At 39.4% G+C, this 288,358-nt stretch overlaps 14 protein-coding genes, 3 non-coding genes and 1 pseudogene across 26 annotated transcripts; 8 read left to right on the forward strand and 10 right to left on the reverse strand.

Moving 5' to 3' along the window:
- The first annotated feature begins 1,744 nt into the window (after positions 1 to 1,744).
- Positions 1,745 to 30,517, forward strand: LOC128734037 (peptide transporter family 1-like). Its single transcript, XM_053828010.1, has 5 exons — positions 1,745 to 2,428; positions 28,043 to 28,121; positions 28,191 to 28,419; positions 28,483 to 29,836; positions 29,898 to 30,517. Exons 1-5 carry the CDS (start codon positions 2,393 to 2,395, stop codon positions 30,375 to 30,377), a joined length of 2,178 nt encoding a protein of 725 aa, XP_053683985.1. The 5' UTR covers positions 1,745 to 2,392; the 3' UTR covers positions 30,378 to 30,517.
- A 5,748-nt stretch (positions 30,518 to 36,265) lies between these two features.
- LOC128737408 (uncharacterized) lies at positions 36,266 to 38,166 on the forward strand. Its single transcript, XM_053832037.1, has 3 exons — positions 36,266 to 36,433; positions 36,490 to 37,773; positions 37,833 to 38,166. The coding sequence occupies exons 1-3, from the start codon at positions 36,407 to 36,409 to the stop codon at positions 38,046 to 38,048; spliced, it is 1,527 nt and encodes a 508-aa protein (XP_053688012.1). The 5' UTR covers positions 36,266 to 36,406; the 3' UTR covers positions 38,049 to 38,166.
- Positions 38,167 to 44,231: 6,065 nt separating this feature from the next.
- On the forward strand, positions 44,232 to 70,675 carry LOC128738282 (mitogen-activated protein kinase p38b-like). 3 transcript variants are annotated; one of them, XM_053833298.1, is made up of 8 exons: positions 44,232 to 44,522; positions 44,785 to 45,054; positions 53,826 to 54,159; positions 54,443 to 54,677; positions 68,358 to 68,437; positions 69,847 to 70,001; positions 70,061 to 70,158; positions 70,225 to 70,675. In XM_053833298.1, the coding sequence occupies exons 2-8, from the start codon at positions 44,951 to 44,953 to the stop codon at positions 70,293 to 70,295; spliced, it is 1,077 nt and encodes a 358-aa protein (XP_053689273.1). In that variant the 5' UTR covers positions 44,232 to 44,522; positions 44,785 to 44,950; the 3' UTR covers positions 70,296 to 70,675. The 3 variants fall into 3 exon arrangements, with proteins under 3 accessions (XP_053689273.1, XP_053689271.1, XP_053689272.1); XM_053833296.1 differs by having other exon boundaries at positions 44,232 to 45,054; XM_053833297.1 differs by lacking the exon at positions 68,358 to 68,437 and adding an exon at positions 69,645 to 69,724 and having other exon boundaries at positions 44,232 to 45,054.
- Trnaf-gaa (transfer RNA phenylalanine (anticodon GAA)) lies at positions 69,252 to 69,324 on the reverse strand. The gene has a single exon. It is a non-coding gene; the product is annotated as a tRNA-Phe (tRNA).
- A 2,336-nt stretch (positions 70,676 to 73,011) lies between the features above and the next one.
- Trnav-cac (transfer RNA valine (anticodon CAC)) lies at positions 73,012 to 73,084 on the forward strand. The gene has a single exon. It is a non-coding gene; the product is annotated as a tRNA-Val (tRNA).
- An 8,349-nt stretch (positions 73,085 to 81,433) lies between these two features.
- Positions 81,434 to 83,128, reverse strand: LOC128735443 (apical junction molecule-like). The gene has a single exon (XM_053829928.1). The coding sequence runs from the start codon at positions 83,126 to 83,128 to the stop codon at positions 81,434 to 81,436; it is 1,695 nt and encodes a 564-aa protein (XP_053685903.1).
- A 7,317-nt stretch (positions 83,129 to 90,445) lies between these two features.
- On the reverse strand, positions 90,446 to 97,833 carry LOC128733837 (phosphatidylserine synthase). Of its 2 annotated transcripts, none has more exons than XM_053827660.1 (7): positions 97,685 to 97,833; positions 97,325 to 97,590; positions 96,647 to 96,905; positions 96,133 to 96,585; positions 95,738 to 96,073; positions 95,591 to 95,675; positions 90,446 to 92,366 (listed from the first exon to the last, which is right to left on the reverse strand). In XM_053827660.1, the coding sequence occupies exons 2-7, from the start codon at positions 97,516 to 97,518 to the stop codon at positions 92,284 to 92,286; spliced, it is 1,410 nt and encodes a 469-aa protein (XP_053683635.1). In that variant the 5' UTR covers positions 97,519 to 97,590; positions 97,685 to 97,833; the 3' UTR covers positions 90,446 to 92,283. The 2 variants fall into 2 exon arrangements, with proteins under 2 accessions (XP_053683635.1, XP_053683634.1); XM_053827659.1 differs by having other exon boundaries at positions 97,681 to 97,833.
- Positions 94,274 to 94,430, reverse strand: LOC128739032 (U11 spliceosomal RNA). The gene has a single exon (XR_008412170.1). It is a non-coding gene; the product is annotated as a U11 spliceosomal RNA (small nuclear RNA).
- A 1,651-nt stretch (positions 97,834 to 99,484) lies between the features above and the next one.
- Positions 99,485 to 102,634, forward strand: LOC128733660 (endoplasmic reticulum-Golgi intermediate compartment protein 3). The gene is made up of 6 exons (XM_053827401.1): positions 99,485 to 99,684; positions 99,752 to 99,910; positions 99,983 to 100,199; positions 100,327 to 100,688; positions 101,780 to 101,981; positions 102,044 to 102,634. Exons 1-6 carry the CDS (start codon positions 99,597 to 99,599, stop codon positions 102,177 to 102,179), a joined length of 1,164 nt encoding a protein of 387 aa, XP_053683376.1. The 5' UTR covers positions 99,485 to 99,596; the 3' UTR covers positions 102,180 to 102,634.
- Positions 100,719 to 101,246, reverse strand: LOC128733663 (reactive oxygen species modulator 1). Its single transcript, XM_053827403.1, has 2 exons — positions 100,999 to 101,246; positions 100,719 to 100,864 (listed from the first exon to the last, which is right to left on the reverse strand). Exons 1-2 carry the CDS (start codon positions 101,133 to 101,135, stop codon positions 100,756 to 100,758), a joined length of 246 nt encoding a protein of 81 aa, XP_053683378.1. The 5' UTR covers positions 101,136 to 101,246; the 3' UTR covers positions 100,719 to 100,755.
- On the reverse strand, positions 102,109 to 103,457 carry LOC128733662 (transcription termination factor 3, mitochondrial). The gene is made up of 2 exons (XM_053827402.1): positions 102,674 to 103,457; positions 102,109 to 102,553 (listed from the first exon to the last, which is right to left on the reverse strand). The coding sequence occupies exons 1-2, from the start codon at positions 103,434 to 103,436 to the stop codon at positions 102,276 to 102,278; spliced, it is 1,041 nt and encodes a 346-aa protein (XP_053683377.1). The 5' UTR covers positions 103,437 to 103,457; the 3' UTR covers positions 102,109 to 102,275.
- Positions 103,458 to 103,637: 180 nt separating this feature from the next.
- On the forward strand, positions 103,638 to 105,561 carry LOC128737073 (U4/U6 small nuclear ribonucleoprotein Prp31). The gene is made up of 5 exons (XM_053831626.1): positions 103,638 to 104,078; positions 104,148 to 104,352; positions 104,417 to 104,671; positions 104,729 to 105,092; positions 105,160 to 105,561. The coding sequence occupies exons 1-5, from the start codon at positions 103,712 to 103,714 to the stop codon at positions 105,496 to 105,498; spliced, it is 1,530 nt and encodes a 509-aa protein (XP_053687601.1). The 5' UTR covers positions 103,638 to 103,711; the 3' UTR covers positions 105,499 to 105,561.
- Positions 105,562 to 113,536: 7,975 nt separating this feature from the next.
- On the reverse strand, positions 113,537 to 169,877 carry LOC128733944 (kinase D-interacting substrate of 220 kDa). Of its 6 annotated transcripts, none has more exons than XM_053827841.1 (9): positions 157,144 to 157,207; positions 155,684 to 155,889; positions 123,902 to 124,033; positions 122,013 to 123,831; positions 121,815 to 121,950; positions 116,442 to 117,280; positions 116,224 to 116,389; positions 115,200 to 116,160; positions 113,537 to 114,345 (listed from the first exon to the last, which is right to left on the reverse strand). In XM_053827841.1, exons 2-9 carry the CDS (start codon positions 155,726 to 155,728, stop codon positions 114,010 to 114,012), a joined length of 4,434 nt encoding a protein of 1,477 aa, XP_053683816.1. In that variant the 5' UTR covers positions 155,729 to 155,889; positions 157,144 to 157,207; the 3' UTR covers positions 113,537 to 114,009. The 6 variants fall into 6 exon arrangements, with proteins under 6 accessions (XP_053683816.1, XP_053683819.1, XP_053683817.1 ...); XM_053827844.1 differs by lacking the exon at positions 157,144 to 157,207 and adding an exon at positions 157,002 to 157,016; XM_053827842.1 differs by lacking the exon at positions 157,144 to 157,207 and adding an exon at positions 156,905 to 156,921.
- Positions 169,878 to 171,249: 1,372 nt separating this feature from the next.
- LOC128734079 (eukaryotic translation initiation factor 3 subunit B) lies at positions 171,250 to 174,317 on the reverse strand. The gene is made up of 5 exons (XM_053828079.1): positions 174,120 to 174,317; positions 173,438 to 173,952; positions 172,357 to 173,382; positions 171,756 to 172,074; positions 171,250 to 171,689 (listed from the first exon to the last, which is right to left on the reverse strand). Exons 1-5 carry the CDS (start codon positions 174,232 to 174,234, stop codon positions 171,595 to 171,597), a joined length of 2,070 nt encoding a protein of 689 aa, XP_053684054.1. The 5' UTR covers positions 174,235 to 174,317; the 3' UTR covers positions 171,250 to 171,594.
- A 2,933-nt stretch (positions 174,318 to 177,250) lies between these two features.
- On the forward strand, positions 177,251 to 179,097 carry LOC128736970 (ubiquitin carboxyl-terminal hydrolase 46). The gene is made up of 5 exons (XM_053831493.1): positions 177,251 to 177,365; positions 177,435 to 177,515; positions 177,573 to 178,340; positions 178,403 to 178,546; positions 178,608 to 179,097. Exons 1-5 carry the CDS (start codon positions 177,363 to 177,365, stop codon positions 178,713 to 178,715), a joined length of 1,104 nt encoding a protein of 367 aa, XP_053687468.1. The 5' UTR covers positions 177,251 to 177,362; the 3' UTR covers positions 178,716 to 179,097.
- Positions 179,098 to 179,494: 397 nt separating this feature from the next.
- LOC128738555 (60S ribosomal protein L21-like) lies at positions 179,495 to 180,289 on the reverse strand. Its single transcript, XM_053833780.1, has 2 exons — positions 180,138 to 180,289; positions 179,495 to 179,898 (listed from the first exon to the last, which is right to left on the reverse strand). Exons 1-2 carry the CDS (start codon positions 180,264 to 180,266, stop codon positions 179,542 to 179,544), a joined length of 486 nt encoding a protein of 161 aa, XP_053689755.1. The 5' UTR covers positions 180,267 to 180,289; the 3' UTR covers positions 179,495 to 179,541.
- Positions 180,290 to 187,653: 7,364 nt separating this feature from the next.
- LOC128738554 (calumenin) lies at positions 187,654 to 204,743 on the forward strand. Of its 2 annotated transcripts, none has more exons than XM_053833777.1 (4): positions 187,654 to 187,800; positions 202,393 to 202,612; positions 202,760 to 203,278; positions 203,338 to 204,743. In XM_053833777.1, exons 2-4 carry the CDS (start codon positions 202,428 to 202,430, stop codon positions 203,561 to 203,563), a joined length of 930 nt encoding a protein of 309 aa, XP_053689752.1. In that variant the 5' UTR covers positions 187,654 to 187,800; positions 202,393 to 202,427; the 3' UTR covers positions 203,564 to 204,743. The 2 variants fall into 2 exon arrangements, with proteins under 2 accessions (XP_053689752.1, XP_053689754.1); XM_053833779.1 differs by lacking the exon at positions 187,654 to 187,800 and adding an exon at positions 198,787 to 198,906.
- Positions 204,744 to 211,538: 6,795 nt separating this feature from the next.
- LOC128735444 (LIM/homeobox protein Lhx6-like) lies at positions 211,539 to 235,325 on the reverse strand (annotated as a pseudogene).
- Positions 235,326 to 288,358: the final 53,033 nt, after the last annotated feature.

Below are 288,358 nucleotides of genomic sequence, written 5' to 3' on the forward strand. Positions count from 1 at the left end.
TACAATTTAGCTTAGGAAAGTTTTCCATTTCTTATTTAAATCTATAAGCTCATAAAATTTACAACCAAATAAAGCTAATCATTAGTAAAATTATGCAAACTTTACCATTTCCACTCTTAATATGATACGTTATTTCGCCTGTAGTATATAGAGAAAGTAGTGTTTGCGCTTCTCAACTATTTTTTTTATTATCATTTAAAAATTTTATTATTTAATTATTTAAATGCATTTTATGCAATATGCTTGTTCGTATGCCTCTATTGATCGTCTGGTGCCACAAACTCATACCTTAATCAAACTGATCAGCAAGAAACATGTGACGCTTTAATTGTTCAACGATTATTCTCCGTGTTGTGCACATCGGCCAGATAGTACCCACATGAGTAATTGCATTGGAACTTCAATCCGTTCATCATCAGCATCGTCGTATGCGCAAGATCATCGACGACGAGCCATCTGGCTCGCTCGTTGTTTCCCTTTATCTAGTAGTAGAAGATACACGTTGCTGCTGGTCGCCAGTCCCAGGACGGCAACTTTTTTCTATTTTATCCAAAACCGTGTGCACCAACACGGGGGCTGCCTTGAGCCGTCGCCGGTGCTTTCGGAGAAGTGAGGACTCAGCTGTCTAAAAAGAGAAACAACGCTCGGTCCTATACGAGCACTGGTAGCCAGCTCGGCTGCAATATATTGTTGAAACAATTATATTGGCCGAGCAAAAGCTGCTGGTAGCTGCGGTAGCCGATACATGGCTGCATTAATGTGACTGCAAAGAAACCAAATATTTTAACAAGTTTTTAAGCGGTTAGTTTACTGATGAGGGAAAGCCATTGATTTGAAAAACCTAAAGGACCGAAAAAATCAAGCTTAAATCAAAAATTTGCAAATATACCTCGAATTTATGAAACTAAAATTATGCGCCTTGCATTGATATTTGCCATAAGAAACCACATTGCAGGGTTTTTTCTAATTCCCGTCGTAATAAGTAAAGCCATTCTAATTTACATCATTTGTTGGATGGATTTAATGAATACTCCAAAAGTTCTTGTGCTGATTTGACTAAAACACACTTACCTTCCGATCCGGGAACTTTGAAATCACTGAAAAGCGACTATTACAGCATATTATTGAAATGAGGACATCAATTTTACCAATTCGTCAAATAATTTCTTTTAAGTCTCCCAAAAATATGCAAAAAGCCTTTGGATTCATCAAACTGGTGAAATATGGCTCCTGGCGAAATATGGATCCTCTACCCTATTAGGGAATAACTAGTTTTGCATTGTGTGGCATAAAAATGCCGATATTTTTAATAATTTGTAATGGATAGGACGGGAATAGGCAATTACGACGATGTAGCAATATACCCTACTTCCAATTTATTACCGATCTTCCGATTCGGCTATTTAGATACATCAAAAAGAGAACCGGGTTTTTCGAAAGCATTTGTTTTCCTTTAATTGCGTGTGAATCCGAAAGCGGTAAACTCTAATCTAATGCATGCACTGTTTCTGTCTATATTGTTGCAAGGGGATTTTTCAAAACCACATCACCACCATAGAAACTACGATCACAATACTACAACCTGCCGTGGACTGCACGTGCTGCTGCTGCGGTTCGTTGCAATCGCCGAGGTATGTACGACGAAACTTATTGAAAATTCATTCTCTACATTTATTATGGTAAAACGTTTCGGTCCGAGCTTCAGTCTTCCATTAGCGGACAGTCGGCGAGGTTCGTTTGGTTCGTGTGATTCACCCGGCGCTAGCAGGTAGTTTATTGCAAACTACTTGACCAAATTTTCGCGAGTGATTAACTGTATATTTGCTGGTTGTTTGTTTGTTTTGCTCCGAATTTCACTTTCTATGCATTTATCGTTATTCTTTTCGACAAAATCGCAAAACCTGCCGCGCGCACCATCAACCAGTTGCATCACGCATCTTCTTCGATGCGGAATTGATAGGAATCGATGCTATAGTGTGAGGGGTTAATCAAATTGTTCGTTAATTTTAGGCAGTTGGAAAATGGAGAAGTAACGAACATCGGTGTCTGCTCGTGACGCCACACCGTGATCATACTGCAGATCAATAAACCCGCGCTGCATGGAAAAGAAACGTTACCAAATTGGTGCACTTTCCCCCCAAAATCAAGCCGAAACAGTGATCCGTGAACCGTGTTGATAGTGGAACAGTTACTTCAGTGTAGTTTTGGGATAACAAATGTGATTTTGACAAAGTGAATGCAGACTTGAGTGTATTTTCGATTATCGAATTATCGAAAGCAGCTCATTTGAAGGGAATTCAGTGCAGTGCAGAAGCAAAACCTAATAATAATTACGGAGCCAACTATATTCAGCGGTAAAACGGCGCTTAACGAAACACCACGATAAGGCAACATGGTTTCGACCCGATTCGAAGTATCTAGCTCACCGGTAATTATATACGGATAGCACGTAATTGGTTTTCGTCCCCTGCCTCTTGCCTTTTGTTTAACTTTAACAGGACAATTAAAGGTTATGATTTTCCCAATATGCACTTGCTTTCAGAGGGAACGAACCTTTAGTGCGTACTGGAACACTTATCTGTAAATGTTTACAAGATTGCATCGCTAGAATATTGGAATGTGTCAAACAATGAACGCTTGCACTTTCAGTAGGTGAAGTCTGTAGATTGCTAGAGTAACGGAAACTTATCGCTTAGATAATAGGTGTGAAACTTGGTTCTAGAACACAAGCTAATTTTTTTTTTTTCATTAAGAATCGGACACGTGGAATATAGTTTTGTACAGTTTTCACAAACAATTTTCTTATCGGTCGTTTAAAATATTCTAGAATCGATATTAAAAAATAAATCAAAGCAAATACGTTTTCAGTCATTTGCGGAAATATGAAATATATTTGTTTATAGATTGTTTCACTTCCGTATAGATGATAGATAGCGGTGACCTTTAATTACTCGATTAATAATGGAATAGATTGAAGCCCGCGTAAAATCGAATGGCTTTGATCGATTATTGTGAGATGACTGACATGGAAGTAATAGAACTATTTATCAATCCAATATTTTTGACCTGGACAAAAGAAATTGCTCAATTATTCGGCTAGTAGACTCTTTTGTAATCGAATATATTGACTCAATTAATGACCAGCAAAAATTGTTCGATTAATCATTCCTCTATTCTCATAAATAATCAAAAATCATTTATGATACGTTTTTATTCATTGAAACTATTCAAAATCTGATGAATTTTATTTTAGTTTTTTTTTGTTGAGAAACTGGACCACTGCGTCCATCATTTTGGAAAATTATATATGTCCCGTTTTGAGCTACTACGGTTCAAGTTTGATATACTGCTCGTTCTCTCTGCACTCGACACTCGACAGTGACTGAGTCGAGCCGAGTTGCACGGCGTGACTTACAGAATAGGGCCCATAAGTTATACATAATACGATCGACTAGTTATGACGGTAGATAGGGGCACTAATTCTTCAGCCTACGTCTATTTTGAACCTACCCTAATTTCTCTATATCCCAGGGGGGAAACTATAAGCGTTATTATGTAATTCGCGTCGAGCAACTCGACTCGATTCAGTCACTATCGAGTGTCAAGTGCGGGCAGCATAGCGGCTCGATGAAAAACCAAAGCATATAACCCGAAAATAGAGTTACGCTCCATCGCTTCCATCGCAACAGATTAAGCAGCTGAGGTATCACCTTCCATTAGTCCTTGCCCTGAACAATCATCAATCAAACCTAATGAAAACCTTCCCCATCTTTCGTCTGACTTTCGAAAGGCTGATCGCCGAAGCATTGCCAATTTCTTCGCCATTATCGACTGGTTTGATGTTCTAAACGGAAATAATGGCGACAATGCTACCTTGACTCTTTCGCACGTAATTAGGCGTGCAATCTATCGACATTCTAAATTTATTTATTCAACATCAACAGACTACAATTGTCCCAAATATGGTCTCTTATACTATTAACAATCACTCAGTCAAAAAAATTACAAACATACACAGAATTTCTTGAACGTCATTGATATAGAGAAAAACATAGAAAAGTTTCGGCGGATAGTTTTACGTGACAGATTAGAATCAAATACAGCGGCAACTCTATTAAAGACTCGCTGTACTCCGGTCATAGCTCGGTCATGTTTTGTCCGAATTGGTGCGTTGAAATGGTATTCGCAGCATTGCATCATTCCTTAGTGCCGTTCAGATTAATCATTCCCAAAATTGCCATTCTTCTCTGCAACATATCAGCAGCAAACAAAGCACTTGCGACGTTCCTCCTTCGCACCTGAAGTGTCTCCACATGGATCAATCGGCATCGTCTCTCGTAACTCGGCAATTGGGACGGATCTCGCCAAGGTAGATGACGGAGCGCAAAACGTAAGAAGCGGCGTTGAATCGACCCGATCCTGGCCATTCCGTTTTGATAATACGGATGCCAGACAATGGAACCGTATTCGAGAGTCGAACGGATGAGCGAACAGTAAAATGCCTTGAGACAAATCCTAGAATTCTGGATGCTTTGTCCACAATGTAGGAAATGTGTCGTCTAAACGATAACTGACCGTCCAAGATAACGCCGAGATCCTTCACTTGGTCGACACGTGAATTAAATTTAAAATAAAATTAAAAATAAAAGTGTCAAACTCTCGTTGAAGACGGATTGCATCGACCATGGAGCGAATCCTCAAGTAAATCTTCAGATCATCGGTGTAAGATAAACGAGGGCCTTCAAGTACGTGGTTGACATCATTGAAGTACAGCAGGAAGATTAACGGTTCAAAATGACTGCCTTGTGGGATTCCACACGTGGCCGAATACGCATCAGATTGAAAACCTTCAACCGTCACTATCAGTTTCCGACATGCGAGATATGAATTAAATCAACGCACACACTTCCGCCGATACCTAATATTTCCAATTTGGTAATTGCAATAGCACGATTGATTTTGTCGAACGCCGCAGATAAATCAGTATAGATGACGTCCGTTTAAGCACGATCCGCTAAGCTTTCCGCAATATATGATCGCAATATATATCGTGGTTGATCTACCTGCGATGAATCCATGTTGATCATCTCTTAGATCTTATTTACAGCGTAACAGCAGCGGAGTCCTGTGCGTAAGATAGTACATTCGCTTTACAGCGTGCCTTTCTTGACCCACGAACTTCGCCTGAAGATTAGGAAAAGGACTGAGCTTAGGACATATTCGACGATCAAGTTACTCTGGTTGCTTACAACATACCGCTTATGGTCTCTTGAGCCGCCTCATAGTTAAAATCTTCTACTGAAACCAGCGCAGATTGCATTCCGTATGTGGTTTTTAAAAAAAGCACTTTGAAGACCTTTTAGTCCCCCACCGGCTCGTGTTTGGTCTTTCCATCTAAAGCTGGGTATTTTCGCTTGCATGGAAAATACCCAGCTTTGATTCTTTGATGTTTCCTGTGCGCAAAAAAGAACAGATGACAACAAGCACTGAAGAATCTCATCGTTGTCTCATCATCGTCTCATCAACTTATAGTCATTACTCCGCTACCGTCACATTGTAAACAATACTTGAGTGATGATCAACATGGATTTACCGCAGGTAGATCAACCACTACGAATCTTCTATGTTTCACATTATATGTTATGTAAATCTTGTCTGCGGCGTTTAATAAAATCGGGAAAGACTCCTTATCAGGGGCAATATTTTACGTTGGTTCAGTTGCTAGCTTGTAGGCAGTCAACCAATTTTGACAATTTCAATTTCAGGTTTTCAATCAAATGCGTTTCCAGCCTCGTCTGGATTCCCACAAGGTAGTCATTTTGGACCGTTAATCTTCCTGCTGTATTCCAATTATGTCAACCACGTACTTAAAGGCCCTCGTTTATCCTTCGCCGACGATTTGAAGATTTACTTCAAGACACACTCCAGAGAGTTTGACACCTCTATGAATTGGTACAACCTGAAATGCATGCTCGTCAATGCTGAAAAATGTTTATTTCTTTCGCCCATATTCGACATTCTGTCATTTTAGACTACAACCATCTTGGTACCAAAATCGTGTCGTATCGACCAGGTGATAAAGGATCTCGGTTTTATTTGGAGCAGTCAGCTATCGTTTAAACGACATATTTCTTGCATTGTGAACAACGCATTCAGAGCTTTGGAATTCATCTTCCGCATTGCTAAGGGCTTCATTGACGTATATTACCTCAAGGTATTATTATAGTATTCACTCGTATGTTCGACTCTCGAATACAGTTTCGTTATCTAGCATCCATATTACCAAAGTGGGATGGAAAGGATTGAGTCGGTCCAACGTCACTTCTTACGCTTTGCTCTCCGTCATCTACGATACGATCTACGATGGCGAAACCCGTTCCGCTTGCTGAGTTACGGAAGTCGATGCCGATTAATTCACTGATTAATTGAATTCCCTTTTTTTCTGAATATTGCTTCAAATTTATTCAAATTTGACGAATATGCTGCCAGGAAAAATTGCTAATGTGCGTTTCACAAAAAAAACTTGACCATAATTGTTTAACCAATTGATTGGCGATGTCATTTTTAAAATTTTCTCAGCTTGCACTCGTCTGGCCTAATATTACTTTATTTACTCTACTTTTTGTTTGATTTCAAATTTTGCACCAGTAATGTCAATTAAATTTCATACATTGGCATAGGTAATAAGGCTCTCTAAAATTAGTAAATTTCACCGCAAGACTAACATGTAGGGGACAGTAGTCAACAGTGGGTTATAGTATTTTTTGGAAAATAAAGTTTATTACACGAAAAATGATTGTAAACCTGAAAATTTCAAATAGATTGAAGACCTCATTGGCACCTATCATCGGTAAACAATTTCTAATAATTTAAAAATTTGGCTCGATGGCAATATATGTTATAGGGAAATCACGATTGCGGTGAAATGTATTTCCGTCTCTGCTTTTTCGATGCTATTTCCCTATTCTAGATAAGATTAGACGCAAAAATAATCTCCATGAAAGCAGACTGACGATAGTAATATGAAAAGCCTAAGTTACACGGCATGGCCCAAGACTTACTTGGTCGGTCTAAGTGTGCTCAGCAATCAACACTATCAACACGGTCGGAATCTAGACGATACCGACGCTGACTATCGACACGATGACGCACCGAACCGTCCTTGTTGTTTGCTGCTGTGATAGAACAGAGTAGCACTGTCAAGAAAATGTTGTTGTAGCAATGTGATTCCACGAGTACTCCAACCCCACAGGAGGCAATGGTGATAATAGTTTTATTAAGTAACTTTTAACTTAAAGCCGTTCAGTCCATGATAGTAATGAGGAAAATGTTTCAAATTTCGGAAAACTGAACGCCTCTTATCATTGGAACAAAATAATAAACCAATTTTTCAACACGATAAAATCTCGAATATGTATGAATGGTAGAAACACATATGTATAAATTTATATTCGGAACTAGTAATTTACTAAAAAACATTACTCCCTACAAAACAGCAGCCGTGCGAAAATTCCACGCGTCACATTTTACGACTTCTTGCAAATGATTGACACTCTTCATAGCCCTAGTTTCGTGGCAATTGTTAGTTTTTCGCATGTTTCTCACACGGGCTGCTCCTGCATCTTTACTGCAATATCTTTACTTGAGATTCGCTGTTTAATGACTCTCGTAATAAGCACCATCCATAATCTCCTGAATACTGTCATCACATGACTGGTCTGTTCGAAGTGGAAAAGTTACAGTTCGTTTTATAATTTTGACAGCACTGTGAAATAAGATGATCATAAACTAGTATGTATAATTACAAATGTCTTAATTTGTTATCCCTCATACTGTACCTGTTTAGTCATAGTTGCAAAAAGTGTGTTGCATCCAAATTATGACCAAATACGTTTGTAATTTCGTAGTTTAATTTCATCCAGTACAAACATACGATACTTCCGCATTGATTAGGAAGTAAGACCAATTTCGGACAACAATCTGCGCAGATCGATTAGTCATGTTCACCTTTGATGGAAGGTTTACACAATCACTGAAGCTAAACTATGCATTATAAAAGCTGTTCCGTGCCTACCGTAACTACTAACCTGCCGGGGTAAGCATGGATGATTTGGAAGATGAATTTTTTGGCCACTGACTGCCGTGCCAGCCCGCTGCCTTTGCTCGGACACCGCTGCACTGTGGGATGTGTTTTCGTAACGCCCGTGCAGATCTACATCAACGGTTGCTTTTATAGTCTTTTGGGGCAATTATTCATTTAATTAGTGCGGTGCGCATACCGCCGACTTACCGACCAAGTTTTGCAACACGCGAAAAATGAAACCACAACAGAAGAAAAAAAACTGACGAATCATTAAAATTGAGTTTCGTGCCTTGTACCTATTTTTTGCGCTTCGGTGGCTGTAGATGGATAGATGGATGTAGCCGTTTCGAGATTTTCTATTATTTGCATCGAAATCAGCATTGCTTGATGCTTCCCGCTGCACCAACTATTGGAAATCAATCTTGAAACTGATCATTATCTTCGGAAACAAGGTTTGTCTCATGGTTTACTACTTGAGAAATTTTAGTGTCAAATTATTTTTTTCTTGCTAGAGAGCAACATTTTTATTGTACATCATACAATTTGGATCACTCTAAACGCGAAGGATACCATTGGTATTGTTTGCGTTACCGACTAAACGTATTCTATTTCTGCGTATTGAATACGTACCACTAAAGTAAATTGAAGATATGCTATGGATTTCTCAACGATAGATGTTAAGAGTATTGTGCTCTTATGCACTTGTGTTTAAGAAGATTTTTGTGATCATGAGAGGAAATATTTGTGTAACCATAAATTTACCGAACAAAAATGGTTGTCTTCAATGTTCTATGTACATATATTCGATTCAAGCCTTGCAAACTTGCATCTAATTACAAATAGTTATAAAAGCAAAAAAAATCTGCTTTGATTTGACATTTTATAAATCTATGAACTCATTGCAGTAAAATTTATTACGTAGAAGATCACCAAAAGAGTTCAGAGATCCATTCAACACGTAGAACAATAAAACGTTATTTGAATAAATTGTATTCCTATCGTATCGTGTCATTCCAATGACAGCAGACGGCGGCGCATCGTGGGGTGAATCATCGACCCGTGGTATGTGACGGAAGTCTATCAGCATCGAAATCGCTGCTTCCGCAACGAATCAATTAATAACAATTCATTCGGCCTTGGTGTCGAAAGTGTCGCAGACCGATTAAACTTGGCGCATCTGCTTGTCCGAAGTGTCATTTGTTTATATTTTACACAGTCTAAAGCGGTTAACCTCTAGTCAGACAGCGGGAGGCACTGAACTTTCAATGTGGACTACCCATAACGAGATTTGAAACAACATTTTACGTAATATCACACATTCATATCAAACTAGCCAGATGTGTTATTTAATATGAGAAATCATTTCATCTCGCAGTTACAAGGCCAAAGTTTTCGCTACGCTGCTCCATCGTTTCGCTGATTACACGCACGCATAAATTACAACGTCCGATCGATCGCTAATTAGTTAAAACTAGGATTTTCCTTTATTAACATTTCATTATCATCAATGCAGCCTGTGAATTGGAGGAACAATGGAAAAATAAACAACATGTTTTAATATTTAAATTAACTCATTTTTATTGTGAACTGCAAAAATTACTACGGAATTTTTTTATTATCAGATGAGAATTTATCTCAGCATCACGTTATTTGATCGCATCATCAACGCTAATTTTCGAACCGCAATTATATAAAATTAATCAAGGACTCTTGAATTAGCCAAGAATTACCCTGTGATTTCAGGTCAATTTTCAACTTTAAAATGTTTTTGCATCAACGTATAAAACTAAAGGGCAAAGAAAAGGGTTCTCAAATGACAGAAACATCAATTTGCATTTATTTTATGGCGAGAAGCATAAAAAGTGTCAAGTGTCAGTTGAGTTGATCCGAGTTAATTGAAAATTTCATTCATTGAAGGCAAACAATAAAGATAATTCCATTTTCTTGCAGCCATTCATGTTTACCTTGCAATTACTGCTGAGATATGGAGTAGTGCAGAATTTCTCATTATCGTTGATCTAAAAGCGAAACAACAAACACTAAATGTAAATAACTCTAGCGGGTAAATTATTTCTTAAGATGCCATAGTGAAAATGCATTTTCGTTTAGGCCTATTTTTTATTGCGTTAGCCTTCACTCTATGTTTGATTTGCTTCTATCATCTTCTATTTTTTTTATTTTCATTAAAAAAAATGATAGTGTACTCGTCCCAACAGGTCGAAGGTTCTTTACTATCACTACTAGACCTAGACCAATTTGATGTCTGTGTTTGGGAAGTACGCCAGAAAAGATGACAAAGGCTCTTCGGCCCAGCAGAACGAAGATTTTTAACGTACAATGATTGAATTTTTCTAATTTGCCATCTGTGTTCGGGAAATGCGCTACAGCTGTAGTGCGCATAATTGCCATTTCATTGAAAGAGATTGAAAAGTGAATGTATTGTGTTGTGGCAAGGATGTGCTTCTGGGAACGAATGAATATCTTCGACGCGGGGAAAGGGATGGCAATTGAAACAATTTTTGGCTTCTGTAAGGTAACTTTGTTTTAATTTGTAATTTTGTTTTAGATTTTGTTAAATTGTATCCAAATGCACGTTTTAACCAGGGCAACTATAATATTTCTCAGACTCAGACCCTCGTGCTTTGAATGAATCACGTGGTTCGGTTTAAATAACATTACGCATTATGGCTCAATGTGATTCAAATCTACAAATACAGGCTATTATATTTTTGAGCAATGATTCTAACTCATCAACTGAAGGCTGTTTGGAACATATGATTGCCCAGAGATTGATTTCTTTTCTTCTCCGCTGAGTTTACGATCTTCAATATTGAAAATTAAGACTTTTCTTTAAGAACCTCTCATTGTCACTACGTCTAAATGAAAAAGTACTGGAGAACTATCAACCAGAGCTATTCCTTTCTTCAAACCCTAGAGACTAGAGAAAATTTGCTCTGTACCGTGAAGAAAACAATGGACAAGCAATTAAAATGTCTGAATCAATTTGTTCTATGACCTTAAGAACACACATTTTGTAATGCTTCGGTAGAAAAAATCGTCCAAATGTAACGAAAATGACGTCCATTGCGCTGCGCAGCAAAGCATCGGATTAGAATGGATTCGAGAGAGAGAGAGAGAGAGAGAGAATCGATTTTCCTTCAGCATTTTGCAGTAAAATACTGAAAAGTGAAATTATTTTAAGAGCACGTCATAAGCTTGCTACTAAGGCATTAATTTCTTGGCTCCACAGTGACGGTATTGTGCTTGTACCACTGCACAACGGAACACCATCATACAAAACTTAACCAAAAATCAAAACTTACTGCATATCAGCTAGAAACAGCATCTTCAATTGATTTTGGCTCACTAATTTTTCCAATTTTGAACTTAAACTACTCATTAAGGTTGTTCTCTACGATAAAACTGTACCTTGATGTGGTGTAGGACTTTTTAATTAATCAATAAATGAGCAGCGGTCACGTTTAATTCCCAATGTGGGTATATATGAGAATTTTTTTTTAGGAATTTCAAATGAGATTCGGGGTAAAAATTACCAAAGGTGATTGTTGGGTTGTTCAGAAAGTGCCTACTTCTGAATAAGAACGGAGATCTCTAATAACTAATAGTTCTAAATTAATCGGACTCTTGAATTTCTAATAAAAATTATATAGAAGAGGCGGCTAGAAATTTAATGTTACTAAGAAATAATGAGTAAAGTCAGCAGATCCGGTTGGATATCGAAGAAAAATTTGATTAGTGATTAAAATACAACTATTAGGGGATGCAAATTTCACGTTAATTTTAATCCTATATTTTACATAATTCATTCACTCCGTTAGAATGAAGGAAGGAAGAACTTCCTATTTAAGAAAGGAAGAGAGTGAGAAGAGGTAAAGTAAACCGCTGAAGAAAGGTAGGAGTAAAATATTTAAAAATTTTAGTTAATTCCCAAAGGGAAAAAAATGTTTCGACGTTTTAAAAAGAACCGTCGCTGATTTTGTAAATTGTTTTTTTTTTTGTTTCAAACATGAAAATATATTCTCTGTATTCAGATTGGCAAGAAAAATGCAGTAAATATATTTCTAAAAACAGAGTCTCTGTTTTGGGCCCAAAAATTCCGAAATTGTGCTTTCTGCCGAAAAGTTAATGACTGCTCATTTCCCCTTAACGTTGATATGGTATGTCATTCAACAGTATTACGCAGTTGTAACATTATATCTATGCAGGCTGCGGGGACAGTGGGCCGCTTGGTAGCGATCGGTTTTTGGGGTTTGACGACGGATTCCTCCCGACGATTGGGAGGCGGGTGCGACTCTATGGTTTAAAGCTTTTCTCGGCTACCGCGAACCCCCACTTCGTGCTGCGCTCAATGTATTTTATAGACCTATCTTGGGACTACATAAATGCCCGGGAAAGCAAGATGAAATTTATTCCGTGAGTCGAGCCATGAAAAGTTGATAACCATTGATGGTCCGAGATATGTCTTCCTTTTGGTTCATTTGGAAAATTCATGACGGATGCACGGCTGAGGACAACCGACTCGTGTAAGGCGGAGCTAAAGAGATCTCCACATTCTTCACCATACTACATTTTTCTCTATACAACTCAAGTAGTACAAAATGTCCAGGGCAAACCACATTTACAAATTCAATAAAACTATTACTTTTCCTCTCATCATCATTATCATCATCATAATCATATTTAAAATATGCCATTCCGGCCTTTAGCAGATAGATCTCAAAGTCAGTTCGTGGAGTCCGCATAGGCCCGGATGACTCCACCTGCGGTCGTAGGCATGTCGGTTAAGCTTGGGGCTCTACCTATATTTTAGTGGACGGCATTGCCTGTCGCGTCAGGTAGAATGGGCGTTTGAGGTCTCCCTGATACTCTGATGATTAAAACATAAAAGGGCCCGGCATACGCTATTAAGCGATCAGCTGGACAAAAACAAGAAGGAAAATACTTATTAAGGTTGTTCACAAAATTGAAAAATTATTTCACTGTAGAACGATTTTATTTGGTTTGTTTTGATACAAATTTATATCGCAGAATAATCGACTTCATTTGGTTTTAGGTTACTAAACACAAATTTATAGTTAACCTTCTGTCTGTACAAAAATATATTTACGTTGTCTGTCCGTTGGGGTCAGGTAAATTTGACCCAAGATTCGAATAACCATATCCCAGCGAAAACTTAGCAGATTATCGAATTTTAGATATTTTAGAAAAGCAATTCGAATCGAGGAATCGAGAGCTATCCTGTTCTTTGTGCTCCGATTTTACATATTTCTTCCTAATTCGGCCGTTCGACCTCAGCCAAACAAAATTTGAAACGGTTATGTATAGGACATTTATAGAGCTGATTATGACCTATAAAATTGCTAAACTAAGTATTGCTCTATCCTGAGCACTCCCGGTTCACACTGTGCTCAAAAAGCGCTTTTTGTGAAAACAGGAATGCGCCTTAAATACAAAAGAACAATAGGGGAATGTCGTCGTGGTTGGGCCGCGTTTTTGACATTCGCCCATAACTTCCGTTCCAAAAAGAATTTTTAAAATCCAAATATATCGTTGGAAAGGTCTAAGAATAAGCTATACTTCTGGCAAATCTTGCACTGATTGCTTAAAAAATAATAAAGTTATAGACATTTCCGTGAAGACGAAAAATGTTGTCATACTCGGGCCACGTTGTACAGGTTGGGCCACCGCTCTTAATCTAAGAAATACGTATTGAAATTCTATGTAGAGACATCAAAAGAATGAATTTCGTGAGCAACGGCCCTTATAAGTATAAATATCCTATTTTTAGTAACATCTCTGCGAAATTTTTGGTGATCTTGTAAAATCAATATTACTACAATCGCGTTTCCCGAAGTGTACTACTGCAATGAAAAATCAACAACAATCTAGGTTTTTATTATACTAATTTTGCTTTATTTCATCACATTTCCCGCAACTGACGTTCTCTAGCGAAAATTGCGCTTCTGTGCTTAAAATTATGGTGGCCCAACCATGACTACACAAGTGGCCCGACCTTTACAATAAGCGCTTTTGTGGCATTTACCCCCTTACCCCCTTACGTCATAACTGGATGGGATTTTTCAATATCCTTCGAATACAGCACAACACACTTAATAAATTTTCAATATTTATCCCGATAATTGCATTTCATTAATCATTTCTTGAAGAAAAGTTAACTGCACCTGCAAAACTTTTTTTGTATTGATTCAATCATTGAATTCAGTACGCGTGTTTTGAATACACGATTGAAACTCACAATATTGTGAAAAGTTAGCTGTCACAGTAAGAAGTTTTACATTGCTTGTATATACGTATCACGAGTTACTAAAACTGAAAAAATCGTGGTGGCCCGACCATAACAGTGGTCCGACGATAACGGCATTACCCTACTTAATTCAACAATTTTCTAGATAACAATAAGCTCTATAGGTGCCACATACATAACTTTTTCTAATTTAGCTTTACTACCAAATAAGGAATACGGCCAAATAAAGAAAAATAAGTAAAGTCGGAATAAAGAGCAGGACATCTCTAGATTCCAAGTTGATTAGTGTTTGGAACGATGATAGAAGCTCAATTGGATCTAAAATTGACCAGAGAAATGAAAGAATATGCTTTTGGAGACATTTCTACTTGTACATTTGTACCCGTTAACGATTGCGTCTGTTTGTTTCTTTCTTTATTTATCCACAATAGCTACAAGCTACAACAATGTGTTTTCGTAAACATTTATGTGAACAACTTTTCTGCACGCGTGAAACATGCGTCTAATCGTGGCCTTTTGTGCGAAACTTCTGAACAGATGCAATTTTTTCGCTACATCCGGAACGGAAAAGTTTTGGTTTGCGGTTGAGAAAACCTTGCTCTCGCTTGTTATTTTGAACAACCGTTTTGGGTCAAATGTGCTTCAAAACGTTTCATGACACGAGAAGCCATTGGCGAGAGGTGCCTAAAAGCAAAGCTCTTCAGACTTTTTAGTGTCAGGCTTCATTTGCGGTTTTTTTGCTCAGTATATGTTCTTTAGACTACAGTGCCTCAGCGAAACAGAATTCGAAAAAATGGTGTATAGGGCAATTGTAGTGTTAATTATTATTTACAATATTGAACGCTTCGAGAACAGGGCTCGATGTTCTCGAGTGTTTTGAGTACGTTAAATTGTTTAGCACCTTTACCGTTCAGCCACCCCGTTTTTGTGGAAGAAAGTATAGTTTAATTTTTTTTTATTTATGACACAATGGGGTTGCTACCTCGGTCTTTTTGCTGCCAACAACATTGCAATTCTCTAGCGGCTCCCATTATAGCAAGGGTCGACGTATACCTATTGTTTGCCAAAGGAAGTATATGGTTTTTGTTCAAAACACAAAAGTTATAGCAAAATTTCAAAACATGTTTTTGTAGCAAAGAAAAACGTGTCCCCGGTTGTGAAACACCTCGGAAAATAGTTAGAAAAGAAAAGAAAATATAGAAATATCGATGGAAAATCAAAAATTATAAACATTTATTCAAGGAAAATAGTAAAAATTCAAAATCATTGATCAATTTCTTCGTTTAATCGTCTAAATCTGAATCGCAATGAATGCATGGAAAAAAGCACGTTTCATAACGGGGCGGTGGCCATATTGCAAAAAAAATATAATAATTTTTGAGTCAATTAATTCACCTAAAATTTGTCTTTGTGATGAAATAGAGGTTCAAAACTAAGCTTGTATGCTTTTACCTGACCTTTTTTATTCCATTTGGTACACAAAATAATCAATTGCAAAACATGCGAAAAAGCTTTTTTGGGTGTTTTTTGCAAACATTTTTCCTACAAAGCATTGTAAATGTTGAAGTTTGATCGTTGTTTGCTCAAAAGTTATATTACTATGAGACTAGACGTTGGTAGTAACTTGACAGCACTAGACAGCATAATAAAAACGTTAAAAATTACGGATGTTTCACAACCGAGGCCGTTTCACAACAGGGGACAATCCCCTACATTATAAGCGCTGCTTCAATGATACTATAAACACCTTTGTTTCATTACTTTTTTTACCGTCCCCTAGGTCGATTGTTAAAACTACCGTTATGAAAAGTTAATGAAAGGTTAATTATGAATGACTTTATTTGCTGGAATAATGGTAGTATATGAAAATTCATGCCATTAACTAAACTCACTTGCATCCATTGCATGCTATCAACTTTTTCGGCACTAAATAATTGAAATCGTCAAATTACTTTCAACACAATATCTATCGACATATTTGTTGTTTGCTGAATTCGGTTTGCTGAATTTAACCGAGCTTTCAGGCCTCTACCAGCAGAGTTGAACGGTGGCCATAAAGTTGAATGCGTCCAACTTACCGTTTAATTGCCGACTTAATGTTACAGCATTCCAGGTAGTTCCGTGCAATAAATAATGTCATGCCATACCAATGAATGTGATTGTTTCGTACGCACGTCTTTCTTCAAGTTAGAGTTGCACACTAACATTGGTTCAAAATATATAAACATGATGATGAATTACAATCGTTGTAACGGGAGAAGTGCAAAGCAAATACCAACAGCTGACTGACCATGCATTTATCTGTGAAATTTATTACTTGTAGAAAATTGCCTATAATCATGAGCGAACTAAGAATTTCTAGACACATCGAAACAGAGATTACTTCACCTTATTTGTTATTTTACCGGCTATGGTGATGAGCTCTAAGCAGTTAACCAGATAGCTTTGTAGGTAACCTTACATAAAATTTACCGATTATATACCGTCAAACACAGAGGCGTCTAAAGTTCATAACTAAGGATGACATACGCTATGCAATAGGTTGTTTATCTATTGCGGTTTTTTTAATTAAAAAATTTCCGGGTAAAAATCGTAATGTGATGCATCAAATCTATACAAAATTTCATCAAAATCAAAGAGTATCTTGCCAACCTCTTTCTATAATTTGGTGTCAATTCAATCAAAAAGCGCGCGTAGGTGGCGTATCACCTTCACCAAAATGTTATACAACTTTCATTCACATTTTCGGTGGAGACCAAACTATCATGGAACGAAACAAAAACAAATCCGTCCTTGACACTCATTACTATTCTTGATGCAGCGTCGACTGGCCAGCAAAATGTATAGGTACACCTTTTGCATCCATTAAACAACGTGCATCCTACACGCTACAGCACTGATGGCCGACATTGACCCTCTTTCCTGACTCCAGTTGGGGTGATGCGAATCTACTCAGCAGTGTTGGGTATTTGGCGAGGTTTGTACGATTTATTGTTATCACAGAATACATTGAAGAATCGGTCAAACTTGTACAGTTCCACTAATATACGACTTATCTTATTTATAACATTTCTTAGAATATTTTTTTGCAGATTAAATTTATAGTGACATTCAGTTATATTGAAGAAAAGTAATGGCTCAATGGCTAAACAGTTTGCTTTATCCATGAGAATCAGATATGTCGCGTTCCATTTAATATTTACAAGTAGAAACAGAAAAAAGTGACAAAATATGTCCGACAACTTTTGCGACCTAGTTTAGGTTCAATTGGTTTGCACACCATTCTCGATCGAAATGGAAACATCTAAAAATTTTCTTCATTCAATTAAAATATCCCATTTGAACATTTACTTTTTCAATTACACTGCACGGTTAATCGACCTTAATGGTCAATTAGCCAATACAATTCTTCAAACTCGAACAGATTCCAAGGTGTCCACCATCAGTGCTGTAGCAATGCGATCGATTCGGTGTGAAGTGCAATAGAATGCATTGCCTCCATTTAGGTTCCACCTAAAAATTGCGATCAGAGCCATGAACCATTCTGGTTTAATTTCTCCATGAATGCGCTCACATATACACTCCGTTCGTATGGTGTTCAACGGCATCCAGACTGGAGGCGATTCAAATCTCCGAAACAGATTTTTAACAGCACAGCGAATGACATTTGTCGTAACAATTTTTTTCTTTAGTGACATTGACGCAAGCGTTGCGGTTCGACAAGCTTGAATGGCTTTTTTATTAAACACTATTTACAATAAATATAGAACCAAAACCTTCAACCGATTTGGATGAAGTTCCAATTTTTTCGATACCAATGAATCATAATTTTTATCATTTATGGGCTGCTCATAAATTAACCAGATATCCTAGGAATAATTATTTTCTCATAACATTTAGAAATAGCTCCAATAAATAAAACAATCTCACTGACTAACCATTAACCTAGTTGCTTGCGGTGCTGCAACTGTTGTAACTGCTGTGTTGCTGCATAGAGTTGTTTATGACTTGGCGCCTAAAACAAACAACTTCAATGACCAGAAAATGACGGAACCTTTGCGTCGCGGGGCGTGCCGTGCGGCACAAGCTTTTAACATGGCACACACCCTGTCGTATGACACCCTGCGGTTCAAACAATTGAATGTTATACAATTTGCTCCAGGTGAATGATCCCATTTGTGTTTAAAACTTGTTAATTGTTGAATGATCATACGTTGTACAGAGCAGATGATTACCTAACTAATATTTTGTTTTGACAAATGGAAATGAACGGAACCACTTGAATGCTGTTCGAATAGAATATATGTACTTTGAAAATTGTTAAAGTGTAAAATCTAAAAAACTATTTGTACTACGAAGCTTCGAGTATCTGAAAATTTGGAAATCGGAATTTTCGACCAATCTTCGGTACATTTTATAGGATAATTTTGAAAATACCCAGCAGCATCAGAAGATATGGTAATAAATTTTGTACTAGCAGTTGACAAACGTCTACTAAAGATTGCACTTTCTATTCGTTCAGACACATGTAGCAGATGGAATGCCGCTACAAAGCTGCGCGAGTACTGCGTGATATTCGTTCAGATACGTAGAACGTACAGCTTATACAGCATAGCATTATGTTAACGATACGCTTCACTACTTCTGCCAAAAGCTTGTTTTGCTTCGCATGCACATTGCGTTGCGAGTGTTAGCTAACGCTTTTCTTATGCCTTAGCATACGAAGTCGCTTCGGCTATCACGGAAAACAGTAGATAAAGAGAGTCACGAGAAAACCGTCCGAAACTAGGATGGGTACTTCAGAAATTATTCGTCAACATTGAAAAGATCAAATGATGATTCTTAATCAAGATCTGTCTTCTTTTGTCTTGTCTTAAGATTACAAAATCCATGTAGTCGATGTCACGAACTCTAAGAGTCGACGACAAAATGAAGGTATCAAGGTATTTTGCCACATACCAATTTATGACGTGACGATGCGAACTATTTCTAACAATACATAAATTGTAAGAAAAAGGAATATTTCAAGCTAGACCGAACAAACAACCACGGCTCGGTCGTTCGACGCTCGTCGAGAATACATCGAGATGAGATGTTCGTTGACTGCATCATCCTTTTGCCGCGTCTGCTTGGAACTTAGATCACTTCGATCCTCGACAAAGTATTGATGTTTCATATTTTAGGGAAGAGTTAATAAAGCATAACTCAGTAGCTTTAGTGACGCAGTCAAAACTATTCCGTCGCAGGACTTGCCGCTGTTCTGGCTTATTATATACGATCTCATAGGAAGCACTTTCGAACCACTTTTGCAGGCAAGTCTTTCCATGAAACAAGGTAGATTCTAGAATACTATCACAGTGGCCTTTTAACCCATCCTTCTGGCATGCAAAAAAAAACAAGATTCTATCGTTGTCTGACTGTGTCAATGTATCGTTTTCGGAGAAACTGCAAACTGTGTGCCCCGTGCCATACTCGTACACTCAGGACGAATAGGGCGAATTTTGTTTGCTGATAGAAACTGGTCGGCTACGAAGAGAAGCTTACATGGAAGTCGTTGTGCTGAGTTTAGTGAACTTCATTTTAGACATTCGCTCACAGTGCAACAAGACTGGTGTGTGCTGCCAGAAACCCAGTAAATATTTGTCGCACGACGTCAGACAAAAGTCGTCCGACAAAAGCGAAATTTGCTTGCGGCGTTACAACGTCGGACGACAAATTCTTACTAGGAAAGCTCTACTATACTACTATAACGAGAAAACAGAGAACTTCATGATTCTTGAAACGTTGCGTCTCAGCGTCCGATCCACTGATACCAGCTTAGCGGTACAGTTCGGTGAGTGTGAAACAACTTACTGATTTACTTCAGTGCTCACCACAGTCTGCCACATTGTACTACCTTCACTATATCAGATAATTTGTATACTTGATACAGCTCGAGATTCATGCGTCTACGCCACATTCCGTTTCTTTAGCGTCTATGATTTATGTTCGTACAGGGCCACTGGGACAATTAGTGTCGTGTGAACCGCCAGTTTTGTACGAATTTACAAACTATGGGACTTCAGATGACTACCTAACCGTAGGAAGCCCGTCTCGCGGTTGTAACCCGCTGTTTTACTTCGCGACTTACATCGATGTCCCATGTCACGAGCGTACCAAGGTATATGAATTTCTTCACTACTTCATATCGTTGCCCATCCAGCTCCACCTCGGCACCAACAGCTTTCGGGCTCTCGCGTTTCCTGCCAACAACCATGTACTTCACGCGTTAATGGTACGTCCCAATTTTGCTACTTCCTGTTTAAAAGGTTGAGGGTTCTCACCCACTAGTCTGACGCATAATTTGGACACATCCATCGTCGCACGAATCAGCGTAACTAATTTCATCGGAAAACCATGTTCTAGCATTAGCTACCACAGCTCATTTCGTTTCACTGAATCATGCGCCGCTTTAAAACCCACAAACAGATGATCAGTCTGCAAGTTGTACTCCCGGAACTTGTCTAGTAATTGGCGCAGGGTAAACATCTGATCCGTCGTGGAGCGACTCTCACAAAAACCAGCTTGGTACTGGTCGGCGGTGGACTTCGCTAACGGTCTCAGACTACAGAACCATATACGGGAAAGCGCCATATAGATAGAATTGGGCAATGTAATGCCTCGATAGTTTTTACACTCGAATCTACATGAAATCTTTTTTGAAAACAGGGCAAATGAGGCCATGCAAACACTCCTCCGGCATTCGTTTTTCCTCTCAGATCCTCTTTTGAACGTTCCTCCCCATTTGTCAGCTTCTCATTTTTTGTCTACCCGGCCACTTTCTTTACGGAAATCTCTATAAAACCCTATAAAGAAAGAGAAACAAAGACATTTTTTCCTATTTGCACCTTCCGCTTTTAACAATGGCCACCCCACCCATAGGAAATGTATAGTTTTGTTATTGTACTTTTCTGAACACAGCTTTTTATTTATTTATTAGTTTAGTACTGCATACTATCCTGAAATCTGAAACATGCCATGTAAAGCTGACCATGAGAAAAACATGATGTTTTTAGATCAACTCCACACTGTTTGAATGATTATCCCTGTGACTGAAATAGCGTCGGCCAACAACACTTTACAGTAATGATCGAACACTTTTTGGACGAGTCACTTTGATTCGGTGCATAATTACACTACACATAATTTACAGCTGCGAGCATTGCAGGTTCGTATTCTGATTTTTTGTTGTTGTACGGATAAATTGTTAGTCATGTGGGCGTTACTCCCCCTCCCTGTCCCACCGTCACTTATGGGAGAACCGTGCAAACATTTCGCAGCCTCTCCCTGTTATGAAACCCCCCCCACCCTTTGTCAACCCCTTCAGTTCTGATTTCCTTATGTCAAGGAACATGGATACCAAGTTTGATAAAGATCAGTCAAGGCATTTTGGAGTTATGGTCTCCCCCCTTTATAAGCCCCCCTCTATTTTTTTTCTTTGTCGACCAAGGTGCAGATTCCCTGATGTCAAGGAACATGTGTGCCAAGTTTGATGAAGAACCGTCCAGGCATTTCGGAGTTACGGACTCCCCACCCCCCTTTGCCGATCCCGAGATACAGCGTTTTAAAGCCCATTTTAATGTAAAATTAAGAACAAAATAAATTTTTCTTGAGTCAGTGATTCTCTACGCAGTGTAAAAATACCTTGGCATATCGGAAAAGCATTTATACAGTATATAACAAAGTTTTTCTTAACTGTGTTGCCAACATTTCAGTTTTCTACAATAAACAAGGAAGGTAATAACTCACGTCTATTAGTGAGCTGAAAAATATTTTACAAGGCTATGGCCAAACAACTAACATGTATTTTACCCCTTTTTGAAGTATTATCCCAAGCAACCAAAAGTTCGAATTTCAGTTAAGGAACAAACTTGAAAGTTCATATTTGGTTCAAATTTAGTTCCGTAGAACTTTCTTGCTGAACAACCAGACACCACATTTGTAAACCGAACTTCATTCTCATGTTAACTTCATTCTCAGTACCGTTAATATCTGTAGCAACTTGAAAGTCCAACATGCAGCTCGAAAGTTCAACATACAACTTGAAAGTAACTTAGAGTTCGGATAATGGTGTCTAAGGAAGGTTAATAAGCTTTATGTCTATGGAGGTATAGCTTGCTAAGCAGCTTTACTTGTAATTAACCGAACTTCAAAGTTGCCTCGAGTTCGCTGCATAGAGCGCTAAGCAGCTTCTGAAGAAACTTTGGCAAAAGTTTATAAAACAGTAGTTCTATTTTTATACTTTTCCATTTTCTACCTCCGCCTCCTCCTAACTTTTGTAAAGTCGGTTCATGCGATTAAGATAGACTATTTAAAAAAAGCCTAACTAACACCGACCGCTACTGGATTTGAACCCGAGCGTTCCTCGTTGCATGCCTATCCTGATGCATTGCGCCATCTCTGACGCCGCTAGTGACATGAATTTTGCCGATGAGTTGTTCTTAAGTGTAAGTTCGTTTCGGGGCTGTGATAAATGAGAAATTAGCACATCGAGTAAAAACGATGCAAATCGCATATTCCAGCAACGGAGCAGTGGTATGCGTCTAAGTTACCGAAAAGAAGTACTCGAGCTCAAATCCCCGAGGTTTGTGTTGGTGGTGTGTGGTAAGTTACAATAAATTAATATTTATAAAAAAACAGTCGATTATTAACCGAAATTATTAAATACCTTAGTTTAATGAGAAATGTCATGAATCTGCAAAACAGGAAGAAGTGGGAAAATATTCCCCTAATCTTTTTTATTTTGAAAATTATTGGAGTTTCTTTTTGGGCTGAACAGTGTTCTATATAGCGACTTAAGTGAACTTTTTGCGAACTTTCTAGTTCTGTTAGAAGTTACTTTGTAACCCTTCGAAGTTTAAACATCAAATACGAACTTGAAAGTACGGTTAATTACCTAAAAATGAAGTTGAATAGAGTTCTATTCATGATCATTTCGTTGGCTGATTAAGCCAAAAATCCCCTTTTATCGGAACTTTTGGTTACTTGGGATTGCCTCATCTAGCGCTATAAATCAAACGAAAAGCTGTAAAGCTAGCCACACTGTTAAGAAAAACTTTGTTATATACTGTATAAATGGTTTCCCGATATGCCAAGGTATTTTTACATTGCGTAGAGAATTACAGATTCAAGAAAAAGATATTTTGCTCTTAATTTTACATTAAAAATGGAGGATTGTTTGCTTTAAAACGCTGTATCTCGGGATCGGCAAAGAATACCTCGGGGCGATGAGTGATTCTTATGTAAAAAATCTGCGAAACACGATAAAATTGAAATTTTTGAGATAAAATTGTCTTCTTTGAAAGAAAAATGTAAATTTATTTTTCAAATTGAATTTTAAAATATTTGGCAGCACTGGTGCTCAAAAATAATATCTTTTTCGGATTCCTTGGGTAATTTTCTTTGTAAATGTGAAAATAGTGTCTTTCTAAACCTAATATTTCCGGAGATATAAGCAAAAGAAAATACATAACAGGTTTTGACAAAAACGGGCATTTTCCTTAAAAATGGAGGTGCTCCTATCAATCGAGGGAATGTCCGATCGGCACCAAATTTACTGAATTTTTACTTTCTGACCGAAAACAAACAATCCAGCAAAATTTGGCTCAAATCCGTTAAGGTTACACGGGTCTCGGACACTTCGCGTGGAATGACCCATATATAGAAGAATAGAAGATAGAATAGATAGATAGTGGTCAGAGTCAATATTTGGTCCTCGCAAGGACCGTACATCTTTGACATCCGAAAAGTGTCGACCAGTAATCAAGACATGCTCGATCTAAGAGCTGGAGTCTCCATTTGGATGCCTACAGGTATGTTTCCAAATATTCAGGTGTGTAGTAGATGCTACAGTCTACAGATGACCATTCCTCTGATCGCGGCGAAATTTATGATCTTTTGACCGTTATACTTGATCGACAGATGAAGGCTAGGAAGAATTCTTTCCTCCCGGTCTGCGCCATCTGCATCTCCGATGATGATTATCACGTCATGTTTTGGGTAGTCTCGATAGGTCCTCTCGAGTCTGTCGTAGAACTTGTCCTTAATATAATCGGGTTTATTATTTGTTGGAGCGTAGACGTTGATTAGGACCGCCGCTACTGTAATAGACTAGATATTTGAAAGAAGTGCCTGCAAAAGGGTCTACTGCACGGAGCTCTCTTTCCCTGGAATCGAACTTCCTGAATAGCAGCGATATCCACTCCGAGTAATCCAGCTCGTGCCGGTTCATGAAGAGTTCGGCCATTCCAGGTTCCAAGTTTCCAATCGTCAATCCATGGAGGAAACTTCCTTGTTGTTTGCCGTGTCTTATACGGACTGATCCGTACCGTACTAACAATTTCGTTGTTCGTGGTTTTTTCTTTATTCTACAATTCAATCATTCGCTTAAATTTATGCAAAGGTTCACTAAAATCAAATTATTGTTCAACACGACTAGTACACGATGCAATCGGTTCATTGCGGTCAAATTCAGTGCGGTGAAAGCGGTTGGTCAGCAGTGAGGAAAGTAATTGCGGCGAGTCAGTCTCGTCGTGTTACAGTTTTGCCACAAACAAAGCTGTTGAATTTCGCGTCGACGTTCTAAAGTTTCTAGAACAAGCAAGCGACAGCGATCGGGATACGGAGGTAGATATTCCGGATCGCGGCAAGGCAATTTACGCAGGGCCAATTATTTGAACCTCCTCTGCACTCGTTCCATTCGGAGGTTGCAACACCTTTATGTTGCGGAGTCCAAATTAGGCATGTATTTTCAAGAAGGGGATGGTCAAGGCTTTAATACAGAGCGTGTGTTTAAAATCTCATCCAATTTTTACAATAAATCTCAGCTAGCAACTCGCTTTTGAGATTATCGTTGTACGGTGACGGTCGAAGTCAGTTTGTAATCGAGAATCACACCAAGGTCATTCACATGCTCAACCCTTTTCAGGACCTAGTCGTCAATTCTGCAGTCGAAAATTATAGGCGATTTGATTCGATGAAACGTTTGATTCGTTCATATTCACCCGCTCGTTTCAAGACAGACGCAATTTGAGCCGCCCTTCACCTGGGGAACAGGCGCTTAAGTTCGCACCTGCTAGCTTAGCTGCTCCAGTATGGCCATCGATCGTCATCGTTTAACTTAGATCTGGCGCTGAATAGCTAAATAGGGGCTTGACAGAACCAGAGCTATATTTGACGCTCCTCCCATCTAACTTTCCCCATTTCATACCAATAATATTTTTTTAATTATGTGTATCATAAAAGTAAGCTATTTCATGGTTTTTCACAGTTCATGATTTCAGAAAAAATATGTGACCATGAGAAACTAAAATCGAAAAACTTATATCATAAAAAAAACACATTTTTCTGACACAACCTACTTTAGACTTTGGAGCTAAGCATAACATAAAAATTACGAAAGAAATAAAATTGTTGTCTAGCAAAGTTATTCGCAAAAATATCTCCCAGACATAACTTTTCTGAAAAAATTGAACCAATAGTTCTGAGAATAAAAAAGTTAGTTTTGAGATGATGAGCAAATGAGGACCACTCTAGCCGTCAATAACACCAAAAGAATGATCTGTTATACATTTGAGTTGCGAGAAAACTTGAAGCCTGTCTTCCAGTTTTCTATGAAATAACGCAACAAACAAGTCGAAAGGTTGCATAGTTTTCAACTAATCGAAAAAGGTAAATCGCGTAAAAAAAGACTTTACTGTAATGCGAACTTCATTTCTGACACACTGAAAGACTAACTCGTATAGTTTCACAGAAAATTTAAACTCTGGACCACTGTGCAATATTGAAAAAGGAACATGAATTTATCTAAATCATGAATTCGACGCGTCGTCTAATTGTACCTACATTGTTTGAATGTACCGTGGTTAACAAACATTCTTGGCGACGCATTCTTGTTCATCTGCATTCCAATTTTCTGATAAAGTATTTGTTTAACATTGCTGCTCACGTTCCACTATGCGTGTGTTTAACCTTTACGTCCCCGACATCAAAAATGAAGGTACTTTCAGTTACACTTTTGGCTCTATCTCATCTGATTTTCAATCGATTTTTATGCAACTAGTCTTAAAAGAACCACATTGGATTGGCCTTTAATGAAAAAATATGCTGGTAAATTCTGGTTTCATTTTCCCGGAGATATTCCAGATCGCGGTGGGATTTTTTTTGACGTCATAAGTAGCAGATGAAATAAAACTAGAAATCTACTTAATTGACTGCGCAAAAGTTATCCATTTTATTTGTAGTCACTAATAATGACTTTTACACTACCCTGTAGAGCGCTGACTTATGCCCCACACTTCAGAACATCCGTTGTCGGTTCTACCGGAACTCAAAAGTGGCCATTTGGAATTCCCTTCGGAAATATGGCAAATGGGGTATCAAATGACAGGATTTTTCAACACGAGCTCTTTAGTGGGCATTTGGATGTATTTTGAGCCGATCTGAGTATTCCGGAACATCCGGTATCGGTTCTGCCGGAACTCAAAAGTGACCATTTAGAATTCTCTCCGGAAATATGGCAAATGGGGTATCAAATGACAGGATTTTTCAACACGAGCTCTTTAGTGGGCATTTGGATGTATTTTGAGCCGATCTGGACATTCCGGTACATCCGGCATCGGTTCTGCCAGAAACCAAAAGTGGCCATTTGGAATTCTCTTCGAAAATATGGCAAATGGGGTGTCAATAGACAGAATTTTTCTACGCGAGCTCTTTAGTGGACATTTGGATGTATTTCGAGCCGATCTGGACATTCCGGAACATCCCGCGTCGGTTCTACCGGAAATCAAAAATGGTCATTTGGAGTTCTCTTTGAAAATATGGCAAATGGGGTATCAAATGACACTAAAGAGCTCTCCTTGAAAAATCCTGTCATTTGATACCCCATTTGCCATATTTTCAAAGAGAACTCCAAATGACCATTTTTGAGTTCCGGTAGAACCGACGCGGGATGTACCGGAATGTCCAGATCGGCTCAAAATACATCGAAATGTCCTCTATAGAGCTCGTGTTGAAAAATCCTGTCATCTGGCACCCCATTTGCCATATTTTCAAAGAGAATTCCAAATGACTATTTTTGAGTTCCGGTAGAACTGATACCGGATGTGCCGGAATGTCCAGATCGGTTCAAAATACATCCAAATGTCCTCTAAAGAGCTCGTGTTGAAAAATCCTGTCATTTGATATCCCATTTGCCATATTTCTAAAGAGAATTCCAAATGGCCACTTTTGAGTTCCGGTAGAACCTACAACGGATGTTCCGAAGTATGGGGCATAAGTCAGCGCTCTACAGGGTAGCGTAAAAGTCATTTTTAGTGACTACAAATAAAATGGATAACTTTTGCGCAGTCAATTAAGTAGATTTCCAGTTTTATTTCATCTGCTACTTATGACGTCAAAAAAAATCCCACCGCGATCTGGAATATCTCCGGGAAAATGAAACCAGAATTTACCAGCATATTTTTTCATTAAAGGCCAATCCAATGTGGTTCTTTTAAGACTAGTTGCATAAAAATCGATTGAAAATCAGATGAGATAGAGCCAAAAGTGTAACTGAAAGTACCTTCATTTTTGATGTCGGGGACGTAAAGGTTAATACAACATCTTCTTTGCTGGTTTTTTTTTGTATTCCACAGCCTGTTCGGTACCCAAAATCAATTTTTTTCATAATCAGCAACGAATTCAGCGAGCGTTTCAACTACTATGGCATGCGAAGTAAGTGACTCTAAGCGATTACACAAAAACATTTGATACACTAATCGTACACCTTTTTCGTAACACTAGCTGTGCTGGCGCTCTACCTCACCCAGAAGCTCAACTACGATGACGACACAGCCACCGTAATATATCACATCTTTACCAGTTTAGCATACTTCTTTCCGTTGATGGGTGCCATTCTAGCCGACAGTTGGCTGGGCAAATTCAAAACGATCCTCTACCTTTCGATGGTGTACTGCGTTGGAAGCACGGTGATAGCGCTGGGTGCCATACCGCCGCTCAACTTACCGGCCACGTGAGTGAAACTACTCTGCCGTTTTCTAACTAATTGCAATTTACGATTTTCCTACCATTTTAGGTCAATGACCGTGCTGGGACTGCTGTTCATAGCCGTTGGGTCCGGCGGTATCAAACCCTGCGTTTCGGCATTCGGTGGAGATCAATTCAAAATACCGGAGCAAGCAGTTCAACTGGCGAAATTTTTCTCGCTGTTTTACTTTGCAATTAATGCTGGTTCGCTTATCTCCACGACGTTAACTCCTATCTTGCGTGAGGATGTGCATTGCTTCGATGATCCTGACTGTTTCTCTCTGGCATTTGGCGTGCCTGCGCTTCTGATGATTCTCTCGATCATTGTGTTCGTCTGCGGGAAAGCTATGTACACGATCAACAAACCGGCTGGCAATATGGTAGTTCTGGTTTTCAAATGCATTGGAAATGCTCTGTCAACGAAGGTAAAAGAGCGTGACATAAATCCACGAAGTCACTGGCTGGACTACGCCGAAGCGAAATATGGAAGGCAGATAGTGGCTGATATCAAATCGCTTATGAAAATTCTAATCCTATACATTCCACTGCCCGTGTTTTGGGCTTTATTCGATCAGCAAGGATCGCGATGGACTTTCCAAGCGACGAGAATGAGTGGCGAAATCGGAGCGTTTACTATTAAGCCAGATCAGATGCAGGTCATCAATCCACTGCTAATCCTTGCATTTATACCGTTCTTCGAAGGATTAGTTTACCCCGTGCTGGAAAAAGTAGGTATTAAAACCCCGCTCCAGAAACTCTCATTCGGAGGTTTATTGGCGGGAGCAGCATTTGTTTTGTCGGGTTTCGTTGAGATTGCTTTGGATAAAACCAATGCGATTGTACCGATGCCAACGGAGTCTCAATTGCGCATTTACAACGGTCTTCCGTGTGATTATCACTTTAAAAGTGATATACCCGATTTCAACAATTTCACCGTGCAATCACTCGGAGCGTTCGAGGCTATTCATGTGTCCACGGAGTCGAACACAACTTTTCGCTTCACAGCAGAAACCACGGAAGCTTTCTGTCTGAAGGCTAACATGTCAAATGTGTCTGGAACATTTTATCTGAATCCTGGACACGCAGTTAGCTACTTTATCAACCAGAAAGGTAACAAAGTAAATCTGGTTGAATATACTGACTCGACGGAAAAAGATAAACGAGGGTTGCCTAGAGTGAGGATTTTGCCAAATATTAAAACCACTAAAAGAATAATGATGAAAAACACGATGATAACTGATGCGCAATATAATGTTTCGTTAAGCAACTCCGATCAACTCACCGTTGCCGATGGAGAGTATGACCTGTACAACGATAATGGAACTAGAAAAATTGCTTCTGTCAAGTTGGATCTGGGAGGAGTTTACACAATTGTATTGCATGAAGTTTTGGAGAACGAATTTGTAAGTATACGTTATTATTGGTATAGATACCAACAAAATTTAATTCTATTTAATTCTACAGACACTTCAAAGACACATCGTAACTCCTCCAAATTCCCTGCACATGCTCTGGCTGGTTCCCCAGTACGTAGTCATCACTGCAGGCGAGGTGATGTTCTCAATTACTGGCCTGCAGTTTTCCTACTCGCAAGCACCGGAAAGCATGAAGTCAGTCATCCAGGCGTTCTGGTTACTAACGGTTGCCATCGGTAATATGTTGGTCGTATTCATAGCTGAGGCTAAGTTTGTCCAGTCCCAGTCGATCGAGTTCTTCCTGTTTGCGGTGCTAATGTTCCTTGATATGGCTCTCTTTATGGTACTGGCAATGAAATACAAATACAGTGAACACATGGAGGACGACATCGAAACCGGCGATAGCAAAGAACTACCGGATAACAACATGCTAGAGGATGTTCCTTCCAAACTGGATCAAGGCCCACTGGAGAAAGGTCTGCCTACCATTAAGGCAACTTACACAAACGAAGCGTACCGAGAAGACTGAATGTTATTTGTATATTTAAATTTCGAAACGAATTTACCATTATGTTAAATTTAATTTTTAATTCATTCTTTGCTGTTTATTTTTCTTTGTTTTTTGAATGCAAATTTTCTGTCAAATAATTTCTTTAGATCAAAGAAAACGAGTCATCGATCCCATTGTACATTGAAATAGTAAAAATCCGGTTCTATGTTGCTACAAATATCACATTCTCCAGTAATCAAGTAACACTCAAACTAAAACTGCAAGCTAAACTACTTGATTTGGAGCACAGTAAAATGTAAAGTAATCACATTTCTCCACTTTCCAATTATTTTCGACTACAACATAAACGTGAGTTCAAATCTTAGCAGGATCAGGCCATTCGATGTCAAGTGACTTCAGCATGGGTTTATTCTCAGGCCCCTCATTATCCTTCCTTCATGCTGAATTCTATAGAGTAGTGCGGGGCATAAGTGCGATGTTTGAAGTTGTCATCAATTTTCGTGAGATACAAAGAAGGACAACAACATAATATATTTTATAGTGATGCAGTAACTCAATGTCTTCACATTAAACTATAAATCATCTGCGGTAATAGTGTTTTGCAAAATAAATTCTTCTTTCTTCTGATCAAGTGCAGATTCGCACTTTTACCCCACTAGCGGGGCAAAAGTGCGAATACCGGGGGGCAAAAGTTCGAAGCTAGAATCCATGAAATTAAGCCAGCCGTAGCTAACAAAACCATATTATCTTCAATCTGCGTTAAGTTTCGGTAAGGAATATTCTCAAGTTGCACCTTTTCTATTTCGCGCTGGTGTATTGCAGCCTCCGTTAGATCGAAACTTTTCCGAACGTATGTTTTTTGTTTCAACAGCGGAAACACATTGTTTTTCTTCGGCCAACATCTGTAGAGCACACAGTTTTCTGCAGATCTTTCATTTCTAGTATCTGTAATATAGTGCCTAAAGCTGTATATAATTAGCTATACATTTTTGCTTCGTCCATGAATCGCACTTTTGCCCCGTCCGTGAATCGAACTTTTACCCCGCTAGGCGCTTGACGGGGTTAGATTAAATTACGAAAAAGCGAAATATATTTTGTAAATTATTTTCGCCGTATTTTCAAAACAGATATGTGAGTGATGTAAAACGCTGCTACAAATTTTCAACAAGTAATATCCTCCTGTTGATATCGTGTTTGCCGTATAACGAAAAATTACATCAAAACCGCCCTATAATAACATTTATACATAAATGAGCAAGTATGCTTCGTAAGCAATCAAAGTTTACGTTAGATTCAAGCTGTCAAATCAGTCACCCATCCATGCCAATGTAGAAAATTTACTCGGAATCTGCACCGATAAATCATTGCATCGTACTTTTACCCCTCCTTACTCTATGACTCCCTTAAAAGCACTCTTGACAGTGCAAAAAGTCACTTTCATAGTTAAATGTACTGGTCAGCCTCACCGGGGATGGCTGTAATTGGAGACAGTACTGGCATTGAGGAGCAAGGTGGGTAAAGTAGAGCTAGCATTGAAGGAAGGGTAAACCCCACTCACGCAGGCAAGCATAAAATTTAATAAGCATATCGCTCATTCAATAGCGATTATAACAAAAAAAATGTAGTGCATATTATACAGCAAACACTCGGGCGATATCACAAAAGATCAACGATACTGGTCGCAGTGATGAGTCCACACAGAAAAAAAACGGAAATACTCTTATGCATCCTTCTTCGAAAAAGATCAAGAAATATTTTAAAATAAAAAAAATCGAGAAAAAAAGTTCCAACTTTGAAAAAATTGCAATTGTTTATAAAAATGCACTATTTAACTATTGAAAAACAATCGAGAGGAGGTACGGTATACCAATTTTGAAAGCTTGTGGAATAGTGAACACATCTGGTAGAAAGTCATTTTTTGCGGCAGCCCCCCCGCAGAGATCACATCTGTCTAAGTCTATTCGTTTTCCTAGGTCTGCTGACCTCTAGTTAGTTTTCCCTAGTCCTCGCATCGATTTAACTTTTGTTGAATACAGAGCGGCGAAGCCGCTTTTTGCGGCTTCCAAACTGAATGAGTGGTGGTTCTCCGCCAAATAGTACTTTCGGCGAAAATTTTTTCCGCGAAATAGTACTTTCCGCAAAAATGTTTTCCGCGAAATGGTACTTTCCGCGAAAATGTTTTCCGCGAAATGGTTTTCCGCGAAACAGTATATTCCGCGTTATGGTCATCCGCGAATTGGTTTTCCGCGAAATGGTATTCGGCGAAATGTTATACAATCGGTCCACGCATGATCGGCCAGCACGGAATCCAGCTTGCTGCCGCCGAAAAGTTGCAGTTGATCTTCTTCTGGATCCAGCTGAGGATTACTTTACAGAGAAACGTGGTGCCACGCCAGTTACCGCATTCAGTTAGGTCTCTATTTTTAGGGACATTTACCAATATGCACTACATCCGGTACACCGGAACAGTTGTTGTTTTCCATATATTGCTGAATAGCTGATGCATCATCTAGGTTGACAAAGATAAGTCAACTTTGAACATCTTGGCTGAAACGCAGTCAATCCCTAGCGCTTGGTTGAATTTCATGCTTTTAATCACTGCTTCAACTTCATCCCATCCAGTGATGATGCCTCAGAGTTGACGCGCTTAATGCGACGAACTATTGGCGTAATGCGCTGTTGGTCTCTGACATTTCAAACTCTGGAGAGTTGTTCAAGATGATCAGTCCATCGCTAAAGCTATTTTGTAGGGTGAAAAGACGATGAAAATTTGACGAAAAAAACACGATGGAAATAACGTGAAAATACGATGAAAAATGTCAAACAGTGACGAAAACAGCAAAGAGACGTTTAAAAGCGTCAAACGACGCCTAAAAAACAATGAAAAGACAAGTAAAAAACAACATTATTGTTGTCTTACAAGAGATGATGAAAAGATGACAAAAAACGATTAAAAGGCGGCAAATTGTAGACGAAAAGACGCAAAAACAGCAGCAGAAAAACGGCAAGAAGTCACCAAAACTAAACGGCAAAAACAGACTGTAAGGAGGATTCTCGTAGGGTCTCCAAATACCAAGCTTTAGCACCAGACGATCACTCGTTTGCCGGGATTACGGATCAGTTTGCCCAGGCTACCACGTTTGCCTAACCCTACGCCAGAATCCACCTCTAAAACTGCAATGCCCGAACTCCAAAGTACCAAATCTTTTCCCCACCTGATTTCTTCAAATTCGAATAAATTACCAAATTCTTTACTTTCCACCTCGCCTATCTATTTCTAAAATTTCAACAAGCCCAAATAACTAGTAGCAACATTTAAAACATCTGATCAACCATTAACCGAAAAGACCTACGGATTTAAATTAATCTTGTTCAATCCGTTCGTTCTCTATTCGTTTTTCTTCTTTATCTTAGAGTGAAATACAAATTGGTTGTGAAGAATACTGGTGAGATCGTTCCATTGCATTATTACAAATTCATATTTCATTTTTAAACGCATGTTTATACTACATTACATGACAATTAACAACACAGAGGCTTCATATGAGTGGAATACTGGAGGACGGAGTGAGGAGTCAACCGAAATCACAAGGAGGAAACTCCTGAAGGTCTGAAACAATATTTATGTTGTGCTCTTCGAACAAACAAACCATCACGTGGGTTAAAGCTGGTGCAGCGAAATTGATTATTACATGGAATGATCTTAATGCTGGATGGTATTCTTATAATCCCGGAATGCGCACAAGTGTCTCTACTTGTGGGTCCGCCCAATCCCTTTTGGCCCTTCTGTAACAGCATTAGTGTGAAATTCATTTGATAATCTGTACAGTGTTAACTGAAGACGTAGTAAACTAAATAAAATAATCAAATTTGAATCTACTGTAATTCTACCTACATACAAAAAGCGTTTAACTACCGGTGGTATCGATTTATAGTTTATCACACCTCTAACAAACAGTGAGTTTGAGTAGTTAATCGAACTGTTGAGAGGAATTATCAGGTTCTGCAGATGACATCCTTGGAATAGCAACAATTTCTCAAAGAATACTGGCGGAGATTTCGTTCTTATCAGCTTGCAAAGGAACACACATGTGCAGTGCACGTAGAAATTCTCCAGTGGGCATCCGATCAGAGTTTTCTGCAATTGGATTTCGCGCGCATAACGGTTCAACCCGTGAATAAAGCGTACACATGAATTCAGCGCGACTTTTAGCCTATCCATGGACCCCGCACTTGATCTAACGTGGAATAGATTGCGCTGAGACCACTCCATGATTCTTGCCAGATCTTCGTTTATCATCCTTTTCAATTCGCGGGAACAAGAACCAAGACGGCGGATATACAACTGAACGTTATCCGTATACATCTGTATTGAGCAAGACCTGAGTACGGAGGGTAAATCGTTTAAGTAACAACAGAAAAACAGAGGTCCAAGCACTGAGCCTTGAGGAATTCCAGGGTCCTGATGCATAATTAACCCAATAAAATTCGCTACAAGATTCAAGTGCCAATATTTTGCGTTGCATAATCTCTTTTTCGACTCATAATATTAGCACCAATGTTACAAATTAAAAGTCATTTATATTGCGTTCACCACTTCCCAGGACTGCACCGAATGAAAGGAAAAGCTGTAGGGCAGGTCTGGCATCGATCTTCTCCGCTCCCTGTTATCATCGTTTTAGATATAGCTCGACAGGAACGTACGATTCCTTCCCCAATCTAGCTGCTCGAACCTACCTATATCACCTCGTTAAAAACTATGTTTATAGTTAAAACGTTTATGGTTTATGTTTAAAACGGACTACAAATTTCGTGATTTTTATCAATCACATGGAAGTAAAAAATACGTATCGGCTGGTTCACTTTACTTTCTCTTGCCTTTTTTCTTAGCTTTACCTGTATTTTCTGTAGCCCAACACATCACCTGATAATATTATAACGGTCAGAAGAACACTATCGCCCCAGTTTCTTTCACTTTTTGCTTGCTGTCTGCACCCACAAAATCAGCAATCCATACTCAATCCGTCGCCTCAGTTCATCGCAGGTACATCGCACCCATCGTCGAAGTACATCGCATGACGTTACCAATGTATCATACCAAAGTGTGAACCATTTGATCAGAGTATGCGGTACGCAAAAAACTTTAAACACTGCTATGAGGCAAGTTTGAGTTGAACGTGAATCAAAGAAAAATGACTTCGATTCAACTTGTGTCTAGTATATGCCAACATTAATTTCGAGAAAACCTTTTTCAAAAATTAGAAGAAACATTTTGCTCGATTTGCTGAGATTTTCTGCGTAAAACTCAATTTTGCACAGCAATTCTGACCCCAGGGGTTCGCCAAAAATTTAGCTTGTAGCAAAGTAGTAAACGAAATTCCGCAAGGTTCGCCAACCAAAGGTTGGGAACCAGTGCCCTAGTAGAATACTGCTGCACACAAATGTTTCAAAGATACGCGTTTATCAATTTTGCTTACAATTTAATATGTTTTCTTTACTTGTCACAGCGCATCGTTTTGTTTAACGAATATAATAAAAAAAAAGCATGCCAGTTTTACAACTATTGTACAAATTACAATAAAAACTCTTCACAGACTCAAATCGCCTCCATCTCCCCTATATCTTTTTAGCCAAACCTTTACGCTACACACGGCACCGTTATACGACAAACCAACACCGTTTCTTGCGTTACGATTTGAATGAATAAGCATTCGAATGAATGAATGAATAAACGTAAATACGCGCCTGCAAATGTGTTGGAACTTACGCAAACCTTTACTCCGCTATACGGTGTTGTGAAACTTGTTGCATGCAGCCAGACAGGTTCATCTGTCAGAGCATCGCAATCAGATGTTGTGCAAGGCATTTGTTTTGTTGATAAATAACGTGGTTGTGATCCTTAAATTCTGATATCACCGTCCAAGCTGTTATTGTGTGTTTTGTGCATTGTAAGTTTGCATTGTACAGTTCTTTGTCAGCAGTTGGTGCTCACTTGGCACGGGTTTGAGGCTATATTTACCTACAGGCAAATAATTTATTATATTAATATGGACATCAGCTGCTTTCCCAACGAGGTAAATTAAAGTTTATTATTATTATTATAAACTGTTATAAATGTTTCAAATCGTAGGTTCTGTGTCATATATTTGATTTCCTGTCGTGGAGTGACAGAAGAAATACTTCGCTAGTTTCTCGCCAGTGGTATGCGATCAATAACTCGGATCGATACCTGAGACAGACCAAACTGGTACTTTATAACTATTCGAAGGTGCAATTTTTTTCGGGCGTTGCAGCTTCGTTACTAAGAACGCAACGAAACATTGAGTTTCACTCCAGCGCAATGCTCGACACAGAACAACTCCTATCAGCAATGGAGGAGGCATTACCCAGTGGAGAATCTGCAGTAGAATCTGTGGATTTGTTTCTTAGATCCAACCACGAGCAGGTGTCCTGTTTGGTTATACAGAATTTACCTAGGCTGAAGCAACTCAAAAGTTTGAGCATTTTGGCGAATGAAGGTTTCAAAACATTCCAAAATAGATTGGAAATTCGTAACGACACATTAGAGACACTAAAATTGTCCTTCTACCGAAATACTACGTGTTATGTGCGCACACCTAAACTTAGATGTTTAAACATAGTGATACGACATCTAAATGATATAACAGTGCTGAATGCGGTCTGCCAGCAATTATCTGAACTCATCATAACTTTCCAGTCCAAAGATTTAGTAACCAAATTGTTTCTATGTAACTTCAAAAACTTGACTAAACTAAATCTTTGCATCGAAAATGATAAATATCTACCGTACACTGTAGCACCTTCTGTACTTAGCTGGCAGGAAATCCAAACGTTCCTTGACTCTATTAAGGGATTGAAAACACTAGAAATCGTAGACAAATGTAACATATTACGACATAACTATCTGAACGTTTTTGTCTGTGCGGAAGCTCTCACCCATCTAACAATCAACTATACAACCGTGGACGCGAATATGGTGGAATTTATCTCGCAGTTTAAAAACCTTCGGATGTTGAACCTACAAGGATGCTCCACAGGAGGTGACCCCATCTCCATAAACTTACCAAAGCTACAGACACTATTGATGCCATACAAACACTACTCAAATTTACCGTGCACAAATTTGCAACATCTTACGACGTTGCACTACAGCAGCTCGCAAAAAAATCACTCTCAATTTATACATCAAATCACAAGCACGTTTACCAGTTTGAAAAATCTAATTTTTTCAAATTTTGACTACGAGCTGTCGTATGATTCGTTTCAATTTCTGGATAGATTGCCGCGGTTAGAATCGCTCACGATTCGCGATATGTCAGTATCTAGTCAACTATTCTGCAATTGTCCAGTACTCACGGCACTTCGGAAGCTCACCGTCAAAACTATTGTCACGGTAATCAAATTATGAATTGTACATTTACTTATCGTTACTAATATGTAGCAAATTTGCAGGAAATCTCGCTCATAGAATGCTTTCCGGACAAAATACCTCATCTGTACAAGCTGAACATCGATAACTGTTTCTTCTACATTTTTTCCCGTGACAGCACGAAAGAGCCATTCACGTTCGACATTTTGAGAAGGCATATGCCACGCACTCGAATTTCTACGATCGCGTCTAAAGTGTTCACGAATACGATGGAACCGAAAGTGATTACGAATGACTAGCAGCAGAATTGGCTTCCAATCTACAGGGATATTCAAATGTCCATTCAAATGTTAAAGAGTAAGTAAATGTTAAAGGAAATGAAATTTTATATATTGTGATTGTGTTAGCATAGCTGATATTGACCAAATAAAATATGTTTCAGTTGTAGTTTTTTAATTGGTTTTGTTGGCTACATGTTGCGTTAATGTAGATCAAACTGTATGTTTGATCGAGTATCCTCTAGTTTTAGAAAAAAGGTTCCACGCCGACGGCCAAACCAACTTTTATCGACCGTTCTCGTTTTAAAGCATATCCAACAAAAGCAAGATTAAAGAATCCCGGAATGACGGTTGAGCGGTCATTAGGCGAGTTGTTCTGTGCCTTCCTTCCATCACCTAATGATGAATTTCCCGCAGTGGAAGAGGAAGAAATCGTCTGTGCTTAGGAAGCTGAGCAGTCGTAAAAAAATGTATGAAGAATCTACACTTCCTCACTTATAAGTTTTCTTTATTTAGCAATTCAAAAAGGATTTTTCCGATGCGAATCGATACACATTCCACGTGGATGCCATAAATGCCGATCAAAACTATGTAAAAAAACCACACAAACTCCAAGATTCGCGTAAAAAAATCTCGGGAATTTCAAAACAACACGTAGAACAAGTAAATTCTAAAATTAACGTGAAAATACCGGGTAAATTCTGAAACTCGCGTAAAAGAAAAACCTCGTGAATTCAGAAATTCACGTAAAAACCCGTTTTAATAGCGAAATTTGCGTAAAAATAGTCGCGTAGCGCCTTCAATTTTGTTGGAAACAATTTACCATAAGGTCGCCATTCACCGCTCAGCTCCATTTACCGCTCATTTCAAACAAAAAATGCTTATATCTTTTCAAAATGGTTCATTATTGTAAAAACTATTGACAAATAATAATTTTGTATGTTTAATGATACGAATGAAACATAAACTTCTACTATATTCATGAAAGCTCATTTCCAAAATAAATAATCTTTATAGTGAGGAACGAAAAACGACATTTTGATCGCGTCTTTATTAAGACCGAGTGCAAATGACTAAATTAATTATTAGCTCAAGCGAACTTGTTGCTTTGGCTATTTAGAAACTATTCTACTAAATAACGTGAAATAAGTCAACAGTGTTTATATTAGCGTTCTATTCTGCTATAAATGTCAAACCCAAAACAAGGGTCAAAACGCGGGTTTTATTTATTTGGTAACAGAAAAAAATGTGAGCGGTAAATGGCACCCATATGGGCGATGAATGGATCATCATATTTCAAGTGAGCGGTAAAAGTGGTCATGAGATTGCATTACTTTTTTAAAAAAAAAGTCACTATTATGAAATATTTAGAAACCAAGTAAATTTTTCTTGTAAGCACAATTGTTTTCTCTATCTTATGACGCAAATTGGGTTTCGATTACATACTTATTACGATTACTAACAGTTTTATTATTACAAACAACTTGGATTTTCTGGAGATTTGTTTGTAGACCTCATTTATGCAATGGATCGAAGCAGATAGAGCGGGCGTAAGATTTCGAGCACATGCCCCACCTTCCCCCCTTCCAGTTGGTCGGGGTATGATGCTGGCCTAATAAGCCAGTCGTCATATGTTCGAATGTCGGCTGGGAGAGGCTGTTAGAGTCAATAGGATCGTAGCAACTGTCCTGTACTCTAACAGCTGGCTGCGAAGTCTGTTTAAAAACAAAAGGTCAAGTTTCGATACCGAAATGTAGCACCAATGCTTTTCTTTGCTTTTGCCCCACCTTCTCTACAATATTTAACATGAAATTAAATTATTCAGAGTGGACACTCCGGCTTTTTTCCGGAGTCCGGAGTTTTTAACGGCCCGACATTTTTGCATAAAAATACGTCCAAAGTTCCAAGTCCAAATTTATGTTCAATTTCAACTCCAATGTAAAGTAAAGTTTCAGATTTAATGAAGTCCAATTTCAATTCAAAATTCAAATCCAAGTTCAGTAATAAATGTAATACCAATTTCAAGTCCTGCCAATTGCTAGTAAAATTTTAAGCTAGTTTACTCCTAATTCCTATTTCAAGTCTAATTTCAATCGATATTTCATGTTCAATTTAAAATCCAGTTACATGTATAAATTGATTCCAAATTCGAACGAAATTGTAAAACCGATCTCAATTCCAATGTCAAGTTTAAATTCATGTCCGCTTTTAGTTCGGTTTCGTGTTCAACTTTAATTTTAATTCCAAGTCCAAAGTCATTTCCGATTTGAGGTTCAAATTTAAGTCTAATTTCAAGTCCAATTTTCAGTTCAAATTTGGAGTGAAACTTGAAGCTTCAAATTGATCTAAATTTAAGTCCAATTTCAACTCAATTTTTAAGTGAAAATTCAAGTCAAATTTTAAGTAAAATTTCAAGTTCAATTAAGTTCTATTTCAATTCCAAGTCAAAGTATAATTTCAAGGCCAATTTCAAATAAAACTTATTACAATTTCTCCTCCAATGCTAGTTTCAAGGCCAAGTCTCCTATAGTCTAGTTTCAAGTCCAATCTCCAATTAAATTTGAATTATAGCTTCAAGCTTATATTGGTCTAAATTTAAAACTAATTTTAAGTTCTGTTTCAATTCGAGAATCAAGTGAAATTTAATTCAAATCCACATTTAATATCAAATCCGGTTTGAAGTCCAATTTCTAGTTCAAGTAAAGCTTCGAGCTTAATTTGGTCCAAGTTTATATGTAACTAGCTGACCCGACAAACTTCGTATTGCCACAAATTAACCTGTGTTGTACATAAATCATGAATCTCGGATGATCTTTATCACTTCTCGAGTTTTGCAAGTCCCCCAGTGGGCGGCGCTTCCGACGGCGGGTCACCGGCAACACTCGCGACCGGCTCGTCCTGAATGATCTAGTGTTACTATAGATAGTTTTTGTGGTCTTGTTATTGATTAATGTTTTATGGAAGAGTCTCGAATTTCTCGAGTTGGATTAGTTTTTGAGTTTCGCCAAAATTTCTGTTTTATTTGTATGAGAGTCCATATCCCCCTACCACAGGGGTGAGAGGTCTCTAACTATCATAAAATAAATTCAAGACTCAAAAATCTCCTACATGCTAAATTTGGTTCCATTTGCTTGATTAGTACTCAAATTATAAGGAAATTTGTATTTCATTTGTATGGAAGCCCACCCTCTTAAAAGGGAAAGGGGTCGTAATACACCACAGAAAAAAAATTCTGCCATCTAAAACTCTCACATGCCAAATTTGGTTCCATTTACTTGATTAGTTCTAAAGTTATGAGCAAATTTGTATTTCGTTTGAATGGGAGCCCCCCCCCCTCCTAAAAAGGTAAGAAGTCCTAATTCATCATGGGAAAAATGGTTGCTTCCAAAAACACCCACATGCCAAATGTTGTTCTATTTGCTTGATTAGTTCTCGAGTTAGGAGGAAATTTGTATTTCATTTGTACAGGAGCCCCCCCTCTTAGAGTGGGGAGGGGTCCTAATTCACCGTAGAAAATTTTCTTGCCCTCGAAAACCTTCACATGCCAAAGTTGGTTCCATTTGCTTGATTAGTTCTCGAGTTATGGGGAAATTTGTATTTCATTTGTATTGGAGCCCCCCCTCCTAATGTGGGAAGAGGTCCTAATTCATCACAGAAAAAATTCTTGCCTCCAAAAACACCTACATGCCAAATTTGGTTCCATTTGCTGGATTAGTTCTCGAGTTATGAGGAAATTTGTATCTCGTTTGTACAGGACCCCCCCTCCTAAAGTGGGGAGGGGTCCCAATTCATCATTCAAAAAAAAATTGTCTCCAAAAACACACACATGCCAAATTTGGTTCAATTCGCTTGATTAGTTCTCGAGTTATGAGGAAATTTGTATTTCATTTGTACAGGAGCCCCTCCTCTTAAAGTGGGGAGGGGTCCTAATTCACCATAGAAAATTTTCTTGCTCTCGAAAACCTTCACATGCCAAATTTGGTTGCATTTGCTTGATTAGTTCTCGAGTTATGAGGAAATTTGTATGGAAGTCCCCCCTCTTAAAGGGGAGAGGAGTTATAATTCCTCTTATAAAGAGGGGAGGGGTCTCAATTCACCATAGAATAAATTCTTGTCACCAAAAAAAACACCCACATGCCAAATGTTGTTCTATTTGCTTAATTAGTTCTCGAGTTAGGAGGAAATTTGTATTTCATTTGTACAGGAGCCCCCCCTCTTAGAGTGGGGAGGGGTCCTAATTCACCGTAGAAAATTTTCTTGCCCTCGAAAACCTTCACATGCCAAAGTTGGTTCCATTTGCTTGATTAGTTCTCGAGTTATGAGGAAATTTGTATGGCAGCCCCCCCTCTTAAAGGAGAGAGGAGTTACAATTCCTCTTATAAAGAGGGAGGGGTCTCAATTTACCATAGAATAAATTCTTGTCACCGAAAACACCCACATGCCAAATTTGGTTCTATTTGCTTGATTAGTTCTCGAGTTATGAGGAAATTTGTATTTCATTTGTATAGGAGCCCCCCCTCCTAAAGTGGGGAGAGGTTCTTATTCATCATAGAAAACATTCTTGCCTCCAAAAACACCTACATGCCAAATTTGGTTCCATTTGCTGGATTAGCTCTCGAGTTATAAGGAAATTTGTATTTCGTTTGTATAGGAGCCCCCCCCCCCCCTCTTAAAGTGGGGAGGGGTCCCAGTTCATAATAGAAAAAAATTTTGTCTTCAAAAACACACACATGCCAAATTTGGTTCCATTTGCTTGATTAGTTCTCGAGTTATGAGGAAATTGGTATTTCATTTGTACAGGAGCCCCCCCTCTTAAAGTGAGGAGGGGTCCTAATTCAACATAGAAAATTTTCTTGCCCTCGAAAACCTTCACATGCCAAATTTGGTTCCATTTGCTTGATTAGTTCTCGAGTTATGAGGAAATTGGTATGGAAACCCCCCCTCTTAAAGGGGAGAGGAGTTATAATTCCCCTTATAAAGAGGGGAGGGGCCACATGCCAAATTTGGTTCTATTTGCTTAATTAGTTCTCGAATTATGCAGAAATGTGTGTTTCATTTGTATGGGAGCCCCCCCTCTTAGTGGGGGGAGGGGTCTCTAACCATCACTAAAACCTTTCCTGGCCCTAAAAACCTCTACATGCAAATTTTCACGCCGATTGGTTCAGTAGTTTTTGATTCTATAAGGAACACAAAACAGACAGACAGACAGACAGACAGACAGACAGACAGACAGACAGACAGAAATCCTTCTTTATAGGTATAGATTTCAAGTCCAATTCCAATTTCAATTTCAAGTTCAACTTGAGGCTAATCTCATGTCCAATTTCAGATAAAATTTCATGTTCAATTAAGTCAAATTTAAAACATATTTTCACGCAAAAAAAAATCAATTTCACGTCAAGTCTTACTTCCAGGTATAGTCAAGTCAAGCTTCACGTCTAAATTGGTTCAAATTTAATTCTTATTTTACTATCAATTGAAATACAACTTGATGTCTAATTTCATGCCAATTAGATGCAATTCCAAGTCTAGTTTGATCCCAATTTTATATCAAATTTCACATCCAGTATCAAGCCTAATTTTTATTCCGATTTCAGATATTTCTAGTTTAATTGGAAGCGCTTTACTTTTAAATTGTCCCAAATTGAAGTCCAATTTCACGTCTAATTTGAAGTCCATGTCCATTCCATGTTCAATATTAGATCCATTTTCAAATGAATCTTTGAGTCCAAGTCCAAATTCGTATTCAAAATTAAATCCAAGTTCTAATCCAACATCAAGTCTATAATTTTAAGTCTACACTTGGGGTAAACCCAGGCTGGGGTACGCGTCCCATATTCTCTATGCTCCCTGATGGATAAATGTCTTACAAACGGATGGATAAATGTCAACGTAACTGTTTAGAACAATGTAAAAAATAATAATTTTTTTGGAAAAGCCAATGATTCTTATTTCGCGTTGTGAAGTAGTAGTATAATAGAAAAACTGATTGAAAAATCGTTTTCTTTTCATGCATAAAAATGTTTAGTAGCTATTTGCTTCTCATGAGCCGACCCTATTTTTAATGTAGAATTTAGAAAAAATTCATCTACTGCTGTACTGTCACCGCATGACAGTATTCACTTTCCTGACTGACCAAGCGTTATGCTAGCTACAGCTGTCAGTCAGAGACGAGTCGGGCACGTTCAGTTTTTCGCTTGCTAGCATCCGTGTCGGTCGGTTTAATTTATCGTTCGTGACGCCTGCGGACCGCCGCAGCTGATAGAGAAGCGAAGGGGCCAATTCTCACATTCTGTTCTATCATCCGGTCTTTTAGCTGCTCCCACCCGTTCCTCCGCCGTAGATTCCGCCAGTGCAACGTAGTAATATATCGCTGATTTGCTTCTACGGCGATAGTGTGACGTGTCGTCGGATGTCAAATATACAGGATATGAAGAAAAATTGCTTCTTTCGTCGAGTGGTTAAGCTCATGAACAGATAATTAATCTCATTCAGGTACACCCAGTAAGAGTGATTTTAAAATTGGCTTGTTTATTACTAGTCTATTTGTAGCGTGAAAGAGGGTGCCTGCGTAACATCGCACCGTGAAAGCTTCGCTCACAAATTTCACACGTCGAAGTCGAACACTAGTGATGTGAGTTGGGTATTTGTCTGGGACTGTAAAGAAGATAACAGTGCAGTGTGACTTCAATGTGGAAAAATATTCAACGAAAAGTGCTCAGCATGCTTTAATTGTGTCTCTTATCTCGTATTTCAGTAGATATCAGCAAAAGCCAATGTAATACCTGCGGTAAGACGGACACCAATCACTTAATTTTGCACTCCGTCTGTACTCTAGCGTGCTACAAACTTGCCAGTCAAAGTGTGAATTGAAAAAAAAACAAATAGAAAAGTCTGTCGAAGTAAACGCAGGTGAGAGCATCATGCCAAAATTTTACAAGGTCGAGATCAATAAAACAGAATGGGAAGTGCCAGAAAAATACCAGATGCTTACACCGGTAGGCAGTGGAGCATACGGCCAAGTGTGGTAAGTCATGTTTTACATTTCATCCTACTTACTGCGATAGAGATGTGAATAAACAAAAAAGTTTAATAACGTAACATGAACAAATGACGTCATAGTTTGCGTTGTCGACAGTAGTAGCATTCAGTCGCGTGCTTATGGGTATCCGAAAAGATTTAAATTATTCTACAGAACCGGTTCCTCCTACTTATTCAATGCTAAAACCTATCTGTCGTTACTTGTATTAGGGTTTCTTCCGATATTTGAAAGATTGTTGCCTCTGCAGTTAAAGAATTCAAATAACCCTGAAAATATGCGCTTACAATCTATCAAAACAGAACACCAACTCTTCACCGTTTAGTGGATACAAAAGCAAATCGTTTGAAACCCATTCCATTTATTGTTTCTATTGTATAAAATACCTAGAATAAAGTAACAAAGGTAAACAAGTGCTTGTTCATTTGTTCAACTTTCTGAATTTGATAAGCTTTGTCATTTTGAAGATAATATAGCGAAAGGTACATTAAACTGAAATAAACCTTTACCGGAAAACCAAAGTTTTTAAATGCACGATCGTTTACATGATTATGAATATATCTAGATTAAGTCATATATGTCCAACACGAATCGTGCTGTTTGGTATCGATTGTAGTATGTATCATATGTGTGCCAATATTTACACTTACACTGAAAGCGTTTTATGGTTTCGATTAGCTGGTATTCAACTCAAAGTACTCAATATCATTTTTAGCACATTCTCCAGGATGTAAGGAATAAACATGGCTATACACAGTTTCAGTGCTGATTGTAAATATTTCCTCCCAGCATAGATTTACGATTTGATAGAAAGTTGAACTGGTAGGCAGTTTGAAAAATATTTATTGAAATGGCTGTAAATTATTGCAATTGTACATAATTTTACAATAAACACAATAAAAGAACTTCTCAAAGTAAGAACATCGCACATAATAATTGAACTTTACATGCACACAGGCGATATAAAATGAAAGTCACATATCAGGTCGCTCATCGTACGTAATACACTGACATTGACATTGAACTTAAAGGTACAGGTACGAGAACTTTGCGACGTTCTCTATAGAATTGCACATACTGCACATACTCGCCTCTCACGTAACTTAATATCCCTTAAGTTGGGTGAACAACTTAGCGGAACGATTATGGAAATAGGCATTATATTAATTAATGGTAATTATAAATGCCTAAACGATCAATGTTGTATTTTTAACCTTGATTGTTCTTTAAGGAAAACAATGCCATTTCTGGACCAAATAAAGCGTACTGAGCTGAAAAAAATCAAGTCGTTTTCAAATGCTTGTAACTTAGCTTATATTTACTGTTTTGTTAAGAAATGAAAATACTGTGAATAAGATTCAGCAATGGAAACCTTATTCAAAATTCTTCTGAAAGTTGTCAAAAATGCTCAAAAAAACCTTGATAGCCTATTCCAGCTATGAAAAATTGCAATCTCTTAAAATGCTTCTTCCATCAAATATTTAAAAGAAATAACACTGATGAAAGGAATATAAGAAATAGACGTTTACGACCTCTACCTAGAAAACAATAATTAATAGGTAGTAAAAATAATCGAATGCAAATTAAAGGCATTCCGCTTTCCCAAAACTCAAACGGAGGATGCAGACGAAAACGATTTACGTTTTTTATTGCATGAAATTAATTATCACTGGCAATTAATGTTTTACTGCTTGTAGTAAACTTCATACATTCCTTAAAGAAGGTGCTACGCAAAAAATGACTTGTTAATTATTATTAAAGGAATCAGAGTTGAAACTTACAATCCGACGCTTTACATGTTCTGATCGTTAAAAATGTTGTTAACATTAAAATTTAATAGTTGCAATCTGCTAATGGCAATCTATAGATTGTCAACTATTCTTGTAATTCTAGTTCGCGCCTTTCTTAGACCGTTTCGTTACATATCGACGTCTATAGTTTCACAATATATATTGTAAATACTCATCATTCATAACAGGACGGTTTCCAGCATAATCTGTTCTATTCGAATTAGACAAAAAGAGTTTACGTGTTCTTAACGAGCGCAAGGATGTACTGAAGTTAAAATTATTAGGTATATTTTCGGTTTCATATAATGTTGCGCAACTATATCGTTTACAAATCCGACCATAGCAATCTCTCTCCTTTTTTGATAAGTTGTTGAAAAGCATTCGACGCGATTCACATGGTGGAAGAGGAAATAAATTCCAATCTTTTCTATATAGCTCAAATAATAAAAATAGTATTTGTACGTATTCAATTCGATTGAAATGCATATCTGGGTAAGAAAAAAAAGCAAAGCCTAGGTGCTACATTCCGTTATCGAAACTTGACCTTCTGTTTTTATACGACAGACTTCGCAGCCAGCTGTTAGAGTACAGGACAATTGCAGGGCTAGTTGCTACGATCCTATTGACTCCGAGATTCGAACATACGACGACTGGCTTATTAAGCCAGCCACTATTCCATAATGTATATTATAAGTTGATATAAGAGTGACATTTCGTGTAAAATAGATCATAACATTCGAACAGCTCACGAATAAACGTTGTTTGAGATATATAGCTACACATCTATAGTTTTATGTCATTGGCGCACATCAATACTTTGAAACGATTGAACACAAAGGGAACATTGTCAACAAACAAAATGAAAAGTAAAGGAACTAAATGAGATCCCTGTGAAACGTACTTACTAACTTCTGCCAACCGACATCCGGGATGGCTCTTACCGTATCAAAAATTCCTCTTTATTCCACTGTACTTGGTCCTGGGTTACTAGTCGCCAATTCGTTGAGTGTCTCGATACAGAGAAGTCTGCTTCAACCTGCTCGAGCCATTTAGCACGTTGGGTTATGTTTCTGGTTCTGGTGCCGGTTGGGTTCTTAAAGAGAACTGCACAGTCGTCCGGCATCCTTGCGACGTGGCCAGCCCACCGTAGTCTCCCAACTTTCGTCAGGTGTACGATGAGAATCTCTCCACGTAGTGCCTGCTGCCTGCAATTCGTGGTTCATACCACCCTCTACTTTCCATTGTACTCCGCCAAAAATAGTCCGCAACATCTTTCGTTCAAATACGGCAAGTGCACGTATGTCTTCCATAAGAAAAGCCACCGTTTCAAGCCCGTAGTGGAGTACCGGTCTGATTAGCGTTTTGTACATCGTCACCTTCGTACGGCGGCGTATGCTCCTTGATCGGAGCGTCTTGCGGAGGGAAAAGTACGGACGACTTCCAGCTTGTATGCGTCGTTGTATCTCCTTAATCATAGTATTGTCGTCGGTCACCAGAGATCCCAAATATACGAACTCATCAACCACTTCCAGTTCATCGCCGTCGATAGTCACTGTCCGTGGGAGGCAACTGTTGTTTTCTCTGGAACCTCTTCCTACCATTTTCGACGCATTGATTTGTATCCCAATCGTCCTAGCTTCTGTTTTCAATCTGGCGTATATCCCAAAGGTTTCTAGTAATGATGTCGAGGTCATCTGCGAAGGCTAGGTGTAGGCTGAAGACTTGCTGAAGACCATTCCTCTCGTTTCGATGCCCGTCTATCCCCTTGCCGACAGGACAATCCATCCCCTTGCCGCAACCCTCTGCGCGAAAGGACTCGATAGTGCCCCCGAGTCGTGCACGTAGCATTCGCCCCAGGGTAGCTTTGATCAGCTGTGTCAGTTTGTCCGGAAAACCGTACTCATGTATTATCTGCCACAGCTGTTCGCGCTCAATTGTATCGTATGCTGCCTTGAAATCCACGAGAATATGATGCGTGGGCACGTTGTACTCCCGACATCCCTAGAGGATTTGTCGGAGAGTAAACATTGGATCTGTAGTAGCACAAGCCCACCTGATACTGCCCTAAGAAGTCTCTTGCTATTGAGCATAGACGACGACATAGAGCACCTTGAGGCGGCGTTGACTAGCGTAATGCCGCGGTAATTACAGCAATATAATCTGATCGTCTTTTTTTGTAGATCGGACAAACCCCACCTTCAATTTACTCCTCCGGTAGTTTCTCATCATCCCAAATCCTTGAAATTATCCAGTGAAGTGCCGTTACTAGCGGTCGTTGGCCTTTTCTGTACAGTTCTGCCGGGAATCGGTTTTTCCGGCGGCTCTATTATTCTTCAGCTGACCGATTTCTCGCTGGATCTCTTCAAGAACCCCGTGGAATCCCGGCTGTTGCGTTTACTGCGTCGTCAGAAAGGTGTCAATTGAATCGGACATATAAAAAATATTTTATCTAAAATAAAGCAAAAAAGTTATTCCCATAGGTTTAGTTTCTTACATTTTTGCAAATTTAGAAATGTGTTTGTGAGCTTAATACACTATCTTCCAAATACATTCAAGTTGCTTTTTACACGAAGGGTACGTTCCGCATCAATCAAAATCGCGTAAATTCCGAAAATCGCGTAGAAATAGTCACGTAAAGCAAAAACCGCGTAAGAAGCGACTTCAGTGAGCGTGAATATGTTCCGATACAACCCAGCAACGCTTGGGCGATATTTGAAGCCACGGTCTATGGCCATCTATTGTTCCATGTGAAATCATACATCTCTACTTCACAACATGGACTTTATCCTGGCCAAGCAGTCTCAACCCACTGAATGGAGTTTACCTTGCTTTGTCTGCGTACTACGGAACAGGGCAATCAGATCGACGCCATTTACACTGATCTGCAAGCGGCTTTCGATCGAGTCAATCATGATACTTTGCTTGCTAAACTCGACAAATTGGGAGTGTCAACTAATTTGCTTTCATAGCTTAACTCATCTACACAATCGTAAAATCGCTGTTAAATTGGGTCCCAGTCAATCGACATGGTTCCAGAATGGCTCTGGAATTCCACAAGGTAGTATTTTAGGACCTTTGCTATTCTCGCTGTTCGTGAACGACGTCACTCGACTGCTACCTTCTGGAACAAGGCTGTCCTACGCTGATGATATAAAAAGCTTCAGCTTGCAGCTTCAGAAATGTACCGTTATAAGCTTCACTCGTAAAAAACAGCCTCTGGTGTTCAATTACTGCATCAACGGAACGTCACTACAGCGGAGTAACAACGTCACGGATCTAGGCGTTGTACTAGATAGTCAGATGACGTTCAGACCACATTATAGCTTTATTATTAACAAAGCGTCTCACCTGCTTGGTACTATATTGCGAATCGGAGGAGATTTCTCTGATCCAGGCACACTACGTACTCTCTACTACTCCTTAGTCCGTTCCATTCTTGAGACTAGCTGTGCTGTTTGGGATCCTTATTGTACTTATTGGATACTTCGCGTTGAACGAAAACAAAAACAGTTCATACGTAAGATCTGCGGCAGGCTACCCTGGAGAAACCCTGATGCTCTTCCGCCTTATGAGGAACTTTGTTTGCTAGTTGGGATTACACCTCTTGAGCAGCGTCGAAAGGATATCATCAAGACTGCTTATCCATAAGATCCTGTTGGGTGCCCTTGACTGCCCTGCTGTTCCGGCGCAGCTTCAGCTATACTGTCCCCTTCAGCCTCAAAGGAACCAACAGTTCCTACGCGTCGATTCACACCGCACTAACTGTGGACTTCAAGAACCAGTTCGTCGTATGGCTTTGGAGTACAATCGTCGCAAAAATAGCATGGACTTTTAGCCACCCTTTGGTGCAGTTTTGAAATGTTCTTTTGTATAGTTAAGTTATTTTACTGACTTTGTTCTATGTATTTTTTATTGTATATTGATATAAAAGGCGCTGGGTTTTTGTGCCACTTTGAGCAAGGGTATGTAACTTACTCAAGGTGGCTTTTCCCAGTCCGATTCCAGCAAATTCATTAAGACGTAAAGTCGGATGTCAAATAAATATTAAATAATAATAATAATCACCCTAGTCAAACCTTGTGAAAAGATCAAACAGAGAGGTAATAGTATATCTACGGCAATTTTACGACATGATAGAAAATCTAGGGGTCGATAACTTCCAAACTTTTTATTCGAATTTTATACTGTACAATTTCTTTAGAGCGTCCACGTAAAACGGACTTGACCCTTTGAATGGTATCGCTAATGTTCTGCTGGTCCTAATGGAATTCCATCCATCTTGCTGGAAAAAGGTTCTACTAGCCTGATAACTGCGCCGTATTCTTACCATGTCTTTGGCAGATGGGAAGTTTCCAACCTTTGATAGTTGTAGTTTCTGTTTCCTGTGTATAAAAGGGGGACAAAATTCACATTGACAATTATCCTCTAATTTTCGGCCCGAGCTCGGTTGCTAAGTAGCTAAGAGCTCATTGTATTGGATCATATTTTTGGAATTTGGAACATATTGTTGAGGACCAGCATGGATTTATGGCAAACCGCTCTTCTGTGACAAATCTTTTGTCGTTTACTTCCTACATAACGGATGGCTGTAATCATGCAAAGCAAACTGATGCAATTTATTTCAACCTGACAGCAGCCTTCACCTCTCGATAGTATTACCCAGAAACCGCCTTAGCCAAACTGGAAAAATTAGGCTTCTACGGTAGGCTATCAGCTGGTTACATTCGTGCCTCGTTATTCGTCAGCTACCAGTGAAAATCACTGCTAATTGTTCTAGCAAATTTGCTGCACCGTCTGGCATCCCTCAAGGTAGCCACCTCGGACCATTAATTTTCCTTATATACTTCAACGATATGCATTTCAAACTGAGAGTTCCCGTTTGTCTTTTGCCGATGGCACGAAGATCTTCAGCCAGATTAGCGCTATCGCTGATGCCCGTTTGCTTGCCGTTTGCAACAGCAATTGTATACAGTTTTGCAGATTTGTGTAGCACAAACTGTAAGAAGGCTAATCCAAGCGAGTGCGCCATTATCACTTTTTCCAAAAAAAAAAGAACTTATCACATTCGTATAACAACAAAAAGAACAAACTGTACCAAAGATTGAGGCATGTTGCTGAGTAGTAAGTTATCATTCCACCAGCATATATCTTACGTAGTCCATAAGGTCTCTAAAAATGTCGGTTTCAGCAACATCTACGGTCTAAAGTCTTTATACTGCTCATTGGTGCATTCAATCCTCGAATATTGCTGTCAACTTGTAAGTTGACAAAATCGAAGCGAAGCGAAGCGTTCCGGCTGCCCTCTTACGCAATTCGCTGGCAACTCGTGAATCTGGACACCCAAGCTGTCCGTCGCAACATTGCTTGCACTGTTTTCGTGTCCGACTTGCTTACTGCTAGAACGAAATGTCTAGCTTTACTCGCCAGTATCCGACCTCACGCCCAGCGAAGAATTTAGCGAACGAAGGATTTTTGCAAATTTCAACCAGACGAGCAATGCATCGAAAGGCTTAGCACCAGTCAATACTCGATTAAATACTAGGATTCAAATTTCGCATATATGAAGTAAAAACGTGAACAAAAAATTAATTATAAAAGTTTAAATTTAAAAAAGAGTTTAAACCATTTACGATGATATCAGCATCACGTGAATGTTAAATTAACATCGGCAACATGAGCGCCAAATCAAAAAAAAAACTTGTAATTTTTGCAAAAAAAACACTGCCTGTTGTTTACGCCCAGCCCAAAGCCTCATTGGCCAATTTTAAAACCAGATGAATCTAGTTGGTAACAGCACAAATTGTACAAAGCTTTTAGCAGCAAAACCTCAATACCTCTATCAGGTTGATTGCCTTAACTATCAATTTCATCGCTTTCTAAAGCAATGGGAAATAATTGATAAGGAACTGAAGCGAGAAATCGGGTGTCATACTCGCTGCCACTAGTGAACTCGAAAGACCTTGTCGACAAAGTGACTGGCTCGTACATATCTCGTATTACGACACTTAGTCTCATAACTTTTTATTGCAGAATACTGCATAACAATTCACGTCACAAATTACGGGCAGCTCCGCAGAATGGTTATATAAAAGTGAATAAAATATGCAGGGTATTCCAAAAATCTGCTGAAACGCATGTCGATCAAGTGGCTTTAGTCAAATGTTTAATTTATTTTTCTAAGGCAGTTTACTATCAAACCGCCAGGTGTAGATATTTTGAATGTCGTCAATCTTAATTTTCACTAACTCACTCGGTCGTGGTCACTTTCAACGAATTGAAAAATGGGTTGTTATTTTCCGTACATCTTAACAACTAACAGGTAGTAACCGATAAAATATCTTGCCTAAATTGGTCCCAGTTTTTACTTTCACATACTTGTTCTCACCCATAACTATCGAACCAAACTTGCTAATGTTTTACCATTCAGTTGCATTAGAGATGGTGTCAATAAACGTTAGTGGTAAAGTTTGCAAACTTTTTTAAACTAAAATTTGCTGAATGAAAGCTACACTGTTATGCACACACAATGCAGGTTCCACTAACTGCATCTAGCATGCATGACAGCATGATACTAGTTCGCTTAATTAAGTGTACTAGCATTGCGTGCACAATAGTGTTTCGAATTCCTCGCTTAATAGTAGGTAATGGAGATCGGAAAACCAAGTCTTTAGCATGTATGTAGTAGTAGTGATTGAAAAACCTTTCAAAGTATGCAACCAAATTGAGCTAGAGTGGTCTGATAAGTGTCACTTTGATGGATTGGTCAACCGTGGCTTTCGGCTAAGTAAATGTTTCCACAGTCAGTACTATCCATCGGTGGAGCATAGCAATTACAACAGCAAACATATTAATTAAACATGTCTACGCGCCCTATGTAACACAGCACCAGTAGCCGCGGGCTAGCCGTAAATCGCCTTTCCATTAGAACCTTAATTAACTGTGGCACGTTTTTTTTCTTATACTTTACAGCTCTGCGACCGATACCCAGCATAATGCAAAGGTGGCCATCAAGAAACTGGCGCGCCCTTTTCAGTCGGCAGTTCATGCTAAGCGAACCTATCGCGAACTTCGCATGTTGAAGCACATGAACCACGAAAACATTATTGGCCTACTGGATGTGTTCCATCCCGGAGGTAATACGCTGGATTCCTTCCAACAGGTCTACTTGGTCACTCATTTGATGGGGGCGGATCTTAACAACATCATACGAACACAACGCCTGTCCGACGATCATGTACAGTTTCTAGTTTACCAGATATTGCGTGGCCTTAAGTATATTCACAGTGCTGGTATTATACACAGGGTGAGTGAGTGAATGACTAACTAAGCTCAATCTCGGTTCGTATAAACTGTTGAATGTTTCTTTTGATATTATCGACTTTTAATCGTCACTGAATGCTTGCGTGTTTCATAACTGCCGGGTAAATTACCCTTTATTACCCATGTCTCGCCGCTCTGCGCGACATTGGATGCCGTTCTACAAAAGGAATCGCCAGAAAGCGACATACGAAGCAAAAAACTAGCGAACGGATCGATAAAATCGAAGCAGTTCGTCTGACGTGGTGTGTTTTATTCCTACATTGCAGGATTTGAAGCCGTCCAACATCGCAGTGAACGAAGATTGTGAGTTAAAAATTCTAGATTTCGGACTCGCACGACCAACGGAAAACGAAATGACCGGTTACGTCGCAACCCGGTGGTACCGGGCGCCGGAGATCATGCTAAACTGGATGCACTACAACCAGACGGTGGATATTTGGTCCGTGGGATGCATAATGGCAGAGCTGTTGACCGGTCGGACGCTTTTCCCCGGAACGGATCGTATCCTTTTGCCAGACAAAGCTTTTTCCAGTTCATCCGATTCTCGACTAGTGATTCTGTCCGTTTTTTTTTCGGTTCCATTTTTTGGTGGAAGTGGTGATTTCTATGTCATTCTTTTAGTCCTATAAAGCATGGTTCTCTTTATGTTTCTATCATTATTATTTAATGGATTTTTCACTAATCTGTTTTTCATATAGTGGATAGTAGTATGTAATTTTCACTCACTCCTTGAAATTAAAATACAATTCTATTTCCAATTTGTGCTTGGTACATACAGAAGCAAAACTAATGAAAATAAAATCTGTAATACTAGCTTCTGACACAATAATGGTTGTCGTTATAGTTGTTACTAGCTCACAAACGAAAACGTAACATACAATCATTTACACATTTGCTTAATTCCAATACAGTACGTCAGTCTTGTAACTATACACACTTCCACCTTCCAGGCATTTTACAAACAGCCAAGTGTAGCGACACTAATCGCTTCATCGTAACAAATGGGTTGTAATGCACATACCTATTGCAATGGCGATTCATTTTTTTTTATTTCGCTTCATTTCATTTACTAGCTCCATATATTATAGTCGTTAATGGCGTGTCTCATCAAGTAATTTACATAATTAGTATGTTAATTGATGTCTGTTTGAACGTAGAACAACTTTTAATATAGATATAGAGCTTTACATAAAATTATATTGGAAGAAAAATATTAAATTTTCGTATTCCTAATACTACATCATTCGAACGAATTGCTATTCAATTGCTTTTTTCCCTGTAAATAGTTGTTAGATGTGACATCACTTCCGTCCATGATCCAGAGGCAATTGCTGGAGAAGTGTGAGAATTTCCGAACAATAAAAAACTAAACTGGAATTCTTAATTTCAAATTATTTTCAATACTAATGATGTAGGGACAGTAATTTATGACCATCGTTAAAGTTTTTGACATTTGAATCGTGAGGTGTTTGTTTGCCTGCATCATCGACTGAAGTAGTCTAGTAAAGATTGATTGTGGTTGACGATTGTGGTTGGTCAAATTTTTTCCGACAATATTTTTGGGCCAAATTCCCAGCCAGTATGAGAAAGCGCTCTATCTGACTGAAACTTATATCCATGATCCTTTCCGGTAATTCTTTCTACACTTGGTTTGACGACGTTCTTCAAAATGTCGATTTGGTTTTTTTTGTTGATTACGTAAAATTCAAGCATTGACGTCACTTTTGAGTGTTAATTGAAATTCAATTTACACGTTTCGCTGCAAATGTGACGTTAGCAAACAAAATGACAAGCAAGAGTTCTTATTTTCTAATCTTGTTGCGAAACACGCGGGTGAGGGTCGTTTTCCCACAAAGTAACAACAAACGAATTCATATTCATTTGACCACCATTTTGCAGCAGTACAAGACCACTGTGCCGCTGGACTACTTTCCGATTGTGACCAAGCCATATGATGTCACGTATCAAACATGATTGTTTTATTTTAACTTACTCGTGGAAAATCATTAGATGGACTTCGGTTGCTTATGCTTCGGTTCGGTATCCATATTGGGATAATTGGGTTCCGAATGTCCTGGATGAACTTTGAACAATCGCAATATGAAAAAGGCATGGTTAGGGTTATTAAATAATGTCTTTTTTCGCAGAAAACATCTGAATTGATGACTTCAATTGAATTAACATGTAACTAAACGATTTCTATCTACACTCTTCTGTCTACACACTCATGAGCGCAAGCCTCACAGCGTCTTTCTGCACAGCCCGCTCACAAGGCCAACAAACGTTCTACAATTGATGAAGGGACGCTAGGGGAAAGTAATGAAGAATTTTTGAATGAAGAAGAAAGAGTGGAAAGGTGAGGGGGGGTGGAAGGTACATGGGTTGAACCAAGCTATAATCTGAGATTATATCGGATTCGAACCCACAACACCCGCCAGGGCATGTGGCCTGGTTCGACCCATGTACCTTCCAGCATTGAACAAAAGATATGAATCACAACGACAATTTGTTGAACATAGCTACCAATTACAACCCCCCCCCCCCCCCTTCACCTTTCCACCCTTTCCCCTCCATTCAAAAATTCTTCATTACTTTCCCCGGCCATCCCTTCATCAATTGTAGAACCACCGTTTCAAAAAATATAAATATATGCCTGACCGCATTTCAAGGTCAAGACTAAAAACACGAGGTTTGGTCTATTATTTTTTCTTTTATTCATCTTACGCTGCTGCTTACACTCGCGGGTAAGAGTGTGAGCCCTCGCGAGCGATCGGTATCAAACACTCGGGTTGCATTGACGAGCAAGAGCGACGACCGTGGCTGATAGCTAAATACACAATTTTTATTCGACGCAATGCATGAACAAAAAAAGTGAAAGTCCGGAAAAGATGCTCATGCCGGCATGTTCGTTAGACCGAGAATGTGTGTGTGTGTGGGAAAATTAGACCACCCGCGCGGGTTTCGCGACCGTGAATGTCAATTCATCACAAAACGACAACGAGACAAAAACCCCTATTGAAGACTGTACTAAAAAAAGTACGACATCAAAAATGATCACCAAAAATTCATTTATAGTCGGATGTTCTTCAAATTTTCAGGAAAAACCTCAGGTACCTTCAGGAAAGGAACATTTTAACGCTCTGTTTCTTCAAAGCCAGCTTATTTTCCAACACCCTAGATATTTCCTAACCTTCATGAAACATAAACTGCTCAATCGAGCAAAATTCCTGCTTAATCGGCGGCTTCACGTCTTTTGATACAAAAACAGCATTGCGATTGATCTCTAATGTCGCCTCCGTGGGACCGCAGGAAGGACAGCCGGCTCTTTTGAAGCCACTCGTCCCGATAGATTTGATTGTACCCATCGTAAGGTACAGCCAGTTCTTCTTGTCCCACACGCCAAATCGAGAACATTTTGACGAGTTTGTCCACCTTCTTCATTCTTAGCTCTTCGGAAATGACCAACCGTAATGTAGCAGCGTAAATTTACAGAATAAACAATTGCTTTGTGAGCGCTTTGATGTAAGTTTCATCGACTCTCGGTACAACTTCCTAACGCAAGATTTCACCACCGAGTTTTGATTGTTGTTCCGGTTCGATGGGTTCCGAATCTGGAAGACGTAAAGGGCGGCACGTTTCATCCTTCCACAATTTTCTCATGTAAAATTTTCTAGAAAGATACCGATGCTATCAATGTCATTCACGAACCCTAGAAGCATGTGAGATTTCGTGGTGATGGTGCCGCTTCTCTGGACGCCTGCCTTTCGAATAGCACCTTCCAACGCAAATGTTGAATAGGAAATTCGATAGCCGAAGAAGTCACCTTGCTTCTAGCCATCCAATGTCACAAACGAGTCCGATGTCTTGCCCGCTATTCTGACGCTTGATGTTAAACTATCAAGTGTAGCACGTATCAGCCGGGGCAGTTTTGTTGGGAAACCATGGTCAAGCATAATCCGGCCACAGCTCATTTCGTTTAACTAAATCGTACACCGCCATGAAGTTTATAAACAAATGGTGAGTCTGCAAGTTGAATTCTCGGAAGTTATCGAAGATTTGTGCGCAAGATTGGTCCGTCGTGGAGCGTCCCTCTCGAAAACCGCACTGGAATTCGCCAACAAAGGTTTCCAACAAAGGCAACGACCTCAGTCTGAGATGTTTCCTGTTGGATGGCGGAGGGAATTTTGTATGCAGAATTGAGGAGAGTAATGCCTCGATAATTGCTGCAATCGAGTCGATGGCCGTTTTCGTAAATAGTACGTATGAGATCTTCCAACCAGTTCGTAGGCAGTTCCTCCTCAGTCCATACCTTTAGTAGAACCTGATGGATTGCACAACACAGCCATTCGCTCCCGACTATCAAAAGTTCGGCGCAGATCCCGTCCTTTCCAGCTGCTTTGCCGTTTTCAGCTCTCTCGCTGCTTTTATAACCTCGTCGACAGTTAGTGGATCCACTACTTGTCCATCATCCTCAATCGTTATTCTGTTTCTGTTGGCAGCTCTATCTTGTTCACCATTCAACAGTACATCGAAATGTTTTTTTCAACGTCTGGCCAACTCCAATCATTTGGTAATCAGGTTCCCCTCCTTGTCGTTGCATATAACAGGAGTTGGCACGGTCCGGTTCCTGATTCCGTTGTTTGTTCTGAAGAAGTTTCTCGTGCCTCTACTTCGCAAGAACGCGATCCCAGTCCTGGCGTTTCTTACGACAGTGAAGTCTCTTTTCGGTAGCTCTAGCATCTCGGTATCTCTCTCTGCTCTGGCGTGTTGCAGTTGCAGCCAATATGTGACTTCTGGCTCGTTTCTTCTCGTCAGTCACCCGTTGACACCTTGCGTCAAACCACTCACGAAAGTGGCTGCAGCAGTAGTACCCAATACTTCTCGTGCTGTATTACATCGTGGATATGCTACCTGACTCGTTCAAGTTTCTTCGTACATTCCTCGCTGGTCTCCGCACGTCTGTGACATTAAAAAATGTTTAAATTGTTTAAAAAATGAAAATATCAAGATATTCTTTTCTGAGTCAATTTTTATTGAAGTAGTGTTTATTGAGAACCTTTACGACATATTTGGTGGAAGCACCCCCCATTTGTGCTTTATGACGAGCTTGAGACGTTCTGCTTGGCCAGCATGTACGACCATACATAAAAGTCCAGGGGATTAAGATCCGGTAAGCTGGGAGGCCACAAAATCTCATCGAGAAAATCAGTCAAATTCTCCCGACACCACGCTTGGACGATATTCGCCGTGTGGGCCGGTGCGCCGTTCTGTTGAAAGACGCAATGATCTTTCCCGTCGAGATCACGCAGTGCCGGGGCCACAACCTTCTCCAGAACCTCGGTCGTATAGAACGCGGCGTTGATTTTCACGTTTTTCTCGATAAACACCAGTGAAAGCTTTCCACACTTGGATACGGCCCCCAAACCTTCAGCGACGCGGCGCTCTGGAACCGCGGGATGTTTATGTGGGACGGGGGGATGCTGGCCAACGTCGGCACCCACAGCCGATTATTTTGGACATTGTGCGGCTGTTGCAAGAACGACGAATTCGCTCCCTCACCACCTTGATGGCTGCTGGCGTCCTCGCTGAACGCGGCCACCCGGATCTAGCACGGTCCTTGGCCGAGCCCGTCTCCCGGTACCGACGGATGGTGTTATAGATGAAATTCCGCTTCACCCCGTGGGATTTCAACCGCCGGGCCGCTCACCTCTCGCAAACAACTTTACTACGACGTTGCGGTACGCCTTCATCGCGCGTGGTAAACAAATAATAAATGACATCAAGTCGACACCTTGTGCGCAGGGATGCCACATATAATTCTGTGTTTTTTGTTGAAAAAATCTGACAATCTGTACAGCGAGGAAAAATATCTGTGCAAAAATCTGTTCAATGCAAAACAATGAGAGTGAAAGAGATAGATAGTCATTTTGCTGACTATTTCCGTCTCTTTCGCTCTCATGTATAAGCTCAAAAATCTGTTTAATCTGTGTAATTTGGCGAAAATCTGTATTCTATGCATACAGATTCTGTACAGGCGATTTCTTTCTAATATCTGTTAAACACAGAATAATCTGTGCATGTGGCAACCCTGTCACGAATGGCCGAAATCCAAATGGCCGAATTTCAACAACAATCACAGAAGGCCGAATCGCGAAAGGCCGAATCACGAATGGCCGAGTTACGAAAGGCCGATTTTTTTCGGAATGCCTAAATAACTATTCATTAAAAAATTTGAATTGGCAGTTAACAAATCAAACAAATCAATTTAATCAAACAAAAAACACAATAAGCAACACAACTATTTATAGTATAGTATAGACGATTGAAAGTTCTTTCTTCCCCTAAGCGCAAGAAATTTAAAATTATATTTAAAATAAGTATTTATTCACGCCTCAACCTATTAATTACTGGTAATTTATAGGTTTTCTTCGCTTTGCTGCTTCTTTTTATTTTTCTTCTTTCTTTTGCAGATGGGACTTGGTCGGCTAATGCCATTCGCGCAGCGCAACTCTCTAGTGTGCTGGCAGCCGCATGTTTCCCTTGTTTACGGTACAAGGTGGCAAGTTTCCTCAAAGTCTCCTGAACCGTGGATGAGTTTACCATGTCGATGCGGTGCCAGCTTCCATAAAGACTGTATGGCGTATTGTCACGACCCAAACCCTTGTCGACCTCGCGTTGCTCTGCCATCTGCCATATTGTCTTGTTGTCTACAGTGATAGGACCGAATTTCAGCTCATGTACCCTCGTCAACACGGTTTTGTACAGTACCTCTGCATCGTTGAACTTGCCTTGGGTTACGTAACATATAGCCAAATTGTTCCTAGTAGCGTCCGTATTTGGGTCATCTGGTCCTAAAACTGTTTCGTATATCTGTAACGCTCGTTCGTAGTAAAAACCTGCCTTTCCGAATTTCTGCTGATTTTGGCACAGGAATGCCAGCACGTGAAGGTTTTTCGCTACGTCCGGATGACTTTCACCCACCAAACGAACTTGCATATCCAAGGCTTTCGAACAGAATATCTCTGCTTGCTGCGAATTGCCACAGTTATCGTACAGTGTAGTAAGGTTGTGTAAGGTTGAGACGACATCAGGATGAACTCCAAGAGTTTTCTCTCTGATAGCTAGCACGTCGTGTAATAGACGTCTAGCCTCCTTGTAGTTGCACTGATCGCGGTAGATTTGCGCTAAGGTGCTCAATAAGGCCCCAACATCAGGATGATCATGTCCAAAAGTTGTCTCCAGTTCATCCACAGCGTCCGTGCATAGAAGCATGGCCATTTCGTGGCGATCTTGAGACACATATTTGAGCACCTGTTGTTGGATTTTATCCGGTGAAATAACGGAAATTGTTGGTTCTTTCACAAATTGTTTTTCATGTTGCAGCTGCAAAATGGTCGACTCCGCTGCAAAAAGCTGTTGTTGAATGCCTTGTAATGCATTGCGTAACAGTACATTCTCTTCGGTGAGCTGTTGATTGTGGCATTGTAACTGGCGTTTCTTTGTTTCAAAGTTCTGAAATTGCGCCAGAAACCTCATCATTAGCTCGCCATTTTCCGATTTTCGCTCCATGTTGTTATTCATGATGTCGATTTTTCCAGAAAGTATAAATGTACTCGTACTTGCTGTTCAAACAATAGTTACTAATAAACTGATGTCGATTTGTCGGCGCGTTAGAATTTATACTGTAAAGAAAGGGTAGGTAGTTTTAATAAACAATGTTTACCTAGCAAGTTATTTGCTACCTCAGGTACTCAGTATAGGTCGATCAATGCTAGGTAAGCTGAATCAGAGCTAGGTAAGGCAAATAAAATGGCCAGTCAAATTCTAATCTGGAGTGGACTTTACCTGTTTCGTTTAACGTGGAGTCTACTCGTGCTGGCAGTATTCGATTGGAAATTATTCGAATATTTTTATAGTTATTCGATTAGTTGAATTAATCGAACGATTAACGGATATCACTAGGAGTACCTTATAGTGCACATGTTATCAAAACATGTTAGAAAAACATGTACTTAGACGAACGCCTGCGACTAAAACATCACTTATGGAAAGGTGTGTCCAACTTATAATGCAAATTGAAAATGAAAATTAACGCTACGGGTTAATTAACAGGTAAGACCGTCTGTGCACAGCCTTCGCTTCTGGTGCTCCAGAGTTGCATACGAAATTTGTTTTGAATTGACAATACGCAAAATATGTTCAGAATAGATTTCTTGACATTTTGATATTAATATCACAACATTCTGATTATGCATTCAAAAGTTATCATCTTCCAAAAACAAAAATTTCAAAAATAATTAATGCGCGAATATTCTGTTTTTAACTTTTGGAGAAAAAGGATATCTAGAACAAAATGATTGACCTTAAAATTTTTCTATGAGTAAATTTCATGCTTTATTTCAATTTTGTAATGTATTTGAATTGAAAAAATATCTGGGTAGAGCGTTAGACATGAAAAACGAAAAAGAGAAATTGGACTTTTTGTATCCTAGCGGCATCCAGATAATTATTTTTGCATGAAAATCAGAATTTAAGGTTCTTTTGAGTGCACTTTTATTATAAAATAGTCATTAGCTTGATCGCATAGTTTTTACGATGTAGCCGTTAGAGGGTTAAGGAGGAATGGGAATAATGGTCTCAAAGACATCAAACTGCACCACTTCAAATCATTTACCCTACTATTTTTGAAACCTATACCAATTCGATATCTGTGCGTGCTGGAAGCACGCCCTAGTGCAAAACCACCCCTTTTCTTCAACCGATGTTATCGTTTGAACATCTGGCAAAGCAAAGCCTTGGGCTTAAACGTCTTTCTAAGACTTGGCCTTTCTTTATCGAAAGACTTCACGACTGACTTGTTAAACCAGCACCGTACATCGAGATCGAAGCTAACTGGGCGGTTGTTTGAACATCTAACTTAGTCCAATTTGATGTCCTGAAAGTAAACAATTTTGTTTTGTTAAAGTATGAAACCACCCTTTTCTTTTCCTCCCTGAAGCTAGTGATATGCTACATGCGTATTTCGGCACTCTCTGAATCCCTTCGTACGGAGGGTAACGGCAAGGGAATGGACTGTCCTGTATGTTATTCAATATCGTTATTGAACTGGAGAAACTTTGAGATGGCGAAGGCAATCTTCGCGAGTGTCCAGACTAAAAGCGGGTTACAAATCAGTGCGTCGAAAACCAAATATATGGTAGAAAGGGGCTCCAGAGAAAACAATGTTCTCCTCTCACTGAATGTGGTTGATGAGTTCGTATATTTGGGATCTCTAGTTTTCCTTCCGTAAGTCGCTTCGATCAAGGGCATACATCGCCGCACAAAACTGAAGATGTACAAAACGCTAATCAGACCGGTAGTTCTCTACGGAACATGTACGGAACTGTAACTTTGACAGAAGACATACGTACCATTCGCCGTATTGGAACGAAAGGTGTAGCGGATGTTTTTGTAGAAGTATAAACGGAGAGTGTCATAGGCGTATGAACCACGAGCTAAAGGGAAGCCACATATAATAGAGGTTTTCCGTCAAAAAAATTTTTTTTCATTAAATGTTCGGTTTTGACTCTTAGAAATGATACCAATATAAAACTTGCTTTAATAAAGCCGCTAACTGCTGTAAAAATGAAAAAATAAAATACGTCTATTTCAACCCGTCACTTCTCGGATGTATTACACGCCTTTTTGTACCAGTGTCCTCTATTTTCACCACTTCGAAACTATCTGTGTCACTCTTTACTCTTGTGGCAAGAAACAAACGAAACGAAAAAGAAGGTAATCATTAGCTTTTCATTCGTTTTGTCCTTTTCACTCAACCGCTGATATACATATGTCAAAATCTGCTGTGCAGTGTTGCCAGAAAATCTGAAAATTTTGATAAACAGTGCAGCCGAAACGAAATTTTTAAAACTCAACATTCGTGATTTGGTGAAAAGAAATTCAACATTCTTGCAATTTGCATTGTTTAAAAAATCGTAGTAAATTCTAGAGTCAACGAAAAAAATGTATTTTTGCAGCATTGTCACTCGTATTGGGAGTACTTTCGAGAAAAATAAGAAAACAAGGGTTATGATCTGACGGAAAACCTCTATTCTGCGTTTTTTGTTGGAAAAATCTGGCCATCTGTACAGTAAGGAAAAATATCTGTCTAATGCAAAACAATAAGAGTGAAAGAGACGGCAATAGTCATTTTGTTTTTTCCGTCTCATTCGCTCTCATTGTAAATCTTAAAAATCTATTTAACCTCTGTAATTGGCAAAAATCTGTATTCTGTGAATACAGATTCTGAACAGGCAATTTCTTTCAAATATCTGTTAAACACAGAATAATCTATGCATGTGGCAACCCTGCTTGTGCGTCGGTTAGCCTATATATATAAGGCTAAAGCTGACACCAATACCAATACACAGAATGCACATGATGCGCACTTACGCAACGATAAAAAGTTGTATTCGAACTTATTGAACATCCTGTTGATCAAATAACTGGTGGCAGTGGTGTTGGGCTTAGGAAGTTCCTATTTCTAACAAAGGGGAAAACGATGTAATTTATAATAGTGATCCTGGTTCATAGATCACCAACTGCGATGTCCAGTTCAATTGGAGTGCGTATATGAATATGGCAGGAGGTCTGTGAGTTGACCAGATGTTCTTCGAAGCAAGTCAAACGGGTTTTCATCGAATTCTGTTCTAAGAAGTTTAGCGTCAATTTCACAAATGTTATGCCCAAACTGGACTATAGATGTACTAGAAGAGAGTGAGGTCTAGAACCTCTTCCCTAATAGCGTTAATAAAAGTAGGGTCATTTCTTACTTTGCATACATTGACATTGTTAAAAGTTGAATATTCAAGTAGGTACTCACCCCGGTTGTTTACTACATCCAAGCAGCTCCAAACTATGTGCTGGGTGTTCATATCATACCCAATCAGGAATGGTACATTGATGGACTTTGGTCTTGGTCAATTCTGTAAATAAAGAAAGACGAGAGTTAGATAAAACTTTACATTTATTATAGTCAACAGATAAAGTATAATCCTAATGGCAAATATCTATTTAAAACATATATGAACTAACCTAGCACAAATATCTTTTAAAACAACGCTTATTGTTTTCACGAGACACATTAAAATCAAACACTTCATAGCAGCTATTAAAAAATTGGCACATACTAAGCACTGGTTCGTGTAACCCAGAGTTAGTTCTTGAATGTCGATTGACGAGAAAGGCGTGCAAACGCAGATTACGTCTTCTACTGTTGATATCTAGGCGACTAAGCAATTCAGGACAATCGATATTTCGTTGAAGGAGATCGTCGACGAAGCACTCCTTAGCCACATTGCGCCTTCCTTCCCGCGGTTCTAAATTAATCAGCTTGCAACGGCTTTCGTAATTCGGCAGATTACGTGAGTCACGCCAGCGTAGGTGTCGCAGAGTAAACCTAATAAATTTCCGCTCAACTGCTTCAATCCGATGGATTGCATTTTGGTAAAAAGGTGACCAAACAATGGCGGAGTATTCCAGCATAGGACGAACCAGCGAGCAATATAGAGATTTTAAGCAATATACATCCTTGAAGCTTTTCGCAAAGCGGAACAGAAATCCTAGGAAGGCCTGGATAAAACGAAAGGTGGTTCTTGAAAGTTAGTTTCGAGTCAAGCAAGACTCCCAAGTCTTTAACAGTTGTTTCGCGCTTTAGGGGCGCCTCACGAAGAGCGTAATCGTGCAGATACATGTTACGTTTGCGACCGAAGGAGATGACCGAGCACTTGGACACATTTAGTGACATCTTGTTAATTCGGCACCATTCGTCAAAGATCAATGTGAGATGGGCGTCATTAGGGTTCTTTACTGTACAGTACATTTTCAAATCGTCAGCATAAGATAATCTCGAACATTTGAGGATCATATCCACGCCATTCATGTACTGCAGAAACAAGAACGGTCCCAAATGACTGCCTTGGGGAACGGCGGAAGTTGCTACGAAGGGTGACGATACGTATTCGCTGATTTTGACTGAGCGAAGCCAAGTCAGCAGATTGTCGTGAATGCCCAATTCGTGATATTTATTGATGGCTATCTCATGGTTTATACGGTCGAAAGCTGCAGAAAGGTCCGTATATATGGCGTCAACTTGATTCCATTCTTGCATTGCACGGATGATGAGCGATGTAAAGGCGATTAAATGGTTGTCGTTGAGCGCTTTGGCATAAACCCATGCTGGTCAAGAGAGATGCAGTGTGAGCAATCTTGCACCAACTTTTCCAGAACGATTAGCTCAAATAGCTTAGAGACAGCACTTAAGGCAGCAATACCACGGTAATTAGCAAAGGTTCTTTTGCATCCCTTTTTGTGCACAGAGAAAACAAATGAGTCCTTCCAGTACTCGGGGAAACGCCCATCGTCAATGATATGTCGAAAACTTCAGCTAAGGATCATGCAAGAGTATTTAGACAGCCAGCGTTTCAAGACTATGGAAGAATGGAAATGTTTCCCAGCAGAGATCACCACATCGCTAGTTACGTTGAACGGGAAACTGGAAACGGTTAAGCGAGTAACGTTGCTTGTGGCTGCCACAATGTCATGAGCAAGGGCGATCTTATCAGAAAAAACGCTACTGAATTGCGTGCGAAACAAGTCGGCAATATCTGCGACTGAATCCGCTACTTTAACGCCCTCAGTCATATTGGAAGGTAGTCCAGATTCTTTCCGTTGTTCGTTTACAAAGGTCCAAAACTTCTTGGGATTTGCTCTAAGACAGCTCTGCAGATGCGAACTATGGGCAATAAACAAACTGTTTTTAAGGCGCTGACTTGGAAAACTTGGTTTTAGGTTTATCGAACCTTTGGAAGAGTTTCTTGAAATTGAAAGCTCTATCGTCTGGTGAAATTTAAATTTTGATTAGTTATAGAGCAAAGTTATAGAGCATATTATTACAAGAAATTTTGCTAAAGACAGTAACCTATCTCTGCAGCGAAGATAGAAAAATCTTATTTATTGTATATGAATTTGTAAAATCAGTTTTTCTATTTTTGCTCTTTTTGTAATTGTTGTATGACTTTTTCATGTACTACAAAATTGTACAAATAGTAAAAATATACAACTTTGCTGAAAATAGTATACCTGTATGTTTGCTTGTTTGGGAACTGTGGAACTTTGATTATAAAGAATACCCTAATTTTGACTCCGAATTACTCGACTACCAGCAGACGGATACATTTTAAACATTTTACATTTGCTGACAGTTTTGCTGCTTACATTTTCCTAACAATTTAAATTATTAATGCATTGAATAATTATGATATTTTGCTCACAAGAAGTTTGTTGAAGAATATACGTTAGTTAAACACCGATTTGTAACTTTATAACGATATGGCGTTGAAAAACCTACACGTGTTGTATAAAATACAACAGCGTGACTAACCGAAGGTTAATAAAAATTGATGAAAATTATTCAAGAAAACTCTATTGATGTGATTCAAATAGAATGGCATTACAGGAAACTATGCATAGTTCAAAAACCTATAAACTAGACCTTTACTAGACAATGTATATGTTAAAGGATAAGATTTCCTCTTACAACTTACTTTTATTTGCACTTGCTCAGATTAATAACAACTTACTTATCCTTACTCAGCAATTTCATGAAAAAAGGATCTATCAAAATTTAAAAGTGTTCCTATTTTGTTCAAATTTTGTAAACTTATTCAATTTTCAATAATTTTATGTAAACCAACGCACTATGCAACGATAACCAATAGATGAATTATGTTCCGAAGACGTGTCGATTTCTACCTGAAATAGCAAGTAAGACCGTATAACAAAGGTTCCGTTCACCACTAGGTGGATTAAATCGGGTTTTTTCTCAAAACATTGGTTCTAAATGAACTAGCAATCATCTTCATTCAAGCATTCCATTTTTGTGTATATTCACGGTCAGTACCAACTAAACCGAAAAATCACCATCTGCTTCGCCATTAACCAGTCTAATGTGTAAACAAAAACTAATCGCCAATCCCGCCTGAGTTGGTTACGCCAAAACCCGGGCCAAATCTACCGTTTCAAATTGCATACATACATATTGCCTTCACCCAAGTATTGCACTCTTCGTACAACGACACGTGATTTTCTTACAATTCATCAACTTGAATCCTTTCGCCGGATAACTACTCGTACTCCATACAGACATTCATCAATTAAACCTTATAATGGAGATATTGGGGACACCGAACGAAGAGTTCATGGCGAAAATATCATCGGAAAGTGTGAGTAATGTATATTATATTCTTTCTCTCAGTTCACCTGTATTAATAGACCGCCCATTTAACAAGCACTGCACAGCGGTTTTCCGCGCTCCTCGCCGCTATTCTTTGACTGAATTTAAATTTAATCAAGCCACTAACAAGCAATGGTGCACATTTTTCTTCGGATTTGAAACTAACTAATATAGATGTAGCAATACACATTTCTGCTATAATTGTTTACCTCGACTGTTTGCTCTAAACGTGTTCTTCTATATATCTGCTCTCGGATATCTGCACGCTTCTCAATAAGGCTGCATTCATGTACATTCAGCGTTCTTTTCTCTGTGGGTATTTGGATGTTTTTTCCGAAGCATTGCTGCGTTACAAAACTCGGTGTGTGTTTTTTTTACTTCTAGTCAGGCCAACCTACTACTGTGAGTGCGTCATAATTAAGACATTATTGTAATTTTTTGCCAACACCTTAAAATGCCTGAATATATTGCATTTATTATAGTTCACTCGTTCAGTTTTTTTGAAAACTGAACTATTTGAAAAATGTCGTTAGAATCCGTATAGCAAGTACATTTTATTTGGATGTTACCTGAAATCTTATGATTTTCAACTTATTACGAATTTTACATAAAAAAAAACTGAAATTACATTCAGAATAAAAGAAGATAAAAACTATCAGTAAAAGTTGTACACTTGCTTTACTCTTGAATGTAGCTTCTTGGGCTATGCTTAAAAAAAAGTAATAAATATTTGTCGTAATGCTGGTAATCAATAACTAAATTCAAAAAGTTCGACAAACGCAAAAAAAAGTTCCCACAAGGTTTGCCGAAACCCGGGATTGAACCGGGGACATTTAGATCTTCAGTCTAACGCTCTCCCAACTGAGCTATTTCGGCCGATGGTTACCATCCTTATATGTGCATACAGTTGAAGTTGCCTGACTGTGCAACATAAATGTATCACGCAACATGTTTTTAGCGGAGAAACATATCTCCACCACCCACAGGGAATACGAGCAATGCTGCATGACATAATGTTTGTTTTCTACTTCCATACTATTACCTACCACTGCTATGAATGTTAGCTACTTATTTTGAGTTATACCAACATGAAAATATAACAGTTACCTTAACTCAAACGATATAAAAAAACTGCTGAACCCTATCCATCACGCAACTTTCCCCATTGTAATCATTAATAAACCGGTCGTATTTAGATATTGATCACCTCACACGCATCATGTTCTTTTGCGGCACACCTGACGAGGAGTTAATGCAAAAGATTACTACCGATGAGGTATGTGTAAGCTTTTGCAGTGCTATAATCTGACAGTGAATAACTATAGCTGTGAATCTGAAAATGGATGCATTTTCAAATGCGTTTGAAAATAACTTTCAATCTATGTATGTATATTCCAGGCCAGACACTACATTCGGTCACTACCGAGGACAGAGAAGCGTAACTTCAGTGATGTGTTTAGAGGGGCGAATCCTTTAGCAATAGACTTGCTGGAAAAAATGCTGGAGCTGGATGCGGACAAGCGAGTAACCGCGGAGCAAGCCTTAGCTCATCCGTAATAAGAAAAGATTTTATTAAACAGGGACATTTATTTACATGTTTCAAACTTTTCAGCTATTTGGAGAAATACGCTGATCCTACCGATGAGCCCACGTCTACCCTGTACGATCAGAGCTTCGAGGATATGGACCTACCGGTGGAAAAATGGAAGGGTAATCCTAAAATTCTACGTAAATCAGCACACCCGAGCCTGCCTCTAACGTTAGTTTCTATTTCAGAACTCGTTTTCCAGGAAGTGGTCAATTTCGTACCTCAACAGCACGCGCACATCGGAACTGATACACAATAGTTTTGTGGCCGTAACAACAACTTTACAAAGTAGATACGTAGCCATCTTTGAAATAGTGTGTAAGCCTCTCCATCAATACTAAACCTACAGCATAAAAAGGCAAACTCCAATCCTTCAAGATAAAGAGTATTCAGTGAAACGTAACCTTAAGTGTATACAAAGTATGAAATGTTTTGTGCATAAAAAATGCGGTGAAATTTCGGAAAAAGCCTACTCGCATGGAAAATATCTTTTAAATTTTGTTATAATATAAGATGGAAATAACACTTTCAAATCTGTAATCGTCGCATGGCGACTTTTCTATGCTGAAAAAGCCGAAGGGAGAATTTTGTTTCAATCTGGTTGTTTAGTGTAATGTCACTTTGAAATATATAATATATAACAATCGAAAAGTTTATACATTCATCCAAAAATCCTTTCATCGTACGCGTAATTACGTGATAACAAAGGCAGCAATCTGAATTTTTCGATAAGAAAAAACAGGTAGTATGAAGGAACGTTATAAATGTCATAAATGTTCTTTTGATTCGTCTGAAGCGAAAGTACACTTCTATAGTACATACGTCTAATCTTATGGTGGCGTGGTAATCGTTTGTTCTCCGCCTTATTTAGTAGAAAAGTCAACTCCAATTTCTAAAGGTTATCAACTAGGATAAATTAACTTTGGAAATAATACACTTCAGGATAGATGCTTTCAAAAAAATAATCATTGATAATCGATCCAGTTCTGAATCCAGCATATATACGTTTTGAAGCCTCTAGTTCTTCGGCTTCCATTCCCTTAATCGACCATAACACCGGCGGCGCAGGCACTTTCGCTGCTGAATACAACCTTTTCTCATAACTCACCCGGCATTCTAGCTACGTGGTCAACCCACTGCAACCTGACGTATTTTATTCATCTGACTCTTTCAGAAGTTTCAGAACTCGATTCTCACAATCACCTCACCCAAATTTTTGCGATTCTGAAAGTCACAGGTTCATGAGTTTGACGATCTTTATGTATAGTACTTTAGTCCAACAACTACATAGTGTTGTCAAATACGTTGTTCGTCTAAACTTTCACTAAAGTCGCTTTTCACGCGATTTGTGTTTTACGCGATTGATTTCATGCGAGTTTTGGAATTTATGTCGTTTTTTACACAAATTTTGGAATTTAGGCGAATGTGGTTTATGATTTTATGCGCACCTAGCTTTGGAAATCACGGGTTTTTTTTTCGCGAATTTTAGAATTTACGCGGATTTTGGAATTTTCGCGTAAAAAGCGACTTTAGTACAGTGTTATTAAGCGGTTATATCAATTACCAGACTTAAGAAAGCCGATTTTTCCAGAATTTTTCTAGAGAAAATCTTTTAACTGATTAAGGTTCAAACACGAGTCATTAATTTCTGTAACGGTAACCTTCAACTGTATTTTAACACATTTGATTTGCAAAAATGGTACTGCAATCAATCTCCTGGAACACTTCTAAAATAAATCGAAAATTGGAAAACCAAAAAGAACTCGGTGACAAAATATTCGCCTCGATTCTACACATTCCGATCAGGTCCGTTCCGATCACCAACGCCGCGATTGACGTGTGTTATAGCATACGTAGTACATATTCCGATCGAAGCGCAATTTCTGTCTGATCGGATCCAGCTCCGATCGCTATGTAGAATAGAGGCGATTATCTGGTAGGTAATTGATTGAAGGAATAGGAAATAATTTTAAACAGAATGGTCTCAACTGTTATCTGTATGGCGCAGGTTTCTTTAACCCTTTGTCTGTACACTGGGGTCAATTTGACCCCAGGCCACTTTGAGAAGCTATAACTTTTTTGTTTTTCAATGGATTAATCTACTTCTTTCGTAACTAGGTGTATCTACCGGAGATCTTTTATTATAGAAGTTATTTGATCAAAAAATTTCGAAAACTTACGTTTTGCGACAAGTTTATTAAAAAACTTACGTTATCTGTACATTGGGGTCAATTTGACCCCAAAATTCAAATTGCTATATCTCAGCGACAACTTGACCGATTTCTGATTTTTTAGATGTTTTAGAAAGGTAATTCAATGGACTAAATGATAAAATTATGAATGTTGACTTAGCAGGGGGGACCTTTTACAAGGAGGGGTTCTAGTAAAGAAAAGTCGGAAAAATCGAATTTTTTCAGATTTGTGTCGTTTATATCATCAAATCCTGTAAAATGTCACAAGTAACTTTGAAGATCTCGTGTTCGCGCATATTTTTGTAGAAGAAAGCATTGTTCTAGATGGTAAGGGTTTGGTGATATAAACGTCACAAATTTGAAAAAATCCGATTTTTCCGACTTTTCTTTACTTAAACCCCTTCTTGTAAAAGGTCCCCCCTGCCAAGTCGACATTCATAATTTTATCATTTAGTCCATTGGATTACCTTTCTGAAACATCTAAAAATTCGGAAATCCGTCTATTTTTCGCTGAGATATAGCCGTTTGAATTTTGGGGTCAAATTGACCCCAATGTACAGACAACGTAAGTATTTTTTTGTACAGACAGAAGGTTAATTAACAAGTATCTAGAGCCTTCCGGCGATACTTTAAAAGGAACGGTCCGAAACTGGAACTCGAAAAACTCAGCATGGGTTTATGCGGTTGATCAATTGAGGTTAATTGATGATAGTAAGTATCGCTTATTAGCAATCAATTTGGCATGTATAACAAATTTAAAATTAAGCCTGCGATGAACACACCGTTTCCGTAGTGTAGTGGTTATCACGTCTGCTTCACACGCAGAAGGTCCCCGGTTCGAACCCGGGCGGAAACAAACAGCTTTTTTATGTGCACAAAGTAGTAAGTCGATATTTAAAATTAACATGTTGAATTTTTATTCTTATCCTTATTAATACCAGCACAGCCACAATAAAGGATTCCTGGAAATAATTTTAATTATGTCTAATCATAGAAATATTTCAAATTATTTTCTTGTCTGTATTAACATTTGCAAAATATCAGGGATATATTGCAAATGTTTAATCGGCCAGGCCAACTGTGAAGTATTGCCGCAAAGACGATTATAAGAAATAAATCTTGTGTGAATAAGTTATTCATACATACATAGATGCATTTCAAAATCAACAGGAGAAGAAGAAACGGGGACGTCTCGTACCAACCGTTTCTGATTAACTGTAAATTTGTTTCGATGGGAGTATCTTTGCTAATAAAGGTTAAGTGATACTCCGGACGCTCGGGGATGAACTTATGGCATTAACCAAAGTCAGGCTAAAATAGGCCAAGGTTATAGCGCCTTATTTCGCTCTCTGAAAATAGATTAAGCTCATTACCCAAAAATTTATCCGCAGACGCAAACTAACCGAATAAGAGTTGTTCTCTGCAGGAGTAGCATAGAAAATAAACTCCCATTCGACCCGTCAACGTCTACAGAAGTACAAAAACATTCAAATGGGAAGGTAATCGAATAGTACTCTCTAATTTTTTATACCTATCGTTTAAGGATTACAATATTAATACTAAATGAGTTCACTTATCTTGCGTAATCCAAATGCATATGATAGTAACGAGAAAGCTGCTCTCCATACAAATAAAGCTTCTAAGCTGGCTTCCAAATGCGTCGTTCACATACTTGTTGATAGGAATTCATGTAAAAAATTATCTTTTCAGACAATTAGTTTCATCCCTTGCATCTTGAGCTGCAGTATTTTTCCATGATAATTTCCTTAGCAATCCTCCTGCAAACTCCTTCCAGCTCCAAACAAAAATCCGGGACCGAGCCTCGCCTCCAAAAGGCAAACCGATCACTCACTTACTTAAAACTTATCCGTTTAACACTAATCACATTGCAATGCAATTGCCAAGTAATTATTTATTTAAGAATTTTCGGAGAGAAAAATTCATGACGCGAAAAAATATATTTCGACCATTCGCGGTCACAGTTTGCTGCGATCCTCAAAAAATTGACATATTGAATTTTTAAACAACAAACCTTTAAAAAACGTTCTTGTAAATCAAATTTATTTCGAGAACCCAGCCCAATGGAATTGAAAAACTAAATATCTATTCTTTTCAGACTGGATCAGACTGCACACTGGTCCAATCAGCGAAATACGTGATCGTGTGATATTGCGCCAAAACGTGAAGTTTTTCGCATATATTGTCCTTAGGAACATTTCTTGGTATAACAAGCCCCTTCTTGTGAGAGAAATCTTTGGGTGATTAATTCCCTTAAAAGTGAGATAAGAAATTTATTTTCTCGTACATTCGAGATACAGGTTTGGTACTTTGCCGAAAGTGCCAAACCTGTATCTCGAATATACGAGAAAATAAATTTCGTATCTCACTTTTAAGGGAATTAATCACCCAAAGATTTCTCTCACAAGAAGGGGCTTGTTATACCAAGAAATGTTCCTAAGGACACTATATGCGAAAAACTTCACATTTCGGCGCTATATCAAACGATCACGTATTTCGCTGTTTGGACCACTGTGGACTGGTGCAAACAATTAAAGCAAATAAGAAGTAGGGAAAAGTAGCCAACAGTGAAACAGCAGGAGCAGTGAGTCAGCGAGAATAGTTTTGTCATAAAACATTTAAAATTCATGATGTTTTTCTAGAAAATGAAGTTTCCTTGTGATGTAGTTTGAGAAAAATTTGTTAACTTTTTAATATGTTTTTCAACAAAAATCATTTTTAGGGGGGAGGAGTCAAGGTAAATTTCATTGCAATTATTTTCAGGTGAATTTCAAAAACAAATCCAAAATATATTTAGTACACGGCAACACATGTGATAATATTGAAAAATAGGACGACCGAACTGTATACTAACACCACTAGTTCACTATTTTTCATCCATTTCTATTGGGAACAGCGAGATCAACAGATGTGGGTATTACTGAGGCAGTGCTCTTTTTTATTGAATTGCAAACCAATCCAGATTTCCAGATGGATTGACAACAAATGACTTCTTTACTTACTTACTTACTTACTTACTTACTTACTTACTTACTTACTTACTTACTTACTTACTTACTTACTTACTTACTTACTTACTTACTTAATTGGCCTAACGTCTTACGACAAGGCCTGCACAGTATAATTTCTCCATCTGTTTCGGTCCATGGCAACTGATCTCCAGTTCCGCGGGCACCCAGTGCTCGCCAGATCTCGCTCCACCTGGTCTTGTCACCTTGCTCGCTGTGCCCCTCTTCGTCTTGTTCCTACCGGATTTGATGCGAAAACCATTTTTGCCGGATAGCTGTCCGGCATTCTGGCAACATGTCCTGCCCAACGTATCCGTCCAGCTTTAACCACTTTCTGAATACTTGGTTCACCGTAGAGACGCGCGAGCTCGTGGTTCATTCTTCGCCTCCATACACCGTTCTCTTGCACTCCGCCAAAGATGGTTCTTAGACCCCGCCGTTCGAACACTCCGAGTGCTCGTAGGTCCTCTTCTAGCAGTGTCCACGTTTCGTGCCCGTAGTGGACAACCGGTCTAATTAGCGTTTTGTACAGTGTGCACTTTGTACGGGGGCTCAAATTGTTCGACCGCAAGTGTTTGTAGAGTCCGTAGTAGGTCCGACTTCCGCTGATAATACGTCTTTTAATCTCACGGCTGGTATTGTTGTCCACTGTTGCCAGTGAGCCAAGGTATACGAACTCGTCGCTTATCTCGAGCTCATCCCCGTCGATTACCACGCGGTACTGCCCAAGAGGGCCCGTCGCCAGCATATACTTCGTTTTAGACGTATTTATTTTCAATCCAATCTTTTTTTTTTTAATTCTATATTAGAGAGGTTTTCAGCCGGCGGACAATCCAATCTTCTCACCAATCTTCTCTGCTTCGCGTTTTAGTCTGGTGTACTGATCTTCCACCGCCTCAAATGTTCTGCCGACAGCATCCACGTCGTCAGCAAAGCAGATAAATTGACTGGATTTATTGAAAATCGTACCCCGCATTTCGATCGCCGGTCGTCTTATAACACCTTCAAGCGTAATGTTGAATAGCAGGCAGGAAAGACCATCTCCTTGTTGAAGTCCCCTGCGAGATTCGAATGAGTCCGACAATCCGCCCGAGATTCTCACACAGCACTGGATCCCATCCATCGTAGCCATGATAAGTCTAGTAAGCTTACTCAGAAAACCGTTTTCGTCCAAAATTTCCCATAGCTCTTGTCGGTTTACGCTATCATATACGGCTTTGAAATCGATGAACAGGTGGTGCGTGGGGACTCGGAATTCGCGGCACTTCTGGAGGATCTGCCGCAGGGTGAAGATTTGGACCATTGTAGACCGACCCTCCAAAAGCCGGTCTGGTAATTTTCTGTGGTAACTTTTCCTTCCTTTGAACTAAATTGTTCTCTTGCGACTGATCCGCCATCTTTTTCCACGCGTTACGAGACAAATAAATTAAACGTCTATACGCCACAAAGTGCGTCGAGTGAATCCTTTGCGATCTGAACTCTTTCCCGATTGAAACCCTCTACTAACACCAACAATCAGCAAAGCATCTAACGATGCACACCTATACCAGTTATCTTCATAATCTTCATAATTCTTCCTCCAAATCACATGGTACTAGATTGGCTACACTTCTTGTGCATGTATGAAGCGTTTGCAGCATTTAGCAATACAATCGTACTTTTCAACGCTTATTCGACAAGCTTATTCGTTTATTTTGTGTAGTGATGGTAAATGTATATGCAATCAGGCGATTTGCGATCAATCCAACTGCGTTCAAAATACAGTTGGTCTATGTTTCTCTTATACCAGGACTATTCTACCACACTTCCCACAAATCTATTGGCTATTGGCGATAGTCGAAGAAAGATGACTTGGGACAGCACTTTGTAGGCGGCATTCAGGATAGTGATAGCTCGGTAGTTCTCACAATCCAGCTTATCACCTTTCTTGTAATAGGGCAGATAACCCCGTCTTTCCACTCCTCCGGTAGTCGTTCCGTATCCCAAATCTTGACAATCAGTTTATGCAGATAGCCGGACGACTTGTCCGGGCCCATTTTAAAAAGTTCCGCTCCAATGCCATCCTTTCCCGCTGCTTTGTTGTTCTTCAGCCGCTGGATGGCTTCCTTAGCTTCGCCTATCGATGGGGGTGGAATATCTTCGTTGCTTGCACCACCAATGTGGTCACTTCCTCCGCTATCATGGTCTTCCACCTGCACACCATTCAGGTGTTCCTCGTAGTGCTGCTTCCACCTTTCGATCACAGCACGGTCGTCAGTCAAGATACCTCCATCTTTATCTCTGCACATTTCGGCCCGCGGCACAAAGCGGTACAGCTGTTCGAGTTCTTCGTACTCCTTCTCCTCTTGGTGGTGCTTCTTCTCCTTGAAAAGTCGAGTTTGCTGCCTCCGCTTCAGTTTGTAACGGTCCACATTCTGATGGGTGGCTCTACTCAGCATATGTACCCGCGCTGCGTTCTTCTCAGCCAATGTCTGTTGGCATTCCTCGTCAAACCATTCGTTACGTCGATTCGTTACTACACGGCCTAGGACGTTCTCCGCCACGCTGTTAATGACTGTTTTTACGGCATCCCAACGGTCCTCAAGAGGGGCTTTATCCAGGTCACCCTCTTCCGGCAGCTTGGTTTCGAGAGATAACGCGTAGTTTTCGGCGACCTCCGGTTGCTTCAGTCGCGCTAGATTATACCGTGGCGGGTGTTGGTATCGTATGTTGTTCACAACAGATAGTTTTTGACGTATCCAGCGCCCGGATAGGTTCTGATGTCGATAACGTCTGAAAAGTGCCGACCATCTATCAGAACGTGGACGATTTGTGATTCTGTCTGGATGGGTGATCTCCAGGTGTAGCGATGGTAGAGGTTATGCTGGAAGAAAGTACTACGTATGGCCATGTTCTTGGAGACGGCGAAGTCGACAAGTCTTAGGTCGTGCTAAACCGGTTTGAATTCCTCTTCCTGACTAACCTGAACATTACAGTTTGCGATGATAATTTTGACATCATGTCTTGGGCAACGATCGTATTCACGCTCCAACTGCACGTATAATTCGTCTTTGTCATCATCAGTACTTCCGAGGTGAGGGCTGTGCACGTTAATTATGCTAATATTAAAGAATCGGCCCTTGATTCTTAATCTGCACATTCGGGGGTTGATCGGCAACCACCCGATCACCCGCTTCTGCATCTCGCCCATCACTATAAAAGGTGTGCCCAGTTCGTGTCTATTGCCGCAGCTCTGGAAGATGGTATAACCATCTATATACGCACGTACCATGGTTCTTTTACAGCATACCTCCTGCAGCGCTACGATGTCGAACTTGCGGCTCCTCACTTCTTTAGAAAGCACGAGGGTACTTTCGAGGAAATTTAGAGACCGACAGTTCCATGTTCCTAATTTCCAATCGTTAGCCCGTTCGTATTTTATGCCCAGTGCACAAGGCACCGATGGTATGCATTACCCAGCCGTTTATCAGCCAAATGACTTCTTTATTGTAAGCTAAAAGTTATATATGATCTTTATATATTCATTAGTTGAGGTCGTGTGCGTCACATCGAATCTAACTGCGACAAGCAGTTTCTTGTCCAGTTTTCTATAATTTCGGTGGAAAAACACTTTGTTATTTTGATAACTTAGATTCACTATAACAGAGATAGGAAAAAAAAAATAAACACAGAAATAAACACAGAAACTCTGACCAAAACGCCTAAATGTACCTCTCACGTTAAGTAATTATGAGGCGTTGATATGAATCAATATGCAAAATTTATCGAAATTTTCAACCACACCAAACAAGAATATATTCAATTTTGACATGACATTCTTCCCTTTCACTCGGTGACCATGTCATATTCGCATTCATAGGGTTACCAATATATCAGCATTTGTGGCTCGAGCAGCACAAATGCTGATATATTGGTAACCCAATATAACCAACAGAGCACAATATTTTCAATTCTATTTCTTCGTATATTTTGGCAATTTCTAATATAAATTAGGTGTGTAGTGGAATAGAACTTCAAAATCGTTCACTACTGTCAAGCGAATAAAGTTGTCCTTTATAGCTGGAATTCTTGTCCTATTTGCTTTGATTCGTTTTATGCTTTTAACGCAATTATTAGCCGAAAATTTAAACCTTCAAAACGTAAAACAAAACAAAGAGGTGATGAAAAATGAAACTGATGATGAAACTAAAATACGAAAGAAACACAGTGAAGAGACGATGTAAAACGGCAAAAATGCGTTTAAAGAATGACGAAAAAGTGATTCAACGATGGTCAAGATACGACGAAAAGTTGACAAAGGTCGGCAAAAATACAACGGAAATAACACATTACCATTTTAGACACTAAAAGACGACGAAAGGACGTTAAAGCAGCGGCAAAAATAACAAAAACTACCACAACAAACTAAAAAATAACGTCAAAAAAGCACAAAACATGCCAAAAACGCCACGGAAACATCACGAATATACGAAAGATAGACGACGACCGAACGACGAAAAAAGTTATTGTAGACAACAAACAGGACAACGAAAAATGACAATAAAGTACCGAAAAGACAACAACAAAAACGGAAAAGATAGCGAAAGGTTAATGGAAAGATGACAAAAAGAGATAACAACTATGTGAAAAGACAACGAATACAAAACTACAAACGGCTAAATGCCTGAAAAACATCAACGAAACGACAAAAATTTGAAAAAAGACTAAAAACGACGAAAAGACTATAAATAGATGCATAAAACACGATAAAAAGACGACAAAACAGCGATAGGAAGTGCCAAACAATAAAGAGACAACAATAAAATGATACAAAAACGACAGTTTAAGTTTACAGAATGCACATCACATAAAAAGATGAAATACGAAAAAAACAAACGACAAAAAATGAATAATGCAAGGCGAAATAAGAAAAAAATAAAGAGCGAAAGTCGAGAGTAAGCGTCTTTGATAATGTAGGTCAAATTTCAAATGTATCATAAACAGGTTTGATTAAAAAAAGTATTATTTTCTTCAAATACAATCAAGAGCAATAAAATAAATGCGATAAAAAGGCAACCGAATGAGCGTTGTTTATCAGTGTAAAAGAAAATCTTTATATAGGTTTACAGTACACAGTTAATTTACAGTTTTGAGCAAAACTAAAACAACTTAACACTAACAAAACTTCAAACGAAGTACAACTGTCGGATGAACTTTTATTTAAACAAAAATTAGAATTAAAACTTGATTAAATGTTCTTTCTTTCTTAATTTTGAAACAAAATGTAGCCGCTTTCTTCGACGATAAAAAGACAAATGATAAAATTCCGAATTTTTTTCACGGATTCTTTTTTCTTTCAATGAAATTCAGACACAAATGCCTCTACTGAATACAATTTAAATATTGTAGATATATTTCTGCTGGTTATATACATACACATATGCTACATACTGTTTCATAGAGCTCTCTCAACGCATAAGTGAGGAGTGGAAACAACTTTTTTTTAACTACTACGGATAGTTCGTACAACTAATAACAATAGAGAGAATAATGATAATGATAACAGACTCCCTTTTGTATGTGTAATATGGTTTCAGAAAACTGGTTCTTGTGCTTCGTTGTTGTCAACAGCAGTGTAAGTCGATTTTCATCGTAAATAGATTTATTTCCTATTTCTAGGAACATCAGTAAGCGGTACAATTGCCTACAATAACACCGATGGTTATACCATTTGAAAGCAAGAGACACACAAGCAATCTTCTCTTATCACGTCATTGTTAGCTAGGCCCTGTTCTACATTTAACATTATCACACGCATTTTCTTGACTTTCTCGTTCGTTGTTACGATGAAATAGTAATATGTACAAATAATTCGTAAATCAGAACTTTTTAAACTCACTATCGCGGCTCAAGAAGTTGGTTAGATTGGCGGAACTAATTTATTCGCGGTGAAGAGAATCATGAAGAAGTTTGCCCGAAAAAAAAACAACTAATTTGGAATCCATTTTGTGAAACTTGAGTGAGAGTAAATATTGCCTTCAAACTCTGCTCGATCATCTACAAATCATCTACATGGGTTAACACATTTATACGCCTGCATCTAGAGCGTTTACGGTTTACTGTTTATGGAAATTGTATGCTTTAGCGTATTCAGACATTTAGGTTCAGACACTGTTACTTTGTTCAACAACCAAAGCAATTTAACGAGCATCGACAGCAGAATCGCTGAACTTAATGAGGTTTGCCAATTTGAATGGTTTCCAAGTACCCTGTTGCTCACTTTTTTTCATGAGCTGAACTCCGATATACGCAACTAAAGCTGCTTGAACCACGCTCCATGCGAAGGATGTAGTAAGGTTACTCTTGATGAGTAGATGTTCAGTCTGGAAACGTTGATCGCGTGACTCCCGTTCATGCAGTTCGATTCGGTCCTCACGTTCCTGGCGATTTACTCTCGAGCGACTTTCTTGTCGGCCATTTTCACGATGAGTCTTCAAGATATGTCCGGCATTGCGATTCATATTTTCATATCTGTCAGTGGAAGTCTTCTCCTCTCGTCTAACAATTTGTGTTCGACCGTTACGATTCTCATCTGCTGAAATCCTCCTCAGGCTGTCAATCCGGTCCGATCGGCTTTCTCGCTGGCGTTCATCTAATGCAAACCGCTCACGACGGTCTTCCAGTTCTCGTTCGTCACGCTCTTCCCGATCTTGACGGTCGCCTCGATCTCGTCGGTCTTCACGTTCTCGTTCCTCACGCTGTTCCCGATCTTGACGGTCACCTCGATCTCGTCGGTCTTCACGTTCTCGATCTTCACGCTCTTCCCGATCTTGACGGTCACCTCGATCCTGTCGGTCTTCACGTTCTCGATCTTCACGCTCTTCCCGATTTAGGCGGTCTTCTCGAGATTGTCGTTCCTCACGTTCTCGATTCTCTTCTCTTCGATCATCAACCTCAGGGGTAATGACACGATCTTCACGTTCCCGTCTTTCACGACGATCAGCTATTTGAGTATCACGTCGATCTAAATCTCTCGAATTGCGGCGTTCTTCTCTTACTCTCGTTTCGTCATTTCTCAAGTGTGAACGTTCATCGCGAACTTCGTTCCGATGTCGCGTCTCATCGTCCTCGTTGCGTCCCTCATCTGAATGATCACGATTATACCGCTCTTCGACAGTTTCACGATCACGGATATCGATCTCACGAGTCCGCTCACGATCAAAACGTACGAGCTCTCGACGATCTTCGCTGCGTCCCTCATCTAAACGATTGTGATTATATCGCTCTTCGACAGTTTCTCGATCGCGTATATCGACTTCACGAGATCGTTCACGACCAAGGCGATCTTCGTTGCGTCGTTCATCTAAGCGATCGCGATTATACCGCTCCTCGGTGGTTTCACGATCACGCGCATCGACTTCACGAGAACGATCAAGACGTGCAAACTCGCGACGATCCTCGTTGCGTCGTTCATCTAAGCGATCATGATTATATCGCTCTTCGGCAGTTTCACGATCACGTACATCGATTTCACGAGCCCGCTCACGATCAAGACGTGTAAGCTCTCGACGATCTTCAGTTCGGCGTTCATCTAAACGATCGCTAGCCACACGACGTTCATCTCTCCGTTCACGAATATCCGACTGCGATTTATCAGCACGTTCCAGGTCGCGTTGATTGCTGAGGACGCGGTTGAAAAACAATAGCCGTTGCTCTTGATCTTGGTCCAATCGATCTACGCGTCTATCAGAATGAATATGGTTTGCTCCATTTATTTCATCTCTCTCGTCAAGAAGCCGGTCCTGATTAACACCACTAGCAAGTGGTATTAGACAAAGTACGAGCACTGTACTGCCAAGATAGACTAACTTGGCACTCACTTTTGAGTTGTTCATTGCAGTACAACTTTTCACTCAATAACCAGTACAAGTACAAGTTCTCACTCAGTAGCCTATATCCTTACAACAGAACTTTCACAAGTCGAATATTATTCTCTCTGAGACAGCCATCGCTTTTATAGCACTAAAATCGTATCGATGGCACAGCCGCAGCGCCGATGATTTGAAAATTTCATTTGTCTCCAATTTTACACTTCAATAGAGTTCAATTACCGTTGGAGCGAACGGAAACAGACTGCATTGAGTTGATAAAAAAATTGTCACAGAAAGAAGAGGCAGTCAAAGCATTGTACAGTTACAGCACTGCAGCATTGCCTAGATGGGTAGAAGGATTAAATGGAATATAAAAGAGTTAAATCTCTCCACAGATGGTACCTTTCAGCGACAGTCAGCTGCGTGTCCTTAACATTGAGATAAGGACGAAAATAGCACATATGATTTACCGCTTTCTTTTTATCAATGGCCCGAGCAGGATTATTTTATTAGTGAACGTGTGAAACTATGAATGAATAGATTGACGTAATTTTGTGAAGCATGTGGCTGCATTCTTTTTGTTTTCGTTTTATCCTTTTCTTACATAAGCGCACATGCTATTGCCCAGCAGGTGAGTACGTTGAAAAGCGTCACCCATTGGGATTCCTCAAAAGGCTAACAACGCGGAAAAACGTGATTCATTTTTGTATGGTATAACCTTACTGTACATTATTTGATAGAGAATAAAAAAGATTGATTTTTCATGAGAGCATGTAAAATGGCACAATTACTTACCATTTACTCAAACAAGATTTTAACGATAAAATGATTCCATAAAAATATAAATATAAAACGGGACTATACCGAATAACAGTTAAATCAGTTAATCAGTAAGTTCCTTTCTTGCAATGTTCATATTAATTTGAAGTTAGATGTATAGTACTATCAGCACTGACGTGCCTATCGGTGCGGTTATATTTATTTTCAATTAATTTACTAATCATTCAAATACCGGTCGATTAGATTAAAATTCCGTACCTCCGGTTACACCATAAGGATTTTTTACAATAAATTTCACAGAAAATACAGGACACGTCCTCCAACCTGGGCAACCCGGCGACCATGAAACTACATTTGGCATAAAATTGAAATTTGGATTTGAATGGATTCGAATTTGAATTTGGAATTGGAATTGAAAATGGACTCAAAGTTGAAATTGAATTTCGATTTGAACTTGTTATGAAATTAGACTTAAATTTAGACCAACTGACTCAAATTAACTGACTTTAAATTTAAGAAATTGGACTTTGAGTTAAACTCAAAATTGGTCCTGAATTTCGACTTTAAATTCAAATTGAAATCACCCAGAAATATGTAGGATTTGAAATGAGACATGAAATTGAATTTGAACACCTAAAATTGTTGTTAAAATCGGTGCTTAGAATTATACACGATATTTAACTTCAAATTAGACATAAAAAACTGACTAAAAATTGAATTCGAATTTTTTTTTGACGTAGGACTACGTCTTACGGCAAGTTTTGAGATAGGGTGTCATTCCAAAAAATCGAAAAATGCGAGCGTCACGAAAAATGAAAGGTTTTGAGCGCTAATAGCTCAGCGGTTTTCCTATCGATTTTCAATATTCTTACACCAATCGATCGGAAAATCTTCTAAGAATTGACCCAGATGAAGAAAAGTATGGATTCTTGATGTCGAACTATTGAAAAATTTAAAATAATGAACCTATGTTTTACCAGAATTATCGCTTCGTGATTGGTTGGAAAATTCTTTGCGATGATCTAAACCTATACCAATTTGATATCTGTGCTTGGGAAGTAAGCCAAAACAAGTGACAAAATTTCTTCATTTCAACAAGATTTCTTAACACCGCGGTTAAACCTAGACCATTTTGATGTCCTTGCTTGGGAAGTACGCCAGAAAGAGTGACAAAGCCCCCTCTTGCCAACAGATTTCTTACGAACGCGATTAACCCTAGTCTAATTTGATGTCTGTGTTAGGGAAGTGTGCCAGAAAAAACGACACAAGTTCGTTGTCCCAACAGATCGCAAATTCTTTACTGCGAGACGATTAAACCTCGGCGAATTTGAAATCTGTGTTGGAAAAATGTTCTACAGCTGTAGTGTTCGGTTATAATACGACCCTGTATGAAGGTGAAATTAGTCATCATCGATTCTGCCAATTTCAAAAGCAGTTTTTTTGTTTGAATCCGGTTTATGAAAATACATTCGCTGTGTTCACATTGGCAAGAAGAATGCAGTATATACATTTTTATAAACACAATCTCGCTTTTGGGCCGAAAAACTTCTTCCGAAATTGGGCTTTCCGACGAAAAGTCAATGACTGCTAGTTTCCCGTGAATACGCATGCTTACTGTTTCATTAGAAGTGTATTGAAAAGATGTGCTGTTGATAAAATGGGATTGAATTGGTAAAATCCCTTCAACGTGGGGAACCATGGGTAATAAAAACAATCTTTAATTTCGGTAAGGTAGCAGGACAGCAATAGTTTGTTCTTGATTTTGTTAAATTGTTTTCAAATGCACAATCTTTTGAGAATTGAATGTATGCAATGTTACTAATTTGATAAATGTTACATACAACGCATGTAGCATGTATATATGTTGCATATAGCATGTATACATGAAGAATCGAATGATTACAAGCATGAATACATGCTACTATCACTACAAAGAGACTTACGTAGTCCTGCGTCACCTATATATGCGGTCGTGTCTTGTACACAACCCCTCTGATTTTTTGAAACTGAAGCTGACAATATTGAGCTTGAAATAGCAATTGAAACTAAGCTCAAAATTGAAATTAAATTTAACTTGAAATCTAACTTTAAATTTTATATAAAATGGGACTTGAAATTACGGATCAATTACACTCAATGGGACTGAAATGGGGCTTAGATAGAACTAAACTTGTAATTATACCTAAAATTGAACTTAATTTTGGACCAATTTAGACTTAAACCCAGGGTTGCCAAGTGTGAAAATTCCAAAAACCGGCCAGTCGGTCCTGGCTTAAAGTATAGAGACAGGTGATTATCACAATATACATTGAATGGATTATTGAAGATAGCTAATTTTGAAATGACTGAAATGACAACTTGTTTCTTACGCTAGTGGACCATTTAATATACATTAGCACCAGAATCAAAATGTGGTTACTGCTGAACCAGCTATCTTCAATGATCCACTGCTCAGGATTGCTGACAAAAAGTACAAGTTTCTTATGTGGAAAAACCGGCCTTTTTGCCAGATTGACTAGCCACCGGCTTCGCAAGTTAAAAACCGGCCACTTGGCAACTCTACTTAAACCTTGACTTCAAATGAAACTGGAAGTTGAACTCGAAATGGGGTAAGAAATTGAACTTCGAGTAAGCTTAAAATAGCAATTAAATTAGACTAGAATGTGTCATTACAATTTCCTACTGTCCTACAGATTTTATTCGCTCCACTCTTCCCTGTGATTCCAGCCAAGTGCCTTCCTGTGGATCTTGTTCGGTCCACTCTTCAAGGTATGTCCAATGCACCTCCACATACGCCCTTGGGCGCTGGTGACATCGACGGTGATGGAGTCACGAATTAGAAATCCAAATGTGAGAGTATCATGTCCGAATGATGTATCGCAACCAACAGTTAACGAAGATCTACAGTTTTCGCGTTAACTCCACCGATACACATTACGGCTCGCAAGCGTACAATAAAGGGTGTCCCACATCAAATTGCGTCACGGAAAAAATGCTGTAAAAAATTACCTAATTGACCGATCCTTTTCAAACCTTCACACAATGAAATATAACCCATTAACAAAAGCTTGTGACATCAACTTCAATACCATAACCGTATGCCTTACTCAGATTTGACCTTCTTGCGATGCTTCCGTAGTGCCTACTTCATAATAACCCAGTATATTTCGATGGCTCTCTCTCTCTCTCTCTTCTTTTAGGTACTCTTACCACTGCGTCCAGTATTTTGAACTATTGTGGTATGCCCCGTTTTATTATTTACTATATACTTCAAGCTTACTCACTTATTGAGGAAGTGACAGGCTGGTATCTGGAGCGAGACATGTGCCAATCAGGAATGATTAGGTTTATAAACCTATTACCCTATGGAACTTCATGGTAATTCTGGAGCGCATTATTCAACCATTTACCATCCTTCGATGGTCCTTAGTTCCGGTGCGTTGGTGGGATCATGTCCTTAGGTACGAAAGTGACCCCGGATCTCCAGAAGATCCTTTGAATAATTGCACGAAACTAGATCCGATTAGACGATCGTAGGGCCCTCGTGTTGCTTCAACAGAGGAAGCAGACCCTTCTGTAGACACCCCTTGAGATAGATCTGCCCGTTTACAGTCCCGGAAGTCGCGAATAGAACACTCCATTTGCCACATGAGCAAATCGCTTGACAAATAATGTATTTCTTGGTAAACTTTGAAAGTATAGGCTTCCTTACTTCTTCCTGAACATCAAACTTGTGCTGGATGGTGAAGAAGAGTAGCCCCGGTAGCTGCTAGAAGTCCGCCTTAACGCAAGTCTTATCATCCATGATGAGACAATAAGGCTTTTCCCACCGTATTTTACCGTTCGTCACGATATGGACCCTTCTGCACTTTGTACGTGTGCAGTTTCTCTAGATCATTGGCTCTCTGAACGAAAGACTAGGACAGATTCAATCTTTTGACCACATCCTTGACCGAAGCATTGGTATTCCGCTTAAACGCTTTCACGACACGCTTGTGATCCTGATCACTAATGGAACATCTATTCGGACCGTATTTCTTCTTCTGTTCGATGCTCAGAGTTTCGTAGTAACGGTTAATCACACGTCTCACCGTTGACTACACGATTGCGAGTTGTTTTCGGATTTGGGATCGGATCGGATGTCCCGATGAGAGCGTTGAAGATTTTCCAGGTGCTTGCGCGAAATTAATCCGCGACGTTGCTTTTCGGGTGATGACATCTTTTCCCACTTTCTGACTGACAAACTGACAGCGATTAAAATACAGCGTAAATAATATACTTTAAAATACTTCTACCCGAATGTTTAGGAGAAAATCCGAATAGAAAATGTTCTACAGCGTTGTTTCCGGGATGCAATTTGATGTGAGACACCCTTATATGGGCCTAACATGGGCCCAAAAAAGTCGCATTATCACCTCGTGTACCAGAATGTAATACGATATGTCTAGTTCTTATCCCTCCGGTAGGGCAGCCACCTCAGAACGGGCGGGGAAGTGGGCGAGAACTGCAGTTAGTGTTCAGCCACTCGTGTTTCGACACAGACGCAATATGAGCCGCCCCTAACCTGGAAAATAATCGCTCGAGAAGAAAAAACTGCTTCCGGCGAGACCCGCACTCCGTCCCAGTATGCGTAAAACAACCAAGAGACTTTAAAGAAGTTTTTTATATTAATTAGTCCTCGCAAGGGGCTTCGTCCAGCTCGCAATCTTTCGGCAGCACGGCTTCGAGGGATAGCGTATAACTTTTGGGCACCGATATCGCATGTTGTTTAAATCCAACAATCAAGGAACTAACGTACTTTCCTCCGTACGGCAGAAGGCTTCAGTTCCATCGTCAATTATTTCTTAAAAATAAAAAATAAGAAAACTTATCCAATTTAATTCTACTATGTGTATTTTATTCAATGACAGATACGTATTTCGCCTACGACTTGCAGGCTTCCTCAGTGTCTGTTTTCGAACTCTCGAAAACAACTGGTAACTATGTAAATAAATATTTCAAACGTCTGCTGATAGTCGAAGTTCAAGTCGAATGAAATGTTACGCCGAGTTTTAATTTCACCGAGAAAAGTCAACGAAACCAAGAAACAATTGACTGAAGTTTTTGGAGCGTCTTAGTAGAATACGAAACCTAAAAGTAAAAAATATGAAAACTTATCCAATTTAATTCTACTATGTGTATTTTATTCAATGACAGATACGTATTTCGCCTACGACTTGCAGGCTTCCTCAGTGTCTGTTTTCGAGAGTTCGAAAACAGACACTGAGGAAGCCTGCAAGTCGTAGGCGAAATACGTATCTGTCATTGAATAAAATACACATAGTAGAATTAAATTGGATAAGTTTTCATATTTTTTACTTTTAGGTTTCGTATTCTACTAAGACGCTCCAAAAACTTCAGTCAATTATTTCTTGGTTTCGTTGACTTTTCTCGGTGAAATTAAAACTCGGCGTAACATTTCATTCGACTTGAACTTCGACTATCAGCAGACGTTTGAAATATTTATTTACATAGTTACCACATTGCATTGAATCGTAAATACAGAACATTCAACAATTTCACATCTTATAATATTGTAATAATACATCCACATATAGTTTTCTTACTATTAAAAACGCACGAATTGTTGAACATCTCAAAGACCCGCAATCTGCCAGGGCCTGGTGAGAAAATATTGTCACACCGCTGGTCTTCGTGTAAGAATGATAAAGATATGTGCTATCGTGACAAGTTGGAGGCATTTTTTTCTCCTACGCACAGAAATATTTTGGCAATGAAGAATGGATCGTACAACAGGACGACAGGCTCGGAGCAAAAACAACTTAAGATTGGTGCAAAGTCAATGTTAATGTTACCTTTCTTCGCGCCTCCTCTTAATTCATTGAATTACGGCAAATGCTTGATTTGGAACCAACCTATTCCGCAATTTACTTCACATCACCCTTAACACTAGATATACCGGCTGTTTAGTCATGCTGACTGATACTGGTATAAATGTCAATAAAATAAAAATATATTTGCTGTTAATCTATATAAAGTAACATTAGGTACATAAACTGTTCTCTCTACTTATAGCTATCATTATTTCTTATAGCTTATAGTCATAACATTATTTCTGAAAGCAAATGTTAAGTTAAAATTGTTGAGTTAAAATTGCACGACCAGCCAAAATGACTGGTTTGGTAAATCTAGTGTTAAGGGTGCCATCCGACGAGCGGAAATTAAACCATGAGACACAATATTCAGCAAAGGCATTTTTGGCATCGCAAATGACTGCAAAATTATAACCCGAAACTTTGTTTTACCGATGGGGAATTGTCATCAAACGTATGAGTAGATTAGTGTCGGTAAATAGATGAAACAATTGCAAAACAAAACCTTTCGATAAGACAGGGATAATTTTGCAGACTTACAGCAGCATCCATTGAACATTTGCTCACTACCTATTCACTAGAAAAATTCTATATATAAAACGTGCGAATGCAGATTGATCCGACTTACAGGAAAGAAAAAGCGATATTAATTCATTTGTTTATATTCAAATCGTAAAAATTACATCGTTTATTTCTTAATCCTTTTTAAATTATTTTTCTTTTATTCCAATCTTACTGACTAGAGACTTCCTTTGAAGCGAACTGTACCTGGTCCTAAAAGAACGATAGCGCTGTGTCTGTAATCCTATAATATCATGAGTGAATTTGTTGCACCGATATCAGTAACCGAACCTTTAAACTAAACCATCCAAATTACATTCAAAATTATTAACAGCAAGCGGCACTCGTTAATCAAGTCTAGGTCGTCTATCAGCACGGTTTTCAAATTTAAATTTTAGAAATTATTTTAATTGGCTCCGATAGAACTAACAACAGCATCCTAACTATACAGAACTAATCAAAACATGATAGATTAATCATTATTGTCTACACTAGGCAAACTACACAAGATGATATGTCACGAAGCGGACTATTCGAATGCGTGTTTTTCGAAACACGAAACCGTTTATCCCAAACCTTTTTTTTTTTTTTTGATATTTTGTTTCTCTGGTGATCGTTCTACGCATGCTTAAGTTTATAATCCATGAGCTAAACGTGAGTTTAGTGGTAGACTGACTGAATAATATTGTTGGATGATTGAATTATGCTTATTATTAGTTACGTAATTGTGAACTGAGTATTGGAATATTATAATTTAACATTAGTCGTATAGCTTTAAACTTTCATCAAAGGTGAAATTAAATAAAAGAGAAATCGGTAACTTATCACTAAATTTGTGATGAAAATAAAACTTTGAGCAAACATGCGTCGCCATTCACCCATGCATGCAGTTAACATCGTTATCATTCTATTTGCGACTAAAACGAATAGAAGAATATTTAACGATTGAAAGTTACTGCAGCAACTGGTAGCACGATTTACAGCGCAGATACTATTATTTGTACAATTGATCCAGGGAAGTGACTGGTATGGTAAACTAGCAATCGATGGTACCAAAAGGTACCATCATAAATCGCAAAGCGGTATGTCATTTAACAGGCTTGTCACCCTCTGTTTAGATCTAAGCATACAACTTCTTCGTCTTCGCGTGCGAATTTTATTATGTATTCAAACATTCATTAGTTTTTTTTAACATGTTCAAGATCTGTCTTTTCATGATAGAGGTGATTTTAGAATGTTCTTACAAATAAAAAAGACGCGAATAACACCCTTATTGTAATTTCAACGCGAGCTTTTTTTACACTAAGTAGAAGTCACAGACAAACAGACATAACTCCTTAAAGAGGACCCTACAGAAGATAACGTCACGCATATTTTGCGTGAACCCTAGCACCATTTATGATCGACATTTGCAAATATTACCTTGCAAACGGAAATATCCCTCGGACAAGCAGGCATTTTGGAAATAGTTTTTCCTTTGCGTCACTATAATAGCAAGTACGGAGATATTCCCACTAAAACCAAATTATTAGTAACTGTTACACCATGCGAAGCATGGAACACAGTGTGTTACGCCAGTTTGTCTGTAGTCTGATAGTAACTAACTGAAATTTTACGATGCTTTGCGTAAAACTGTGACATGCATTTTTTCCAATTCTAGAATAACTGAAATTTAGTTAAGATACCTATGTTGATTTTCTTTAGACTTCCGTAATATTAGTTTCCTTATAAAAATAAAAGTAGGCAAATCGACGAAGGAACATACTCCAGTATCGTTTTTCTATGCCTGCTAAGCATTGTCTAAATAGACCTGTAAGAAGCTGAACTCTAATCGAGTAAAATCAAAAATTGGGAAGTAGTCCATCCCTGACATTACTCGGGTCAACCTTCACAACCTATTGCCCTTATCTAAACTACTATTTCACAATTATGTTCTACCATCTGGTTTAGAAGCGGTAAAATAAACTAATCCTGTTTAATATTATTTTGGTGAGATCTAGCATTTTTGGTAGGAGTCGATTTAGGTGAACTTTTTGCTGATGGTTTTCCTAAAAGTAAACATTCAAAGAAATAAGAGAAAACAGTAACAGTACAGTTGGTAAAATAGGTTTTTTTAAACCACACAAAACAATTACATATAAGGACAATAACTTCCATTTGATGGTTAACAACGTAATTTACTAACACCAGAACGCTAATATTAATGTTAACAGTTAACTCCAGAGTCTGACGGGTGACATTTTGAACATTATCATCATAATATTATTGTTAAATGAGGGGTTCTGAAGTGTATATCATGTGGAAATTTTTGCAAATACATACAAATTGCTTTGTAATGACAAAACAAAAAAAAAGAACGTCGATTAGGTTCAACTTTGTTAGAAATTCCAAATCCTAAAGAACAAATTTTTGATCGACCGATTCGTGTTGTTGACACCATAACATCATCGTGTTGTAAACATTAATTTATGTGATTTTGTACTTAATGTTTTTTCGCAAGAGGGCAAAATTGCACCGCTAAAAATTGAATTATTTTTACAATGAGTTTTTGCGGTATGTATATTTGGTGTTAAGATAGACTAAATTACATTTTTTGGTTTTAGTCGCCGTTGAATTATTCTAACGGAGAGATAAACATTAGGTTAGATTGTTTCTTATTCGGTTGTATTTAAATAAGGGGCCATCCAGATACCACGTGGACAGAAAAATACCAATTTTCAACCCCCCCGTCCCCCTCCGTGGACAAGCGTGGACATTGGCTCAACCCCCACCCCCCTCCATTGTTTGTCCACGTGGACATTTTTTTTCTTATGTCAAATTTAACAAAACAGAAATGCATTGTGTTAATTTTTTTTCAACTTGATTTATGCAGTATTTATTGAAAAAGCTTACGTGAAAGGAAGCTCCAGTCTAAAAACCCCGACACAATGCTTACGGTTTTTCAGCCGTTGCGGAAATTTGAATTTTTTCATGGATTTTCCGTCAATTTTCCGCAGCGTATTAAAATCCGTATGCAATGTGTTAGAACCTTAATTCTAGTGATCTTGTCTACTGCAAATTATTATCGACTGCAAGAAAGTCCGTTTCAGCTTCTTTATCTTTGTATCTTTATCTTTGAGTATCTTTGTCTAACCAAAGCACCTCAGCTTGGCCGTCTACTTCAACACAACACAAGACCTTTCCGATGGAAATATGTTGCCCATGGATGCCCTTGCATTTGATTTTGAGCAAAATACAATCCACATTCGATGCAGCCGCGACCTAAATGATAAATAAGTCACGTGACTGGTGAATATTCGTGAATTCTTACGTTATCTTTATCATTTTCAAAAGGGTGCAAGGATTGTAAAACAATTATAATATCTTAATTACTGCATTACATCAAATGTCAGGCTCGGCAATCAACAGCTATGTGTACTATCGCAGGTTTAATCTTTTCAATAAGATTTATGCCAGATATGTGCCCTAGTAATGCTCGGGTTATGTGTTTAGCTCAACATATGCCTCAGATCGATCGAACTTTATTCGATCTCAAAAACAATCACTGATCAATGGTTAATGCTAATACATATGTAGAATCAATTCAACATTGCTGTTTCTAATTTCAATTTTTTGTAGGAAAAAAAACTTGTCCACGTGGACATTTTCCATACCCCCTCCCCCCCTTCCGTGGACATTTTCATACCCCCCACCCCTCTCTAAGCTGTCCACGTGGTATATGGATGGCCCCTAAGGACATTATTAACTGCATGAGAATTGAAGTTATCGAACAACAAATGCAAATGAGCATTGTCGTTCCTATTCCTGCTATTACCAAGTTTGCAAAAATTATGCAAATAATTGAATTTCTTTAAATCTTTAGTCAAAAATTTTGATCAATGGTTTAGTTAGTACCTAATCTAGTTACGCACGTGGACTTATAATGCCGTCAGGTAAAGCAATTCATTAAAGGAAGGAAAGCGTCGACGCATAGTTAACTAGCGGTCAACAGCTTTCCGGGTGAAAAAATTATGTGCTAGGTATGTCTTGATAACCATACCTCACCCAACCGAATCCTTTTTCAAGAAATACGGTCGAATGTGCCATATAAACGTAGAGCAAGCACCCTTTTGAAAATGATCTGAACGTTCACTAGCGCAGCAGGCTCTCTGTAAAAACATATTCTTCTAGCGATGCACACATAATCTGCTATTAATATCACAGTCGATAAAGAAGTTCACTGGCCGTGGTTGGATAGAGTAAACCTCGAGTCATGATGTGAATTGGACTTCCAATTCATTGCATGTTTTCATGGTGCCGTATCTCACCATATGGTATAAGTTACCTTTTTAAAGACGCGTTGAATGAATAATTTTTTTTATTAGATTACAAAACAGGTGATCAAATAAGTTGGTGAAAATAACGTGATCAAATAAATAAACATCCATTCATTTGTGCAGAATATGAATACATATGCCCTCTGTGCTCGTAGCCTAACAAAGAAAATAATTGAACTAACTATTGTTTCCAAAGAAAACTTTGTGCGTCTCGAATAGCGATAGATTTATCTGTAAGATATCTAAATAACAGCAATGCCCTTTTTAGTCGATAGTAACGGCATTAATATAATTCTTGTATTGATAGAAAGAGTTTTTATTTTGAAAAGTTTTTCTAACTCGAATTTCATTACAGAGGAGTATATAAAAATAAACTGCTGTCAAACATGAAGCGACATTGACAAGCTGGTTCTACGTTCTAGAACCTTACATACATAATCCTATGCTTATTTTTTCTGCACATAGAAAAAACTCCCAGCTTCATTCTGACCGCTGCAAATGGTACAACAAGCAGATAGTCACCTATTCACAAGCTAGACTATTTTAATTTTAATATCATAACTTGTGCTTTTCAAGTCGGGACATCGTAATTTACCATGTGCGTGTGCGACAAATACAGGATGCACGTAATACTCGGGTCCTGACACAGAGTGGAGTGTGGCGTGTTTGGTGAAAGAAAAAGGGAAATATACTAGTACACAGGAAACGATTGTAAACAGTGTCTTCCAAACCAACGTAAAATAGTCGGTAAACAAATACGAACATAAACAAACGACATAAACAGTAGCTTAAATGCTAAATGCTCACTTAAAAAGCATTAAAGCAAGTACTATCAATCAAAGAAATTGAAAACTGATAACAGTATCGTTCCGGCTAGCAACTGAGAGTATGTGCGGTAAAATAAGATTTCAAAAGCAGACTTAATCAGTAAATCATACGATTCAGTTATTGCATACCTTTCGAGTCGCCTGATGTGACTGCTGAATCTTTGAACTCGCCAGTGCGTTGCTTTATCGGTGAGGAGTTTTGAGATTCATCATCCTGGAATATACACGTAAACTCAATAGGGAATAACCGCGAAAAATACAGTTTTCGAAACTTACGCCAACGTATTTGTACCAGAGCATGCAGCCGTAAACGAATAGCACTGAGATGCCCGCTTGTATGAAGAGCCAAAACACAATATTCTTGACCTGAGTGCGTTCGAATAGCTCCGTGCCATTCTTTATGCATAAAATGGCTTCCGATACCAAAATGGCAATGTGGACCCAACATTGCGTTCCCAATCGCTTGCACCGGGGGTCAGTCACGTAAATGTAGTACTGGCGGACAGAAGGCGCTGTAAATAAACCGACAAATACTAACCGCCCGATAACGACCGGATGCGATGGAGGCATTTCAAAAATGTGTTTCAAGAAGAAGGTATTCAGTTCAGTCAGCTGAAAATATATTGAAATGATTAGTTCCTTTCTTTTTTCATTATTTTATTTCCACCCACCTGCCACAGTAGCACTAATTGACTGACGGCAAAAAAGCGCATATATGTGCACTTGGGATCAAGCCACCGCACAGGAGCCCAACTTTCCGGTGTAAACTGTAGCACAGCTCTCTTCAGTTTACCTTTTGTAGAAGAAATATCCCGTATGCTTGCCCATTTATACTCTCTCATTTCGAGTAGTTTGCAAATTTTCAGTCCACACCATATGCCTAGTCCGTTGCAGACAAGCACATCCAGAATAAGTGCATCCCACCAGCACTCGGCAAAGTTCGGAAGAAGATGAGCGAAAGTTATCTCGGTAATTTCCCACATTACAGAGATTGCCCATAAAATGCCCATGTGCCGAATGAGTACCGCCTTGAATGCCCAACCTAGAAAGTGGCCCCAAGCAAACACATCCAGATGGGACAAAACGCGTTCGAAGGAAACATCTGAACAGTTGGCGCCATACTCCTGAAATGGAAAAATTACATCAGATACTTTCTCTACGTTGTAGGCAAATTGTAAAAATTACTTTATCCATGTCTATATGAAAGGCACGAAGCGTGGGATCAAACCAGTACAATATACCCATAATAGACTTGTAATCTTGAAACATCAGAAACAGTAGAAATAATAGATACATCACTGATAAACCGAACAGCATACGCCAGACAACCGGATGAGGGCGCGTAAACGGTCCATTGGGAAAGGCTAGTACCGAGATAATTAGAAAGAAGAATATCACGGAAACCATTCCGGCCCAAATGTTCTTCTGCAGGTCCGTTTGATCACTAAAAAAAAGAACATTACATGTGTTATTTTATTTTCCTGAAATTTCCAGTGAAATGGGTGTTAATCAATCACAAGTCTTGTCTTACATTTAAGATTACATATCTATCAGAATAAAGATAGATGATTAAAGACCCTGATAAATCAAAGCTTATCATAGCATGGAATCTAGACGCTTTCAAGCGCGAAAGCATAAAAATGCAATTGAATGCGTACTACAATACCAATCAACTAACAAATGGATTCTACATGCTACACATCATACACACAGTCGCAAAACTTAATCGATTATCTAACACACTATTTTCACGTTCTAGCTTCTATGATTTAATCAATTGTGGTTAGGACATATTCCAGTACCCAGGCGACAAACTTATAATTCAATTAGTCGTACGATCGCAGCCGTAGACAGAATACTTACCGAATAAATGCAAAATACATCACAGCGAAAATTGATCCGGCTAGCAGGCTGATCGTGTGCGGCTTGTAGAAAAAGTCCAGCGATATATCGTCAACCGGTCGTTCGTTGATGTACCGGAACTCATTGTCGGACATCGTGTCCCGGCTGGTTTGGAAAGAATTTTCCGACAAGGGAGGAGACGTTCGTTTCTTCATTTTTCGATTCAGAACTACTTTGATATCGGGAAATCTTTAACTCCTAGTTGAAACGATGCCAGCTTTTGCCACCTATATTGGCCGATCCAATAAGTTAGATCCCCCTTTACCAGCTCAGAATTTTATTCCTTTCCAATTTTTTCTATGAAATGAATTTCTCACCTACGTTCTCATTCAGATTATCCACACACCCGGCACATGACCAGTTGTCAGAACACAATTTGACCACGTCAAAATATACCAGATATCAGACCATGGAGGTATATAACAACCAGCACTACAAACTCTTTCAATTTCAACCGCAGAGCACTACGAAAACCAATGTTTCCTTTCTAGCTTAGTTTCAAAACTGCAATTCACAATGTATTTAAGATGAATTAAATCAAATCAGCTAACATGTGTTGGTTACATCATCTACCTACAAACATAATTATTTAGCCGTCAACGCCGTCGGTAACAATCGATGACAGTCTCGTTTAGTTTGCTGATAAAGAAGCACTACAAAAGTTTCTGCACCAAAGCAAGAATCAACGCCAGGGATAGCAGATTTGCAGTTTTGTCTGCAAATTCCAGATTTTTGGAATCATTATGCAGATCATTATAAATAAAATTGCAAATCCGGAGTGATTCGCAATTGGGGCTCAACTGGCAAATTGTAAACAAATCGTTTTATCACACCATCAGCCTAAAAAAGACTGATAATATCCTTGGCAAGAATCCTCTCTTCTGTTTTAATCGTTAGAATTATTTGAAACAAGTGTTTAGTGATGGGCAATTGAAGTTTAGCCCCTTGCATTGTTATGAAGTGACAGGCTTATTTGCAAATCATTTTAAAAACAGGCGATAGTAAAGAGCGAAACTGTTTTCAAAACACAGGCGCATTTTAAACAGGCGAAACTAAATAAAAAAATCAAAACAAGGCGAAACAGGGCTGGGCGAATCTCATTGTAATTGCTTTGAGCCTCATTCCAAGGGGTTCAACTATAAAACTTAGATTTTGAGCTTGAATTAACAAATTTTATGCAGTATTGTTGTGAAATTATAAGATTGATTTATTCTACACCAATTTATGTCTTTAAACTTGATTTTTGTAACTTTTATTTAAATTAAGACTTGAAAATGTAATGACAAATTATCACAGTGATATTCCTCATTGTTTACACCTCGTAAGTTGCGCCCTTATCGCGAATCACTCCGGAAATATGTATTTGCAGTTTTTATGACTTTTATTGCTTTGGTGCAGTTTTTCGTTCACCGCTCTTTAAACATGCACAGACTTCCTGAAAAAGTGTAAAGATTTTCGCAGATTATTTTTAAACCAGACAATTCGAGTAGCCCGAAAACTGCTCGATTTTTCGGTTTTCGAGCAGTTGCAGAAATTTGTTTTAAAAAATATGGCATCTGATCAAAGCGAGTCCAATAGCGAATTCATAAATTAACCTGGGTTCGTGCTAACTCGAACCCGAAATTTACGAACGATACGGGCAGTTTGACAGATCGACCCATAAACCGTAATGCTAGACAGTTTTAACCTGCGCTTCAAACTGAATGCTGTCAGCACTGACGAACTGACATGACACTTTACATGCTTTTGGCAACTCTGCTCACGTCAAGTTGACATTTTCCCCTTTGTAAAACTGTCAAGCGTACGTTAGCAAAGTTGCCAAAAGCATTTAAATATTTTCCAAAAGTTGTGCCCACTTGCCGCCATTAAGCACGCGAAAAGGTGGATTGGGTTTGCACGATCAAGCAGCTAAAATCAAACAAATTTTCCACTCATCACCATCTTGGTGTTTTGTATTTGGTACTCAAAATTTTGACGTTTTCATGCCCCTGGTAAAAAATGCCGGTAATTCTAGACATTTGCAGCTCTCTAAATATGACACAACGGATTGTATTATTTTTTTCGAATGCGTGTGCATATGCTGGCGCCTAGCTAGGGTAATAACAGTGCGATAAAAGCGGCTGATTGTTATTACGTGTATCGATTCCTCCCAATTGTGGTGCTCTATTGCTCTATACACCGTGCATTCTAGCAATTCTAACATCATTTTGATTTACTGTTCTTTTGCTTTGTAATGCCATCTCTCGATTCGCTTCGCCGCTTTGATGCTTATCCGAAAATTGATAAAGAATTCAGTATTAGAACAATTGGTGGCGCTACATGTAAGTATCAGTAGGTACCTACTTGTTTCATTTTGAAATACAATATGCTTACGACCTTATTCGACAGTAACCATCGTCAGTGGTGTTATTATAATAATACTTATCTATTCCGAGCTCATGGCGTATTTGACGCCAATCATTACCGATGAGCTATTTGTGGACTCTACCAGAGGACAAAAATTAAAAATTAATCTTGATTTCAACATTCCCAGAATATCTTGTGATTGTAAGTATATCATAACGTTGCTATTATATAAAACAAGTTAAATATGTTACGCATGCTGTCTGTTTTTTTTAGATGTTTCGTTAGATGCTCAAGATGCTACAGGCGAGCAACATTTGCATATTGAGCATGATATTTACAAAAGAAGACTGGACCTCAATGGACAGCCAATTGAAAAACCAAAGAAAGAAGATATTTCTGCCCCTCCAAATAAAAGCAATGAATCAATAGTTTCAAGTACAACTGAAAAAGCCTGTGGCTCGTGTTATGGAGCCGAAACAAATACAACCAAGTAAGTATACACTGAGAAATGAATGGAACGCCTTTATTAGTTTTGCTGAGACGAAATGAAGGAAAACAATTGTTATCATTTAAAGGTGAGAAACGTATACTAACAAACAATAAATTCATTATTGCAGGTGTTGCAACACATGCCAAGACGTTATCGATGCCTATCGAAACAGGCAGTGGAACCCTACTTTGGAATCTTTCGAACAGTGTAAACATAAAGTGGCCGAGGAAAAACTAAGTTTAGAAGCGAAGGCCTTCGATGAAGGATGCCAAATATACGGATCCATGGAAGTGAACCGAGTGGGTGGAAGCTTTCATATAGCACCGGGAAAAAGTTTTTCCTTCAGTCACATCCACGTGCATGACGTCCAACCATTTGCTTCTAGTAGATTCAACACTTCTCATAGAATAAACACACTTTCGTTCGGAGAAGAGTTTGGATTTGGACAAACCAGTCCGCTTGATTCGACCGAGGAGATTGCTAATGAAGGTAAGTTGAAAAACTATAATTTTTCGATCAACCCTTTATTACATACATTTTGTGAACTGCCAGATTATTAACATCGAATTCCAGTACCAATTGCCATAAAAGTGCCAAATGTGCCTCCTCCTTGAATCATTACTTTTCCAACGTTGTTGATTAATTCGCGACCACGCAGACCGTATCTAAAACAAACAAAAAATTACTTGTATTACTTTTTGCGTTTACAAAATTAATTCACTTTGAATAGCTTTTTAGAGCTAGCCAACATATTTTATTTAAAACATGTACATAGCTATGTTTACAACGCAAATATTACCTTAATGCAGAGAATCCTCCAAATAATGCACCGCTAGCCATCCCCACACAGAATCCAATGGTGAAACCAGTTTTCATGCGATCGAAACACGATGGTTGCTGGTTTTGGCCGTAAACACTTCCGGGAACTGCGGGCATTTTTGTGAAACTTTCAGTATTCCGTAGGAAACAGAACAATATCGTTTGCAGTTCGTAATGCGCTTTCAAAACCGCGGCGTGCTGCCGATATCAAATTTTGTATCACGTAATATTAATTTATTATATGACATTTGCTTCAACTTGTCAATCTCTTAGCCGTCCAGCGGCTAATCCAACAGTTGTTCAAAGAGATGGTAGCAGTTTTTTTTTAACGGGACGGCCAATGTTAGAGTGGTTTCTTCAGTTGCTAGCTATCAATGAGAGAGAATATCTGGGTGCGGTAGGGAACTAAGGGAACTAATATCTGGATCACAAAAAACGCAAAAAACTAACGGTCTCTTGTGATGCACAAGGTGATGCACTTTCATGACTTTCATCATTTGGAATAATTCTGGCTTTAGTTTTCAAAAGGTCGCATAATGCATGTAAAAGGGTTGATTATGCGACCTTCTGAAAACTAAAGCCAGAATTAGGTATCGAATTTTCAAAATCAAAAATAACCATGCTTCACAGGGTTATTTTCGACCAGAGGGAAAATAACTAATTATCTGTAAAATTTTAAATAAAAAACGAACAAAATGAACACCCTTTCTATGTGAGAATTTTAAATCTTTGAATTAATGGTTTATTTTTTTACTACACAGGAGCAATGATGTTTCAGTACTACATAAAAATAGTCCCAACCGAATTTGTACCACTTAACGGACCAAAACTTCATACCAATCAGTTTTCTGTTACTAAACACCAGAAAAGTGTCTCAGTGGCAAGCGGTGAAACAGGAATGCCAGGTATTTTTGTCACTTATGAACTTTCTCCACTCATGGTAAGATTTACGGAGAAGCGAAGGTAAGTCAATTGCCGTGATGCGATTTGATTTTTACGTTACAAATTTTTTTTCTGTATTTTAGTTCTTTCAGTCATTTCGCAACGAACTTATGTGCGATTATAGGAGGAATATTCACGGTCGCAGGAATAATCGATTCTTTATTGTTTACCTCGATCCATGCATTGAAACGAAAAATTGAACTCGGCAAACTTAGTTAATGTACAAAAAAGCAATCAAGGCACTGTTTGTTTTAAATTTGATCTGATCAACCTTCGTCTTCAATATATTTTTATTTCTTTATGTGATATTTAACATCATAGTGTCTTCAAGTAGTTGTTATAACTTAACATATCCGATTTAGCAACATGAATGACAAAGTCTTGATCGTTACCTTCAACCAGCGTTTTAGGCGAGATATAAAGTTCCTTCCGCGGGTTGTACTGAGCTTTCCCCAAAAACTGTAAAAAGCCATGACGCTGTTTTATCCGGTATTCACGAGCCAGCAGAATCTCAGGTGTTCTAAGTATTTCAGCGTTTGTAAGTTGCATTTTACGATTAATGTATTCAAATCGATGCATAAGATTATCTTCATCTATAAAAAAATAACAGTAATAATGTAAATTACAATTGTCAAATTAAGTAGCTACAAGCAATAATTTAAGTTTCGAAACGGAATTTCATTGCTATTCTGTCTTAATAAATCAAGACTTACTTATCATCCAAAGTTTAGGTTTACTTAGCAGCAGTTGCTTAATTTGCTCTTTTTCGAAGCCCATTTCTTCTTTGATTGCAAACGTATTTTTTCTAATGTGTTCCAAATTGTACGTGATCAGCCTGGGTTGTTTCGTCGTTAATAAACGCACATCATTGCCACCAAGTTCGAAGGTTTTTTGAAAGAAACCTAGTCGCTTATCTATTCTTTTAGTGCTGATCATTAGCCAGAACGGGTTTTTGCTAACAATTCTAGTGATTTGCTCCGGCATAAATTGCTTGGACTGCAAGTAGTTGATGCGAACTTCCATGTTGCCAATTTCTTCTTTAAATATCAACGGATTCTTCGTTATGAATTCTCCTAGGCCTTCCGCAGCAACACCAACATCGGTGAGAAATCTGAGATGTTGTTTCATATTTCGTTCGAAGTCGAGTTTTAGGATAAATTGCGGTATTCCTTTGCGTTTTTCCAGCTTATGGAGGTCGACACCTAGTCGAACCAGTTGCTGTAGTGGCTCAGATTTATTTACATAGGCAGCAAAGTTGAATGTTGGCCGAATGTTTGGATATATTTCTACAGTGGGAACATTTTCCGAGACAGGCTCCAATGGTGACCGGTGAATATCAGCATCAGCATTTTCAATACCATGCTTTAAACTGAGACCACTAAACTTGGATTGAATATCTGTTACTGCTTCTGACGCAAAACGTTGGTTAGATAGTTGGTTGATTTTTCTGATCAAAACACGGGAGAAAAAATACATATTAAACTACTTAAAATTAATTTAGTCTAATCCTGATAAGAGAAAACAACGCAAATGTGTAAAAAAACAAACGAGAAAGTAAACAGCGTAAACATAACGTGTTTGTAATGCCGGCTCACATCTTTCGATGGTACGACTCTTATACTTTGACATTTTCTTTTAAGCTTATTCTTTACAATTTTATTCGTCGCATTCAAAACGTTTGTGCAGCAGTTTTCCAAAGAACATAAAGTATTTTATTCAATTTAAAGAGTGAGCCATAAATCTCTACCGATATGTCTCTAGCCGATGAACTATTAGCTGATCTGGAAGATGATAACGATGATTCCGAAGAACTGGCTGATATTAAGCAGGAATCGCAGGAAGGAGAGGGCGATCAACCGCTCTCCGGTGGTGAGGAGGATGCCATCATTATGGACGTTAAAGATGAACCGATGGAGGTCGATGTGAAGGTAGCGTCCATTCGGGAAATATGTAAACTTCGAGACTCCGACCGGCTGTCGAAGGTTTTGTCACAAATAGCTATGTTTGCTAAAAACCCTCGCAAGACATCCGAGATGATAGGAAACGTCGAGTCCGATCCGGAGTATCAGCTGATCGTCGAAGCCAACAACATTGCTGTGGAAGTCGATAGTGAGATCTGTAAGTTTTGCTTGGATAATTTCGAAGTAACTGTCGACGATCGACTTATTGATTATTCCAATATTTTAGCCATCATACACAAGTTTGTGAAAGATAAGTATCAAAAGCGATTTCCTGAATTAGATTCTTTGATTATGGTGGAGATGGATTACATTCGAAGCGTTCGGGAATTGGGAAATGATCTGGACCAAGCAAAGAACAACGAGCGACTTCAAGAAATTTTAACACAGGCTACTATAATGATAGTATCGGTTACAGCTTCTACTACTCAAGGGTACAGTTGAATCCTACAATAAGCTTTTATTCATCATTTTTCATAGTTATATTAATATTTTTAGCACCCGCCTGGATTCCCATGAGTTGCGGCAGATTTATGAGGCTTGCGATATGGCAGTGGAATTAAGCAACTTCAAAAATCAAATTTTTGACTATGTCGAAAGTAGAATGACTTTCATCGCTCCTAATTTATCGATAATCGTAGGCGCATCAACAGCCGCGAAGCTAGTTGGATTGGCTGGTGGTTTGACTAAACTTTCAAAGATGCCAGCATGCAACGTGCTAGTTTTAGGAGCACAGAAAAAGACATTATCTGGGTAATTAATCCTATAATTTAAATAGTTTACCGTACTTCATTTAATTTTTTCTAACAGATTTTCTAAAGTTGCCATGCTCCCGCACACCGGCTATGTGTACTATTCGGATATTGTGCAAGACACTCCACCGGATTTACGTAGGAAAGCTGCACGCTTAGTGGCCTGTAAAAGTACGTTAGCGGCGCGGGTTGATGCTAGCCATGCAAGCCACAACGGTGCAGTTGGTCAGCGGTTTCGCGAAGACATCGAGAAAAAACTGGATAAACTGCAGGAACCTCCACCGGTGAAATTTATCAAGCCACTCCCGAAACCGATTGAAGGTGGCAAAAAGAAACGCGGAGGTAAACGGGTGCGAAAAATGAAGGAACGCTATGCGATTACCGAGTTCCGCAAGCAAGCCAATCGTATGAACTTTGGAGATGTAAGAATGCATTCGAATTTTGTATTTTTGATGAGTCCGATATATGAACTATTTTTTTTAATTGTAGATCGATGAGGATGCATATCAGGATGATCTGGGATACACTCGTGGTACGATTGGTAAAACAGGCACCGGACGCATTCGATTGCCACAGATAGACGAAAAGACCAAAGTTCGCATCAGTAAAACTCTGCAAAAGAACCTCCAGAAGCAGCAGCAGGTGTGGGGTGGCAGCACTACCGTCAAGAAGCAAATATCCGGAACTGCGTCCAGTGTTGCATTCACTCCACTGCAAGGTTTGGAGATTGTCAATCCTCAGGCCGCCGAGAAACCGGTAAGCGAGAGTTCTGCAAAATATTTTTCAAACACTTCCGGTTTTCTATCGGTTGGTAAGAAAACAACGTGAAACGGCTTTCGGAATGTTAGAATAGGTGTACCGAAAGTAAGCATGTTTTTTTTAATCGAATAAAGCGGTTTATCTAGTTGAATATAAAAATGGTTGGGTTTGTTTGAAATTTGACACCCTTTTTAAAAACTAGAAGGTGGATGGATATCGTTGTCGTAATTGTCAACGTTTTGGAATCTTGCAAACACACACAAACACGAACAAAATATTGGGCTGTTGGATTATTGCACACTTGAATCCGTTTCGCTAATGCTGAATTGTCGCTTAACTGTAACAACAAAAGAAGTGCTATTAAATTTATATGCTCAACTTCAGAAAAAGTGTTAAGTTTATAACACGCAAGAGTTCCTTAGTTCGCACAGACTACAGAAAGGATACTGTTTCAAATATATGAAGGTGAAGTAAAGTATACACAAATTTATTCGAGTTAAATTTTTTTCGGAAAATTATCAGTTACTATCAGGAAAATTATTCTATATTTCTTAATACCACTGGAGAGAGGTCAATAGATTATAGAAATGAGAGAGGTCCACAAGGGGGGTGGATTGGTTTTTCGATCAAAGGAAGAGACGTTATTTTTGAAGACATAAGTGAAATCGTACCTTCGAAAAACCAACAAGAGGCCTTCATCAATATTTTATACCGATATATCTGAATTGCTTTCTACGTTCTTACCGGTCAACTTTCGGTTTAGATTCTCGTTCAAAACTTCCATGAACGTTGGTGCCAGAGTAGAATCTCTTTCAAACATAGTTACGCGCTTGTCGCATTTCCTCATGCTGCCGGTGGGCTTCAGTATCGACGTAGTCTGCTTCGGTGAGGGAACAGGTGAACTTCGTACTGAAACTGAGAGAAGAAATCTGTAGAAATGCGTGTCATAGAACGTTTAGTAAGAAACGTCAATAGTATACCGTATTCTCCCCCACAAAGTGCATCTTTCCAAAGAGAGAGACTCAAGTAAAGTGCTAAAAACAGATTATCGGCACTGGTAAATTGCAGATTTGGCTGCGATCTAATCCCAACGGCCATAAATTCCGATTAGACGCTAACAGTTAATAAAGCGTTGATACCCCAGTTCACAAGCTGATTATGGTTTTCAGAGATTTTAGATTTTATTTTTCGGCAACTCTGTCATACAGGAAAACAAGTTAGTTGTCCTGTAGTTTGCACATAATACGCTTTGATTTAAAAAAAATATATGAGCCAACAAACAGATGTGTACTGTATTTACAGGCGATTGTTACATAACAGTAGCCTCGACAGCAAAAGGACGCCATCTCCGCTGAAATTTGAAAGACGGCTGTATTGTGAATTCAGCAGGTTATACTAAAGGTATGGACTGAGGAGGATCTATCTAAGAACTGGTTGGGAGGTTTCATATGCCCTATTTACAAAAAGAGCTTTTTTTTTTTCTTTCTCTTTATTATCGAGATTTTCAGCCGTGGGCTGGTTCATCTCGTACAAAAAGAGCTATCGACTCAAATCTGAACCGAAAAAAACGATTGGCTCGACGGCGAATGCGACCAATTAGTGCAGGAGAAGAATGCTGCAACACCGTACGAGGGCGAATTTGGATTGGAGCGATATAAACAAGCACGGAACAGGCAAAACTCGGCCTTTCGGAGGAAAAATCGCCAACACGAAAAACGAGATCGCGAGGTGATGGAAGAACTGTACCGTGCTAACGATAAACGGAAGTTCTACGAGAAGTTAAACCGTTCGCGCAAAGGCAATGTGCCGCAGGCCGATATGTGTCGGAACTCAGACGGTAATCTTCTCATGAACGAACGTGAGGTGATCGAGAGGTGGAAGCAGTATTATGACGAGCACTTTAACAGCAATGTAGCTGAACATGAAGGTGACGATAATAGATCTTTCAGCACGTGCAGAAGACGACAGGATACCAGCCCCCGACCTTCAGGAGGTAGCAGAAGAGATCGGTCGGCTGAGGAACAATAAAGCGGCTGGGGCTGTTCAGCTACCCGGCGAGCTGCCGAAATACGGAGGTGACGCACTGGCTAGAGCGCCGCACTGGGTCATTGTCAAGATTTGGGAGGATGAGCTACTACCGGAGGAGTGGACGGAAGGCATCGTGTGTCCGATCTACAAAAAGGGCGACAAGTTGGATTGTTGTAATTACCGCGCAATCACACCGTTGAACGCCGCCTACAAGGTACTCTCCCAACTTTTATGTTGTCGACTATCACCATTTGCAAAGGAGTTCGTGGGGAAATATCAAGCGGGATTCATGGGTGCCCGTGCCACCACGGATCAGATTTTCGCGCTTCGGCAAGTGATGCAGAAATGTCGCGAATACAACGTGCCCACGCATCATTTATTTATCGACTTCAAATCGGCGTATGTCACGATCGATCGAGATCAGCTATGGCAGATTATGCACTACTACGGATTTCCGCATAAACTAACGCGATTGGTTAAGGCGACGTTGGATCGAGTAATGTGTGTTGTTCGAGTATCAGGGGCAGTCTCGAGTCCCTTTGAATCTCGAAGAGGGTTACGGCAAGGTGATGGGCTTTCATGTTTGCTGTTCAACATCGCTTTGGAGGGTGTGATAAGAAGAGCGGGGATAGACACGAGTGGCACGATATTCATGAAGGGACGGACTTCTTGGCTTCGCTGACGACGTTGACATTATTAGACGTACCTTTGAGAGGATGGCGGAAACGTACATCGGACTGAAAGCTGAAGCCAAACGGATTGCATTTGTCATTAATGTATCGAAAACAAAATACATGAAAGGAAGAGGTTCTAGAGAAGTGAATGCTAACCTCCCTCTCCGGATTCATTTAGACGGAGATAAAATCGAGGTGGTAGAAAAGTTCGTTTATCTGGGCTCACTGGTTACCGCAGACAACGACACCAACAGAAAAATACTAAGACGCATTATGGCACAAAATCGTACCTACGTGCCATCTTGGACTCCGTTGGACGCTGCGATCGAACAAAATTCGTCACCGCGTAAAGTTAACAAGACGCTGATTAGACCGGCAGTCCTTTACGACCATGAGGCATGGACTATGCTCGTGGAGGACCAACGCGCCCTTAGTGTTTTCGAACGGAAGGTATTGCGCACCATTTACGGCGGAGTGCAGATGGAAGATGGAACGTGGAGGAGGCGAACGAACCATGAATTGCATCACCTGCTTAGGGAACCACCCATCGCTCACACCGCAAAAATCGGTCGCCTGCGATGGGCTGGGCACGTCGTGAGGATGTCGGACGACAGCCCGGTTAAAAAAGTTCTCAATAAAGATCCGACTGGAACGAGACAGCGGGGCGCGCAGCGAGCAAGATGGATCGATTAAGTGGAAGCGACCTGCGGACCCTACGCAGACTACGTGGCTGGCGAATTGCGGCCATGGACCGAGTGGAATGAAGACTAAGACGTTTGTCTATAGACTTTAAGGCGGCGTACGATTCAGTTAAACGAAATGAGCTGTGGTAGACACGGCTGTCCTGCACACAGCGCACCTATTTTGATTTTTCGGCTGTAACACCTCACCCAAACAAAATTCGAAAATGTTATGTATGGGGCATTTATAGAGTCGATTATTATTCATAAGATTGCTGGACTAAGTATTGCTCTATCTTAAGTATTTACGGCGCACTCTCAGTTCACACTGAGCGGTCCACCCAGATCGCTCTCTGCGCACCACCCAATATGAAGTGAGAGTGCGCCATAAATACTTAAGATAGAGCAATACTTAGTTTAGCAACCTTATAGATAATAATCGACTCTATAAATGCACCATACATAACATTTTCGAATTTTGTTTGGCTGAGGTGCTACAGCTAAAAAAGCAAAATTGGTGCACTGAGTGCAGGACAGCCCTGGTGGTAGATTATTGGATTATTGCATTGAAAGGTGCTATACGAAGAGCAGACGTGCGGAGAGGCGGTACCATCCTGACGATCTCTCATATGCTCCTAGGGATCGTGATCGCAACGGACGCAACAGAAGTTAACTAGAGCGTGCCGACTCCCGATCACAAAGAAATCCGGCGAGAAATCAGTCAGCTAAAGAATAAGAGCCGCTGGAAAGGGCCGACTCCCGGCAGAACTCTGCAAAGATGGTCAAGAACCGCTAGTAATAACACTTCACTGGATAATTTCAAGCATTTAGGAGGAGGAGAAACTACTATCAGAGATTTTGTTACGTCGTTTATCCCTAATAGCAAAAGAATTCGCCGGACAATAGTAGATTGTCTGATAGTATTCTTTTATCTGTCACTCCATGGACATAACTACTGAGTTGCTGACGGTGTATGTGTTTTTCAGTTTACTACCCTTCAAAGCAATTCATTCATGAATTGCAGTGCTGAATGGTTGCTCGACTAGCCTGTCAGTCAATTTTGAACTCTTGAGTTTAGTTTTTTAAACTGCCTGGTTTTTAAAATCAACCAAAACCTGATTGAAGGAAATTAATTAAAGCTTCGGAGCAATGTTTACGTTTATTGCAATTTCGTTTGTCGTTGTCGGCAGTTCAAAATGATTGAATGATTCACATTTGATTTCATTCACTATTATCGAGAATGAATGAACGTAGAAAACAGCACGAACATAAACACAAGTGATTCGCTTGAATCGTTGTTTTTAGGTTGGAAAGGCTGAGTTGATTTCATCTGTATGAGCAGTATGTTGAGAATGAGCAGTGCATATAGTGCATCAATTCTGGCATATTCCAAAAATTGAATGATATTTGTAAGCACTGCCCCTGCTACTATGGATCAACTTTTTACTCCGACAAATTCTCCAGAAATGTCGCGAGTACATCGTGCCCACGCATCATATATTTTCGTAGATTTCTAGGCAGCTTACGATTCAGTTGAGCGCGAACAGCTATGGCAGATAATGCACGGGAACGGTTTTCCGGGCAAACTAATGCGACTGGTCAAAGCTATTCTGGAGCGAGTGTTGTGCAACGTGCGTGTTTCGGGGGCACTCTAGAGTTCTTTCGATTCGCACAGAGGGTTGCGACAAGGGGGTGGACTGTCCTATATGTTACTCAACGTCGCTATTGAAGGTGTCATCCGGCGAGCGGGTATCGAAAAGTAAGGAACGATCTTCAGCAAGAGTAGGTAACTCCAAGCCTTTGCAGACGACCTCGACTTCATTACTAGAGACCTTGGGACGGGGGAGGTAATCTAAGCCAGACTAAAAACGGCGGCTAGGCGGATTGGGTTATAAATCAATGGGTCGAAAACCAAATATATGGTAAGAAGAGGCTCCAGAGAAAATTACGTTTGCCTCCCATGGACAGTGATTATTGACGCTGATGAACTGGAAGTGGTTGATGAGTTCGTATATGCGGGATCTCTGGTCGCCGCCGACAATAATACACATAAGGAAATTCCCTCCGCAAGACTCCGTTTCGCTCAAGAAGCGTTCGCCGTCAAACAAAGCTAACGATGCACAAAACGCTAATCACCTAGTAGTCTTGGCGAAAGCTGTAGCGGAATATTGTTGGCGGAGTACAAACGGATAGCGGAGAGTTGCGTAGGCGTATGAATTACGAGTTGCAGGCACTAATTGAAGAGATACCTATTGTACACCTGGTGAAAGTTGGAAGACTATGGTGGGCCAGCCGCGTCGCATGGATTCCGGACGGCTGTGCAGTGAAATCCGTTCTCTTCAAGAACCCCACCGGCACCAGGAAAGGAGGGGCCTAACGTGCTTGAAGGCTCGGCCAGGTTAAAGCTGACTTGCGTGTGTTGAGACGCTCAACGAATTGGTGCCGAGTAGCCCAGGACCGAGTACACTGGAGAGGAATTCTTGATATGGCAAGAGCCACCCCGGCTCTCTGCTGGTAGAAATACAAATAAATTAGTCTGGTTCAGCGTCTTGTGCCGGTGAACCATTGCAACGGCTGGTTCTGGCAGGGGAGTGAGACGTTCATCGGAGTAGTACTGAGAATGAGAAAAAACATAAGCTCGATGAAATTCTCGAGTCATCAATAGATATAGTCATTAGAATAACTTTATTATAGCGAGACGTCCGTCGAAGTACGGTTAATTAGGAAGAATAAAAAAAAATAATGAAACGAGACGTTGATCTTCATTGAAGCATTTTGCAAGTCATTAACTGCTCTTCACAAAGCCTTGCAGCCATGCATGCGTCCATACGATTTGTCATCGTACTTAGAAGCAGTGTTGTTGAGCATTCGAAAACTGGCTAGAAGCGGCGAAATAACTTGACATTCGAACCTAGAAGAGGTAGAAGAATAGGATGTCACTGAAATAAAGTTTTCGTCATCAGATTCAACAAATTCTGGAGTGGGTTCGTGATCAGTTGGAGTTCGAGTTTGAGAAATCTGAAACCTTACCATATCTAATGGAAGAATATCAGTGCGTGTTAAAAATTAAAAGTACAGCCTAATTAACGCTTGTGCAATGACGTCAGCTTTATGCGGCGGGTGTTACTTGATCAAAATGTCTTGCGGAGTGGATTTCAAGCTTTTGAGTTCCATTACTCGTGGTGTTGTCGAATGTGATTAGACTAGACATTCAAAATACAAGGGTCCACCAATCGCTTCATGTTCATCTGAAAAGACTCAAGAGTCCCCCTGAAACGCGCACGTAGCATATCACACGTAGAGCAGGTTTGTTCAGCCGTATAAGTTTACCCGGAAATCCGTGTATTACCTACCATAGCTGTTCCAGTAAGACTGTATCGTTGGTTCCTTACCAGAATTCGGTCGGGATTCTGTCATTCCTGGCGGTTTTATTAGTTTTCAGTTGTCCATTTTCTCGTCGGATCTCCACGAGATCGGGAGTCGGCACGGTGCTATCGATGGCGGGCGTTCCCAGGTTAACTTTCGTTCTCTCTTCTTTTATTATATACCAATTCCAGATTTCGGTGTTCTAGTTCTGCACAATTCCAGTCTTAAATCTGGCGATTTTCTGACGTCTTGCTGAATGTTATCAAATCAACAGAAGAAGTAGCAGCATAGTAGGCAGTGCCTACTAGGCTCAAAAAATTACTACAGAACTGTTAAAAAGCCGCTTTTCCATGAAAGAAACTTCAGCACTGAATACGTATATATGGGATACGCGACATTACACGATTAGTACTACAGATACGTTATGAGGAGCTCATATAAAGGGATCAACATTATCAAAAAATGATTTCAGAAAATGAAATACTACATGACCAGAAGAATCTGTAGGGATACTGCACACGACGATATTTTCTAAACTGAACTTCTAAAGCGGAGTGCGTCAGGATGATGAACAAATATAATCTTATAGGTAGTGTGACTTGCATTGCTTGTGAATTTCAAAGCGGCGTACAATACAATCAAGCGAACTCAGCTGTAACCGATGAGACTTAGATGTTTTTGCAACGCAACTGATAGACAATGGATGGATTCAAATCAAACGTCACAATAGCTGGTGAACGAACGAAACGCAACGCAATAATAGTAGTGGATCAGGACTCGAAACCTATTGTTCACTTGTTTGAAGGTACGATATCTACACCCTCATTTTGTATTCCGACTATCGTTAATTTTGACTGAATTGGAACGAGTTGTTTTGTCAATTCGATTTTGTTGGCGAAATAGAGATAACGATCTACTTTCATTCGACAAACCGATCCGTCGAAAGACAGATTGAACTGATCGATTTAAATGGTTTAATAAAGTTGAAACCCCTTAAACGTCGATTCATTGTGCATGCTTATATAGGTTACCAATTTTAACGTGCACAACTGATGATGGCTTTTACGATCTATTTATTCGAAACAATACAATATACCTGATCCCATTTATAAGAAATCAGCAAATGAAACATTATGAACTTACCTGTGGTGCTTCCATTAGTTCTGCCCTCGTGTTAGAATTTCTTGTTTTGCTTGCAAAATCGATGCTGTTAGTTTCCCTATTAGTAAGCAGTCTACAAAACAACTTCACAACACATGTTTGTAAGTCCTGTGCAGAAAATAAATCACAGTTAACTCGATTAAGTCATTCCGTTCGGCAGAAAATAAGTGATCAAATAAAACACAACATGCTGTCGTTTTCAGGTTGTATCGTATTTATGTATAATTCTGTTTGATTAGATGTACACCACGTTATCACTCTATGCGTTTGGTTTAGAATTGAAATAGATAAATTCTTCGTTCTTTACTAATACGTAATGGCATCTGACTGGAGGAATGGTTACTTAGCACTTTAGTTGGGTTATAATAAAAACGAAATACTCGAATAATTCTGCCTTGCGCTTATTATTTATAATGCTACGGTACGATCAGGAGATTTATTGTACACTTGGGTTCTGTTGTCTACTAAGTACGAATTGATAAGAATATCTTATGCGTACGAATTGGGACGACATCGCGTGTCATCAATATCATCTATACGGAAGATATAGAACTACAAGAAAATATTTCAACTACTTAACACATCGTTCAACAAATATACTGAATTTTTCTAGCGCGGCAATCATAGTTTAAAATGAATACAGTCGTACAGAAGAAAAATAAACAATAAGTCTATAGTTTGGTATCATCAACGTTTGAGGCATAGTGTGGCATAATTACGACACTGGTAAGAGAATCGTCGTGCAAGCTATGAGATCTCAGGTGAGAACGATGCTGAAATGTTTCGTCGCCGCTAGTAGTAGATGCGTGATCAAGTAGATTGGGGTTAGTGAAATTATAGCTAAGCCTCGGCGGTGAACCAATTTCCGAACTCTCTCGGATTGGCGCTAGATATTGGGAAAACATCTCACCACTAGGACTCGGCCGCTCGCTACCCACGACATCCTCGAATGCGTCCTCGTTGAGGGTTTGCAGTGCCCCGCAGATCATCTGCTCCTCTAGTGTCACCTGGAAAATAAATCCGAGACGGTTCCGTCAGTTACTTGCTTGCTGTACTTTGCGTACCGACGACCATAGAAACACCAAGAGAGTTTTTGACAAAATTGTGGACTAGGACAAAAGAGACAGTGTAAAAAGAAAATATAACAACAGGAACTTGTAAACTGATGATGGTAAAGGGTTATTTAGTTACAAATATGCTTATTTAATAGCTAGACTTGATAGGACAGAATATTGTTATGAAACATTCTATTTTTCAATCTAATTAGACTGTCGAGAAGAGATAACATCTAAAAGAAAAAAAAAAGAAAAACAATGTGTAACTGATAAGGGAGTTCACGAAACTGCAAGATAGAACTTTCGTTGCGACATTTTTTTGTTGAGGATTAGCACACGTGCGATGCCTAAAACTATTTGTCATTATTCAAGTAGGTGTAGAGATTTATACACATATAAGGAAGCTAAACTAAAATATTTTTCGCCGAAGAATTTGTTTGAACTGTTTTGGGAAATCACCGAGAACCGTTTATCTGTCCGATGTTTCTCACTACGCTAAAGGAAACAAAAAAGATCATGCAAAGTTATTTAAAAAATGTGATCCAATCGTTTATATCGTTTTGCCAGTAAAAACAATAACACTGATACTGTAGTGTGCATCCCAAATAAACGATTCTCTCAAGTTTTAAATTCCAACGAAACACATCCATTGAGGGAACACTTTCGGTACCTGTAGATACTCATAATCGTGAACTTTGGAGGGCTGCACATCCAAAGGTGAGTAATTGGTTAGCATCATATACTCACGGAATTAGTCGAGTTTATGTAAGGTAACATAAGTTGTGCACAAAAATATCAAAACGTACCTGTTTTTCCATAACATTGTGAGATTTCTGTCTGATTGGTTGAAAGACCGTTTGAGATGCCGACGGTTGGGTAGGAGTCGATATGCCGTCAGTGATTTCCGCACTGTCACCGATTCCGTTGGCGAAAGTGGTCGTTTTTACTGCTTTCACTTTTGTTGCACTGTTCTCTCTTAGCGAGGTAATCAGCATTTTGAAGATCTCCCAGTGACCAAAGCTCAAATTAAGTACGGATTTAAGTTCGTCTAAACTACATAATGATAGTACACGTCCAGAAACTGCATTATCGTGCAATATGGGAGCCATTTTCTCCAAAGCAGGCTTAAGTTCGTTAACCTTACCGATGAGATCAATCAAATCCTCTACGGTTAGTTTGGCAAGCTGAATGTTAGTAATATCGAACTCGATGGGTGGCGATCCAGGTACGTTAAGAGATTTTGCAGTATTTTTAGAGCTTGCGGATTGCGTCAGTGCACTAGTGGAATGATTATCGTTTACCTGGTCGATTAGTATACTAGTGGAATTGGGTTTCTTAAGATTACCACTTTCCGGAGGCTGCAGAAGGCTAGCTAGGTTGTGATTATAATAATTCATCATGGCCATAGCTGGCGGTGTATTGTAGAACCCTGCCCAATTTGGAAGACTATTCGGGTGCTGTGCTGCGGGATGCATGATATTCTGATGCATATGTCGGACAGAACCATACCCATGGTGCGGTTTCATAGGTGTGCTTGAGCTTTTAACCGGAATAATGATGCCTTCATCTTCCAGTGCTTGCTGGTCTTCTTTCAGTACTTTCCTAAGATATGGATCAAGGTTAATGGTGAAAGGCAAGAATATACGCAGATCTGAGACCAGTAAATCAGATTTATGAAGCTGTAGGAAGGCATCCAGCTTACGTTCGTCTCGGTCCAGGTCAAGTAAATTGGCAGCTTCTCGAAGACATGAAATTTTCGGGCGCACTCTGTATAAGTAAAAGTTTTGTTAGAAATGTTCATCTTACTAACTGAAACCAAATCGTAATTACTTATCGTAAACTGATTGCAGTGACATTGAATCGTCAAAATTGTCGCCGGCTTGATCATGCTCTAAAACGATCATGCTTGCACGCAATGGCCATTGTTCTGTTAAATTGATCCACGAGCTCAAACGATACCAACTAAAATCTATTTGGAAAGCTTTCAGCAGCCGAACTGAAAAACCAGTAATTAATAAACTATATTACAGAGCTACTGAAAAAAATACCTGTTATGTAAATAACATTCATCAATCTCCTCATGCTACGAGGATTCACGTCGCTGAAGTAGTCGTCAGTTAGAACTATCTTGGACAGATCTACGGGATGGTTTTGACCTAGTTTATGTAAATTGGAACCAATCGAGCTAGCGATTGAATCCGAAACACGCAGCTTTTTGCTTCCAGCTCTGGACGTTCCTGGCATTGCTCTAAGCTTCTCCTGGCTGGACATAATTTCCGAAGCATTTGACAGCCTCCGTGCCGATGCTGAGTGTCCCAAATGTGCATCATCATCTCTGTTCGTGTCAGGCACCATACGTCGATAGGTGGCCATTGCGGTGCTTTGAGCTCGTTGCACTTTTCTTAATCCCGAGTTTTGCAGATAAACTGGCAAATGTACTAAATTTCTTAGAAAATCATGGCCTCCAATGCCTCCTTCCGTGAACAAGCGCTTGCTGTTAGCTTCGGCCGCTTTAGCCACTACATGCGGATCAACTGCCAGTAGCAGAACGAAGGGACGCTGCGGACCGGAGAGTAGTGTTTGTATAGCGTTCAATATGGTCAGCGTTCGTTCTGTATCGCATGAATCCAGCGCATCTACAACCCCAACCAAACGACTCTGCTGATTGGTGAAAGCATCCAGGCAACGAATCATATCAGTCATTAGGCTAACTTCTGCACCAAGAGCTGTTAGAGGGGCAGCTTCGTTACTGTTAAACGAGCGTCTAAGATGTTTTCCCTGCGACATGAACAGTGCCCCTACTAGTTTTGACCACGCGTGTAGATTTGCAATCGTGCCAGCTAGTAGGAAACCGACTAGGATAAATATGGCAACGGCTATCTCGTCTCTGGAATTTATTAAATCAAAATGACAACATGATTTCAAACTGTTGAATGGATTAGTATAAAAGGTTGCATAACATTTCGTCGAATCAGTACGCAAATAATGAATGTTTGAAAGCGACAGCAATTTGACCAGAATAATAGTTGCAACTGCACCGATTGATAGATATATAACTATTCGGTTTGTGCTTAGCAACGATCGGTCGGTAACCGTCCGTGCCAGCGGTTACATGTAGTGTGGGATCCACTACGTATTTTCTACGTAGCACAAACCGAATAGCTATATATCTATCAATCTGTGCAGTTGCAACAAATCCAGTCAACAAAAATATATTCGCGCTGGATAAATGTGCGAATTAATGATAGAATCAGACAAGCGTCATAACAAAATCTTGATATAAGACCACAGAGTATAGACGGCTTAGTGGTGTAATTGGTTGAACAACACGCTCAACTGGAGATTGGGAGCTGTGAGTTCGACTCTCACCTTCGCTAAGTCTATATTTTTGAACTAATATCAAGAATTTTCAGTTTGCCTGAATCTACATTTCTCGCATTAAGCATTTATTCTTCCCCAAAAGAAAAATAATCTGAATTGCATTGCAATAATAATCATGAATTTGGAACTCGTTAAAATTAACGAAAGGACAAGCCAATTAGCCAATGTTAGCGATTATTAGCAATTTAGCGAATGTTTTTGTACGTTTCTACCATCTTATTTTGGGAGCACTTCTTTACCACTCCAACTTTAAATCCCCAAGAATAACTTTGGGGGAACAGTTCATCAGCAGCTTCTTCCTGCTGCGCTTGTTCAGCAATCATTTCAAATTCAGCTGCAAAATCCAGCAGAGCTACTTCAAAATCTTGGGGAAGAGTTCTTCCAGAATAAAATCACCTAACGCAGCTTGTACAGTGATTATTTCATCTAATTCGTCTATTTCCTCTTTGTCAGGCGGAGGATGTACTCTTCGAGCTGTCAGAGCATGTATGTGACTTTGAAGGGATGACTTTATTTTATGATGGTTTTAGACCCTTCACCCCTGTGGTAGTGAGGGACTCTCATACAAATAAAAGAGAATTTTTTGCATAACTCAAAAACTAATCGAACTCGAAAAATTTAAGACTTCCATAATGTAATATACCTTTCCAATCATAAATATACTTTGATGTATATACACATCAGTCGACCTAATATCCAAACCCCTTCGGGGGAATTACATAGTAAACAAATACATAAGCTGTAGCTGTTCAGCAAACCTGTGCAATAGCTAAGAATAAATTAAGCATTCGTGATTAGAACGTTAACCGAGTACGACGCGTTATTTTGTTCGTTTATAAAACTGCACGAAAGCCCGTTTATTACAGTGGCGACGAGAAAATTTGGTTTCGCGTGTGAATAGTTTATATTGGTGCGAAAGTTTTCTTGCTACACAGACGTGTACCGGCAAGTTTTTCGTTGGTTTCGCAGTGCCGCAGCAGTTTGGGGAAAAGCTTTTCCCGTGTTTTTCCGGACAGGGTTTTGTTCGACGTTTGGGGTGGAATTGTTTTCTATTCAACAGCCGGTCGCTAGCGACGCTTATTTAATAGCATCGGCTAAATAATAGCATGCTAAAGGAAATACTGTAGGATAGATTCGGACCAAACGGAACATCATCGTTCGGAGTTTTTAGGACTTTTTTTGGAAATTTTGGTGGCAGCTGATAGTAAAAAACGGACTGCATCGATTTTGCTTGCTAGAATTGATTGGATCGGTACCGGATAAAACAGTTCTGCGCTTTTCGGCGATTGTCTATCTATCGGATTTCAGCAAAGTTAAAGGTACGTAAGTTTTTTTTTTCTTTTATTTGTTGCATTTCATTATATCGATCCGGTGCAGGCATGGCGCTAATGGGAAGCATTGACCCTTACGTCATGGGCACGTCTTTCTCCAATTATGTGGAGCGCCTTGAATATTTTTTTTCCTGCAACAATATTGCAGATGCTAAAAGAAAAGATATTTTTATGAGTTTTTCCGGAATGCATGTGTTTGAGGAGTTGAAGTTACTATATCCGGGCACGGATTTGAAAACTCTTAGTTATGAAACTATTACAAAGAAACTGAAAGAAAGGTTTGACAAAGTTGAGACGGATACAATTTTAAGGCTCAGATTTCGTAATAGGAAACAAGGTCCGGCGGAATCCGGTGAAGATTTCATTTTAGCTGTAAAACTTTTAGCGCAGCAGTGCGATTTCGGTGAATTTCGTGAGTCGGCAATAAGGGATCAGTTGCTTTTTGGCGTTTTTGATAGAAAAGTACAAAAAGAAATGCTAGAGGTAGATAAATTAACCCTGCAGGTAGCGGAAAGAATAATAAGGAATAAAGAAATGGTGGTATCTTGTGCTAATGCTTTAAATTCGGATTTTCCCTCGAATGTGTATTCGTTAATTAGTGGGTTGGGTGATAGAGAACCCAGCAGTCGGAAGCAATATGACAATGACAGAAATTATGACGAAACCAGCAGCAGGGATAGTCAGATGTATCGCAGCAATTATGATACGAGGCAGTCGCAGATTAGGCACTCTAATAGAGGAAGACATGCAGACTTTATCTGCAACTTCTGTAAGCTTAAGGGCCATATTCAGAAGAACTGTTATAGGTTAAAAGGTCGGCAGAATGGGGTAGGATCAGTGAAGTGTGTCGAAAATGCAGAAGTTTCGGATAATTTGCCAGACTATTTTGGACGAGAACGAAACAATTTCAGCAGCGACAGTGATTCACCAGGTGATTACGTTTGTCTTATGATTGAATCAGAAAACAAAATTAATGAACCTTGCTTTCTAGAAGCTAATATTGAGGGCAGAAATTTAAAAATGGAGGTAGATAGCGGATCATCTGTTTCGGTTATAAGTAAAGCTGACTATGTTAAATATTTAGCACATATTTCGTTGGACGTAAGTAAACGGAAATTGATTGTTGTAAATGGATCCGCTTTACAAATTTTAGGTAGTATTTCAGTGAAAGTTTTATTCAATGACAAGCAGGCTCACATGGAGCTCATTGTGCTTAACAGTAAAAATAGTTTCGTTCCATTAATGGGTAGAAATTGGCTTGATGTATTTTGCGATGGATGGAGGCAGTGTTTCTCCAACATTTTTTCAATAAACCCTGGTCTACTACAAAAGGGCCCACATAAAACATCAAGTGACATAAAATATAGTAATCAAAACAATTGTAGGTTAAAAAGGGTTTCGAATTATAAACCAAAGATTCTTGATATAACGCACCATAACAAACACCATCAGAAAATAACTCAAAATGATTTAGCTGATAACAAAGAAAACTATATACAATTTGAAAAACCTTTGACAGACCCATTTAACAAACTAGTTACAGGAGATAAAGTTTGCTATAGAAACCATAAGTTGAAAAAATGCAAAAATGGTTAGAGGCAAAATTTATTAAAAGAATTTCTACGAATGTTTTTCAGATCAAAACCGGATCACTTTTGATCTCGGCCCACAGGGGGCAGATCAGACTCGTGCAAAATTCTGAACGTAGGCGTGATGGGGCGCTTCACATTAGTCCATAACAAGACCACCAAAAACTACCTATAATAACACTAGATGGCCACACGCCGTGAGTGTTACCGACGTCTCGCCGTCGGAAGCGCCGGCCACGGCAGGGGGCAGTTCCCCCGTTGAAATCACCTCTGTCTAGGTTTTTTTTTTGTTTTCCTAGGTCTAGTTACCTCTATTACTTCCCTTAACTTAGGTCCGAACGAGCGTCAGTGAGTACGGGGAGGATCACCCTTGCGAAAAGGTTTTCCATGAAATGGTATTCCGCGAAACACTATATTCCGCGTTATGGTCAACCAAGAATTGATTATCCGCAGAATGGTATTCGGCGAAACGTTATACAATCACGGCGAATATTTAAATGTTATCCGCTTTATTTTATCTGGCAATGGGGGGAGTTGTTTTCCACTTTACTTTGGAGAAAAATTGAAAATTTGTAAATTAAACTTCCCATCATGCTTTCATAATTACGCAACTGCCAAAATGAACCATCTAAGGTTGAACTTCTCAGAAACTTGCAAAACTCGAGATTGAGACAAAGGTCGCCCGAGATGCACGATTTATGTACAGCACAGTATAATTTGTGGCAATATGAAGTTTGTCGGGTCAGCTAGTATTATAATAAACGTGATCTTGTTAGTCCAGCCAGGCTGCAGCCACTACTGCTGGCGGTGGTCTGCTCATTGTAGCAGTCATGTTTTCATTTCCCCGGAATATCACCGTCCCGTTACGTGACGTGGACAGACGATCAGACGAGTCTTATGTTGCTAACAGTTTTCGTAACGAGGCAGATATCTGGTTATGGTTCCAACATGCTTTATTCCCGCAGGGGCAAGTCCCGCAGTCCCGCATGGACCAGTTATTCGCGAAATAATACTTTCTGTCAATACATTTTCGACATTCACACGATACATTCACACTATGAAACAGTACTCCGTGATATGGTTTTCGATGAAATGTTATACAAACGGTACACAATCTTACCTTCTTTCTAGACTATATTCGGAATAAATAACCGTGAGCGATGCTGTCGTAATTAAACCTAGTATGCCCAACTCAAACAGTATCACAACAGGAACACAGCACATTCGACGCCACCTCCAGCCTCCAGTAGCTTTCACTTTGGAAATATAGAAACATTTAATATCAAGTTCAAAACAAATACATTACGTTAGCACTTACATGGTTTTGGTCGGAAAGCACGATAAATTCCCGTCGCCAGGGAGCCGTAGTGAGCCTCAATAGCGTCGAATATAGAAGCCAGCATAAGTGCCACCGCTGCATCTCCATTCGGCGCAGCTCCACTGGCTTCGGCAAAGTGAAAACGAACCGGCATTGGTTGTGAATCACTTTGCGGTCCAGGTGGGTGACAGAATGCCACCTGCAGAATTAGCCGAAGTCTTCCGAGTTTTTTCGACAGTCCATAATTAAGAGTGTAAAGCCATTCCAGATCGTAGCGTCTATCCAAAACTTTAAACAAATAACTAATAAAGTACACTAAAATCAACAGCGAGAACCCAGTGACGAGCCCCCAAATGTAACACCACGTTACAAGACCGACTAGGGTTCCGATAACAACCGCGAAATGCAGGCAAATCAGGAAGAACAAAAAAGGCGCTTTTATAGGTGGTTCTGACCATTGTTGCGCAAAACTTTTCATTTCTTCCCGTAGCTTAGCCAATAGAAAACTTTTTCCGCTACCCCATTTCGCGTACAGTCCAACAGTGATCGGCATTGTCAGAGTCGGTTCACTAAGTACATCCGCTAATGCTGATGAGTACAACCCATATCCGAGCATTCCCTCCGAATCTTCATTCGCATTCAGACGCCTAGCGCCAAATACTTGTCCAAGAATTGTTTTCTGATGCATAGCATCTATACCATAAGGCGTTTCTCCTGCTTTATTTGAACGGTACAGCAATTGACTGTATTTTGGATTGCTTAGAAGAGCCTCCACAATTGCCTTTGAACGAGCCCTCATTGCAACGTGCAGACAAGTATCGCCTCGTTTGTCAGATGCACCTACTTTTGCTTTACGTTCAAGCAGCATTTGTACCATTTCCAGGTTCCGATTACGTACCGCTCGCAAGAGCGGAGTGTCGCCATCTTTGGTAGACAGCTCTAAGTCAGGGTTGGACTGTAAAATCAACTTCACAAGCGATGAATGACCTTTTTCGATTGCTGTGTATAAAGCAGTCTTTCTATCTTTTCCCTGTATGTCGACGTCTACATGACGTTTAAGTAGTATTTCTACCACGCTGCGATAACCTCCCTTTACGGCATTGATCAAAGGCGTATCTCCCGCACGATCTTGCACATTAACATACGCACCAGCAGAAATCAAAGACGAAGCAATTTCTGTCAGTCCTTCGCGACATGCAACGGAAAGCGCAGTCATACCATCCTTATCCAACGCATTAACATTTGGCTTGCGTTCTAATAATAGCGAGACACATTCTTGGTGTCCACCGCTTACGGCGACCAGCAGCGGGGTCCATGAATACATACCAGCTGTATCGACATTGGCTCCTGCCTTTAACAGAATGTCAACGATTTCTGCGTTTCCTTTACGGCAAGCCCACACCAATGGAGTGGTGCCATATTTGTCTCCTACATTCGGTTTCGCTCCTCCGGTATTGACCAGAAGCTTTACGATCTCTGTATGACCACGCCCGGAGGCCCACAGCAGTGGATTTAAGTGATAGTTACCATGAACCTGTACATCGGCCCCTCTTTGCAGCAGCAAGGACACAACGGCGGTGTGTCCTTTGTATGAACCCCACATAAGAGCGGTCCAGCCACCCATGTCCCGATGTTCAACTTCAGCTCCATTATCGAGCAGAATTTCTACGATGTCCACGTGACCTGCTTTGCTGGCAAACAGCAATGCGGACCAATTGTCTAAATCTTGTGCCTGTACGTCCGCTCCACGCGCCAAAAGCTCCTTCACAAAACTTGTAGCACCACGGCCACTTGCTATCATCAACACGGTAGTTCCATTCTAAAATCAAATAAAGTTGATATTCGATTAAACATTTACGATACCTACACTATATAGCTGCAATTCTTACTTCATCGCGATCATCGACCTGCAGTTGACGGGTGCCAAGAAACGATTTTAGTCCGGCAAGATCGTCTGAGTCCAAATATTGCAGTAGAGCACGATGACTCAAGGAGCCCATTGAATCACACCGATTCAAGGCCTACAGCGCGATAACAGCCGATACCGAGGGAAGCAAAAAGCAGACAAACGAAACGATTAGTATCGTATGAAATGATACAGTTCAATTAGGTTTGATGTTAGAAACAATAACGATAATAAATTGGGTTAAAGATTCAGCTCAACTCAAACCGAGCTAACTTAGTGATCTGCGCGTTAGAAAACACCACTCAAAATAGAGGCAAATCGAGCTCTAGTAAGCGTTGATTAAATCGGCGAGAAGTAGGTTTACACAGAGAACGAATTAAACACTAGCGGTTAAATGTGGGTAGTTAGTCTGTGTTGGTCTTCGAAGAATAACAATTAATAGTCGGGATCGATTTTTTGCACTGGTATTACAGGTTGATGTTTAATTAATTATTTGCACTACGTAATCGCATTCATTACAGAGCAGCTAAAATCTAATGAAACAGTCTACAGTTGAAATGGAAAACGACATAAAAGGTAGACACGAAAGTAGCTATAGTTCAAAAGAAATAGAAGAATAAAAGGTTGATTCGAACTAGAAATATAAAAAGATCGGTCGTAAACTAACGTAGTTCAAGAGCTTACGCCAAGTTGAACAGAACTAATGATAATGTATTGCATTAGGTTGTATGAAACCGGAATGAATAATTGTTGATATTTTAGATGACGCAAAATTATCATTAATTGTGTATTGTACAATAAATTACTTGTGACAATGTATTATATTCAATTTTAAGTAATCGAATTGAATAATTCGTTAACATAACTCAGAAAAGTGAGTTCTGGTTTATTGTCCAAAAATATGGATATGTAATCAGTATACGTCCCATGTTTTGGATGCACAATATTTTTTGTCTGAATAAACATGGAAGAAACAGAGTTGAATCTTACAACTGTTTTACTTTGCTCGGAATAATAATTGAGCTCACTGTTAAGAAACACGATCTTCAGAAAAAAAATTTTGTTTAGATTATAGTCACTTTTACACTTTTAGGTCATTCGTGACTTCTGCGGGGTTGAGATTTGAACCCGGGTCCTCGGCGTGAGAGGCGTGAATGCTAACCAATACAACGGAACTGACCCCGATTTTTAAAATTGAAAACTGCTAATAATAAATCAAATGATTAGGAATCTTTTTCCCAGTTGCTATAAGTGTGCAATCCGATGCTAAACAAGCATAGAATTTTAGTGAGAGATATATGACTGTATATTTTTTACTAAAGTTTAACTATTTCGACTTTTCAGTTAGATTGAAAACAAGGTGGACATCGATTCTTATCTGATTGAAAAGACAAAATAATCCTAACAGAGTCTTAGAATTCCTAAATCCTTTAATTTGTCTCTATGCAAATATCCTAGCTGGCATTAAGGTGAATAAAGCTCTAAATGAACTCTCTTTCTTCAGATAAAAACAATGTATGGATGCTACGGTCCGAAGGCAAAGCAAAGCCTTGGTGCTACATTCCTCATCCGGAATATGACCTTCTCTCCTATTCGACAGACATCGCAACCAGCTGTTAGAGTGCAGGACAATTGCGGGGCTAGTGCTACGATCCTATTAACTCTTACAACCTCTTCCGGTCGAGATTCGAACATACGACGATTGACTGGTTAGACCAGTCTCGTACTTCGAGGCCACTGGGAAGCGAAAGGTGCGAAAAATAGCCATAATTTATCACCGAATGTTAAGCAGAAAAAAACAATATATATTTTTTAATATACATTATTTTTTGTACCTCTGGATATCAGATAAAAACAAAAGAAAGTGATTTTCAAGTGCCAGAAAGTGATATTCATTTCAGGTCAATAACGATTTTATATACATATTTAAGTGCAAATTTGATTTCTTTCAAAAGCTATCTATCAAAAGTTGATTTTTGCGTTACTTAGCTCGTTAACCGTGCAATCACTCATCTTGGTGACGTTAGATGGTTTTTTCGGAGCCGTAAATTAAAGGCGATGGTATTAATAATATTTGGAAAACCCGCAACCACATGGTTCTGGTTTTAATGCTGAATATTTGACGAGTCATTCGGCAGATGGTTCTCGAAACCATCAACAACCGTGTTGAAAGTTGAGCTGACACGCAGAAGGTTTTATAAATGAAATCGTATTTCACAACTATTAGAAATTTTTTTTTGGCAAAGCCAAACAAATAAAAAGAATATTTAGCATTATTAACTTACAATAAATATATTTTGTGACTGTGGCTGTAATAAGACCCTGAAGGATTCCCTGTCCTCACGGATCCAATTATTTATATTAACCGAGTTAAATAGTGACTCAATCGTTCTATCTAACTACTCGCCAATCTGAAGAACACATGATTATAATAAATCGCTCAGCAAGAAAATAAAATAGTAGGTAAAATCTATAAACTGGAAAAATCATGACCAGAGGGCCGAAGGCCTCGCGGTCAAACGAGCGCAGTTAAAGAGTGTTTATATCATTAAACGGTTAAAGATGAATGCCTAAGCTAATAGTTGAATCGAAGTGGTCGACCATCAAGGCGGTCATTGCAGAAATTGTCGGGATTCGAGATTAGATCAGCAGTAGGTAGCAGTTTCCATTCTGCATGTCTACAGCAAAAAAAAAAACGCAGTGCAAATACCATGCATTCGATGACGTTGAAGGTTTGTAGCGGTTCTAGTTGCACCTTGGTGTAGTGCGGTGTGCCTTCTGTTGCTGCTTTCGTTCGTTAGAATCTGGTATTCCTGTTATTGGATCGAGTGCACTTTATAGCAGCGATAGGTTCATAAGGGAAATATTGACATTTTCCGACACTAGTTTCCGGTTTGGGATACCGACAATGTTTAAAGCATTGCTCTGGGGAAGGTTAATTACTAAGCTTTATAAATTGTAGCTAATCTATTAACAATGCAAATGAAAATACATGTTATACAGCATGTGTCAGAAACTGAAAAATTCGCCGTGAAAGAAAATTGAGCCCGATTCCGCATTTGTTATTTTACTGTCAATTAAAATATTTGAAATTAGGTTTCAATACTTAAAATCTTTGACCAAACCATTTAGCATAGTAACTATATTGAGTAAGTTCAACCTAAAAATAAGATTAAATGAGAGTTGATGCTTTCTTATTTTTAAGATTCTAAGCCAATTTCACGTGGTCTAAATCATTCCTGTGTGACAGAGTGTTACAAATTAAGCATGGATCGGATTTAAAATCATTTTCAAACAAATCACCAAGTGTACCGCAGTGTAGCATTCTTGGCTCACTTCTTTTTATTATATTTTTTTTCAAGGATGCAGCTCATGCCAAAGACAATGAATGTCGACTTGCTTACGCCGATGACATTAAAATCCACCTAACCATTCGTGGTTTAGAGGATTGTTATCGTCTGCAGTTCGCTTGATAAATTAACGACCTTGTGTAAACTGAATTCTTTGATTATTAGAACTGCTAGATGTGAAGTGCTAGATGTGGGTATGAAATGGAGTTACCTGGAAGGAGCGTCAAATATAGCTCTGGCTCTCTCAAGTTTCCACCTAGCGCCTCCACCAGGTTTAAGTCAAATGATGACGGTCGATGGCCTTACCCCGAAATTCTTCGTGTACTTACTGAAGCAGCTAAGCTAGGAGGCGAAGCGAACTAGAGCTAGGAGGCTAAGCGAACTAGAGCGCCTGCTCTCTAAACGAGGGGCGGCTCACACAGCGTCTGTCTCGAAACGGGCGGCTGAATATGAAATGCGGTATGCCGCAAGCTATACCTAAGATGGCAGACCCATCAGCGGGATGTAGGTATCGCGACCCCGCTGAGGTAGTATACCGAAAACTCAATTACCACGAATAACGAAGAAAGAAATTCAGAACGGAACAATCGGTGTAGGACATGGCAAGGGACAAGAAAACGATTAAGGAATAATGATTGCAAACTTGGTATCTGGAATGTCCATGAACTGGCACGGGCTGGCTTGCTTGCTCGAGAGCTGCATCAACTCGGAGTGAAGATTGCTGCTATTCAGGAAGTTCGGTGGCCAAATTCCGGAGAAAGGAAGTTCCGTGAAATAGACCCTATTGCAGGCACTTTTTTCAAGTACCACATCTACTACAGTGGCGGTAAAAAAGCAGAACATGGAGTCGCTTTCGTAGTGTTGGGGAAACAAAAGCAACGAGTTATCCGCTGGAGGCCCGTAGATGACCGAATATGCGTGTTGAGGATTAAGGGCAAATTCTTCAACTACAGCCTAATCAACTTATACGCACCGACAAATGATAAATCCGATGATGCTAAGGACGAGCTTTACGACAGGCTTGAGAGGACCTATGGAGAGTGCCCAAAACACGACGTGAAAATCATCATCGGAGATGCAAACGCGCAAATCGGGAGGGAGGAATTTTTCCGTCCAGTCATTGGAAGATATAGCCTTCATCTGTCGACCAATGATAACGGTCTGAGGCTCATAAATTTTGCCACGGCCAGAGGAATGGCCATCATATCGACTCTGACCACTATCTCGTAGTGAGTAAGATTCGTGCAAGGCTGTCGAACACGGCGAAAGCTCGCACTGAGAGGACGCTGCGTTAAAACATCCAGCGGTTAACGGCAGACGGCGTAGCAGTGGAGTACGCCAGAACAGCAGGTAGAAGGAGATGATATAAAAGGGCTGTGGAGAAACATCCATGGTTCCATCGAAACAGATGCGAGAGAGGTGGTAGGCACGACGCGTGGAAGACAGCGTAACAGCTGGTTTGATGTCGAATGCCAAAGAGTGACAGATGAGGCCAGGCCAGGCCAGCAGTCGCATGCTCACTGCGGCAACGCGTCGAAACAGAGAGAGGTATAGAGAGACTATACGATAGCGATACGTCAGCAACGACATACGGAGTTTCTATAAAACGGCGAGATGCAGGAATTTTGTCATGCATGTGTAGTGCAATGATAGCTCCGGGAACCTGCTTACCGTCAAAACGGCGGTAGCAGCCAGGTGGAAGGAGCACTTCCAGACACTGTTCAATGGAGAGGTAAATGCGGAGATCAGCAGGGGCAGGATAGGAATTGTAAGCAATGGTCCAGCTGTGGAGCCACCAACACAGGAGGAGGTTAAAAAGGCAATCAGTGAGCTGAAAAACGGTAAGGCTGCTGGGAAGGACGGTATCCCGGTTAAACTTCTAAAAGCGGAGAGCGAGCGGCTGTACGAAGCAATCCACCGGATCATTGTCAGGATCTGGGAGGAAGAATAAATGCCGTAGGAGTGGTTGGATGGCCTCATTTGCTCTATTTTCAAAAAGGGACATTGACTGGAGTGTAAAAACTATCGCGGATATACATTGCTCAATTCTGCTTACAAGGTGCTTTCCCGTATCCTGTTCTGCAGGCTGAGACCGTTAGTGGAGTCCTTCGTCGGCGAGTACCAAACTCGTTTTCGTGAGGGTCGCTTCACGACGAATCAGATGTTTATCCTGCGTTAGTTGCTAGACAAGTCCCGGAAGTACAACTTGCAGACACACCATCTGTTTGTGGTCTTTAAAGCGGCGTATGATTCAGTTAAACGAATTGAGCTGTGATAGATAATGCTAGAACATGGTTTTCCGACGAAACTAGTTACGCTGATTTGTGCGACGCTGCACGGCTCCAAATCATGCGTCAAAATAGCGGGTGAGATCTCAGCTGCTTTCGTGACGTTGGATGGACTGAAGCAAAGGGATGCACTCTCTAACCTGCTATTCAACATTACATTGGAAGGTGCATTACGAAGGGCAAACGTGGAAATGAATGGAACTATCATCACGAAATCTCACATGCTTCTTGGTTTTGCGGATGACGTCGATATCATCGGAATCAACCGTAGAGCAGTGGATGGTATATGGTTGCTGTTGCAGTGGAAGTACATGGTTCCTGTTAGGGAACGTGGGAGCCCAAGTGGTGTTGGTGTCGAGGTGGAGTTAGATGGGGAACGATATGAACAACGACAACGATGTAAGCCGCGAAGTGGAACGACGAGTTGCAGCTGCGAATCGGGCTTTCTACGGATTACGTAGCCAGCTGAAGTCCCGTAGTTTGCAAATTCGCAAAAAACTGGCGCTCTACAGAACACTAATCCTCCCGGTAGCTCTTTACGGACACGAATCATGGACGCTAAAGGAAGCTGATCAGCGAGTGCTAGGGGTTTTTGAGCGTAAAATTCTGCGATCTATACTTGGTGCCAAAATGGAAAATAGAGTGTGGCGTAGACGCATGAATCACGAGCTGTAACAAGTATACAAATATGCTGATATAGTGAAGGTAGTGCAATGTGGCAGGCAGCGGTGCCTGGGCACGTGGTCAGAATGCCCGATGAAAGAGTGGCCAAAACTATTTTCAACAGAGAACCAGGAACAGGCCGTAGACTCCGAGGCAGACCCTGCACCTGGTGGGTGTGTGCTGTCGAAGACGATGCACGTTCAGCTGGTGTTCGTGGGGATTGGAGAACGGCAGCCCAGGACCGGCGGTACTGGAGGACCATAATTCGGTACCGGACCGGTGCCTCTAAAGTAAAGTAAGTAAGATGTGAAGTGATTATATTTCACCGAATTCAAACGCCAGTTCTCTTCGAGTATGCTGTCAATGGGCAAGTGATCAACAGAGTGGATCTCGTAATGACCTTGGCGTTGTTCTCGACAGAAAGCTGACGTTCGACAGGCACCATACGGCTTCATTGAGGCTTCGTGACAGATGATGTATGTATAAAAAATAAACAAACAAATATTATGAATATTATAAATTATGAATTATGTCATATTATGAATTATTAGAGATTGCACTTTTTTGAGTTCAAATATTGTTTGGCGGTAAATGGTGGAAGATCTAACAACTTTCATAAAAAAGTACAGCAAAAAGACTGTGGCAATTTAGGTTCACCTCCTAATTGTTCGTTAAGAACCGCTGTGGACAAAATATGCTGGAGCCGTCACAGCAACTGTAGGTATAAAGAGGATGGCGGAATAGATGGCATAAACTAAATAAGTATTCCTGATTTTCTTTAAAGGAAAAGTAAATGCTAAAGATTGAAAATATGAATACTTTTAATACCTGTTGTAAAATATAAATTACAACGTTATAATCTCCGTTACAGTGCAATACACACTAGTATACCATCTTAAACTAACTATTGCGCTTTAGAAAAAAAACCTGCAACAATTATCAAATGGATAATTCTGACTATGGGTGGGTTGGATTCCACAGTAACGAACGATTCCGCAGATTCGAGACAAACATAAATAATCTACGCGCCAATACTCTTCTTCCGGCTATAACGGGTGACAACTAAATTTTGTTTTGTTTATGCTTGCCTGGTTTTGCCTAAAATAACGTCGAAACAAGAAGCATTTCGGGAGCGCGTTGTACACTTCTACGAACTACCACAGAAATCTCGGCAAAAAGTATACGATACAACATTTAAAAACCGAATATGTTGCGGCTTCGTCTGTTTACCGTGTTCATAAGATGCCCAACAACTATTCGCAAGCAAGGTGGTGGAAGACCAGCCAAAATTATGGACGCAGAAGGACATCGTTCTCTTTCTCGTTTTTCAACAGCAAGCCCTCTGGTTTGGCTATCAATAAAGATGCACCAGACGAATGTTTGAAGAAAATTTTGCTCCCGTTTCTACAAAAACATCATGCAGAAGGACAATACGTGTTTTGGCCGGATAGAGCATCACCGCATTACGCCAAAAAAACACATTCGTTCCTGAATACCCATTCGATCCCATTTTTACCCAAAAACCACGACCCGAAAAATCTGTCTCAGTGTGCCCAATCGAAGATTTCTTCGGGATTTTGTGTTCTTTGGTGTACAAGATAACTAGAGAACCACGAATTGCAAACAGTTGATTGATAGAATCAAGAGATGCATTCGCAAAGTTGACATGATGGCCGTACAACGCTCCTGTTTCGACGTCAAACGAAAGCTTCGCCGAACAGCCGATTATGGACCGTTTTCAAATGTACACTAATTTTTTGACGTAGGACTACGTCTTACGGCAAGTTTTGAGATAGGGTGTCATTCCAAAAAATCGAAAAATGCGAGCGTCACGAAAAATCAAAGGTTTTGAGCGCTAATAGCTCAGCGGTTTTCCGAACGATTTTCAATATTCTTACACCAATCGATCGGAAAATCTTCTAAGAATTGATCCAAATGAAGAAAGGTATGGATTCTTGATGTTGAACTATTGAAAAATTGAAAATAATGAACCTATGTTTTACCCGAATTCACGCTTCGTGATTGGTTGGAAGATTCTTTACGATGATCTAAACCTATACCAATTTGATATCTGTGCTTGGGAAGTAAGCCAAAACAAGTGACTAAGTTTCCTCATTTCAACAAGATTTCTTAACACCGCGGTTAAACCTAGAGCATTTTGATGTCCTTGCTTGGGGAGTACGCCAGAAAGAGTGACGAAACCCCCTCGTGCCAACAGATTTCTTACGAACGCGATTAAACCTGGTCCAATTTGATGCCCGTGTTAGGGAAGTGTGCCAGAAAAAATAACACAAGTTCGTTGTCCCAACAGATCGCAAATTCTTTACTGCGAGCCGATTAAACCTCGGCGAATTTGATATCTGTGCTGGAAAAATGTGCTACTGCTGTAGTGTTCGGTTGTAATACGACTCTGTATGAATACGCATGCTTGCCGTTTCATTAGAAGTGTAGTGAAAAGATGTGCTGTTAATAAAATTGGATTGAATTGGTAAAATCCCTTCAACGTGTGGAACCATGGGTAATAAGAACAATTTTTAATTTCAGTAAGGTAGCAGGAAAGCAATAGTTTGTGTTCTTGATTTTGTTAAATTGTTTTCAAATGCACAATCTTTTGAGAATTGAACGTATGCAATGCTACTACTTTGATAAATGTTACATACAACGCATGTAGCATGTATATATGTTGCATATAGCATGTATACATGAAGAATCGAATGATTACAACCATGAATACATGCTACTATCACTACAAAGAGACTTACGTAGTCCTGCGTCACCTATATATGCGGTCGTGTCTTGTACACAACCCCTCTGATTTTTTCAACAATAGATAATGTATCTTTAATTTCGATAGATCAGATCTTCTTCATGTATCTTTGTCTTTTTTTGACAGCATGAGAAAAAAATTCCAAAATTTTAGTTGTCACCCGTTAGAATACGGAGTCTTATTGACCGGCAACGGTTTTCGTAAGCCGGGAAGTGTGGCTATATTGTGACCACACCGGTTTTGCGTGCTCAAAAAGCTGCAAGCGTTTAAATCTTATTTTGCTGTCAATAGTAATATCCAGGTTCTTGACTGAGATCCACGTTTCATATCATTTACATACATTTTGTATGTTAAATAATTATTTTTTCAGCTTCTAAGTTGAAAAAAATCGACACTTTTTTTAATGGTTGGGTAGGATCTAGTTCCTTGAACATTAACAATACAGTCCGCCCAGTTGAAAAGAGTAAAAATGGTAAAGGCCATTGCATATGCATTTTGATACGCTTCAATTTCCCAATTGCAGAGGATGAAAAATCGAATATGAGAAGGGAAACTTTTTCAATCTTTAGAAGCACCTAACACTACAATACTTTAATTCGTTCTGCATGCAGACACTTTTTTGATGCAACCGGGCATACTATATCTATAAAATTGGTACCATGCGACGTTAAACATTCAATTTTTGAACGTATTTCGACGATCATAACCTGCTCAGGTTTATCAGCTCAAGAGCCGTTCAAATGAACCGGTTTACAGGAAAGAAAGCTTAAGCGAATGGCTCTTAAACCAGAACCATGGTTCTTCGAACGTGCCGTGCCGTTCGTGAATCGCGAATCATAGTTTACCGAGTAGTTCACCAATTTTCAACTTCACACGATCAAGCATACTGTGTATCAAACCGCTCATTTGAATGGATTAATGAAGACAGCTAATTTTGAAGTGACAACGACTTGCGTTTGGCGCCAACATACATTAAATCGTTCATATCCTACACTTGTTTTCACTTTAAAACAAGCCATCATATATAATCTACTGGTTCGCAGCAGAAACTGAACGATTCAGGTCCGCTCTAATAAAAGAATCATTTTATCCATCCCTGCGTGCTACAGATTGGAGGACACCTGTTTAAAATAAAGTTATTAGGTCTAGGATAGAACAAAGTGAAAAGATGTATAATCAAGAGTTGTAGAAATTGTAAACTACTTTGTTGCAAGTTTTTTTTAAATATACAGTAGAGATTTGTATAACGCGGATTTGTAGAACGCGGATTTCTATAGCGCGGGTACCACGATATTTCTATAACGCGGTTTTCCGCATATAGCAAATACACGTAGCATATGGATATTGAGTTAATTGGGGCTAAACTCGAATTTTAAGCGATTTTGAACAGATACGACCGTGGTGTCTTTTAAGAAGTTTTAGGGCATATAACAATTGACTCTCTAAGTGATATACGGAATCCACAAAGTTACGGGTTGGCCTGCTGGAGGTTCCGGAATATCCGTTGAAATTTTCGTATTGGTAAAGTTAGTTAAAATTGGTAAAATATTTTTGAAGTAACTAAGGTCGGGTAAATGATACAAATTTAAAAAAAAAAGTAATAAATAAGTGACCTTAGGAAGTCGTAAGGTGGTCCTCCGGAAAATTCAGAATATATCGTGAATATTTTGAGTGTAATTTGACTACACAAGAAGTATAATTCGACTATTTGTGACTCAATTTGGCCATTGGATGGTTTACCGGGAGGAAATTCAAAGCTTACCTGAAATTGGTCACTGGAAATGCAAATGTTTTTAATTTGTAACAGTTCAAAATAAAATGGAATATCAGCAATCCTCAACTATATAGGCCGCTCACGACTCGACATGGCCGCCAGAACGTTCACTGGAAAATTAGGATTTTCCGTCAAAGTGAACAATAAATGAAAATTCATGTTGAAGTCCGTGTTACAATTTGAAAAAGGTTTGATATAAAACATTTCGGATTCAGAAACAGAAATGATGCAAATACTGCAAATGTTCGCTGACAAACAAACGAGGTTATTTCGCAAGTTTGTTGAAATTACCAATTTCGCTAGTTTAATTTGATAGATGTGGTATAGTAAACTGAACAACGGTAACATTTACTATACTTACAAATCTAATAGCAAATATATCAACTTTTGTGTAAGCTCTTCGCCAGGTATTGTGCTCTTCTGGGAAAATTTTAACAGAAATCTAACCATCGTAGTTAGCCATGGCCATTCCGTAATCCGCGTTGACGGTATCTAATATTTTTATGGGGTTTGCCTGCGAAAAAGTGAGAGAGAAGTATTATTGCTTTTGTTTTCACCTTTTCCTGGACAATTCAGAATGTGGCTTCTTGTAAGAGTGAACAGGCTACAAAAACTTTATTGCTTTCGTCAACGCGATAAGCAGTTCGATGCCCTTGATCATCAATTTTATTCATTTAATATCGGATCTTGCGATGCATTTCATAGTGGCCAGGATGAGTTACAAACCGCTGAATTTGTATTTCTATTTCACATTGTTCAATTCGAGGTTGAATGAACATAATTCCGAACTCAAAGAACAATTTTCGCTCGTTGACCACTTTTACGGATGTTCCGGATTTGTCGGAGAATCGCATGATGACTTCTCAATAGCACGGATTGTTTACTTTACTTATATTACGCCAAATAATAAGCCATAGGGACTTTAAGAAGGATTTTGAAGCTATGAGAAGACTTCACAGAAATGAAAATTTAGCGGATGTTCCGGAAGCTCTGGAAGACCAACAGGGGATTTTTCTGTCTCACCAAGCATCTGCAAGATGGAAAAATATATACTTGACATCTTTCCCAAAGGAACCATGGTCGTATTGATTCAAAATTTCGTAAAATTCGGGTATAGCCCCAATTAACTCAATTTCCATATGCTACGTGTACTTGTATAACGCGCTTCGTATAACGCGGTCCCAATTACCCGCGTTATACAAATATCGACTGTAATTAATTTAATGATTTGAATGAGTTTATTTTGACTCGAATATGCAAATGTTAATCCAACCCGCTAATGTTTATTGCTTCTGCTATCGATATACGCATAAATGTCTTACGCTAAGTTTTTGGTATTCCGCTGTAGGGGTCCGATAGAGCTACCTCTTTTAGGGGTCACTCGCATATCATGTAGTACACTTACTGGGGGGAGGGGAGGGGGGGTTTGTGTGAAACCAGGCCGCGTCGTAAACCCATTATGCAAAACTGTACTATGTAGGGAAGTGGGGTTGTATATCATCAAAATCTTCTTTACATAACAGAGGGCAGAAGAGCTATTTTCCAGCCTAGTAAACGACAGCCTTCCGCTTTCACTGAGTATTGGCAAAAGGGAACGGCCTTGCCAGCCGTGAGCGGTTGTCACCAGGTTAGGGGCAGCTCACGACGGACACCACTCCACGGTGAATCGCCTTTTCCGTACCAAATATGTGGCTGTGTCCCAGGTTAGGGACGGCGTACAACAGCGACTGATCCGGAGCGGGCGGCTGACTTATGAAACGCTGTGTCTCACCAGCTATACCAAAGACGGCAGCTCTGTCCACGAGACTAGGCAGGCAAAACTTAGGCTACTAATAATTCAGGAAATGAACAACAACGGAATAAAAACCAGGCAAAAGAAAAAGGACTATGATTATTGGAAACTTGGTACTTGAAATGTCAGGACTCTACTTGAATCGGCACGCGCGGGTATCCTGGTAAGAGAGCTACAGAAGATGAAGGTCGAAGTTATAGTCATTCAGGAAGCACGATGGCCGAACGCGAATTCCGTGCAGTAGATCCTATTGCGGGCATGACATTCAAGTATCACATTTACTACAGTGGCAGTGGCGGTAATAAAGCAGAGCATGGAGTCGGATTCGTATTACAAGGAAAGCAAATGAAGCGTGTCATTAAGTGGACGCACATCAATGGCCGTCTATGCGTGTAGAGAATTAAGGGCAAATTCTTAACCATAGCCTGATAAATGAGTAGGCACCGACGAACGATAAACCTGATAGCGTAAAAGAGGAGTTCTATGATCTTCTCGAAAAGACATATGGAGAGTGTCCAGGACATGACATAAAGATAATTATCGGGGATAGAAATACACAGGTCGGACGCGAAGAGTACTTTCATGCTGTTATTGGTAGAGAAAGCTTCCATCCTACCACGAACGATAATGGCCGATAAACGATAATCAACTTCGCTGCAGCCAGAGAGTACCTATTTTGCACGATGGAATATTCCGAAACACACCTGGAAAAACCCTAATGGAGAGGACTGCTCTCAGATGGACTGGAGTTTTCTGATGTCGCAGTTGTGCGATCCTTCCGTCGCAGTCGACCAAGCGTCGATTCGGACCACTATCTCGTAGTAAGCAAGATCCGTGCCCGGTTGTCCAACGTATTCAAATCGAAACCAACGAGGAAGATACGACTGAACATCCGGTAATTTCAGCGAAAATCAGTGGCAGAGTACTCTCGCTCTCGCAAGTTTGATGAGCGGATCGGTGAACAACCTGGAGAAAACCTGAACGAGCAGTAGAAACACGTCCACGACGCGATCAGTAACCTGTAAAGTACGCTGTAGTACTACAGCGGAAGAAGTGTTGGGTAGGGGAAAGTCCTTTATGCTCAGACACTTAAGATTGTTCAGATAAATCTCAATAAATCTCAGCTTTATTGCATCTATTTTCCCTTTAATATGCAGAAAAACAATATTACAAGCAAAAAAATACAAAGCAACAGAAAGGTTAAATTTGAAACTAGAAAGTATTTTGAATACAAATTAGCTCATATCGAAACTGTCAATGGAATGCATCAATGGAAGAAAGAGATATGCTAGAGCTGCCGAAAAGAGACTTCACCATCGTAAAAAACGCCGGCAGTGGGATCGCGTTCATGCGGAGGCGGAAAATTGCTTCTAGAGGCACTTGTTATGTGCAAGAATAAGGAGGGGAACCTGATTACCGAAAAAGATGGTCAAGCATTGGAAACATTTCGATGTAATGTTAAATGGTGAACAAGATGGAGGACTTTCCTCAATTCTGCGTACAAAATTACCTCCCTGGCAGATACCTATTTCGCCTACGACTTGCAGGCTTCCTCAGTATCTGTTTTCGAACTGACTCTTTTTAAGAATAAATATACATAGTAGAATTTAATTGGAAAGTTTTCTTTTCAATTTAATTTCAGGTTTCGTATTTTACTAAGATGCTCCAAAAACTTCAGACAAATCCTCGATAAATTCCGGAAATCCAGCTTACAAACTCACCATTTGTTTATAGACTTCAAGGCGGCGTACGATTCAGTTACACGAAATGAGCTGTTGCGGATTATGCTTGAAAATGGTTTTCCAACAAAACTGATTTGGCTTATACGTGCTACCCTTGATGGTTCAAAATCAAGCGTCAGAAAAGCGGGGTAGACAGCGGACTCGTTTGTGACGTTAGATAAAGCAAGGTGACGGGCTATCAATTTTGCTATTAACCATTGCATTGGAAGATGTCCTTCGAAGGACAGGCGTGCAGAGAAGCGGAAGCATCATTCCGTGTGCATACCCAGCTGAGGTCATGTGTAACTCGGTACGAAAATCGTCCTCTATAAGATGCTATTTGTGCCCGTGGTACTCTACGGCCATGAAGCGTGGACGTGGACGTGGCGACCGACGAACTCTTGGTGTTTTTGAGCGTAAGATTCTGCGATCAATTTTTGGCGGCATATTATAAAAAGGAGTGTGGCGCAGGTGCATGAGCCACGAAATTTATCAAGTATACAAGAATGCGGATATTGTGAAGTGAATAACAGACGGCAGACTACTGTGGGCTGACCGCGTAGCAAGGATGCCGCTAACTTCGAGGCAGACCCGTACAGATTCCATAAGCGTACTGTAGCCGAAAAAAACAACACAAACAGACCTGTTACAACGACGTCTAAGTACATATTTAATGAATAATGAATTAATTATTTTGTTAAGGGTATGTCGTTAGAGTCGGGTCACTATCAGGTAAGGGTCGTCGCGATTTTTCAGTTTTAGTTGTTCCTATCACCTATATACAAAAACTGTAATTCTCATCTGTGTAACAGTCTACTTTCCATAATTTTGTGCTAGTTTGTTAGTCACTTCGTTGTTGTAAGTTGTCCCGTTTACTGACATCTCATAAATTTTTATTTAATTCGGAATCAATCTAACGAATAGTTGTAATGCAAACTACTTTTTCTATTAGAGAAATTCGCAACGACCAATTGGCCAAACTTCGCGTGATTAGACAAATTACCGGCCGCGGCTGTCGGGGCTAAACAAATAAACGGTGACACGCCGCCCGGAGAACGCTTTATTACACTAACGAGTCGAATCGATGTAGCACACGATAAAATAATAACTGCAATCATTTTGAAAGAACATAACAATGGTCATCTAGCCGTACGCTATCTCGTGTCGGAAGGGACAGTAATAAGCGACTGGTTACACCTGTGCGTAAAAATGAGCAGACCATAAATTCTGGCGAAAGCATTAGACTTGATGGGCCAGGCCAGCCAATTTATGGATGATGGGAGCTATTTCTGCTGTATGGTGGAGGCCCGAGCGGTTCTCCCTTCAAAAGCTGTTTATCTTAGAACTTCTAGGTGTGTAGTATTTTCCGAACGTTGGGACAAATAAACTTCAATAAATTCAATGGCTTTTTTTTCGGCTCAGTTCGAATATTTATTACTATCTGAAAACATCCGCACGCGTTTCTCGTTCGTGTAACAGTTCGGGAGCTATTTTATGACAAAATAAAATGGATATTGATTGATCAATCTAAACGATTATTTGTTTCGTGACGACTTTTCTGACGGTAAAAGTGAAAACTCAGAAGTAGGGCGAGAAAAATAATTGAAGTTTTAATGACTCTTTTTGGATGACTAGTCGTTTCTGTATTGTGCCAGGATCAATACTAACCTAGAATTGTTAGGGCCACCCAAATTGGCCAAGTCGATTTCAAAAATAAATCAGAAGTAGTCTTATGTCTATGTATTCGATGACATGAGATTGTAATAAAATTAAAGACAGAATTGAAGAAAATATGTATAGAACAAGTACTCGATAAGATGATTATCCTGTACCAAAACTGGTGTTACAAAGTGTAAAAATACTTGATTGTTCAATGGAAATGAAATGGTGTGAAAACCACGTACCTACACAGGAGCGAGCACTTATTGCTTACTCCCCAATCAATCTCAATTATAAATTTAAATCAACCGATTAACAGCCAACGCGTGGCGGAATGTTTGATAGGTTAATATCAACAACGGTATCATAGTGCATTTCGTAGTTATGAAAAGTATAGTTGCCAGTACACCAACACCTCACCCACAATGCTGAATGTCAGTATCGTGGTATTTATACTGAATGCAGTTTGCTGATACTGGCCAGTGGAAGCCGTATCATTACCGCAAAAGCAGTAGTAGAGGAATCTGGAATTGCTACATTGGACATTTATTCATAATTTCTTTGAAACCTGTTCCACCGCTGCTGCTGCACTGGTAAGAGCCGTATATAAAACTGTTTATAGTAATATAAAAGAGACATTCCATCACCACTAACATGCACTTTCGATGATCTGGAGATCCGGCGGCTGTACTCTTTTAGTCGTTGGACGTTTAAAATTAGTTCGTCGCATCCTATCATCTTCATGGTGGCTGACTTGGGAGTGTTGGTAACGGAGAGCAAACACGGTCAGCAGAATACCATCCACTGAGCTGAACTGCTCCGCGGTTGCTGCTAGTGAAGACGGTACGAGGTCAGTCTCAAGCACCGTTGCGGTTGCCACAATGGGCAGGATCGGATGCATTCACGCTGTTTTCGGGCAAATCGCGAAAGAGATTTATGCGGAATTTATGCTGTACGTTTTGCTTCGTTTATACCACTCAGAACTGTGAGATTGCGGAATGTCTTTTGGTCGGCTGTTGAACTTTATTCGCGGAACGGAACGAGTTTTTAGATCGGTTAATGCTTGTAATATTCCTCAGGTTAGCCGAAAAGTTGTGGTCAAGTTACTGCCTGTTCACATTTTACTAATTGGAAAAAACGACCTTGCCAAAAAACTATTTTTGCGATAATGGAAAACACTCACTCACGTTATACAATGGTAAAAATTTAACCACCTCGGTCGCTCGAATTTACACATTCCTTCCGCAGGTGCAAAGATATATTTCATTTTTCGATATTCCCACAGCTATAAATATGAGCTGTTCCAAAAGCTATCACTTAAATTTCATTTTCATTTTCTAGCTAGGATAGGATACAACCAATGAACATTCCATTCATAACAAGTTGAGTGATTTACTATTGGCTACGAAGGTAGAGTGAGCAACATAAACACGTTTTATTGGGAATTTAAATTGCTTTCGTTCAACAGTTGGAATACATTCAACATAAAAGCCATGTCTTTGGTGTTATGCTAATTTTATTATCCCGGCAATGGACAAACAGCAATTTGCCAGATATGCCGCCGTGAATTAAAATCAATCCATAGAAGCTTGTCAGCAAAACTTTACGAATCTGCCAATACAAAGAACTGCTACTACAAAAGCAATTTAAACGTAATATGTCCCGGAATTGCTATCCTAAAGGTGTGTCTCATAGAACTCAGTTATTACTTATATTTTATATCAAATGCTATTGGCACAGGATGAATGACACAATCACACAGGAATTAACTACAATAACTAACAGAACTTTATATCATACTTGAATTGTAACTAAAGAAATGTGGAAGGTTATTTCGCGAAATATGTGACGAAAGAGTAACTTGGATTTTTTTTAAAATACGAAACCTTTTACAAAACAGCTTAGCAGTCGGTTTTGTCTGCAAAATGAATTGACCAAATATGTACATTCAAAAATATCTTCGGCAATACTTGGATTTCCTGAGACAATTGCGAATGACGGGTCGCCTGGTTTAAAATTGTCTTTCAAGCATACCACAATACAAAATCCACAGGACCGTCACAGTAAGTTTTCAACAATGAAAGATTTCTCAACAGAGCACAATATTCAGATGCATTCTAGGTGTCTAGAAGCTCAACTAGGATACTCTCATCCACAACGGATATCTGTTCGGCGAGAAGGCTTTTGCTAGTAGACCATTTGTCATCATATATTTTCTAAACCGTCGGAATATTTACAAGCTCAAACAACCTTCACCGTCTGTAACTATTTATAACATCACAACTATAGAAGAACACTGCATAATACTGATACAATTGCACTAGGAACAACGACGCAGGATTGTTTCAGCGGATGTCAACGGAATTAAATATCTTCCTCTCTTCCAGGTATGAAACTTCCGGTCATAATAAGCTATGCATTTCAGGCACATAAAAACATAACTTGAAGCACATCAGCCGCAATCAAATGCATGCATGCAAGATAATAATTAAACACCAAACACTCCATTCACAGTTTCTCTGAGGCAGCATGCAAGTGGCGTACTTTTACGCGCCATCCGCTGTACGTATGCATCCCTTTCGAAAAGTCAATTCCGCCGCACTGTTTTGCGTCCGATTCCGTACACTTTTCGCGATTTCTTTTCCGCTGGAGATCACAACGCGACGCTGAAGAGATCGGATTCGTTGAATGTCGCGGTTGAACTGAGGTTGATCTCACCTTTATTCTCAGCAGTTGCTGACCATGCTGGTGGCAGGGCAATGATGACCAGCTCACTCGCGGGACCGCTGCTGCTGTCCGCTGTCCGACGAGTTGCAGCGATTAATGCAAAAGGGGCGCGCGCGCAAATCTTGAGAATAAGCTCACAAACCAACCGTCATCAGGGCAGTTGGAGAGCCAGGATCGCTCGCTCTTGATACCAGTAAATGCAAACTACGTCACCGTAAAAGATGCATATCTTAGCATCGGTAAACAGTTTCAGTAGCAAAGCTGAAAATACGTCACGAAATCCAAAACATGTTTGCTGAGAAGGCACGCTACCAACATCAAATGCCACTTTTTCTGCCAATAACTATACTCGAGCAGCGAAAGAGAGTGACGTTTTTTTCCGCTGTGAGAGTCTACAGTTTAGGTACAATGTAAATGATACGATAACTTCAACGCCACGAAGGTAGAATGAGAGTCCTACCGTAAGTAACGGAACAACATAACACATAGAACAAAACAGCTGACTGGCAGGGCTGTAGCCGAGTCGGCTCCAGCTTTTCCCTCAAACCTACAACACGGTTAATGAATAGAATTTTTACGTTACATTGTTTCAATAATTGTTAAGCTGAACCAAAAAATACTAGAGATTATATGATTCGCCACTAACGTTTCGAAGAGGAGAAACTTTGGCCATAATTGATCAAAAATACAATCACTTCATTACAGATGAATTATGATAATCTTTGCTTTTTAATATGGGTATGCCAAAATGGCATAATATTCGCCAATGATTTATAACAACGAAGAAAAACTGTCGAAAACACATCAGTTCCAGGTTCCATCTCTAATGCTGCAAAAATCTATACATTCAGTAATATTCGATAATCAAGACAAAATATCGAACCACAACGTTGTCATACTTCATATTATGGGACTTCCAGTGACTCGCTAGAAACATGGAATTCCAGTGACTCGCTAGTAACATGGAAAACATGATTTTAAAGAAGCGCTGCGGGCACCGTATTGTATCCAGTTTCGTCCGCAAGTCACTAGAATCCTAGATGTACGGTAACCAAACCAACGTATTTTGGACCCCATCAGCAGCTGTAGGGGAAATGTGTATAATGTGCCTCCTAAGAATAAATGGATGTATCTCTGTTATGCTTCCCTAAATTAACGTTGCAATTGTTTATTTCATTTAGTATTGTGGAATAAATATGCTAGAAATTATTTAATAAAAGCACCTAAATGTTGTGTTTCTCGTCTACGCAGGCTAAAATGCCCCACCTGCGGTATAATATGCCCAATGAGGTAATTTGAGTATTTCTTCCAGACCAACTCTATTTTGTAGAAAGTAAAACTATTTCCGTTGTTTTCAAAATATCGTATTTTTATATAAAACTAGCTGACCCGACAAAATTCGTATTGCCACAAATTAAACTGTGTTGTACATAAATCCTGAATCTCGATGACCTTTATCACAATCTCGAGTTTTGCAAGTTTCTGAGGAGTTCATGGGTTTTTAATATACAAATTTTCCTCACAGTAAAATAGCAAAACAACTCCCCCCATTGCTTAGCCTGATAAAATAAAGCGGCCATCATTACAAACCATTTCGCCGAATACCATTTTGCGGAACACCAATTCTCGGTTGACCATAACGCGGAATATAGAGTTTCGCAGAATACCATTTCGCGAAAAACCTTACGCGGGCTGTACCATTTCAAAGGAAAATCTTTTCGTAGAACGTACCATTTCGCAGGGTTGATCCAACTGAAGGAAAGTAAAATCGAGGTCAGTAGATTTAGAAAAATAAATAAACCTACATAGAGGTGATCTCTACATTTCTGATTTCTGCATGGGGCACATTATACTGCAGCTGTGGCATTTTGCACCGCGTAGTTGAATTACCTGGAATTTGATCAATTATTTCCACCACGGTTACTCTACAATACTAAAGAATTAAATAATGGCAATTGACTTCAACTTCGATCTATTTACCTATGTTTATAACCACATTTGCAAGGGAGGCAAATTGCACCACCGCAAGTGGGGCATATTGGCCTGCTTTTACTTATTTGAAAAAAATATCAAATGCTAAAGTAAATCAAGCGTTTCAAACCGTCATTTTTGGCAGGCATGTCTTTTTGAAGTTTACTTCACGAAATCGAATCGCAGCAACCGGTTATTTACCGATTTTGACAAGAAAATAGCTTATGGAAACGACGCCAAAAGTTACGACGGAAGCTGCTCAAAAACAAATTTATTTTTTGTTTTATTTGTACAGCATGTGACAACTGTCATACTTGCATAGTAGGCTAGTTCCATCAAATACTATGGTTTCTGGGTGGTTTAGCATTTTAATTTCGCTTGTTTAGAAAAACGAAGGGAGGGCATATTGGCCAGGGGGGCACGTTATACACAATTCCCCTACATAATTTGGACACTTACAGCAAAATTAAATGGAAGTGTCCTGTATACAGCTGCTGATGGGGTCCAAAATACGTTGGTTACCCTATAATTGTCGCTGGTAGAATCGTTATAAAATTGGTATTAAGTATAGGTGGAAAAGTAGAATCGAAATCGAAAATAACGATTATCTTTAATTGTTTTAATTGTTCCAATAAGGAGACAGAGAAAAACCAAGAACTTATGATATAATGTACACTCAAGTCGCTTTTTACGCGAAGGACACGTCCCGCGTATATCAAAACCGCGTAAATTCCGAAACTCGCGTAAAAAAACCGCGTAAATTCCAAAATTCGCGTAAAAAACCGCGTAAATTTCGAAAATCGCGTAAAAAACGCGTAAATTTCGAAATTCGCGTAAAAACGCGTAAATTCCGCAATTCGCGTAAAAAACCGCGTAAATTCCAAAATTCGCGTAAAAAACCAAAATTTCGCGTGAAAAAGCTTTGTGGATTTCAACACAACGCGAAAAAATAGACGTTTTGAGCTCATCCACGTAAATTCCGAAAATCGCGTAAAAAAACCGCGTAAATTCCGAAAATCGCGTAAAAAACCGCGTAAATTCCGAAATTCGCGTAAAAAACCGCGTAAATTCCGAAATTCGCGTAAAAATAGTCGCGTAAAAACCGCGTAAAAAGCGACTTCAGTGTATTTTATTTGTTTTGAAAATCGTCATGAATCGAGAGTCTCAAATTTTATTTGTAGAAAAGCTATTCGGACTAAATTGATTTTGTCAGAGACCATGGGTTTTTCTACGGGGTAATTTCCGTATGAGAGAATTGGAAGTCACAATATGTGCATCTTGAATGTATCTTTTCTACAAAAATTACCAACTCTTTTAAAAATTCTGGCATAAAAAGAAATATTTTTGTTGAAAAAAATTGTAAAACCTTAAGAAAACACTAAGTTTTTTTTGTATGCCAGAAGGGCAAAGGGTTAAACACCAAGTTATTACCATATAAACAAGCCTCTAGAACGTAGTGGGATTTGGAGAAAATTTAAGTTTAGAAAAGTTAAACAGCATATTTAATTTAATATTTTTTGAAACGGTAATTCTACAATTGATGAAGCGACGGTAGGGGAAACTAATGAATTTTTTTAATGGAGGGGAAAGAGCGGAAAGGTGAGGGGGGGGGGGGATTATTGGTAGCTACGCTTAACAAAAAAAACTCATTGCTTTCCCCTACTGTCCCTGCATCAATTATAACCACCGTTTCACGAAATATAAATATATAGGTATGCTTGACCGCATTTCAAGGTCAAGACTAAAAACATGAGGTTGGTATATTTAATTCAATTTATAGAACTACAAAAATATAGTTAGGCTGGTGCTAATTTTCTTAAACATCTCAAAAATAACTTCTTTGTTTTAATACCAACGGGTTCACTTTCTTCAGAAAAATTGTAGAATATTTTTACGAATAACTTTGGCGAAGACCGTAAAACTTTATCTTTTTTATTATTTTCAAAATTGTCGTACATAATGAGTCAAAGACTGCCAGCATTTCATGAAATATTGCATACTGATTTAGTTAATGAAATGTAATGAGGGAATACAATATTTAAAATATTCGATGTCCTTTACTTGTCCAGAAAAATCCAAACGAATTTTTCCCATATACTCGCTTATTTCAAAAATTTATAACTATCATGGCTTTATCAGATTTCATGTCTTTTTTGTGCGTGTGAACTTATTGCCGCGATCAGTAATAATGTGATTTCGCCCAAATGCATGCTGTATTCTGTACTGCATTCCTATTCGCAATAATCGCTATTGGGTGAGCGATATGCTATTAAATTTCTATGCGTGATTTTTTATGTTGCTTTGTTGGGTTTTACCGTTCCTTCAAATCTTACTCTGCTATGTCCACTCATTCCTCGAAGCCAGTACTATCTCCAGTTATAGTAAGGGCTGGGGTTCTCCCTCTGATCGGTGCATAATCACTATAAGAGTGACTTTTTTATGCTATTAAGAGGCTCCAACAGGGTAGAAGCATTCAGCATGGAGGAAAGATAATACGGTGGCCTGAGAATTAACTCATGCTAAAGTCATTTGACATCGAATGGTGTTGATTCATTTGAGATTCGAATTCAAACCCACGGCCATTCGCTTGTGCAATGCAGGCTCTGTAACTTTGAGACTAAAACTGCCTCCGGAGCGCGCAATTCTTCGAGCGTATTAGTACAGTTTCCGATTCGGATTCTGACTCTGCTAACTTTCACGTTGATTCGAAATATTTACTTGTTTTATTTTGAACTGTTTTATTATTTTGGTTCTCCGGAAATTAGAATTTATTTAAGTTTCGATCTTCGCCGTTGTTCGCTTGCATCATTGATTTAATGCTTGCACGATTCATAATTTTGAGTTTATAATTATCGCAGAGGAAAACTCCAAATTAATGGATGTACATTCGTATAAGATAAAAATCCGTAAGGCAAATAAAAATAGTTTACAGACTTTGGTAAATAAGTGAAAAAAATTAGGCCTGTTTTTTTTCAAGCTGACTAGTTCGAAAGTGGCGATTTACAAAATTAAATAAAAGCAAAGCAAAGCTTAGGTGCTTCGTTCCGTTATCGAAACTTGACCTTTTGTTTTTATACGGCAGAGTTCGCAGTCAGCTGTTAGAGTATAGGACAATTGCAGGGCCAGTTGCTACGATCCTATTAACTCTTACAGCTTCTCCCAGAGATTCGAACATACGCCGACTGGCTTAGGCCAGCATCATACCTCGAGTAAAACTGGGAGGCCGATTTAAAAAATTAGAAATTTTTAGACGTTTGAAAGTGACGGGGCTTGTTCACTATGAGAAAATTTGGTACTATATGAAGGAATAGAGAGCCGACCAAAGTAACTGCGATGGGAGGTTTAGTCCACTTGCTAAGTTCACTAAACTTAATACCATTCGACTATCATTTGTTACGATATGAGTGTTGCACAACGTTTTCACTATAATATGCTTCAAATCTGAGCAAAGTAACAAATAATGACCTGGCTCGTTCTTGGCCTCATGACGGATGAAGTGTTTTTCCGATGTACAATTCACTCGTTGTCAGAAAGAAGTTTTCCAATTTAATGGATTTGTTTTCTTCGATTGACATTGCTATTTCAGAAATACAATTTTCCATTACTTAGGTTTATTTGTATAGGATAATCGGATGAGTCTTCACATTAACAAAACACACGTTGCTAGCAGGACTGTCGTGCTCTTTGTAGCACCTCGGCGAAGCAAATTTCAAAAAGAAATGTATAGGGCATATTATTATTAGCTTATTATTATCTATTAAACTGCTTAACTAAGTATTGCTCTATCTTTTGTATTTACAGCGCACTCCAGGTTTACACTCGTTAGTACATAAAGAGCGCTCTATGTGTACCACTCAGTGTAGAGTGGGAGTGCGCCGTAAATACAAAAGATAGAGCAATACTTAATTCATTAAGTTTGCTAAGAATACCATCCAGATTTTGGATTGTTATTCATTTATAATAGAAAGATTGTTTGAAGTTGAACTGCCACACTTATGTTGGCTTGTATTACATTTAGGGTTCATTTCCGTCACTAATTTTTCGAATTTCAGAAGCAATTTTTTTAGCGCAAAATAAAAGTTCTGTTTTTAAAAACGTGTTCACTGCGTGCTTCTTGCCAATCTGAACACAGAGACTATATTTTTATGAACAGACTCTTTTTTTTAATATAAGTACTGACTTTGAAACATCAATGATGACTGACATCTTCTTAAAAGATATTCAAAATAACAGTGAATCAATACTTATTGCATATTTTGGTCACAGTCGAAAAAAACATAAACACTAACTAATAGGCATGCATTTGAAAACCATTATAGTACATACAAACCATCTAATTCTCACTACGTCGTATATAATTGACGATTGCAAACATCGAAAAAGACACGTTCCCTTTTGTCTCTGATATTTGCAATCGCAGGATGTGTTAAAATTAGTGTGCAAACATTTAATCAATCTGAACTTTTGATACAATAACAAGCAACCAAATATAGTACAGGTAGTTCCAATTTTGAACAGGAAGTATTCAATAGAAAACCACAGCAATGATAGGATCTATATCTAATAGGACACGGCCATCGATTTCCGGAAGGTTTAGACAGAGATTAGGGGAGCAAAAACATTGCATAAACTGGACACAACTCCGTGCTGATCAAATCATATTTCTGTTGTTTATGTTTTGTTCGGGATATTAGGTACCGTGTTCGAATGCCGTCTCATGAGCGCAAAACTGAACCGTCTCAGAGAATGGTCACCTTCGCCGGTTGCCGATGGGTTACTGCTTAGATGATAGGGTGAAAGCGAGCTTGTTACTACCAGTGACGGGATCCTGGGTTGTTGAGGCAATTTGTTTGGCGAACCATTGCCGGATTCAGCGGTAGAATCGCCGATCGGGGAGGGACGATCATGGGACGATGTCATCGGGAACGACGAGCGAGGACTATTAGCACCGAACGCGGCATCCGGAAGAATTGTGTTCGGAAAGGTGCCATGGATGCTGCTAACCAAAGCTTTTACGTGATCGAAACTTCCCTTTCGTTCCATTATATTAATTTTAATTCTAATTGTTCAGACGGCTAAGATTTGTGTTAAGGACAGATTTGATATTTTAATGTCATCCCACTTGGAGTAAATCTAGGATAATCGCGTTGCTTGGGGATTGACTCGGACACACAAGTGAACATAAACAGTTGTTATGTAACCGGGTACAACAATCAACTAGTGTTAGTGTGCTTACTTTTGGAAGCAACTGCCCTGGACAGACACTAACAGTTACGTTAACAGGCATTAGTATGTATGGACAACTAACTGTATTGTAGTGAATATACACATTCTGCAAAAATAATATAGATAGAAAAAAACTGTTGATTCCTTTCGATTTATTACGAATGGTTTAAATGAAACAGAGCATAAATAGCGTATGAAAGTTCTGGTGAAACAACATAAAAGAGAATATGTTTTGTACAAAATTCGAACAACATCAAGATGATTTGAACCATACGTGATATGACTTCCACGAACTTTCTTGTTTGACTAGTTCAAAACATTTCATGAAACAGAACCCGTTAAATTAGTTTTGCCAAACAAGCCAACCTAACAACTAATAATTAAGATGCGATACACATATTCGTCCCATGTCCTGTAGACTTTCTTCCATACTTGGTACAGGTATGCGATGAATAATAAATTGATATTGATATAACGTAATTGAGACCTGTTCTCTCTACTATATTGGGTATCTGGAATATATTAAAACTTAAGAACTGATAAATATATACATGTAAAAACAACAAGACACATGACAACAATCATCGGTTTGTTCTAGATTCAGTCTAATTTGTATTTATCTCTAACTAGTAGTAAACATCAAACTGGTCTTGAATCAATCTAGACTTAGAAACAAAGTGTATGCATCGGACTAACGTCATGATGGCTGTTGTTAAAACTAGGGCTTAAAATGCAGTCGAAGGAGAGAAAAAAGTAATACAATGAACGTATGAACGTTGAACGTATGACGACAGATTAGAATTGTACCGAGATTATTAATGGATATGACGAAGAATTTATTCACTGTTTTCAATGGCACATACAAAGCTTAAGTTTTTACTCAAGAGACAATTTTCCATTCTTTTGTGTGAGTGGGTTTCTCTTGGGGAAAAAACCGCTGCAAATTCTGTGCAAAACAAACATTATGACCAATTATTCACCAATTCTTTACCTTTAACGGAACATGTGCTATTGGGGCAAGGTATGAGGTGCAATCATCGATGATCGAATTTATTTCTTTCTTACCGACCGACATTACGGAAGCTGCAATGGTATTGTTATAAACTGCTGAGCGGATCATCATTAGCCGAAACGCATTTCGAGCGTCTGTATGTATGTATAAAGAGCGTGTGCCAAAGATGAGTTCTCAAGTTCATTCGGTTTAAAATTATTAGCAATTATACTGCCTATCCCGGAAGAAATTGTATGCTGTTTTCGCGTATATTGTTGAGGCTTTGCTAAAATTCTAATTTTCCCCCTAATTAATCATATTGGTTAACTCTAGAATAATTACGATAGGTTCTTCGATATACGCTGTCGAGAATTCCAAACATGGGTTTAATTGGAAGTTATTCGAAAATTGCAGAGAAACTTTTCTATTCGCTAGACAAAAGCATTCACAATTATCACATTAAAATTGAAAATTGCCTACGATACATAGGTAATTTTGATGATATTTTGATGGGACTTACGATTTTGATATTTCAGCAAAATAAAAAGCTCTCACTAAGATTCGTAACGACTTTCTGGTTGGATTTGACCAAAAGAACTGATCAACAAAAGTTACACAGTTATCTTCAAACACCATTCGAACTAAGGTTTGGAAAAAAGTTTGTTGAAATCTCAGCTCAAACCTTGCCTGGTGTCGAATGTCGTAAAACGGCTTTACGCTTTCGCAGATGTTTTGGCCACAAAACATTACTTTTATTCAAATTCAAGCAAAACTCCTTTCAAACTTGGTTAAAATGCTGAAGTCCATACCAAATCATATGTAGATTGCTTATTATTATTAAAGGTTGAATCCCACAGAATCTGAACACACAAGAAATGCACTAGAATCTCTCAAGGAAGAACTTTTTATCTCGTTCGAATAAAAGAGCTGGAAGTTTCCGAATAAGTTCTTCGTTTGGCACGTAATCTACAGCTGCGAACTAAAAGATGAATTTGTTGTAACTTCTGTAACCATAAATTAGAACATTTATGAAAAAGAATGCGTTTAGAAGCGATTGAACGGTGCTACGACGACAATGGCGTCACCGTGGTTTCCACGGAGCTGAATCCAGCTAATCACCGGGTGTTAATGTTATACAACGTTATACAAACTTAATAAGCGTTGTTCTTTCCTTAATTAGTTTTTCGCTTTTTTCATTCACACCTTTTGTCTTCCCTGGGATACTATCAACACTATTATTTCATTACTTTCATCTACCGTCTCCACCGTTGATTTTAAAAAACTACCGTTATAAAAAATAATTGATGCGTGACCTCATTATAAAAGACAAGACATCAAAACACGGGTGGGTTTAGAAATTTTACATTAAGCAAGTGCAAAAATCATAAGAGACCTGCACCAAACGATACCACCTTTTTACCAATGATGCGATTAAGCGTTTCAACTAAACTTTAAAAGGAATAAAATTAAAAAAGGGTATATTCATGTCGTGATCTGGCCGGTTTAATGTAGCTGTCTAACTTCGAAAATGTGCGATACAGCTAAACAAAGCAAAGCACAGTCATGGGTATAAACGTCCTGTTGAGAGCTTGACCCTTCTTTATCGACAGACCGGTTATTATAGTACAGAGCAATTACGGGACTAATGCAACAATCCTACTAACTCTATAGCAGCACCTCCCAGCCGAGATTCGAACATACGACGACTGGCTTGTTAGGCCAGCGTCGTACCCCGAAGCTAACAGGGCGTGCCATTTGTCAGCTCCCCTCTTTTGTCTACCCGGCCACTAGCACATCTGTTTTCTTTGCGGAAAACCCTATAAAACCCTATAAAGAAAGAAAATCAAAGACCATTCGTGTTTCTATTCAGATTTTTTTCTGTTGTACAGATAAATTGTTCCAGTCATGTGGGCGTTACTCCCCCCTTCCTGTCAGTAACCTCCGGTCGACAGCTCTCCGTTTTGTTCCACCGTCACTTAAGGAAGAGCTATCCAAACATTTCGGAACCTCCCCCCGGTTATGAACCCCCCCCCCTTTTTTGTCAACCCCTTCAGTTCCCACTATTAGGGAACCTCCCCCTTCTTTTTGTTAACTCCACCTATTCAGTTATTCTGGGGATTGCTCTGTAACTGTTTTGGTTTGTACCATACAGGCGCGTTCGGCTTGCTGGAAATTCAAACCAGACAGACACCACAATAAAAAATGGGCCTAAAATAGTTGCAATCTATATACACTAACCAAAAAACAGGCCATACTGTACGGACAATTTTTGGCTCAGTGTATATATAAAAGTGAGCGTGAGTATGTTCGTATGTTTGTATGTCTGTATGTTCCACCTCCAGAACGCCTTGACCGATCTCTTTCAAACTTGGCACATATAAGGAAATCAGCACTGGGGGGCTGATAAGAGGGGGTTCATAACAGGGGGAGGCCATAACTGGCCAAAATACCTCGACGATTATTCATTAAACTTGGCATACATGTTCCTTAACATAAGAGAATCAGCACTGGGCGATTGACAAGAAGGGGGGGAGGGTTACTAACAGAGGGTAGGCCATAACTCCCCTGGGCTGGGCGGTTCTAACTCTGAAACGCCTGGACTGTTCTTCATTAAACTTGGTACACATGTTCCTTGACACATAAGGGAATCAGCACTGGGAGGTTGCCCGGAACTTCTGGACTGTTCTTCATTAAACGTCGTTTGTCAAACACATGTATTTTGGCATAAAAGAATCAGTGCAGGGGGGGTGCATGAGGGGAACTGATAAAGCGAATAGACACATTCAAATGAAAAAAAGGGTTTTGTTTCTAGCATTGTAAGAATTTTCGTTACAATGATCAGATGTACTGAGAGGCAAATGGGCCCCGAGTAAGATCGGGCAATCAGCTAGTTGATTTTGGAAATTTTGGTGTTCCTTCTTGATAAAAAGAAATGGAATTGTTCTGTGATACTGTTTTAACAGTCGTTTAGTTTCTAGAATAAGTAAACGCGAACAAAATTGTGATTTTCCAAACTATCATAGAGAGCGGATACAAGTAAGCGGTTGCTTCTATTTTTTTCGGCCTAATTACGTGCTAGTGGAGAAACAGTGGTTTTAATGTTTGTTGAATAAAATATGGTAAAATTACTTACATTTTTATCAAAATAGTTATAACATATTAAAACCTAAGAGTGCATTCGTTTCAGTATTGTTTTATTTCGGAAAGCGTACCAGAGAAAAGGAATGTAACCTGAGCTTAGTAGCATTCCGAAAATACCGTCCGATACCCTAACTCAATAAGAAGCAACTACGTTACTTTTGCTCGTCTTGAATGCAATCTGGTATAATTGGTTGGAGTCCTTGGAGTCTTTATAATGTCTGCTTTGCTTTATAAATTGGTTACTGATTATCATATGAACATTGTTGTTTGATTATTATTGTACGTTTTATGTAAATATTTACACATATTTGAATTGTAAAACGATAGTCTACCTAGGACTGCACTTTGATACAAATTATTATAATTTATTTCAAAATTTATTTTGAAAATTGTGTTCAACAACGGTGCTAGATGAATACAAAACAAAATAAATTTGTAGCTATAAGAAATTGATCAATAGTTTTTCAAGCACAAATTGCTGTAATTATTGTAGAATTCACAAAACTTTACATTAAAAAACGTTATGTTAGACGTGCTAACGCCTGTCTCAAATAAGTCAAACGGCACTTAAAACTCTAGAAGCGTTTAAACATAATTCAACTATCGTCTAGGTTACGAGCAGAAGTAGTGGGAGGGTAAAGAAATCAACGTCAATTGGTTGGCCGTACAAGTGCTTAAAAGAGTTTAAAAGAGTTTACAGCCCCCAATATGAAACTCGTTGATTTTGAAAAATAAAAGATATCAGCACATTCACTGGCCTAGTGACCAAACATTTTACGAGTGGATATCACCTTCGAAAGCTCGATTTTATATTTACAATGTGATTTTGCAATGCAAAAAGCAGCACATCGGAACATTTACTATGCAATTGTGAGTCATTAACAAGACGCAGAATGCAGAATTTCGATAATGGTGGCCTTGAGCCTAGCGAAATCAGGTCTGCATCGTCGAGCTGTGTAAATTGTTTTATAAATCGTATTTTTCCAGGTATTGATATTGATCTTATCAAAACTTAAACGGGTATTCGAAATAAATTGTGCATTAAGACAACATTAGTTACAAACTGTATTCTTTTAACAAAATTTGTTTCGCAAAAGGGTCCAGTTTGATGTGCATATATAAAATATGTTTAACTATTGAAAAGTTAATAACTAAAATCTTCAAAAACAGTACCTAATGCCATCTTCGTTCGGAATCAAACGTTAAATATCATACCATACAATGCATAGAAGTCACCAATCAATGTACATTTCATAGAGATCGAATCAGAAAAGCTCGGTTGACACGATAATGCAAATGGTTATCTGACATGGTCCGAAATTCATTGTGTTTGATAATGAATCATACATTTCTTATGAGCAAGAGGATGTGGAATACTAAACAACTGATTTTTTTTTCAAAAATTAGATTCTTTTTCTCGTCTAGTTTATTATCGACATAAGGTTTCACAAAGCCAAACACCCAAAATATATACTTTTAGTATATTATAAAGAATGATACCAATTCATAGGTACATAATTGAGTACGGTGTTCAGATTTGATATGCAATCTAAATATTTTTCAATGTAAATTCAAATACTAGGTATTAATAATAAAGTCGATGAACTCGGAAGAACGAGCCAACTAGAAATCTACGGGGCAATAGTTAAGTTCCTTTTCAACGAAAACAGAACAATATTAAAGTATGCACATTACCTGTTGATGTTCATGTGTCGATGAGCGCAACTTATTTCGAAACATTTCACTAGCTCAAATCGATTTTTCTACACTGTTCAGTTAAAATATTATATGATTTGACATTATACGTTGATGTTTATGTTGTATCAGCGTAAGCTTTGCAGTTTATTTAGCACTGCTTCACCACCTCGCTGTAAAACAACGACTTCCACCGATGGGCGTCACTGTAGAGAACATTTCACGTTATTGAAAACTGTATCGATCAATTACACTGTTTCCACTATTCATCAATTTCGTTTCGATTGTGACTGCTGGTTGATACTAACGGGTGCCGTACCGTACCGTATCAAGTCTTGCAGTGTGCTGGTATTTTGAGACAAAGTGTTTACTCCGGTCTAGCCTGACGAATGTTGAACTTCTGAACAAGCTTACACCAAACGACTGCTATTTTCACAAAATAGAAACTTTTATAGTTACACATATGCACTGTTTGCTTGCAACTACTATAATGGAACGTTACTCTACATCATGTCCACAGAGACAGTAACAATATATTTCTATGGCTTGGCAGGAATGGTTTCAGCTAGCTAGTCAGAATGCATTCTCTCGCTATACTCGTATCACCAATGCCCATCTTCACTCGGGCGCAATCGGAGGGACCATAAATACGAATTGCCATGAGCACTGGTGACGTTGTCCGGGCAATCTTTATTGATATTTGTCTTCAGATAATAAGCTGATATTCTAAACAAAGTAATTGATAATTTGTGCTATCCTCTAATATTTATGGTGGTTTCAGTTTTTTCAATTAAAATTAAATTCTGTTCACATCTTATTTGTTAAACAAACATCTCCGAGTAAAAACTGTAATTAAGTGTTCCTTTATTGACCTTGTCGATATGAGCAGTTTTTATTATTTCAGTGACTGGCGATTTTGCTCAAATTTAGCGGTAGATACGATATGAAATTTAAACATGCGCTTTACATTTAACTACAGCTTTAAACCCTAGTGATTAGCACTCACTGTTACTTATATTTCCCCAATAATTAAATAACAACTCGAATTCATTTGGTAAGAGATAAAATTCCATTCCAACTACCTAATCTGAACATCGTATTGTAGAAGGAACCAAAATAAAGATTTTCTTTGACAAATCAAACAATCCGAAGTGCACGTTACGTTAACATCAGCTTATTGTCACGACTACTCGGCAACTATTTTCACTTGGACGTGCTCACTTTTCAAACATTGGTCACCAAAATTTACATTTTTCTATCAACTGGTTCGAAACACTTCAGATTGTGACATTGATCTTAATGATACCGTCTACTATACAATCCCTATAAATTTGCACTGGCTCTTCGAGCTTTCGCAAATGCGTGAAGCAAGAGCAATGACTGCCTCTATCTAATCGCGAACACTACTAGCAATGATACTAAAATATTAGCTGACAAACTTTGCTGTCACAGCGACATACTTGTTCGCGATTCTCCTCTATAACGAAAACAACGCGCCCACCCAGTCTAACGGCATTAGCAATAGGCTATAATCGAGATTAAAATTTGTTTCTTGATTAGCTTGTATGTCCACAATTGTAACAAACCAAAGCTGTTCATCTTGCAGTTTTATCTGTTACACCTACTCAGCGTTCGGAGAGTGAGGACATATTGTCATTATTGTAGTTTTCATGCTGCATTACTCGTAAGAACAAGACTAAAACTGACTGATAACCGATGCACTGCTGTTACGGGAAAGAGCAAACAAATAAAACAAGTTCTAGGCAGACATGGTATTTGTGTGCTAAGTAAACACTGTTGAGATTGAAGATCCAGAAACGATGTGTTTATGCTTTATGCAATTAATCTATAATGTCAACTTTCGGAAAGGTAAATTTACTGTATTATTGTACTTAAATTAACACGCCAAGATTGCGTATCCTCTTGTGAACAAGGCAACGGTCATCGGTACGACACGAGAACAGCTGATGTGCTTTCATTGCAGATAAAAATATACAATTGGAAAAGCTCTGGAAACGATGCCGATTCACAATCAAAGTGATAAGACATTTGTGTCTACAATAAACATTGCTGCAGAAGTGGTTGTTACTCCGAGCAAACAAATTTATTCGCGCTGCATGTCAAGCGAACACAGTTTTATCAATTTCAAACAGATATATTCTGCTTATATGTTAGACGACCTTACACCAGGTGTGAAGAATGGTATGAAGCTTAGATACGCGCCCTTACACTACCTATTGAAAGATTACTCCGCTACTAGTACATTGAACAGAAATTTATATCAAAATCTTTTAAAAAGAAGCATGTGAGAAGCTATGTACTTGGTACACATGTTTTACATGTGCTACTTGCTTCTTATTATTATTAGTATATATTTGTTCAGTAGCTTGACAATGTTTGCTACAAATAACTATTTATTCATTTTTATACTATTATAATATCCTCTATAAATTAAATATTTAAGGAATATTCAAGGAATGGTAGATCAAAACGACTCTCAAAATACAATTTGTGCTGGTAATATGCAACATTCTAAACTTTTGCGCGAAGGATAGTAGCGGTAGGAAGGAAATGCTGCACCGCAGACCCGTCAACCAATACGAGCTTCAATCCAACATTTCGATTTGGGATGTGGCAAAAAAGGTGGAGTTTGTTTTGTGCATAAAACAATGAGACGTTCTGGATCATATGCGTACAAATTTCGGAAGGCACCGAACCGAAATGACAAACAGTACACGGTGGCCAAACGCGCGCAAAGAAGCCGTACAGAAAGAGGATCACCAAATAGTTCTGCATTGCAATGGATGATGAGACCTACATCAAGGTCAGACAAATGCCAAGGCAAAACTACTATGTTGACACATCTAAGTTTGCCTATCCAGAGAAAATACCGAAACTGTTGAAGTTCACTAAAAAACTCCTTGTCTGGAGAGCGACTAGCGGATGTCTCAAAATGAGTCAGCCATTCATCACATCAGGGAACGTCAACGGACAAATCTACAAGGAGCAATGCCAGATGCCACTATCTACAAGTGGGAATGCCTCCAATTGCCCTTCTTGATATCTCACAAAGGACCGGAACCGTTTTAGCCGGATTTGGCATCCTGCCATTATGCCCGATCCTTGTTACAATGTGTTTGCGCAATGCTGTTTTCGTATCAAAAGAAGATTACCCTCCCAATACTTCGAAATTTCGCCCTATCAAGAAATTTTGGGTCTTCATGAAGGAAAACGGGCGTTTAAATTAGGAGAACAAAGCAAAGATTTCAAAACGTAGTACTTCATTTCCAGAAAATTAGAAGAGAATGGATCTTAAGGAAATAAAAACTGCATCGTGCTTTGTCTCCAGTCTCTCTTCGAATACAGAAGAGGCGACCCAGCCGCAAGCTGAAAACCTCTTAAATTAAGAATACTTGTAACAGTCATTGAATCACCAAGAAAGACGTAAGAAGGATCATTTATCATTTAAATCATTTAAAGAATAGCGGCAAGGTAGGTATCATTCGGCACCTGCCGCTTTTGTAACTCTGAACCTAAAAGTTCAGAGAGCGCATCTGCTCTGCTATTGCGGAGCTCTTGCATTATCAAGGCGCCGCTTCTTAGGAAGTTTCCTTCTTACTCCATATCAGGTATGGAGCCTAAATCCCAAAACGGTCATTGGCTTTATAAACCATGTAGTACCGAAATGGGGCACAGGATTACAACTATCCCGTTAGACTCCATCAATGGGTATGAGCGGTCCGTAAACTGTGTGCAGCAATCGGGGCCTGCCACGAAAGACGACCATTAAGACTGTCGCAGTGGCCTTTCAATCCAATGCCCTTCTGGCATACAAAACAAGCCTCGCGACAAGAATTATTACCGTTCCATTACCGCTGAACGAAACAGGGACAAAAAAGTGAAAGGAATGAACCAAAAAAATTCAGCAAGGTCAATGAGGTCCATGGCTCGGGAAATCAGGTGTTCGGACGCAATCCGGTGAGTAATGGCCAAAACCCTTGGGTATAAATCGTATGTGCTACGCAAATCACGGCGGTTAGAGAAAGCTAAAAAGCTTCTGAGTCGGTTGAAGCATCTTCAGCATAATGATTTTGTCATCTTTTTCTCTGATGAAATAAACTTTAATCAGGATCGAAAGGTGAATCGAAAGAACGGCAAGTAGCATGCACAAGATTGTAGTCAGTTTCCTATCGTCATGTCAACAAAATTTCCAACCCATGTGATCGTTCTAGGCATAGTCTCCAACGAGGGGAATGTAATGCCTCCGTATTTCTTTGACCAAGGACTAAAGATAACAGCGGATGTTGTTGTCCCGTAGATGAAGCAGGTTGCTGCTGGCCGTCATTTCATCTTCTAACAAGACGGAGCACCTGTTCATATTGCCAAAAAAACACAAAAATTGCTTGCTGTTCCGATATCAATCATTTGGATTATTTTGTGTGGGGCGTTGTCGAGCGGGATACCACGCTTATAGGTCACTCAAAGCTAAGATCATCGAGGTTATGACGTCTATGGACCGAAACATGGTAAAACCTGCATGCGGCAGTGTCCGGAAGCGTCTATCAACAGTCATTTGAAAGGAAGGTGAAAGGAAGTAGTTTTTTGGATGAAATAATTTACAATTCCCATATGTTCTGAAAGAAAATAAACCACAAAACAATCTTCGCATATATGACTAACTGGTGTTAGTTTTCTAAAACATGCCATTTACTGCAAAAATTCGTCACGCACTCTGTACTACTAGACCACGGTATCTTTCTGTACGGAAAAGAAATAGGTACATGTAAGCGAAAAGAACTATAATTCCACAAACTAAATTTGATATAAAGGATGTTAGGTAGTGGGAATTTTATTGCGTGCCTGATGAATTTTCTTTACACAGCACAGGTTCGATTTTTGACATCCAGAGATTTATATATGGACTCTGCACTACAGAAGTAGTATAAAACATATTAATGGGAACTAAAAGGCGACCAACGACGGATCAAATATTTACGCTGCGACAAATTTCTTCAGAAAGATTGGGAATGCTGAGTTCCCACTCACCACTTGTTCGTTGACTTCAAACCTGCATATGAAACCATCGACCGAAAAGAGCTACGGCAAATCATGAACGAAAACGACGTCTCTGCGAAGCTGATCAGACTAATTAAATCTACGATGGATGGTACACAATTCTGTTCATTTGAATCTCCTAAAGGGATTCATCGAGGTAAGGGTGCTCTTATGCTCAGGGCCCGGCATCGTCGAAACAAATAAATGAAACTGACTTTCTCTTACCTTCGCTTCATACATGCAGTGACTTGCTTCATTTGTTGAACAGAACGTTTCAAGCAAGTTTCAGTTGAAGTTGGTGACCATTTCAATTGACGACGGCAGAAAGTCAGGCACGATTTGTCGACATTGACTAGGTTAACGTTAATAAGCGTTGCATTTTAGGAAATGTTATTCAAATTCCATTCATTTGCATTTAAAGTTGCTGGCCTTCTTCTGAATATTTGATAGAAAAGTACAAATGAAAAGTTCAAACCGATTGTCATGATGAAGTGAAACCCGTTTCGCTGACGCTGACTGAAGCCAGTTTGAAACTGAAGCGGTACTGCTTCTGTTGAAACCGAAGCTTCACTGCTTCATTGTTGAGTGACGCTATGCAATTGAAGGTGACGTTGTCGGGCCCTGCTTATGCTTGCTGTTCGACATAGCACTGCAAGGTGTTATGAAGCTAGCAGATATTATTGTGCGGGCACGATCTGCAACAAATTTAATCAATTCGTCTGTTTTGCCGATGATATGAATATTGCACTATCAACAGAACATCTGTGGCGGTGGCTGAACAGTGACTAAAACGCGAAGCACACATTTTTGGGTTAAAGGAAAATACGTTCAAAATTAAGTACACATGTACTTTGGAATCAAGGCCGGCCGACGCCGCTTAGGCAGTAATGTAACGATCAACGGTGATGAGTTCGAGTCAGTTGACGAATTTATCTAGCTTAACTCACAACCGTGAGATTCAAAGTTTTATCAGCGGAAGTCCCGCGTACAAAGTTCTCTACGGCCATGGACCGTGAACAATACGTGAGTAATGCGAAATGATATTGTTGGTCTAGCAAGCCGGTCATCATCGATTCGAATCTCAACTGGGCGATATTGTTAGAATCAACGCACTTGTTCTGTAGACTAAAAGCATCTTCTGCGCTGGTCTAAGTACCAAATTTGGACCAGCAAAATGGGAAATTGAACAGATGAACGCAGATCGACCGCCGTGATTATTCCTTTTGGCCAAATCAGCAAAAAGTGATTTACGAAATAAATAAACCGAAGGATGATTCGAGGGTTACAAATTAATGCGTCGAAAACCAAATATATGGTAAGAAGAGGCTCCCGAGAAAGTAACGTTAGCCTCCAACGGACAGTGACTATTGACGGCGATGAACTGGAAGTGGTTGATGAGTTCGTATATTTGGGATCTCTAGTCACCGCTGACAATAATACGAGTAAGGAGATCCAACGACGTATTAAAGCTGGAAATCGAGCCTACTTTTCTCTCCGCAAGACGCTTCGATCCAGGAGCATACACCGCCGCACAAAACTGACGATGTACAAAACGCTAATAAGACCGGTAGTCCTCTACGGACTTGAGACAGTAACTTTGCTTACGGAAGACATACGTGCACTTGCCGTCTTTGAACGAAAGGTGTTGCGGACTATATTTGGTGGAGTACAAACGGAAAGCGGAGAGTGGCGGAGGCGTATGAATCACGAGCTGCAGGCGCTGCTTGGAGAGATTCCCATCGCACACCTGGCGAAAGTTTGGAGACTACGATGGGCCGGCCACGTCGCAAGGATGCCGGACGACTGTGTAGTGAAATCCGTTTTCTTCAAGAACCCCACCGGCACCAGGAATAGAGGGGCTCAACGTGCGAGATGGCTCGACCAGGTTGAAGCTGACTTGTGTGTGTCGAGACGCGCAACGAATTGGCGACAAGTGCCCAGGACCGAGTACAATGGAGAGGAATTCTTGATACGGCAAGAGCCACCCCGGCTCTCGGCTGAATAAGTAAGTAAGTAAGTATGATTCGATTTTGCCCTTTCATCTGTTCATGCCAGATATGAGAAATGGATACTTAGCTTCGAACGGTAAAATTGAAGTAATTTTAGTTTAAAATGGTTTATTTAACATTCATTAAATGTTAAAGAATCATTCTGCTGAAAAAATAGCACAGCTTAATAAACTTCATATTTTTTGTTGTTGTGTTTAGCAGTCAAATGTCACTTCACCGCTCATACAAAATTTAAAATAATTGCGTGCCGTTCCAAATTGAGAAAGAAATAAATAGAAATTTTATACGAGATTTAAAACGCTCAAGTATAAAATTAGATCTGCAGCTTGCATCGACGCGAAATTGTTTTTCTGCATGATCTAAAAATTTGGAATCAGTTATATACACATTACACATTATACACATTTTTTTATAATCATTTTAATTTGGCAATTAGGCCATTACAAATATTTTATAAAGTTTTTGTCCTTCCGGTGTTCGGCCACTGAAGGGGGGGGGCGAAAAAAAAACAAAGTGAATTTTTTAATCGAGCAAAAAAAACATGGATTTTAAGAATTTTTATTTAAGGTTTAAACGTGAAAACCGAATCTATTCTTGCTTATAATATATACGTCATTATTTTCTATGCAAAAATATATGAAAAAAGACAAAAACAAAGGAAAATTTTTTTGGACGATTTTCGGAAATTCCATTGTTCGAATTTCCATTTCTGTTTCGTGCTAGAAGCGTTAATTCAACTCGGAGACTCATTTTTCGAGTTTTTCAGACTGTAGAGCCCACAGACAATTGATTTTATAAAAAGAAATTTGACTCATATCCTACAGAATATTTTTTTTGCCCCCCGATTTTTCAAGCCAATTTCCAAGGGGGGGGGGGTGACAAAAACTTTAAATATGATTTGCAATGGCCTTACTATACAGTAAAGCCTCCATAGAAGATGTGTATCGTATAAATAATCCGTGAAAAAAGGTTTTTATATCGAGAAACAGTACCGAAACGATTATAACGAAAAATCTGTTTTTATTTATTTCTCCGATAGTTTATACGATATTGCTGTACAAGGTATTGTAAAATATTGCGTACGCATTCAGTAATGTGACTGTCATCAACAGTTAACACCAATTTATTCAAGGCCCTGTAAAACCATGGTGGGCGGTTTTACCCCGGCGGGCGTTGTTATCCCGTCTACCCTTAATTGACTATGCGTGCCCTTCTTTCTGCTTTTGAGATTCACTTGAATATATCACGATCGCATACTCTACAGGCGTTTAGAAAGCTACCTAAGAGAATTGTCTATAGATGACACTACTGTCACGGTTTGCGTTGTTATAGGAACCGTTTTAGTAACACGTAAATTTACAGCGCATGTAAAACATCATTTATGCTACATTTTGCCTTTAGAATGTAAATATTTTTCATTTTGATTTTTTGTTTTCCACTCAAAGTTTGTAGGAACAAAAATACCATATTCTACCACACCTTCAAATTTACTGTTATTATCACATTTTATTCGTAATATAACTACTAACACCGTAAAGAAAAGATAGGTGTTTAGCTCAATTAAAACAATTCCACGTAACTGAATACACTGCTCAATTTGATGTTCTTGGTGTATTTAAAAAGCCAAAACACCCTTCACAAGCATCCTCTGTTCTCAAAAATAAAACTGATAACTTTCTAATGTACTATACACCGTAACACAAACTAAAAAAAATAGTAAATATGTACGTTGATTTTTTGGTAATTCGTATTTATATAGGTATGTATGATTTTACTGCAGCACTCAAAATACAAAACCCCCAAATAAATCTGAACAAGAACAGTAATTAGATCCTCTACGACACTTTGTGTACTTTTTGATACGAGGTACCTGCGTTGAGGGCGATGATTTCAGCAGTGAATTTCGTAAAATTCCCACATACGAAATGATGCTGCCATAGGAATGATTCCGTTGCATATCGGAGCTCGTGGAGGGCTGTGACAACGGTGACATCTCCGATAGAGCACGGTTCTTTATGAAAGGTCGATTGTTCTCCATTGTTCTGCTTCAATATTCAGTATTCAGCAATATTTGCACAGGACACGCATCACTCGTTGATATAACAAATGTAGTGAACAATCTAACCTCGCACTTTCAGGAAGCAATATTGTAACTGTAATAACTTTGCATATTAAACCCAACTTGTGTCACCATCGGATCAACTCGCGAACCGGAGATCGAAAACAGTGCGCGAGCGCAAAATGATGCACTGAGACTAAACAAGATGTTCGTGTGAAAAAAAAGCTTAAATCCAGCGGACGTTTCGTACCTTCGTCTATCAAGTCGGTTTATCTCTATCACTCGCGTTGACGTTGGATTGTGCATCTCAGAGCAAGCGTTAAAGGAGTAGTTTAGAAGCAAAAGACTTATCAGTATGAGTCGCCACAACACGCTACTAGGAACAAAAGTTCACGACTTTGGCATATGTAGACCGACGAAACGTGCACATGAGAGACGATGTTGTTTGTTTGGTATTTTCCAAAGAAGATAGGGCATGTGTGGGCAACAGTAACAAAGCGGTGCCTTCGAAAAAGCGTTTCGACAAAAATAGGTCAAATAACTCAAATGATGAACGAATATTTTGATCGTGGACTGCAGGCGATCCCTCAGGTGAGCCGTTTTTATTTTATGTGCGCAAAGCATAACCGATACAGCGCTTACCGAAAATGACCAAGTTGACATGTCAATGTCTTCAATATTAAAATCATTAATGAAAAACAGAGTAACTAATTAGATTTTATTGAATATGGGATGAATAACAGAAAAATGTAAATCGTTCTGTGTAAATTTACAAGCATACAAATTTAATCTTTCATATATCCATTACTGCTGCTAGCGTGGTTGAACTGATTCATGTTCTTGTTGTCGCAAATGATTTATTACACATCGAACGAGAAACGGATGCAGGTGATACCTACACAGTGCACAGGCATTTGGAAAATTTAAACTCCAACTCATCTAACCAATGGTCGGGATTCTGCCAAAATGAACCAAGCGCCAAATATATTATTTTGAGTAACTTAAACTTATATACTTTTTCATCCCACCAACTGATTACAGCTGACCTAATAAATAATTTTATCGCTCAAATGTCATAAACAGAATGTTTTCAATGGCCTGAGAATATTTGTAAAATGACATAAATTTCGAAGTGAATTAAAAAATGAATCATTACGCTGAATATTTCGATGCTAAAGCTGAAAATTTTAAGAGCATGGAAGATCTTGCAAAGTAATGCAGGTTGAAGGAAGCAATTTTCTTCCAAAGCAGCTGGTGTTTTTGCGATATTTAAACACGATAAAGATTAAAATTTACGAAAACGTTACAACTTTTCATACGTACAAGTTTTCTACATGCAATATACTACAAAAGTGTGTCTTGTGATAAAAGAAACAGCTTTGTAAAACATTATATTCCGATAATGTTATTGTCGTAATAAGGTTACGACGGAAAAAGGGGTTTTGGTGTTAAACATCCTGTAGATTAAAGATTAAGCTATAAAAAAAACAGCTACAATGTATTGGGTATAAAGCTACTTATATGTGGTTATACATTCTATAGCTTCAACGAAGAAATCATCCTTTGTCGAAGAATCATTTTTCCTATGAAAAGTTTGTACCTGCTGTTTTTACGAGACAATCTGGAACGTGGCCGTCAATCTTATCAGACTTCAACAACTTTGCCGAAGTTCCGTTCCCATGGTTACCATGAACCGCGCTACGAAAATAAGTTTCCGCCAAACTTGCGTTTCTCAATCACTGAGCGATGGTAATGCGTGGTGTTTTGCTTTTATCTCAAACGGATATTGTTTTTTTTGTATGGACTCATCACTGCGACCAGTATAGTTGATCTATTGTGATATCGCCCGGGTGTTCGTTGTATGACCCGCACTGCATTTCTTTACTATAATCGTTATTGAGTGAGCGATATGCTTATTGATTTTTTTATGCCTGCTTGTGTGTAATTGGGTTTTACCCTTCCTTCAATGCTTTCTCTACTTTATCCACCTCGTTCCACATGACAGCGCTGTCCCCAATTATAGCCATCCCTGGAACAGTTTAACCAGTGCATTTAACTATAAGGGTAATTTTTGCATTGTCAATAGGCCATATCGGGATAATATAGAATTCAGCATGAAGGAAGGGTGTTGGGAGCCCTGAGAATAAATCCATGCTAAAGTCATTTTGACATCGAATGGCCTGATTCTACTAAGATTCGAACCCACGACCATTCGCTTGTCAAAGCAGTCTCTGTAACCTTGCGGCTACAGAGCCGAATAATTTAGCGAAAAAGGAATCAGAAATTTCCGTGTGCTTACCGAAAAGATCCGAAAAGGCATTTTTTCAGGAGTTAAGGCAGAGATTTTTCAAGACACTAAGCACTAAATCAGCCGCGCTTTACTTATAGGTAAGAAGAACTTAGTATGTCATGATAACAAGTGTTCCGATTCCGATTCAACCGATTTAAAAAAAATTGATAGCAAATGAAAGGTATGTTAATAAGCTCTTAAGAAAAATGATAATATGAAAGAGCTTTCCATGAAAAATATTGAATTAAAGTCCAATCTTTTGCATAATTTCTAAATCTTTAAATCTGGTGTTTTCACGACGTGATACACTAGAATCTCTTTTTACAGCCATTCATTTCACGTGATTTCGTTTTACGTCCGAAATTTTAAATAACGTCCCACTTTGTACTACCTCAGTTGTAAAATGTCGTATAGTGAAAAAGTAGGGATCTCGTCAGTCTCGCCTAACACCGGTTGTCCTCAACCGCGCATTCACCATCAAGTTTCGAACACAAACAACCACAAATGAACCAAAAGGAACACAAATCTCCGACCATCAGTAGTTAGCAACTTATCAAGGCTCGACCCATGGAACAAATTTAATCTTTTATGCCCTGTCATTTGCACACTATCCCAACATAGGTTTACAAGCGCAGTGCAGCACGATCTGGGCGTTCGCGGTAGTCGACAGAAGCTTTCAACTATAGAGTCGCACCCGCCTCTCAACCCTCGAGAGCAAAGAGCTAGTGCGCAGTATTTATAACGGGAATCCGTCGCCTAACCCAAAAAACCAACCGTTAGAAATATTATTATTGTGAATTAAAATATAACACAATATAAGGATTGACTTAATTTTCACATCTTAGCACCTCTATCATTGCCCGTAAGCATTGTAGAATGCTCCTTCGGCATCCAAACCGGATCTGGAATTCCACTTACATCCCCTTACTAACCCTAAACCCCCGGTTGACCCAATCAATCCGAAATTCGTCGGAGGTATTTGTGATAACTGTGATAATAAGGGATGCGCCCGAGAAACATTCAACTATTATCAGGGATCCCTGTACTGGCCTTATACTTAAACGGAATAAAAGCACTTTCTGAACAACGCAACAATCACATTTGGAACATTTTTACCCCGAGTCCAACTTGAAATCACATCACAGAAGTAAACGTGACCGCTGTTGATTTACTGATTAGTTCAGTTTTATCGTAGGGAGAAATTCCGAGTCCGAAGGTTATTTCAAAAGGAACCCACCGAAATCGGAGCATAAAATATGAAAGGGTACAGGGTGCCCGGTTACTGAATTGAAGATTATTCTCAAAATCAAAAAAACTGCGCATTTCACAATGTTTGATGTTACGTAAATTTTAAAAATTTCAGCTATTCAAAAAAGGTCGGCCTAAAATCATAAAGACGCAAGACTAATATTTTTAAAGTTTTGTCATTTCCGAACAAAAGCCTTATTAATATTTTCCAGGTATATAAATACTTTTATTTGCTACTAAAATACCTATTTGGTATCAAAATCATTTGAATCGTTTTAGTGGTTCGAAAGTTATAGATTCAAAAGCAAAATAAGAGAAAAAAATTACCGCAGCCCAGAAAAATAAATTCTTGAGACTACCCTAACTCAAAGGAAGGCATCCTAAACGTAGCAAATCAAAAAATAGAGTCTAATTATTTTAGCAAAGATTCATAGACACAAGTTTTGAACAAAATCGGATCACTTAAACATTTCGATAGATGTTACTTTTTTCATGTGATCGTTACCTAACAATAACACTTGTTTAGTTATACTAGGTATATAATTATTTATGATTTATTACTAATTGTATGATTTAAAATTGTTGTTATCGTTACTAATGAACAGTCCGGTATTATTAGAAATACTATAACAAAACAACGAACACTGTTCACACCATCATCTGTTTGTCAACAAACCGAAATACGCTTTCCTAAGCCCCATAAACATCAATCTGAGCGGAAAGTTTTGCACTCTCATTAAACCCAGCACTCTTGCATTGGAATGTAAAATGCTTTTCAGCCGTAGACAACGAGACACTGGTTGTACGATCGCGATGAAAATAATATTAATATTGCATTCATAAATATAGAACTCTACGCTGGCTGGGTGCCGCTAGGAATGACAAGTGAGGAGGATGTGAGTGTGGTCAATCAACCCAAAATAGATTTCGCACGAGAATTTTCCTACCCAATGAACTTACTGGTAAAGAACTTTTATTTTCTAAACGAGAAAAATTCAAAGCAGCTTCCGTTTGTCGGTACTAGTAATTACGAGTAGAATGATTAATAATGATTCAGCATATACTGCAAATCAAAATAATGTAGGTTTAAGATTCACATAAGAGAAAAAGAACCTGAAACTTACCCGATGGGTGGTCGAAATCTATTTCACCAATTAACCCAAATAGTTGAAAGTACCAGTTTCAATAAGGGGTTTCTTGAATGCGGCAAAAACGTACGAATACAACCAGATATGCTTAATAACACTTTTAATGCGTATTTAAAAGAAAATTTAGCATAGAAAATAGAGAAAGTAGTTTACACAACTTCCTACACCTTCTTCACTGAATTACAACTAGGACACACACTTTCATATAGCAGATCAAAGTTTAAATTTGTTATGCTCGGTAATCCGAAACAAAATTATCAACTTCAGCCACTTCTTGACGAAAACAAGCAACGTTTCCACATTAACCATGAATAAATACAACACACGATACGCAACGCACTGTCTGTACGCTAAACGATTGAGTTGAGAAATTATAAATTATTTTCACGACTTTCTTTTCAAGTATTCTGACAGAGCGCAGAGGCAGCTGTTTTTGAGTTTCATGCTTTTGACAGCGGAATCATCGCGCATCAATGAGCTATAAAGCGGTGAAGAAGGCGAGCACATTTATGTAGTCCTTTTTGTCGGTATTTTATGAAGATTGCTATTTAATAAATATTAATCGTACACTATCGTATTTTAGCTACTTAAGTTTTATCGTCTTTACGAATACGCGATTTGTTTTCGCCTGGAAAAGTTTTTCCGATGCACATAAACTACCTGAACTGTAATTATTTATTCAATATAGTCTTTTATAAAAAGTTTAATTTTATGTTTGATTTTGATTTAATCCAATGCACACCAATTACATAAAAAAATGAATCCACCTTCAATAAGTTGTACTTTCTTGCCATCTCTGCCCAGCAAACAAGTTTTAGAACGGTATGCACCGTAGTAATAGAGCCCAAAAGAAATTTATTTCAAATTCGTATGTATGATTTATCCAGTCTTGCACCAAATTGAATCAATGGATGTTGTATTTATTTCTAAATATATTTAATGAAAGTTGCAACATATCTGATTTAGGGCAGCTCCACCGGGAACACTGGCTATCATAAAATAAAATATAAAATTAAAGTATAAAATTTGAACCATTTGGTAGGTTTTACATAGGTACATGTTTGCGTATCGTCGTATGTTTTCGCATTACTATTTTACTATTTTTTACTTACGATTTCACGAAAATTTACCGTTGTATTCAGAACTGTCAGAACCTAATGACAAATTTTCGTGAACATATCCTTTATTTTGAGCATAAAAACGCCTTTAAAATCCCATAAATCAATGATCCATGAATAAATTGTGAGATCTAAGTCATTTTTCTGCACATCAAAAAATCACTGAAATGGTCGTGATTGTCAATATTTTTCACCAGTTCTAGTTTCATAATTCTTATAGAACGTGGTCACATGTCTTGGACAAGACTTTGACCCCCCGAGTTTTCTATGCTTTTTGCGGACAGCGGCATAGCTTTTTGAGATAATTTTGACAAATTTTTGTCATTTGTTTCACGTGTTAACTATTTCGAACAAACATTGCAATTATTCTTACCAGCAGTAAATAGTATATGGCAAGTCACACATCAAAAAACATTACCATTCGACAGAAAAGCAATTTGCGATCATCTCATGTCTCAGAGGGCAATTCCTTTGGCTTGTCCCACCTGGTACCAATCATATGACCTCTGATAGACATGACCCATCAATACCATAAAAAATGGATGTATCTAATACAGAATATTCAAAAATTGTGTGATCAGGAAGAAGTAGCATTATAGTGAATAGTAAAGTAACGACAACACATAAATAAATGTTTTGCAATACACTAATTTAAGATATTTATTAGAAGCCATGTTGAACAATATGTTATGCATGTTACAAAGTAAAAGTATAACTTACAATCCAATTGCCTGACGTGTAGCTTTATTGAAACGTATATTCGTAAAAATAGCGTATTCACGGTCAAACTACACGAGCGCACCTAAAACTGTCTTTTGCGCATCGATGGAAGGCAAAACTTTTGTGTCTGAATAATTCTACACCAACCGCACACAGACGGAACACACTTTAGTCTAATATTTGAATTATAGTATCCCCGAATACGCAGGTTATCTCAGAGACACAGGTAGAGATAACAGGCAAATGTTAGCAACCTTATACGGACTACTCGAGGATGGTGGTGTCTTCACGTACTAAGATTTGAACGATTTCTTCTTCTACATTATCTGCATCAGCTTCCAACGAATCAGTGTCAATATCTAAGTGAAGAGATAAGATTTATGTTAGCAATCAAGTTTCAAATTTGAATGAAAATAAACACGTACTGTTTCGCAACTGCATACGGCGGTATTTCTGTTCTTCCCATTCGCTAATGCGCTTGTTTCGATATTCCACGAATTCTTTGCGCAGAGTGGCGCGTTTCTCCAGCAATTCCTTCGATGCTCTAGTCATACGAACACGATCTTTGCTCTCAAACTGTGCGTAATATTTTTTCAGATTTTTGCGAATTTCTTTCTGCTTTTCTTCCGAGAGCAAAGTCGGGGGTCGTGGACGCCACAAGAACAGAATAAAGTTCTTCAGATTGACGCGCTTCAATATTCGACCTTGGAATGACCAGATGTAGTACCCGTGGTCCTCTTTGATCTATGTTAGGAAGATACGAAGTTTATTATTGAAACGGTTGACAAACAATTCTAATGTGCGCTGTTTTTACGTAAAATGTACATTAGGGTTAGATATTATCACGGTAATGTTCTTAGTTTGTGTTAGGCTTCCGATCGAGGTGGTCTGATTGATGATACGAAACACCCGTTCGTCGTCAACCAATATTGATATCGGAGGCAAACTAAGAGATAATCGAAAATAATTGTCGAAAATCTCTAATGGGCTCTCCGGTCAATAAACCAATAAACGAACGCAACTTACCTTTCCTGTAGTACCGGTGACTACGTAGCGTCCGGTAGGATCCCATTCTACTTCGGAAGCACGATGATGATCGCCACTCTTCATAATAGTGAAATCGTTCGTGTCTACAAATTCAAACGATCCCATTTGCAGGTTGGCTAGCACAATAAACTGCCCCCGGGGAGACCAGAACAGGTGACTGCAAACTTTTTTCTCCATTTTCTTGAGCATTGTCGGTTCCTGTCCTTTCTTGGCTTCGTAGAAACTAACGTTAGCCGAAGACGGTTCGCCATGAATAATCGAAAATTTGGACCCAACAGGTTCCCATGCAAACGCTAGAATGGTTTCCTTAACTTCAACCGAATCTACGGGAATGTCCTTCTCTCGCATGTGGAATATTTCGAAGTTGTAAAACATGCCCAAAAACTTTACGTCAGCGTCTTTTTTATCCTTTTTCGATTTTGAGTAACGATCCACTTTGACACACAAATAATCTCCAGATTTCTGCCAATGAATCTTACAATCGGCAACATTGAACAGATTTTTGTTACGAATTTCAATTTTCTTAGGAATTTCCAATAACGTCACACGGGCTGGTGCATCGATATCCTCCGACATCCAATAGGCAATGATGTTATCGGTTGGAGACCAACTAAAGTTACGAATACCTTGTACTTTAATGGATTTTTTCTCCAGCAAATAGAACGTGGACGTTTCATACACGTGAATAGCATTTTCACCCATCCTGGCCACGTATTTATCGTCGTGGGACCATCGGAACATTGACATGTTAGTTGTGCCATCCGATACGAATGACCGCTTTTCCGTGCCGGTTCGGATATCCCAGATAACAATCTTCTGACCGTTCGGACCATAAGTCACTAAATACTGTTCGCAAGGAGAGAAATCCACGTACTGCGTATTCGAATGGGGGAATTTGTTGATTTTGATAAAGTTGGATCCACCCCAGATGACTACACCTTGCTTGTGGAAGGTAACAATATAGGTTCCTAAGGGTGACCATTTGACGTAAGTCTCCGTAAAACGCTGAAAGATGCAATATTTATTAATAAACCGACCAAAATAGGCGAGTAGTACCTACCTCGCGGGTTAGAAGTTCTACAGGTTCGGGTTGTGCGTTTTGCCAGAACTGCACCTGAACAGCACTTGGAGTTGTTTCAGCCACCACACAGAATTGATCCTGTGCATCCGGTTCGGTTAAAAAGGTATACAAATCATTCTGCACCTTGTAAGGTTGCGGTTCCGGTGGACTCCATTCTTTCGGAATGTCCGAGTACTTTTGAAAATCGGAAAACAAGTTAACCAACAAAGTGTGGGATTTGTCCAGCCGGTAGTTATTAAAGGCTTTCACCGCTTCTTCCGCCATCTCAGGACTTTTGTATTCGATGAACGCATAGCCCTTGGTGTTATCCTCGTCATCCTTCGGGTAGTGAATGTTCACAATCTCTCCTCCAGCGCTTCTAAAAATTTTTTCTAGGACGCCCTGGAGCTTCGGAAATCGTGCAGGTCCAACTACCGGAATATTATCTACAACGATTACATTTTCGACTCCGTCCGATTCACAAGGTTTGCGTTTAAGAAAATCCCCCAAAAGCTCTGTAACACAAAACAATCAAAATTGATTTAATGAAACTCCCAATGTTTCTATCCGCGCTTTTAACGTAGAAGTTAGCTTACGTGTGCACCAATGCCGCGATAGTCCACCGATTATGCATTAGTGGTAGTGAGCTAGTGAAATTGTGAAATTAATGTACAGAACCTACCTTCATCAGTAACGTCGTCGACAAATCCCTCAGGATCATCGAAGTTCGGCTCCTCGTCATAATTGGACTCTTCACCGCCATCACTGTCGTAGTTTTCACCCTTCTTTCTAGCCATTTTCGATGGAAATAAACGCTAAATTTGATAAAATAACCGGGTACCAGCAAAGGCAAATTTTACAACTTTTGACAACTGCACCGGAAAAGAAAGAAGTGACAGGATAGGTATTTTTTGCGTAATGTTGGCTGCCTTGTGAAACGTGTAAAAATTTATAGCATAATTTTTTTGACGAATAAAAGCTTCATTCGAGAAGCAGTTGGCGCTAACTGTACCGTACATCTTATGTGTTTACATTATGTTCCACTTCAGCTGATCTGCAAAATTAAACAATAAAGCATTGCACGCAGATGTCAGTGCGTTTTTTTTTCGTCCCAGATTTGACAGTTTTGTGGGGTTTGTTTTGATTACTTATTCGCAAGACCCAGAAACAAAAAACTGCAAAAATGACAAAAATATATGTTGTGCAGAACTGATATCATTTTTCTGCTTCGGAAAAGTCGGGCATTTCCGGTTTCCACAAACAAGTGGTACGAATTACAAGTAATAAACTCACTAGCAATAAAATTAGGTTACAAAGGGAATCAAAACAAAACACACAAAAACGTCAAACCAGAGTTGAGGTTAGGCACCGTGCAAAGGTTTATGTTTACATTTTTACACTCGAACAACAAACAATCATGAATGTATCCATATTAACCCCATCAGGGCGAACTCGACGCTCCTCCAATGCATGTCAAAAGATTGTGCCCACTTGTGCTCAATATCCGCCATTATCGCTCGTGGAAAGCTGGATAGATTCCGACTCATTCAAGATTTTTAGCAGCAACTGAATAATGCATATAGGATCATTAGTATATGGTTAATTCACAGACTAACAGACGTAAAACTTCGAACAAATTTTCTAATAAAACATCGTTTCAATGACACCCCTAAAACTTGGGAAGAACACTAGCACCACCTGGTCACAGACAAACAGACATAACAGTCGTTTTCCATTCATCGTACCGATAAAACCGTCATTTCAAATTTGGGAAATGGTCATTTTTATTGACGATGGAATGAGGCTTCAATGTTACGTTTGTTAGTTTGTGCTAGCATCATCTATGATCGACATTCCCAAATATCAAATAGCAACGTGGGTATCCCTCGAAGTAGCAAGTATTTTTTATGGGGAAATCCACTTCTTTCGTCAAAAAGCGCCACTTTGACCAAAACGGAGACATTTCCAACTAAGTCCAAATTTAAAATGACGGTTTAATCGGTACGATGAGTGGAAAACGAGCGTTATGTCTGTTTGTCTGTTCCTCTATTATTACCACAAGAAAAAATGACAGATAATTGCTTGCCTTGCAGTTGTCAAAATTTCTTCGGTAAGTACAGGATTTTTTCCTAGATTTTTTCTTGAGCTGTTTTCTTTTTAGCTGGGGCTTAACCCATCAGGTTAAATGGAGATGTCGCAAGCTTAAACAAACCGAGTGAGGGTTGATTTTCCTATAGAGCTTGGAACACCCAGTGTAAAAAACTACAAAAACTTCACTTTCACTTAAACGTATGTTTTTTTACCTGGGTATACCGTGTACCCCCGTTGGTATGACCTTCTTTAATCTGAACATTTTTAATCTGTACCCCGGTGGTATGAATGCGTTCACATTAAAAACCGATCAAGCGTCACACACAATTGACGTTAAAGTGGACCGGTAAATTAAAAAAAAGCAAAAAATCTTAATGCGTTGCTCAGGAGCTTTGGCAATATAGCTCATATGCAACTTATCTCTCTCCAGCACTCAAAATAAACAATTTTAGTCGAAATTGCCGAGCCAATTTCGTATTATACAAACCGAACCTTTAGAATTCGCGCATGTTTGAGATGTTTTCAAAACGTTTGTTTTCGTCAAATCAAAACAACAAGTTCATAGCGTCAGCAAGCTCAATATGCTGGTCCAGCAAAAATAACTCTCACCCGTTTTGTTTACATTTGCGACATTCGCCCTTTTGTTAATTCTATCTAAAGCCTAGTATCCAGCTGAAAAGAAAACAGCTCAAGAAAAATCCTAAATAGTATGGAAGAAATTTTGACAACTGCAAGGCAAGCAATTATCTGTCATTTTTTCTTGTGGTAATAATTGCGCCGGATATTATTCCGTGCGGAAAAGTGACGTTTCAATTCACTTGCATGTAAAACTGCGCCATTTGAAAGTGGAATAACATTTCTTGTGAGGTGCATACTGGTCAAGAAATCGCAAACGGAAAATCTTTTCTTTAGCATTTCTTGGCCTATCTTTTTGCCCATTTCTTGTCAGGTCGATACTAGGCTTAACCCATTATGACCCGGGTATACCTAAATTTGGACCAAATTAAGTGAAACTCTGTAATCTATTATATTATGGCTCGAATGTGTCGGGAAACGCAAAATCGTCATTTGGAATGCTTTCAAGGCCAAAATATCGAAGGTTAAATATTTTATAGGCTCAGTTTCAAACAAACAAATTACCAAGTTTTTTACAGATTTCTTACCGAATTTTGTGATAGACCTTACATATAAATACTAATTTACATGTCAGGTAATGTTTCGTCACTAAATGTAGACTTTTTCATGCGTTTTGGAGACAAAAATTTTTTCGCCATTTTTTCAACTTTTTTTCCGCCATTTGTCACAACTTTGCACTGTTGTAAATACAGATGAAATGACAAAAACTGACAAATTATATCACACACACATCAGATTGATGTCTTATCTCTCTTGTAGTGATATATTAATAATGCTAACTATTGAAATTCAGCAGTAAACAGGTTTTGAAGACGAGGTATGATATATCATACGCTGGGTCATAATAGGTTAACAAAAAAGGTAATAGTGCCGTGAACCATATGTAGAGGTCGCACGAGCGCATAATTTATAGCATCTGTTTCGCTTTTCTTATTAGACCTTTTGTTTGCAATGCTGCTGTCTGTCAGTCGAAATCGCTGTCAATATTGAATAAAGAGAATAAAAACAAAAAAACACACAATTTTGCTAGTTTTTTTTTGCACTAAAGTGTTGGAAAAATAAACTTAAAACAATAATGATTGAAATAATTTGCATGTTGCTTTTGAGGACTTTCTAGAGTCGTCAATATCGAAGATTGTTTTGTTAATTTCCTGCTCACATATATGTTCTGTAAAATATCATCCTTTAACACGGTGAAATGGTACTTTTTAATTTCGATTTTGTGATTTAATTAAGTATTAAAAGATGTGATCATTTTTCATCTTACTAGGGAGCGAACATTTCACAGCTCGAGCGGGATATTGGTGCTGATCAGTTTCCACCTAATGAGCACTACTTTGGATTAGTTAATGTAAGTGGTATACTTACTTGAACAAACAAAACCTCTTATAAATAATTCTACTTTCAGTTTGGAAACACATGCTACAGCAACTCCGTTCTCCAAGCATTGTATTTTTGTAGACCTTTCCGAGAAAAGGTTCTTGAGTATAAGGCGAAAAACAAACGTACAAAGGAGACATTGTTGTCCTGCCTGGCAGATCTGTTCTATAGTATAGCGACTCAGAAGAAAAAAGTTGGTTCGATTGCTCCGAAAAAGTTCATTGCCCGACTGCGTAAGGAGAAGGAAGAATTTGATAATTACATGCAGCAGGACGCTCATGAGTTTTTAAACTTTCTGATCAACCACATCAACGAAATTATCCTAGCGGAGCGAAATCAAGCCAAAGGAGGGGCAGCAGCAGCAAACAAAAATGGGAATAGCATGGGAATGGGTGGCAGTTTAAACGGAGACAGTTCTCAGCAACCGCAGGAACCGACATGGGTACACGAAATATTCCAGGGTATCTTGACAAGTGAGACTCGATGTTTGAACTGCGAAACGGTCAGCAGTAAAGATGAAAACTTCTTCGACCTGCAAGTAGACGTAGATCAGAACACTAGCATAACACACTGCTTGCGATGTTTCAGCAACACGGAGACACTGTGTAGCGATAACAAATTCAAGTGCGACAATTGTTGCAGTTACCAAGAGGCACAGAAACGAATGAGGGTTAAAAAGTTGCCGATGATTTTAGCGTTGCATCTTAAGCGATTCAAATACATGGAACAGTACAATAGGCATATTAAAGTGTCGCACCGTGTCGTGTTTCCACTAGAGCTCAGACTGTTTAATACGGTAAGTAGACGATTATGGAAGATAATCAGATATTCCAACGCAAAACATTTTCTTGCTTTCAGTCGGATGATGCAGTCAATCCAGATCGCTTGTACGACCTGATGGCTGTAGTGATCCATTGCGGATCCGGTCCTAATCGTGGACACTACATAAGTATAGTAAAAAGTCACGGATTTTGGTTGCTATTTGATGATGACATGGTCGATGTAGGTTACATGGTTACGATAGCGGAATTGCATCCCAATTATTTCTGGCTTTACTTTTCAGAAAATTGAAGCATCTACTATCGAGGACTTCTACGGCCTTACCTCGGATATTCAGAAGTCTTCTGAAACGGGTTACATTCTATTCTACCAGTCACGAGATGCAACCTGAATCAGAGAACCTCATTTCTGCCTAAAGAGAGAATGTAAAAGTTACACACCGCCACGTTGGCGCTGGCCGGGCGGCAGTGGAAATCGTTAAACTAATTTATTTTATGTTGATGATTAGTAGGTTGATCAAATTGGCATGTTTTAAAAGCAGGTTTGCTGTGCAGTCGATGCTTAGTTTTCACACGTAGGTTTTATATTTGCTTATAGACAGCGTACCTAGCTGTGCACATTTTCTGTTGGATAACACTGTAAAAAATATTGTTAACATCTGTCCAAATTTATAATAACGAATAGCCTATATCTAAAACACTATGTGAAGGCATGCGTTGTGAAACTTTATTATGTCAACAGTTGTCAAAAAGCCGAAATATTCGGGTAATAAAACTTGTTGCAAACCTATACGTTTCTGGTTTAGTTTTACTTGTATTTTGACAAATACCGTAAAAAACGCTGTCAGAATGTCCATTCCTTAAACGTCTTTATCTGGTAATACGGGTATCAGGTATTTGTGGTTCGAGTAGCACCTTCCTAGTCGTGTTATGAAGTCTTCAGTCCTTTTTTCTGAGTAACCCTTTCTGACCACATTTGTTACTCTACATTCTGACCAAACATGTTAAAAGGATTGTTAAGTTCTTCGATAGACTTATAATAAGTTAGGACTTTTATTCACAGACATTTAAATCGCCCAGTACCATCCTAGTCCATCTATTTTGCAAACATCTGAGTAGAAGTTCGACAGTCTATTGATTCGGGTAGTAAAAATGAAACTCAAGATTTTAAATTAGATTGGTTTTGTATTAGCTTATTCAACGTACACCAAAATAGCATTACGCAATGAATTCGTATGGAATAGGTGCCAGGAACACCGGTTCTGGAGGATTCACGATCACTTGCTCACCGCGGGGAGGGGCCGGTTTTCGCTTCAAGCAAATCTTGGCCTTCGGGTTCTTGGTCTTAACTTCATGACGAACCTTATCGTTTTCCTTTACCCGACGCAGGAAATCTTCGCGGCAACGGGATGGGTTGACGTGTTCCACACGGACGTTGATGCGCTTGGCAAGAATCTTGCCCCGAACGCGCTTGTTGACAATCACACCCAGCGCGTGTTTGGTTACGTTGTACACTCGGCCAGTTTTGCCATGGTACGCCTTGTAGGGCATGCCCTTGTGAACAGCGCCATGTCCCTACAATAACAATAACAAGTGTAATAGATACAAGACTTAAGTGATATCAAATCATTCCTAGTAAGAAAATGTAGGCAATCTAAGTCAACCTCGCCAGCGGAAACGCTCACGAAAAACGAACATAGAAAGCGACAGCATTTTTCTGGGAGAATGACTAAGAGGTGGACAGGAACGATCTGTAAACCCCTCCTGAACATCTCCAAAAATCAAAGCCAAGGTAACATCCTGTAATAGTTTACCTTAATATCCACATAGTCGCCGGCTTTGTATACTTTAAGGTAAGTAGACAGCGGGATGGTTCCGTGCTTGCGGAAGGGACGAGAGAACATGTCCCTCGTACCACGACGATAACCTTTCGAGTTGGTCATTTTGTTCGTTCAGATAGTGAAAACTAAAAAGATAGAAAATAATCCATTTACACTGACTGTTGTTTCTGTACAAACGGCATTGCCCATTGAAAACAATAGGTTAGTTTGGAAGCAAATATTTTTCATCATAAAACAAATTATTTTGAATCCAAGGGCTGCACTTGGAAATAAATCTCATGAAGAATGAATTCAAGCATCCATTGAACACAAAATAATTTAAAGAAAATACAAAATTGCTGCTAAATTTGTATATTTTTGGAGAAATTAACTAAAATACGCACTGTCAACTTCACGTACCAGAAGAAAAAGGTTATGCACAAAGATTTTAGGTGTCAACAAAACAAGTTGGCAGCATTGATTTCCGCTTAAACGTCAATTTGTAGTTTTAAGCCTTTTTATAATCCAGGGGTCCATCATTTATGCACGTTAAAGTCAATTCGTATCGCAATTACAACCAGTTTTCAATCCTTGTTTCAATGGAATATATGGGGCTTAAGCCATCACGGGGTAAATCACTTCCTGCATCAAGTCCTGCATAAATATTCAATATGTGATAAATATTGTGCTTTGCAGCTGTACCTGGATTAATCCAGATTATTTTCTCTAATGCCAATGTATAGCCTAGTATCGACCTGAAAAGAAATGGGCAAAAAGATAGGCCAAGAAATGCTAGAGAAAAGATTTTCCGTTTGCGATTTCTTTACCAGTATGCACCTCACAAGAAATATTGTTTTACTTTCAGATGGCGCAGTTTTACATGTTAGTGAATTGAAACGTCACTTTTCCGTACAGAATAATATCCGGCGCAATTATTACCACAAGAAAAAATGACAAACAATAGAGGTTTTCCGTCAGATCATACCCCTCCTTTTCTTATTTTTTCTCGAAAGTACTCCCAATACGAGTGACAGTGGTGCAAAAATATATTTTTTTCGTTGACTCTAGAATTTACTACGATTTTTTAAATAATGCAAATTGCAAGAATGTTGAGTTTCTTTTCACCAAATCACGAATGTTGAGTTTTAAAAAATTCGTTTCGGCTGCACTGCTTATCAAAACTTCCAGATTTTCTGGCAGCATTGCACAACAGTTTTTGACATATGTGTATCAGCGGTAGAGTGAAAAGGACAAAACGAATGAAAAGCTAATGATTATCTTCTTTTTCATTTCGTTTGTTGCTTGCCACAAGAGTAAAGAGTGGCACAAATGGTTTCGAAGTGGTGGAAATAGAGGACACTGGTACAAAAAGGCATGTAATACATCCGAGAAGTGACGGATTGAAATATACTTATTTTAGTTTTCCATTTCTACAGTAATTAGAGGTTTTAATAAAGAAAGTTTTATATGGGTATCATTTCTAAGAGTTAAAACCGAACATTTAGTGAAAAAAAAATTTTTGACGGAAAACCTCTATTGCTTGCCTTCACGGAGCGGAAAAGCTCCAGTTTGTTTCAAACAAAATGATTGTTGTTTTAAGCCTCAATAAAATATTTTTATAACAACCTGAAAATATTGTTGTTTCCAAACGAGATTCTGTTTGAATCAAGTAAATAACAGTTTTGAATTAAAAGTAAAGTATTTTCAAATTTGAAGTTGACATTGATGTAACAATAAATATTTTCATTTCAATCATACATTTCAGTTTGAAACAAAACGAAATTTTTGTTTGTGCGTAAAACAACCATAAATATGGTTGAAACTACATTTTTATTCTCCGTGTTGCAGTTGTCAAAATTTCTTCGGTAAATACCAGCATTTTTTCTTGAGCTGTTTTCTTTTCAGCTGGATACTAGGCTTATATTACAAAACAAAACTGCATCATTGCAGAACCCCAGGGCCAGGGCCAGGGAAGGTTCTTATGACGGTTAGAGACCCCTTCCCCCACTAAGAGGGGGGGCTCCCCTCCCATACAAATGAAACACTAATTTCTGCATAACGCGAGAACCAATCAAGCAAATGGAACAAAATTTTACATGTGGGTGTTTTTCGAGACAAAAATTTTTTCTATGGTGAATTAAGACCTCTCCCCACTTTAGGAGGGGGGGCTCCCATACAAATGAAATACAAATTTGCTCATGACTCCAGAACTAATCAAGCAAATGGAACCATATTTGGCATGTGGGTGTTTGGAGGCTTGAATATTTTCTATGGTGAATTGAGACCCCTCCCCTCTTTAGGAGGGGAATTATGACCCCTCTCCCTATAAATAGGGGGGGGGGCTTCCATACACATGAAATTCAAATTTCCTCATAACTCGAGAACCAGTCAAGCAAATGGACCAAAATTTGACATGTGGGTGTTTTTGGAGACAAGAATTTTTTCTATGGTAAATTGAAACCTCTCCCCACTTTAGGAGGGGGAGCTCCCATACAAATGAAATACAAATTTCCTCATAACTCGAGAACGAATTAATCAAATGGAACCAAATTTGGCATGTGGGGGGTTTTGGAGGCAGGAATTTTTTTAATGATGGTTTGAGACCCCTCACCTCTGTAGTAGGGGGATAAGGACTCTTATAAAAATAAAATAGAAATTTTTACGTAACACAAAAACTAATCAATGCCAGTGTCGCTGCAGTGCGCGTGGTAAACATCACACATGTTCAGATAATGTATTTACATTATATATGCAAATGTGTGTGTGCCTGAGATTCATCAAAAGGGGCATCTCATTGTCAAACTTTGACAACCAGTTTAAAATTTCAATTATGGCTGCCAAGTAATGTGATTGGAAACTTTGCTTGCTTCAAATTTCTGAAAAAGGGCGCAGTTGTGGGATTCTATTCATCCGGATGAAAAGAAAAAGAACGTTTAAAACCATTTCACAGGCATAAAAACACAGCGGAGAATGCGCTGATGACAGCACCAACCAGCGTACAGATAAAGAACAGATAAATAACAATGAGCAACTTTGACAACGAAGTTCCCGATTCACAGACTTGATACAGATTGTTAGCATCATGTTTACCACAATGAGTCCTATCCAGCTTTTTACGCGCTATAATGGCGGACGCTATAAATTGTGTTCGTAATATGTGATCAATCTTTTTGACAACTCTGCATACATCAAAACTGGGCACTCTTCTACTGTACGGCAGTGTTGCTCTTTCTTTCGTTTACGCAAAAGAAGGAAGGCAATAGTTTTGTTTACATTTCGCACAGTTTTGCTTTCCTTCTTTGACGTAAACGAAAGAAAGAGCACGGTAGTGTTGCAAGAGAAGAGTGCCAGATTTGATGTATGCAGAGTTGTCAAAAAGATTGTTCGCATATTATGAACACAATTTATAGCGGCCACCATTATAGCGCGTAAAAAGCTGGATAGAAAAACAGCGACACTGGCATTCTATATATATTGGTTCTACTGAAATTTTAGACTAATAAAACATTAATCAATAACAAGACCACTAAAAACTATCATTAGAAAACTAACGTTAGATAATTCAGCGCGAGACGACCGCAGGCCGCGAGTGTTGCCGGCGACCTGCCGTCGGAAGCGCCGGCCACTGCGGGGGGCAGCCCCCCGTAGAGATCACCTCTATCTATAGGTTAATTTATTTTCCTAGATCTACTGACCTCTATAACTTTCCTTCAGTTGGGTCACCCCTGCGAAATGGTACTTTTTACGAAAAAAATTTCCGTGAATTGCTACATCCCGCGTAAGGTTTTTCGTGAAATTCGTCAACCGTTATGTTTCGTTATGGTCCAGCGAGAATTGATGTTCCGCAAAATGGTATTCGGCGAAATGGTTCGTAATGATGGCGAATATTTAAATGCTATCCGCTTTATTTCAGGCTGAGCGATGGGGGGAGTTGTTTTCTACTCTACTGTGAGGAAAATTTGTATATTAAACCCCCCTCAGAAACTTGCAAAACTCGAGATTGTGACAAAGGTCATCCGAGATTCACGATTTATGTACAACACAGTTTAATTTGTGGCAATACGAAGTTTGTCGGGTCAGCTAGTATATTTAATAAATTTGAAGTGATTCGCCCCATGGCTCAAGCTGACAACTGAGTCGGATGTATAAATAATTTACATTTACAAACAAAGACGCTATTAGTTTGATTTTAGCCAAGGTTTTAGCACAGAGAACAGATTAACAGGCTCGAAGAAAGTAATCGATTTTTTGTGTGTAAAATCTGTCGGTAGCGCCCTCCAGAAATAGTTTGCCAACCGCATAAAACAATATCCATGTACCTTTATCACAGAGAACAGACTACCAGGTAATTGACAAAAAGTGTGTAAAAGGTTTTTATGTAATTTACGAGTAATCCTTCAATAGTGCACCCCTCGAGCAGTAAGTGGCAAACTAAATCTTGATGTCGCTGCCGTCGCTGCTATGTAACTCCAGCACAAAGAAATATTGATAAAGGTACATGAATATTTTTTGATGCGTTTGGCAAACTATTTCTGGAGGGCGCTACCGACAGATTTTACACACAAAAAATCGATTACTTCCTTCGAGCCTGTTAATCTGTTCTCTGTGCCTTTATCACACAGAACAGACTACCAGGTAATTGACAAAAAGTGTGTAAAAGGTTTTTATGTAATCTACGAGTAATCCTTCAGTCGAGCACCCCTCGAGCAGTAAGTGGCAAACTAAATCTTGATGTCGCTGCCATCGCTGCTATTGTAACTCCTGCACAAAGAAATTTTGATAAAGGTACATGGATATTGTTTTATGCGTTTGGCAAACTATTTCTGGAGGGCGCTACCGACAGATTTTACACATAAAAAATCGATTACTTTCTTCGAGCCTGTTAATCTGTTCTCTGTGATCAAGATTTAGTTTGCCACTTACTGCTCGAGGGGTGCTCTACTGAAGGATTACTCGTAGATTACATAAAAACCTTTTACACACTTTTTGTCCATTACCTGGTAGTCTCCCAAGTAACAATTTCAGGCTGATTAAACGCTTTTATAGCTGGTTTTATTCAACCTGTGGCTGAAATATGGTTTAGGTTTAGAAATAAAAACCTTTTTTCAGCTCTTAAACATCTAAATCTGGTGATTTTATCAAGCTTCAGACTTGTTAAAAGCTAATATTTTTTTGAAACGATGATTCTACAATTGATGAAGGGACGGTAAGGGAAAGTAATGAAGAAGGATTTTTCCGGGAATGAAGGGGAAGGGTGGGGGGGGGGGGGTAATAGGTAGCTATGCTTAACAAGTTGTCGTTGTGACTCCTATCTTTTGTCCAATGCTGGAAGGTCCAGCGCCTCTGTGGTTCAAAGGTACACGGGTACCAGTGAGCGACACGCCCTGGCAGGTGTTGTGGGTTCGAATCCGGTTATAATCTCTGATTACAGCTTGGTTCGACCCATGCACCTTCCAGCATTGGACAAAAGATAAGAGTCACAACGACAACTTGTTAAGCATAGCTACCTATTTACCCCCCCCCCCCACCCTTCCTTTCCACCCTTCCCCTTCATTCCCGAAAAAATCCTTCATTACTTTCCCTTACCGTCCCTTCATCAATTGTAGAATCATCGTTTCAAAAAAATATTAATATATGCCTGACCGCATTTCAAGGTCATGACTAAAGTCACGAGTTTGGTCAATTTGTTAAAAGCTGCTTTCGAAGCTGCGATGAAGCTTAATAGAGGTTTTTTGCGCGCTTTTAAATAGCTAAGTTGCGCAATGCTGTCAATTCTATTTTTAGAACGAGAAATAGTTTTGCAATATGCTCTTCCAGCCGCTTAATCAACGTCTCATCAACCTTTATGCAGCCAAAAGAAAATCTATTTTTAAATTTAAAAAATGGAACGCGTCTATTTTATTTTGCCGTGAACATTGTCGAACGCGATATTTTTCATTTCGGATAACTTTAATTCGTATAAGTAAACCTAGCTAATTAAAAATGCATGTCTTTTTTCTGGGAATTGAACCTGCCATCTTTTGATCCATAAGCACTCACCGTATGATCCGCCCCATTTGCGTCTGCAGAAGAGACAGTGAGAATATCTTTACACCTAAAGCCTAGTCCGTCTAGCGTGAAGCAGTCGATAATGTCGATAGCTGACAAACTTTTGCTGACAGCCGAATTGCGAAATTCTATGATCTGACAGTATGTGTGCTGTGAGCCGAAAGAAAACTTGGTAGAAGTTTGTAAAGCCACTTTAACACCCTTAAGCAGACTTAAAGTAGTTTGAAAGCTGTGAGTCTAATGAAAGCTTCCACTCTACATTTTAACACCTTTAAGCAGCCGTAAAACGGTTTGATGTTTATGGCTGTTTAGAAGCAGATTGTTTAGCAGAAAAATCCACTATTAAGCTTTTTTATCAGCTTTTGGGAGAGAACTGGTTTGAAAAACTTCAAGTAACTTAAACATCTCTTATTTAAACACCATTTGAGTGCTTACTTTATGCAGCTTTGATCGCCTTAAACCAACCCGTAAACAGCCATTGCTCTTGCAATTAAGCTACCGTTGTTACTTGGGCTGTTCTCTGTCGTTTTAGCATCATATATAGCTAATGCCACGTAGGCAATAGAACACCGCCTCTTGTTTCTGATAATAAAGAACAGAAGTTGGCGCAAGTGCTTCATCATGCGCCATGCGTGAGAGTATGTTTGAAACCAAGCTTGAAACTATCAATGTTTCCCTGTTGAATACAACAGATGTCGTTACTTCGTAACGCATATTGTACATTTAGGAAACAGCTGAATTTTTCGCGACAATAAATTTACTGAACACAGTAACCTTACTCTCTTATGCATCTCAGTTTCTTTTGTGTTTATCGCTAATCGCAGTATAACGTTTGACTCTTGAACCAATAAATAGTTGGTAAACATTGTTTTTATTAATTGCATTCATGTTGCGAAATTTAATTTTTTCGAATTGAAATGTCGCAAACATATTCAGCTCCTGGCTCTCGTACGGTATCAAATCACTCTTCAGGACTCTCGGATGACTGGTAGTAAGATGCTATGGGAAGGTATACGAAATGTTTGTTTTTTATCAAAATTAGGCAGAAGCCATGAAAATTAAGTATAACAGATTAGCTGTACCACAAATAAAACATGATTAGTAATTGTTTTTCAGGTAGGAAAACATAAATAAGAAATTTTGATTTTATTACCACTAGAAAAGCGCCATCTCTTGAAAAGCAACGGTTCGCATGGTGTCCTATTGATGCGAAATACCTGAAACTGTGAAAATGGTTAGTTAAATTCGTTTTGTGAAATCATTTTGCGTTTGCCGCCTTTTTCATGTGAGCAACGAAAATATGACGTCATATCAGCCCCCTGGAAAAAGCGGAAAAAGCGGAAAAAGTCATAGAAAGGCCTTTAGTTAGTTGTCACGGTTGTCACGTTGTCACTTGCATAGAATTACAGGAGAAAGCAAACTAATAAAAACAATCCGAAAGAAGGTTGATGCATATGTACGTAAATCAAAAGCATCTGTGAATTTGAAGAGATAACTTTGCTGGAATATATTTGATGTGAGCAAGTGCAAAATGATATAGTTAGCGAACTGGTGAAACGCTTTTACATTGATATCAATTGGGGACATTAAATTTTGTTACTTGAAAAAGGTATGTATACAATAACCATTGAAAGTCTCACATAGTAGTAAATATAATATTAACGAATATATTAATCTTATATTAGCTACATTAGGATAAAAATATATACATTTACGTACGGCTAGTCGTTTTAAATTTCAATTGTTTTGTGATGGTCGAGTCACTTCTTTTCGTTAGCTGTATCATTGTATGTCAGTCCGGTCTATTATATGCCCGTCAGTCAACGCTCAACAGAGTTGGCGAAGCACCGGGATGATTATATTTTATGACTGGCCATAAATGTAAAACTAGAAAGCTTTCGTCATTGCTAGAAAACTATCATTTCAAAGCAGAGACAATTGACTTGTACGGACAAATAAGACTTAGCTTGTATTACATGATTCTTCTCTGACAATCAATGCAACGTTGTGGTCCAGGACTACATTTGATTGCTCGAATAAGAAGCGGTATTTTTTCGACCTTGTAGATGTATTGTATGATTTTTTACATTAACACTTACAATTGCCATCTTGCCAAAAAAACATCTATACCGTCATCCGGGGATATTTGCAACACCGCACCGGGGTAATACTTGTAATACTTTTGCGCATCGCACTTTTAACAGCTTAACCATTTGTAGCCAATGCCGTTTTAAAGAAGGGACGTTTACCTATTGTTTAGTTAAGTTTAAGCAATTACTTATATCATTGTTTTGCTTGTTTTTATACGATTGAAAAGTAATTTCACTTTTAGAGTAGGAAAAATTAATGTGCAAAGTTGCGTTAGTTAATTGACATGACATTATTTTTTATCGTCCAGTTCCTGTCGGGCATGGTTCGATCACTTTGATTCAATTTTGATTCATTTGGCAGTACCGTCTCAGCCAAGCCAAATATGACAATGTTATATATGAGACATTTATAGAACTAGTTCTAATCTACAATTTTTCTGAACAAAGTTTTGCTGTATCTTTTGTAGTTACGGAGCTACAACGCTAGTAACTCATCAGTGACTAAATGAACATTCATTTAGTCACTATGTAATAAGATACTAGCATTGTAGCGTCGTAACTACAAAAGATACAGCAAAACTTTTTTCATCAAAATTATAAATAATAACCTGTTCTACAAATGTCCCATACATAACTTTGTCATATTTGGCCCCGTTATGACGGTACTGTCAAATGAATCAAAATTGAGTCAAAGTGATCGAACCATCCCTGGTTCCTGTACACAATTAGTGCATCATATAAGCTAACAAATAGCAACGTTGAGCTTTGTTTATGTTTTGAACTTGGAGAAGAAACCATGAATTTGTGTCATTACTTCCAATATGACTTGGCTTGCGGCACTTGTAAAATAGATATTTATCGTAATAGACAGTATGTACAAAGTAAGTTTGCATCTGTACGATATTATTTTGTCTACTGCCATCTCCAGAAAAATTAAAATTGTGAAAAATTCCACGTGCCTTGAAACGGCAATTGGGAGTTCGCTGACATGCTGCATTTTCGCCGAATATCTTTAAAAAAGCGATAGGGGAAATTGGGAAACAAAACATGCCTCCAGTATCTATTGTTTTTATACAAATACATTCAAAATATCTAAAAATAGTCATTCGCTGTGTGATATTAAATTTAAAATCATAAGAAACGCAAAATCAGAAAAGTATTGCAAGCAGCCCCGTTTACTGGGTAACTTGCAACACTCCTATTTTCGGCTCATTCTACAGATTCATTTAGTTGATCTTTTTTCTCATAATCATAAGTCAAAAGTACTGACCACTATACAAGCTTTGGCTACTTACACTTGGACCTAAATGGTACACTTCGAAAGTTATACCAAGTCAAAGTTCAAAAGTGTTGCAAGTACCCCCGGACGACGGTACCGAAAATGGCCATTGCATATCATAGACAACAGTACACACCATGGGTGGCTGATATAGTGTACCTGTAAGTAACGGTCAGTAAACCGTGATTTTCTGCGAAATGGTGCTTTCTGGCGAATGGAATTCTGGGAAACGGGTTCCGGGGGAATGGTATACAATCATTTTGGATTAAATTAGGCAGGTTTTTGGATTAGAGCACTTTTTTGACGACTTTGACCTACCTGAGAATAGAAGAAGAAAAAGAAGAAAGCAGTCGTCTACGTCAGCGGTTCCCAAAAGGGGGTTCGCGAACCCCCAGGGGTTCGCCAAAAGTTTTAGGGGGTTCGCGAAAAATTTGGCAGTAATGGCGGACGATTCGATTGGATGTGTGAGATGAGTGATGCCAAACCAGTGCAAGTAAAATACCAATCAGTTTGGAGTCATTGTTGAATTCACCAGCAGAATTTCAGATAAAACATTGGGGATAATCGATTAGCGGAGATATGCGAAAGTCAGCATTGAGAGTGGCTAAAATAACAGCCCGTCAACAATTTGGTACTGGAGAAAAATTCGCGTAAACTCTGAGGCGTCATCGTTAGCTAAAATTGAAGCAGCAATAATAAGTATGAAGTCCAGCAAAGCATGATGGTATTATCGGAACAAATGTGCACCAGCTGCTCAGAGTGTAAGCAGGACATCTTACTGATACAGGAGTATGTTACTTTGTACCACTTTCAAAATAATCTGCAAGGTCTTAATTGGACTCAGAAGAACATTTACGCTACTCTCTGGTGGCAGCTAGTTAGATTCCGTGCTGACCGATCATGGGTGGATCATATCACGACGCTCCGTATTATGTTGGAGAAAATCCAAGGATTCCAGGACTTCCATGGACTATTTATTGATATTAAAATGTAAATCTTGAAAGCACCTGGGGCACATTTTTAGTTGTAACCATTAATAGTATGTCGAATTGTAGATTACCCTGAAACACTTTGACAATGCAACAATGACGACGACGACATACTGTTCCAACTGCGATCTGATATAAAGAACCAGCTTGACTGCTCCGATAGCTCCAAGGCAGCATGTCAACGTTGCTAAATCGACACTAATAATCCCTCCAATTTCGCAGTAGCTGAACAACCAGTTGAGGGAGGGAAGTTTACCAAGACTCGACACACATGGACCAGTGGTGCCTTTGTAAGTCTTCGAAATGTTTGGCGCTCAAATCAAAGCCTCCATCACTGATGTTTTTTTTTTTTTTTTTTTTTTTTTTTTTTTAAGAGACTTTGCCTATTTGGCATTCGCCTCTGTTTATTGATAGTAATAATTCAAATATGATTGTACAGTTTTGTAAGTTTTAAAAATTTTAGTACTTTTTCTTCCATTTTCTTGTTGTTACTTAAGGTCTTTCTCATGTTGTTAGGTAGTCCAGTTCTTCTCCTTTCATTGGCGTATTTGCAGCAATCGAGTAATATGTGATGAACAGTAATTGGTTCGTGGCAGAGATCACATATCGTAGGGGGTTTCTTTTCGAACAGGTGTTCTTTATTTAGCCGGGTATGCCCTAGGCGCAATCTCGTTAGTATTATCTGTTCCCGCCTTATTTTTCTGTCATTCCATTTCTTTATGGTTCCCTTGATGGATCTAAGGCCTCTTGTATCTATGGCATTCCAGTTAGATTGATGTTTTCTTAGCAACATCTTTTTACACCAGCCAACCGCATCTTTTGCAGGAACTGAGTGGTACACCATCTCCGCATTTCGTCCTTCACGAGCCATATTGTCCACCTCTTCATTTCCGTTGATTCCCTGATGACCGGGTACCCAGCAGAGAGTAATTTGCTTATCTTTTATTTCATTTTCAATTTTTTGGATAAAAGGATGACGCGATACCCCTTTTTCTAATTCATGTAGACAGCTTGCCGAATCGGTGAATATTACACTTTTATTTTGAATTTGTTTTGTGGCTTTCGCGATTGCAGCAGCTTCCGCTGAATATACGGAACATTCATTGCGAAGGCTTCCACTGAGCCGGTAATTTGGGCCTAAGATTCCAACTCCAACTTTCGATTGTGCTAGTGAACCGTCTGTAAACCAAAGATCGCAATCGGCGTATTTGTTTTCCACATGTTTTTGGAATAATTCTTGGGCAATAGGACGCCCTTGACCAACTTTGAAGCGTTTTTTTAAAAACCAGTCGATTTGTGGGTTCGCTTTATGCCAAGGTCTGCCTAGTTTAGTGTGGATTTTTGCGATTTTCGGCAGTTGTTGACTGGTTAGGGTATCGAGTGCTAGATTGGCCTTTTCCCATACTGTTTTTGTTGAAGCCCTTTCTCTTTCCATGATTCTGCAAGCCTTTTTTGCCAGCGTTAAGGTTGCCACAAATTCCCACGGAAGTTGTGCTGCTTCTACCATCATTGGTTGTATTGGCGTTGTTCGAAGGGCACCTGATGTCGTCCGGATAACAGCGTTATAGATTGAAGTGAGCTGGATAACGTTCTGCCACCTGAGTACCTCAAGTCCATAAAACAATTTGGATAGGACGATAGCGTAGCCAATTCTTTCGAGAGTGTTCCTATCAGCCCATCGAGTAATGGCTTTCAGTAGATTAAGGCGACTTTTGCATTCTTCGACCAGCTTTTTGGTGTGGCTGTTGAAGAAACATTTTCTGTCGAAAATCACACCTAGGATTCTAGCGGTTTTTGGTCTTTGGAGTTCGACTCCGTCCATGATTATCTTCCCTCCTTCGAGTTGCCATTTTCGGTGTTTTTTTAATTTGCAGCAGTGCATGGTTGCAGATTTATCGGCTGAAATTTCGAAACCAACGCTGGCAGCCCATTTCGATATCGCTTGGGTGGCTCTTTCTAATCTTACTCGCAAGTATTTGACCATTTTTCCAGTACTTATAACCACAATATCGTCCGCATAGACAAATACGCGAACGTTCTTAGGAGCGGCACTAAAGATAGGGTTGATAGCCAACAAGAATAGTGTCACAGATAGCACCGACCCTTGGGGCACACCATTTTCTTGGATTTTGGCTTGTGATAAAGATCCTCCAAAGCACACTTGAAAGGATCTTTCGTCGAGGAAATTGCTTATGAATTGTATCATGTTCTTTCCTGGGTGGTTGCTGATAATCCTATCCATCACGTGACGGTGCCATACACGATCGTAAGCCTTTTTTATGTCCAGAACGACGATTTCACAATGCTCTCCCTTATCTGCTGATTTCGTTATCACATGGTCTAGTTCTGAGAGATAGTCGCTTGTACCCATTCCTTTGCGAAAGGCAAACTGATGTGGGTGGAAGGCTCCGTTTGTTTCTAGGTGGGTAGATAATCTACGATTGACCATCCTTTCGAAGGTTTTGGCCATACAGCTGGTCAAAGAGATTGGACGAAATTGGTTGATATCCTTGCTGTTTTTCCCGGATTTCGGTATCGGGATCACGATGCTTTGTTTCCATGAGGCCGGAATTATACCATTAGACCAGATATGGTTAAAAGCCTTTAGAAGGGTGCATTTGCAGTGGAGTGGAAGGCGTTTGAGCATCGGGTATCCAATGCCATCGGGACCCGTTGATGAACTTTTAGTGGCATCTAGAGCTCGTATTAGTTCGTCTATTGAAAAATCCTTGTCTAGGGGTGAGGCTTCTTCGCAATTGTAGCCGAGGTCGAGTTCTTCACGATTTCGTTTCAGTTGTTGAAATTCTTTTGGGTAGTTGGCTGTAGATGAGGTTGATGCAAAGAATTCGGCAAAGTGCTCAGCGATTTCCTGGGGGTCATCCACTTGTTTCCCGTCAATCATGATGCTGTGGACTCCAGTATGTTTTTTCTTTGCAAGTTTGTTGTAGCTTTGCCACAATTCCGACGAGCTCGCATTTCCGTTGAAGATTTCCACGAATTCTTCCCACGATGCCTGTTTGGCTTCCGTAATAATATTTCTGGCTTGTTTATTTGCTTCTAGGTATTCCAAGCGTGCAGATTCCTTGTTTGGGCCATCCGTTTTCAGTTTACGAAGTTTCCTCAAAGCTTTTCTTCGTTTTTTCACCGCCATCGCTGTCTGTTGGTTCCACCAAACCTGGTTCCTCTTCCCAATTTTTCCACTTGATTTTGGGATTGAAACTGATGCAGCCTGGATAATATTGGCCGTGATATTGTCGATTGGCATAGTCGAGCCAGCTGGAATTTTTTCATCAATTTGCGCTTCAAAAGCGGTCCAGTCTGCGTCCTTGAAAAGCCATCTTTTGCGATAGAAGATGTTTCGGAGCGTATCATGGGACCGTATAAAGATAGGGAAATGGTCACTTCCATAGCTGTCTTGGTCTACTGACCATGAAAGGTTAGGAACAAGATTAGTGGAAGCGAAAGAAACATCTATTGATGAGAATGCTCCAGACGAACAGTGTACATGAGTTGGTGCTCCATTATTCAGCGCGATAAGATTATTATCAACGGCCCATTCCAGAATTCTGCGACCTCGGGCAGTGGAGGTTGATGAACCCCAGACCTCATGTTTCGCGTTGAAGTCTCCACAAATTAAGTAGGGGGGTTCACTTGTTCTTAGGAGTTCGTTAAGCTCGTCAACCAGGTTATCGTTGCTCGCATTATTTGGAATATATAGCGAAATAACCGTTATGTTCCATGGTTCGCCAATGTTGGCTATACAGGCGTGCATTTCTGTGGGATTGTCTATGAGTTGGTAACAGAGGTCGGTCCGAATTCCCAAACCGGCGGTTCCCTTTCCTAGACTCGCTGGACGATTATGTGTTATCCAGTTGTATTTATTGCACAAGAGGTTGTTGGTTTTATCGGTCATCATTTCTTGTAGACAGATTACCGCCGGTGTATTTTCATCAGCGAGTTTTTTGAATTCAGCATAGTTTCCCCATACGCTTCGTACATTCCATTGCAGAAGGAACGTTTTATTGTTGTTTGTGCTGGCTTCGGAGATATCGCTGAATTGGCTTTCGTTCTCGTTGTCTCGTATTCGTCTGGATTCAGTGCCTGAAGGAGGGGAGGTAACTGGGGAGAATCGTCGTTTTTTGATAAACTTGGTTGTACTTGCCTGTACGGACAGGCTCCCCACACCGGCAGCCGCTGTAGGGTCAGTCCGGAGTTCGGGAACATCTACAGTCAGGGCCGATGTGAGGGCATGCCCGGGGTTAACGGACCCCATGCCGGTAGCAGTTGCGAATTGTGGGAGATGGAGTGACGTTGTAGGTGGTGGAGAAAGGTAGTGATGTTGCGGTGTTGGAACTGGTATTCGAGAGCTTGAGCCCTCTCCTGGATCCCATAGCTGGTAGAAGTCACGCATAGCTGATGAAGGAAAAACAGCTAGGAAGTCTGGACGGTTTATTGAAAAAGTTGATCTACTTGCCTGTGAATACAGGCCCCCCACACCGGTAGCCGCTGCAGGATCAGTCCGAGATTCGGGAACATCTACAGTCGGGACCGGCGTGAGGAAGTACCTGTTGGATGCGTTGCTGTGGTCATTGTTGGTGCTGATGGTGGTGTTGAATCTGGTGGGCTGGTTATTATGCATTGGTGGTGGTTTACTGGGAGTTTTGTTTATGGTAAGTTGAAGAATCTTCGCCAGAGTCTATTTCGTAATCAGAAATTTCCACCATTGGCTCCCCTGGGTTTGAAGCGGTGAGCTGACGTGTTGATGGCAGTTGCGGTTTTTTAACAGGGGGTCGGCTGTTTTCAGGGGAAATCTCTTGATTCCGTTGAGAGGGGGTCGATCGATCATTCAAGCGCTTTGATTTTCGCCTAGGGTCAGTTTCACTTTCGTTAGTAGTATTTGTTTCATATTGAGTTTTTTCTTGGAGTTTCAGAATGTAGTTTCTCATGGCAAGATTTTTCTTCTCAAGCTGGTTGTATGCTTGCTCTTGCTGCTTGACAGTTTTAAGCAGGTTGTTGAATTCGTGGTCCTTTTGTGCTTGCGCTTTGAGAATTGCGTCTAGTTTTTGTTCCAATGCTTCATTTTGTTTAACTTTTTCGGTTAGTAGAGCGATCAGTTCATCTTTTTTCTTATTTTCGTCTTGTAGCGCATTCAGTCTAACCCTATCAAGCCGTGGTTGAGCAGCTGCTTGAGAGTATGTAGTGAGTCCGGTGGCTACGCGCTTTCTAGCTTCATCGTATGAGAGATTAAGATCGATTTTGGTTTGGATGACAGCTTTTTCTTCTTTGTATTTTTCACATTTACGGCTAGACGGCCTGTGGCTTTCGTTACAGTGGAGGCAATGAGGGTTATCTTCGCATGATTCTCTACCATCTTCATGTGTTTGCGAGCAATTGTAGCATCTCGTTGGGCCAGAACATTTGGTTTTGGTGTGCCCATACAGGTAGCATTGGAAACAAAGCATGGGCTCAGGGTAGTACATGCGAGTTTCGATTCGCAGCAGACCAACTTTTATATATTTAGGGTATGTTGCTTGGTTCATGGTCAAAATACAAACTGGTGTATTTTTTATTCGTTTCACCGCTTTCACTCGTTGATTCTCCAGCTCACTTAGTAGTTCATCATCGGTCATGTCAGCAAGGTCCCACGATGCAATAACGCAACGGCAAGAATTAAGTGTAGGGTGCAGTTTAATTTCGATTTCTGTTCCATCTGATAAGTAAGTGAGATTGAGTAGCATTTCAATCTGCTTCGATTTTCTTGTTTTGAGTATGTATTGTGATCCCCTTTCTATTGTTCGTGCGCTTTCAATATGGCCGACTAGCGCTTCGATGCTTTTCCCAATTAGGACAGGTTTTTTTGGTAGCGGACCTCCATCTTTGCCAGTCATAAGTAAAGTTGTTACTGCTCCGAAATCATTTTGAGGGTCCAAGAATGCAGGAAAACTTCTTCCGGGAGGTTCTCCGGAACCACCCCCACTGCTGGAGGCCATCTGGCCTCGGTAGGATGAGATATTTATTTATTCACCTTCTTGGGGCTCTTCGATCACTAACAAGTCGTTTTTTATTATTTTTAAACACACCTCTACACTACTAAACAACGGAACGGTTGAGTAAGCCGGTCCGAATACCACGAAGTACACTAGGAAACTGATCGAGATTACGCGCCCGATTTAAATCACGGCTTTCGTTGTTGCAACAATGCGACGCTACAACAAAACTAGCTTAAACGAAAAAACGATCCGCTCCGAACGAATTGTCGAGCCGAACTGGACTGATGTTACTAGCGCCAAATACAAACAGGAATGCGGGAGCATAGATTAAAGTAGATCGGGCATACCTTGAAAAGACATGTGAACGAAATTGATTGAGTTCTCTTGTGACAGCTCACTCGATGAAGAATTTGTACGAGATGTAAGAGTTGTATCAAATGTAAGCAGTTGCTTACATTTTGAGTAAATGTGTTTCATGCACATCTCGGGGGCACTCTCGAGTCCCTGTGAGATGCGGCGAAGGTTGAGTGAGACAAGATGACGGCTTATCTTGTGTGCTTTTCAACATCACTCTTGATAGTCCGAAGAGCGGGCATCGAAACGAGAGGCAAAGGTAGTCCACTCCTAGACTTCGTAGATGACTTTGTTGTTATAGCCAGGAATGAAAAAAGTTCTCTTTAACAACCCCACCGGCACCAGCAACAGAGGGACCCAACGTGCAAGATGGCTCGACCAAATCGAAAGCGACTTGCGACGGCGAGACTAGGCGACCTCTGGATGGTCACCAGAACCAGAGTGAGACTCATATGAAATTGGTAACCCAGAATCGAGTCGAATGAAGACGATTGTTTCAAATATCACGAGTCACCTCGGCTCTACCCGGACAATGACGATGACATTTGTTTATGGTTTACAAAGAAGGGATTTCTCATTTCTGATAACCTATTTTGGTCAATGTTCTTCAATAAAATGTTACACATAAAGTCATATGAATTGATTTTTTTGCAGGGGTTCATTTTTTTGTGAAATATCGTCAGGGGGTTCGCGGACAAAAAAAGGTTGGGAACCGCAGTACGTGGTATCTGGATGACTTCTAATCCTAAGGTCTCTTACAGATTCTTCCATTCGAGATTGGAATATATGCGACGCTGCGTCAGTGTCGTATCTCGAGGCCAACTGGGACACTTATAGGCTTTATTTATCACATTTGATTTCAATTATTTAGTTGTATAAAAATTTTATTTCAAGTTACGTATAATTTTTAGAAATTTTCACGATTAATCATTAGTTACACGTCGTTATCGGTGCAACAAGCTAAAAATATTGTATAAGCCGAATAATAATATTTGATATTGGTATGATTAAAAATTTTTATTCGGTTGCATGGCCAATTCGTTATATATTCGTTGTTTCGACTGTTGTAATATTTCTTATGTTCTCAGCAAGAAAACCATATGAACTTCTTACTTTTAAAATTTAGAGTTAAATGATATTTGAAAATCTATTCACTGGTAATAATTTGCAACAATCGTATTAATTAGTAACCATATTTTAACGAATTCGACCTCGTATACCATTTTCACAAATATCGATACAAAAAAATACGATATATTGAGCTCATTGACGGAACTAGCCCTTATTGGTAGGGGGGGGGGGGGGGCAATAGCCCCCGGCAGGTCATTTTTCTAGACCAGGTCAATTTTTCTAGGGGGGGTTAAATCTCCCCTCCCTAATTCCGCCAATGATTGAGCTAGGTCATTCGTACAATATATGAAAAACGAATAAAATGCATTCGGGGGTAGCACTAGCTGACGCTTCGTTTGTCCGTGTTCCAGATTCGAGTATGCTGCGAAATTGTTTTAACATGATTTTTTCATCTACCCCATAGTGTTCGGAAAAGCTATTATTATACATTGATGCTGTACGCGCCGTACGCTGTGCGGTCTCTCGATGGTTGATTCTTGATTTGTGTAGGAGATGCTGGAATTCAGCTTTGCTCCTTATCGGAGAGCGTTGCAAATGCATGTATTTTAAACACATGTGGTCGAGTAGAAAAAATCTTTGAAACAGCATGCACACAAATGAGTGGCATATATTCTTAGCTAGAAAGTGTGTGCAAGGGAACGAACATGCACAATATTGTTGAGTTTATGTTTCGTTTTTGATGTTAAACGAAATGTGTCCATATTTCCTCTGTCTAGTGGACTGTTTAGTAGAAATCTGAACGCCGGGTGGAAATGAACTCGAATGCTAATCGTGCTGCACGGTGATAGTTTTGCTGACGTGGCTTGACCAACGTGGCAGTTTTGCTGTAATTACTTCTATAGTACCGGCCAAGAAAGTGGAGTGTGATTGCAATTAATTGGAGTAAGTTATATGTGCAAGTGGAAAATATGCTAAGCGACATCGAGAATAGCAGTGCGTTTTTATATAGTCACCGACATATCAAAAATCGAATGATTTTGGATGTATTAACTTCACGCCGCGGTTGGCTTTTGGATTTCAGCATTAACATCGTTTAAGATCAATTTTCATTCAGACCAAGTGTGAAATAATCAAAATCTAATTTGAAACATGATCAACGAATATATATATGGATCCCCTCTCCCTCGCTTTTAGAGCCACACACAAAATTCATTTTGAATGGATAATATGAAAAATGTATCCAGAACAGATTTTTTGACATTTTGGTTTCAATATTACAACACTCAAGAGCATGCATTCAAGAGTTATCATCTTCTATCAACAAAAATTCTAGTAATGTGCGAAAAAAATTATTGTGTGAATTGTGTTCATTTTTACTTTTGAAGAAAAGGAACATCTGCATTTCGTTTAAATGCAAATGTAATTGCAAATCTGTTTAAAAACATGAAAGGGTAAATTGTTGGACATAAAAGTCGAAAAAGAAATTTTTAGAATATTTCTTACTTGGTACCCACGCAGATAAAAATTTTCGCAAGAAAATTAAAACTTCAGCTTCTTTTGATTGTACTTTCATGAAAAAACAATCATTAGCTTGATCGCATAGTTTTCACCATGTTGCTTGTAAAGCTAAACTTGCTTATTGTGAAGCTTTTAAATGAAAAATGGTGAACGATTTCCTCGTTTTTTAGATTATGTTTGAATCAAATTTTTCTACGGGTCTAGCACATGATACATAGCTTTCTTTTGAAGTGCAATTTCGAATTACATTGAGGATTAACTTCAAATACAAGAAAATTAAAGATTAATTTTGGTACTTTTCATACGAAATTTCTCTGCTCAAGACAAATCAAAACTGCTGACGCAGATCGAAAGCGAAGCTAATGAATACAAATTATAGCCGCCACGTTTAGGCAGAGGATCTAGAATTTTCCGTTTTTAGCCAGTTTTTGTTCCGAACACTCGTTGTGTACGTTGATAGCAACCGATATCGGATAGTGTGATGAGCACTACGGCTAGCTCCCCAGCTCAAATTTGCTAGAAGTATCTCCATCTGTACTCTCTCTCTGTACCAGCCAGCCTCTACCTACGGTTAATATACCGATGTTGTCCGCAAAACCTAAGAGCATCTACCTTTTCAATAGCACCTTCTCTTCTATTGCAATGTTGAACAATGATGTCGTCGCTTGAGTGAATGTTTTCTCGTAAAACTCCTCACGTCCATCCTCATGTCGCGAACACCTGTGAATTTGCATCTTTGACTGTCCTGGACATTCTCCATTCCATGGATCTTCTTTAGAAGCTGATAGAACTCCGCGTTACGGGGGTTTTCGTCTGTCTGTGCGTACACGTCGATTAGACTGTAGCTGAAGAATTAGCCTTGAATTCTAAACACACAGACGGTCGAAAGCTGCTCGGATGCTTGGCTTATCGGGGACTTCAACCTACCTGGGCTTTTGTGACAACCATCCAGTAATGGTTGTTTTTTCATCCGGATCCCGTTCACTCCACTGTGCACCTCGGAGTATTACGCTTCTCGATTGCTATAGCTCTGCCACATTACGACAGATCAACCACGTGACCAACAAGAACAATCGCAGTTTCGATCTCTGCTTCGTCAGAGTATAGGATGTTGCTCCAGTGATTTCGCTCGCTCCGTCGTCTCTGGTTAACGAGAAATTAGTGATCATCTTTTAATAATGATTACGATGATTGCTCTTCATAGCGCTTTAACAGAAATTTTTCAAGTACATTCTGTAAATTTCTTTTAATAAATGATCACCTGATTGATAATGTACAGTCAACATTCGTTCGTTGGGCTATCTTTAAGTGGGCTACGTTTTAAACGGGCTCCCGTTAATTGAGGGTCTCGAGTTCCACAAGGCAGTCACCTGGGACCGTTTATCTTCCTACTGTTCTTCAACGATGTTAAACACGTTCTTAAAGGCGCTTGCCTATTCTACAACTTGGATTGGTGCAATTTGAACGGCATGCTCGTTAATTCAGAAAACTGCTCCATTATTTCATTAACCCGAGAGGCACGATTTTTACCAAGAGTAGCCAACTTCTAGGCTTTGCAGATGACTACGATATCATTGCCAGGAACTTTGCGACGGCGGAGGCAATCTACGCCAGAGTGAAAGCGGAGTCTAGGAGAATTGGGCTAAAAATAAATGCGTCGAAGACCAAATACATGAAAGGAAGAGGCTCAAAGGAAACAAATGCGCGCCTCCCACGGACGGTAACCGTTGACGGCGACGAACTAGAAGTGGTAGAAGAGTTCGTGTATTTGGGATAGCTGGTGACCGCGGACAACAACACTAGCAAGGAGATCCAGCGGCGCATCCAAGCGGGAAATCGGGCCTACTTTGCCCTTCGTAAAACGCTGCGATCAGGAAGCATACGCCGCCGCACGAAGCTAACAATGTACAAAACCATTATTAGACCGGTAGTTCTTTATGGACTTGAAGCCGTGACGCTGCTTACGGAGGACATACGCGCCCTTGCCGTGTTTGAGCGGAAAGTGCTGCGGACGATATTTGGCGGAGTACAAACTGAAAGCGGAGAGTGGCGGAGGCGTATGAATCACGAGCTACAGGCACTGCTTGGGGAGACTCCCATCGTACATCGCGAAAGTTAGCAGGCTACGGTGGGCCGGACACGTCGTAAGGATGCCGGACAACAGTGCGACGAAAACGGTCCTCTTCAACAACCCCACCGGCACCAGGAACAGGGGGGCCCAACATGCACGAAGGCTCGACCAGGTCGAAAGCGATTTGCGACTTCTGAGACGACTAGGAAATTGGCGACGAGTGGCCCAAGACCAAGTTGAATGGAGACGATTGTTTGAAACAGCACGAGCCACCCCGGCTCTATGCTGCTGAAGAAGAAGAAGAATTTCATTAACCCGTATTCGTCAACCTGTGATATTTATTACGAGCTCAACAGTAGTAAAATCCAACGTATCGACCAGGTGAAGAAACTCTGCGTTATTTTGGACAGTCAGTTGCTGCTTAGGCATCCCATTGCCTATGTTTTGATAGTGGACACAGAACTTTTGGACGCGTCGCTAAGGGCTCCACCAATGTGTATTGTCTCAAGGCATTATACTGCTCACCCATCCGTTCGAAGCTCAAATACGGTTCCAATGTCTGGCATCTATATTATCAAAATGGGATGGCAAGGATTGAGTCGGGTCAACGCCGTTTTGCTCACCGTCAGCTACCCTCTCTTATCTAATATTCCACTCATTTGCCTTATGCTGATCTGTTTGGATACTAAAAATATCTTTTTTGACTGCCTCGTCTATTGGAAATCTTGCCTTTATAAAAAATTAGATTTTTATATCATCGATTCATCAGTAAAATTTAGCAGCTATCTTTTCGAATATACGCACCATGTCGATTTATACATTTCTTCATATCTTTACAGCACAGCCCTATTAAAACTAACAAAAAACTATTAAAATGCTGGTCATATTGGTATCGTCAGTCGTTTGCTTGCTGTTCAACTGTGGGGCTTCGGCCATTCCCAAGACGGATCATTACCCAAAGTTCGAGCACAACAAAGAGTACGATCACGAAGCGTTTCTGGGAGAAGAAGCAAAAACTTTCGACCAGTTGGAACCGGAGGAAAGCCGACGACGGTTGGGGTAAGGTGTTGTTGCTAATGTGCGAGATCTGTGGCATAGATTTTTATATATGTCACGCTTGTTGAAAAGTGTAATTAGTTTAGATTAGCTTGTCTCAGTCTGTATTGGTTGTCTCTTTACGGTGGCTGTTTTTCTGTTTCATTACAGAATTATTGTTGATAAAATAGACTCAGACAAAGATAACTTTGTTAATTTATCAGAACTGAAGGCGTGGATTCAATACACGCAACGGAGGTACATTGAGGATGATGTCAGCCGCCAATGGAAACAGCATAATCCGAACGGTTCCGAGCTGATTCATTGGGAAACTTATCGGAAAAACGTGTATGGATTTCTAGACGACATGGATCCTAAAGAGGTTGAGCAAGGTGATGAACATTTTTCCTATAAATCAATGCTAACGCGTGACCGCCGCCGGTGGAGTGTCGCGGATCGCGATGGGGACGATGAGTTGAATAGAACCGAATTCACCGAATTTCTTCATCCGGAAGAGAGTCCCTACATGAGAGATATTGTGGTACAGGAAACAATCGAAGACATCGACAAAGATCACGACGGTAAGGTGTCGGTGGAAGAATATATCGGCGATATGTATCGGGTTTCTGAGGACAACGAAGAGGAACCGGACTGGGTGAGGCATGAGCGGGAAACATTCGAACAGTTCCGGTACGTCTGAGATGTTTGTTTTAATTTTTAAACTTAATGGCTTATGTTTTGCTCTCTAGGGATCGAAACAAAGACGGTTTTATGGATCACTCGGAAGTGAAAGATTGGATCGTGCCAGCTGATTTTGATCATGCCGAAGCGGAAGCACATCACCTAATTTATGAGGCTGATTCGGATGCGGATGAGAAACTAACCAAAGAAGAGATTATCAATAAGTACGATTTGTTTGTGGGGTCGCAGGCAACCGATTTTGGCGAAGCTTTGACACGCCATGATGAATTCTAGGTAGGTTTTTTGTATTGATACGATACGTAGAAACTCGAATGATAAATCACTTAATTAGTACGTTTTGGGCATTAATTTTGACAATTTAATCAATACTCAGAAGGTATAATAAGTAACATGTGCCAGAAACGAAGCATACTGAATTGTACTAATTTCTTTTGAGAAGGTTAAACATATTGCTGTATTAATTGTTTAACAATAGCTATTATCAGTAACAAACATAAAACAACTGATTGAGTTACAGGCAATGTTTAAGTCAGTATTGCATTTAATAAATTATAGTTCATTTTCAGCTAGTTGTGTTTTCCTGCTTTAGTAAATCTTCGGTCGACCCTAGCTTTTATCTTTCAACGCAATATTTTAGATAAGTATGTTTAATTTCATTATTGGATTTTATATGAGAACAAAACACATTCTACACATAAGAGAGGAAGCCAAACTAACCCAGCATGGATTAAACTGAATATAGAATCACATTGGCGTTTACGCAAAAAGATATCGTACCTTTTTTGTAATTTTTCACAGGATTTTCGGATAGCAGTTAGAAATGAGGGACAATAAGTTGATTTTAATTTTTTCAATTTTGCATCAGCTTTCTCTCAGGACAGTGTCATATTTACAGAGATGGATTGCATGTTTACATTTGAGTTTCCTGTTTCAACAAATTATTTTCATATAACGATTCGTTTTCAAATCATTCTTTCCATTGTTCTACTCAATACAATTACATGTGATGATCAATACATGTGGTAATGTCAACGTTCTGTATTTTACAAGCGCGATTGGGCTAGTGTCGCTTTGCCAGATGCACTTATGGGTTGTTGTTATTCGTATAAATTTATATACTTTGAGGTGAAACGCAGCGGTAACTTGGCCACAATTACAGAAGAGACTTTGTCCTTTCCGGCAAGAATTTGCCATTTATGTTTAATTTTAAATCAGAAGCGACTAGAAAAAAAAAACAATGTTTACAGAAATATTAACTAAACTTTTTCAGGCCGTTGTCTTTTGTGGTTGAGACTAGATCCGTTTGAAAAAAATGCTTTGAACCTAAAACAGATATGTTATCCAAATTTGATCCTTCCTGTAAAACCATTTTTACTAATTCTCTTTGTCTTATGTAAGTAATATTAATCTTATGTTTTACCGATTAATTACATTAATTCGTTTCACTTGCTCACTGGGGACTCGTTTTTTATTATTTTCCTTATAAATTTTTCTATTGATGGCAATAATAGGTTTATGCAATGTTTGTTCTCATTTGGTGCGGTTATTTACAGTGCAAGAATAAAAATAAATCAACAACTTGATTACTTAAATGCTACGAGATAAACAGTAGTTCGTTTGTATGTTTGATTTCGAAGAATTAATATTCCGCGCTGTTGCGACTAGATTATGCAAGATGTGTACACTTTTTTGTTCGTTTGCCTGCTGTGGTATGTATAATGTCTCATTTTCGACAAATCACATTTATCCGAATGAATATTTCACAATGCATTGAAATATGCACAGTCAGTTAACAGAACCTTCTTGGAGAATAATAAGAATAATAATAGGTTATTGGTTTTGACCAACTGTTGCTTGCGGTGAAATTTTCTTTGACTAAATATATCTCGACAAAATGGCCTAAAGCGTCTATGTGAAACGCTTCTTGTGCATAATTGTTTACTAATTTTACTTTACCACTGAAAAAAACCGAATAGTAAAATTTATTAATGGCATCTATCAAAGTTTGCTGAAAAGTTCTGATGAATTTGGTTGCAAATTTGATTATGATTATGCATTTATTTGCACTATTTTGTAAAGATTTTCGCTAACTGAACAAAAATTACTCAAGACTATTTAAATTTGTATCGGTTTCATCGACTTAGGTTGGAAGTTTTTTTTAGGTAAAGTGAAATTAGTAAACTATGTTTTTCAAAAGATTTGGTACTGTACATCTGAGCTGAATCGCATAAAAGCGTAAAAGGTAAGAAATGTTTTAATTACAACAGTGCAGGCAGAGAGCTCCGTTGACCCAATTTTTGTATTAAAACACAGCACATAATAGACAATTTTAGTGCGAGGAACAGCGTGCATTTCAATAACACAAAGGCACGACAAATCGTGCCTGACTCCAAACAATCCTTAATTCTTTTGAATTAATTTGAATCTCGCTGGAAGGGTTTAGGAGTTTAGTTCTGAAAACGAAACAACTCCTATGTTATGTTAGAAACACGTGAGAGAAAAATTCATTTTCATTTATTAGTTTCAGTCATGTTAGATCATGATTGTTGTTTGTGATTACTTAACTTTTATCATACCACGTGCGCAAAACAGAATAATAAACGAGTAAGATTGTCGATGCACTTGTCTAATCATGTGTGCTCTAAATTAATTCGTATCATTTGCTGTAATATTCAGTTGAGTGATCGTAATTAAAATGCATTTGGATTTCTTGGATACCACAATGACGTCATTGTCGTTGTACATTGTTTGGTCGAATTTGAATAGTGATAGCTTGCCTAGTCGAGATAGTAAATGACACTCTGCCGATCGCACGAGGTATAAATGGCCTAAAATGACACAAGGTATAAATGGTGCTGGATGAAATTGAAGCAGCCATCAAGTGTATTTAATTTCCAATCGAAGTTCGAAAACAGACACTGAGAAAGCCTGCAAGTCGTAGGCGAAATACGTATCTGTCGAGAATAACATATACATAGTAGAATTAAATTGGATAAGTTTTCTTTTTATTTAATTTCCAGGTTTCGTATTCTACTAAGACGCTCCAACTTCAGTCAAGTTTATTGCTTCAAATGAGCCTCCCTAAGCAAATTTCCACCCTTTCCCCTTCACGTCTTGTCACACTTTGGAGATTGTATCAGCACTCTTGTTTCATTACTTTCTCTACAATTTCCTTCGTTTTTCGGCAAGACTCTCCTTATATTCTGCTAATATAGAATCATCCTCATATCGTTCTGAGACACCACTCAAATAGGTGCCAAGGGCAAGATGCGGGTATTTGGTTATGGACAGGAGATCCAATAAAGCAATGAAGCAGGGACCTCACCGTAATGTAGTAGTTTGTTCCTTGGAAGTTTGAAGAAAATCCGACTAAAAACAAAACATGGCGACCGTTTTGTACAGTTTTGTCGTTCCAGCTTAGCTTAGCTTAGGTAGACTGCCCGTAGTTGCACTCCGTGATTGGCCGAACCAGTAAGATTGCACAAAGAACCAATTGAATGGTGCTTGGGAGTAGCATGACATTCTCGTTGTGCAAGTTCTATTGATTCAATACTTTGAAAATTGACCAATAACGACGCCGGCCACGACCAAAAGGCTGTACTACATGAGAAAAGGAAAGAATATTAGTCCGATACTTGCTTGCTAGAGATAACGAGTACCACTGCATCTCCACAAGTACCTATCACGGGATAGGATTTATGTTAGTAGGGGAAGGTACAGATCAGGGTTCATCTTGGTAGATGATATGATCCAACGAAACAACGCGTCAGCGATAACATTTCATCTCAACTTTTCGCGATCACCTTTCTAAACAAATAGTCGTTTAGAAAGCGTGTGCGACGTATTTGGGCCTGAATTCGTTTCGATGATATGAATATTATGCCTTGAACATTTATTTCCGTAAGCAAAACATAAACTAGTCCCTCGCGAATCCACTGTGTGGGCGAATTGCATTCGTCTTGTTAGAAGAGGATGAGGTTTCTCGCAAAATTAATATTAACGATATCGAGGTGGTCATCAAAATCACGCGTTCTAATTCGTTTACAAACCATTACGTATAAAAATTTGCTGCTCTGCGACCTCGGCCCTTCCCCTGAGTCAAATATTATTGTAAATTACAATGCAAACTACTATTCCAAAGTCCAAACTACTGGCTTGAATTTAAAACTGGGTAATTGTCACGGCTGCGAATCAAAATTTGTTGTCAAAGTTTTTGCAACGAACGAGACACGAAAGCAAGCGATGCTGATCCCTTGCAATAGAATAGTCCGAACTTGAACACCTCAGTACTATTAACGAAAACTGAGGATAAAAATTTGCTTCAATAATCATTAGAATTAAACATTGACCATTTCAAATTCTTGGCAATTTTAATGAAGACGTGGATAATCACACATTGCTAACTGGTCACAATACCTGATAGCAAAAACCAGGAACAGTGAAACCAATAAACCATTTCTTGAAGCAATTGGTCCCTAAGTTGATAAGCATTTCCTCTTACCAACGCAAATATGTAGAGATATAGCACCCTACACGCTCCGTTTTGTGCACTTTTGTCGTTCTAATAGAAAAACGTTTAAAACGTAGAAAAAGTTATATTAAAACTTATCGTTCGGTGGTAGACTAAATAGACGAGGGAAGAGGCATAATTTGTGTCTTAAAATAACTCATTCCGCTAGTGACGGTGAGGTTTGAAAGTTGGTGGATTGTAGAGATTCCTTTTTACCCAGTCCCCAGTGCCCAATCGCGGTCTGGAGCAAAAGTTGGGTTCGATATCGGTTATAATTGCCTCGCATTATAGCTTGGTTCGATCGGCGGATCTTCCAGCTCGGGTAAAGAGGAACGATCTTCGAACCTACACTCAAAAAAATCGACACGTCACATCCACGTGAAAAATCATGTAAACTTCTGTACAGCAACTTACATTAACTTCATGTACTAGTTAATGGGAAAGTTGATAAAATTTACCGGGATCGCACGTAAACTGGTTAGTATAAGTGCGAGTTACCAATAATTCACGTGAATGTAACATGAAACGTGTGATGGATGACAATTACCTATGTTTGCACGTAAACTTGACGTGGCGATTTTTTTGAGTGTAGTAAGCACTTATCTAACGGGTGGCTACTAAAATTTTGGAATTTTTTCGAGGTCCCTATGCACAGCAACAAACAAGTTCAGAGAGAAACGAGAGTATGTATGCGTTAGTTCTCCCTCTCCTTTCCAGCAGTAATTTTTGTTTTGTTTTGGCGTCAAAACAAGAAGCACTTCACGAGCGTGTTGTACACTTCTACGCACAAAGATCTCGGCAAAAAGTATGCGGTACAAAATTTTTATAGCAAAAATGCTACGGCTCCGACTTTGACCATATCCTAAGATCCCCAACAACGACTCGCAAGCAATATAGTGGAAGACCGTTCAAAATTATGAAGGCAGAAGGACGTCGTTCTCTTTCTGGTGCCTTCAACAACAAGGATTCCGTCAGCCAAAACATTGAAAATAGGGGTAATAGGGGCATAGGGGGCACCTTAACTTGACTTGACTTAACTTAACTTGGCTGAGTTAAGCATCCAAAATAACTGAATTTTTAAAGTGTCGTCAATGCAAAACATTAATTTAGTATCGATTATTATAGGCATACTGTTTACAAGTTATAAAATGACTGTATTATAATCATGAAAATTGTAAGTTAAAGTCATGTTTCAAAAACTAAAAATCAGTCAGTGTGTGGGGCAAAATGAGCACCCCACTGGGGTATAATGGGTACCCTTATAAACACTTGCCTGGGAGGTGTATACAAGTACAACAAGCATATACACACATTATTGATCGCTACCCGGTTGAAGCCTTGCAATCGACCGCAGAGGTTACCTCTGGACCACACGTTTCTAAAATATGGTTCACTAGCACTTGTTCTTCAGCAAGAGTGAAAGCGGTCTTAAAAGAACCGATTTGGAACACCTCCGGCCCCGATATTGCAGCTACGTATCTCTTCACATACCGAGCTAGCGTCGGCCGTAGAATTCCTTGGTGCTTGGCGGCTTCTTTCGTGGATGTTCCGTCTCGCCTTACAGTGGTCAAGACCGCTTGCAGGGCCGTTTTTGATCGATTCTGCCTTCTGGATTTCCTTTTATATGTACGCATCATCACTATAAACAAACACTGACGAGATGAACAAGAAAATTGACAAGCCTACTGAAATGAATTTGAGATTAGTTTATTCGACATAGTGTGCCCGTTTCACCACACATAGAAGTGCTCATCTCGCCCCTAGTCAATTAGTTAAAGTAAAAATGGGTTCTTACACTAATTATAGTATAAAATCGAAGCTTCAACGAAGGTAAAACTTGAGGTACAATGTATACAAGATGTTGCAGTGTGCACATAATTGATTAAAATGTTTAAACGATTGTAAAAGCTTATTTGGTAGTGCTCCAAAATTATATGTTTTTCATCGTTTAAGAACCACATTAAGTTTTTTAAAATATCTCCGTGTTTTAAAACGAAAGACCACTTTTGTTTTGAAAAATAGATACTGTAGTGCCTACAGTAGTGTATCGCGACTCACATTTTATTACAAGTGCCCATTTCGCCCCGTGTGCTCATTATGCTCCTAATCCCCCTAGTTGGAATAAAGTGCTGAAAAAATACAAGATTCCTGGAATACACTGAGTAACAGATTTCGGTGCTGAGATCCCAATGCCGCTGGTTGATAAAAAATATTCCGGAAAATGCTTTATTTTGGACGAAGAAAGTTACTTCCCTCTTTCGAAGACGCACATTCCCGGAAATGATCGATATTATTCCATGGATGGTTCTACTGCATCTCCAAACATAAAATACAAGTTTAAACTTAAGTTTGAACGAAAAGTGATGTTGTACACTGCTATTTCCGAGAGAGGTATTTCTAAACCATGGTCTGGCTATCAATCAAGATGTGTACCAGAACGAATTTCCATCCCGTTTCTACAAAAACATCATGCAGATGAACAATATGTGTTTTGGCCAGATCAAGCATCATCGTATTGCGCCAAAAGACACAATCGTTCCTAAATACTCATTCTATCGCATTTGTACCCAAAAAGCACAACCCGACAAATCTGCCACAGTGGCGTCCAATCGAAGATTTCTTCGAGATTTAGAATTCCTTGGTGTACAAAAATAACTGGAGAGCCACGAATTGCAAACAGTTAATTGGTAGAATCAAAAGATGCATTCGCTAAGTGGACATGACGGCCGTACAACGCTCATGTTTCGATATCAAACGGAAGCTTCGCCGAACAGCCGCTTACGGACCGTTTTCAAATGTTTACTTATTTTTTTTTCAACAATAGATAATGTGTCTTTAACTTCAGTAAATCAGAACTTCTTCAAGTATCTTAGTATTAGTTATTCAAGACCACAATCGATAATTGCGGAGTTTCATTGGCTAAGCTTGATAAGCGCAGTCTGTCTTGGTTGGTTTGATTCTTATTCACGACATCGTAAAATGGTTGTTAAATTGGGTGCTTCTCTATCACGTTGGTTCCAAAATAATTCTAGAATACCTCAGTGTAGCACTTTAGGACCATTATTGTTTGCTTTGTTTTTTATACGATCGTTCCTAGTTCTTCGGCATTACCGCCCAGCACGAGATCATACTTCATGTGGATGCTGTCAAAATTTTAATGTTTGTTATTGAACCTAGGATTTTCTGAGAATTCAAGAACTGATCAACCGGTTTGGTAAATGGTGCGACTGCAATTAGCGTCAAAAAATGAACCGTCATCAGTTTCAAATAACAATCTGAATTTTATTACCCCTCATGATCATGAAATTGCAATAATAGTTCACTCAAATTCGTATTGGTATTCATTGTTTTACGTGAGCTTCAAATCTTCACAAAAAATTCCAACATTTGTAGCGTGTGTTTAGAAATAAGGGTTTTTTGACGACGATATGCGACTGTCCAGATACGAGCCACAAAGTTGGAATAAAATTCAAATTACCGTATTTCTCTCCGATACTGTGAAAAACTGGTTGCAGGATTGTGAGTCAACTCAAGTCAAGTCACAATCACAATTCAAAAACCCTAAAAAACGAATCACACAATTCCTTCCTCCGACGACAGCTCAGAAGCACGTTTACCGCAGCTTTCGATAACTTCTTCGGTAATGGACCTAACCTATACGGTATCGCACGAAAGCAAACACTATCAAACGAGCAACAATCCTAGCTAGGTTGCCTCACAGAATCATGGCACTGGGCGTCATTGAGAGGACGGCGTTTCGAATGTTTCCGAATCGGGGCTACCATAGCCGCTGGAACCATCGTCTCGATGAGGGCCTAAATTGCTGGGATGATGCTGTTGCTGGGCGGGATTCTGCAGGTGATTGCCACTGGCAGGCAGCTGAGAATGCTGCGGCGATTGATGGGGCAGCTGAGGGTGGTGCGGCTGGTGGTTGGATGGTGCTGATAGAGGTTGCTGCTGGGGGCCTGATTGCTGCTGGTGCTGCTGCTGCGTGAGTCCCAGTTTGTCTGCTACGTATGCAGATCGATTAGCGGCTGACGGCATACGTCCGTTGCCAGCAGCGCCGATGAGATTTTCTCCGGCTGGCTGTGGTGAAACAAAGAAAAAAAAAACAGAACAGGAGAAATTTAGATTAATTAATTGTGGAAAATGTCCCCGGCGGACAGGGGCGTGAAAGACGAGCAAAGCATCATGGTTCAGAAGGAAACTGTTGGACTGTAGGACCTGCTGAATGAGTGAGTGAGCAGCGAATGAGCAAGCAGGAAAAAAAGCTGAATATCTTTTTTCGCAAAAAATTAATTAACTTTAGCTAATTAAACATCGTAGAGGAGAAAAGTTTTTGTTTTTTAATTCTGAACTCCTTTCGCTCTCGATGCAGTATGATGTTAGCCGGAGAAGATGTGGAGCCTTTCTTTTTGTGCGAACGTCTCTTGCCTCGTTTATGACCTCTAGTGCTCCCGACTTTTTCATCTTGGACTCAATACCGACCCGCAAAATTTTACTGTTTTACTGTTTCAACCGAAGCAAATGTTATGCATTCGTGCTTTAACTATTTGTGTTTTGTTTTTGTAATCGATGTTAGAATTGTACGTGTTTGCTTACTTTCTTGTGTTTAAAAATTTGAAATATAAAAAGTTTTTTTTATTAAAATGAAGCATTATAATTTTTTTTGCTTTTTAATTCTCATTGTCGCACTGGCTATAAATAGCAAAACGAGCAGGCAGCCCCTTTAGGTGGATTCTAACAATTTTTTATTCACCATGCGATGATGGAAAGCTGCATTGTACATTTTGAAACAGATTTCATCAACTTGTCCAGAGAGATGAAAAATGAAAATTAGACCTTCCAATTATATCCAAACCTCGCCGAAACTGACGAAGCTGCGATGATGCGAGGAGTAAGTTCGGGAGCGAGAAAAAAAAGCATACACATGAAATTCACTGCCTTGCTGTTTTTCGTCGCTTCCTCCACACTCCCGCGCAAATCCTACCCGTACTCTCTAATTATAATTTTTTAATTATCTGGAAAAGATTAAAGATGCGGAGGCAAAGTTATTATCCTTTTTATAATTAATTTTCTTTTGTTTCAGGCTTGATATTTTCCTTGACTTGTAGTGACTGTGCCTCGCGGATGTCGGATGATGGACTCTATGTTTGTTGCAACGAAACGCGAAAAAAAGACTAATTAAATTTAACGCTATGCCGTGAATTACTCCGGCGTCCTTTCTGGCGAACCATTTATCATTCACGCACGTCGATGTAGTTTGTCCAGGAGAAGTAAACAATTAGGAGATGCTATAGATGAGAAGCCACAAGCGCTTGGTTTTCTCAATGATCGTAGCATAAATTGATGATTTATTTATTGATTGGTTTCTTACAACAGTCTTAAATCTAACGATTACGACAGGTTACGCCAATTTTTAAACGCAATTTATATATAGTGAAATTGCACTGGATATATATAGTAAAGTATAGACAAAAATCAACATAGACAACAACAAAAAAAACATTGGTTAATTCCAAAATACCAAAGAATAACCACCAAAAACTCGTTTTGAAATCATGCATATTTATAGTGATTATTTGTTAACCCAGAAACTTTCTACACTAAGAGTCCACAAATTGAATGCTACAGGTGTATAAAACACTTCACTATTGTGTGTGCTTGTGTTTAATTAACATCCACCACAATTGTAGCTGTCACATTATTCTCTCCGCACACAAACACGATTTTTTTTTTTCAAATAAGGAGATTTTAATTGCGTATAGATTGTTGGTAAAGTGAGTTTAGCGTAAAACCGTGTCGCTAGTGCCGCCGCCCGGAGTGGTTCATATTTCGTTGGATTGCAGTTTCGATCGGGCTGGCAATACCTACACCAGATAGGTACAGACCATGACGGCGAACGGGGGGGAAGGACGAAAAAAGGAAAGCCATATCAGCTTTAGCGTAATTTCATTTAAAATTTTAATGAAGTTTTTCTGCTCTTTTGTCCTCCTTACTTTGACTGTTTTTGTTGATGTACGCTTTGCCATTACATTTTCTTGGCTTTCCGTCGCGCCTTTCATCGGTACCAGTTACACCAACAACATTAGTTAGTTTAATATTTTTAACGTTTCCGGCTGGGAAATGGGTTCTTCCTGTCGGTTTGGTGGTAGGTAAGTGTATATATTTACTCCGTTTTTTTTCTTATTTTGCTGTGATCAAAAGCACTTTTTGTTCTCATTTTTGGTTATTGCGAATGGTTTTCATTTAGGACATTATTTTAATACAATATTCTCCCACTTGGAAGAAATTAACTTTGACATTATGATTAACAATGGAGTGCCTTTTCCTCTAAACGATTTGCCACTGCGCTACCCGGGAAACATTTAATCTCCGCAGAGGCCGGCAGAAGTGGAAGGCATCAACAAAAGAATTTGTAATTAAATTTTTGGGTCAAGTAATTTCCCGTTTAAATTTTTATTGTCACTCGGGGTGAGAAGAGGACTCTCGAAGCTCTACGCATAACATCGTGGAATGAACCAGTCCCTCGCAGTGGCAGTAAATCATTTCCAGCTGGTGACTTCTTGAATGGTCCATTCTTCTACACTGTTTCACACGTTTTCGGAGTTCCGCAAAAAGTTTGACGCAAGAAACATTGAAACAAATTGAATGGCGTCGTTTCGCTTTCGTATCCAATCAAGCTTTTGTCACCCCTCCTGGTTTTCTCTTTCTCTCCATACCCGTTGACCAGTGTACTCCCCGTCTGGGTATGGCATGGAAGAATGCGACGAAGGGATATGTCCTGATCTGTACACAGCAAAAATATTACAACTAATTCGTGTGTAAGATGGAATAAATTATTTTATAAACTGTTGTTTTCTCACCCCGCATTGGGGCAGCGTCTATAAATTGTTGTTAAAACAAACAATTTATAGGAAAATTGCAGTGCCAGATTTTTTTTAAATTTATTTTTTCAGTGAATGTTTGCTCATTGTTCAAGTTCCTAGTTCATGCATCGGAATTGTAGATGAACATTCAAGTATAAACACACGCATATTTGGTGTGTGCAATGGAATGTCTTACAAGTCAGGCAACCAGAAAAAAGTCTAAATTAAACTAATATAAACCAGCTATACTGCAGACTGGCTTTTTTGTGATCTATATTGGTTTTATTTTTGAATATATGGAACTGATATTGATGCTGCTGTACAAGGTGAGTAGTTATAACTGTCAGTGTTTTTTGGACGTGTTTGATCAAAAACGGGTTATTCACATATGTGTCTGCATATTTTTCGTTTAAGTGTATTCAAATGTCAACATAGTTTGCAAAATTGACCAAACTCGAGACTTTAGTCATGACCTTGAAATGCGGTCAGGCATATATAAATATTTATTTTGAAACGATGATTCTACAATTGATGAAGGGACGGTAAGGGAAAGTAATGAAGAAGGATTTTTTCGGGAATGAAGGGGAAGGGTGGAAAGGAAGGGGGGGGGGGTAATAGGTAGCTATGGTTAACAAGTTGTCGCTGTGACTCCTATCTTTTGTCCAATGCTGGAAGGTGCATGGGTCGAACCAAGCTGTAATCAGAGATTATAACCGGATTTGAACCCACAACACCTGCCAGGGCGTGTCGCTCACTGGTACCCGTGTACCTTTGAACCACAGAGGCGCTGGACTCAAAGGTTCTGGTTCAAAGGTACACGGGTACCAGTGAGCGACACGCCCTGGCAGGTGTTGTGGGTTCAAATCCGGTTATAATCTCTGATTACAGCTTGGTTCGACCCATGCACCTTCCAGCATTGGACAAAAGATAGGAGTCACAGCGACAACTTGTTAACCATAGCTACCTATTACCCCCCCCCCCTTCCTTTCCACCCTTCCCCTTCATTCCCGAAAAAATCCTTCTTCATTACTTTCCCTTACCGTCCCTTCATCAATTGTAGAATCATCGTTTCAAAATAAATATAGTTTGCAAGTTTGTTTTGAAATTTCAGTCGTTTAAGAGTCGTGGTAATCGTGGACGCAAGAAGGGAACTTGTAATAAGTCTGTTTTTGAATTTTCGACCTGTAATATTTTGAAATTGCTGAAGCCACTCGGAATAAACGAAAGATTTGTCTTTCATACTATCAAGCGATACAAGGAAACCGGTTCTTGGAAAATACTGCCCGAAACTGGCCGTTAACGCACTGTAAGGACACTGGAAGCCATCAAACGAGTAAAAGAGCGAATTCGACGGAAACTAGATCAATCTAGGCTTAAGATTATTATTCATTGGATCTGGTGTTAAAATCAACACTAAATATTACATCGCAGCGATAATTGAAGAACCATTTGCTTCTCATCGCCAAAAACGGTATAAGAATGCACCATACTATACCACACTACCTGTTACTTACGGAACACGAGTAACAAAGAGGGTGATTTGGCCTTTGCAAATTCGTAATGTCGCTTCATTCGTTCGTAGCTTTGCGTTGTAAGTTGCGAGTAGCAGCATTCGTTCAACGTTTCACGCACACCGGGATCGACTATTTTGGTTCCATGGAAGTAGCTATTGGGAGATAGGGAGCTATAGGGGGATTTCCATAGACTTAGCTAACTCGTTCATGCGTAACGGCGATACGAAACTTCATGGTGCGACGAGGCACACCGGCTGTTTTGTACAGGGACAGAGGAACTAACTTCATTGGCTCCAAGCGAGAGTTGAAGCAGGTATTGCTGGCCCTAAATCAGTACAAGATGGCGCAGGAGTTCGTGTCTCCGACAACTACCTGGCGTTTCAATCCACCGGCATCTCCCCATCTAGGAGGAAGTTGGGAACGGCTTATTCAATCTGTCAAGCGTACCTTGTCTAAGTTTCGGTTGCCGCGTCGGCCGACAGAGAAAGAGTTGAGGAATGCGTTGGTTGAGGTTGAAGGCATCCTGAATGCAAGACCACTGAGTCACGTTCTCATAGAGAATGAAGCAGCCCCCGTTCTTATCCCAAATCACTGGTTTCTGGGATCGTCTGACAGATTCAAACCCTGGACCGAGTTGAACAACAATCTGGCATCTATCTCAGCAAATGGCAAACCATTTCTGGAAGAGGTGGATGCGAGAGTATCTGCCGGAAGTCACCCGGCGATCCAGGTGGCATGAGAAGGTTTCGCCTATTAAAAGAAACGATATCGTGCTGATCGCGGATCCAGATCTGTCAAAGAATTGCTGGCCGAAAGGGCGCGTCATTGGAATGGCAATCCGAGACGGACAACTACGCACGGTTACATTTCAAACAGCAAAGGGCGTGTAGAGACTGGCGGTTAAGTTGTGGTGCGTCAGAGGAAAAGAAGAGTTATCAGGCTCAGGAGCGGAGTCAGCAAACTGGGGGAGACTGTGAATGGAGTGTCAACCCCTCGGATCGAAATACACCGAACGCACTCCAGTTGTAAACAAAGGAAAAAAAAAGTTGATCTCTATAACGCGAAACGTGAAATAAAAGTTCTAATAAAGATGTTCTAAAAAGTATAGTTAAATAAAATTAAGGTTTAAATAAGTGAACTGAAGGATCGTATATTCACTTGTGCCTACGATTAATACGGAAGAACAAACAGTTTTGCTAGTCTATGGTATCTATGGTAAAGGAGATTCATAGTGGCAGTAAGAAAGAGCACTAAACGAATTCAAAACGCTCGTAAAGCTTCGAACGAATAAAGCGACGTTACCAATTTTAAAAGGCTAAATCACCCTCTTTGTTACTCGTATTCCGTAAGTAACACTATACACTACCATACTATACTGCTTCTAACAAGATTCTGCACCGTCTCACCAGGTGAAAGCCACACAAGCTGCATGTGAGGACAATTTTATTTCTTTGAAACAGTAGTCTGCCTCTTCGCCTGATTTGATATGCACTGGGTTACATGCTAGGCAAACTAGTAAGCACCAAAGAATTAACTGTTGATACTTTCAAGTAACGTTTGGAGAAGTTTTGGGAACAAATGCCAAACAACGATTGTGACTGCTAATCTAAGCAAAGGGAGGAGGATTTGTATTGGACTAATTTTAGACAATTTTAGCCCACTCGTCGCCAATTTCCCAGTCGTCTCAAAAGTCGCAAATCACTTTCGGCTTGTTCGAACCATCTTGCACGTTGAACTCCTGTTTTCCCGGTGCTGGTGGGGTCGTTGAAGAGAGCTATTTCGTCGTACTGTCGTCCGGCATCCTTACGATGTGCCCGACTCACCGAGGCCTACCGACTCGCGAATCTCTCCAAGCAGTGCAAGTAGCGCGTGATTCATATGCCTCCGCCACTCTCCGCTTTCAGTTTGTTCTCCCTCAAGCAACAATGTGAGTTTTATTGTACTCTTATGGTGGTCTTCAAGGCCAATTTTGATCTTCCGCTCGAACACGGCTTCAAGTCCATAAAGAACTACTGGTCTAAAAAGGGTTTTGTACATTGTCACCTTCGTGCGGCAACGTATGTTTTTTAGTCGTAGTGTTTTGCGAAAGGCAAAGAAGGTCCGATTTCCCGCTTCCGCTTGAATGCGCCGCTGTATCTTCTGGTGTTGTTGTCTGCGCTCACCAGCGATCCAAAATACACGAACTCATCTAGCACTTCTTGTTCGTCGCCGTCAACGGTTATCGTCTGAAGGAGGCACACGTTTATTTCCTTTGAGCCTCTTCCTTTCATGTATTTGGTCTTCCACGCATTTATTTTTAACCCAATCCTCCCAGACTCCGCCTTCATTCTGGCGTAGATTGCCTCCGACTTCGCAAGGTTCTTGGCTATGATATCAAAGTCATCTGCGAAGCTTACGAGTGTGCAACTCTCGTTTCGAGGCCCGCTCGTCAGTTCACCGTCTCAAGAGCAATGTTGAACTATCGAGTATGTCCCCGAGACGAGCGAAACACATTACTCGTTCCAACGTAGCTCTGATCGGTCGCGTCGCATAATGGGTAAAATTAGGTACTGATAGTAATCAGTAACATACTGGAAACTACTGATAGTTATCAGTAACGATTTTTAATGATAGTTCCCATCCCTAATTGCTACTCACCCTGTAGGTTGGAAGTCGTGAATGGATAAATGTGTCGAACGCAAAGTACAATGGTTTCAAAGTCTTTTTGTTCGGATGTCGTAGCGTTCTATGTGAAATCATTGCTATTTTTACGGATGGCTCCATGCTCTTTCAAAGCCCAACGGTATGCAGTGGTGCGGGTGGTTTGAACATATATCATGTGCGTGCATTACTGAATGCTACTGCATAGTTAATCTTTTACATTTCCTTATTCAATCGGCGGCTTGCTCCGAGGAAGCAGGTGCCAGTATTACTGTATATTTCGAGAGTCACCCAACGACCGTGTCGTCCGACAAACCATCGACCATGCATCATTGCGTTGATGAATTAACATCATATATAACAATCGATGCAGATGTTTCAGCATCAGATTGTGTGGTAGCAGCCACTGACGAACGCAAAAAAACACTAGCAGCAGAAAGCGGCTGGTAATGATTGTGCTTAGACCGCGAACGTTTTGATAGTAGGTTAGGTACGTACAAATTCTATACGCGTCTTGGGCGTATGCAGGAAATTCTGTATTAGAACTCTTTTAACGTGGAGATTCCAAGCTGGAACCGGGAAATACATCAGCGGAAAGAATGTTCATTTGGCTGCGTCAATGGCTTGAAAGATCTTGCCATCACCCCATCACTCAGGGGCGGGACGACTGGGGCCGCTTGCAAGAATTGCACGACTGTGGCGGAGGGCTCGAGGATTCCATAATGCCAGTCGCGGCCCTTGAGATGATTGTCGAATCGGAACTATTTTAGATGAGCTGGAATGTGATCGACGGATCACGAGAAGTCATACGAGTACAAAAAGGCATCATTCTTGCCTGAAAGTGGTTGTCGGGAGATCTCGGTCCACGTCCGGTGGATCAGGACGATATTTTGTTGGCAGGAACTATCAGAAGCACGACAAATATATATACAGGAACTGTTGTGAAACAAGATTTGGCCGGGTGTCTCAGGGACTCCCATATTTTTTTTCCTGTATGGACTTATCACTGCGACCAGTAACTTTTGATCTATTGTGATATCGCCCCGGGTGTTTGGTGTATAATCCGCAATGCATTTATTTTTGCTATAATCGCTATTGAGTGAGCGATATGCTTATTGAATTTTATGCGTGCTTATGTGTGTAATTGGGTACCCTTCCTTCAATGCTTTTCTCTACTTTACCCCTCCTCGACTCCCATAATGCTATCAGTCAGTAAGCGTAATGAAAACTAGTTGTCTGTCCGGACCAGGGTTACCAGTTGAATTTTTGAGAAGTCTTCACGAATCAAGAAAAAATGTCTTCATTTGTCGTCTTCCGGGTTTTCAAAATTTCCCACCCATTTAAACTGCATGGTGAAGACAAGTCTTCAAGTAAAGACATTTCAAAATAAATCCTCAAAAATGTTTCAGAACGGATCATGTGAAAGGATCTTTCATTGAGAGTGTGGCATCTATACTCACTTCAAGCGGACGTGTACCCATCGGCCATCGTATAATTCGATATAATTCGACAAAACACAAAACAGAAAACACTCCATCAGACTTATTCTCATGAAAGCGTCCTAGCATGGGCGTAGCGGCGGGGGTAGGGGGTTCACCCACCCCAGACGAAACTTTGAGTTGAAGTTGAGCCATCTCGCACGTAGGGCCCCTCTGTTCTGGGTGCCCGTGGGGTTGTTAAATAGAACCGTTTTCCTTACGACTGTCCGGTCCACCGTATGCTTCACCAGGTATCCGATGGTAATCTCCCCAAGTTGTGTCTGCTGCTCGTTATTCATATACACACAAATCTTGTTTTACGTCTACTATTATGGGATGTAAGAACAATCGGTCGTAAAAAGGGTGGACGTTAATTCAAGTTTTAGACGTACTTAAAACGAGACGATATTAATTCAAATTCTGTACGTAAAAATATTGACGCAAAAGGAAATCACGTAAAACAAATGAACGTAAAAAAAGATTCTACTGTACCTTCGCCGCTCTCCGCTTTCAGCTTTTGCTCCGTCAAATATCCGTCAAATAAATGTTGTCCGTGAGTATCGTCAAATCCATAAAAACTACCGGTCTAATAAGGGCTATGTACTTTGTCAGTATCGTACGGTGGCTCTCGTTTGCTAGCGGATGGAAGCGTTTTGCGGAGGGCAAAGTAGGCTCGATTTTCTGCTTAAATGGGCCACAAGATCTCCTTATTTGTGTTAACCGCGGCCACCAGCTATTCCAACGATTACCGTCCACGAAAAATACACGTTCGTCTCTTTGAGCCTCTACCAATCATGTATTTGGTCTGCGACGCATTTACTTTTAGCTCAATCCTACTAGCCTCCGCTTTCAGTATAGCGCATATGGCCTCCGCCGTTGCGAAGTTTCGGCCTACAATAACAAAGTCATCTTCGTAGCCAAGAAGTTTGCTACCTTCACTGAAAATTGAGTCTCTCGTTTTGATTTTGCTCGCCGGGGAATCTTCTCAAGGTCGATGTTGAAAAGTATGCATGTTAAGTTGTCAGCTTGTTTCGACTTTTGCCGCGCCTGGAAGGGGCTCCATCCTATTGACCCTAATAGTCTCTCCCAGCCAAGATTTGTATATATATACAACGTACCACGATGTCAACTGGGAGGCGCAATTTCAGCATTTATCTTCCTTTATATCAATTTGATTTTGAATTTGAATTTGTCAAATGAAGAACCTGAAGTATAAACCAAAATAGCGTATGACGATTGATAATAATTCCCCATTTCCTGAATAAACTCTTTAAGGTTAGGCTATGCCAAAAATTTTTTTTTGTAAGAAGAAGAATTTGTGGCTACGCCCCTGTCTTAGTAAAAGAGTCGTGTGTACTTAACTTAATTTCACAAATTGCAAAAAATTTTCGGGAAAATATTGAAAATAGTGAATATGAATATTGTTGTTAATTTAATATTGAGTAATTTTCGTTGATCGGTGGCCACTACTTGAATTTCTCATTCTCATTTTTGCTTACTTTTTGCTGCCTTGCTGCGATTGATCGATAGTTTACTATTTTAGCCATTTAGCCATTCCTTGTTTGCCAACAGATCAGGCACATTTAAAAAAAGTTGAATTTTGTGCGAAAATTTGAAAAAAAAATTGTTTTTGTTCGTTTGTTCTCAGTCTTTTAGTAATAAAAACTTCAAGGTTTTTTTTGTCATGGCCGAATTAATATTCCTGAAACTTACTTACTTTAAAAAATCATATCTCATTAACCATACCTCGTAAAAGAAACATTTTTTTCAGTAAATTCTTTCAGTAATTCAGGAAAAACAGATTGCTTATTGTGTGCTATATACATAATAAATACAAAGTGCCTTAAAACACTTCCTTAAGGCACTCGTAGAGACTTCCCTACACGATCAGTTAACTTAGCGATCTTGAGTTAACTCTCTAGTAACTAAACCACTTGCATGCATTACTTATTATTTCAGATCCAAAAGCTTTCTTATAATAGTATTTGTAGACTAATACACTTAATTCACCGTCGTTTCACAAGCATGATCTTCCTAATATCTAAGAACGTTTGCCAATAGCTATACACATAAAAATTTCCCTTATTCTAGAAGGGGGGCTCCAATCAAATGAAACACAAATTTCAGCATAATTCGAGAACTAATCATGTGGAGGTTTCTATGGTGATTCGAGGTCCCTTCCCCCTCTGGCATATAATTATACATCGAATCATTCAAGTCACACATCGAAGTCACAGCAAACGAAAATATTTTAACAAAACTCATTCCGAAAAATAACCATAAACGCACCAGTTTTATTAAATTTTCATTCATTTAGTTGCAAGCGTAGCAATGCTTGCACCGGGTTCAATTAGTAGTAGAATAAAATATGATTAGAGTATTCATAAAGGTTAACCAGGCATTAAATTAAAAGAAAATCCCTCAGTTTGAGATGAAATAATTCAAAATGTTCGTAAATCAAATATTTCCGCTGCCTCAGTTACTGCAATACAAACTGATTAATCATCCTTGGCATTCATTTTGTCAACTTCAATAGCCTCGATAGAAAGCCATTATGTTCAGCTGATGGCAATGCGGGCCGTGTTATGAAGAAATTGAGCTCGTTTTGCGCAATTTTAAGATAAATCAATGCTGCCGTAGATGGTTCCCTACATGCACCGTACGGACTTGATCGCGATGCATTTGGTGCAACATTTCAGCGACGATTTTATTTATCGCTTCTCCAAACAAAGTTCGTAATAATCGTCCTTTTCGGAAAGCGCAAACATATTATGAAATCCTAAGGGTAATCGTATATCTTCCGGTTGCGATACACTCTTCCTGGCACTGCAGATACGCTCCAAAGAGTAGATATTAGTGACACATCCTTTCGCCCGTCGTCGGTTACAAATCGTCCTTTTTTGGGGCTTTGCACCATTATCCAGGCCGCTTGCCTTCCGCATAAATGCTCATCCCGGCACTATGCTGTGCAGCTCAATGAACGTATGAAATAGTGTGCGATGATGGAAAGACTTATGCATGGTGCATTGTACCGTCATACGTACGGTGACGCCTCGTGAAAAGCGTGAAAGAACCATACACGATGAAATCTCGAGCTAAATGGATAGCCAAGAGTCGCTTCCTCTCGCCATACATACTCGCACTGTCATATTGAATCTAGTAAATTTATTAAAATAACATCGCGACACTTTGTTTCGATATCCATCGTCAACTTGGTATGTAGCTTTGGCTGTCGTCGCCGCTGCCAATGCCATCATGTTCGTCCTCATCACCATCAGCATCATCATCATCATCAAGTAAACAACCGAGTAAGACCGGCTATCGAAGCTCAACGAAAGGACGCACTCTCTGGAGCAGTCGGGTTCGGCTAGTGACTGGATTAGCTGCCGTTCACTTCATCGCTGGCCGGGCCGTAGCGTGGCATGCAGTATAATGTTGAAGTTATTATCGTTATTATTATAAACAATATCGTTCGGCCAAAAAACTAATTTAGCATATTGTTTTTTTGCTCGCTCCTGGAGACTTTATCGTTTGCTACCGCGTCGCTGACGCTCTCTGGGCGTACGAGCGAGGCTCAAACCTCGCGAGAATCTATGGCAGTAATGGCCACTGTTGGTCCACTACTCGACCGTGTTTGTTACTTCCTGTTTCTAACTTACACAGACTGTTTTTGTGTACTAAAATTGTTCGAGTTTTGTTAAAACTGAGGAACTCTTAGTAGCAAAGATGAAAACTTTCCAACAAGTACCGTAAAGTTCATACTCAACAAATTAGATAAAGCAATTTTGCTATGGTTCTGGTCAAAGTGGAATAGATTTTAGATTTTGAGCATAATAAAAGCAGAGCAGCTGTATTTTGGTATACGCACGGTATTCTTTTCATTGACTTCATTGGTGAATCAAAAGAAATGAATGTGGCGGAAAAAGAAATTTGTCATTGTTACAGATATGATGCATTTTGGAAACACAGATACAGCACTTTACACAAATTTGAAAACTGCTGGAAAGAATTTTTTCAAAAAGAATTGTTTTAGAAGTAAGTCTTGGGATTTACTGGACGATGTGTTATGTCAATTTGTGATTTTATCGTATAACTGTATCACTGAAGTGTGGATTCTATTTTTTCTAACATTGCAGTATTGCCTCAATGATAAAAAATATCACGTCATGTAGGTACTATATTGGGAATGCATGATTGTAGACCATATGTGTGAAATTTGCCAAAAAAAATTAAAAAAAAATGTAACTGCAGCGTTATCTATGATTGAGATCGCCTCGTTTAGAGCGCCCAATGAAAAAAGGCATGCAAGCAGCTTAGAACTACGTAGATGAAGCATAATACCTACTGACTCGTCTAACACTCCGCTCCTGCTGTGGCGACCCTCTAACCCGAAGTATAACACACGATCGTCATAATTTAATAGCTTCAATTTGTGCTCTGGCTCAACCGTGACTGAGCGCGGGCTTCGGAAAAAAGATGTTTCTGCAGTGATAAGAGGTATCGAAATTTAATTTAATAGCTTTTTTCCCCACACACCGGAGAGACAGCGTCAGTGGGTGTTTGCGAACGGCGCTTCCATGAAAACTAGCTTGAGAGCACATGGTAGAAGGTGTTTGATCAATATGCTATACTTTGTATCAAATTTCAGATTGAGCTGTTAATAGCTCTCCATACGAGAACATACATAATTGGATTAGAAAACTTCAACAGAATTTATAGTAGTTACTGTTAAGTTATTTGCTATTGTTTAAAGTCATTCAATGTTTCAATTAAATGACTGTGTTCCAAAATCTTAAATTAACTGAAATCTTTTTTACCACAACCGGAGAAGGAATTCTGTGTTTTCAATTACCCGGCATTAGGCATCCATATGTTTCGCGCGACAAGCTTGTTATTTATATACGTGATGCCCCATTTAACGTCACATGCGTGAGATTGAACTTAACAGGATTTTTACGGTGCACTGCCTGGGCGGAAAACACGACGCGTCATCATCAGTGGCGTGGCGGCGCGCACGACCTGTATTTGTCATTTTTATTCCCCGACGGTAAGGCTGACTCTTGTTTGGCTGGGCATCCCGACGAGGAAGCCACCTACCTTCAACACACTGACATTCCTGCTAAAAGCATTCGTTTACCTCCTAAAAGCTCTGATGTAGCAGCGTTCGAGCGAGCACACTAAACGCAAGAAGGGTACAAATGGAGGCGGCAAATCTTTTCCTTTTGTGTCAAGATTTTCACTTATCCCTGGGTCGTGAAATGAAGCTACGCGAACGCGAAGAGGTGCGACTTTTTCAATAAAAGGATCTTGATTGGATTTTCGTGCTTTGTAAAAAAGTGTTAATATACGTATATAAAAATGTGCTGCGTATCAATATTCCGCATAACCAATATATTTTATGACGCTAAATGCGTGATTTGATATTTATTTATTGGCATTTCCCGTTTCAACACTAAGAGCGGTAAGCAAATGTTTAGACTATTCACGAGGGCTTGCCTGTAGACCGTCGGTGTCAGGGGTCCAATTGATGGAGTGAAATAAATTTATGTTTCAAAAAATTTGTACAAATCAGGTTTCTATCGTAATGACAAGTATCGTTTAAGGGATATCAAGGCACTTCGCTACTCTTGCTGGAATAAGCCGAAAAGGTGGGGACAAGCATGCAGTTGTGTCGAGTAAATAAAAGAATCGGGAGACGGTGAAACTGAAAAACTTGAACTCTAGGGATATGGTTTTACCTGTAAATTACTAACTTGCCTCCGTATATGCGCTAAACTAGATGGATTGCACGCCATACTGGCGAACACTAACCGCTCTTCATAGTCGTATTCACATAAAATTTTATTATCACATAGATAGAACCGATCACCCACACAAAACCTGCAATAAAAAAGAGAATAATTACATTAACATTCACTCTACATATATTATCTGTTTACATTCTACATTTATAGTTTAGGTACACAAGTATGTATTTCTGGAAAATAACGCAATTTATTATTTCCTTCCTCACTTTTGATGAAAAGTACAATTCTATTTCTCATATGTATTTATATCAGATTTTTATCGAAATATCCAGACGTACTTTTAATGAGCGGCAATTTAAAATTTCTGGCTAATGGCGAAAAAGGAAACAAATTTCCGAAAAGGTGATTTTGAATCGAAATCTTTAAAAAAATGAAACTATTAAACTAAACTGCATAAGCATACTCATAACAGTTAAACTTTTTAGCAAAACTCACTTTTTTCGAAATATTTTAAATAGACGACCGATTTGGCAAAGCACGAATACCACGTCGCGAAAGAATTCGGCTCAATCCTGACACTTCCCAAGTTGTCGAAATGCTGTTCTGACAAGCCATGCGCCGTCGACCAGAATATATGGAATTCGGATGGAACGAAGTCTGATGAATGTGGTGGGTGGAAACGAACTACTAATTTTAGCATTTCCAAATGAATTTTCAAGAATTTTGCCGCGGTGGCTCCTCCCGTATCAAGAATTTCTTTCCACTGTACTTGGTCCTGCGCTACTCGTCGCCAATTCGTTGCGTCTCTTGACACACGCAAGTTGGCTTCAATCTGGTCGAGCCATCTACCATGTTGGGCCCCTCTATTCCTGCTGCCGCTGGAGTTCTTGAAGAGAACGGATTTCACTGTACAGTCATTCGGCATCCTTGCGACGAGGTAGTCTCCCAATTTTCGTCAGGTGTACGATGGAAATCTCTACAAGTAGTGGCTGTACCTCGTGGCTCATACTACCCTCTGCTTTCCATTTGTACTCCGCCAAAAATAGTTTCCAGCTTGAATGCGTCGTTGGATCTCCTTACTCGTATTATTGTCGGCGGTGACCAGAGATCCCAAATATACGAACTCATCACTTCCTGTTCATTGCCGTCAATATCCACTGTCCGTGGGAGGCAGGTTGCTTTCTCTGGAGCCTCTTTCTACCATATATTTGGTTTTTGACACATTGATTTGAAAGCCAAACCTCTTAGCCTCCGTTTTTAGAAGATTTCCTTCGCCGTCCCAAGGTTTCTAGTAATGATCTCGAGGTCGTCTGCGAAGGCTAGGAGCTGGCTACTTTTGCTGAAGATTGTTCCTCTCGTTTCGATGCCCGTTCACCGGATCACGATATTGGATCACATACGGGACAGTCCATCCTTTTGCCGCAAACCTCTGCACGATTCGAAAAGGCTCGAGAGTACCCACGAAACGCGCACGTAGCACATCACTCCCTCCAGGGTAGCTCTGATCAGCCCCGTCATTTTGTTCGGAAAACCGTACTCGTACATTATCTGCCATCGATGTTCGCGTTCAGCTGTATCGTATGCTGCCCTGAAATTCACGAAAATATGTTGCGTGGGCACATTGTGTTCACGATATTTCTGGAGGATTTGTTGGAGAGTAAAAATTTGATCCGTAGTGCCACGGGCCCCAATAAAGTCGGCCTTGTACTGCCCTACGAATTATTTTGCTTTTAGGAATAGACGACGTAAGAAAATCTGAAAGACCACCTTGTAGGCGTCTTTCACCAACGTACCGTCGCGGTAATCATAGTAATCTAGCCGATCGCCCTTTTTGTAGATGGGTCAGACCACACCTTCCATTAACTCCTTCTCCCAAATCTCTGAAATTATCCACTGAAATGGCTAGCGATTGTTGGTAATTTTTGTAGAATTCTGCCGGAAGTCGGTCCTTTCCGGCGGCTCTATTATTCTTCGATTTCTCTCCGGATCTCTTCGAGATTTGGAGTCGGCATGCTGTTATCGTTTGTAGGCACTTCTATGTTAACTTCCATTGGGTCTCCTTCTGTTATATCGCCGTTGAGATGCTCATCGAAGAACTGCTTCTATCTGTCGCCCACCTCGCGCTAGTTTGTGATTAGATTCCCTCCCTCGTCCTTGCACATGTCAGGTTTCGGTGTGCGGCTCTTACGAATTTGGTTCAAAATTTTCCCGGAATAGTTGTTCTAGCTTTTCACGATCTCTGTCCTCCTCCTGGCGCTTTTTCCTCTTCAGGATCGAGTTCAACTCATTCCGCGCTCGTCCGTTTGGTCAACTGACTGAATTCTCCTTCGTGGAAATGCTTAGATAGTTTTCCAAGTTCTTTTTTCCTTTCTATCGCTTGTCGGCATTCCCCGTCAAACTAATCATTTCGTGCATTCGAGGTTTCCATTCCTAACACCGTGGTTGAGGCTTTATTGACAGCCAAGTGTACCATACTCCATCTGTTTTCGAGGGTCGAAGCACCTTGCTCCACAGAGGAAGGCAGATCTTCATCCAGTACGCGCGCGTAGTTTTGTACATGTATTGCTACTACCTACTAGGTAACGGTCGATATCCGTACCCTGTAAGGAGCGTACGTTGGTGATGTTCGAGAAAAAGAGAAAATGGTCGATTTGGTTCCAGGTTCGTTGGTCAGGTGATCTCCAACAGGCTTTGTGAATATCTTCGCGGGGAAAGAAAGTTCTTTTGATCAACAAGCCTCGGGAAGCTACAATGTTGATGTATCGATGGCCGTTAGCGTTCGTGTCGGTGTGCAGGCTATGACTTCCCTGCCGACCTGGGCGTTCATATTCCCGATGACGATCTTGATGTCCCGTGGCGAGCAATTGTAGTACGTTGCCTTCAGCTGTGCATAGAACGCCTTCTTCTCCTCGTCGGGTCTACCTGCGTGGGAACAAAGCATCTTTATGATGGTATGATGATCTTTATGTTGAAGAAACGACCTTTTATCCTCAACATACACATCCTCTCGTAGATCGCTTTCCAGTCCATTACGCGATCCTGCATTTTGCCCATTACTTCGAAGTCCGTTTCTAGCTCGTTAATCGCTCCACCGTTCTGGTAAATTTAAACTTTGCCGCCACGAATTCTCCACACCTTCTCGCCTTTGCGACCAATCTTCTGCAGGACCGGTATTGATCAAGTAGCACCCTGACACCAGGCACGAAATTTAGCGATCTACAGTTCCAGGTACCAAATTTTCATTCCATGTCCTTATTTCGTCGCCTTGGTCCATGCCGAATGTCCCGAGTAGAATTTCCTTGATTGTTTGTAGTATGTTGGATTTAGATAGGTTGCCGTACTTGGGCCATGCTACCGATTCTAGCGATGCGGCTGCCATCTTATAGTGCCGAGACAACACTGTGCCTCCTTCCATGGTCGTATACGAACTTAGTTTCCACCGGGGTTGGTTATCCGATCTCCGATTGCTTGTATTCCGGCTGGTACCACGAGAAGGTAGGGATAGGAGTTGCTGGATAAAAGGCTAAGGACCACTATGGGATCTTTTTTACGCATTATTCAGCCATTCCACCGTCTTGGAAACTTTTAATAAAAGCCTTTTCCAACTGATGTTTCCTAGATTGTTGAGAAAATTTTCTTGCATTTTTATTAAAAAAATTGTTCTGTAACGCATTGGGAGTCAACAATTATGAAGTTTTGAAATAAGTGATGCCCGATAAAATCTAATAATATCCTTGGAAGTTTTCTGTGAAAATGGGAGACCAAGAATTTCTAAAATGTTGTTTTCAATGATAAGTCCATAAACTATGCTCCTATGTAACATGCCATGAAGTTATTAGACCCTTCTGTCTACAGGTTCAAGAGCTGCTGCCTGCGAATAAAGCTAAGCTTGGCTTGAGTTTTGCAGGATTTTACAAGCAAAAGTTGAGGCGAAACCTAAATTTATGCACAACATTGTTGTTGCTGTTGTACGTGTCAGACCGTGTCCGTCGCACGCGGTGATCTAGTGTGTTCTGCGAGATGTACGAATTCGTGCAGTTTTCAGATAGGGTTTATTTCTAATTCCCGTCGTAGTAAGGAAAGCCACTCTAATTTTCATCATTTCTGAGGTGGATTTAATAAATACTCCAAAAACTCTGCTGCTGATTTGACTCAAACACACTTTCCTTCCGATCCGTACCCTATTAATTCCCTAAAAAGCGATTAACAAAGCATTTGATTGAAATTACGCAACTGACTTTATATCTTAAATTCGTCGTACCGTTTTAAAATCCGTCTATCAAATTTTTTCATCGTTCGAACTAAAAATCACAATAATGTTTACGAAGCTAGCGCGCATGTATTTGTGTAGGACAGCATGACAAATATTATTCTGCAAAATTTCTGTTGGTTATGCAAGTTTGCCCAGCTGCAGAATAACAACAATGCGTTGCGTGAGTTATTTTTATTTTATGAATGACGGCAATTGAAACGATTAGTCGACATTTTCTTCTTCGTCGCACAAAAAAAAAAACGTTGGAAATTTGGCTGCTAGGAATTCTTTAATGAAAAAAAAGCATTTAAATAGGTCTCAGCTCACTTTGATTGATCGCGTATGAGAGGCAACAAACTAAAATATTAGGGAATAAGTAATTTTGCATTGTGTATCATAAAAATCGCTGATATTTTTAATAATTTGTGTTGGAGAGCACGAAGCAGCAACATACCGTGAATTCGGGTGAAATTGATCACTTTTTCGAGTATTTTTTAAATATCTTTGAATAGAAACATATTTAGGAAGATGATTCAATTTTAAAATAAGTACTGTAGTGCTGGCTACACGACAGTATCATCTATATCTTATATAAATAGTTTTATTTTAGATAAAACTTAATGTAATCGTGAAATTGAAAATTTACAAATAACGGGTGAAATTGATCACGTAGAAATCAAGACGATATTGCTATTAAACCATACGCTCTGACAGCAATAACCTTACGTGCAGTATAAAATCTGGCGTAATCGAGATATTGCCTGTATGTAGGCAACAATGTCGCGTACAGCAACTAGCACAAAAATCAAACAGTCAGCTCTACATTAGCATGGTTGATGCATCTGCTAAATAAATATGAACGATAGAAAAGATATTAAGCCAATTTTAGCATCGTAATCGTTTGTTTTTGTTTAAACATTGCTGTATATATGTGTAAATGTACGATTTTCGTATACAATCTTCACCAATCTAGTGAAACAAATAATTTAATTCTCCTCATATACGGGAGCTTGACTGTCTCTTTGAATGTGTAGTTGCATTTCGCTATGTAAGCACAAACCGATCTCTTGCACTCTCATGCAACTGCCATATGGAGCGTTTGTAAAATTTGTGCGAAGTATTGTCTGTCTTTTGCACCCTTTTATAAATCTCCATTCTGCTTTACAGAAAGAATAAACTTTCGCAGGTGGCAGCTCCATTTCGCACCCATAGCGATCTAGAAATCTATGTTGCCTCAGTTCATGATGTTATCAATCGTTTTATTTCGTAAAAGGTCAAATCAAACAATTTCTGTCGCATAATTTTATTCATGGAAATTATCAAAGCACAGCCAGATAATTAGAGAATCGAATTAGTTCTATCAAAATTTCCTTCTGCAACGAAATTTGTGTTAACAGCAAGGAGTTTTATCGGGCATGTTGAAAATTGCGATTCGATCAAAATAGTAAATTTTAAAAAATCAAGCCATTTACAAGATCAATCTTGCTGAAAGCCGAGTGACTTTGACCTGTAACTCAATCTTTATATGGATGGGTGCATATTCAGCTTTATGAATCAGTATAAACGTAGAATAAAGAGTTTTTTACTCGTTAGTCCAAGCTGATCAATTTCACCCGACTGATCAATTTCGCCCGAATCGACGGTACCCCACTAATTCAACACCCAAAGCGATACATTTAAGATTAAATTGCAACGAAACTAGGAAAGATAGGCGTTTCACGTAAAGAACGAATTGTAAGCTAAGCTACCTAAGCTACTAAGCTACCTAACAACCTGTATAAACACGTTTTAGTCTAAAACTTACGAACAAAAGGGAAGAGTGGTCTACGTAATTCACCTCCAACATTTAGTGAATTCCATTAAGTAGTTCAAAGTGATTTATTATTAGTACAGTGGACCCCCGTTCGTTTGAACGATTCCTCATGCAAACTAACGGGGTTACTTTTTAATTTGAACAACTGGTAACCCGAAATATGCTGAAACCTGTGTGAACTGGCCGCCCTGCTCTTTGTTATTGTTTTGGTGGTTTGTTTTAGTTGGCAGTTGCAAGTGCGAATATTGCATTTTCCGATCGGATTTCTCTCTTAATCGTTAGGAAAACGAAATGTGAAACCGATTAAACACGCTAGGTCAGTACAAACGAATCGTATTTCTGTGCATTGTCTGCATAAACAAATGATGTCATGTTGAGAATGACATTTGAACCATTTTTAATTTGCACGTCGTGCAAACCAACGGGGTTCAAATTAAAAAGTGTTCAGATTAAAAATGGTCAAACGAACGGGGGTCCACGGTATTTTGAATTTTATTTCATAGATTTTATGAATAGATTGTTCCTCGTCAGTTGAAAAAGTTCGTTGCAATTTTGTCATCTAAAATAGGCATGACGTCGGCAAGGCTCTGCTTATGACATCGCAGTTAAAAATAGCAGCACCTCCTCGTTTATTATTTTTAGATCCAAATGGCTGCCCGATTTAATGTTTGGAATAGCCAGTAGCATCAGCCAGTGTTTCTACATTTAATTGCTTTGCTTTCTACACAACATATTTGTTGGCAATATTCAAAACATCCATTAGCTTCGGAATGGACCACGAATCTAGTAAAACAGTCAATATACTGACTTAATTTGTTTTTGATTATCCTTATGCATTAAACTTAGTTTTAAATCGAGCAATTATATTTTTATAAATAGTGCGCAATTTCCAATACATGCTCCTTTTCGGATTCTTCTCGTGGTTGATAGTTTAATAACTGTCCTCCTATACTTCTCAATGCTCTATGCCGTCGTCAAACAACTTTATAATATGCGTCCTAGGATCTAGGATGAAAAATCATCAAAATCTATCGTCACGCAAATTTTACTTTAACATTAGCCCCAACTATGACCAGCATTCTCAAATATTGACTTACAACAGAGCATCCCTCGAACAAGCAAGTATTTTTATGGGGCATTCACCTCCTATCGTTAAAAAGCGCCCCTTGACGAACACGGAGACATTCCCAACCAACAATAAATTTGACTGCTACAGCATGCGACAAATGGGAGCGTGCGTGTTTTGTCTGTTTGTCTCTGGAAACAAGTTACCCAATCAACTCATTCATTAAATTTCTGAGTGTGCAGATCTACAACAATGGTTTTCCATTCTAGATAAAATTCTAGATAAAATCAATTTGCACTTTACGTTGGTTTGAACGATACTTTTGCACGGTTGATTTGTTTCTGAATTGTGAATATTTAACTTAAACCAAGTTATGAGTACGATAGGTATGAATTGCGATAATTATATACCAACTGAAATATTGACAGATAGAAATGTCATAGTGCAAGTGGTAGCTAGACATGTATGTACAACACATTTATTGAATGTTTTTAAATATTCAACCTAAATAATAACCATGGAAGGAAATCCTCTCAATACTTTTTGAAACGGTGGTTCTACAATTGACGAAGGAACGGTAGGGGAAATGAAGAATTTTTGTTTGAATGGAGGGGAAAGAGTGGAAAGGTGAGGGGGGGGGGGGGGGTTATTCGTAGCTACGCTTAACAAGTTGTCGTTGTTACTCCTACCTTTTGTCTAATACTGGAAGGTGCATGGTCCACTCTTCCCCTACATTCAAAAAAAATTATTCATTACTTTCCCCTACCGTCCCATCATCAATTGTAGAACCACAGTTTAAAAAAATAATAATATATGTTTGACCGCATTTCAAGGTCAAGACTAAAAAAACACGATGCTTTATCTAAATCCTCTTAGTTCAGCATTCCCCGTGAACGTGAATATTCGATTAACAAACTCATGTGAAATTTACAAATTAACGAAATGAATGTTTGGAGCATTTCCCTTACCCATATCACTCGTGTCAATTTGTGAAACATTTTTTGCAGAACTGTCCTTTATTTATGCTTTACTTGGATCATTCTATATATGTATATTCAGAACTATCATTGTAACTCATCCAATGTTAATGCTATTCTGCTGAACGAATAGCTGAACGAATTCGAGTCGAACTACAATTGCGGAAACAAAACAGAAAATAGGAAAAACTATTTTCACAAGCCATATGGACAATAATAACACCTCAAAACCAGAAGCCCATGGCAATTATTCTTTCCCAATTGTTCCGATTGCTTCCATTCAGCCAGATTTCCTCCCGAATAATTGAAACTAATTTCGCATTGATACCTACCGATGATTGCATTGCTGACAGGCAAAGCATTCCAAATGATACACGTTGTTTTTGGCACGCATCACCATCTCGAACGCCGGTATCACTTTGTTGCACGCCGCACAATATCCGGTAGTACCGAACAGTCTCAGATAGTCTCGCTTACACAGTATTAGGTTTGCTTTAGTATACAGGGTTGAGCCGACCTCGCCGAGCCGGCAATCACAGCAGCCGCACTTGAGGCAGTCCTCGTGCCAAAATAGGTCCAGGGCTTTCAGCAGGAAACGTTCCGTAATGCGCTTCCCGCAGCCGGCGCAGTCCTTTGCCAGACCGGTGTTGCCCATAAGGTTCGGGGCGGACGAGACCGATGATTGGATTGCCGGTGCGTTCGGTGTAACTGTCGTGTGTCCCATAGTTGTAACACTGGCGGTGTTGAGGCTTCGAGTTGACTGCACATTGACTGGGTGATCGTTGATCGGTTCCACTGAAAATAGAAGAACAGAATATTCGTTCCGTAAGTTAGTTTTGCAGGATACAGATTGAGGTGTACACTGTGTTTATTTTTCATGCAAATCGTTTAGCATTATTGTGTTGTTTCAACAAATCAGTTCTATGCGCTCGCATTACATTTTTTCTCTTGCCTGAGCACAATACCCTCCATTTCCCACGTGATAGATTTATCCCCAATTTCAATCAACCAATTCCATTATTATTTGAATCATCCCAGTTACCCTTTCCTGTCGGGCAGATCATTCTGCAGCTGCTCTTTCCATTTTCCCATTTTCTACAGCCGCTCTCTGTACATACGCTGCTGCTGTAGCTGTAGTCCGATGCAAACCGAGAAGATTGAAGCGACATTTGCAAAGAGAAATATTTTTCGAAAAAATGTGTTGCAAATAAACTGATGTAATTCTGTAGCCTATTCCCGAGGAATAGCAATAATTATGTAACTTCGTTATTTTATTTTCCGTGAGGTTAAATCCGCGAAACACTTTTATTTGATTAACAATCGATACCTTTCTAGGGTTTATATTTAAATTTCTCAACCTTTATACACACAAATTCCGCATAGCGCCCTACCGCGTAGCACGCCAATATACCTTCTGCCTTAGACAGACGGCCACATATCACGTCGACCGACGGCACATCCTTTTTTACTTTCTTCATTTCCGACTTTCAGCTCCTTCCTCTTGCGGTTGATTGGGCTGCACACTTTTCCCATTTCCAATTTTCTTCGCCATTCATCGTCCAACACATACATACAGACAAACATACATACATACGCTCCGGGTGCGAGAAGTTCTGCACTGACCGCACCTGAGCAATTCATTTCTTCGGGTATCGAACCCGAATTGTAGTGCCGAGGTGTTCGGAAAATGGAAACATTCCTTTGATTTCGCATGTTGAGGAATACGTATTGACCGCAACCCGCCGCGTCGTCGCCCGCGAACAAAGAGAGATCAATAAAACTTCAATGATAATAGGAAAGTTTTCTTCATTTTGGTCTTCCTATATTCAATTTCGATTGAGTAGAATCTCGGTTCTACTCCCTACCACAACGTAGGGTTTTCAGTAAGTTAGGTAACATCGGGTGAAATTAAGAAAAAGCTAATTTTAAAAGGCTACATTAAAAATATAAAATTAAACATAATCTTAGGAGCGTTACTGGAAATTTAAAAATGGCACAGAATTATAGGTTTTTCCGCTAGACCTAGTCGCGTCCAGAAGTGATAAAAAATGCCGGAAGGCCAATTTCGAACCGCTCTAATAGAGAAGCAACTGTCGCGTCTGTTCAAATTTACATCAGCGCTGCCAATGCAACCATAAACCGACAGCAGCTTGAATCGGTATGCTACTTTGTACTACTGCTGCTACGTAGTACTACTTTTCGCGCCGGTTGAGGGTGCTCTTAATTACAAATTTCGTTCTCTCGCCGTAATTCCGTCCTGCGTCTTGAGATTGCACTCTTGCTCTTGAAATTATTTAATTAAAATCCCGTCATGCAGATGTTGATTTTAAGATAATTATTATTGAGAAAAGTAATTAGCATTAATTGCATAGCATGCAATGAATAAGTAATTAGATAGTGAATATTTTGTACTCATTAGTTAACATCTTACATGAGCACTGCGGAAGTTTTCCGTGGTTGGTAAGCGATTTGTGCTAGTACCTATCGTCTATACAGAAACAGGGCATACATATATGGAGGGTGAAGATTTGCAGTACCCACTTATAGTTATTTTGTTTTTGAGGTTCTATAAGTTTTGTCAAAGGTGAGCTGGTTACCTATTCGATATGGAACATTTCAACAAAACATATTTGTAGTTGTATTTAGGAAAAATATCCGAGTGGAATTATTTGCCACCTCAATGCACAATGGTCAGTGGGTAAAAAATGCGTAATTTCAAGGGTGATGTCTTTGGACAACTTTATTAATAAAGTATAGCGCATCTTTCTACACAATTACCGTGAATTCACCTATAAGGGTGATGCAAACTCTTGTTTTTTTTAATTAATATTTTCAAAAAAAAATTCCTCCCGACAATTGCAGAACATACCAAAATAAGCAACTTTGCAGAATATAGTAACTATCTATCTCTTACTGGTTGCGAAATATAACGATGTATTTAAAAAGAGCACTAAAAAATCAATTATGCTCGATAACTTTGCACATGATTTTTTTTATTACTTTCAAATGTTCTACAAAATTATTCAGTATGTCAAATGCACTGTTTGTTTAAAGACTTTTTGCCGCTAGGACACATATTTAACGAGTTATGAAATATTTGAGAAAATAATTTCGCACTACTCAAAAAAAAATTTTAATTTACGGCAACTTCTGGCAAACTAACAGCTTTGATAGGAAAGTACTATGTTTAGTCTACAACAAAAATCCGTCAAGAGATCTCCAAAGCATCCTCGGGAGAATATAATTGAAAAGTGTGTTACTTTTTGATAAGATATTTTATAACTCATTAAATATGCATCTTAGCAAAAAACGGTCTTCACAGAAAATGTGTATTTTAACATACAGAATAACTTTGTAGGACATTTGAAAGCAATTAAAAAATCGTGTGCAAAGTTATTGAACATAATGGAGTTTTAGGTGCTTTGTTTCAATAAATTATTATATTTGTAAAACATTAAGAAATAGATAGTTAATATATTTATCAAAGTTGCTTCTACAACTTTTCCGAAAAAAAATTTTTTTTGAGGGTTTGTGTCATCCTAATATGTGAATTCACTGCTACTCTAATAGTGTAACAGAATACGCTATATTTTTGTAATAAACTTCTCCAAACAGGGATGGTCCAATCACTTTCACTCAATTTTGTTTCATTTGACAGTACCGTCTCAGCCGAGCAAAATTTGACAAAGTCCTTTATGGGACATTTGTAGAATTAGTTATTATCTACAATTTTATCAAGTAAAGTTTTGCTGTTTCTTTTATAGTTGCGGAGCTACATTGCTAGTACCTCATAATTAACTAAAAAAACAGTCATTTAGTTTCTAATGAGGTACTAGCATTATAGCTCCGTAACTACAAAAGATATAGCAAAACTTTATTCAGCAAAATTGTTGATAATAACTAGTTCTACAAATATCCCATACATTACTTTGTCAAAATTTTGCTCTGCTGAGACGGTACTGTCAAACAAATCTAAATTGAGTCAAAATGATCGGACCATCCCTGTCTCCAAAGACACTATGCCTGAAAAATTACGCATTTGTACGTTATAAAACAACTACATATTGTAATTTTGGTGGTTTCGTTAGGGCGATACAAATTTTTGTTTATTTAAATGCGTTCAAAGAGGTATGATGTATTTTACAAAGTTGTAGAACATATCAAAATAAGTAACTTTATTAAATACAGTAACTCTCTATCTCTTTTGCTTAATGAGCTATAAAACTGCTATCAGAAGATAAAATATTTTTCAATTGATTTTTTCGTAGATTCCTTTGGAGATCTCCTGATGGAAATATTTTTTATAGACAAAATATAGTAGGGTATGTTGCTGCTTCGTCGTAATTGTCTATTCCCGTCCAGATCATGACAAATTATTAAAAATATCCGCATTTTTATGACACACAATGCAAAACTAGTTATTCCCTAATATTTTAGTTTGTTGTCTATTATACGCGATCAATCAAAGTAAGCTGAAATCTATTTAAATGCTTTTTATCATTAAAGAAGTCCTACCAGCCAAATTTCCTACGTTTTTTTGTGCGACGAAGAAGAAAATATCGACAAATCGTTTTAATTTCCGTCATTCATAAATGACACAAGACATTGTCGTTATTCTACAACCAGGAATACTTGCCTGATCTGCAGAAATTTTGCAGAATACCATTTTACATGCCGTCCTACACAAATACATGCGCGTTAACTTCGTAAACATTGTTGTGATTGTTCGGACGATGAAAAATTTTGATGGACGGATTTTAAAATGGCACGACAAATTTAAGAAACAAAGTCAGTTGCGTAATTTCAATAATATACTTTAATAATCGCTTTTCAGTGATTTCAAAGTTCACGGATCGGAAGGTAAGTGTGTTTTAGTCAAATCAGCACAAGAAGTTTTGGAGTATTTATTCAATCCATCCAACAAATGATGAAAATTACAATGACTTTACTTACTACGACGGAAATTAGAAATAAACCCTACTTTTATCTAATAGGTGTCTGCTTTGCGCAAAGTTGCCCAAAAATTTTTTTTTTGAAGTGTGATTTTTTAATATATGTATGTTATAACTCAATCAATATGCGTCCTAGTGACAAACAGTATTCAGAGAAAATGTGTATTCTAACATACTGAATAATTTTGTAGAACATTTGAAAGCAATAAAAAATCGTGTGATAAGTTATTGAGCATAATTGACTTTTAAGTGCACTTTTTAAGCACATCATTTTATTTCGCAACCATTAAGAGATAGATAATTACTATGTTGAGCAAATGTGCTTATTTTAGTATGTTCTGCAACTGTTTGGAGAAAGAGTTTTATTTAAATTATTTAAGAAAAACTAAAGTTTGTATCACCTTTATAGGTGAATTCACGGTCACCTGAATAGTGCAAAAAGATGCGGTATACTTTATTAATAAATTTTTTTAAAGACACCACCCTTGAAATTTTTTTTACCCAATTACTAATGTCCGTTTTTTTTGCGATTCTGAACCACTGTGAGCTAGAGTAGCTCAAACAGACCAACAGACGAGACACTCGCATAAATTCCATTGTCCATGCAAAAACCACATGTTTCGCAACATAATCACAGCGCGCTCGACTGTTTCCAGTATAAAACCGTGCAAATGTAAGAACCCTACAATACAAATTTTGTATTACAAAACCCTATAGAAATATACGTTACTCCGCAACATGCATGAGAGAGGGTGCAACTGTGCTAGTATGCAAGCAAAATGTGCCGAACGATGTCTTTTAAAGGAATTTCTTCTATGTTTCATGTCAGTTTATCAATGCTTTTAGTTAATAGCGTCGTGCTGCATCAATAACATGGCTGCATTGTACTCGGTCCTGGGCCACTCATCGCCAATTCGTTGAGCACCTCAATTGGACTCTTCAATTCCTGATGCCTGTCGGGCTCTTAATGACAGTCGTCCGGTATTCTTGCAACGTAGTTGGCCCACAGTAGTTCTCCCGACTTTCGCCAGGTGTACGATGGGAATCACCCATCTGCAGGTACAACATCTAGTGGTTATTATGCTTGCACCACACTCCTCTCCGTTTTTCGTTTGTTTTCTACCAAAAATAGTCCGCAAAAATCTGCCATAGCTGTTCGCGCTCGACCTATCGTATGTTGCCTTGAAATCTACGAAAATATGCTGCACGAGCACGTTCTATTTCCAATAGTTTTTGAAGATTTGTCGAAGCGTGAAAATTTCATCCGTAGCATGGGCTCCTATAAAACCCGTCTGGTACTACTCTACTGTATGATGATGATGATGATGATTTTTGATTATAGGTTCCTATTTTGCTTCCCACATTCTACCAACTTTGTCTAAGTGAAATTTAGATGAAATTTAGAGTTTAGAATTTAGATTTAGATCACTGTGGTTCAAAAAGGCAAAAAGTAGAATTTTTTTCCTAGCATGTTTTGCTATTATTTTAGCAATAGTGTTTTCAGAATAATTGTTCGTATGGATCTCTCTCATAATCTGTGAGTGTCAAAGGCAGAGGTATGGCACGATTACATTGACTCAATTCAAATTCATTTGACTGTTCCGTCTCAGCCAAGCAAAATTTGAAACAGTTTTATATGGGACATTTGTAGAATTAGTTATTATCTACAATTTTGCTGACTAAATTTTTGCTGTATCTTTTGTAATATTCTGTTTGTACTTCTTTTGGCAGTGTATAAAAATGAACCGCTGGAAAAAAAATCTATCCAATGCAGAAGAATCTAATTAGCGGGTAATTTTATTGCGATTGAGAAATGATTCGAATTAGCATGAACTAATTTCGCTGCTATTGTTGCGTAACCAAGCCAGTTAATTGGAACTGTAGCAGAAAATGAATTTCGGATGTGAATGAAATGAAAAGGATAGCAATGAATAATAAAAATTTTAATTGAATGTTCCATGTCCAAACAGTACTTGCAGGAAACTTCATTTATTGGAATTATTTTTTTTCTGCTCTCCGAGCCAGATGCGTTATTTGCTTTCAATACATATAAATATTTTCTATATTTTTTTGTTTTGGATTTTATTTACGCTTCTGGTTGTGAGCACATTTGGGACCAACACACACAGCACGGTTGAACTCGTAAAAATCATCTGCATTCGAGCCAATGGGAAAAACCAAATGATGAGAACTGTAATCAGCGATCCATGTATGATGTGAGATATGAAACCTGATTTGGGCAGCCGGAAGGAATAAAGAGTCCAGCAAAATTTAATAAATAAAATTAAATATTGGTTTGATTTATTTCTCGGTTTTTTATTGTCCTTGTGTACAGCAGCGTGATTTTGCAGCATGTGCAGAGGCGCAGATATCATGTGTTAGTTCAAATCAGCTGAAAAAACACAGCAGCCGCCACTACCACCATCGCCGTATCGTTTCTTGCCCAGAGAGGGGGGATGCCGCACATCTGCTGAATCGATATAAAAAAGTCCCCGCCAGAAGGATAAAATTGAAGCCAAAATCCGGACATATTTCTATTTAGTATTTACACTATATATACCATAGACGGGCGAAGATCTGCAGAGCAGCAATAAGACTAGCGTACAGCTGTAAAATTTATGATTTAATATTGTTTTAGATGAAATGCTGGCAATTTCGTTTTGGCGACTTTCTTCGTGTTTGTCACGATCGGCAGAGCACAGAGGGGAAACGGATATATTCCAAGTGGGAAAACGTCTATGTGTTTCGCAAGGAAACCGAACGAAGGAAGGTGCTACCATAAAACTAACTGCCATGTCCAAATTTAACTGATGCGGTCAGCAGAAAAGTTTATCAACCGAGAGCTGATTGGTTTACTTGATCTGATGAGTTGACAGCGAAATTAAATCCCGAAAGATATAGGATGTCGTTCCGGTCGTAGAAATAAGGTGGAAAACATAAAATGTATAATATTAAATTGTACTATAGTACGAAATAAGTGCATACTCTCGAGTCTAGTTGCTGTTCCTACACTCTCGAGTGTTTGTTTGTTGTAGGCTTAGATGATGCAGCAGCAGTATACACTTCATATGCTGATGAGTACATTATGCATGGCAGTATCGCGTCATGATAGAATTTAGTAGGGAATATGCTTCTGTTTCCTTGCTTGCATATGCTAATCCAGGCCGCGCTAGGTAGTAAGCGGCTGGTCCCTTGGTTCCCAGTACTTCTACGATAGGTGAGCAAATGGTGTTAATTAGGTAAGATCATCGTACCGGGCCCATACGTGTTCGTACGAGTTGAGTAAAAAAGTGCTGCGTGGTAAGTTTTAATTGGCAAGAAAATATTACTTTTCCAGCACGACTGTCTTCCTTTGGGAAAGAATGTTGCAAAGAAAAACAAAACTGCGAGGCCCCAGATGGCATTGAATGCAAAGAATGTTGATTTTTTGGAGTGGCATTTCAAAAGTGAAGTTTTAATTGGACTAAGACGTACCTACACCTACACGTAAGTACAACGCCCCGTACGCTAGGTTGGCAGTTGCGAAGTGACTGAGTCTCAAAGGAAGTCACACGTGTTTTTGCGTGTTGCGGGCTAATTAAATTTTATTCTAAAACACACTTGGCGCAAAAGGGCTAATTATTCATATAATGCCAATTATAAGTTTTTGAATGGAAGAAAAAAAAGTAGCCAAGCCACATTCGTAGTTTGTAGCCCAAAAGGTGATTCAAAACCTTGGTAATATCGGTAATTTCCTCGCACCAGCTTAAGATGTACCTAGGTTATTTCTTTGACAAAGGCTACCGGCATTTCCAAACTTTTACAAAAGTTGGAACAAAAATTTTTTAAGTCACGCGGTTTTGTTACAATGTAGTTCTGGCTAATTTAATTTCTGTTTTGATGCTTTTTAACGTATCCTTAATTTTCATTTCGATTGAATAGATATTGATTATAAAAGGAAAGAATAATGGCAATTCGTTAGTTGTGATCGATTTGGTTTATCAGGACCATAATACAATATCCAAAAGAATGAATATTAAATTTTTAGCAGTTTTCATAGTTGTGCAGCATATGCGTGTGCAATGTCCATTTTACACTAGCACTAAGAATCGCCCAAGACTTACCCCTTCGGATGACCGCGAACGACTGCCCGCTGCTCAGCGATCAACACTATTGACGCGGCTGCAATGCCAACGATACCGATGACAGCCGACACGATAGCGCACCGAACGCAAGGCATCCGTGGCGATGATAGCTCAGGGCATCACTACCAAGAGCTGTATGATGCGCGCTCCGATACTGGAATATGCAATGTGATATTCTGTTCCAGGGGTACTCAACCCCCACAATGCGAACTAAATTTTATCATGCATATCGGAATAATAGGTGGCTAAAAAGAACGCGCCACCGAAATTTTGCACTTTTCGAAAACCAGTTTAAACAGAATAAGAATATTCGATTAGTCTATCTCCACTTCCAGCAAAATCACTCTAGCTACATTCTGTGACATAAAAACCAATTAATAATAATTTTGTTCAGGGACTAAAAAATATGTTGCAATAAAGCAATATCACCTAGCATACAAAATGTTGTTTACTCAGAGTTTTGCAATTTCAATTGTATTAGAAATAGAATTATTACGATAAGTAGCAACGACAAAGAGATCAATTTTGTATTGCTAGGCCATATTGTATTGCTACGCTTTCTTATAGGAATACTTAAAGCACTTTTATAAGAGGTGTCACACAGTCAACTAATTTTATCGTGGTAATATAAGTATTTATAAGTGCTATAAGTGCTTTGCATAATAATCTAATAAAACCACAATTAATGATTAATTCCGTGATAAACCCGTTATACAATTGAAATAAAACCAAGCGCCTTTAGACTTGTTACTTGGCAAGTTGATCAGGGGAAGCTGAGTATCCGATCTATATGCATGTATCACCATAACTCCGGAACGCCTGGACCGTTCTCCATCAAAACTGGCATCCATGGTTCTTGGCAAGAGGGGAAACCGCCTCTTTTAAGGGTTCAAGGCAAGTAAAAGGGGGGATGTTTTACTTAACGGGTGGCAACTAAAATTTTGGAATATTTTCGCTGCACCTATACTACCGCTACTCGCATAACAGTCCCATTTTCTATGGAATTTCCTATATAAATGGGACTGTTATGCGAGTAGTGGCAGTATACTCAACAACAAACGAGCTCAGAGAGAAATGAGAGTATGTATGTGTTAGCTCTCTCTCTCTTCTTTTTGGCAACATTTTTTGTTGTGTTTACGCTTACCAAGTTTTGCTTAAAATGGCGTCGAAACAAGAAGAATGTCGGAAGCGCGTTGTACGCTTCTACGAACTGCCACAGAAATCTCAGCCAAAGTATGCGGTACAACATTTAACAAGCGAATATGTTGCGACTTCGACTGTTCACCATAACCTAAGATGACCAACAACTATTCGCAAGCAAGGTAGTGGAAGACCAGCCAAAATTATGAACGCAGAAGGACATCGTTTCCTTTCTCGTGCCTCCAATAACAAGCCCTTTGGTTTGGCTATCAATCAAGATGTGCACCAGACGAATGTTTGAAGAAAATTTTGATCCCGTTTCTACAAAAACATCATGCAGATGTACAATACATGTTTTGGCCGGACAGACCATCATCGCATTACACAAAAAAGACACAATCGTTCCTGAATACCCATTCGATCCCATTTGTACCCAAAAATCACGACCAGAAAAATCTGTCTCAGTGCGCCCAATCGAAGATTTTTTCGGGATCTTGAGTTTCTTGGTGTACAAAAATAACAGGAGAGCCACGAATTGCAACCAGTTGATTGGTAGAATCAAGAGATGCATTCGCTAAGTTGACATGACGGGTGTACAACGCTCCTGTTCCAACATTATGCGGAAGCATCGCCGAACAGCCGATTACGGACCGTTTTCAAATGTACACTAATTTTGTTTGTTTTACAATGGATGAATGTATCTTTAATTTCGGTATATCAGATCTTCTTCAAGTATCTTTGTCTTTTTTTGACAACTTGAGAAAAAAATTCCAAATTTTAGTTGCCACCCGTTACATTCAGACCGATCATCACTGAGGAGGAGCTCAAAATATAAAAAAACAGGCTTAGTATTTCTTTCATTATATGGATTTCCGGAAATAAAACAAATGTATAGGACAGAGGGACAAAAGCGGTAACTGACGATTAGGGGAGAGAAAATGTGAGAATTTCCTAATCCTTTTCAATGGAGAAAGTCTAAGAAAAAAGGGCTTTGTTTGTTCTGCATTATTGTTCAAATGTAGAAAATGTATTTTGTTCTTTGCATTTTGGGAATTTCTATTACAGGGAGACAACGAGAAAAATTGGAGAAATTCTTTTCAAATTTAGAAGTAGACGTAAATGGAATTTTTCCAAATTTTTCTACGAAATTTATTCAATTCAAATTCAAATAAATATAGACGACACTGAAAATGAAAAAAGTGATAAGACAAAATAGGCAGTATGCGGAAAAAATCGGTTACCGGTTACCGCAGACAACGACACCAGCAGAGAAATACAAAGACGCATTATGGCAGGAAATCGTGCCTACTTTGGACTCCGTAGGACGCTGCGATCGAACAAAATTCGCCACCGCACGAAGTTAACAATATACAAGACGCTGATTAGACCGGTAGTCCTTTACGGCCATGAGACATGGACTATGCTCGTGGAGGACCAACGCGCCCTTAGTGTTTTCGAACGGAAGATGTTGCGCACCATCTACGGCGGAGTGCAGATGGAAGACGGAACGTGGAGGAGGCGAATGAACCATGAATTGCATCAGCTGCTTAGGGAACCACCCATCGCTGCCACCGCAAAAATCGGTCGCATGCGATGGGCTGGACATGTCGTGAGGATGTCGGACGACTGCCCGGTTAAAAAAGTTCTCAATAACGATCCGACTGGAACGAGACGGCGGGGCGCGCAGCGAGCAAGATGGATCGATCAAGTGGAAGGCGACCTGCGGACCCTACGTAGACTACGTGGCTGGCGAATTGCGGCCATGGACCGAGTAGAATGGAGACGACTTCTTCGTACAGCAGAGGAAACCACGGCCTGGAGCTGATTAAGTAAGTAGCGGAAAAAATCGAGACACAATTAAGGTAAATTGCGACAAAATTGAAGTACCAGTAAAATTGATACTCTATTGTAATAGAATTAAACTGACACTGAGAGGAACTTAATTTAGGATTGGAAACGTAAGTGAAAAGGACACAAAATAACATTATCAAATTGATCAAAAATTCAAATAAATGTCAGACAAAACAAAACTAGTTCCAGACCTAATTAAAAAACAAAGATGAGCTAAAGTTATGAAAACTGATTCTGAAAACTGAAAACTGATGATTTTGTGTTTTGTCATATAAGTAGGTATGAATCTGAATTTCCCAGTTTTTATTAAAAATTGGTAAAGATTCGTTTAAATCTTATTTTTTCCATATATTTTTCCAAGATTTGTTTCTCGATTTAGTTTTGTCGATTGCGTATTACTTTTTATCAGTTTCATTGGAGTATTTCGAAATTTTATCTCATTCGTTTCTTAGTTACGTTTAATATGTATTCCAAGTGGTTTAATATGAATAAACTTTATTTTGTCATATTTTTGTTTTAGGTTGCGTCTTTGTAATGAACATCAGGTAAGCTTGTGAGGCTTTAGATAGCAACATTATTTTCTCAAAGATAATGGATGCAAAATATCATTTCAAGCGCATTGAAAGCATTAACAACAGATTGAAACAGTTCAGTAGCAAGAATCAATCATAACTTGAACATACTTCGAGGAAGGTTACACGATGGGACCAAAAACATGTGTTAGTTTGACTGCACACGTGTGGCTTGGCTTGAGTGAGTGAGAATGTGTTTTTCAAACCCACTTAATTCTTCTCCGGCTCCTGAGGCCTCCTGTGCTGAAGACGGAACAGCATGTTTGTCTGTGGGCCAGAAGAAAGCAGCAAGCAGCGTCCAGGTTGTATCCAATTTGAATTCATTTCAGGCTCTTAGCAGGGAATATGGAAATTTTAATTAATTTATATCTTTGTCATTTTCATTGTATGAAATTTATTTTGCAAATATTTGCTGAACCCTGTCTTCTTCCGATCTTTCCGCAGCCCATCGGCAACTACCTATATGTGCACCTATAGTGTCACGGGAGCAGTCGTTGTCGACGCCTCGAAAGAAAATACTTCCTACGGGTGGTGATCTCTGCTGCAGAGGACGGCTTTCGGAAGGATATGGGCACGTTGAAATTGTAATGCCGGCATGCATGGGAATACGACAGGTGTGCACACTACAATCTGAATGGAAACCTTTTAAGAGTGGAAAATAAATGGTCGAGCGGGAGAAGAAATAGCTCATCAAATGATTCATAGAACCGTACATAAACAAGTAAACTTCATTTAGTGGATGCTGGAGTCTGAGGGAAAGGTGTTTTAATGGAGGTTGAACTAGAAACTGGACATCCTTGAGTCCATGTGATTTTAATAAAGATGATATAACTTAATAACTTGGTGCGGTCCGGTTCATTAGCAAAATGAACGGCTTTTCGCTAACAATCAAAGTTGTTTAATACTAATGATCCCTTTTGCTTCTTTAGAAAACAATTAAAAGCACCTCCACTATTTGCGAATAAATGGGGAAGCGTGATTATTTGTGATTTAAAAAGGCAAATTCTATTAATAATTAAAAGTAAATTCTTACAGAGTTTTTTGACAAAAACTTGATCATTGAAGGTAAATATTGTTTCTTTTCGGACAATCTTATCGGATGGAATCGAAAAAAATTGAATTCTTAAATAAGCTTTCAAATTACAATCATACAATAACGGTTGCTGCTGATAGCCGTGTGATTATCAGCTGCTTATTGTATCTCCATCTCTCAGTAGCCTTTATTGGGTGGTACATTCCGGATGGGTATTCTCCAGTAAACAGAAGATTTATTTTAATTTCATTCGGTTTACATTCGTAAGAAAATTGGTTTGTCTTCTAATGAAAATCCTCACCCCTTGCACCGTTTCCTTCAAGGTTTTCACCAGCCGAACGCCGAAGATTCTTGGGCACGGGAGTGCATAATCTACATCTATCTTCATTTTGCATATTTGTTCTCGGAAGCACTCTGCTCGTTTTCTCTTCCCTTCTGTACACGTGGGTCGGGGGATGAGGTACGGTGGCGGCAGGTCCTTCCGGGCTAACTGACTACGAGAGTGGATCTTGCGGACATGAATCAGCCACACACACATATGAGTTGGGAAGCGAAAAGGGCATTTTTAGTTCAGCCCGCAGAGTGCGGAGCGGGCTTCCATAATGTGCTTTTGGTCTTTGCTCCAACCGTACCTCCGTGTGCGGAAAGGAACCTTGGGGGGTCGCTTCCAAATTAAAGACGAAATAATGAAGGAAGATGATGATGTGAGCGGATTTCGGTACGCCTTCTGCAGAAGTAAGCCAGGAGTCAGTCGTCGTTTGGCTGTATCTTGACATACATCTATGCAGTCAGCTAGCCAGCGTCACACGTGTGCTTGGAGGTTCCGTCCTGTAGTATTGGAAGGAGTTTCCGTGGAACTAGTGTTAGCGAAGACAAGTGGCGTAGGGAGGAAACTTTAATGGGATTTGCACCGATTTTATAGATTATCCTAGGAGGGTAAAAATGCTGCAGAACTCTTAACAAACATCGTTGAAAGACAAATCGTGAATGGTAACAAAAGGGAGATTATATTGAATACTTTTCGGGGTGTTCCGATAATAAACACATCCTTATCTTTTATACTTTGGAGATACCGATCGAAGCGAATCCTGTTTCTTCGCATTCGTTAGTTCCTGATTGAAAGCTGCTTTGCCCAGCGACCTTTAGGTTGCAAATCCGAACCCACTTTGTTATCCTATCTGCGCTACTGGTGGTGCCTGTTGGAATGGTCGACGGATACAGCAGCTCTGCAGCTTGTTCTCTCGTGCATATAAGGCAAACGAACACGGAGGAGAGCTGATGCTAGAGCCCAGCAAAGCTCTGGAGCAGAAGTAAACAATTTTAATTAAAACAACGGATAATTAAACTAGACAAATTTTCTTTGGTAGCTTTTATGAAAATGATTTTATTTAGTTCCTTTTCCCGCCAGGCCAGGAGCGGCTCAGTTAGTAAATGAGCTTTTTGCGCTTTGGTTCTCCGTTTGTGCAGCCGCTTCATGACTTTCTTGGGAGAAAATGGATGCACTAACTAAGGAAGGCGGCAGAATTCTAATGATGGACTCCGTACCGACCAAGCTTATTGTTCTAGCTCCGTATATGGTGCAGGCAGCGAAAGGATTTGTTTGGTCTGCAGAGAGATGTGTATTTTTCATTAAAATGTTAATCTCAGAGGTGTAGACTTCAGAGAAGCCGCTGGGGACCAGGCACCGTACACTCGTTGGAGAGGTTTCAATTTACAATTGGAGAATCCTTAGAAAACGTTGCGAATTCTGTCGGGAAGGGAGGATTTCATACATAATGCATAATATGAAGGGCGCAATTCCGCACTCGATTTAACAGTCGATAGTTTGGTTAAACATTCAATTAACGCTACATAATTTTGTGCGTTTGTTGAAAAAAGCTAGAGGATTTGAGCTCGCTGCGTGCTTTTGCTTTTGCTCATGGATTTGATTCGATATGTGAAATTTGCGCAAAATATCCTCAAATATGGATATTATGGTCTTATGTCTAAGGATAATTGAAAACTACTTATACATGTATTTCAGTTGGAGGGCACTCCATGACCTCCAGTGATCTCTTGGCATAATGCTTCGAAGTCAGGTCCGGCCAAAAGACCAACAGATACTCCTTCGCGTGCTACTTCTTGATGAAGGTGGCAATCTTTGGTAGGCATTTGGTACTGTTTTTTTCTCCATTCACCGCAAGCTCCGAAGGAAAGAACAACTATTTGAACATTCCCTTCTCGCAGATCGTCAGCATCTGAAAGACCTTCTTCGGGTACATGGTGTGGGTGACCTAGTTGAAGTCATTGCTTACCTCCATGATGGGTGAAGTACACCGTCCTCTGCCAGTTTTTGACGTCTAGCATCAAGTAGGTCCAATCATCTATCCGCTTCGCCGGAAGGATGTTTTTCGCCAGTCCCTCCAGCCGCTTCTTCTGGATGATTGCCTACTGCTGCTTCTACATAAAAATATCCTGTATAAACAGACAGGTACTTATTTACCGTTTGGCTGGTTGATTCGACCATTCGCCTCAAGGTGCGGAACGATGAGGCTACCTTGCTCTCGATCTTTCTATTCAACATTCGATGCTCTCGCCTTTCTCCAGAATGGAGAGGATGTTGTAAATGAAGCATCCGCTATATTCGGTGGACACGAAGTGCTTCACGGTATCTAAATTCTTCGCTCCGTAGCTGAGCTTACAGCACGAACAAAGCGCAGAGCGTAGTTGCTTGACTGGTTTCGCCATGGCTGCAGTAAATCAACTGATAACACTGTCAATTTTAATGTAGAAATACGTCACACCGCAGTGTGTCATTCCATAAATTATATTCTGATTACCATAACAAAAATATGAAAGATTTTGAACGCTCATAGCTCTGCCAATTATGAATAGATTTTTATGGTTAAGATACCGATGGAAAAGATGTAGCAATTATGTGATTTTTATTATAACTTTCTTTTTCAATCACTAATTAACGAGAATTAACAAAAACATTCAGGGTCAAATATCACCCTCAATACATTCTTTCGTAATCGCCTTGCCTCACTGCCAGTACTATCCCATATTATAGCCGTCCCTGGCGTGGACTCATTCGTTCCTCTGACCAGTACACTTAACTATGGGAGGGACTTTTACACTTTCAGGAGGCTTCAGTGGGTAAATTTAGAATTCAGCATGAAGGATGGGTAAATGAGAGGGGCCTGAGAATAAACCCATGCTAAAGTCACTTGACATCGAATGGCTTGATTCTACTAAGATTCGAGCCCACGACCACTCGCTTGTCAAAGCAGACTCGGTTACCTTGCGGCCACGGAGCCCCCTACTGATAGAAAGCAATGGAATTACAATAAAAAATTAGAAAATATCCCCGTTACAATAGGTCGGAGATTCTTTACGAGAATTAAACCTAAACCAATTTGAACCACAGCCAAACAGACATAACTTTTGAAAGAAACATCAATAAAAGTTATCGTTCCGCTCGATCTATGATGGACATTCACAAATGTTAACTTACAATAGAAGTATCCATCGAACATGAAAGTATGTTTTATGGGGTATTCCCCTTCTTTCGGTAACCCTCTAACTGGTAAGGCCGTCTGTAGTATTCAGAACAGATTTCTTGACATTTTGAAGTTAATATCACATTTTGACGATCCATTCAGAAGTTATCATCTATTAAAAAAAAATTCAGGAAAATTCCAAAAAAAAAAATTATTGCGCGAAAAGGGAATATCTTTGCTTTTGTAAAAAAGGACATCTAGAACAAAATGATTGACCTTAAAATTTTTGTATGTATAATTGCCTGCTTCATTTCAATTTTGTAATATATCTGAATTCAAAAAAATATCTGGATAGAGCGTTAGACATGGGGAAATAAAAAGAGAAATTGGACTGTTTTTGACCTGGCGCTCCTCCAGACAATTATTTTTGCACGAAAATCAACACGAGCTCCTTTTGAATGTACTTCCATGAAAAAATAGTCATTGGCTTGATTGGATCATTTTTACGATGTTGTCCGTTAGAGGGTTAAAAAGCGCCACTTTGACGAAAACGGAGACATTGCCAACAAACAATAAATTTGAAATGACTGTTACTGCGTGCGAACTATGAGAGAGTGAGTCTGTTGATCTTTGATGTCTGTTTTGGGGAAGTGCGCCAGAATAAAATAACAAAACTTCCTGGTCCCAACAGGTCGAAGATTCTTTGCGACGATTAAACCAATGGTTGAATGGTTGAACTTATATCTATGTATGCGCATCCCGAATAAAAATGTACAGCGAAAAAACATTGAATTTTACTGTTACACAACATCGAAAAACTACATTGAAACTGTGTAAAGCTCTGTAAGTTACACTGAAGTTACCATGTCAATATTGATTGTTTTCACAATAAGCTTTAATGTAAACCGCTCATTTTACAACGAATAAAGCGGTGATTACGTGCTGTTACAGTAAACTTTTCGACTTTTTCCCAAAAATATAAACCCAAAAACAGTTAACTTTGTGATACAGTGTAATATAGAAAATTCAAAAACTTTTACAATGAAGTTACCACGTAAATTGTTGTAAACAGCAAAGTTTATAGCAAGATTGATGTTTTTACATTAATATGCGTTATGCATTTCTCCCCGGTTGCCATTTCATTGGAAGAGTAGTGAAAAGAGAATGTATTACGTTGTGACAAGGATGTCAAAAAAAGAATTGAATTGGTGAAATGGTAAACGTTGAAGAGTGGGGAAAGGGTTGGTAATAAACATTTGTAGACGAAAATGTGCAGCACCCTATGATTTGGAATTAAATTTTGATTGCATGGTCTTTATTGCCTCTCCTACGACCGCAATGGTATCGTCATCTCATTTTCGTTCAAAACTGCACAATTAAACTAGGTAATCGAATCTAAAAGCAGGCGATTTTTTTAAAGAAGTGGTCACCCTCATTAACAATTAAATTATTCAATCACTTTTCATATCTGAAATGATTATTATATGCTTCAGTGTTTTGAAGAATACAATTAAATTATTTCTTATATTTCTAATTGCTTGTTTAACAAGCTAACAAATGATTACAGTAATTTTAACAAGTTCGCTCATTCGTACAGATTATTAATTAGATGTAAGCCTATCTCATTGCGGTTATGCGTTTGATACGAAACAGTTTCACTCTGTTGTACCCAGGCAAATATCGATTTTTCAAGAAAATTACCTCCGCTAGGAGAATGGATGTCACGTATCAACTTTTTAATACAACGCGGTACATTTATTGACATAGCATCAAGAACGCCCGTCGGTGGCCGTACGGAGGCGTGTATAAATAAGTAAAAAGTCTTCCTAATGATGCTTTGTATCGGGGGGCCCGGACAAGCGGCGAACTTGAGATAGTTAGAGCAATCAGGAAATCAAGACCATACCAAACAGTAGCATATGTATAATGGACCATGTTGCACCAGCCAGCCTGCCAGTTAGCGGAGAAAACAGCCAGCCAGAGCCTTCATTAGTAGCGAGCTTCTGGCAATCCGGGTTTTTTTTTCTCAGCCTGATATCTCATCGAGCTACCACCCCATGTTGCTGCTGGTCTAGCTGGCGTGTTCCTTGTGCCTCTACCAGATTATGTGAGGCTGTGTGTATGTCTTCTAATGAGCTTGACCCTCGGGATGCCCCGAGGTTACTATTAGACCTGCCGGTGAACTAACCGGTCGCCTTGTGGAACAACGAACATGCTATTGCAAACCCATTCAAAACAGCTTCTTAGAAACGTTACTGATGTTTGTTTTCTGGGAGCACTTGAACTACAAATATGTAGGCGTATATGCAGAGAAAAAATATATTTGTAAATAAAAATGACAGTAAATACACCTGCCTAGTACAACGGAACAATATCTAAAATCATATCTATTTTCAAAAATACCAAACTATAACTAACATTAAATCCACTAGGACTAACGCTTTCTTAGTTTGGTGTCATGTGCAGAGTATCTTGAAATTAATTACGAATTATGGATGCGTAATGCGGATCATACATAATTAAACAAGAGCCCCTGACGTAAACTGTTTTCTTAAATACATTTCCTTTGTATATCGCTGCAGCGGCAAAAAGGCTCATCCGTGTCCTCCTGGAGCAACAAATTGCTTATTCACAATCAATCGAAGTAATTAATGGAAAATGATAATCTGACTAATTAAAGATAATCCTTTCATTTTCCTCCAGGGATACATTTCTCATTAGCACTTGAGTGCGCTAATTTAGAAAGTGTACTCCGCCAGGCCACCATTACCGCCTCTCTTATTCGAGACCTGGAGACTGGTGCCGTTTTTCCCTCCACTAACATCCGATCTCGCATTCCAGGCTCCAAAGCCACTTGAGTTTGCCTCAATACACCACTCAATCGAAACATCAGAGCAGCTGATCTCCGTTTACTTCCCCTTTTTTTTGCAGCCCACAGTATCGCTTCACGATGGCTTCACACAATCATGTTCTGACAATGACGACGACGACGACGACGATGATGATGATGTTGATGATGATGCCGATGACGATGTTGTCGACGAGTGGATAAATGCCGCACTCGCGTATCAATCAATCAATCAGAAAAAAAGGAAAAGGCTACCGTCGTTTTCTTTCGTTTCGTTCCTAACATATTACCGGTACTTTTACGGTAAAATTTTTCTGTAGGTTACGATTCTATAATTGACTAGGATACAATAATTAGTAATCGTTTTCTAAATAAAATAGTGTTAGATGCAAATACTAATTTTAAATTGTTGATAGGTCCATTGTGGTTGACGCTAATCAGCGAATTAAAGAATTGAATTCATAGAAAAAAATACCTCTGCAATGATTATAAGGGTGTTTGGAGTTTTGTGAGTGGCATAAATATGTTATTTTCTAAAATTTATTTTCAAAGCGTCTTACTAGGATACGCCCGCCCAGTTTGCGTCATAGTAGCATCGTACAGCCTGACAAGTCAGTCTTCGTACGGTCGAATTTACTACAAGTGTTTCTACGAATTGGCGTAGCAATACAATGGCGTACCAATACAAAATTTATCTTATTACAGTTGCTTTTCAAACCGAATAAATTTGTTATTACTATACAAACCTTCAGGGAAGTAGTTTAAAAACGTTCTGCAAACTGGACCGCTTGGCAGATATCTAAGTTTTATAAACTTGGTTTAGAAATCCTTGTTACTTGAGATACTTGATTTTATTAATGTAGAAATGTTGAGAGTACAACGTGCCCACGCATCACGTCTTCATTAATTTCAAAGCAGCACGATACAGTCAATCGAGTCCAGCTATGGCAGATAATGCACGAACACGGTTTTCCGGATAAACTGACGCGACTGATCAGAGCTACATCGGATCGAGTGATGTGTTTCGTGCCCATCTCGGGGACACTCTCGAGTCCCGTTGTGACGCGATGGCATGTTGTTTAACACCGCTCTTGAAGGGTCCGATGAGCAGGCATCGAAACGAGAGGCACAATTTTCACCAAGGGTAGCCAACTCCTAGACTTTGTAGATGTCTTTGATATCATAGCTAGTAACTTTGCGTCGGTGGAGGCAATCTACGCCAGACCAAAAGCGGAGTCTTGGAGGGCTTAGGGCCCGACAGCTCGGTTTCATCGCTAAAATTGCACGTGACTTCAGTGATCTTCATTGTATGAAGGCCCGGTACTGTTCGTTAGTTCGCCCGTTGATTGAAAATGCTTGCTTGGTATGGTGCCCCAATCAGTTGTCGTGGAATTTGCGTATCGAACAGGTGCAAAAACATTTCCTGAGGCTTGCGTTGAGGGACCTACCATGGTGCGACCCAATCAATCTAGCACCGTATGTCGATCGTTGCCGTTTATTGGGTCTTCAGACACTTGAACCGCATAGGAAGGTTCAGTGTGTGTTGCAAAGATCTTAAATGGCGAAATCGAGTCACCGAGCATCCTGTCTTTCATAAACTTTTGTGCATCGCAACGTGCCCTGCGCTCAACCGACCTATTGCAACTGCAACTTCCATCGGACCACCTTTGGATCCTATGAGCCAATAACTGCCTGCCTCCCACGAACGGTAATCGTTGGCGGTAATGAACTAGAAGTGGTAGCTGAATTCATGTATTTGGGATCGCTGTTGACTGCGGACAACAACGCTAGTAAGGAGATCCAGCGGCGCATTCCACCGGGAAATTGGACCTACTTTGCCCTACGTTACGATCAAGAAGCATTCGCCTCCGTACGAAGCAAAAGTACAAAACCCTTACCAGACAGATAGTTATTTATGGTCTTGAAGCTGTACCGAAAAACATACGCGTCCTTGTCGTGTTCGAGCGGAAGTTGTTGCGGACGATATTTGACGGAGTACAAACTGAAAGCGGAGAGTAGCGGAGGCATATAAATCACGACCCACAGGCACTGCTCGGAGCGATTCACACAGTAAATCTGGCGAAAGTCGTAAGGCTACGGTGGCCGGACACGTCGTAAGGACGCCGGACGACAGTGCGACGAAATCACCGGCACCAGGAACAGCGGGGCTCAACGCGTAGGTTGGCTCGATCAGGTCGAAAGTGATTGTGATTTCAGAGCCGACTGGGTAATTGGCGACGAGTGGCCCAAGATCGAGTTGAATGGAGACGATTGGTTGAAACAGCACGAGCCACCTCGGCTAATGACGGCGACAGAGAAAAGGAAGGTTTTGATGTTTGTTTAATGAAAAACTCACATTTTTGACAAAATAGTAATTAATTATTAAGGCCTGTAACATTCACATTGTTTTTATGAATATTATATCAGGTTTATAAATATGAAATCAGAATTTGCCAACAGATGATTCTAATTGTCAATGTAATCCTCATCATAATGCATTATTGACAATTTTGCCATATTTGAACAAACAAATCTAGGATTTTGAAGGATTTTAAGTTGACTGAAGACAAAACAAGTTTTACTCTGCAACATTGGCTTGAAGAGCTTTGAACATGTCGACCTTTGTGCATGAAAAGTACGATTTGCAGTCAGTATTGATTTTCTGCTAGGGGAATTGTGTATAACGTGCCCCCCTGGCCAATGTGCCCTCCCTTCGTTTTTCCCTAAACAAGCGAAATTAAAATGCAAAACCACCCAGAAACCGTAGTATTTGATGGAACTAGCCTACTATGCAAGTATGACAGTTGCCACATGCTGTAAAAACAAAACAAAAATAAATTTGTTTTTGAGCAGCTTCCGACTTCTGGCGTCGTTTCCACAAGCTATTTTCTTGTCAAAACCTGTAAATAACCGGTTGATGCGATTCGATTGCGTGAAGTGAACTTTAAAAAGACATTCCTGCCAAAAATTACGGTATGAAACGCTTGATTTGCTTTAGCATTTAATATTTTTCCAAATAAGTAAAAGCAGGCCAAAATGCCCCACTTGCGGTGGTGCAATTTGCCCCCCTTGCAAATATGTCTATAAACATAGGTAAACAGATCTAATTTGAAGTCAATTGCCATTATTTAATTCAATTAGTATTGTAGAGTAACCGTGGTGGAAATAATTTACTACCAACGCACATAAGAAGGGCCCCATATAAAGTAGCGGCCAAAATTGCCGAATGAAAATTTCACATTTTAGCACATGTTTAAACGCGGTTTTGTAGTAAATTATCTATATTTTTATGATTCGTGAATTAAATTTTGATAGAAAAAAAAATATCATGTAGAAATAAGCCGTCAAAATTGCCCATTTCAAAAGTTTGAAAAATAAGTCATTTTAAAAAAGTCAAAAAAAAAAAATTAAATAGTTATCGCGGAAGTAAATATTATTATTATATATCATTTTAAAACTGATGGGTATGAAATGGGGAAGGCAAACAAGAAAGCGACCAACATAGCTTTTGCCAGCCCAAGCTCCTACCTAGCGCCTCCACGTGGCTATACCCGGTAATACTCTATTGAGTAGCTAAGCTAGGAGGTGCGATACCGTGTGGTACCCAGATGCAGACGGCTGAGCTACACGGCCATGGTAGCAGGTAAGTATAATATGTTATTTTAATTATTTGTTTCGTTTTAGCTCAAGCACCTCCTATTGTACAATTAAGACTCTAACCGTAACAAGCTTAAATAATGCACATGGATATCGTAAGGAAAAATTCAATTACTTATTGGATATTAGATGATGGAAACTGACGCAATTTTTTTTCATTCGAAGGATTGATGGTGAGATTGTTCTATTTTTCCCATATATGCTTCATTTAATTTTATTTTTAATATTTTTTTCATATCGTATATACTGGGTACAAGAACACCTATGAAGATTGCGTGAGTTTTTACGCATTCTCTTAAAGTAGGTGGTCAACTAACGTACCCATTTCTACAATCGTAAGGACATGGCCAGGTGTATGGTGTACTTACTGGTACATCATATCAGCCACCCATGATGTGTACGGTTGTCTATGCTATGCTATGCTATATATCATTTTAAAACTGATATCTTGGCCTATTAAAAACTGAAATGAAAACAAATTTAAACTCAATGAGGAGTGCCATAGGCTACTTATAATAAAAATGAAATTCTCATAAACTTTAATCAAAAAAACAACTCTTGTCGCCTCTTGTCGCCGCAGTTTCTTAAAGTGCGTCTGAAAGCTCGAAGTATGTTTTATCAAAACATGAATTAAAAGTTTGCTATAATTTGACGTTTTCCGAAAAAAAAATAATTTTAAAATTGTCATATTTTTAGCAAATCTTTAAAATTTTAAGTACTCTTTCAACAAATTTGATTATCTTTGTTACTAAATTTATTTAGAATGGGAGAATCCTCGAGAGAAATTTTTTTTTTGTCAGACACATATTTATATCGAAAACATTTGATCATTTTTCCCCAAATCACCCTAAATATGAGTTCTTATAAGTTTACATCATTTCTTTTGTAACAAATATAATCTAGAATCAATTTGAAATTAAAAAATAATTTTGGCCAAAAATCGCAATTTTCCGACTATTGTGCAACGTCCAAATTCCAGGTTATTCAACTACGCGGTGCAAAATGCCACTGCTGAAGCATAATGTGCCCCATGCAAAAAAGAAAAAGTGCACCAGAAGGCCAAAACTAGGTTTATCTATACCTATAAAGAAGGATTTCTGTCTGTCTGTCTGTCTGTCTGTCTGTCTGTCTGTCTGTCTGTCTGTCTGTCTGTCTGTTTTGTGTTCCTTATAGAATCAAAAACTACTGAACCAATCGGCGTGAAAATTTGCATGTAGAGGTTTTTAGGGCCAGGAAAGGTTTTAGTGATGGTTAGAGACCCCTCCCCCCACTAAGAGGGGGGGCTCCCATACAAATGAAACACAAATTTCTGCATAATTCGAGAACTAATTAAGCAAATAGAACCAAATTTGGCATGTGGGTGTTTTCGGTGACAAGAATTTATTCTAGGGTAATTTGAGACCCCTCCCCTCTTTATAAGGGGAATTATAACTCCTCTCTCCTTTAAGAGGGGGGGTTTCCATACCAATTTCCTCATAACTCGAGAACTAATCAAGCAAATGGAACCAAATTTGGCATGTGAAGGTTTTCGAGGGCAAGAAAATTTTCTATGTTGAATTAGGACCCCTCCTCACTTTAAGAGGGGGGGGGGCTCCTGTACAAATGAAATACCAATTTCCTCATAACTCGAGAACTAATCAAGCAAATGGAACCAAATTTGGCATGTGTGTGTTTTTGAAGACAAAATTTTTTTCTATGATGAATTGGGACCCCTCCCCACTTTAAGAGGGGGTGGGGGGGGCTCCTATACAAACGAAATACAAATTTCCTCATAACTCGAGAACTAATCAAGCAAATAGAACCAAATTTGGCATGTGGGTGTTTTCGGTGACAAGAATTTATTCTATGGTAAATTGAGACCCCTCCCTCTTTATAAGAGGAATTGTAACTCCTCTCTCCTTTAAGAGGGGGGGCTGTCATACAAATTTCCTCATAACTCGAGAACTAATCAAGCAAATGGAACCAACTTTGGCATGTGAAGGTTTTCGAGGGCAAGAAAATTTTCTACGGTGAATTAGGACCCCTCCCCACTCTAAGAGGGGGGGCTCCTGTACAAATGAAATACAAATTTCCTCATAACTCGAGAACTAATCAAGCAAATGCAACCAAATTTGGCATGTGAAGGTTTTCGAGAGCAAGAAAATTTTCTATGGTGAATTAGGACCCCCCCACTTTAAGAGGAGGGGCTCCTGTACAAATGAAATACCAATTTCCTCATAACTCGAGAACTAATCAAGCGAATTGAACCAAATTTGGCATGTGTGTGTTTTTGGAGACAATTTTTTTTTCAATGATGAATTGGGACCCGTCCCCACTTTAGGAGGGGGGGTCCTGTACAAACGAGATACAAATTTCCTCATAACTCGAGAGCTAATCCAGCAAATGGAACCAAATTTGGCATGTAGGTGTTTTTGGAGGCAAGAATGTTTTCTATGATGAATAAGAACCTCTCCCCACTGTAGGAGGGGGGGCTCCTATACAAATGAAATACAAATTTCCTCATAACTCGAGAACTAATCAAGCAAATAGAACCAAATTTGGCATGTGGGTGTTTTCGGTGACAAGAATTTATTCTATGGTAAATTGAGACCCCTCCCTCTTTATAAGAGGAATTGTAACTCCTCTCTCCTTTAAGAGGGGGGGCTGTCATACAAATTTCCTCATAACTCGAGAACTAATCAAGCAAATGGAACCAACTTTGGCATGTGAAGGTTTTCGAGGGCAAGAAAATTTTCTACGGTGAATTAGGACCCCTCCCCACTCTAAGAGGGGGGGCTCCTGTACAAATGAAATACAAATTTCCTCATAACTCGAGAACTAATCAAGCAAATGCAACCAAATTTGGCATGTGAAGGTTTTCGAGAGCAAGAAAATTTTCTATGGTGAATTAGGACCCCTCCCCACTTTAAGAGGAGGGGCTCCTGTACAAATGAAATACCAATTTCCTCATAACTCGAGAACTAATCAAGCGAATTGAACCAAATTTGGCATGTGTGTGTTTTTGGAGACAATTTTTTTTTCAATGATGAATTGGGACCCGTCCCCACTTTAGGAGGGGGGGTCCTGTACAAACGAGATACAAATTTCCTCATAACTCGAGAACTAATCCAGCAAATGGAACCAAATTTGGCATGTAGGTGTTTTTGGAGGCAAGAATTTTTTCTGTGATGAATTAGGACCTCTTCCCACATTAGGAGGGGGGGCTCCAATACAAATGAAATACAAATTTCACCATAACTCGAGAACTAATCAAGCAAATGGAACCAAATTTGGCATGTGAAGGTTTTCGAGGGCAAGAAAATTTTCTACGGTGAATTAGGACCCCTCCCCACTCTAAGAGGGAGGGCTCCTGTACAAATGAAATACAAATTTCCTCCTAACTCGAGAACTAATCAAGCAAATAGAACAACATTTGGCATGTGGGTGTTTTTGGAGGCAACCATTTTTCCCATGATGAATTAGGACTTCTTACCTTTTTAGGAGGGGGGGGGGCTCCCATTCAAACGAAATACAAATTTGCTCATAACTTTAGAACTAATCAAGTAAATGGAACCAAATTTGGCATGTGAGTTTTAAATGGCAGAATTTTTTTTCTGTGGTGTATTACGACCCCTTTCCCTTTTAAGAGGGTGGGCTTCCATACAAATGAAATACAAATTTCCTTATAATTTGAGTACTAATCAAGCAAATGGAACCAAATTTAGCATGTAGGAGATTTTTGAGTCTTGAATTTATTTTATGATAGTTAGAGACCTCTCACCCCTGTGGTAGGGGGATATGGACTCTCATACAAATAAAACAGAAATTTTGGCGAAACTCAAAAACTAATCCAACTCGAGAAATTCGAGACTCTTCCATAAAACATTAATCAATAACAAGACCACAAAAACTATCTATAGTAACACTAGATCATTCAGGACGAGCCGGTCGCGAGTGTTGCCGGTGACCCGCCGTCGGAAGCGCCGCCCACTGGGGGACTTGCAAAACTCGAGAAGTGATAAAGATCATCCGAGATTCATGATTTCTGTACAACACAGGTTAATTTGTGGCAATACGAAGTTTGTCGGGTCAGCTAGTTTCATATAAAAATACGATATTTTGAAAACAACGGAAATAGGTTTACTTTCTACAAAATAGAGTTGGACTGTTACTGGTAGAAATACTCAAATTACCGCATTGGGCATATTATACCGCAGGCATTTTACTCCGCGGAGACGAGAAACACAACATTTAGGTGCTTTTATTAAATAATTCCTAGCATATTTATTTCACAATACTAAATGAAATAAACAATTCCAATTGGTTTTCAGCTCAAATACCAACATATACTCGTGGTTGTAACGTTAATTTGGGGAAGCATAATAGAGATATATCCATTTATTCTTAGGGGGCACATTATACACAATTCCCCTATCATCTAAAGAAAATTCAGCAGCAAAATCGCATTGAATGTTTGTCGAAGCTTGCATCAAACATACTCCTACAAATTCGCTATGCTTTGAATGGTTCAAAACATTTAAAAATGGTGATTTTTACGTCAAAAATGAAGACTGTGGAAAACTTCAGAAACAGTTCGAGTACTTTTGGACGAAGATGCCATTCAAACGCAGCAACGAGCCACGGATCAGTTGATTCTCCATCGGATTGTGACTAGCAATGAAAAGTAGACTCATTTCGAGAATCATTAACGTCAAAGATCTTGGATAAATCCGGGGGAATCATCAAAGACGAAGCACGGTAGTGGCAACACAAAGTGATTTTGTTACATGACAATACTCCGTCACACACTGCTAAACCGGTCAAGGAATCGCTTACGTCATTTGGTTGGGCAGTTCATCCACATGCGCCGTATTCACCAGACTTAGCTCCTTCCGACTACCAGCTATTTGCATTAATGGGACAAACAGTTCTTGAGCAGCGCTTTGATTCTTACGATAATGTGGGAAAATGGCTTGATGAATGGTTTTGTTCTAAGGAGGAACAGATGTGGCGTTCACAAATTGCAATAGAAAGGAAAAAAGTATAGCTATCGATGGAAAATACTTTGAATGAAATAGAGCATATCATTTTAATGCAATAAACGTGTGTTTTCTTCAAACAATTAGGGCTTTATCCTTGTACACCTGGCATAGTGAGGAAGTATTTATTTGAAAAAGATCTGCGACTCTAGTATGTAAAACCGATGAAATAAACAATAATTGAAGATTTATGTAACACTAAAAATATTTGTTTTTCATATACATATAGTTTTAGTTGTGTCGGTAATATTTTTTTTTGAAAATTTGTAAATAAACTTTTTACAAATGGTAAGTTTGTCAGTAATGCATTGATTTTATTAAAATTTTTACTAAAACACATCGTTTACGCAATGTAATCACTTCATGGCTTAAAAAATGGCTCAAATTAGATTAGTTGACTTTTCTCGTCATTCGGCCTAGTCTTGTAACCTCAAATTTGACGCATTAATGAACCAAGTGCGAAGCAGCACAGCTACAACTGCCAACAGCTCACGTGGACCATTCAACCATTCCGGTGTGGACTGAAATAATTGACACTCGGTTATTCATGAGCCGTAAACATGAATGAATTATAAAATCCTTGTTACACCCGAGGTGAGTGTGTTCTTTCACATTGTCCTTTTCCGTTGCAGTGCCGTGTGTGTGTTCACATACCTAGGTGTTAAGTAAGTTTTTACCTTTGTCGGAACTTCTGTTATATAACGTGGCAATTTCGCAAATTGGTGGAGGCACAGCAAAGAGATTGTGCATCAAAGAAAGAAGAAATATTGCACCTGCGATGATATGCTAGCTCAAGCACATGTGACACAGAGCAGTTTAATATCACCCGTTTATAAGTTTCACATGAAAGAAATGTTAGTGTTTTGACAGATGTAAACAACTGTGTTGCAAGGCCCATTTTTTACATTAAAATCCAAGCGGCAATACGTTAGATTTGAATGTAATTGATCCAAGTTCCAAGAATCCATAATATTTTTTTAAAGATGCAAAACAATTATTACTCGACAAAAAAACATCTCTTGGAACGATCTTTGAGAAAACACAAAACAATGTGTTCATTGACCGGGTTTACTATATTCCGTTACATTTTCTTTACTCGCCATCTGAAACATGGCAAGCGAATCCGTTACTCTGTCTCTGATTGCAGCTAATTACTCTTCCAGCTGTGGTTGAAACATCCCGACTCGGTAGTAGGTAGTGGTAGACAACTCAATCGAAAGAAATTCGTTTTGTGGAAATACTATCGCGTGCAAGCCAATGGAGTAGATCAATGATTTTCCCCGGCGCTGGGCTCCCGATTTTCCTCCTACCCGTATCGAATTCAGCGCAGTTTTGCACAGAGGCATTGTATTATTTTTCCGCACACCAACAGATAACAAGATTCCGCTTGTGGAATAATTATAACGACTTGGGGAAACAATAACAATTACGAGTTTTTCGCTTGGTCTAAAAAGGCACAGACAAGCAAACTGGACGAGAGCAGCGAGACAGCAGAGGAAAAGAAAATAAAAACCATGCAAATCATAATGAGCAAAAGCGGAGAGTTTTAATAAATGAAATGAAAAACTGCTGGGAGCATCATCCGAAGGAGGACGGCGCTGTCCTTTTCCCTCATCGCCAACTTAAGAGATGTGGTCCGGCTTTGAGCGAGTTGGATTGGCTGCTTAATATGGGACCCCGATGACTGCTGGTGGGGAAAGAATATCAACACCCCACCGCCGACTGGAACAAAGGGGTGCAAGGTAACGAAATGTGCAGCAAAAAGTTTATGCCATAGGAAAGAAAATCTCCGTCGCCGCCGTCGTACACATTGGGGGGAGTGGGTAGTAGCTAGGAAATAACAAGCAACTTAGCTTTTCCTAATTGGAGCAAGTTATAACTGTGTGAGATTCTGTCTCGACCACCGCCGCTGATGACAATCTGTTGTGGGACCCGTATTAAGGGACAGTAGCTTTATTGGAGGAATTTTTGTTTTGCATAATAGTAAAAGTCACAGAAAGATTCTAACAGCGTGTAAATTGGACCGCAATGGAAGATCGCAATGTCACAAATCGAGGAGATCCCGATTCAACAGAATTCCGGTACTCCGTGATAAGAGTTACTTTCAATACAGCCAGGTTTAAACCAATCCTAAGACGTTGGTGCAAATCTGGCGTTGACTTCAGCAATATTACATTTACTATTTGGCGAAACACTTTCTAGCTTGCCATTTGATGGACCATTACCGGATGAACTTTCGCCAGAGAAAGCCAACCCTGTCGCCTACGATTTGAATGAACGCCATACAATGAAAAGCGGAAACATTTAGTGTCCAAGTTTAGGATTAATTATAACGTTGTGCAGTGGTAATTGAGGCTTATGTTTCAGTGTAATGAAATTTAATTTGAAAAGTTGCTAATTAAAAAGTTGGCACACTATCCTGCTATCAATACAGATTATAGTGTCTATGCGAAACGTTAGCGTGCAATACGATGCCACACCATATTCATTTGACATCGTTCTTGCTGTGGTGTGGTCCGGGAAAAGTTTCGCTAACGACCACGAAATAATTGGGATGCCCCAGCGGATGCGCTATAATTACTGAAAGTATACCTGGGCCCGTGATTCTCCCGTGGTCCTGCTAGTTGGTCGGAGTCCGTCGACAGGGGACCCGCTGGAGGAACCAGTTCCACGTCTACAATTCCAACATTCATCTCGTTAATTAAAATCCACCCTTTTTGCGCGGAGCCAAACACCCTCACCCAATCGAGAGCGCACCCCAAATGTACGCAAACCGCCACCCGTTTTCTCCACCCGGAATTCTTATTTTTCCATTCCCCAGTATCGTCGTCGGTGCTGTCGCTGTCATCGTTGTCGTTGTCGTCGTTGGTTGTCATCGCCGTCCTCGTCGTGCCAGCAGAGCCTGTAAACGAAAAGCGCGCGCACACACATATCAATAATGATCTTCCACACAAATGACGCAAATTGCTAATTAATTTAATTAACTTCGTCTTCTAATTTTCAATTCAATTCGCTTGTTTCTCCTTCTCCGTCCGTTGCGTCTACAAACCGTTGTTATTCCATGGATCAAGAATCGGGACGCCAACCGCAAGCAAACATATAGGCTGAGTAGATACATAAGCGTCGTTGTCGGCATTGAGCACTGGGGTACTATCGAGTAATTTATCTTTGAAACCAGAACAGCATTTCCTTAATCGTACAGCACTAAAACTATGACGATAAATCTTGCTCGAGACTATAAGTAGTACTCGTTAAGTGAGGATCAAACATTTGTAGACAAGCAGGTTTTCCTATGCTTAAACCTCTAGTGGCGAGCTTTCTTATTGTTTTTCGAATTTTTGTTTGCTGTGTTTGTTATACACAAATGCACTACATGAGCTGTAATTCTGCGTTAGTAATCGGCACAAACAGAGAATACTTCCAGTTACCAGTCTTTGAAGGCCAAGCCTAGGATGCAAATACATTCTAAAACTCCCCCTAGAATGTCATCACCATCATCAGAAATCCAATTAAAAGTATTGTACCAGACTTGGTTAATTAGCTTTTATACCCCGAACCATAATTTAATTCATTAGAGGTAATTTTTGTGATATTTTTTTCTTTCTCGCGTCTGTTCAGCTCGTTGATCCTGACGTACCTACTGGTAGCAGATAGCTACTGACCGAGGGCCGTTCCGTCGGGTCGCGTCGCGTCTTCGTCTACACTCACGTACCTCACAACGCACTCCATCATCATCGTTATCATCGTAGAGAATTCGTGCGAAGACGTTCCTGCTCGCTCGCATTTGGTGCATCCGCTGTATTTGGCGCTTAAAACGGAAAAAGAACCACAAAAAGTGAAAGGCCAAGCAAAGCCAAGGACTCGACTGTCGAATCTGCACAGAGGAAGCACCAGGGTGTAATGTAAATACTCCGCACGAGAGTGATTTTCGCCATGGTTCACCAGCTGGAATCATACTCGACCTTACCATTAGCAGTTTGTTCATGCCAAGTTGCTCGCTTGAGAAAGCAGGTTTGATGGAAAACATAACAATTATAGAAGGAGTATGGTGAAAAGATCGCTTTGTAGGGGTAGTTAAGTATTTGGACAATTACTTTTTGTCGTGATTTGCAAACAAACATAACGATGGTGCAGTTGATATTGTAACTAAATGAAGAAAACTGTTGATTCTTGAGGTTGCGCTATTGAAAAATTGAAAATAATTCAGTATTGTCCTGGAAATTCATGCTTCGTGGTTAGTTGGAAAAGACGCCATCAAAGATTTAACGTGTTTTTAGAAAAAAAGTGACAGAATCTCCCCGTCCTGAAAGATTGGAGACTTTACCGAGGATTGAACCTAGACCAATTTGATGTCTCTGCTAGGGAAGTACGCCAGAAAAAATGAAATTCTGTACAACATCTAGCTGCAGCTTCTTCTGTACGAAAACTCACTTTTTCTTCATGTCTTCCTCAAATTTGACCTCCTTGGGATGCGTTTGTAGTGCTAGCTTCATAATAGCCTAGTATCTTTCGATGGGCCTTAGTTCCGGTGCGTTAGCGGGGTTCATGTCCTTGGGTACGAATGTTACCCCGTTGGCTTCGTACCACTCCAGGATATCCTTTGAATAGTGGCACGAAGCTAGAACCGACCAGAAGATCGTACGGCCCTCGTGTTGCTTCAACAGAAGAAACAGATGCTTCTTAAGACACTTCTTGAGGTACATCTGCCCGTATACAGTCCGGGTAGTCAACAAACGGCGCACTCCGTTTACCACATGAGCAGATCGCTCGCCAAATCATATCGACGGTCCGGCTCCAAACTCGAAGAGTTCTTCAACCCGAGTGAAAGTCCGGACACATGCAGTCATCGGTTCGTGGAATCCAAATGTGGTACGATGAAAAACGGCATGCAACAACGATGTAGTGCGTAAAGATCTTTGCGAAGCACGGAAATTGACTTTAGTAAGTAACGTCGGTGAATCGATGTCGTTGTTTAGAATTTTTGCCACCAACGTTGCCTGCTGAACTTTACGGCGCCGTTCCAAAGTATCCAGGCCCAGCAAACGACAACGTGCTGGGTACGGTGGAAGATTGTCAGGATCCCGCCAAGGCAAATCCCTAAGAGCCATACGAATGAACCTTCTCTGGATGCGTTCGATTCTTAAGGTCCACGTGAGCTGATGAGGTAGCCGAATTACACTTGAATTTTCAAGTACTGGACGGACTAGTGCGCAATACAAGGATTTTAGGCAATGAGGGTCCTTGAAATCTCTTCCAATTTTAGCAATAAATCCAAGCTGCCGGGAGGCTTTGGAAATGATACTAGAACGGTGAGCATTGAACGTAAGTTTAGAGTCGAGTAAGATGCCGAGGTCGTTAACCTGATCAACCCTTCGGAGGATACTTCCGTCAATATGGTAGTCAAACACAATCGGGCTGTGAATGCGATGAAACGTGATTACCTCACATTTGGCTATACTCACAATCAAGTAGTTTAACTTGCACCAGTTCGCAAAGGCATCTAGTAAATGCTGCAACCGATGACAATCATCGATAGAGCGAACATTAAGATACAGTTTGAGATCGTCGGCGTAAACAAGTATGCAACCGGCTTCAAGTAGTAACGCGACGTCGTTGAAGAATAGGATGAAGAGTAAAGGCCCCATATTGCTTCCTTGGGGAACATCGGATTTGTTAGTAAACGCAGATGAAACGGTAGATTCCAACTTGACTTGCAAGACTCTATCACGTAAATATGAGCCAAGCCAACACAATAGTCGTTGCGAGGCTCCTAGACGCTGCAGTTTTCGCAAGAGGATGCGGTGGTCAATCCGGTCGAATGCAGCCTTCAAATCCGTGTATACTGCATCCACTTGTGCTTTTTCCTCGAGTTGCGCGATGCAAGAGGAAGTGAAGTCGAGCAAATTAGTTGAAACCGACCGGCCTGGCATGAATCCGTGCTGGTAGATGGATATGTAATTCGTAGTACGATTGAGGATAGCGGTGCTGACGATAATTTCAAAAAGCTTAGAGGCAGCAGACAGGCTTGTAATACCTCTGTAGTTCTTAACATTTCGGCGATCGCCACGCTTATGGACGGGGAACATGTAAGATTGTTTCCAGATATCAGGAAATTTGCCTTGCGTAAAGGACTTGTTAAAAATGCGACAGAGTGGCACAGATAATTCTGATGCGCAACGGGACAAAATAGCAGCAGGAATTCCATCGGGTCCAGCGGAGAAAGATCGCTTCAATTTACGTGCAGCTTCGACAACCATCAATGGAGTTATTTCAAATATATCGAGGTCGACTAGTCCTTCGGGAACGTTCAACGCGGCTAGTTCAGCTTCACCGTCAGAAGCAGACACATTCGCGAACACAGAAGAGAAGAAAGATGCAAACATTTCGCAGGAATCAGTGATGGAGCGTGATTCTGACTCGTCAAGGTAAACGTTGGTCGGGATATTGGTGCATTTCCGTTTCGAGTTGACAAAACTCCAAAACCCTTTAGGGTTCCTTCGCAGATCAGTTTGTACACGGAGGACATACGACTTGTACAAAGAAGCATTAAGCTGACGATACTCCTCACTAGTACGCTTGTATTCACGTTTTGATTCGGCGGTTCTACGACGACGATGTTTACGTAAATGTGCATTGCGAGCACGTTTCAATGAACGTAAGCGACCAGTACTCCACGGCGGTGTGCATCGATTTTTGACGAATGGTAAATTAGACCGGAGCCATACGTTAATAGTGTCACAAAATATGCTAGCCATATCATCCAACTCTCTCGCATCGAATAAAATTTCCCAGTCAAAGGTTATTAAAAACTGTGAAAGCAAGCCAAAATCTATTTTGCGATAGTTCAATTGTCGACGTTCAATTTCGGGGGGCATATCATTCTCCAAACAGTCATTAAAAGCAGGTAGAGAGATCGACAACGGTGGGTGATGAGTGTCAACAGGGAGCAATGGTGCAACACACGTTTCAACCGATACCGCATGCTCAACCGGATGAAAAACCAAATCTAGCACTCTACCAAGCTGGTTACGCTCCAAGTTGGCTTGTTGGAGGTTGAGAAAATCCATACCGTCGATTAAAACAGCACTCGCCGCACTGAGTTGCGATGTGTTAGTGTGGCGGATCATGTCGTCAATGTAGTCCCAACCAATGCGTGGTTGATTATAGTCGCCACAGATCAAAATACCTTCGATTGTACGGTTTTTTTCACATAATTCACGAATGGAAGAGACGTGCATCTCGATTACAGCGGGATCTTGGCTTTTGTCGGGAGGGATGTACACAGCGCCTAGTAAAATTTTCAGACCACGGATATTCGCAGTAACACTAACCTGCTCAAGGCTACTTGCGTGCACTGAAGTGAGGACAACGCAAGGATGTTGCCGGGCGACAGCAATTAGTACTCCTCCGAAGCTGCGCTTGTCACTGTTGCGAGAAGAACGATCGCAGCGAAAAACATTGAACTTTTCGCCGAACAGCTGCACTGAGTTTATAGTATCGTTGAGTCCAGTTTCCGTCAAAATGATGACATCAAGACTGCAATCGCGGCTTGCCAAATAAATATCGTCCACTTTCGTCCTCAATCCCCTGGCATTTTGGTAATAGATGCAAATATCGTTGGAATGTGTGTCACAGTACTGTAACATAGGAACACTGTACACAGCGGCAGGATTAATCGTATTTAACAGATACTCGCCTTTGGCGGGAACCCTAAGGTTCCCACCGTCCACAGCAGAGCCAACCCAACCCAGCTCCAACGGCAGAGCATTGGCAGCAGCAACGCGCGAATCCCAGTTTTTTGTCTGATCGATGAACTCACGGAACAGTAAACCAGCAGGCCATGATGCGGGGTCTAAAGCGATGTCTCGCATTTCAGGATCGAGCCCAATTTTAAAGGATACAAATGAAAGAGTTGAAGCATCTTTTCCTCTGGGAACCAAACGAACAACATCACTTGGTTCGGCGACGTTCAGGCAACGGGATACGATCGACTTTACATCAGTGCTCGAGATCAGTGGATTTAATTTCGACAAATAGAGCCAAAATGAGACAATGAGGCTTTGTCAGCATCTAGGTTTTGGATCCGTGACTTTCCCACCGTATTTTGCCGTTCGTCACGATTTGAATCCTTCTGCACTTTGTACGTATGCAGTCTGTTCCAGTCCTTGGCATTCTGAACAAAAGACTTGGACAGGTTCAACTTTTTGGCCACATCCGTGATGCTTAACCGCTTTCACGACGCGTTTGTGGTCCTGATGACTAATAGAACATTCATTCTGACCGCATTTCTCCTTCCGTTCGATGTACAGAGTTTCGTAGTAACGATTAATCACATGACTCACCGTTAACTGCACAATTCCGATTTGTTTTCCGATGTCCCGATGAAAGAGTTGAGGATTTTCCAGGTGCTTGCGCAAAATCAATTCGCGACGCTGGTTTTTGCTTGCTTTTCGAGTGATGCCATTTTTTCCAATTTTCGAAAAACTGACAGCGATAAATATATATTGTAAACAATACACTCTAAACTACTTCTACCGAAAATTTTCAAAAGTAAATACCCAATGGGTAATTTTCTACAGCATTTTTTCCGTGATGCAATTTGATGTGGGACACCCTTTAGTGGCATCGAACTTGTAAATAAAGTATCTTCAACGTGAGGGAAATTTTTAGCAATAAAACCAGTCCTTGATTTATGTAAGGTAACAGAAAAGCAGTAGTTTTGTTCTTGATATTATTGAAATGTTGTTGTTTACCTAAGCCGGCGAACCCGCCCAGCGTCTCCCAGCTGCGTCCCATCAAGAATTTCTGGACAAACCTGAAGCGTAAGATCTACTCCAACAATTTTGTCACGAAAACTAAGGAGGAATTGATAAATAAAATGAAGAAAGAACTCAAAAACATGCCTACACTCATGGTTTCGTTCGCCTTGGCGAATGTTCCAGTTAACTGCCGGAAGGCCGCTCGCAAGGGCGTAGAATTTTTTTTTGCAAGTAAACGAATATAATAACCTTCCTTGGGAAATTTATCACACTTAATTAGTTGTCTTAGTTTTTTTCATCACCATCCGAAAAAAGACCATTTCTTAATGCAAACGTTATCTTTATACGTTAAACCTCAAAAGCGCCCGATTTAAATCTATAAATCCAACGTATATTAAGAGAAATATTAACAGAAAGTTATTTCCCTGATACTACTGGGCAGTAAACAGCAAGTTTGAAAAACGTAAATACCCACTGATTGACATCTTTTCTCCTCCACCCAGTGGAAACGTTAAAACGTTTATTTTTTGCGTTGTTGAAAACACAGACAAAGAAATAAATTCGTTTAAGACTAAACACTAACTAATTTCTTCTAGGTTATAGGATCGCAGCATTCCGTTGCATTTTTTGTGTCAACCAGTAGCCCGAATCTTGTTCGTTAACTAATATGTAGCTCCGTGTTATTTATTGAATAATGAATAATGACTTTCGAAGGTCTGAAACAGTATTTATGTTCCGTACTTCGAACAAACAGACCATGACGTGGGTCAAAACTGGTGCCGCAAAATTGATTATTACATGCAATGATCCTAACGCTGGAAGGAGACTCTTATAATCCCAGAATGCGAACAAGCGTTTCTACTTGTGAGTCCGCCCGACCCCTTTTTTCCCTTATGTAACAGCTTTAGTGTGAAATTTGTTTTTTTATAATCAAATTTGGTTCTACTGGTGTCTACCCACATACACTGACAGAACCTTGAACTGATCCCTACTAGCACAGTTGTTACAAACCAGTTGTGGCAACCGGTATGTGACCAATTTTAGTCATAACTGAGTTGGTACAGCCGGAAGGGCCAAAAGTGTGCTTGTTGGGATGTCCCATACATACATACAAATTACCTATACCTTTGGCCTCCTTTAGTGTCCAACCTTCATTGCCGTAGGTTACCACCGGAAGATCTTCTAGTACAGAGTAAGTTTTATGATTTTTTTTTGTTAGGGGGGACTAAGACTAAGCTGTATGATACCGTAATACGTAAGTTATGACACCTCAGGCTCTGTTCGTTGTCACTCCCTACTAGCACAGTTGTTACAAACTAATTAATGAAACCGATATGAGACTAACTTTAGTCATATCTGAGTTACTACAACCAAAAGAGACAAAAGTGTGCTGCTTGGGCTGGTTCAGTAAAATAAAATAAAATTTGTCGACTATTTTAGAACGAACTGCGAAGAGCTACTAAGAGCTGCTTTGTGCTTGAACGGCCCGAAGGCTTCTTCTACAGCTCTATGGTCAACACCTCTGATATCTACATTGTCCGCAAAGGACTCCTTTGCTTATAGTACATTACCTGTTGTAGAGTAAATTATATTATTTATCACACAGCTTTAAACCACCAAGCTTCGAACGAACGAAGATTAAACGCTTTGGTTTTCGACTCGGCATCGCAGAGCACGGTACCAACGAACCTTGTGTGAAAACTCTGGCTCGGTACTCAGGCTCGGTACTCTGGCTCCGAACCCTAGCTTGGTATGGCCCGGTAGGCTAGTACAGCGTCTCGCAAACTTGGTGCTAGGTACGATACGGTAACAACTTACATATTTTATTAACGGTACGGTAGTAGCTTTTTTTTCAACAAATGAATACGAATAAGTAGGTTGCTCAACTGTCGTATTCTGGCACGGTGCACCGCGGTGTTTCGGTAGTATGTTCCGAACACAAATAGCACCGCACCGTACAAAAGAAATTGTGGCATAGCGAGCCGGCAAAATTTACTCTAAACTACTCTCATACTAAATCCGCCGGGGGGCTCTGTAGCCGCAAGGTTACCGAGTCCGCTTTGACAAGCGAATAGTCGTGGGTTCGAATCTTAGTAGAATTAGACCATTCGAAGTCAAAAAAGTGACTTTAGCATGGGTTTATTCTCAGAACCCTCATCACCCTTCCTTCATGCTGAATTCTACATTAACCCGATAAGGCCTATTGAAAGAGCAAAAAGGACTCTTATAGTTAAATGTACTGGTTAGCTGCGCCATAATGGCTATAATTGGGGATGGTGCTCTCATGTGGAACGAGGTGGGTAGGGTGTAGTAGAGAAAGCATTGAAAAAAACTCTGCTAATGCTTGAAAGTATCCTGGAAAGTTTTTTTTTGTTTAGATTATAGTCACTTAAACCAGTTTTGGGTCATCCGTGACTTCTGCGGGGTTGGGATTTGAACCCGGGTCCTCGGCGTGAGAGGCGTGAATGCTAACCACTACGCCGGAACTGACCCTATATCCTGGAAAGTGACGATTGCATAGCTTCCTCCTTAAGATTCGTGTACGCTTCTTCCACAGCTCTACGGTTAACACCGATGATATCGATTCGTCTGCGAACCCTAGGAGCATGTGAGATTTCGTGAAAATGGTACCGCTTCTCTGCCGGCCTGTCCTTCGAATAGCATCTTCCAATGCAATGTTGAACATTAAATTCGATAGTCCGTCACCTTGCTTCAAACCATCTAACGTCACAAACGAGTCCGATGTCTCACCTGCTATCCTGACGCATGATTTTGTACCATCAAGGGCAGCACGTATCAGCCTAATCAGTTCTGTTGGAAAACCATGTTCTAGCATAGCTGTGACAGACTCATTTCGTTTAACTGAATCATACGCCGCCTTGAAATCTATAAATAAATGGTGAGTCTGCCAGCTGACTTTCCGGAATTTATCGAGGATCTGTTGCAAGGTGAACATTAGGTCCGTCGTGGAGCGTCCCGCTTGAAAATCGCACTGGTATTCGCCAACAAAGGTTTCCTGCAACGGCCTCAGTCTGAGAAACAGGATGCAGGAGAGAATTTTGTATGCAGAATTGAAGTGAGTAATTTGTTCCACGCGGTATTTACGTCGTAAAAAGTAAAATCAAGCGTCTACTACAATTTATTGAACTGACTATTGACTGAACGGCCAAAACCCCAATCATTCGATACCTATATATCTCAGTTGAAAAATACCAGTTAAGTTAATGATTATCAAAAACATCAATCTTAATTACCTTGAGACAACTACCTATGGTACATTCTGAGCTAGTGCCCAATCTAAAATGACGTCCGGACAACTCTAAATACATAAACATTGAAAAATCAATAACTGGCCGTATTTTTTTTCTATTCGTTGGCACCGGAATCACCGATGCAAGCAACGAAACTCTTCGATTGGTCTCATAAGGTAGTTTGACAAAACTATTTGCATCGGGAAACTGGTGGAAAAGAAATTTCATTAAGCTCATTTTCCGTTCGTTTTCGAACTACCCCTGACCCCTGCTAGGAGCGTTACGCTTCGTGGGGCTGAATTTAATTAAATATCAGTTTTCACAAGTTGGACAGGTGTTTGCTCGTGTGGCCAGCAGAATGTGTGCGGTGTGTTTGCTGCACTCTCTAGCACTGGTGATTGGTACATATGTATGTATGTGTGGTTGGATAATTCTTGTTCCAAGATGATGGTGAGTAGCCTAGCAAACGAGAAAAAAGTTTCAAGACGTTTGTGGGATAAGGAAAATCGTTTGCTGTTGTGTGTCTAGTTGGTGGTTCACGGCAAGTTCAACTGGACTAGGAAGTGTATATTATTTATACACACTCCTCTTCAGAGGAGCTAGAGACCAAGTTTAGTTCGTTCGAAAGTTGCTAGAATGAAATCTGGAATCCGACCCAACGTTGAATGGGCAGACTAATGCTTCCGATGGATGGTGGCGCAGTCAGGAATAAAAACACTCGATTATAAGCAATAACAACTGAGATTCTCGAACTTTACCGGTGGACGTTCCTTTCAGTACTTATATGGACGGTACTTCTTATGTGGCAAGCTTCACTCAATCGGATAACTGAAATCTTTCACACTTTTTTAAACTTGCTAATAATGAGAACCTGACAATACATTTTAGAACTTAACAAAAAGTAATAGCCATTGTTTATCCTGCACATTTCTATCCCGCTAGCAAACATTTGCCATTATCACATATTTGAATAGCTCCGACAAAGGTACATTATTATTTCCGTGTTTCATTTGAACAGCTAACGTTACATGTTATATGCTGAATAAATAAATTTTCCAATTCGAACACAAACACAGCCCGCACACCAGTTCGCATGCGAACATATGTTGTCGGCAGCCGTCATCGTCTGGAAGAAATCACAAATACTCACCAAAACCGCTGCACTGTGGTTCCGACAGTTCTTGAAAGGCTTTTCTTCTCTATTTATTTCTTGGTCGGAAATGGACCGGTGGCAGTGCCTCTGAACTGGCATGCCGCTCCGGAAAGGCACGTGGCGCGGATGTGTTGGCTGCTCTTCCCATTGGCTTTCCGGGCTTGGCCGTCGTACGAAACGGTACGTACATAAATTAAGTTAGATTTCCAACAACGATTCGGCTGGCCTGCCTGTCTGCCTGGTCGAACTCTTCGCTTCTGCAGAGGTGAACGTGTCGGATGTGTAGGGCGAGAGAACCGAAAGCTTTAGTGTGTAAGAAATTAATTAAGAAAATTTTCTTGATTGCGGTACTCCATCCCACATTGTGCCCGGTGGCGCGTTTCACCTTACCGACTGGCAGCACTGCCAGATGGACGAAAATGGTGGTTCCTCGGAACACATGTAGCAACAGAGGAAACTGGTTTTCGGTGAAGTATATAGTGAATCTGGAGGCAACATGCTTGGTCGAGGCCACTTTTCCGGTGCTCCATCGTGGCGGATGGCAGGGGAATTGCATAGTCTTGAGATGGCGAGTGTTGCGCGATTATTATTGAATAGTTCATTATAAAGCAGTCGAGATGGGGAGCGACGAGATTGCTCGTATGGACAGACTTTTGCGTGTGGAGAAAAGCGAGAAGGCAGTAATTGAGTTCCGACGCAGCCCTACTGTGACGAGAAGTTTTTAATTGGAATTTTTGGGGTGATATGTAGCTATGCTCCTGCGGCCTGGCTGGCGGCTTTTCGGGTCGATTGTTATGTTTGCTGTACATGCCACGAGACTGTGGATAGAATTTCTAGCTTCAAAATTACTGGCGCTGAATTTTCGCGATTTAGCAGATAGGTTATTTTGATTTTGGAAATCATCAACCGTCGGATAACGAACAGTTCGAAGATTCTTTTTTTACAACACGCTAATGAAATAAATGTCCATGTTGTTGTATGATCACCTATAGCGATTTTCTTAAAAAAAAACTACAGTTTATGAAGAAAAAACTTTGTACAACAATCGCCCAACAGCTGCTGTTTGTCTTTTAACTAATCAGAAAAAATGACAACGAAACCGAATCTCTTGCACACTCCAAAGCACATCGACCGTTGCTCAGCTGTTTCGATCATCGCCTCTCGCGGGCATCATTTTTCCGGAGAATGAAATTAATTTAATAAATCTGTAATGTAAACATCGTCATAATAATGTTCTGCCGGAGAGCTCGAAAAAGAGAATAATTAAATGAAAACTTAATTAAATAATTTGTAGGGCCCCGGCAAGGAGCTCCGCCGGCCGGCGGCGGCGGCGGCAGAGTGCACTGCGAACTTCGTCACCATCCATCGGTTTGCGGTTGTTGTAAACTTCACAGAAGACGCTAAACTGCCGGGAGTATCAATCTCGCGTGTCGTTGCGGTGAGCCGAAAAAGCATAAATCCACAGTAGACCAGGCCAACAACGGTGTGTACGACGTGAATTTTCCGAGAAGATTTTTTTGAAAGAAATATTTCTCCTACGATTACCGACCATCGTAATGATTGATAGGATGGCATAGGGAGAACATTTTATGAATTATTTACTTACGTTTACTTTATTACTCTGCAATGCGCCATAAATAATGTTTATTAGAGCAACAAAAACCATTTTGGAGATTGGATTTGGCATTCGGTTGTGAGAAGTGGTAACAGTACTAAATTGTTCTCTGTACTGTACAAATCGAAACAGCGGAGCAGAAAGAACAAAAATTTGCTCAAGCGTATTTTAAAATCAAAACTAAACAGAAAGAAGTGGGAGGTTACTGCTAAGATACTATCGCGTTATTGACTTAGAACGACTTAGGTCGTTGGTATTTATAAAGACACTTCTATGCTTCTGCACTTCAAATCTTGAAAATCATACCGAGCATTTTCAGTGTTGAATGTTGTGCGAACTATGAAAAACTCTGAAGAACAATGACGAGAAAACTATGTCCCAAGCAACAAATTCAGTTTTAAGGTGCGCTTGAAGAGACTTTCAGCACTAGCTCATAAAAAACCGATCATAAAACTACCGCGTAAAAAGCGACTTCAGTGTATACCCTATTGCAGGAACTTCTTCACATCTTTATTGATTTCAAAGCAGCATACGCTATGTCGATCGAGACCAGCTATGGCAGATAATGCACGAACGCGGTTTTCCGGACAAACTGACGCGACTGATCAGAGCTACATTGGATCAAGTGATGTGTTTCGTACGCATCTCTGGGACACTCTCGAGTCCCTTCGAGACGCGGCGAGAGTTGAGACAAGGTGACGGTGTATCCTGCATGCTGCTCAACATCGTTCTTGTGGGGGTGATCCGACGAGCAGGCATCGAAACGAGAGGCACGATTTTTACCATGGGTAGCCAACTTCTAGGCTTTGCAGATGACTTCGATATCATAGCCAGGAAATTTGCGACGGCGGAGGCAATCTACGCCAGACTGAAAGCGGAGTCTAGGTTAATTGGGCTAAAAATAAATGCGTCGAAGACCAAATACATGAAAGGTAGAGGCTCAAAGGAAACAAACGCTCGTCTCCCACGGATGGTAACCGTTGACGGCGACGAACTAGAAGTGGTAGAGGAGTTCGTGTATTTGGGATCACTGGGAATTTGCCCTTCGTAAAACGCTACGATCAGGCAGCATACGCCGCCGCACGAAGCTAACAATGAACAAAACCATTATTAGACCGGTAGTTCTTTATGGACTTGAAGCCGTGACGCTGCTCACGGAGGACATACGCGCCCTTGCCGTGTTAGAGCGGAAAGTGCTGCGGACGATATTTGGCGGAGTACAAACTGAAAGCGTAGATGAACGTGTGTTGAAAATAAGGGCAAATATTTCAATCAATACCTAATCAGCGTCTACGCTCCTACAAATGATAAAGTCGATGATGCTGAGGACCAGTTCTACAACAGGCTGGAGAGAACCTGTGGAGAGTGTTTTTTTGGAAATGGAGGAAGTGTTTGATGCAAAGAATGCTTATTTGAATGAACTGGAAAATTTCGATATTGATCAAAAATATATATTTGGTGGTACAATGGCAGGCGATGCTCACAATTACGCACTTTTGGTTGGTACCAGTATGAGTAAAACATTAAACTATTCCCGTCCGTTATATCAGGCAGTCTAAATAATACCTAGTTTTGTTTTATGCTCTCAATTCTAACATTCCCGTATATGCACCACACACTCCTATGCGATCAGAAGCACAAAGTTACCCACAAAGCCACCTGGAGATCACCTAACCAACGAACTTGGAACCAAATCGACCATATTCTCATCGAGGGCCGGTTTTTATCGAACATCACCAACGTACGCTCCCTACGGGGTGAGGATAGCGACTCGGACCATTACCTAGTAGCAGTACACGTGCGTTCAAAACTATCGACGGTTTATACCTCGCGACAAAGCCCCTCTCCTCGGTTAAACATTCGGCAGCTAAACAACCCGCCAGTTGCCGAAAACTACGCACACGACATAATTGCTTTGACGGGGAATACCTACAAGCGACAGAGAGGAAAAAATTTGGCCAAGAACGACGAGCGCGAAATGAGTTGACCACGATCCTGAGGAGGAAAAAGCGCCAGAAAGAGGACGGAGACAGAAATCAAGGAATTCTTGATAAGGCAAGAGCCACCCCGGCTCTCGGCTGCTAAAGTAAGTACTCCTATGCGACGATATCTTTTTGTATGACTGCTTTTTGTGTCTACGGCCGAGAAGATAAACTGTTGTCTACCCGGTCAGTGCGATAACAACAAGCAGTGCGTTGCCGACAGTCGCTCTGGCAAGTCTTGTGATTAAACCACCGCCGGGTGTGTTCTTCTTTTTATTTATTCGTATATGATTTTATACGCGGTCGTGACGGAGATGGCGAGTGACCAAAACATGCCGTGAAAATTATCAATTGAGATGCAAATGCTCAGATCGAGAGGAATGAATTCTTCCGTCCTGTCACTGGAAGACATAGTTTTCATCTGTCGACCAATGACAACCCAGCTAGCATTTTCATATGTATAAAAAAGGTAAAAATCAGCATTACGTACAAATATAGATGCTAATGAATCGTATTTGATGTGTAAAATTGGTATATTCGTGCTATTTTGGAGGCGATATACGTGATTACGAATAATTTTGAGCGTTACGACTATATAAGTATTTATATACGATAATATCCGATCAAGCGCGAGTCGCTCCGTTCTACTATACGATTTCGTGCTGAAAATCGTATGAATGTCTGTTATTATCATTATATACGATAGAAAATCAACTTTGTCCCACTTTATCCAGCTTTAGTTACGATTTCGAGTATGTTAGGAGATATTTACGATAATTTTCGTATATTGATATACGAGTTGGTGCTAGCTGGGAATGGTCTAAGCTTGTTAATTTTGACTAAACTCGTGTTTTAGTCTTTTGACCTTGAAATGCGGTCAGGCATGGTTTTATCAGGATCAGGATTTATCAGGATGGTTTTACAATTGATGAAGGGACGGTAAGGGAAAGTATGAATGGATTTTTTGGGAATGGAGGGGAAAGAGTGGAAATGAAGGGAGAGGGGGGAGTAATAGGTAGCTACGCTTAACAAGTTGTCTTTGTGACTCCTACCTTTTGTCCAATGCTGGAAGGTACATGGGTCGAACCAAGCTATAATCTGAGATTATAACCGGATTTGAACCCACAACACCCGCCAGGGCATGTGGCTCGTCAAACAGGATAAGAACTATAAGCGATGGCCAAGTTGTGAAAGCACAGGAGAGGTTAAGAAGGCAATCAGTGAGCTGAAAAACGGTAAGGCTGTTAGAAAATACGGTATCCTGGCTGAAGTTTAACAACAAAGAGCGACCGGCTGTACGAAGCAATCCACCCGACCAGTGTTGGCGAGTACCAAGCTGGTTTTCGTGAGGGTCGCTTCACGACTGATCAGATGTTTACCCTGCATTACTTACTAGACGAGTTCCGGGAGTACAACTTGCAAACTGTTGGTGGGCTTTAAGGCGGCATTCGATTCAGTCAAACGAAATGAGTCGTGGCAAATAATGCTAAAACACGGTTTTCAGGTGAAATTAGTTACACTGGTTCGTACAACGCAGGATGGATCAAAATAGCGGGTAATATCTCAACCGGTTTCATGACAACAACAACAAGTACATGGTTGCTGGCAGGGAGCATGGGATTCCAATTGGTGTTGGTGCAGAAGTGGATCTGGATGGAGAGCGATATAAAGTAGTGGAGGAATTTATTTACTTTGGTACGCTCGTGATATATGACAACGATGTGAAAACACTAATGACACATTCCAGCGTTACGAGACACCATGAGCAACCGTTTTTTCGAAGCAAATTTGTTCATATTTTACCAATAGTCTGACGAATATCTTTCAAAATAGGTGTTTTGAGATGCTATTTAGTAGTACTTTCTCAATACGAGGGCGAAATATTTATTATAATAAGCATCATTGAATAGTGGCGGAATACTTTTCGTTACGGGACACCATCGCAGAAAATGCGTATTCTGAACATGATTCAAACATTTGCAAAACTCTGCTCTGTTTCAAGTTTTTCAAAGTCGACATGTTCCGAAAATTTTTAGCTGAAGGCAGCCTGAAAGTCAAAATGTAAAAGTATATTCAGGTTTTGTGTTTAGTTTTTAAGATGTTATAAAAATCATTTCGTTACGGGACACCATGCGCTGTTGGGCAAACGGTATTCTGCAAATGGTGTCCCGTAACGGAAAAAATAAACTGCATTATATGGTTTATTTTCTCAAGATTTCTGTTCAGGCCGTCATATTTTCTATATCTGGTCTAAATTCACTATATTTTATAACAATAGTGTGCTGATTTGGTGTGTGATAGTCTGGTAATAAGACATACGTAACGAAGTATATGTAAGGTAAAGTTTACTTCCAGGTAAAGGGAAATACCCATGTGAGAACTATACTGAAGTATTATCATGAAATGCTTTTCTAATCTTAGGGTTTGGACACATTAGTAATTAAAATGTAGGGGCTGTGCATTAATTATGTAACGAGTTTTCTCCATTGTTGACTAATCGCCCCCTCCCCCTATGTAAGATTTTGCATGATTTTGGCCAAAATAACAAAATTCAAAAATTTTATTTGAAAAAATTTAAAACGGTAAATAAGGTTCGTCTTGATGCGAAAAGTATGCTTTACTTGCGCTGCACGCCAAAATGGTATTAAATAGCAAATATTCGAGAATTAGGTATTTTGTTTTACTTCAGACGTATCAGTTAACATATCATGACGCATAAATTTAAAAGTTTTTAAGCAACTCTACTATTTCATGCAACATTAACAACTCATGTTGCGAACTATAACTATAACATAAGTTGCTATAAAAGACTAATTTTGCCTATTCTTTCAAATAACATAAAACAGTTATATAAAATATAAAAAAATAAAACAGTTGAAAAGGGTCATGAAAACTTTCAAAAAAGAAACGCTAAAAAAAGTAGCTGAAAATGATGCCGTTCGAAGTACGACACTCACTATGCATCTTGCAAGCTAAAAAATGTTCTCTGGGCTAAACTTTCTTGCTAGTGTGCTCAGCGAAGCCACTATAATTGCTAAAAAAAAGCTGACTAAACAACTTTCAGAAATGGAATTCCAAGTTTTTAGACTATTCAAGTATTTTAATGATAAAGTATTCAAGTAAGTCGAAATCGGCGTTAGGTATAAATGTCTTTAAGACTTAACCCTTCTTCTTTATCGAGAGACTTTCTTTCTTTTTCATTAACTTTTTTTTTTTGTTTTTGGGTACAGTGGGTTGTTAGCCTCAGGTCCCTATCTCACTGACGTGGCTGCCATCTTAAGGTGGGAGGAAGCCACTCTGTCCCCTTCACTGTTAGCCTACAGCAACCGAGATTGCGTACCCCAGCCGTGGACGTAGGGGTAGAAGTTAGTAAACAGAGGTTATGGAATGCACATGTTCACCCTTTGTCGAGAGACTCTGCAGCTAGTTATTAGAGTACAAAACAATTAGGTTGATTTGTCTATTTTGGATAGGCTTTACGCGTACTTTATTTTGGTCACTTCTATTTGATTTTGCCGTAAATGTCCAAAATAACGTACACGCAACGTCTGCCCAAACTAGATAAATCACTCTACGGGGCTTGTACAACGATCCTAATGACTTTGGCAGCACCATCCAGTCGAGATTCGAACATACGACGACTGGTATCATACCTCGTTAGATATTACTCATCAGGCATCACACCTTTTTTGCGGTGTCCACCTTTCATTTAATGTGTCCGTTTTTCTGTACAATGTCTAAAAAATATGATTACTAGGTAATGTTTTTGATGTTAAAGTATAAGTTTTGAACAAAATTTAGTAGTAGTATGGCTATATCAAACAGAGATACTTGTGTAGATATTGAATTTTAATCTTGGGGTGCCCGTCTTTACCGCACATTCCTTAATATTACAATATATTATTATATTGTAATCATATTTATACATACTTATAGTAAATACATATTTACTTGCATTCGGTCATCAAAATAATAGATTTGTTATCGTCGATAAAGATTAGTTGAAACATGATGTGATAAGTGCTTTTTCATTCAATTACTTTTTGCGTTAAACAAAACGTTACGGGACACCATTTTGAAGCACCTATTTTATTTTACATAGAAATGCTTATCAAAAGTCAAGCACAGCGCGATTTTGATTGTACATATATAATTAAAGAAAATCCATAGTTTCAATGAATTCGGATTTAAATTCTCTGGTATATGGAAATAAATGCAAAATTTTCGTTACGGGACACCATTATAAAAGTACCTGTTTTTAAAGGCCGCTTATCTGGAAAATGCTTTCATTTTTCAAAAAACTTTGTATGAACAAAATATTACCCTAGTAATGAAACATGTTTTGACGATATACAGTTTTAAATTATTTTGGCTTAAAACTATGGACAGAGAATTAATTGCAGCCTTGCCTAAATGACGAAAAAATCTATATTGTTAACCTCCCACTTGTAAGGTGCATTTTAGCATGAATTGTCAATAAACAATATGACAATTCAGGATTTTTGTAAGCTTTATAGTATGTTTGAACATACTACATACAAATATTTTTAATATTACTACTTTCAAAATTTGCTCTCATGGGATAGATGCGCTTGGAATGTGTCTAATTATCTCGGTTGCCCTCTACGAATCATGAATGCTAAAGAAAGCTGATTGACGAGTATTTTAAGGTTTTTGGTATTAAGGTATTTTAAGGTGGCAAAATGGAATATAGAATGTGGCGCGGACGCAGGAATCACGAACTGTAAGTATCACTTATACAAATATGCTATGCTGATATAGTGAAGGTAGTACAATGTGGCAGGCTACAGTGGGCTGTGCACGTGGCTAGAATGTCCAACAAAAGATTAATCAGGCTGTAGACTTCGAGGTACGCCCCGCACCCGATGAATGTGCGCTGTTGTGGACGATTCGAGAGGATTGGAGAATGGCAGTACCGACAACCGACCGTACTGGAGGACCATAATTCGTTCGGCGCAGTGTCAATAACGGGCCGTCCGATGCCACTGAAGTGAAGCAAGTAAACGTAGAACAGCATTCACTTTATAGCACATATATGAGAATTTTTTCATGCCATGCTCAGTTTGTTGATGTTTTGTGACATGCAAGTTAGAGAATTTTAACGCTTCGAATATTTTTACTAGATTTTTGAATAATTTAATTAGTAAAAAATCAGTAGTTTCATGAAGAAGCTAATAGTTACCAAATTTTAAACAAATTGTAGTAATAAGCCGTTTGTATGCTTCAACATTTTTTTAAAAGAGTTAGATCACTTATGAACATATTGATAAACCATTTCAAAAGTATACAAAGCAGCCTTGTTTACCATTTATTTTTAAAACTAAAGATAAAGAAGATTTTTTCAAAGAGGTTCGTCTATACGTTTTTTTTATTCTTGGAGAAGACAAGTTGCGTTTGAAGAAAACTTGTTTGAATTGCTTAAGGTAATTAAGTTTTTTTGCGTAAGTCATAAATATAAACTTCATATCATAAAATTTGTCCATCTATGTAGTATATACAAACAAAATGTCAACGAAGTGTCAAGTCCATTAGAATAATCATTGCTGGTTTATTACGACGAAATAGGTTTATAGCACATGATGGATCATTTCATTTCAAGAGCATACGGTTTTAAGAAATTTTTATGGCAGCATTGTTAAGATGAATCATTCTTGCAAGACGAATTCATAAAACTTTGTCAAAGCTATTGTCAATGTCTGCTGATAAAACTAGTATAAGAAATGATTACAGCCAATTTGTTTTTGGTTTGTTGTTTGGGGAAACCTCGTTTGAAAAAACATATTCAGAAACTAAATTGTTTTGATTGGTCGTTCGCAGAATCAGATGCTTTTCTAATTCATAATTGCATCCATAGTGGTAATTACTGCAAACTAACATCTACTTGTGCATATGCATAACGCCCTGCAATCGGATAGATTATCAGGAAATGCACTTAGTAAGTGCACAGTGCAGGGAAATCCGTAAAAAATCTTTTTCTGTGCGGCAAAAGTCCACGGCAGAAACGGCGAATGCTCGAAGTCCCACCCAAGGGAGGAACTGCAGGGCCAGTGAACGTAATGTGCAAGACAGGAAGAAGCATATAAATCCATTTTAAATATGTGAACTTTTCCATTCGTCTGATATAGTAACAAATAACCGTTGCGACGAGGAAGGTGCAACGACACGAGCATGCAGGCGGGTACAAAAAGTTAACGAAAGGAGACAGCAATCGAAAAGGATTGCATTTTCCACTTTTGTCCTGCATGTGAGCCCAGTGCGAGAAATCTAGAGTTTCCTTCCTGTTCCGCCTTCGTGATATCGTGTGCCGGCGCGCTGGCTGTGTGCCGCAGAACAGAATTTCAGATGATTGAAAACAAAGTGCATGGGTTTGCTGGTACGGGTAAGGGATATGCACCAAAGGTTTTGTATGTAGAGCGAACATAGCCTGACTATGTTACACGCGTCGAAGAAAGATGGACCGTTTGTTACGTTGTTGATTTCGTCGGTTGGAGATGTGCAATGTTAAATTGTTGAGTGGTTTGTTTTCAATAGGTATGCGAAATATTTATGGCTTATTTTACGGCACACTTGTTATCATTCTATGAGAAGAATAAAAAGTTGTAAAAAAGAACTAACTTGCTTCGCATTTTCCCATTCATGTCTTGTCCCGCCCTGGATATACTATAAACACTTATGTTTCAATACTTTCTTCTACCATTGTCTGCGTCTATTGGACTATAAAAATTAATAAAGCAATTCTTCTAACCTATTGTAATGTCTTCTTAGATGGCTAGCGAAAATTATTATCGTTGGAAGTAGGGGCATTAGGGGCATAATGAGCACCCTAACTTGTTTGCTGATTTAAGCACCCAAAATGACAGAATTTTTAAAGTGTCCTCATTGCAAAACATACATTCACTATCGATAATTAAAGGCATACTGTTAACAAATTGAAAAATAATTGATATGATGGCGAAAATTGCAATTTAAACTTGTGCTTCAAAAACTAAAAATCGGTCAGTGTGTGGGGCAAAATGAGCATCCCCTGGGGCATAATGAGCACCCTTATAAACACATGCTTGAAGGGTGTATATACGAACAACAACCACACACACATACACACACACTCACACACATGCATATACACATACATAAACACATACATACACATATACACCAACACATACACATCCATACATACAAAAACATAAAACGTGTCAAAACGCCGATAAAACTATTGACCGCAAGCCGCTTAAAGGCAATTAAGCCGCGGAGGTTGCCTCTGGAACACACAAGGAATTTTCGGATGACGCTTAATGATGCTGTGTTTTAGTGTTGAAGACATATGCTTTTCCGTTTCCCTCTACTAGCTGGTATACGAGGGTTCTGATTTCACGGGTAGTAATACCGTAGCATCGAATCTCCATATATAAAATATGGACCAACAGCTCTTGTTCTTCAGCGGGAGCGAAAACAGTTTTGATGGAATCAATTTGGTCCACCTACTTCCCCGAGATTGCCCTTTCGTATGGCCTCACATACCAAGCTAACGTCTGCCGCAGAATGCTGTGGTACTTGGCGACTTATTTTGTGAGTATTCAGTCTCGTCTTAGAGTGGTCAAGGCCACTTGCAAGGCCTTTTTTGACCAATTATGTCTTTCGGATTCTCTTGGCATATTTATACCATCACTGTAAACAAGCATTGACGCGATAAACAAAGAAACTGACAGGTTAGTTAATGTGACATAGTGCTCATTTCACCCCACCTAAGGGTGACCATTTCGCCCCCAGTCAAGTAGTTAAAGTAAAAATGGGTTTTTACACTAATTATAGTATAAAATCAAAACTTCAATGACGGTGAAATTTGAGATACAATGTATACATCATGTTGCAGTGTGCACTTGATAGTTTAAGATATTTAAATGATCGTGAAAGCTTATTTGGTAGTGCACCAAAATTATAATTTTTTCAGCGTCTGAGAACCAAGTTGAGTTTTTTAATATAACTCCGTGTTTTAAAAGTAGAGATCACTCATTTTTTGATAAATAGATACTGTAGTACCTACAGCAATGTTTTGCATGCCATATGATGTTACAAAATGCGTACTTTCGTAGAATTTCGCCCCGTGTGCTCATTATGCCCCTAATCCCCCTAGTTGTTGTAAAAGCAAATGTTCCTATCGAAAGAAAATCGTTACATGAAAAAGGACAATTAGCCGACTGTCAGAAACCGCTTTCATCTCATAGCAACTATTTTTGCTACCGCAAAGTATTTTGAAAGATCGTATTGAATAAATACAACTGCGAAAGAGCAACTACGGCGGCGGTAAGGAAATTTCATCATTCCATTTTTTTCCTATCATTTTGTATCAGTTCAATTTTCTCAAACACACGTGAACATACAAAAGCTTTCGACTAACTTCCTCTTCACCATTCCGAAACGTCAGATCGCATTTATATCCCGAAAAGAACAGACCATTTTAATGGGATAAATTTCCTTTCGTTTCAATTCATTCTGTTTCGCTTTCTTTCAGTCCGTTTTTTACTGCGACTTTTCCCCATTCACTTAGAGCTCCGTAATGGCCTTTGACTGGGGGTCTATTTTCCGCATCCACTTCAGAGAGTCCTGTTTGTCCGTACGGCCGTTAAAAACAGCAATCTGTTTCATTTGCCACCAGTAGTAGTCGGGAGAAATGTCCTTTCTTGCCGTGCCGCTCTATTGGCGGAGCTGGAGCTAGCTGTGGCCGAATGTTTCGGATGAAACTG

The sequence above is a fragment of the Sabethes cyaneus genome, chromosome 2, assembly GCF_943734655.1.
Source record: "Sabethes cyaneus chromosome 2, idSabCyanKW18_F2, whole genome shotgun sequence".
Taxonomy (NCBI): domain Eukaryota; kingdom Metazoa; phylum Arthropoda; class Insecta; order Diptera; family Culicidae; genus Sabethes; species Sabethes cyaneus.

Bases quoted from the DNA above. Each gene is read 5' to 3' on its own strand.
- LOC128734037 (XM_053828010.1), top strand. From the start codon at position 2,393: ATGGTTTCGACCCGATTCGAAGTATCTAGCTCACCG. The intron at 28,122-28,190 runs GTAAGTGACTCT...TCGTAACACTAG, and splicing joins CAACTACTATGGCATGCGAA to CTGTGCTGGCGCTCTACCTC. The intron at 29,837-29,897 runs GTAAGTATACGT...TTAATTCTACAG, and splicing joins AAGTTTTGGAGAACGAATTT to ACACTTCAAAGACACATCGT.
- LOC128737408 (XM_053832037.1), top strand. From the start codon at position 36,407: ATGGACATCAGCTGCTTTCCCAACGAG. The intron at 36,434-36,489 runs GTAAATTAAAGT...TTCAAATCGTAG, and splicing joins TCAGCTGCTTTCCCAACGAG to GTTCTGTGTCATATATTTGA. The intron at 37,774-37,832 runs GTAATCAAATTA...GCAAATTTGCAG, and splicing joins CCGTCAAAACTATTGTCACG to GAAATCTCGCTCATAGAATG.
- LOC128738282 (XM_053833296.1), top strand. From the start codon at position 44,951: ATGCCAAAATTTTACAAGGTCGAGATCAATAAAACAGAATGGGAAGTG. The intron at 45,055-53,825 runs GTAAGTCATGTT...TATACTTTACAG, and splicing joins GGAGCATACGGCCAAGTGTG to CTCTGCGACCGATACCCAGC. The intron at 70,159-70,224 runs GTAATCCTAAAA...TTTCTATTTCAG, and splicing joins ACCGGTGGAAAAATGGAAGG to AACTCGTTTTCCAGGAAGTG.
- LOC128735443 (XM_053829928.1), bottom strand. From the start codon at position 83,128: ATGAACAACTCAAAAGTGAGTGCCAAGTTAGTCTATCTTGGCAGTACA.
- LOC128733837 (XM_053827660.1), bottom strand. From the start codon at position 97,518: ATGAAGAAACGAACGTCTCCTCCCTTGTCGGAAAATTCTTTCCAAACC. The intron at 96,906-97,324 runs GTAAGTATTCTG...TCTTTTTTTTAG, and splicing joins ATGTATTTTGCATTTATTCG to TGATCAAACGGACCTGCAGA. The intron at 96,586-96,646 runs GTAATTTTTACA...TTTCCATTTCAG, and splicing joins TTCATATAGACATGGATAAA to GAGTATGGCGCCAACTGTTC.
- LOC128733660 (XM_053827401.1), top strand. From the start codon at position 99,597: ATGCCATCTCTCGATTCGCTTCGCCGCTTTGATGCTTATCCGAAAATT. The intron at 100,689-101,779 runs GTAAGTTGAAAA...TTTACTACACAG, and splicing joins CGAGGAGATTGCTAATGAAG to GAGCAATGATGTTTCAGTAC. The intron at 101,982-102,043 runs GTAAGTCAATTG...TCTGTATTTTAG, and splicing joins AGATTTACGGAGAAGCGAAG to TTCTTTCAGTCATTTCGCAA.
- LOC128733663 (XM_053827403.1), bottom strand. From the start codon at position 101,135: ATGCCCGCAGTTCCCGGAAGTGTTTACGGCCAAAACCAGCAACCATCG. The intron at 100,865-100,998 runs GTAATATTTGCG...TGTTTGTTTTAG, and splicing joins GGAGGATTCTCTGCATTAAG to ATACGGTCTGCGTGGTCGCG.
- LOC128733662 (XM_053827402.1), bottom strand. From the start codon at position 103,436: ATGTATTTTTTCTCCCGTGTTTTGATCAGAAAAATCAACCAACTATCT. The intron at 102,554-102,673 runs GTAAGTCTTGAT...ATTTTTTTATAG, and splicing joins ACCTAAACTTTGGATGATAA to ATGAAGATAATCTTATGCAT.
- LOC128737073 (XM_053831626.1), top strand. From the start codon at position 103,712: ATGTCTCTAGCCGATGAACTATTAGCTGATCTGGAAGATGATAACGAT. The intron at 104,353-104,416 runs GTACAGTTGAAT...TAATATTTTTAG, and splicing joins ACAGCTTCTACTACTCAAGG to CACCCGCCTGGATTCCCATG. The intron at 105,093-105,159 runs GTAAGAATGCAT...TTTTAATTGTAG, and splicing joins ATCGTATGAACTTTGGAGAT to ATCGATGAGGATGCATATCA.
- LOC128733944 (XM_053827840.1), bottom strand. From the start codon at position 164,785: ATGGAGAACAATCGACCTTTCATAAAGAACCGTGCTCTATCGGAGATG. The intron at 121,951-122,012 runs GTAAGTGCTAAC...ATATTTCCAAAG, and splicing joins TGCTTTCCGACCAAAACCAT to TGAAAGCTACTGGAGGCTGG. The intron at 117,281-121,814 runs GTAAGATTGTGT...AATAAATTCCAG, and splicing joins GAATATAGTCTAGAAAGAAG to AGACGAGATAGCCGTTGCCA.
- LOC128734079 (XM_053828079.1), bottom strand. From the start codon at position 174,234: ATGGCTAGAAAGAAGGGTGAAAACTACGACAGTGATGGCGGTGAAGAG. The intron at 172,075-172,356 runs GTAAGTTGCGTT...TTCCTAACATAG, and splicing joins TCACCGGTACTACAGGAAAG to ATCAAAGAGGACCACGGGTA. The intron at 171,690-171,755 runs GTACGTGTTTAT...CTCTTCACTTAG, and splicing joins CCGTATGCAGTTGCGAAACA to ATATTGACACTGATTCGTTG.
- LOC128736970 (XM_053831493.1), top strand. The intron at 178,341-178,402 runs GTAAGTAGACGA...TCTTGCTTTCAG, and splicing joins AGCTCAGACTGTTTAATACG to TCGGATGATGCAGTCAATCC. The intron at 178,547-178,607 runs GTAGGTTACATG...TTTACTTTTCAG, and splicing joins TTGATGATGACATGGTCGAT to AAAATTGAAGCATCTACTAT.
- LOC128738555 (XM_053833780.1), bottom strand. From the start codon at position 180,266: ATGACCAACTCGAAAGGTTATCGTCGTGGTACGAGGGACATGTTCTCT. The intron at 179,899-180,137 runs GTAAACTATTAC...TTGTTATTGTAG, and splicing joins GCGACTATGTGGATATTAAG to GGACATGGCGCTGTTCACAA.
- LOC128738554 (XM_053833777.1), top strand. From the start codon at position 202,428: ATGCTGGTCATATTGGTATCGTCAGTCGTTTGCTTGCTGTTCAACTGT. The intron at 202,613-202,759 runs GTAAGGTGTTGT...GTTTCATTACAG, and splicing joins GAAAGCCGACGACGGTTGGG to AATTATTGTTGATAAAATAG. The intron at 203,279-203,337 runs GTACGTCTGAGA...TTTGCTCTCTAG, and splicing joins GAAACATTCGAACAGTTCCG to GGATCGAAACAAAGACGGTT.